This window comes from Bidens hawaiensis, unplaced genomic scaffold, assembly GCF_021521415.1.
Source record: "Bidens hawaiensis isolate Kalapana, Puna unplaced genomic scaffold, B.hawaiensis_p1.1 tig00024001_1, whole genome shotgun sequence".
Lineage (NCBI taxonomy): Eukaryota > Viridiplantae > Streptophyta > Magnoliopsida > Asterales > Asteraceae > Bidens > Bidens hawaiensis.
Genome location: NW_027493777.1, coordinates 26996 through 270947, shown reverse-complemented (window position 1 = coordinate 270947; position 243952 = coordinate 26996). Strand labels below are relative to the sequence as shown.

At 38.2% G+C, this 243952-nt stretch overlaps 7 protein-coding genes and 5 pseudogenes across 10 annotated transcripts; 7 read left to right on the top strand and 5 right to left on the bottom strand.

Moving 5' to 3' along the window:
- Positions 1-8440: 8440 nt before the first annotated feature.
- LOC143568506 (uncharacterized) lies at positions 8441-20415 on the top strand. The gene is made up of 11 exons (XM_077054656.1): positions 8441-8725; positions 10043-10149; positions 17409-17512; positions 18006-18205; positions 18283-18564; positions 18775-18833; positions 18969-19005; positions 19083-19154; positions 19251-19401; positions 19550-19684; positions 19806-20415. Exons 5-11 carry the CDS (start codon positions 18407-18409, stop codon positions 20217-20219), a joined length of 1026 nt encoding a protein of 341 aa, XP_076910771.1. The 5' UTR covers positions 8441-8725; positions 10043-10149; positions 17409-17512; positions 18006-18205; positions 18283-18406; the 3' UTR covers positions 20220-20415.
- Positions 20416-22159: 1744 nt separating this feature from the next.
- Positions 22160-141507, top strand: LOC143568509 (uncharacterized). 3 transcript variants are annotated; one of them, XM_077054658.1, is made up of 12 exons: positions 22160-22328; positions 23859-24058; positions 24135-24195; positions 24294-24339; positions 24429-24483; positions 24557-24644; positions 24736-24851; positions 25166-25291; positions 26177-26270; positions 26488-26642; positions 27239-27302; positions 141492-141507. In XM_077054658.1, exons 1-11 carry the CDS (start codon positions 22169-22171, stop codon positions 27296-27298), a joined length of 1161 nt encoding a protein of 386 aa, XP_076910773.1. In that variant the 5' UTR covers positions 22160-22168; the 3' UTR covers positions 27299-27302; positions 141492-141507. The 3 variants fall into 3 exon arrangements, with proteins under 3 accessions (XP_076910773.1, XP_076910774.1, XP_076910772.1); XM_077054659.1 differs by lacking the exon at positions 141492-141507 and having other exon boundaries at positions 23868-24058; positions 27239-27663; XM_077054657.1 differs by lacking the exon at positions 141492-141507 and having other exon boundaries at positions 27239-27663.
- On the top strand, positions 29415-31295 carry LOC143568508 (protein SHORT-ROOT pseudogene; annotated as a pseudogene).
- LOC143568517 (uncharacterized) lies at positions 50118-50855 on the top strand. The gene has a single exon (XM_077054665.1). It carries the CDS (start codon positions 50118-50120, stop codon positions 50853-50855), a length of 738 nt encoding a protein of 245 aa, XP_076910780.1.
- LOC143568516 (oxygen-dependent coproporphyrinogen-III oxidase, chloroplastic-like) lies at positions 64207-68335 on the bottom strand. The gene is made up of 8 exons (XM_077054664.1): positions 68324-68335; positions 66657-67061; positions 66157-66243; positions 65539-65649; positions 65246-65333; positions 64941-65065; positions 64766-64864; positions 64207-64476 (listed from the first exon to the last, which is right to left on the bottom strand). Exons 1-8 carry the CDS (start codon positions 68333-68335, stop codon positions 64408-64410), a joined length of 996 nt encoding a protein of 331 aa, XP_076910779.1. The 3' UTR covers positions 64207-64407.
- Positions 70039-73070, bottom strand: LOC143568505 (uncharacterized). Its single transcript, XM_077054655.1, has 8 exons — positions 73017-73070; positions 72715-72809; positions 71787-71857; positions 71599-71687; positions 71047-71155; positions 70506-70519; positions 70315-70416; positions 70039-70203 (listed from the first exon to the last, which is right to left on the bottom strand). The coding sequence occupies exons 1-8, from the start codon at positions 73068-73070 to the stop codon at positions 70045-70047; spliced, it is 693 nt and encodes a 230-aa protein (XP_076910770.1). The 3' UTR covers positions 70039-70044.
- Positions 75008-82941, top strand: LOC143568515 (PH, RCC1 and FYVE domains-containing protein 1-like). Its single transcript, XM_077054663.1, has 6 exons — positions 75008-75037; positions 75169-76243; positions 80554-81347; positions 81883-82029; positions 82108-82430; positions 82533-82941. The coding sequence occupies exons 1-6, from the start codon at positions 75008-75010 to the stop codon at positions 82663-82665; spliced, it is 2502 nt and encodes an 833-aa protein (XP_076910778.1). The 3' UTR covers positions 82666-82941.
- Positions 90101-91033, bottom strand: LOC143568514 (F-box/kelch-repeat protein At3g06240-like; annotated as a pseudogene).
- On the top strand, positions 111719-112246 carry LOC143568513 (cytochrome P450-like). The gene has a single exon (XM_077054661.1). It carries the CDS (start codon positions 111719-111721, stop codon positions 112244-112246), a length of 528 nt encoding a protein of 175 aa, XP_076910776.1.
- On the bottom strand, positions 113167-115195 carry LOC143568512 (cytochrome P450 CYP94D108-like; annotated as a pseudogene).
- Positions 141508-166812: 25305 nt separating the features above from the next.
- On the bottom strand, positions 166813-170875 carry LOC143568507 (eukaryotic peptide chain release factor subunit 1-3 pseudogene; annotated as a pseudogene). Its single transcript, XR_013141584.1, has 3 exons — positions 170846-170875; positions 168379-169824; positions 166813-167184 (listed from the first exon to the last, which is right to left on the bottom strand). The product of XR_013141584.1 is annotated as a eukaryotic peptide chain release factor subunit 1-3 pseudogene (transcript).
- Positions 170876-207869: 36994 nt separating this feature from the next.
- LOC143568504 (calcium-dependent protein kinase 17-like) lies at positions 207870-213454 on the top strand (annotated as a pseudogene).
- Positions 213455-243952: the final 30498 nt, after the last annotated feature.

Sequence of the window (243952 nt, the reverse complement as noted above, 5' to 3'; positions counted from 1 at the left end):
CTCCCGCCCTTGTGCGGGATTGTTCCCGGCTTCGCTCATTCCTTCAGGTGACACTGAGTGATTGAGAGCTAAGTGCCTTGTGCGTGTAGCCTTGCTGCGCGGGTGGCCTTCCCTGATGGCTTGTATCCGAGGCTGCGGGGACAGGCGGAGTCCTTCACCATCGGGAGGCATTTCCTGCAGGACCAGCTTGCGTACTGCGCGTAAGGACGTCACGTCTCTGAGCATGGTTGGTCCTGCGGATCCAGTTGGTTTCTGCGCAGACGTCCCTCTTCAAGGTGAGTCTTGCGGGTCCAACTGGGCTCTGCTGGGACCTACCTCTTCAAGTCCCCCCAGTCCAATGTTCTTCTCATGAGTGTTTAATAAATTGAGGTGAACTTTTGGACTTAAGCAGAGGGTTTTGAAAAGGGTTTTTTAAGGTTTTCCATGGGGATTCCTCCCGCGGAAGTCCTTGTCACTTGCAGAAATGCCCGAGTTTCCTGCTTGGTCTTTGGGTATGATGCGGGTAGGCTGTAACCTCCTCGCAAGTCAGGAGCGTTGAGTCCCACTTGTGTGGATTCTCCATGAGGTTTTGGTAGTTTTGAACATAGTGATCAATTATGTTAAGACCACCAATTCCATCCTGGAGCTTCAAACAACGCAGTTCTCGAGGTTCCCGCTATGCGGGGATGTTATTTCCGTTTCCGCAAGCATTGCCCAGAAGATCCTTCTTGGTTTCAATTCCCAGCGGAGCGCTAGGTATGTGAAGGGTTTTGCCTTAACACTGTACCTGCGCTCGTCTTACGGTTACTTTACTTCCAAGGTATTCCTGGCGTCAATTCCCTGCGGGTGCTAGGTATGTGAAGGGTTTTGCCTTAACACTGTACCCGCACCCGTCTTATAGTTACTTGGTTGCCGAGGTACTTGGCTTCAATTCCCTGCGGGTGCTAGGTATGTGAAGGGTTTTGCCTTAACACTGTACCCGCATCCGTCTTTTTGTTACTTGTTCGCCAAGGTTTTCTTGGCTTCAATTCCCTGCGGGTGCTAGGTATGTGAAGGGTTTTGCCTTAACACTGTACCCGCATCCGTCTTACGGTTACTTGTTCGCCAAGGTTTTCTTGGCTTCAATTCCCTGCGGGTGCTAGGTATGTGAAGGGTTTTGCCTTAACACTGTACCCGCAGCCGTCTTACGGTTACTTGTTTGCCAAGGTAAGGGGTATTTTCCCGCCTACTTTTTGATCTTTTTGAATTTTGAATTTATTAATTCGAAGAGTTGGTGGAAAGATAAGAACAGTCCAAAACTCTGAAACGTCGTGCGACGGTTTCTTCTGACTGTGTCAGATCGTGCAGGAAGTTATGGTGACGTGACAGTACATGGTCATTCCAGACGCTTTTTTAGGCGCGTGGGCGCGATTTTTCGGGCGCGTGGCCGCGAAATTAATGGTACGCGTCCTGTCAACAGCTGTTGCCAGCTTGCTCGGTGCCACATGTCACGGTTTCATTGCACCTTCAATTTCTCTCTCCTTCGCATTAAATTCACCGCATTAATTGCGATCACTATATAAAGGGGAAGAGGGTCCTTTGTAATTCACATCTTCACTTCTTCTCTTTCATCTCTAAGGCGATTTCTGGTGAATACTCTCTTATTCAGTTTAGCATTCCTCCGAAATCGTTTCTTCTTCCTCTGCAATATGTCTTCACATGATGCTGAAGCTGTAGTCGATGATAAGAGTACTGCTGGCGAGTGCCAGTGTGCTCTGCCCGGCGATCAGTACAGGTATGTTGTTAGGAAGTTCATGCTCGATCCTCTCGAGCCTGAGTTTCCTGAACCCCATCAGACCGTGTACGATGCCCCTAGTGGCAAGATCGGGGTATATGCTGCATTCTTTGTTTATGGGAACCTTAGGTTCCCATTGACAAAGTTTGTGTACCGTATCCTGGAGAGGCATGGTGTGCATTTGACCGAGTTGCACCCCATGGCGATCGCCAAGATTCGCCACTTCGAGTGGGTGTGCCGGATTTTGGGCATTGAGCCCTATGTGGACCGCCTGATGACCTTCTATACTTGGAGGTGCATCCAGGGGTGGTACACCCTGACAACCCGGATCAAGGGTTTGAAGATTTGCGCGACCGAGCGCAGTCTCCGATCGTGGAAGCGGGAGTTCTTCTACATTTCTGCCCGCGCCGTCCCCATTGCCATGAAGTTTAAAAATGGCCAAGCGATTCTGAGCCACCACGCCACCAACTACCAGGAGGCGGAATGGTTCGCGAAGATATCCCGGGTCCAATCTCCGGTTTACCGGTTTGCGGAGTCCGGGATGGTGATGCTGGGGATGAGCGGGTATGGAAGGAGGCGTCTCAGGTTCCCATCCTTCTCGAATACGGTTTGAACTTTACTCCTTATGGTATGTCTTGTTTTTCTTGCTGATACGAGTTTGTCTTCTAACTGTTTCTTTTCTTTCAGAGGGGAACGATTTGGAGTCGCTCCTGTACCCGCGGGAAGCTGATGGTCCCGCGCGGATGGGTACTCGCGCTCTAGACGAGAACGAGCTACCCATCCTGGAACAAACGGCGGATCGGTTTGTGGAGGTCTATCCGCTGGGCCACGAGATCCTGAGCCACCGTCGGCCAGGTAAGGCGTTATTCTATCTTCCACCCCTCAATGTTGTACCCGCTGCTGGAATTCCTGACATCCTGTCTTCTTCTGAGGAATCCGCAGATGGTCCTCCGTTGGTGCGGAAGAAGAGGGCTGCCGGCGGGAAAGGGAAGGAGAAGGTGGCCTCCACAGCTGATCCGGTGCTTCTATCTGACACCGAGTCAGATAGTGAAGAGGTGGCGGGGAACCCCGGTGGTGAGAAGACCACTGCTCCGGAGGCTACGACTGTTACCTCCGGAGAACCAATGATGACGACGGTGACCGGCATCAAGAGACCGGCTCCATCGGGTTCGTCCCCGCCGTCCGTACGTTCAAGCTCAAGAAAACCCGTAAGTACAAACATCCTTATCTTTGTAGATTTATCACTATAAATTTATTGAAACACTTATCTTCTTGTGCAGGCGTGGATGTTGACGCATTCCAGGGTGGAGCGCAGAGGAGTATCCCTCCGCCGATGACGGTAGGCTCGGTCAGCCTACCTGAGGCGACGACCCAGGCACCTGCGCCTGCTTCCGCTGGATCAGTTACTCACTCCCTTGAGCCGACTGTTACAGCTGAGATGACGTCACCGCCGGGGGTAAGTGCGATTTTCACAGCATCTTTCACCGAGCCGGCGGTTACGATTGCTACGGATTCTGCGACGGCGACCGCGGCGGCGACCACGGCGGCCGCTACTATGCCTCCGCCACCGGCAACGACAGCCGGCCCATCAGGTACGCGGAGGGCTTCTCGCCAATCTTTGTCACCTTCCCATCTGCCCGACCTTTTGGATGGATTTCCCTTAGGTTCAGGCGATGGGTTCGGTGGCTATCGGCCTGTAATCGACCCTACAGGTGCGTAGGGTTCTTTTGGCCTTCATATTTGTCTTCATCTTTTCCTAACTGCTTTGTTTCTTTTGCAGTGTCAGATTCCAATGAAGTGTATGTTCCGCGATGGAACATCCGCCGAGGAACAACCCTTCGTACCCCTGTGGAGTGCGTGGAATGGGCTCGCCACGCTGCTTGCGTTGGGGGAAGCCATGGCGCGTTGGGGGAAGCCATGGCGCGTTGGGGGAAGCCATGGCTAGCTACCAGGAGGGTAGGCTAACCAATGAGCTTCGGGTTCTCCAGGCCCGGATGCAGCCGCGCGTCGAGCTGCTTTGTCGTGAAAACGACAAGTTGAAAGCAGCTCGCGCCAAGGAAGTATCTCAAGCGAGGGCTCTTCGGGAGGAGAACCAAAAGTTGGCCGCAGCTGCTGCGGAGAAGGAGAAGGCCTTCAAGGCCCTCGAGGTTGAGGTTCAAGCGCGACTCGAGGCCCGCTCCAAGGCTGCCCAAGCTGTTAACGAACAGCTTCGGCTGGCTAAGGAGACTGCGAGGAACGCAACCGAGAGGGCCACCAAGGCTGAAGCCGTTGCTGAGCCTTTACGCGTGGAGAACGAGGAGCTCAAGGCCAAATTAGAGGCTCTCCAACGTGCTCATGATGCCTTGGCGATGGAAGATGCCAAGAAGCTCCAGGAGATCTTGGACCAGAGGGGCGTGCTTGACCATACCGAGCGGAAGCTTAAGGGTGTCGAAGAGGCTGCCGCAAAGGAAGTGCTACTTGCCAACCTTAACAAAAGCGAAGCCGAACGCGCCTGCACCCAAGCTCAAGCCGCCCTTCAAGAAGCTCTGGTTGCCAAGGAATGGCTTCTTCGAGAAGCGTTGTCTCAGGTATGTTTAGCTTTACGTCTTCACGCTTTCCTTTGTACATAGAAAGGGTGTTTGACACTTGTATTTTCTTTGTAGGTTGTGCATCGGGTCTTCTCAGAGACTACTTACGATGATGCCATGAGCGCAGCCCTCAACGCTTCTCATGAGGATGGGGAAAAGGCCGGCTTCCTGCTTGGTCTAGGGTTCGTTGAGAAAGGCGTCCCGCCTTCCAACTTCCCTTTGTTCGATGTGGACACCGAAGCTGCATATGACCAAGCGGTGAACCAATATGCCGCCTTCCCGCATCCGGTGGTGGAGAAGGTGAAGGAAGTCGCTGCTGCTGATGATGGACTTGCTATCCTCAAGGCTTTCCTTGAACCGCCACGCTCTACTGATGGGGCGGGTCCAAGTGGAAGTTGTCCTGAAGCTTGATTCTGAAGATCCCTTCCCGCTGCTAGGATAGACTAGATTTTGTTTTGTAGGCGGGTAGTTACCCAGCCATTCTTTGTAATATATCTTTGTGAAATACAAATCTTTTTGCGTATAAGATTGTTATTTCCTTCTCTGGGTTCCTTGCTTTATAAACTTATGACTTGCATACTTAGTTTAAATTAGCAATTTTCCAAGTGTTTAGAATAAGTTAACCTGTTGAACGTGGTTGATAATGGGTTAAAGTTTTGCTTCCTCTTTCGTGATTGTGCGGGTAGAACCGTCACTTGCACTTAATAGGATGGCTAAACTTTAACCTTCATCTGACCTGCGTGTAGGTTTTCCTCATCTTTTGAGGATAAGTTAACCTTTGAACGTGGTTGATAATAGGTGTGAAGTTTTGCTTCCTCTTTCGTGATTGTGCGGGTGGAACCGTCACTTGCACTTAGTAGGATGGCAAAACTTTACCCTTATCTGACCTGCGTGTAGGTTTTCCTCATCCTTTTAAGAATTTTGTTTTGAACCGTTCGACGCGCGGTTGTCGATAGGTTAGTGTTCAGTTTCCTTTCATGATTCATGCAGATAGCCCGGCACTTTCATTTAATGGGATAATTGAACTCTTCCCCTTCAACTGACCTGCGTGAAGGTTTGTCACGTTATTGGGTTTGTGCGGGTAGGACCGCCTTCCCACGCAACGACTTCTCGTAATGTGAATGCCGTCACCAGTGTTGCATAGTTTAACCGTTCGACGCGCGGTTATTGATAGGTTATTATTCAGTTTCCTCATTATGATTCGTGCGGATAGACCGGCACTTTCATTTTTGGGTGCTGAACTTCTCCTTCAACTGACCTGCGTGAAGGTTTTGTCCTGTTATTGGGTTTGTGCGGGTAGGACCGCCTGCCCACGCAACGACTTTTCTTTAGAAGCCGGCATATTAGTGTTCAGAAAAGTAAAATCATCAGCTTCGATGTTCTAAAGAGAATCATTTCCATTAGAAGTGGCTCTTGGCCTTTTCTTTACAAATTGGAATTGATTTACATGCAAATTGTGTAAATGAGCTCCCTTCCATGTTGGGATGGGAGTGCCATCGAGCCGATACGCACCTGGTTCGGGATCTCGTTCTTTACGCAGCATGTAGTCTCGACATTGAAGCTGGAATTTTTATTCGTGTTTTCCCCAGCTGAGGTTCTACACGCACCCGCCTGCTCAGCCTTTATTGCGCCACGAGGTGCGCGAGCGTCCCATCTCTGACAAATGCTTCGACCATGTCTTTTACGTCTATGCATTCTTCAGTGTTGTGGCCTTTTGTCTTGTGAAAGTCACAGTATTTGCTCCGATCAGCATCATGACGATGTCGGATTATTGGAGGCTTTGGCCACGGGAGCTCTTCAGTAGCGAATATCTCAGTGACGCTTTTGGTGAGTGGCGTCCATCTGGAGTTCCGGTGCGGATGTACATTATCCCTTTCGCCCAATCGATGTTGCAAGCCGGATGAGGTGTCAAAGTTTACCCTTGACTGCCAAATGCCTAGCTTCCGCTTTTTATTTAGTCGGGCGGTGAGGACGTTGTCTTCTCTCGTCTTCTGAGTGTAGAGGTTTGTGCTCTGTGGGAGATCTCTACCCAGTTGCTTCTCCGTTTCCGCATAGCGTTTTGCTGCTGTCATGATGGCATCCCATGTGGACGGCATGCCGTCTTTACCCGTTAGGGTGCGGATGAGCTCTGAGTCATGCGCGCCCTGGATGAAGGCAGCGCGAACAAGATCTTCGCTGATATTGCCCAAACTTAGCTTCTTTGAGTTGAAGCGAGTGATGAAGTTTGGCAGAGATTCATCTTCTTCTCGTATGCATTTGAGGATTGTCCATTGCTCCTCGGTATACTTCCGTTGCTGACTGAAGTGTTGGCTAAACTTCTGCTGGAAGTCTGCCCAGTCGTAGATGTGGTTGACCGGTAGACGATCAAACCAAGCTCTAGCAGCCCCAACAAGCGTCATTTGGAACATGTAACACCACGTGGGTTCCGTCCAATTGCTGACGGTTGCCCCCGCTATGAACCTGTTCAAATGATCGTCTGGATCAGATATACCGTCATATGTGCCTATGTTAGGCATTTGTTTGGCACTCTTTGGGGCGATTGCTTCCGCAATGTCCCTTGCAAATTTGGACGTTCCCGCATTTGCAACGTTTGGTCTGAACGTTTTGGAGAAGTCTCGTGGACTTCCACCTGTGCTTTTTGGTTTGAAGGCTTGTCCAAAATGCCTTATCGGTTGGGATTCCATTTCCTTACGCTTCCCTTTTGCCCTATGGCGAGGGTTTGCGTCGGAGTCGGATTCCTCCGAGTCATCCTCCCAGTATTCGAATTCGTCGGCCTGTTGTACGGAACGCAAGCGTTCGTCCAACTCAGCCTGGAATTCCTTTTGTCGTGCCTCCGCCCATGCCTTAACTTCATCGAGAGTTTGGCGGGGGAGTCTTCGTTTCTCAAACTGGGTATCGGTGGATCCCAGTAGGCGATCATTTACTGCACTTGCCCCAGCTTGAGTAACTGGGGTAGTGTTCGTAAAATTTACTTCACTTGCCCCGGCTTGGATAACCGGGGTAGTGTTTGTAAAAACTGTGCTGCCGGTATTTCCCCCAGTAGCTGGGGTTGTGGTTACCGGAATTTCTCTAACCATCTTTATAGAAGTTTGAAAAACTGGATGGCGCCAATGAAGAAACACTAACCGGACCCCGGGCAGATTACTGGTAACCTGGGGGTTAGATAGATGTTTCCCACGAGGGGTTAGACCCTGAGAAGATGGTTCTTCTGATAACCTGCAAAACAGACACCGTGAGCTTGTCACTGAGAAGGGGGGGGGGTTCCTCCTTGTGACCACCATCCGGCGTGAGAATCAGACTAGATTGCTCTTTAAATATAAATGTATATTAAGAGATTACTAGAGCAGATATCAGGTATAATATGATGATATAAGATGATAATATGATAAGATGAGATGGTCATACCATTTGTGGTATTTATAGCCGAAAGTAGGTTTCCAAGGAGGTATGGCCGGCTGCAACAGTGTTCCTGTTCCACCAACAGTAGCCTACGCACGTGCCCTGCTGGTAGTTGGTGGGTAGGCAGCGGCTGATAATGACCAGGCCTGCTGTATACCATTCCTTTTCCACCAACTGCCGGCTACGCACGTGGTATGACAGGAGTTGGTGAGTAGGCAGCGGCTAATAGTGACACAGTACAGGAGCATGCTGCTCACCATACTGTGTCAATAAGCTGTCGTATCTTTAGTCAGATCTTTTTCCCATACCTCGTCAGGTACAGTACAGAAGATCTTCCCGTATCGTACGGACTGGCTTATTTGGGCGGGAGTATTCCCCCTCCCGCCCTTGTGCGGGATTGTTCCCGGCTTCGCTCATTCCTTCAGGTGACACTGAGTGATTGAGAGCTAAGTGCCTTGTGCGTGTAGCCTTGCTGCGCGGGTGGCCTTCCCTGATGGCTTGTATCCGAGGCTGCGGGGACAGGCGGAGTCCTTCACCATCGGGAGGCATTTCCTGCGGGACCAGCTTGCGTACTGCGCGTAAGGACGTCACGTCTCTGAGCATGGTTGGTCCTGCGGATCCAGTTGGTTTCTGCGCAGACGTCCCTCTTCAAGGTGAGTCTTGCGGGTCCAACTGGGCTCTGTTGAAAATTAAATATCTTTTGACGCATAAATTTGACTAAAATTACACTTCCCTTGAAACCTTCTAGGTGCCTATATATACACACATATACATACATGCATAATAATCCCTTGATAGAACACATAATTTGTATATAAAAGGAGATTAATATTTACAAGAAAAGTGATCACTTCTGGGACACGTTTTGAAAGTTAAACGAGCTAGTGTTTTGGATAATAATCTATGTCGGCTAGAGACTGAGGTTTATACTTTATACAACAACCAGTTAAAAAGCTTCTTCTCCGGCTAACACTTCCACGGCTGCCGGAAAACTTCATATATTCCGGTGAGTTTTTTTTTTCTTTCTCCTTCTTCTGTTCTTTATTGCTGCATCTGTTTCGGGTGGATGGGAAAGGTGTTACGAGTTTGATTTTAAATACGGGTTATAAAGTTAATAATTATGATTTATAAATGTGTGTTAAATTAAATAAAAACACTTTACGTGTGGAAACGTACAAATAAATAGAATAACCATAGTAACACTAGAGTAATTATTGTTACATATTAATTACTTTAATTCAAAAATGACTAATAACAATTACTTTAGTTATATATACGTTTAATGAGTTAATTTCTTTTATAAAAGATCTTATTTGTAAAAAGTAAACAAGTAAAGTAACAATGAGGGTGGTAGCGGTGTTCCCACTGTACTCGATAGCACTACCCGCAGCCTACCCCACCAAAGAATTATGAAAACAAAATTATAATTACTCAAATTTTGAAACCGCGCGGGTCGAATTGTATTTTTCAAGTTAGGCATGACGTTTTGGAACTATCATGTAGACATTTTTTTATTAACACTAATTAATTTTCTTTTGATTTTAATTGCAAATTTTTTAGTTATTGTGACTTCTTATTTTTGTTACTTCCATGTTAAAATAATTGTTCACACGGAATGATAAGTTTATTAATGGGCCAAAACATAAAGTAAGGCTTTTGTCAAAGTTGGGAGGCATTATCACGACTTTCGTACCTTCAAAAATCACCACTTTTAGCCTTTTATTACTTTACGCTTTTATGGCCTGCATCTTATTAATTTTTTAAGTTAATGTGTAGGTTAATAATTAGCATTCTACTATCAATTAAATGGCTTAATTGTTGGTGTAAATTTCATATACATGTGTTATGTTATTGTAATCGTTTGAATATTATATATACGTTAAAGGTTATCATTGGTTGCTCGACATGTTTTTTTTTATTTATGTTATAATATCTTTGTTTCTTCAAAAAAGATATTAAATGATTGAATTGGTTTTAAAAGAAAATTCGAGAAAATCATGCATATGTTTATTGGAATAATATAAGTTTGCATTTTTTTCAGATGATATAGATAAAACAATAAATATTTTCTAGTATTGACTAGAAAGTAGCATTTTCCTTACTAAATATAAAAACATTTTGGATTGTTTGATTATTAAAATATTATTTGATTGTTGGTGATAGAAAAAGTAAACTTAACGATCATATTATCTTATATAGAGAAAGTGAACATAACGATCATGTTATCTTTATAATAATATTTATGTGCTTATAAAAATTATTAGTATTAAAAAAATACTTATGTATATATTTTAATGTATATATGAATGTTACAAAAACGCAGGACAAAAATGGGATTAAGATGGAACACAAAATGGCTTGTCATAATATTGCTTTTGAGTTTAAGCTTATCTCATATTCAAGGACAACCTACTACCACTACTCAACCAGGTAAATGATTGTATTTTATAAATTTTATTAAACTATTATCACGTTTTTACAAAACCAAATTTAGCTGGAAAACTATGAGAAGCGTATATATATTTATAAATGAAAGATAATCATATGTAGTACATCCGCACCGGAACTCCAGATGGACGCCACTCACCAAAAGCGTCACTGAGATATTCGCTACTGAAGAGCTCCCGTGGCCAAAGCCTCCAATAATCCGACATCGTCATGATGCTGATCGGAGCAAATACTGTGACTTTCACAAGACAAAAGGCCACAACACTGAAGAATGCATAGACGTAAAAGACATGGTCGAAGCATTTGTCAGAGATGGGACGCTCGCGCACCTCGTGGCGCAATAAAGGCTGAGCAGGCGGGTGCGTGTAGAACCTCAGCTGGGGAAAACACGAATAAAAGTTCCAGCTTCAATGTCGAGACTACATGCTGCGTAAAGAACGAGATCCCGAACCAGGTGCGTATCGGCTCGATGGCACTCCCATCCCAACATGGAAGGGAGCTCATTTACACAATTTGCATGTAAATCAATTCCAATTTGTAAAGAAAAGGCCAAGAGCCACTTCTAATGGAAATGATTCTCTTTAGAACATCGAAGCTGATGATTTTACTTTTCTGAACACTAATATGCCGGCTTTCACCGCATAATTACGTGAAGTCGTTGCGTGGGAAGGCGGTCCTACCCGCACAAACCCAATAACAAGACAAAACCTTCACGCAGGTCAGTTGAAGGAGAAGTTCAGCACCCAAAAATGAAAGTGCCGGTCTATCCGCACGAATCATAATGAGGAAACTGAATAATAACCTATCAATAACCGCGCGTCGAACGGTTAAACTATGCAACACTGGTGACGGCATTCACATTACGAGAAGTCGTTGCGTGGGAAGGCGGTCCTACCCGCACAAACCCAATAACGTGACAGACCTTCACGCAGGTCAGTTGAAGGGGAAGAGTTCAATTATCCCATTAAATGAAAGTGCCGGTCTATTCGCATGAATCATGAAAGGAAACTGAACACTAACCTATCGACAACCGCGCGTCGAACGGTTCAAAACAAAATTCTTAAAAGGATGAGGAAAACCTACACGCAGGTCAGATAAGGGTAAAGTTTTGCCATCCTACTAAGTGCAAGTGACGGTTCTACCCGCACAATCACGAAAGAGGAAGCAAAACTTTAACCCATTATCAACCACGTTCAAAGGTTAACTTATCCTCAAAAGATGAGGAAAACCTACACGCAGGTCAGATAAGGGTAAAGTTTTGCCATCCTACTAAGTGCAAGTGACGGTTCCACCCGCACAATCACGAAAGAGGAAGCAAAACTTCACACCTATTATCAACCACGTTCAAAGGTTAACTTATCCTCAAAAGATGAGGAAAACCTACACGCAGGTCAGATGAAGGTTAAAGTTTAGCCATCCTATTAAGTGCAAGTGACGGTTCTACCCGCACAATCACGAAAGAGGAAGCAAAACTTTAACCCATTATCAACCACGTTCAACAGGTTAACTTATTCTAAACACTTGGAAAATTGCTAATTTAAACTAAGTATGCAAGTCATAAGTTTATAAAGCAAGGAACCCAGAGAAGGAAATAACAATCTTATACGCAAAAAGATTTGTATTTCACAAAGATATATTACAAAGAATGGCTGGGTAACTACCCGCCTACAAAACAAAATCTAGTCTATCCTAGCAGCGGGAAGGGATCTTCAGAATCAAGCTTCAGGACCACTTCCACTTGGACCCGCCCCATCAGAAGAGTGTGGCGGTTCAAGGAAAGCCTTGAGGATAGCAAGTCCATCATCAGCAGCAGCGATTTCCTTCACCTTCTCCACCACCGGATGCGGGAAGGCGGCATATTGGTTCACCGCTTGGTCATATGCAGCTTCGGTGTCCACATCGAACAAAGGGAAGTTGGAAGGCGGGACGCCTTTCTCAACGAACCCTAGACCAAGCAGGAAGCCGGCCTTTTCCCCATCCTCATGAGAAGCGTTGAGGGCTGCGCTCATGGCATCATCGTAAGTAGTCTCTGAGAAGACCCGATGCACAACCTACAAAGAAAATACAAGTGTCAAACACCCTTTCTATGTACAAAGGAAAGCGTGAAGACGTAAAGCTAAACATACCTGAGACAACGCTTCTCGAAGAAGCCATTCCTTGGCAACCAGAGCTTCTTGAAGGGCGGCTTGAGCTTGGGTGCAGGCGCGTTCGGCTTCGCTTTTGTTAAGGTTGGCAAGTAGCACTTCCTTTGCGGCAGCCTCTTCGACACCCTTAAACTTCCGCTCGGTATGGTCAAGCACGCCCCTCTGGTCCAAGATCTCCTGGAGCTTCTTGGCATCTTCCATCGCCAAGGCATCATGAGCACGTTGGAGAGCCTCTAATTTGGCCTTGAGCTCCTCGTTCTCCACGCGTAAAGGCTCAGCAACGGCTTCAGCCTTGGTGGCCCTCTCGGTTGCGTTCCTCGCAGTCTCCTTAGCCAGCCGAAGCTGTTCGTTAACAGCTTGGGCAGCCTTGGAGCGGGCCTCGAGTCGCGCTTGAACCTCAACCTCGAGGGCCTTGAAGGCCTTCTCCTTCTCCGCAGCAGCTGCGGCCAACTTTTGGTTCTCCTCCCGAAGAGCCCGCGCTTGAGATACTTCCTTGGCGCGAGCTGCTTTCAACTTGTCGTTTTCACGACAAAGCAGCTCGACGCGCGGCTGCATCCGGGCCTGGAGAACCCGAAGCTCATTGGTTAGCCTACCCTCCTGGTAGCTAGCCATGGCTTCCCCCAACGCACCATGGGGAGCAGCGTGGCGAGCCCATTCCACGCACTCCACAGGGGTACGAAGGGTTGTTCCTCGGCGGATGTTCCATCGCGGAACATACACTTCATTGGAATCCGACACTGCAAATGAAACAAAGCAGTTAGGAAAAGATGAAGAAAAATATGAAGGCTAAAAGAACCCTACGCACCTGTAGGGTCGATTACAGGCCGATAGCCACCGAACCCATCGCCTGAACCTAAGGGAAATCCATCCAAAAGGTCGGGCAGATGGGAAGGTGACAAAGATTGGCGAGAAGCCCTCCGCGTACCTGATGGGCCGGCTGTCGTTGCCGGTGGCGGAGGCATAGTAGCGGCCGCCGCGGTCGCCGCCGCAGAATCCGTAGCAATCGTAACCGCCGGCTCGGTGAAAGATGCTGTGAAAATCGCACTTACCACCGGCGGTGACGTCATCTCAGCTGGAACAGTCGGCTCAAGGGAGTGAGCAACTGATCCAGCGGAAGCAGGCGCAGGCGCCTGGGTCGTCGCCTCAGGTAGGCTGACCGAGCCTAGCGTCATCGGCGGAGGGGTACTCCTCTGCGCTCCACCCTGGAATGCGTCAACATCCACGCCTGCACAAGAAGATAAGTGTTTCAATAAATTTATAAAGTGATAAATCTACAAAGATAAGGAGGTTTGTACTTACGGGTTTTCTTGAGCTTGAACGTACGGACGGGCGGGGACGAACCCGATGGAGCCGGTCTCTTGATGCCGGTCACCGTCGTCGTCATTGGTTCTCCGGAGGTAACAGTCGTAGCCTCTGGAGCAGTGGTCTTCTCACCACCGGGGTTCCCCGCCACCTCTTCACTATCTGACTAGGTGTCAGATAGAAGCACCGGATCAGCTGTGGAGGCCACCTTCCCTTTCCCGCCGGCAGCCCTCTTCTTCCGCACCAACGGAGGACCATCTGCGGATTCCTCAGAAGAAGACAGGATGTCAGGAATTCCAGCAGCGGGTACAGCATTGAGGGGTGGAGGATAGAATAACGCCTTACCTGGCCGCCGGTGGCTCAGGATCTCGTGGCCCAGCGGATAGACCTCCACAAACCGATCCGCCGTTTGTTCCAGGATGGGTAGCTCGTTCTCGTCTAGAGCACGAGTACCCATCCGCGCGGGACCATTAGCTTCCCGCGGGTACAGGAGCGACTCCAAATCGTTCCCCTCTGAAAGAAAAGAAACAGTTAGAAGACAAACTCGTATTAGCAAGAAAAACAAGACATACCATAAGGAGTAGAGTTCAAACCGTATTCGAGAAGGATGGGAACCTGAGACGCCTCCTTCCATACCCGGCTCATCCCCAGCATCACCATCCCGGACTCCGCAAACCGGTAAACCGGAGATTGGACCCGGGATATCTTCGCGAACCATTCCGCCTCCTGGTAGTAGGTGGCGTGGTGGCTCAGAATTGCTTGGCCATTTTTAAACTTCATGGCAATGGGGACGGCGCGGGCAGAAATGTATAAGAACTCCCGCTTCCACGATCGGAGAGTGCGCTCGGTCGCGCAAATCTTCAAACCCTTGATCCGGGTTGTCAGGGTGTACCACCCCTAGACGCACCTCCAAGTATAGAAGGTCATCAGGCGGTCCACATAGGGCTCAATACCCAGAATCCGGCACACCCACTCGAAGTGCCGAATCTTGGCAATCGCCATCGGATGCACCTCGGTCAGGTGCACACCGTGCCTCTCCAGGACACGGTACACAAACTTTGTCAATGGGAACCTAAGGTTCCCATAAACAAAGAATGCAGCATATACCCCGATCTTGCCACTGGGGGCATCGTACACGGTCTGATGGGGTTCAGGAAACTCAGGCTCGAGAGGATCGAGCATGAACTTCCTAACAACATACATGTACTGATCGCCGGGCAGAGCACACTGGCACTCGCCAGCAGTACTCTTATCATCGACTACAGCTTCAGCATCATGTGAAGACATATTGCAGAGGAAGAAGAAACGATTTCGGAGGAATGCTCAACTGAATAAGAGAGTATTCACCAGAAATCGCCTTAAAGATGAAAGAGAAGAAGTGAAGATGTGAATTACAAAGGACCCTCTTCCCCTTTATATAGTGATCGCAATTAATGCGGTGAATTTAATGCGAAGGAGAGAGAAATTGAAGGTGCAATGAAACCGTGACATGTGGCACCGAGCAAGCTGGCAACAGCTGTTGACAGGACGCGTACCATTAATTTCGCGGCCACGCGCCCGAAAAATCGCGCCCACGCGCCTGAAAAAGCGTCTGGAATGACCATGTACTGTCACGTCACCATAACTTCCTGCACGATCTGACACAGTCAGAAGAAACCGTCGCACGACATTTCAGAGTTTTGGACTGTTCTTATCTTTCCACCAACTCTTCGAATTTAAAAATTCAAAATTCAAAAAGATCAAAAAGTAGGCGGGAAAATACCCCTTACCTTGGCAAACAAGTAACCGTAAGACGGATGCGGGTACAGTGTTAAGGCAAAACCCTTCACATACCTAGCACCCGCAGGGAATTGAAGCCAAGAAAACCTTGGCGAACAAGTAACCGTAAGACGGATGCAGGTACAGTGTTAAGGCAAAACCCTTCACATACCTAGCACCCGCAGGGAATTGAAGCCAAGAAAACCTTGGCGAACAAGTAACAAAAAGACGGATGCGGGTACAGTGTTAAGGCAAAACCCTTCACATACCTAGCACCCGCAGGGAATTGAAACCAAGTACCTCGGCAACCAAGTAACTATAAGACGGGTGCGGGTACAGTGTTAAGGCAAAACCCTTCACATACCTAGCACCCGCAGGGAATTGACGCCAGGAATACCTTGGAAGTAAAGTAACCGTAAGACGAGCGCAGGTACAGTGTTAAGGCAAAACCCTTCACATACCTAGCGCTCCGCTGGGAATTGAAACCAAGAAGGATCTTCTGGGCAATGCTTGCGGAAACGGAAATAACATCCCCGCATAGCGGGAACCTCGAGAACTACGTTGTTTGAAGCTCCAGGATGGAATTGGTGGTCTTAACATAATTGATCACTATGTTCAAAACTACCAAAACCTCATGGAGAATCCACACAAGTGGGACTCAACGCTCCTGACTTGCGAGGAGGTTACAGCCTACCCGCATCATACCCAAAGACCAAGCAGGAAACTCGGGCATTTCTGCAAGTGACAAGGACTTCCGCGGGAGGAATCCCCATGGAAAACCTTAAAAAACCCTTTTCAAAACCCTCTGCTTAAGTCCAAAAGTTCACCTCAATTTATTAAACACTCATGAGAAGAACATTGGACTGGGGGGACTTGAAGAGGTAGGTCCCAGCAGAGCCCAGTTGGACCCGCAAGACTCACCTTGAAGAGGGACGTCTGCGCAGAAACCAACTGGATCCGCAGGACCAACCATGCTCAGAGACGTGACGTCCTTACGCGCAGTACGCAAGCTGGTCCCGCAGGAAATGCCTCCCGATGGTGAAGGACTCCGCCTGTCCCCGCAGCCTCGGATACAAGCCATCAGGGAAGGCCACCCGCGCAGCAAGGCTACACGCACAAGGCACTTAGCTCTCAATCACTCAGTGTCACCTGAAGGAATGAGCGAAGCCGGGAACAATCCCGCACAAGGGCGGGAGGGGGAATACTCCCGCCCAAATAAGCCAGTCCGTACGATACGGGAAGATCTTCTGTACTGTACCTGACGAGGTATGGGAAAAAGATCTGACTAAAGATACGACAGCTTATTGACAACAGTATGGTGAGCAGCATGCTCCTGTACTGTGTCACTATTAGCCGCTGCCTACTCACCAACTCCTGTCATACCACGTGCGTAGCCGGCAGTTGGTGGAAAAGGAATGGTATACAGCAGGCCTGGTCATTATCAGCCGCTGCCTACCCACCAACTACCAGCAGGGCACGTGCGTAGGCTACTGTTGGTGGAACAAGAACACTGTTGCAGCCGGCCATACCTCCTTGGAAACCTACTTTCGGCTATAAATACCACAAATGGTATGACCATCTCATCTGATCATATTATCATCTTATATCATCATATTATACCTGATATCTGCTCTAGTAATCTCTTAATATACATTTATATTTAAAGAGCAATCTAGTCTGATTCTCACGCCGGAGGGTGGTCACAAGGAGGAACCCCCCCCTTCTCAGTGACAAGCTCACGGTGTCTGTTTTGCAGGTTATCAGAAGAACCATCTTCTCAGGGTCTAACCCCTCGTGGGAAACATCTATCTAACCCCCAGGTTACCAGTAATCTGCCCGGGGTCTGGTTAGTGTTTCTTCAGTAGTGAAAGAGTTAAAGAGACACCGACTAAAACATAATATTATTGTATCAAATTTAAAATAATACCTATAAGTGTTTATATGGTTCTCACAGTTTCAGTTTAAAACTGATTTTGTATAGACCGTCCATTATATACGTTATTATCCTATTTATGTAAAATCTGTTTTTTTATGCAGCCGAAGCAAACCAAATATTAGATGACACAGTTAGGCGCGATCCTCTGGAAAACTTGAGAAAATACAAGGGAGGATATGACATTACCAACGTCCATTATTGGAGTGTATGTTTATTTTGACCTTGATTATATTCTAGAAGTTTACTATCTTTTTTCATAATCGGACCAGTTATCGAATTCGACATCTTACGTTGGACCAGTATCAAAAACTAGATTACATCATAAATAATGTATAACTTTAATATACATATTTAGTTAACTTAAAAAGTTATAAAATATTTTATTTTCATATGTAAATGCGCAAAAATTTATAGACCATGCAGTCTGGAAGAAGCAAAATATGAGGTAAAGGGTACTAAAGAGTCACTAAATTATACTTTGTAAAGACAAATAAAAAATAAAAGATTTGAAAAACCGTTGAACCATCTATCAGTATTCGGGTTCACCTGTTGGTATCATATTAATGGACCGAACCATTTGTGTAGACGGTTCCTGATCCGGTTCAAAAACTAGATTGTGCTATAAATAATTTATAAAATAAATGATGAATCTAATGATAGGTTAATAACATTGTTTTTTTGGAATTGTATTGTTGCAGTCAACTGCGTACACAGGAATAGCAGGATATGTGCTAGGGGCCTTATGGCTCTTATGCGGCGTCGTTTTTGGAATATATCTTGTAGCAACCACTTGTTGCAAAAGAAGCAGGAAACTGAAGAAACACAAGAGACCAACATCCCACAAACAATATTACCTTTGGCATTTTATTCTTGCAGCTCTCTTCACACTTTTAGCCATGTAAGCCTTCAACTCTATTCCCACATGCATTATGGAGTTGCGCATGCAATAACCGAAACCATTTTCATTATTTACAGAACTGGAACTGGATTAGTACTTGGAGGGAATGCAAAATTCCATTCGAGGGCGGATTAGATAATCGATATAATAATTGATACGGCTGATGATGCATCAAAGACGATATATAATACAACCGAAGCTATGAAAGTGACACGAATGAATTTACAAGGTACAAATGTTGATGTAAGCACCACACGGTTCCTTGAATCCACTTCGAGGCGGCTTGACTCTACTGCAGATGATATTGAACGACAAGCGAGAACGAACCGACATAGGATTGATGTAATCCTTCGTGTTCTGTAAGTTTCTTTCGACATGAAACGCCCACGTCCAATATTTATATATTATTATAAGTCTGTAAGCTATTGTATCAAATAATAACTTATTTTCATGGATAAATGATTTAGGAAGTTTTATTTATCGAATTATCGTTAATATCGGTTAAGATAAAAACATAACCTAAATGCTTTGTTTAACGCTGCTAAACAACGTTCGGCTTTTGATTGCAGGTACATCATAAGTACAATTATTTTCTCGTTGAATTTGGTTGCTGTTATCGCGCTAGCAGGTGCGTTTTTCATCTACTTAAGTCTAGTTTGACTTACAGAATAAAGTTTATAGTCAGTCTATAAATTACACATTCTTTATGTATATAATTTTCTTGTTCTCATACTAAGTTAACACAATTCTGTATGGTATGCAGTTGTTGGAGTCATGAAAAAAAGGCGAATTCTTCACATGTAAGTCCACCAAGATGACTCATTTTTATCATTTATCAATATTATGCCTAGTTTCTAATTGTAACGGTACGTTCCAGATTAATCGTGTTGTGTTGGTTAATCACTGTTCTATGTTGGGTATTCTTTGGGGCATATTTCTTCTTATCGCGGTATGTGTTTTATTTATAACCCCCTTTCGATCACTTGGCACAAACTATATATATGTGAATAATGAATGACTTATATTAAGGTTATAAATTATTCAGATTCGCGGGCGATACATGCACAGCAATTGAGGGATTCCAAAAAGATCCTTACAATAACAGCTTGAGCTCAATCCTTCCTTGTGATCAATTGCTTTCAGCCGAATCAGCCCTTACCGACGTCAGTGCAGGAGTTTACGACCTAGTAAATGAGGTATGCATACCGTTTTATCGTTTATTACAACTGGTTCACACTTTTTGGAGCATATTATATAAATGGTTAATATGTTAATTAGGATTAAGCAAACAAAATTGACATGTTTATAAAGTCATTAACGAAACAACTGTTGGAAATGCTGAAGGTGAATGCAAACATATCGCGAATACAACAAGACTCGTCTTTTGGAGTATGCAATCCGTTCTCGGGGCCACCAGAGTACAATTACCAGCCAAACAATTGCTCAGAGAACGATATTCGTATAGGCGACATCCCTGAGGTATGTCTTATACTGCCATGTTTACAACATTCGTTTTAACCGTGAGAACCCGTTGCCAGAAACTCATGGGTCCAACTAATATATCGAAAGGATTAACATTTTAAACTTTTCTTTCTTGAAGCTTTTGAGGCTGATAACCTGTGTTGATCCCGTGGACGGAGTTTGCAACGGAGGGATTCCCATATCAGGAAACGATTTCAGAACCGCAGTCGCATACACAAGTTCAATTCAAATACTTCTAAATTCCTACCCCGGAATGGAAAGCCTCCTGCATTGTCAAACAGTGAAGGATGCATTTGCTGAAATTCTTGAACACCACTGCAAGCCAGTAAAAAGAGACGTAAAAATCGTGTGGGCAGGACTAGTGTTTCTATCTATTGTAATGGTGTTCTTGGTTCTTACATGGGTCGTTGAAGCGTACCATGCACGCAACCATCGGTTTTCGGATGGATCAGTTAAGCCTCATCATGCAGATGATGTTATTGAACTTGGAAGAGCAGAAGATGTAGGAAAAGATGAAGTAGATAACAAGTAAAGAGATGATTTATGCATCCTTGAAAGCTATGATATTGGTAGCTAATCAAGAGATGATGAGAGTAAACATATAGAAAATTAAAGAAAGAAGGTTTGTTCAAGAGTTTATTTATTTGTTCTTTAGTTTGAAACAAATCAGAGGGGCCAAATGTGGACAAACCCCACATAAGTCTTGTATACAGTGATCCAACTAATGAAATTAAGAATATATATTATTTATTTTTTAACATTAATTCTTTTTTGTATTATAAATATGGGTGTTCTGTTCATGTACGTTCTACACAAAACCAATTTGAAGTAGAGAACTTGGAGTACCATATGTGCAACAGACTAAGAGAAAGAGAATGAAGTAAACGGTTATATAACCATCTTATGTATCACATAAAGCAATAAATAAAAGTGTTTATATCATCGTAGTCATTTACTCAAAGTTGGTTCTATATTAGACGTTTCTTGTTACCCTTCAAAGATTATATTCGTAAGTTTACAAATATAATCTCTAATAATTTCTTGGTGTCCATTTAAATTAACAGTGTTCACACAAATCATTCTTATTATTAGTTACAACTTACAACATACATGGCTACATTTTCCTTTAATATTTCTAAGTTAAAAAGGCATCACCTAATTTGTGCCAAGATCAATTATATTTTGTATCCAAATCAAATAATATCTAAATACCGGAAACAGGGTTATACTAAACACTCAAAAATCTTTTAAAAGGTTATATTATTTCTAAGGCAATATAATGATGAATACTTATTTGTAAAAGCAAGTGGGTGCAAAAGGTTTAGGTGTTAAAAACTTTTTCTAGAAATAATTACATGAATTGTTTTCACTTTATTAGGATGAGTAGTCATCTTGAAGCATCCTTCTTCACTGTATTCAATTTGAATTTGAAGTTCAATACTTTAGTCTTAAAAGTTTTGTTTTTGTTGTTATTATTATTAATATTTTTTGTGTCTCTAATCCTTGGGTTTAACTTTATAAGACAAACGCATTTATGCTGATGATGTTCTGATCTTGTCTAGTTTCACATTAACCCCCATCAAGGCCCAAGCCAAGCCAAGCCAACCTCGCCTAAACTTAAACTTGACTCGGACTGGACTTGTTTTTCTATTTACTAGTTATTTTACTCATTATTTTGTATGGTTATAATTATTTGTATAATCATAATTTAATATGTAACATAGCATATAGTCATCTTTAGTTACAACTATTATAATTTCATGTATTACAATAATTATTATATAAGTATATAAAACATATTAATTAACAATATGTAAATAGCCTTGTTTATGCGTCTCACAAACCTAATCAAGCTTTATAAGACAATGTGTATATGTAGTGAATGGAGCTTTTATGGGGGCGTTTTGCGCTATGTAACGCTACGTCACCATATGGACGTTTTACAATCAAGTGGTGTAGTGGATTGGGCCAATTCAAATCATTACCTTATTGTTATTTTATTATTATTCTTATATTGAAAAAAACAAATAAATAAATAAATCAAACAATTAGCTTCCCCTTCTTCTCCTTCTTCCAATGCTTTACGAGAAGTGTCCATCCCATCAAAACACCCCAAGGCGCCCCCAGAAGAGGTGTTCCCGACGGTTTGAGGGGGTTTCGTGTGAGGAAAGCGCCCCATTACACAGGTCTAAATAAAACACAATTTAAACTCGTTTATTAAATAAGCTCAGTTTAGACTAAGCTCGAGTTCGTTTACACCTCTATGGTCATCTAAACAAAAGGCTGTTAAGATTTATTTTTCCAAACGTAAAATGGAAGAACCGAAATGCAACTTTTAAAAACGAAAGAAACAAAGATGAAATTCAACCAAAGCTTAAGGACGATTCATGTAATATTAATCTTTCTATACTTGAACTAGAACAACCACCACCGCACGACGGCGTCACGGAGGAACCACCGCCCCCACCACCACCACTGCTAATGTCGAAGGTTGAACTGAAAGACTGCATAGAGCCGCTATTAAACTTGACTCTTGCTTTATCGATTAATACAGGTTTATCTAATGATTTCTGCTCTAATCTCCTCCTCAAGGACGACGAACATAATGATCGTACGGTCTCCTCTTCAACTTCTTCTACAGGTATCCATCTGAAACATCTTCATTCAATTGAATCTCATTTCGGCTATTCATAATTCCCATAAATTGCTTTAATTTAAGAACTGTGCTAACATAGTTTCTAGGGCTTACACTAGGAATTTGGATAGTAAAGTTAGTTAGAATAGTTAGTTAGATTTAGTTTATATAACTAAAACTACTTGTGTTAGTTTCTTCTTATATATATGTAGCTCGTAGTCTTATGGCTGTAAACGAACCAAACGCTCAGTGAACCGTTTGGTGGGAAGGTCGTTTACCTTCGTTTGAATAATTTAATGAATGAAGATGAACAAGAAATTTTGTTCGGTTAATTAACTGCACCAACATGAACAAATGGTGTGCATCTTCAAGTGTGTTCACGAAAGTTTAGTATGTTTGTTTACGTACTTTCATTATGTTTATTATGCTTATTATCTCAAACTTTTGCATTTGTTCTTGGGATCAATAATGTTTTTTTTTATTTTTTTGGAAAATTGGATTGTAATAATCCCAACTTAATGCAGTTGGCCGATAATAATCCCAACTTTGAAAATAGCTGTCACTGGTCCCAACTTTCACACTATTTGTTGTCATTGAACCTCCGTTAAAAAAAACTTAACGACGTTAAGGTTTTTCCTAATTTCAAATTGATTTTTTAGGGCTTTTGATCGGAATGAGAATGTGAATCGATTGATGTAAAACTTAACTTGAAATGACGCTTCAAACAGCTTGATTTTTTTTAATTAAAAATTTAAACACCGGAATTGAAGCATCCTTTAGTCGTTTGGACCACCGTTTGGAGGTAAGTTTTGCATTAATCGACTCTATCCTCATTCCGATCAAAAGCCCTAAAATATCAATTTGAAATTTCGAAAAAACTTAACGCCGTTAAGTTTTTTTTAACGGTGATTCAATGAAAACAAATAGGGTGAAAGTTGGGACCAGTGACAACTACTTTCAAAGTTAGGATTATTATCGGCCAAATACATTAAGTTGGGATTATTAAAATCCAAAAACTAGCAAAACTTGCATTCCACCAAAAACTATACAACATAGCCCAGCAAGGGGTTGAGCCACAGCTCTAAACAACCAGAAAAAGAAAAAAACAAAAAAGAAACAGACTACCTAGCTATTACAAGACCATAATCCAGATTAAACCACTACTTTTAACGAATGTTGTTTTTTTTTTAATTTTTAAAAATGTTATATGTTTGCTTGTATTTGTGAACCGTTCGTGAACAACTTCAATTTCTTAAAGAATAAAAACAAACAAGAATTTTTGTTTGCTTATCTATTCTTGAACCATTCGTGAACAAGTTCAATGCTAAACAAACAAACATGACGTTCGGTTCGGTTTACAGCCCTGGTTATTACTTCGATTTCATGAAAACGTTAATTGTTAAACTGTAAATATGATCAAATATGAGCAGTTTGGAGTGTGCTTAAAGTGTTAATGCTCAAGTTCAAATTAGGATAAATCCTAGGTTAAATTTCTGTATTAAAATCTGAACTCTGAGAAAAGGTACATGTTATAAGAATCTGCAGATCGTTTTGAAGGTGTTCCTTCTTATCCTTTATACAAACACTTAGCATCAGCTTTGCTCAAGTCAATATCATCTGGAGCCATTCATAAAATGCACACCGATTCGCCTTTGGTCCATGAAGATTCTTCCTTGAAACAGAAAGAATGTGAGTGGAACAATATTATTCTGGAAAAAGGATCTGATCTGATAAAAGTATGTTTTAAACTTTTAATGTGTAATATTGTAATGTTGTTCTATATATTGGTTTAAAATTGTATATCATAACCAGATGCTGGAGACTGTGGACTTTGAACTTCATGTTCAGGAGCCCTTTTTCTCTCAGATCAAAGGTCCTAGCATAAAATTTTGTTCTGATTATTAGAGATTACTATCGTATATAAGACGTCTGGCACAAAACTTAATTATTTTACTATTTTCATAATTACAGATGGACATAAAACTATTGAGGGAAGGTGTGCTGGTGGTGCAAACCGGTATGACAGTACAAAACTGAATTACTAGCTTACTTGAGTCAATATTTTATTTTAGTAGACTAATTTGCAGTTGCATATTCAACTGTCAGTTTTGAAGCAGGATCTTTGATTCTATTCAACAAATGTTTGTTGCTTCAAGTTGAGGTGTGTCACCACTCATCTGCAGTTTTTCTACACATTATCCACTATCATTTTTTTATTAGTTAAAATATTACAGGATGTTCATCGGTATGCTTCGTTTTCTGACATGTTAGCAGCCGAGGGTCTTGATAAAGTTTTACCAGGTGTCGAAACCATCAAAGAAGGTAATGCTCTTTTATTGATATTAATATTAGACAAAGTTGAAAAGAATTACAATGATTCTAGAATAGATAATATTTTTTTAAAAATTTTCAGGGGTACAAATTTATAGGAAGTTTTACACTGAAGAGAGGGAAAAGTCAAATGGTGTTCTTGCTATACGTATAAAACAAACATCACAGCTTTATGATCATTTGGCAGCAATTCTTGCGGTTAGTTGCTTCAAAAGTTACAATTTTGATCCAAGACTCATTTTTTTCCATCATGTTTGACCAAAGTTTATGTTTCTTGTTTCAGTCATAAATCATATTTAGGGGGTGTTTGGGATTGCTTATTTTCATCAACTTGTGACTTGTTAACTTTTTGAAAAGTAATATGGTGTTTGGGATTGCTTATACTGTGAGAGGAAAAGTTCCAAAAGTTACACTTTTGTAATTAACTTATTGAAAAGTTATAAGGAGGTAAAATAAGGAATCCCAAACACCCCCTTACTCCTGATGTTATGTAATTTTACCACTTTTTGTAGGCACTGTGTTATGATGGCATTCAAAGGCTTCTCGGTATTTCACACACTGTAGGAACGGTTCCTGATGCACTTCCACTGCCCAGATCGACATTACTTTCTGCTTTTTCATTGCCACATAATCCAGAAGTATGAAGTTATGATTAGATTAGATGTTGTTGAAAGTTTTCTTATAAGTTTTGCATGTTGAGTGCGTATAAACTATTTTTGAAATATTAAGATACGATTATTAAAAAGTATATGTAATTTGGCCTGTAACCGAACAAACAGTTCAGCGAACTGTTCGTGTACCGTTCAGTGGGAAGTTCGTTTATTAAATAAGCAACTTAACATTATAAGTTTTTTGTTCATTTAGTTAAACGAGCGAACGTGAATACATGTCTCTTTCGTTCATTTATGTTCATGAGCGTTCATTTATATTTGTTCATTTATGTCCATTTATCTTTGCTAGATATTAGTAATTTACATAGTTATTTGAATTTTCTAAGCTCATTACAATTTAGTCTAGTTTTAATAAGTTTGTAGGCAAACCATATTTTGTTCATGTTTACTTTCGATTAGTGTTTGCTTAGTTATGTTCATTCTTCTATATTTAGTTATGTTCACCTGTCAATGTCTGTGAACTATTCGTTTATACTAACAAACATAAACGAACACGAATGCACCTCATTTTCTTAACGTACAAACACGAACAAGAAAATTCGTTTGTTTAACTTTGTGTGTAATTGTTTGTTTGGTTAAACTTAAATAAACGAACATAAACATTTTCCATTTGTTTTCGTTCGGTTCATTTAGAGGCCTAAATGTGATCCTGTGATCGTCTTTAGTTGATTTAATTTTAATCACATAGTGGCGGATCTAAAAAAATTTTCACAGGGGAACAAGGCACTAGACGTGGTAGAACAACTGGCCAAAATGGGTCAAATAAATATCATCCTTTCATTATTTTGTTAACATAGCAACTAAACAATCATAAATAATGCTTAGTGACAACTTTATGTCCCTTGGTTTGAGGTTAAAAGTTCGGTTTTGAGTGATGGAGCTCGGGCTTTGGCTAAGCATGTCAACAGGAGCAACGGGAAATTTTGGGGTTCTTTTTCTGGAAACGGTTAGTATTTCTGTCTGTCTTTTTTTTTTTTTTTTTTTTGTGTTCAGTTATGAATACTGAAACAGCTTTATTAGGATAGTGATCCAAATCTTTGAATCAAACAGGAAGTTATTTCATTAAATATACACTAATGATTTTCAACCTCTAAATCAGTTCATTTAATTTTTTAGAATATATTTTTGATCAATGATATTGTTCTCATTTTCATGGTGTCCAGACTCACATAAGAATATGCTAGCCTTAAAGGTGATTAATCACTTGATAGCCCATTGTTGCTGGCTTAATGTGCATATTGTTCCGCCACATGGGCCCGTTTTTGAGATCCGGGCTCAGGATGGTTATGGTGCAAGATGGTCCTTAAACACAACCAAGGTATTATGCATGCACACGTACTTTATTGACTTTTAGTATATCTATATAGACTAGTTGGGTTCAGCGGTTCAGCCCTATTTTGAACCCGAAACGAACCTGATTTTGAAACAGGCCTGAACCCGAACCGAAACTGGTCAATCTCAAACCGAACCGGTTAAAACCAGGTTTCGACTCGCTCAAACCCGATGCTTTTCCTCTTATAAACCATTTTCAACCCAAACCTGTTTGAGCCAAAATCCAATGTTGACCAGGTATGACCAAACCTGAATCGGTTTGGGTCTAGAACTCGATTTGTGCACCTCTATTGGGCATGCTTAGGAGTTAGGACTTCCAGACTGGACATGGCTTAGGTCCAGGATTATTTTGGACTTGGGCCCATTTGTGCACCTCTCTTTGTGTATATTAGGTGTCTAAATTGTCGGCTCGGCCGGTTTGGTAATGGGTTAAAACTGGTAGTTGTTTACAGAACTAAAGAAGTACATATTATAAGCATGAGAAACTTAAAAAGCATGCCAGCTAATTTGGTGGACAATATGTCTGCAGGCTTACCATTTCCTTTCCAAAATTTTCATTTGTATATGTGATATATTTTACAGTTTATTGGATTTCTCGAACCGTATATGGAAGATGGTCATGCAAGGGGATGGAAACATTAAAACATCGTTCCAAAACTGGCGGTTAATGATGGTGATGGTGGTGGTAAATCAAGGGCGGCCATATTTTGTTTAGCCGTCGTGAGGTTGTTGACTGAACAGGTTTACATAGTCACTCTATGGTCAAAGACAGACCAATAAAACAAGAAAAGTGTATCATTTGACGAGTCAAAATGTCTTGTTTGAGGACGAGTTAGCTAGCTAATATATGTTGTGATGTTTTTGGAATGACAAGTTCAGAAGATTCTGTAAGGGCCGTATAAGTAGGGTGCAACAACCATGTAGGACAAGTATGTATTCTGTAGAGACCACCAATGCAGCCATGAAGACTTGTATATTGATTTTTGGGATTAAACAACTTTGAACTTTTCAGCTTTGTTTCTACCCTTAGATTTTTTCAGATACTTCGGTTATTTAATGGTTTTTATTATGGTTTTTTATTCTATTGGTGTGTGTTTTATACTACAACACGGTTATGTGATCCTAGACGTAAGATTTGGAAAGTAAAATGAACAATTGTGAAATTTGAGGGTAGTTGAGAACTACATAGGGAGGGTTTGTTTTTCCGGATAAAAAGTTCACGTTGTGACGTTTTTGTAATCAAGTGAACTATTGTGTGCAAGTTAATTGCCCAAAAAAACAGAGAAAAATGATGTGGTGGTACTATTCTATATAAGTGAAAAATAGTATAGTGTATGCATTGATAATTACTCAAAGAAAGGGGGTCAATCTACATAAGATGTCGATTCTTATATTCTAATTAGCTAATTGAACTCAATCAAATTCTAATGTGTAGGAATTTCCGATCCACTTTTTACCTCATAAATTTCCGTAGTACCATGTGTTTTTATCGATCTAACTTCAAACGGTTAAAGTTACACCTGTTTATCCCTTATTTTATTTACAGAAGAAGTCTCTTGAAATCCATGAGAAATCTAATTCTAACCCATAATCCCGTTGTTCTAAAAGGGTCCTGCTAGGGACACCCCAAACAACCCTCCTATACGCCCCATATAGGGCTATAAGGGGGCGTATAGAAAACCCCTTCTAAAATTATCATATTATCAGAATAAGGGGAAGATAACGTACAAATGAATTAACGTATTAAACGTGATAATCAAGTAAATTAATTATATATACAAGTAGAGTAATTATGTAATTACATCATAGAGTAATTACATAATTACTCTATGATATTATTACATAATTACTTTAGTTGTATACATAATTACTCTATTTGATTCTCACGTTTATCATGTTAATTTCATTTGTATTTGATTTAAACCCATGTGAATAAAAAGTTGTTTTTACAATAATATAAAGCACTTGAATAATGATCAATACTTATATTTAAAACTTAACGTGACGTGCTATAACTTGTAAATCAATATATAGTACGTACGTACTTAGTTATAGGGTTATCATATGAAAATTTAAAAGGATAGTCATATATATATATATATATATATATATATATATATGAATACGAAGTCTAGCTAATAATAAACTTACAAATTTTATAACATCTATGTAGTTATTAATGTGATAAGATGTTTCTTTACAAGTTGTGTTAGTTTAAGTCTTATGGCGGACAAAATGGTTTAGATTTAGAACCAAAAATGTATAAAAAGTTGCCGTGTATAAGAAAAACAGCTTATTTTTTATATCAATGGAGTCATGACGATAGTTATTCAAACATTTGCAATTGTTATTCAAATAAAGTATGACTAAAACATAGAATATTCCTACTTTAAATATCAAGTTTAAATAATCATTTAATATTATTTAATTAATTTAAAACTTATTGTTTATTATTATTTATTATAATGGGATGTGACATGCATAATAAAGCTTGCATTTTGTTAAAGTGGTGTTGTCACATAACATTTTAAAAAAGAATCGGCCCCATTCAACCAAGCAAAGAGGCAACTACAAAATACAAATAAAAGAAAAGGATATATTATATATCAACAACTTGAAATCATAATATCATATTTAATTATTTATGTGAATATAACTAAATTATTATAAGTTAGTTTAATAAAATGTATCCCAAAAATATAGAAACTAATGATTAGGACATAGGAGTTTAGCACATCACAAATATATAAATTATTAAAGAGAAACAATCAATCAATACAAATCCAACAACTTTAAAAAATATTTAAAACCTACATGTTTTGTCGTTTTTTATGTTAGCACTTAGGAGACGGCCAAATAGAATACATGAAAAAGCGTTTGAAAGCTTATCACAACAATATTATACAACTCATCATTCACACACAAATCATCAATGGAGAGAACCCACCTCTCTCCTTACACCAACCACCACCAAACCACCACCAAACACCACCCATACTCCGACTCTGGTGCCACCGAAACGTGCCCGGACGACGATAAATGGGCTTCAAGGCTTCTTAGAGAGTGTGCACAAGCCGTCTCGGATAAAGACTCAGGCAAGATCAACCACCTTTTGTGGATGTTAAATGAGTTGTCTTCACCCTATGGTGATTGTGATCAGAAACTTGCTTATTATTTCTTGCAAGCACTCTTTTGTAAAGCTACTGACTCTGGTCAACGATGCTACAAAACTTTGGTCAACGTGGCTGATAAAAGCCATTGTTTTGACTCTGCTAGAAAGTTAATACTTAAGTTCCAAGAGGTTTCACCTTGGACAACTTTTGGTCATGTGGCATCTAATGGTGCCATTTTGGAAGCCTTTGATGGTGAGACTAAACTTCATATTATTGATATTAGCAACACCCTTTGCACCCAATGGCCAACTTTGCTAGAGGCTTTAGCCACACGAAGCGATGAGACACCGAGTTTGAAGCTAACCGTAATTGTCACCGCGGCCATGGTGCGATCGGTTATGACAGAGATCACTTCAAGAATGGAGAAATTCGCTAGGTTGATGGGAGTTCCGTTTGCGTTTAATGTGATTAACGGTTCGGATAGACCGTTAGGGAAACTTACTAAAGAAGAGTTAGGTGTTGAAGATGATGAAGCAATTGCGGTTAATTGTATTGGAGCTTTAAGAAGAGTTGAAGTTGAAGAAAGGGTAGATGTTATTCGGCTTTTTAGCTCGTTAAACCCTCGAGTGGTGACCGTAGTTGAAGAAGAAGCGGATTTCACAACCTCAAGAAATGATTTTGTCAAATGTTTTGAGGAGTCTTTAAGGTTTTACACTTTGTACTTTGAGATGTTGGAAGAAAGCTTTAGTCCCACAAGTAACGAAAGATTAACGTTGGAACGAGAGTGTTCGAGGAGTATCGTTAGGGTTTTGTCGTGTGATGACAACCATAATATCGGTTTAGGAGATTGTGAAAGAAGGGAGAAAGGAAATCAATGGTGTGAGAGGCTCAATGAGCATTTTTCACCTCTAGGATTTAGTGATGATGTGGTGGATGATGTAAAGGCCTTGCTAAAGCGCTACCGAACCGGGTGGTCTATGGCACTCGATCAAACCAACCCGAATTCGAATAAGGGTTCAGGAATCTTGTTAGCTTGGAAAGATGAACCGGTTGTTTGGGCTTCAGCTTGGAAACCCTAATCAAGAATGGACTCAACTTGCATGCATTATTCTCAAATGTGTAGATGATGTTGGTACTCAATTAGCTTCAAATCTTGTTGCTCAAAATTGTAGTATTTAAGTTGGTGGCAACATGACACAAACTAAAAGGGTATCAACATGATCCACTCATATCTATATATATTAAGCAAACACTAGTTTTTGGGTTCATTAAAACTATGGTGGATTTTATTAGGGTTTGAAGATTGAAGATAGATAGAAGCTAGAAGTTAGAAGATATAGTCTTTTTATATATATAGGAAATAGTAAAGATCAAGGTGATGATCATGAAGATGACTAGATGAGTATATTTGCAGGCACTTTAAGTGTGGGTGGTTTCTATAATGTTTTTTTAGCTTTTCTTGATGTCCTAAAGTGTTTTTCATTTGTGCTTGTATTTTATGTTTATTTGTGTGTTTTTAGATTCAAGTCCTTTTCCATATATGCATTCATTCATTGTTGTTCTAAAAAGTTGGCGTGTTTTACTTTTTTCTTCTTGTTTTAAGGTAAGCAAAGATTGAAAGGTTCACACTATAAGTTGATGATTTATAAATTTTATTATTATATATATTAATGTTTTTTTATTTAATACGGCATAAATCGAAATTAAAATTGTTGATTAACAAATATGCATCATATACATAGTTCTAATTAAGATACATTAGTTGCTCGAGATTTTAAATGTATAGTTATAAGAGCAAAACTAGCTCGAGTTTCACGACTAACTCATGTAATTAAGATTCCGATAAAATTACATATATACAAATTACACATATACGTGGTTTTCTACATAAATGTAATGCTTGAATTTAAAGAAAAAGAGAAACTAGTTGATATATAGAAATGAAATATGTTTTTGACCGTCCATAATAAATTATGATATGCGAACTAAACGCGAGTATATGCCATGTATTGTCGGTTGATGTGGTCGGGTGTCTTAGACGTTCACTCGGTCTAGGTACGCCGTTGTTGGGAACAAGATATTCGGCGAAAGGTGAAAATTACAACCATCAATGTGGCGTGCGTGCACCAACAACCAATACCATCACAATGAAACAACATACAAGAACAATTGACACAATTGCGCGCCAAGGATGATATAATTAAGTGAATAGCAAAACAAAGGAAGGCCGAGTCAAGATGATGAAGAAACCGATATGGATAAAGATATAATGACTTATTAGTTATAATTATTGTGTGTTTGTATGACAATTATTTAAACTATTTAGTTAAACGTTTTGTAATTTGATGATTTATAGTTTTATTTGTTAAAATATTTAGAAAAATTACAGCTTTACAATTAGATTTTAATTGGTATAAAATCTGGAAAAATTATAAATTTTTTTTTTTGAAAATTCATAATACTTATACTGACCACAAGTTGTCGCTAAAGGTATTTTAAAAAAAAACCCTATACTGACCACATGTTGTCAGAAATAGTTATTTAGTTTTTTATTTTACATTTTCTTTAAATGAGAAAAAAATACTTGACAGAATATTTTGAGACCACTTGTGGTCGGGAAAGGTATAGGTATACCGACCAATTTTATACCGACCACAAATTTAACTTGTTGCGACCGTTTTGTAGTGACCAACCTATATCGACCACATGTGGTCAGTAAAACCTGTACCGACCACATGTGGTCGGTAAAGACGGTCTTAACAGAGCAATTTTCTTGTAGTAGTATGATGTATGCTCGCATGTCCCAAAAATGTCTGTTCGCTTAACTAAAATAAATGTTACACAAATTTGATTTGAGCATGTCCACTTTTTACATATGTGCATCACGGATTTGATACTCACGTAACTCAAGATTTATGTATAATTTGAATAGTAAAATGATATATATATGAATAAAAGCATATACATGACAATAAAGTCACCTATTTTGAAGCTTTTGTCAGATATTATTGTGAGGGTATATCACACTCAAGAATATGATAGTTTAGGTCTACAAGTGGAATCCTTGGATTTTAAAAAGGGTAGAACTTGTGAAGAAACACTAAGTGACCCCGGGCAGATTATGGACAATCTGGGGGTTAAATAGATGTTTTCCACGAGGGGTTAGATCCGGCGAAGATGGTTCTTCCGATAACCTGCAAAACAGACACCGTGAGCTCGTCACTGAGAAGGGGGGGGGGTACCTCCTTGTGACTACCCTCCGGCGTGAGAATCAGACTAGATTGCTCTTGAATATAAGTGTATATTAAGAGAATGACTAGAGCAGATATCAGGTAATATATCAAGATATGAGATATGAGATAAGATCATACCATTCCAAGGTGTTGGAGTATTTATAGCCGAATGTAGGTTTCCAAGCAGGTACAGCCGGCTGAATAGTGTTCATGTTCTGCCAACTGTGGGCTACGCACATGCCATGCTGGTGGTTGGTGGGTAGGCAGCGGCTGATAGTGACCAGGGCGGCTGTGTACTATTCCTGTTCCACCAGCTGCATGCTATGCACGTCCTCCGACAGGTTGGTGAGTAGGCAGCGGCTAATAGTGACATACAGTACAAGAGCGTGCTGCTTGTCATACTGTTGTCAGTGAGCTGTCGTATCTTTGGTCAGATCTTTTGTCCATACCTCGTCAGGTACAGTACAAAAGATCCTCCAGTATCGTACGGACTGGCTTATTTGTGCGGGAGTGTTCCCGGATTTGTGCGGGAGTGTTCCCGGCTTGCTCACTCCTTCTTCAGGTGACATTACTGAATTATTTAAGAGTTAAGTGCCTTGTGCGTGTAGCCTTGCTGCGCGGGTAGCCTTCCCTGATGGCTAGTATCCGTTGCTGCGGGAACAGGCGGAGTACGTCGACCATTGGGAGGCTTTTCCTGCGGGGACAGCTTGCGTACTGCGCGTAAGGACGTCACGTCTCTGAGCATGGTGGGTCCTGCGGATCCAGTTGGTTTCTGCGCAGACGTCTCTTCAAGGTGAGTTGCGAGTTTAGCCTTTGCGCAGACGTCCCTGTTGAAGGTGAGTCTTGCGGGTTCAACTGCGCAGACGTCCCTCTTTGAGGTGAGTCTTGCGGGTCCAACTGGGCTCTGCTGGGACCTACCTCTTCAAGTCCCCCCAGTCCAATGTTCTTCTCATGAATTGTTAATAAGTGAGGTGAACTTTTGGACTTAAGCAAAGGGTTTTGAAAAGGGTTTAGTTTTAAGGTTTTCCATGGGGATTCTTCCCGCGGAAGTCCTAATGTCACGTGCAGAAATTCCCGACTTTTCTGCTTGATCTTTGGGTATGATGCGGGTAGGTCTGTAACCTCCTCGCTAGTCAGGAGCGTTGAGTTCCACTTGTATAGATTCTCCATGAGGTTTTGGTAGTTTTGAACATAGTGATCAATTATGTTAAAACAACCAATTCCATCTTGGAGCTTCAAACAATCTAGTTCTCGACGTTCCCGCTATGCGGGGATGTTATTCCCGTTTCCGCAAGCATGGCCCAGAAAATCCTTCTTGGTTTCAATTCCCTGCGGAGTGCTAGGTATGTGAAGGGTTTCGCCTTGACACTGTACCCGCACTCGTCTTATAGTTACTTTACTTCCAAGGTATTCCTGGCTTCAATTCCCTGCGGGTGCTAAGTATGTGAAGGGTTTTGCCTTGACACTGTACCCGCACCCGTCTTATAGTTACTTGGTCGCCGAGATATTCATGGCTTCAATTCCCTGCAGGTGCTAAGTATGTGAAGGGTTTTGCCTTAACACTGTACTCGCACCTGTCTTATAGTTACTTGGTTGCCAAGGTAAGGGGTATAGTCCCGCTTACTTTTGAATCTTTTTGAATATTTTTGAAATTCGAAGAGTTGGTGAAAGGATAAGAACAGTCCCAACTGTTGAAAGGACGGTTGAGTAGTCCGACGGTTTCTTCTAACAGTTTCAGGACGTGCAGGAAGTTATGGCGACGTGACAGTATATGGTCATTCCAGACGCTTTTTCAGGCGCGTGGGCGCGAGTTTTCGGGCGCGTGGCCGCGAAATTTATGGCACACGTCCTTTCAACAGCTGTTTCCCGCTTGCTTTTTGCCACGTGTCATAGTTTCATTGCACCTGCGATTTCTCTCTCTTCCGCATTAAATTCATCGCATTTATTGCGATGAGTATATAAAGGGGGAGAGAGTGCATCTTAATCCACACTTTCACTTCTTTCTTCTTCAAGCGATTTCCGGCGAATACTCTAACCTTTCTGTCGAGCATTCTCCTGAAATCGTTGCCTTTCATCCTTCCAGAATGTCTTCTTCCCATGATGTTGAGGCTACTGCCGAGGAGTCTGACGTGTTCGTCGAAAATCCGTCATCCACTTCTGATAAGGACGATAAGAGTACTGCTGGCGAGTGCCAGTGTGCTTTTCCCGTCGGCCAGTATCAGTATATCGTCAGGAAGTTCATGCTCGAGCCTTTCGAGCCTGAGTTTCCTGAGCCACACCAGATGGTGTATGATGCCCCCAAGGGCAAAATAGGGGTGTATGCTGCATTCTTCATCTATGGGAATCTCAGGTTCCCATTGACGAAGTTTGTATACCATGTTTTGGAGAGGCACGGTGTGCATTTGACGGAGCTACACCCGATGGCGATTGCCAAGATCCGCCACTTTGAGTGGGTGTGCCTCATTCTGAGTGTGGAGCCCCACGTTGATCGGTTGATGACCTTCTACTCCTGGAGGTGCATCAAGGGGTGGTACACCTTGGTTAATCGGATCAAGGGTCTGAAGATCTACGCAACCGAGCGCCGTCTTCGGTCTTGGAAGCGGGAGTTCTTTTATTTCTCCGCTCGCGTCGTCCCGATAGCGATGACGTTTAAGAACGGGAGAGCTCTCCCGAACCTTCACGCCTCCAACTATAAGGAGGCGGAATGGTTCGCCAAGATTTCCCAGATCCAGTCTCCGGTTTACCGCTTTGCGGAGTCCGGGATGGTGATGCTCGGGATAAGCCGGGTGTGGAAGAATGCTGGGGCGGAGGCGCCGCAGATTCCCATCGTCCTTGAATATGGTTTGAACTCTATCCCTTACGGTATGCTTCACATCTTTTTGTTGATTTAAGGTTTTTCCGCTAAACTGTTTTTTCTTTTGTTTTCAGAGGGAAACAATTTGCAATCGCTTCTGTATCCGCGGGAAGCTGATGGTCCCGCTCGGATGGGTACTCGTGCTCTTGATGAGAACGAGTTGCCCATCTTGGAGCAAACGAGGGATCGGTTTGTGGAGGTCTACCCGCCGGGCCACCCGATTCTGAGCGCCACGCGGCCAGGTAAGGAGTTATTTAACCCTCGCCCTCTCAATGCTGAAACCTCTGCTGGAATTCCTCTAATTCTGTCATCTTCTGATGAGGAATCCGCAGACGGTCCTTTCTTGACGCGGAAGAAGAAGGCTGGTGGCGGAAAGGGCAAGGCGAAGGTTGCCTCCACCGCCGATCAGGGGAACCGGTCAAACTCGGAGACCGAGAGCGAGGAGGCGGCGGGGAACCCAGGTGGTGTTGAGACCACTGCTCCGGAGGCTGAGACGACTGTCACCTCCGAGCAGGCCAGGGCGACGACGGTGACCGGTATGAAGAGGCCGGCTCCATCGGGTTCGTCCCCGCCCGTTCGCACCTTCAAGCTCAAAAGGACCCGTAAGTACAAACTTCCTTTACTTTTAACTTCATATCTTTCCGCCATTATACTTATATATCTTATTTGTGCAGGCGTGGATGCTACCGCATTCCAGGTTGGAGCGGGGAGGAGTACCTCCGGACCCATGACGGTTGGCTTGGTCAACCTACCTGAGGCGATGACCCAGGCGACTGCGCCTGCTTCAGTTGGTTCAGTTGCTCACCCGGTTGAGCCAACTGTTCCAACTGTGACGACGTCTCCGCCGGCTGTCAGTGCCATATTCACTGATTCCTTCACTGAGCCGGCGGTGAGTGTTTCTGTGGATTCTTCCACAGCCGCGGCCACGGTTGTGAGTTCACCTCTGGTGAGTTCACCTCCGTTGGTTTCTACCACGGTGGCCTCCGCTATGCCTCCTCCGGCGCCGGCGACTACGGCCGGTCCTTCAGGTATGTCCGGGGTTGGGGCGTCAAGCCAATCTCTGCCTCCTTCCCATCTGCCTGACCTCTTGGATGGATATCCGTTAGGTTCGGGTGATGAGTTTGGCGGCTACAGGCCTGTCGTCGACCCTACAGGTGCGTAGGGTTATTTTGGCCTTTTATTATTTCTATATATATATACATTTTTATCATCTTTTCCTAACTGCTTTTTGCTTTTGCAGTGTCGGATTCCAATGAAGTGTATGTTCTACGATGGAACATCCGCCGAGGAACAACCCTTCGAACGCCTGTAGAATGCGTCGAGTGGGCGCGCCACGCCGCCCCAAGGGGGGCGCTGGGGGAAGCAATGTCAAGCTACCAGGAGGGTAGGTTGACAAATGAGCTCCGGATTCTCCTAGCCCGGATGCAGCCGCGCGTCGAGCTGCTTTGACGTGAAAACGACAAGTTAAAGGCAGCTCGGATCCAAGAAGTAGCTCAGGCGCGGGCTGTCCGAGAGGAGAACAGGAGGCTCTCTGCTGTTGCTGCGGAGAAGGAGAAGGCCTTCAAGGCCCTTGAGGTTGAAGTTCAGGCCCGTCTCGAGGCCCGTTCCAAGGCTGCCCAAGCTGTTAACGAACAGCTTCGGCTGGCTAAGGAGACTGCACGGAACGCAACTGAGAGGGCCACCAAGGCTGAAGCTGTTGTTGAGCCTCTACGCCTCGAGAATGAGGAACTTAAAGCCAAACTAGAGAGGCTCCAACAGGCTCATGATGCCTTGGCCATGGAAGACGCCAAGAAGCTCCAGGAGATCTTGAACCAGAAGGGCGTGCTTGACCATACTGAGCGTAAGCTTAAGGGCGTCGAAGAGGCTGCGGCTAAAGAAGTGTTGCTTGCCAACCTTAATAAAAGTGAAGCCGAACGCGCCCGTAACCAAGCTCAAGCTGCCCTCCAGGAGGCTCTGGTTACCAAGGAATGGCTTCTACGAGAAGCGTTGTCGCAGGTAAGCTTAGCTTCATAATGTCTTCACGCTTTTCTTTATACTTAGAAAAGGTTTTGATACTTGTATTTTGTTTTGTAGGTTGTGCATCGGGTCTTCACGGACACATCATACGACGATGCCATGAGCGCAGCCCTCAACGCTTCTCATGAGGATGGGGAAAAGGCAGGCTTCCTGCTTGGTCTAGGGTTCGTTGAGAAGGGCATCCCTGCCTTCCAACTTCCCTTTATATGATGTGGATACTGAAGCTGCTTATGACCAAGCAGTGAACCAGTATGCTGCCTTCCCGCATCCAGTGGTGGAGAAGGTGAACGAAGTTTCTGCTGCTGATGATGGGTTAACCATTCTCAAGACCTTCCTTGAACCGCCACAGCCAAGTGATGGTGCGGGTACAAGTGGGTTTGGAGGGAGAGGTCCTGAAGCTTGAACCTTTAGATCCCTTCCCACTGTTAGGATAGGTTTACATTATATAGATTTATATTCTTGTAGGCGGGTAGATACCCGGCCATTCTTGTAATACTTGAATTATTATGAAATATAAATCTTTGTGCGGGTAGGACCGCTACTTTCACTGGATGACTTGCTTTATAAACGTTATATGACTTGCTCATGCATACTTTAGTTTAAATTAGCAACCTTCCAAGTGTTCTGAATAGGTTAACCTTTGAACGTGGTAGATAATAGGTTGAAGTTTTGCTTCCTCCTTCGTGATTGTGCGGGTAACTTAGTAAGATGGCTAAACTTTACCTATATCTGACCTGCGTGGAGGTTTTCCTCATCTTTTCCTTAGAAATTTTCTAAGTGTTTAGAATAAGTTAACCGTTGAACGTGGTAGATAATAGGTTGAAGTTTTGCTTCCTCCTTCGTGATTGTGCGGGTAAGACCGTCACTTGCACTTAGGATGGCTAAACTTCACCTATATCTGACATGCGTGGAGGTTTTCCTCATCTTTTTGTTAGAATTTTTCTAAGTGTTTTGAATAGGTTAACCGTTCGACGCGCGGTTGTCAATAGGTTAGTTCGGTTTCCTCTATCATGATTTGTGCGGTTAGGACCTGCACTTTCATTTAGTGGGATCACCAAACTTTACCTATAACTGACCTGCGTGAAGGTTTTCCGTTTATTGTGTTTACGCGGGTTTTGCCGCCGTCCACACGCAACGATTTCTTTACACTTATGCGGTGAAAACCGGCATCAGTGTTTTGAATAAATTAACCGTTCTACGCGCGGTTGTCAATAGGTTAGTTCGGTTTCCTCTGTCATGATTTGTGCGGGTAAGGCCGGCACTTTCATTTAGTGGGGTGACCAAACTTTACCTATGACTGACCTGCGTGAAGGTTTGCCGTTTTTTGTGTTTATGCGGGTTTTGCCGCCTTCCACACGCAATGACTTCCCCACTTATGTATGCGGTAAAGACCGGCATATCAGTGTGGAAAGTTCATAAGTATAAATGTAAGACCATCAGCATCAATGTGATAAGGAGAATCATTTCCATTAGAAGTGGCTCTGGGCCTTTTCTTTACGAGTTTAGAATTGATCTACATGCAAACTGTGTAATTGAGCTCCCTTCCATGTTATTGGGATGGGAGTGCCATCGAGCCGATATGCACCTGGTTCGGGATCTCGTTGTTTATGCAGTATGTAGTCTCCAACATTGAAGCTGCAGTTTTATTCTTGTGTTCCCCAACCGGGGTTCTTCATGCATTAGTCTGCTTAGCATTCATTACGCCACGAGGTGTGCGAGCGTCCCATCTCTGACAAATGCTTCGACGATGTCCTTCAAGTCTATGCATTCTTCGGTGTTGTGGCCTTTTGTCCTGTGGAAGTCACAGTATTTGCTCTGATCAGCGATGTGACGCTCTCGGATTATTGGAGCCTTTGGCCATGGGAGCCTCTCGGTGTCGAATATCTCGGTGACGCTTTTGGTAAGTGGCGTCCATCTGGAGTTACGGTACGACGACCGCATGTTATCCTTTCCGCGTAACCGAGGTTGCGAACCGGATGAGGTGTCAAAGTTTACCCTTGACTGCCAAATGCCTAGCTTCCTCTTTTTGTTTAGTCGGGCGGTAAGGACATTGTTTTCTCTTGTTTTCTGGGTGTAGAGGTTTGTGCTCTGAGGGAGATCTCTACCCAGTTACTTTTCCGTTTCCGCGAAGCGTTTAGCCGCTGTCATGATGGCATCCCATGTGGATGGCATGCCATCTTTACCCGTTAAGGTGCGGATGAGCTCTGGGTCTTTAGCGCCGTGGATGAAAGCAGCACGAACAAGATCTTCGCTAATGTTGCCCAGACTTAGCTTTTTTGAATTGAAGCGTGTGATGAAGTCTAGTAAAGACTCATCTTCCTCTCGGATGCAGTTGAGGATTGTCCATTGCTCTTCAGTGTACTTTCTTTGTTGACTGAAGTGTTGGCTGAACTTCTGTTGGAAGTCTGCCCAATCGTAGATGTGGTGGACCGGTAGACGGTCGAACCACGCTCTAGCCGCTCCCACGAGCGTCATCTGGAACATATAACACCACGTGGGTTCCGTCCAGTTGCTGACGGTTGCCCCCGCTATGAATCTGTTCAAATGATCGTCTGGGTCAGATATACCATCATAAGTGCCGATGTTGGACATCTGTTTGGCACTTTTCGGGGCGATTGCTTCCGCAATGTCCCTTGCGAACTTGGACGTTCCCGCATTTGCAGCAGTTGGTCTAAAAGTTTTGGAGAAGTCATGTGGGTTTCCCCCCACGTTCTTCGGTTTGAAGGTTTTCTCGAAATTCCTTCTTGGCTGGAAATCCGTTTCCTTACGCTTCCCTTTCGCCCTATGGCGAGGGTTTGCGTCGGTGTCAGATTCCTCCTGGTCATCATCCGAGTACTCGCAGTTACTGCTCATGTTGAGCTGTCGAGTGCTTCCAAATTCGTCAGCCTGTTGGATGGAACGTAAGCGTTCGTCCAACTCAGCCTGGAATTCCTTCTGACGTGCTTCCGCCCACGCTTTAACTTGTTCTAGTGTTTGGCGGGGGAGTCTCGTCTGTTGTTTCTCCAACTGGGCATCGGTGAATCCCAGGGAGAAATTTACTGCACTTGCCTCGGCTTGGGTAACCGGGGTAGTGTTCGTAAAATTTACTGCACTTGTCCCGGCTTGGGTAACCGGGGTAGTGTTCGTAAATATTGTGTGCTCGCCGGTGTTCCCCCCAGTAGCTGGGGTTGTGGTTACGGGGCTTCTTTCCAGAAGTTTGAAAAAACTGAAAAAGAAGTAGTTCTAGCTTTTATGCACGGATGGCGCCAATGAAGAAACACTAAGTGACCCCGGGCAGATTATGGACAATCTGGGGGTTAAATAGATGTTTCCCACGAGGGGTTAGATCCGGCGAAGATGGTTCTTCTGATAACCTGCAAAACAGACACCGTGAGCTCGTCACTGAGAAGGGGGGTACCTCCTTGTGACTACCATCCGGCGTGAGAATCAGACTAGATTGCTCTTGAATATAAGTGTATATTAAGAGAATGACTAGAGCAGATATCAGGTAATATATCAAGATATGAGATATGAGATAAGATCATACCATTCCAAGGTGTTGGAGTATTTATAGCCGAAGGTAGGTTTCCAAGCAGGTACAACCGGCTGAATAGTGTTCCTGTTCTGCCAACTGTGGGCTACGCACATGTCATGCTGGTGGTTGGTGGGTAGGCAACGGCTGATAGTGACCAGGCCGGCTGTGTACTATTCCTGTTCCACCAGCTGAAGGCTATGCACGTCCTCCGACAGGTTGGTGAGTAGGCAGCGGCTAATAGTGACATACAGTACAAGAGCGTGCTGCTCGTCATACTGTTGTCAGTGAGCTGTCGTATCTTTGGTCAGATCTTTTGTCCATACCTCGTCAGGTACAGTACAAAAGATCCTCCAGTATCGTACGGAATGGCTTATTTGTGCGGGAGTGTTCCCGGCTTTGTGCGGGAGTGTTCCCGGCTTGCTCACTCATTCTTCAGGTGACATTACTGAATTATTTAAGAGTTAAGTGCCTTGTGCGTGTAGCCTTGCTGCGCGGGTAGCCTTCCCTGATGGCTAGTATCCGTTGCTGCGGGAACAGGCGGAGTACGTCGACCATTGGGAGGCTTTTCCTGCGGGGACAGCTTGCGTACTGCGCGTAAGGACGTCACGTCTCTGAGCATGGTGGGTCCTGCGGATCCAGTTGGTTTCTGCGCAGACGTCTCTTCAAGGTGAGTTGCGAGTTTAGCCTTTGCTCAGACGTCCCTGTTGAAGGTGAGTCTTGCGGGTTCAACTGCGCAGACGTCCCTCTTTGAGGTGAGTCTTGCGGGTCCAACTGGGCTCTGCTGTGACCTACCTCTTCAACTTGTTATATATATATATATGTTATTTGTTGTTAAACAAACTAAAGCCAGAAAAGCGTACTAATAAAAACCTAGATGCATGAAAATTAAAACTAGCGGGCCTTTAATCTACCGGTAACAATATGTTGGATAAGACTTCGTATTTTCATATGATAATGGTTGTAATTAGTTATTTCATTGACGAAACAAAATTGTATATATAATTTAGAAGAGAATTAAAGAATGTGTTAGTTATCGTTTAAAAAAGTTCAATTTTTACAAAAAGTATTGTCACCTATGTATCTTGATATCTAATGTAATTTTTAAACTCACTCGAATTGACCTTTGTCATAGGTAAAGACCATGAAGGCAAAACGGTAAGACATTGTACCTTATTAATAAGCTATTTATAAAAGTAATATAAGGGATAATTAAATCATATATTATAATTATGATAAAGATAATTACTATTAGACGTAACTAATATAGTTTGTATAATACTCCACTCACTCAAATAAGGAGAAATCATCAGACCTTTGGTAAGGAGCGATAACATTGAATATGTAAACATACAATATTGGCAAAAATAAGAAAAAACGTAAACTTTAAACAATAAGAAAAATTTGTGGAAGAAAAACGACACCAACTAAATGTGGGTGGTTTCTATAATGTTTTTTGAGCTTTTCTTGATGTCATAAAGTGTTTTGCATTTGTGCTTTGTATTTTATATTTATTGGTACATATTGATATTGGTATGTTTTTAGATTGAAGTCGTTTTCCACAATATGAATCGAGCTTTGAATCGAGCTTTATAATAGGTTAGGTTGATTTACTTATTTATTCTTGTTTAAAGGAAGCAAGGATTTAGAGGTTCACATTATAGACATGGAATATCATTCGGTGTGCACTTAATAAAAGATATACGAATAAGTTAGATTTGAGTAATTACTTTTCGTACTTGCATATCCCAAAAATATCTTTTCATCCGTTTATATATAAAATCAATGATAACGAATCATATTCAAATAACTACTTTTCATCCATATAGACAAATCACATATCAATTGTAGATTTGAGTGTTTTGTTTTGCAAAAAAATGTCATGTGTCATATAAACACACTAACAATAAATGGGAAGATACCTTCACATATAAACACACTTTAGTGGGAATGATTATAAGATGAGTGACCTATATATGGGAAGTCTCCACTCGAAAAACAAAAATCAAATATGTAACTTGTTTCAATAAAATAAGCAATATTGGTTGGTACAGTGGACAGAAATTACAAGTCATTCTAAAACTTAGAATATAAGTTGTGTAAAATTTTTGGAGCTTTTTCACCCTGTTGGCTATTATACGCGACATGCTCTGGAATGGTGGTAATGTGATGAGAAATAGGTCTAGGAAGGTGAATAGTCTTCTTGCTCCCTGAATTAGCATCATTTCCTAGATAAATGGTGTTAAACACGAGAAATAAACTCCATGCATGCCCTTAGAAATACTAGACGAGAGCGAAAATGTCTTGCCTGTACATTACGACCTCATTAGGCAGGGGCGGCTATGAAGGGGGCGGGGAGGTTGACCGTACTCAACACGATCACCTCGGTCGGCCCAAATATTTTTTTAATTATATATATTTTTTTGAAAAAATATGTATTCTAAATATTTAAAGTCGGTTACTCAACTTATTTAAGTCTATTTTATATATATAAAATATTGTACAACCTAATTCATAACCAGACAAGTTTATTTGAAAATTTAATAATTTAAACCGAATAAAAAACCCTAACTTAAGGCCCAAATTATCTTTCTCATTCGGGCAAAAAAATGTTAACGATTCTCGGAGATAGCCCTGTCATTTGGCGAAAACACTAAGATAGAAGGATCATATATATGTTTATATGAATTGTGACCTAGGTGGCTGTATCTTTCTGTAGCATCTTTCCAATTACGTATGTATTGATGATCATATAATTAGAGCAATAATATTATTAGACAATGAAAGTATCAAGTTTAAATATTTGGAACATAAAGTTTGCCTTTCAAGTGTAGCATTTTCTACTTAAGGGAGATACACATGTTGCAAGAAAATGGAAGAAGATCTATGGAGCTAGAAAAGAATAGGATGGTGGGGTGGGGGTAGGATATGATACCAACCAGAACCCATGGTTGCTTGCTGGCCGGCCTGTTTGTCTTGTGACTTGAACAGCATATATTTGCCTTTTTTCTCAAGCAGACGTACATGGATGCAGATGTAGGCAGGTATCTTTCACTCCCAACATTATCTAGTGGAGAACATTACTTTTTCTAAAGTAAAATCAATCCACTATCCATTTTATTATTTAAATATTTCATTTATCCTTTTAATCCTTATCCCTTAATTTCTTACATGATATATATCAATTCACTACCCTAATGTAATCCTTTGATATGTGTTATAATATCCGTTGGTAATTCATTAATGGAGCTAGGTTTATTAATTGGAAACGAAGCAAAGATAATTAATAACTTCAACCATGGATCACTGAAAGATATCACCGGCCGACATATATCATCAATGATGTGTTACTGAGAGACTTTAACCGGCGATCTTCTTTATCACTTATCTATGGTTTTGTATAAGGAAAGTGTACTTGAGAATAATATTTGAAATAAATTTTCTAGTGATGAAAATAATTTTATGTCTTCTTCACCAAATGTTTATATTAATTTCATTCAGAAAACCCCTAGGATGGTACACAATACACATCAAGTACAAATGGATTGTTACATGAAACATACATAACGATCACCGATATTATTTAACGATCTGTCCCAGTGTATTGGAAACTAATTTGTTAGTATGATTCAAAAGTAGGCATATAAACAAACCGAACACTCGTATGCGAACCGTTTAGCGGAAAGTTTGTTTATATAATAAATAAACGAATACGAACAAAAGTTTTTGTGCATGGTTAAACAAACGAACATGAACAAATGTCTCGTCCATAAATATTTATACAAATTCGTTCTTTGTTGAATTTATCTATCTTCTTTATGACAACTCATATACTCTCTAACTCTAATCCTAAATTACACATTGTTTGACAACCACAGAGTTGAACGCACATCCCTTGGAAAGGCTAAACCTTATACAACTAGACAAAATGCTCTTTGGTATTTATTTATGTTTGCTACTCTACACTTGTTTAAGTTTATTGGCTTATAATTAGGTTATAATATATCCATTTAGATTTTAGATTGTTTAGGCCAATAACAACTTAGTCTAGTTTTAATAACTTATTTTTAGCCTGACACAATGTTGTCCTCCATCACTTAAAAATTTTAATTAATTTGTTCTCAACTTTATTCATTCATCTATGTTCAAATTTGTTCATTTGTTTATGTCCCATTAATATTGTTGATGATGAACAAGAACAAGTTCATTTTCTTAAACAAACACAAACAAGGAGACTATGTCATTTAATATTCGTGTTCGATTGTTTGTTCGATTAAAGTTAAGCTAATGAATACAAAAATTACCCGTTTATGTTTGTTAGTTTTATTTACAAGCGTATTCGAAAGGAAACAAAAGAAAGGACTAAGAAAAAAAAGATCAACCTAAAGTATTCGCTTAATTTATTTAAACAATTAAAATGTGTGAGTGGATGGACATCTCACTAAAAGAAAGTTCTTCGAGGTTCAATTTTTACCAACTTTATGTTAGAGAATATTGTAGAAGAATATATTATTAGAGTTTTAGTATAATAGTGTTATTATAATTAAGAGATTTTATTTGATTATGTTTCTTTGTATTTATCTAATTGTACATCTATATATAGTTGATCAATAATACATTACATCTTACGGGGTTTTCATTATTCTACATGGTTCAAAGCCTTAAGGTTCTGGCCTAAATCTTTCTCTTCTACTCGTTCTCGTCCTACCCCGGGGACGTTTGTACACATATATATATATATAATTGGCTTCGGCCGCCGGTGTAAATTACGATTAACCGCCGCCATAGACTAAGGGTCTACGGTCTATCTTTGGTCTCCGCTTTTTATCTAACACTGACACACCTACCGACAAAAGTAAAAACCACTGCTTCCTCATGCGCCGCCAACTATCCGGTTCTATGTTTCGGTTCCGAGCGTAACACATGTGTTACTACGTTTTAAATCTGGAGAAGCACTTTTGATTTTGAATTATTGGTTTTTTATTATCTTTTTTTCCTTTTGATATATTTGTTTTACCTTCTCGACACTTATTTTTTTTTCCTTTTTATTTAGTTTTTGTTTTGTTTTTTCTTTTTTTATTTTTCTTTCTTCTCCTGAAACATAAAAAAAAACTTATAGTTTTTATTATTTATTTATTTAGTTATTATTCTTTTTTCTATCCTTCGGGAGTTGTTTTCTTATTTTACTTTTCATTTTTTTTCCTTTTAGCTTAGTTTTTTTTCGTAAAAAAAATATATTTTTATATATTATTAGATTTTATTTATTCGGTTTTATTCTTCGAAATATATAATTTTTTTTTCTTTGCCGTCAAGTCGTTGCTTCGGCCATGCTTAGCCGCCTGACCACGGTCATGCCACCAGTGATCTTCTTAGATCCTATAACCGATCGAATTCCTGCTCTACGTGACAGCCGATCATGTATCTACAGAAGCTTCACGCTCCAGTCTGAGCGTCCGATTTCCTACCGCTCTGACTGCGGGGGAATGTTAGAGAATATTGTAGAAGAATATATTATTAGAGTTTTAGTATAATAGTGTTACCATAATTAAGAGATTGTATTTGATTATGTTTCTTTGTATTTATCTAATTGTACACCTATATATAATTTATCAATAATACATTACACCTTACGGAGTTTTCATTATTCTACACTTTAATCCTTAATGGTTTGCTTTCAATTATAACACTTAAAAATTTTGTTCATGCAACCCAATCAAACAAATTAAGCCTAACAAAAAGACCCTTGTTGTTTTCTATATATCCGTTGGTGAAGTAGTTGTCATTGAGCATTCAGTTAAATATTCAACATTAATGATTCATCGATAGTGATTGTAGATGGTTCGTCGATAAAGTCTTTACCCACGTTTAATTTCTCACGAACCTTCACCGAAAAATTAATGTTGTATATATGAGTTGTTCAAAAGATAGTGAAATAATATCTTTCAGAAAGTTAAGTAACGAAAAAGACATTTTAATGACAGAAATAATATATCACTAATTGCTCTCTAAATTATAAAGCAATAATTTAGGACAAATTATTTCTCATATGACGTCGGTTAAACAATTATTGTAAGACTAGTTATACTATATATAATGAGAAACCTAATGATATAATGTTTTCAGTTGAGGTTCAATAAGTGGTTGTTATGTGATATTCACTTAATTCTTTTATTTTTTTTAATATTCATGATATTATTTTATTATTTATTGATTTGAGACTACAATTTATCACAAAATGAAAACTGCTCTGGTTGTTTGATTATGATGTTATAATACATAGGTCTTGAGTTCGAACTTATCTTGGCTGATTTTAAGGTTTTTTTTTAACTTTTTTTTATTTTAAATATTACTTTTTTTAAAGTTTTATGTATTTATATATTCCATACTAATTCTTTTTAGAAAAATTGGAAATAAATAATCCCAACTTTTACCTTTTGGCCGATAATAATCTCAATTCTTAAAATCACTACCAATGGTCCCAACTTTTACCTATTTTTGTGTCAATGGTCCCCCGTTAAATATACTTAACGGTGTTAGATTTTAAATGACGTGGAATCTGATTTGTCAATTGCGTGGCATTTCTTACTTTTTTTATATACTTTAACCATGTTACGTGGCAATATCCCCCTTTTAAACATTTACCCTGATGGAAATTCTCACAACCCAAAAAAAAACCCTAAGTTTGATTATAATCTGCTTTCTCAGTTCTTAGTGTTCTTCATCTCGAAATTGAAGGTACGTTACTCTATAAACTTTGATTTTGAACCTTTTAATCATACTAGTTTGAAAGTAACCCAGATTACACTTGTAATATTCAGAGTGATGGATGATTTTGTAGTTGTAAAAGTGTGGCATGGTGGGAAGCTTAAACCCAAACCAAAACTGCACTATGAGGAAGGTGCAACTGACATGTTTAAAGTAGAATTGGACAAAATGTCTTACTTTGAGTTAATGGATTTCGTAATGGATTTTAAGTCATACAAAAATAAGGATTTTGAGATGTTTTACTTGGTTCCTGGGATGAAGTTTGAAGAGGGACTAATTCAGTTGAAGAATGATAAAGATGTGAATAGGATGATAGTGAAATTGGGGGAAGATAAAGATGTCAGGCATATTCTTCATCTTTATGTGCAGGGTAACTGTTATGTTGCTGAAGCCCATTTGAACCCAGATGTAGCCCAACCCAGTAGCATAGAAGCCCAACATAGTAGCCCAAGCAAAACGCCTTTGAACCTCAACCAATCACCAGAAAATAAAACCAGATACACAAAGGCATCTGCTTGTAGACTTCCAATATCACCCACCAAAGAACTTCCCATAATAGGATTTACAAAGAGTAGTGCTAGGAGACTTCTCACAACACCACAAGACAAAGTAGTAATTTCAAAGGGTGTTTCTTATGGATCTGAGTCATCTGAGGATGGATCAGATAGTGATGATGAAGACTGGATAGCATCTGGGTCAGACAATGATGATGAGGAGTGGAGAGCATGTGTTGTTTCCTTAAAGGTTAATAAGGAAAAAAAAATGTCAAAGAAAGATTTGGTTGCACATTTATTAAAAGGAACTTATGTTAATTCACCTAGTGACAAATTAATTGAAGAGCAAACAAGTGATGCTAGTAGCTATGAGGACTCTGAGGGGGATGTTAATTCACCTGGAGAGAGTGAAGAAGATGACATAAGAGGCAATAAAAATAGGAAAAGTGTTCCGGTGGTAAGTGAGAATACAGATTGGAGTAAGTGGATTTGGGTTGTTGGTACAAGGTTCCCCACAAGGGATGCTTTCAAAAAAGCTATAAGAAATTATGCAGTTTATAATGGTAGGAATGTTGCGATTTCTGTAAGTAACAATAATAGACATGGAAGATTAGGTGTTACTTGTGTTGAAGGGTGTCCATTCAAGGTATATCTTTCATTTCATGTTAAAAAGGCTTTCTACATGGTTAAAAGTGCAAACAATGAACACACTTGTCATAGAAATATGATAAAGAACAGACAGCTTACCGTTGACTTTATCGCTGACCAGTACTTGCCAATATTTAAAGCGAATCCACACTGGAAAGCAAAAGAAATCCAAGAAGCAGTTAAAGAAAAATTCAAGGTTATCATAAGTAACTGGATGGCTTATAAGGCAAAAAGTTCTGCCCACATGAAACTTCATGGGTCAATGAAGGAACATTATAGTAAGTTGGGTTCATACGTAGAATCACTAAAAGAAGTAAATCCTACTTCAACTTTTGAACTTGTAACTGTCCCAGCACAGTTCTATAAAATGGATTCCGATGATGAAGTTTTCTTTAGAATATTTGTGTGTTTTGATCCAATTAAGAAGGGTTTTTTAGCGGATTGTAGAAGACTTTTATGTCTTGACGGTTGTTTTCTAAAAACATTTTTTGGAGGCATGTTGTTGGCTGCAATAGGTAGGGACGCCAATGATCAAATGTACCCAGTAGCATGGGCAGTTGTAGAAGGTGAAAACAATGACAGTTGGACATGGTTTATGAATGAACTGAAGAAGTGTTTAGGAGTAGACGATGATGGAAGGGTTGGACACTTGTATCTGACCAACAGAAGGTATGTTAGACTAATTTATTCTCATTTTAGTTAACTATTATTAACTTCTTCTTTTTTTGTAATTGTGTTTAGGGATTAGTTAATGTTGTTGCTGAGATTTGGAATAATGCTGAGCACGGAAATTGTGCTAGGCATATCTATGCAAATTGGCATAAAAAATGTTCAAGGGTGATGATCTAAAGGAATTATTCTGGAGAGCTGCTAGATCTTATTCGGTGTCTGATTACAATAAGGCAATTGTTCAGATGAGGGAATTGAATGCTGATGCAGCTGAAGCATTCATCATCCAGAACCCAAAATGTTTTTGTCGATGCTTTCTTAACATTGAAACCAAGGCTGATGTCATAGTCAACAACATGGCAGAGACTTTTAATGGGTATATCCTTCATTATAGATCGAAGCATATAATCAACATGTTGGAGGATATCATGGTGTCTGTTATGACCAGGTTAGTTAACAAGCAAAATGAAATGGCTTGTAAAAATGTGTTTGTGTGCCCTAGGATTCAACTAAAGCTTAATAAAGACAAGGACAGGGCTTTCAAATGTAGTGTATTTCCTTCAAGTCCGACTTTGTTTCAAGTGAAGAACTTTAATGATGTGTCTGTTGATTTGAACAATAGAACATGCACATGTAGAAAATGGGAGCTAACTGGTATTCCATGCTACCATGTATGTGCAGTAGCAGGTTCTTTGAAAATGAATGTTGAGGAGCTTGTTCATAGTTGTCTCACCAAAGAAATGTATCTCAAGTCCTATCAGTTTACAATTCCTCCATTGCCTTCAGAAAAACATTGGCCAGTTGTTGAGCTTCCTCTAAACCCTCCACCAATAAAAATTGGTCCTGGAAGACCTAAGAAAAACAGAAAGAAGGATCCAGGGTCGTCTCTTGGGTAAGCTAAACGAGGCAATGGCTTTATGCCTCCACTTTTAGAGGGCCTCCATTTTTAAATCAGAGTTATGTATTATGAGATTTTGCAATTAGAGTTCTTCTAGAATTAGTAACTCGTTGATAGGCCACAAGCTAATGAGAATTGCTTCATATCCATTATTAGTGCATATCATTCATATTCTATAGTTCTTATATACTCTCTAGCGCTATACTCTTGAAGAAAAGAAAAGAAAAAGGCCTCAACATTTTAGTTAGTTTTAGGCCTCCGAGGCCGTTGAGCCGGCCCTGGAAGGATCCTCATGAACTCCCTAAGAAACCTGGAAAACTAAGTAGGCATGGTCTTTTAATCGCTTGCCAAAACTGTTTTGAAAAAGGACATAATAAGGCATCATGTACTGCAAGTCCAGCTGAAACAAGCAATCAAGTAAAAAAGGAAAAGGGGAAGGCCAAGAAAGACACCGGCTGCACAAGAATCACAAAGTGTACCACAATCTACTCAACCCTCCAAACAGTCTACTCAAGGACAAAAGTCAAGGGGAAGACCAAAGAAGTATGCTAAAACCACCCAAGAAAGTCAACTTGCATCTTGAAAGTGTTCTTATGTATTTTTAAGCTGAATGGTTGTCTTTTGTTTAACTTTGAATGTTTGTCTTTTGCTTGAGCTGGAATATGACGGTTTGCTGTTTTGTTAGTACTCGAATGTTTTAGGTTTTACAAGTTGAATGTAATCAGACTTGGATGGTAATGTATGTTGTCTTTGTTTATGTTTGGATGTTACTTTGTTTATTTGTCTTTTGTATGTCTATGCAACCTTGGTATTGGATGGCATATGTTGAAAGTTGCAAGGGTAAAACAATAAATAAGTTCTAGTTAAATTAGTAATTTATGTTACGAAAATAATATAAGTTTTTATATAGGGGCAAAACTGTAATTTAAGCAGTCAGTTAAGTTGGTGATTTATGTGGCCAGTGTATGCACAATAAATTTTGTGCATGTCAAACTGAGTTTGCAAAAATTGGTTGGATAGCAAATGTTGAAAGTTACAAAAGTTTGTTTCTTTCACTTGGGATTGTCTATGCAGGGGTAAAAATAGGTTGGCAAAACAATAAATAAGTTCTAGTTAAATTAGTAATTTATGTTAGGGAAATGATATAAGTTTTTATGCAGGGGCAAAATTGTAATTTAAGCAGTCGGTTAAGTTGGTGATTTATGTGGCAGATGTGTGTGTATGTGCAGGTCAAGCTGTGTTTGTATGTTGTAGGTGTGTGTATGTGCATGTCAAACTATATTCGCAAAAAAAGGAAAAAAAAACATTTTGACTTTATAAGTCAAATAATGCACCTGCTCAAAAAGTAGGCTAAAAACCCATTTTGCTAAATCAATATGTAAAAACTATCTGTGCATTCCATTACATATAATTGAACATGAGTGGACAATACATTTCATTACATATAATTATGCATTGAACCATTAAAACCATAAAAAAACATTACATTGTGCATTACAACAGTTATATTAACTTAAAATACCAAAACATTCCACCTAATAAAGCTACAACTGCATAAATATATACTTTGTTTGACATAAAATTCGAAAACGCTAGCTTATTTTTCAAACTTTTGTTCTTTTCGCGTAACATCATATTCCCCAACCCCATGTTTGCAATCTTCATCTTTAGTGCCTTGTTTTTCATTTGAAAAATGTTACAATTGCATCCATTAGACGTCATAGCATCAACTTGTTCTTTCCATATAAAAGAATTGCAATCAGACCTCTAACAAATGTAATCAGAAATTCTAAAACTCCTTTAGACAACAAAATTGCAGACCATAGAGGGCAGCCGTAAAACTCATGCCCTTGTCTAGCACTTCGAATTCCAGCTACTCTCCTAACTGCAACCAGGTCGTGGTTACAATACATGTTTCCATCGATCCCAAGTCTACAGATTTTGGGTTTACGGCCCCAATTTTTGTGTTCATTTAGGGTTTAAAAGGGGGATATTGCCACGTAACATGGTTAAAGTATATAAAAAAAGTAAGAAATGTCACGTAATTGACAAATCAGATTCCACGTTATTTAAAATCTAACGCCGTTAAGTATATTTAACGGGGGATCATTGACACAAAAATAGGTAAAAGTTGAGACCATTGGTAGTGATTTTAAGAATTGGGATTATTATCGGCCAAAAGGTAAAAGTTGGGATTATTTATTTTCAATTTTCCTTCTTTTTAAGATCTATGTATTTAAATATTTCATACTAAATCAAGCAATGTTCAATTTCTATTGTTAGGTTTAAAAGTAACCGATGCAACGCGCCGAGGGCAACCTCTAGCTATATATTATAGCAAACGTAACCGCTACAGTTGGACTATGAGAGTTGTCAAACTTTAATTTAATTTTGTTGTTTGCCGTTAGTTAATTATTTGTTTTCTTATGGCTTTAGTTTAATTCGTTTTTGTTTGTATTTGTTTAATTATTCTTTTCTTTGGTTTTATTAACTTTTTTTTACAAACCGAACACGTGCCAAGATATTTTTGGTATACTAGGATTAAATTTTTTGAGTTTTCTTTTTCTTTTTTTTTTAAATATAAATAAGGTATGTTATTTTTTTATTGTGGCATATATACTTTATTTTTTGGGTGGTTTTTCTCTTTCGATTGCTATACTGAGTGTCGGGTAACGTATCGACACTGTAATTTATTGAGTAGATATTGTTCGAATCCCCCCAACCCCACCGCAACGCACTGTGGTAACTTACTAGTTTTATAATATTATCTAAACTTATGTTAAAATTTTCCATTCCTTGTATATTTACTTAAGTTTTATTGCATGTCTTGAGGGTGCACTAAATATATATGTGAGGAATGTATATCTACAGAAAAGTTAAAATAAAAAGATAAAATTTTGTGAGAAGTGTAGGAAAAGATCTAGACCTTTAGATTAATTATAACACAAAGGGCATTTTAGTCTATAAATTTTTGTTTAGGAATTAATTAGGTAAATAATAGCCATTTGTTTTTGGATCTTATTACGGATGAACTAAGAGAGAGAATCGTGAGAGAGGAAGTGAACGAGAGCAGAGAAAAAGGGACCGGCTTTCTGGTGCCAACATCGGTGACGAATCTAAGCCCGAAAGATCAGCAACCATTTATCATCACCCATTTATGAACATGTTAACTTTTCTGGCGACCAATTAGGGTCCTGCCATTTGCACAGCGACCATTCATGTTTTCACTTTCCCGGTTATATACAATCCATTAACAATAATTATCTTCCACTGCCCTAAATCTGTTTTTAAAATATAATTGTTTTCTGTAATATTTTGTGTCATTCTAATCTATTCTCAATTTCCTCCATTAAAATACAATATGTTGATATGATAATATTTTATTTTCCGGATCGTAGCTTGTTTCTTGCACCTTCTAATAGTCGGATGTTTAATTGATAACCGGTTCCGGTAAGAACCGTTTAGACAAGAACCGTTTAACTCGGTTCTGAACCGAAACAGAACCGTTAAAATACGGTCCGGTTCCGGTTCCGGTTCTTATATTTAGCATTTAATGGTTCCGGTTCGGTTCCATTTCGGTCCAGTTCGGTTTGGTTCTGATTCGTTGCACAGCCCTAGGTTCGTAAGTAGGGATAAGATTTTTTTCCCGAATATAGGTACCGTACCCATACATGTATCCGAACCTGTCTGCTCGGTACGGGTATATGTACGGGTATTACGGGCACTCGGTAACCGTTTGAAATATGTAAAGGTTTTTATTAGGATTTTCAAAACTCATAACTCTAACCGTGTTCTTATTGGGATATCTTCAAGGCTTCAAATGGGCTTTTCAAAACCATTGATAATCAAAGTATTAAGTACTAACAATTCTAATCAATCCATAGTTCTCTTCTCTTCTTCCGATCAATAACTAGTAACAACCACCAATTATGGTTGATTTGTTTCATTTTTGGTTTTGGTATTATATTTTGGTTGTGGTATCAAGGTTTTTGGTTTTGATATTATAGATAATTGATTGTCGGTGTAGCACCGGTATCGATACCAAGTTTAATGGAGATTTAAAAAAAAAAGAAAAAAAGTGGTACCAAAACGAGTATCGTACCTAAAGTACCCGTACTCGTACCCATACCATAAAATTCGGTATGGTTACAGGTATCCAGATTTACTGATTTTCGGTGCGGGTACTTTTGAGTACGAGTATGTATACAGATACGGTATCAATCTCATCCCTACTTGGAAGTCAACATACCAATACCGAGTGCTTTCAAACACATTGCAATTAGCATGAAAACACATCTTAATTATCTCTCTCTAAATATGATACTTGATCATATCGTATAACTTCTGATCATAGGTATATAGTTATCACCGACGTAGGACGTTAGGCTATGGAGTATGATCAAAAGGTGGGAGAGAATGGTCCTATGTGACGTGCGAATGGTGAAATGGTGGGAATGGAACATCGTGCCCTCCATTCTGTTCCATGTAGAAGTACAAAGGAGTCGAGCCGCTCGTGAGATACTCGAGACTGGCTTGTGAAAAATTTTAATCGAGCCGGGCTTAAACGAGATCGAGCCTAAAAGTAAACTTATTTAATAAACGAGCTCGAGCTTCACTTATTTTGGTCGAGCCGGCTCGTGAGCCTAAACAAGGCTATAACTAATATAATTTTTATAGCACATATAATAATAATTATTTTATATATGTGTTGAAAAACTAACTAAATCATATATATTAAGTTAAATATAAAATTAAAATAGAAAAAAATATATAAAAATAATTATAAATATATAAAAATTAATAAATAAGAAACGAGCTGAGCTCTAGCTTGAAAAACTACTCACGAGCCGAGGTCGAAATTTTGAAATAGATAAATAAGCTGAGCTCAAGCTCAAGCTCTTTGTAAGTTAAACGAGCCGAGTCGGGCTCGGCTCATTTGCTCCCCTAACTTTTCATGTGTTACATATTTGAGAATGGCACCTAATCAATCCTATGCATAAACAAAACACAGTTTTCAGGTAATACATTTTGACAACTCCCAAACAAACATCTTTCGAAATTACCCAAGTTTTGATTACCAAATTTACCTTGTCTCAGCAAGGCCAAAAAGAGTATTTAGTATCCTTGTCACTACGAATGATACGTTTATGTAATTTATATGATAACTCACCTAGCATATTATCCAATCAGGATTCATGACAACGAGGAAGTTTGACATGCTTAATCTGTTGTGAACATCTTTTCCATAAGTCCCCATTTAGCTCAAGGCAGCAGCACCCACGCAAGTCAGGCGATTCAAGGTGACAACAACCATCCAAAATGGCCTCCAACCCGGTGTTTTTCAACCAGCTCCCGATGAGTTCAAGGCAAGTTAAGCCAGGTAGGTGTTTGCCAATTGCTAAGGCCATCTCATTATGAATAGTCACGCAAAAATTAGCATTAACATAATTACCGTTCGGTGAATATGGATTTTGGTTCAGTTTAAGTGTTTTTAGCAAGGGGTTAAAGCGACCGATAACTTCAATATCCTCTTTTTCTAAAATTGCTTTGAAAATGCTGAGTTCCTCCAATAGTGGTAATTTCTTCAAAATTTTACCAGACTCCATACAATGCACCAAAATAACACCCGATTTCAAGACGTCTAAGCTGGCTTGATCTATTAATTAATATAAGAAAAACAAACAAATCCAACATGCATATCAGAAATAAGACTAGTATGTTAATCATCATCATTGATTCAAGAAATACAAATAATACCTATCGGCAACATACTGAAGAAGCTTGAAATCGAAACAACATGTGACGGTTAAATCAAGCAATTGGCCTTGGCTTCTATCGACAGCATGCTTAAACATGTCGCGGAATACCCTTTCACTTTGATCTAAATAAGTGTATATAAACGACCCTCCACATGGAAGGGCCCATGCAGATTTCACGCCAAGGAGTGCATACCTTTTGGGCATTCTCCAGTATGTCAACGGTGCCAACTCTTTGGAGTATGTCCAATGTTATATTTGACGGGAGCTCCAACCAGTTCCTTGCAAATTTTGGTGGCATTGTCGCCACTTTAACAATCACAACCCACATCAAAACACACGAATACAGAGCAAAAGATACGAAAAATTGAAAAAAGATGCCCTAGAACTATTTTACAATAATATTACAGTGCAAACTTTATATATTCCCCTCAACGTAAAATAATGTTACTTTCGGAGGAATATAATATTTTACAATTTTAGAAAATAAGTTACTAATTTTAATAAAACTTTATATTGTATTTCATTATATCACTAGGTTATTGACCCGTGTACGACACGGGTGGAAATAAATAAAACGTTTAACAACAACACTCAAAGAGACAATAACATGATATATAGTTGTTATTATAACGTATTATAAACAAAAAGTTGCTTTAACATAAGTACAACCAAAATAACATTGGTTCTACAATTACTATATACATAATACAAAATTGAAAATGATAATTTAACAACAAAATAACTTTCGCTTCACAATTGTACATGTAGATGTCCAAAATAGGTGTATCATTATTCAAATTGCATGTTGGTAGTACCAATGTAAGTAGTAATGTTAGTATGATCACGATGATGAAGATTCCCTAATTTAAAATTTTATAAAAAATATGTTATTTATAAACGAACATTAGAAAGAATAAACATAGTAGTTGGTGTGAACTATAAACCAAGAAGAATAGAGAATACAAATATAAAACAACACCTAACATTAGGAAAACACAAATTCATTGTTATCCATATGAAATTCAAGCACGACAAATAAAACCAAATTGATAATGTCAAGTAAAGAACAATAAACACAAAAAGATCTAATTCCAAACCAAAAAAATAAAGTAAACATGCATGCAAAACGTTGCATTTATTACGAAAATTCCAAATCCGTCCATTTTATATCTTTTGCATTCCAATGATATCCCCCTCACCAACATTAGCATCAACAATTGGTTCTTCGTCAACCTTCGTCTTGTTTGCAGACATACAAGTGTCATCATGAACATCATAAGTTTCATCCAACTTGTGCTTAAGTTTTGCATCAACGATAGGTAAAGAAATAACCTTTTCGTCAAGCGATGAAAGACGATCAGGAATAACATCTTCAGAAATTGAATCAGAGTGAACTGGTTGGACGAAGGCGTACACATATCCTACGAAGAAGTTTAAAAAAATGTTTTTAGTCTACATATTTAGATTTCATGCAATATTATATTTAGACAAACTGATACATATTCCATTATTATTTTTAATGTCTTACATTTTTGGTTGACTTCAGGCCAGAGGTTGATCCAATTGTTAAAGACTGATTGGCGTTAGGCTGCACATTTAAGTTAAAATTAATTAAATAATAATCAAATAAATAAATAAATGGATTATGTAGATTTTCATTATTTTAAAAATTGAAACGGGTCATTATACCTGACCATGACCAAGCTGCTTATCAAGCTCATTAAGAACGTCCTCGTCATCCGTTAACTTGCTGACACCCTATACATCATATGAGTTTCTTATATTGTAGTCACTAACCTCTACAATGAAAACAAACTTTTTCTCTAATATAATATTGAGTTTTTCAGAAAATGTGTGCATCGGATCAAGCTTCAACAAAACAGTAGGAAATGATTGTAAGTAAACATAATCAGAAATCATTTAAGAAATTAAAAAACAGTAACAAAAGAAAGGTAAGACATTATATGTAAAATTAAGTTGGTGTATACTAAAAGAATTAACAATCATGTTGAAATAACAAAAAGAATTTTGGTTTTACATTTAAATATCTAAAATATGATAAAAGATGATGTTTATAAAAAAGAAACACAAAAGCAATGTATTAAACTCATCACTGTACATGACAGAAACAAAAGACACAAACGAAATTTTATCGGAGGGTGGTGCAAATGTGTAGATTGACAAAACATGGATGGTATAACCAAATATAAGTTTTATTATCATATTATAATCTCATACCTCAACATCAGTGATCACAAAATGATCTGCAGCCTTATTGAACAACTGTCTTGCATCACGATCAAACAACGTAAGCGAAACGACACCGGTGGTATCTTGGACACGAATTGGAATACGGAATCTAAAACATAATGAAGATTATTTAAAAATTTAAAAAAATCTATTAAAACAACGTATAACACTAATATTATTTAATAAAAAATATTATTAAAATATATTTTAAACCTATAAAATAGTACCTTGGTCCAGCGTTTACGCCTAGAGAATTACAGCTTACACTCTACATTCATAAACCTTCACTCTATCAACAAAACCCTCAGAAACCTTACGACTACAACGTTTGCAACCATTGTAGTACCATTCCTTGTTACATGCTATTGCCTTAATGGTACCAACTATGATGACGCTTTTAGCCTACAAACAAAAACATAATGGAGTTTTTAGTAAAAATAATACTTAAGATATACCTCCACAACGGTACAAAGGTCACTGATTGAATAGAATTGAAAGTTCTTCAAAAACTCATCCTTCACAGTTAACAGCATAGAGGAACCAATCGGTTTAGGTATTTCGACATGGACTTGAGTGGAAATTTCAAGCAACCTATTATTTATTAAAAGTAAGTCATAAGGTGTTTAAAAGAAATAATAATGTTTTTAAGGAATAAAATTACATTATAATTATATAGGCATAAGAAATAACCTTTTCTTGTAATCAAGCACTTCATACAAGTAATCATTGATCAGCAACCTTGAAACAGCATTACCATAAGAGTTGTTGACATATACATTTTCTGCCATAATCATATTTAGATATGTCACACTCAAAATTATTAACTATAAAGAATTTGAAGGGTAAAATATAAAAGTTAGAATTATTAATACCTCCATAGTACATGATTCTTGCGAATTGGAGGACGATAATGACATACTCCTCATTCGGGTTGTCAGCAACGTATTTGGTAAGTTGCTTCAGATAGTCATCTCATAAAGTGAGATAAATCTTATTGCCACTGGCAAAGAAAATCATAAGTTAACACAACTGAATTATTTGATTATACATGATAATTTATATTATTAATAATACCTCAAGTCAGCAAACTCCATGGTTATTCGATTATGATGTTGTGACTCTCGGAAGAATGAGTTCTTGTTGGTAAAAAACCTGCTGACATGCCCGATTACGTCTGGGAAAAAATTCAAAAATAATGAAACATATATTAAACGGTCTGTAAGAATTGAATGTATAGAATTTAAAAGTGTATTGGTAATAAATAATCGAGGTAACCTATTGTTCCATTTTGAGGTATGTTCTTGGATTTGATATCATCAAAGGTAGCAAAAGACAATCCATAAAAGTGACCTTTAAACTCATCGGTAATACAAAGACGAGTTTCTGATGTGAAACATAGCTTATGTGGGTTGTCAACATAACGGTATGTTGAGAGATTTGCACCAAGTGAAGGTTTTCGAACAATCAATGATTGATTCTCAGATAGCCAAACATCATGTTTAGGTATGCAAGATTTCCTTACATATGCTTGCATCCTCTCACCCTGTTACATTATTAATACGACAAACATTATGATTATTATATATAAATAATGAGGAAGAAAAAAAATGGAATAAAAACAATTATATTTGTATATAATAATACCATCTCATCTTGTAAAATCATTTCTATGGACCAATCCTCTCCGGGTTTATTGTTGTCCTTCAAACGCCATAGAATGAGTATACGAACCTTCAGTATACAGTTGTTGTTGGAAACATCCAAATCCTTGAACATGGTAATGTTTGATGCTTCCATTTTGCTGTGTCAGAAACAATAAAATTAAAGCAACGATTAAAGATTCAATAATGAATATTCGCTTTATACTTTGAAGAAAATTAATAAACCTTGAGAATGACAGAAATATGAATTCTGAGTAAGGAAGTAAGAAATGTGAGAATTTCTTTATTCGGGTTATAGTATATATAGATAAACAGATTTTCTTAGAAAGTTTGAATTGTTAGATTAAAAGGAAAGGTGTAAATATAGTAAATTTAGGGAATAGGGAATACAATTAGGGATTTCAAGTATGTAATTGATAATTGATACTTACTTAATTTGGTAGTAATAACCTAATATTAAATACAGTCAATTTAGAGAATGTAATTCGGTATTTATTTATAACAAAATAATAATAATAACTCATAAATCATATCAATATCAATTACATTATATTTTAATTCATGTTTACAAAATTAGACAAATTAATATGAGTTTAAATTCAAATTGAAATCCTTAAAAAGTTGCTAGGTTATAGTAAAGATATGAATCAATAAAAATCAAATACTGTAATTGAAATTTGAAATGAATTACACATTCAAAATTTAACAAATACCATAATTGAAATTTGGAATCAATTACACATTAAACATAGAAAACATATCAATATCATCAATAACTCATATCAATTAAATTATATTACAATTCATGTTTACAAAATTAGACACATTAAGTTGACTTTGAATTCAAATTGGAATCAATTACATATTAAAAATTTAACAAATACCATAATTGAAATTTGAAATCATTTACACATTACACATTAAACATATTACACATTAAACATAGGAAACATATCAATTTAAATTAACAATTAACAATTTAACATAATAACCTAAGAATGTAAAATACTAACCTAGGTTAATAATCTAAAATATATATATTAAAAAAATTTAACATATAATGTAATTGAAATTTGCAATCAATTAAACATTAACCATTAACCAATAGGAAACATATCAATATCAATTAAACATTAAACATACTAACCTAAGAATGTAAAATAATAACCTATGTTAATATCTAAATGTAATAGTGCCTTTTAATATCAATTATCCAAAAAAACTAAAAACTAAAACTTATGCCTTTTAATAATAATTTTAATATCCAAACTTACGGATAGACCATCTTTTGTACAGTGGGATCTTCCATCATCTTCTCCAAAGCTTCAACAGACATAAACGGTTCTTTTGTGCCTTTACAATATTAAATAAAACTAAATTAGCCTCTACTTTAAAACATCACAATAATGACACATAAATACTAACATAAGAATGTAAAATACTAAGCATCGATGTGAATATATGATTAACAATCGTCATGGATCTACTGAAATCGTTTCCCGGATTTAATCAAATCAATCGTTGTTATAAAATAATGGACCATTCTTTTATCGTCGATGGCCCAATTCATAATCCGAACTCCGGTGTCGATTGTATATGAAGAATCTAATGAAATCATTATCAGATTGATATCATATAATGGCCGATTGAAGGGATAATTTGTTGATTAGGTTAATAGGTTAAGTATGTAGAAAAGGGGCGTGTATTGTAGTTGAAAGAATAAAAAGTTGCAAACCGGGTTTTAGTCAAATGGTTACAGTAAGTATTTTAATTTGAATTATTAGTATTTTAATTATTAGTAATTGATTTTATTTTTGATTTACTTAATTGGTAAGAAAAATAGGGAAGTGCAAGATATATTTGGAAAGAAAGAAAATCATCCAATAGAAAAGGGGCATGTGGAGGCAAACTAATTTGTTTTAATAGTATAGTAGGATATTAAGGTGCCTTATATTATTCTATTTCAATTAAAGCTATAAAAACATGTAAAGTCCAAAACCGGAACCACCGGCGAAGCTTGGATTAAGACACCGGGGGAGCCGGATTCAAAATGTATACAAAATTTCACAAACGAAGGGGCCGAGCTCAAATTTTCGGCCAACAACGGCTAAATTTACACTACATATAAAAAATTTTAGCTGAAAAGGGCTAAATTTTACACTACGTATACAAAATTTCGGCCGAAAACAGCTAAATTTTACACTACGTATAAAATATTTTGGCCGAAAACGGCTAACTTTACACTACGTATAAAAATTTCGGATGGTAAATTTACACTACTGCTTAAAAAAACAGTGGAACTGGGCCACCCCGGGTGACCCTAGGCTGCCTTCGCCATTGAGCGGACCAATAATCTATTTTTATTACTATTTAATATGTCAATTTAACTCCTGGAGTCCTGGCTATTGCATAACTAATTAGCATGAATTTTATGGTTTGTGTTTATTTAATGAATGGAGAAAACTATAAGTTTTTACTACTAATCACACAAACCAAACAAACATAGTATATTTCTTTCATCCAATAAGAACTAGAGAGTACGTTCTAAACTTCATCTTCATCTTTCCAAGTTCTAATACACTAATCTACCCGGGTAACCTCGAGCGTGTGTCCTTCATAGTAGTACATACTGCTTCGGCTATTGTACATGGGAGCCAGATGCATTGTCTAAGTAGAGGTACGAAACTTGTTTTAAGGGATGGTGTTGAACATAAATCGCCATTCACGACCGTCAACATCAGTTTGTTCGTTCTTGTAGCAAAGGATCATACAAGAATGCACGACTCAAGCACTCGTCGAAGGCTACACAAATGGCACACAAAAGATCGTTTACCATAGGCGATTCAAACACTTGACAAAGACCACGGTTTGAACCAATTGATATGCATATGTTGTATTTCATGTATTTTCATTTGGATATGTATACGATACATATCTTTATTAGTTTTGTTAATTTCTTTTTAAATAAAACTGAGACTCAATTTCTACATTCTTTAAGAATCGCTAAAAAAATTTGGATCGGATGTACCATACAAAAAAACAACTAATTTTATCTCTCTCATAGAACAATAGCTACTTGTCTTGCCTATTCTCCAATTAAAGCATACTGTTCAATTTCAATTTTTTTCCCAACAGTTCTGGTTCTAAGTTAACAGAAGTCTAAAATGGTCAAAAGAAAGTCAAAGATCGTGTTTGACCGGTTTGAAACCAGGTTTTTACCAATCCGGGCCAGGTTTGACCAGTTCCAGCCCTACTGTTCGGATCAGATCCTAACCGGTTTTTCTCAATCTGGTTCCAACATAGGTTCAGTTCGGAAACCGGGTTTTTTTTTCTTTAAATCTTTTGCTCATGTTAGCCCATTTGACCAAACAACTAACAGTTTCTCACGGCCCAGAAAAGCCACCAGACAACTAACAGTTTATTTGACACCAAATAAGAACACACACTTATAACACTAGCATAGCCTCTGTTTTGTGTAACATATTTAAAACTTCACAAGAAAAGTCAAGTGTTAACGAGTCAATCAAGCAAAGTAACAACTAAACTTCACATTTTTTCCCCAAGACTTACCCATTTTAACATTTTACCCAATCCACCACCCACTTTATCATCTATAAGCCCACACTCTAGGTAAATGTATTGTTTCATGGGTAACTAAAGCGCGCGCATAAAAAACTGATTCAAAAGAATTGCGAAAACTAAATGAAACCGTGTATACAAAAAAGAAATTACAGCATTGCCACCCTTCGTCATCATCTCTGTTTACAATCTACTAACCCGACTACCATCCCTATCTCTAAAATTACAATAACTCAATGCGAAAATGGAGACGGAAACGATAACATGGCCAAGTAAAAGCTATGCAAAAACATCATCAGATTCATATCCACTCTTTCGGGTTAATACAAGCATCCAAAAGTTTCCATTCTTCGCTCCCCTCTTCCGGTTTCTGAGCATCCACAAATTATAAGTTTTTTTTTTAATTTTATTTTAGCAATAGTAATATACGGATGTGACAATTTCAACCCGTTTACTTACAAATGGGTTGATTTTGGCTGGGGTCTTATCTTAAACGGGTCAAAACAGATTGAAGATCAATTGGAACATCATTTTAATGTATACAGCCTCCACCATTGTTTCTATTTCGAATTTTTAACATTATTATTGTAATGATATGTGTTTGTAAGTTGTAACTATGACTTGACACATTAATTACTTATTCTAATCTTAACACTTACATGGTCATATTCCCATCTGGCCGTTAGTGGCAATGAGACAAGAATGCTTTCAATCCGACCTCCAGTTTTAAGACCAAAGGTTGTTCCTCGATCATACACCTTTTATATTCACAAAGTTAAAATCGCATAACAAGATAATAAAAAAAACAAATATAATAATATCACAATTGCATACCAAGTTAAATTCTACATATCGGCCCCTTCTCAGTTGTTGCCATGCTTTATTTTGTTCCGTGAATGGCGTATCTTTTCTCCTTTCAATAATTGGTATATACGCATCAACTACCGAGTTCGCACATTCTGCAATTCGTCGTGTGTGAAAGTGAGATCATTTTAAAGAAGAGATTACTCCTCAAGTAATGTAATTTTTGTAAGCATATTTAGACAGACTGGTCATAAAAAAGTAACGAATTTGGACAAAACGAGTTTTGGGTCAATCCAACCTGACCCGTTATTAAAAGTACCAATTTGACTCATTACCAGTTGCAAAGGAGAGAAGCATTTCTTGATCATAGTCATTTAAATCATCGAAAAATATGCCTCCAAGTCCTCGTCTCTCATTCCGATGCTGCATAAGGATAGTTCATATTAAAATTGAACATTTAAGGGTTACAATGATATAAAACAATGATAAAGACTAAAGAGTTTAGAAATAGGATTGTGCATGGGAAATAAATGAGGAAAAAAACTAAATTCTTCTTTTGATAAATTAGGATTTTAGCTTTTAACTAAATACAAGCGATTAAAATAAGAATAAATCATAGAAGGTATACCTTAATGTAGAAATAGTCATCACACCATTTCTTGAACCTTGGATAGAAGCTTGGGTCAAATTTGTCACAGGCATTTTTTTGTACCTTAAAAAGAAAAAAAGTCAACATCAACTACTAGTAAATAGTATTCATATTAAAAGTGTCATAATATGAACGCCTAGATTGACTTAGCGATAAAGGAGTAGAAAACTTTTAAGCAAATAATTGTGGAAGGTGCAGCTGTTTGGTCGATAAACAAGCCTAAAAAATAGGTTTCTACAATTTTTTATATTAAAAAATAAAATAAAAATAAAAACCCTAAATACCGGCCTATAGCCGCATCGCTCGCAGCGCACTATAGCGCCCGCTATCACCACTATTGACAACTATGATACACATCAGCAAAAAATATGATTATCCAATATCCATATAATTAACATTGATCTTGATATTATTTATAATTATTATTACTACTACTTTTATTATTATTATTATCATCATTATTACTATTATTCACATAGAATCTTGGAGAACTACAGTTTATAAATAATATGGGCCCATTCAATGTAGTCAGTTTGATGTGTAAACTTACACACTTAAATACCCTTCTTTATCTAGAAAGATTACTTTTGATTATGCTTTAACGTTACCTTTTCGAGCATCGTTTTCAAAATAACGGTAATTGAAATGCAATGTTGGTGCAAAAGGGTTCTTTGGGTGTAAAACCTGCCAAAAGTAGAAAGTGATAAGCGTGGTTAGTTACCAATCAAATATAAACGAAACAAAGAAAAGAAATCAAATGAATTAGAGATGCATGATTATAGTCTACTCAAGGGTAGTAAAAAGATATGAATAAAGCAAACATTTTGTGAATCATTACCATATAAAAATTAAAAATAGATGTAAAATATCAAAGTAGCAACTAAATCAAAAGCAAATTCAAGATTTCAATCATGCTTTTAAAAATAGATGTAAAATATCAAAGTAGCAACTAAATCAAAACCAGCCTAAAACATGTCTAAAACCCCTAAAAATAACAAAACAAGTTATTTAATATAACAATACACGGTTCGACAAATCAACCTACATTTTCATTAAGATAATTTGTGATCATAACAGAGGCATAATCTTCAACTTACAGAGCTAACTCCCGCAGCGAAAAACGGAACAGGCTCCGGTTTAAAATTCCCATTTTCAGCAGCATTAACAGGATTAGCAGCCCGAAAAGCCTCGGGCGGCATGACACCGTACACAACGGACACATTAACCCCAGCCTTCTCCCACACCGCACCATCCTGCAACACCCTACTAATCCCACCGCCACCGCCGGGGCGGGACCACACATCCTCCTTAAACTTGGCACCTCCGTCGGCGGCCTCAATGGCGGCGCAGACGCTATCCTGCGCATCCCTAATCATCTTCTCGAACCTGGACCTGATGGAATCGTGATCGGAGTCCGGACGGTGGGTTTCAGCTGTCTCTTTTTCGATCATGTGGTTTGAATGGTTTTGGTGGGTTGAAGGAGAAGGTGGTTGAAGTGGGGGCTAGGGGTTTGGGTGGGAAAGAGGTGATTGGAGTGACGAGAGCATGGTGATGGTTAATGTGGGTTTGTTTGGAAATGAACGTGGTGGCTTTTATGGTTTGAAGATAGGGAAGGTTATCCATGTTTAGATCACAAATTCATATTTCATACTAACGCTTTTTTCATTTCTTTTTTTCCAATTGACTTTAGTCACCCTAAATTTCTTTAACCAATTCTTAATGCCAACTATTTTTCTTTCTTCTTTTATGTTTAGGATTCAAGTCTCACCTAGAGGTGTATAAAAAAACCGGTTTTAGACAAACCGAACCGGTTTGGGTTTAAAACTGGTAATGGTTTTCAAACCGACCCAAACCGTCAGTTTCAGGACCGGTTCCCCTTCAAATATATCAAACCGGTTTAAAACCGAACCGGTTTGAGAAAAACCGGTTTAAAACCGGTGAAACCGGTTTATAAACTGGACCGAACCGGTGTGACCAGGTCGGCCTATATTGCTTCGAAACCGGTTTGAGTCAAACCGGTTTTGACCAGCCATTGACCAAACCGGTTCGGTTTGAGTTTAAAACCGGTTTTGTACACCTCTAGTCTCACCTATATAACTTGGGTGACCCATATTAAAACTTAAAATTGGTTTGGGTTGAAATCGGTTCAGTTTAGTCAATAAAAGTCAAACATGTTTATGATCAGTTTTGGTTCGGATTGAACCGATTTATTGACCAAGTTACGATCGGTTTTGGTTCGGGTTGAACCGGTTTCTTGAGCAAGTTACGATCGGTTTCGGTTCGGGTTTTGACCGGTTTTTGCATGGTTTTAGTTCGATTAATCGGTTTGGAACAGGTTTTGGGGGAGAAAATTACAAGCCGATTCCAAACATACGGTTTCATTCGGTTCCAACTGGTTTCTACATAATCGGTTTTAAACCGATTCGGTTTCAATTTGGTTTTTGAGTTTATTCAGTTAACTGGTTTATTGCCCATCTCTAATCTATATACTCATGCTCTAGCTGTTAAAATAATAATAATAATAATTATAATAATAAAAGAAATAACTATTATTTTTTCAACTAAAGTTTCATTTATAGAATGTTTTATTTGTCACCAAACTTTCATTTATATTAAAAACCAACTTGAAAAATCTTTTTTCCATAATTTTGCTATCACATTTAGTTTTGATGTTTATACTTTGACGGTAAAAAGTTATAAAAACCAGCTTCAAAATTTGTCAATTATACTTTGGTCATCAAACTTCCAACTTTTGTCCGTTTACCTGCCACTTCATTGTAAATAGTTTGGATGTTTCTATGAAATACAAAATAAACTTTTGTCACAAACCATCAAACTTTTTATCTTTTATACGTTGTCCACCAAACTTTCAACTTTTGTCATAAATATATATTTGTTTTCATACGGTATCATAATGAACTGAACCGATATGGATTGAGTTCTTGTCGAGTACCTGCTGCAACGTGTAGGTGAAGGGGTATGCACCCGCCTTAACATCGAGCGGGGCGGGTCAACCCACAAGATATAGACAAGAGGCTTGAAATCAGGATGTCATGAAGACACAAAGCCAAAACCTATGCGCGTGGCGCATATCACATATGCTCACGCATATCACATGCTCACGCATATCACATCTACGCGTGGCGCATATCGCATATGCTCACGCATATCACATCTGCGCGTGGCGCATATCACATATGCTCACGCATATCACATGCTCACTCATATCACATCTGCGCATGAAACATCTGCGCGTGAGAATAAAGAGAAGACCTTGCGCATCCCCGGGATAGGCGCATAAAGGACAACACAACAAATGAGACAATAGTCTAATCCAAATCAGGATAAGGACAACCATGATTGTACTCATCAGACAACCTTCCAGAAGGTATCTTTTAAGGAATAAAGAATGTGTTGATGTTGACAGCGGCCAATGAAGGGTGGACAACTCAGCAAAACTCATGTGCCACCACGTGATGGCACATGGGTCAGGTAAAATACCTTGGTCAGAGAATAATCAATGAAAAAGCACCAGGTGTCCTAAGTACACGTGGCGCGAAGCAATAGGAGGAGGCCAAAAAGGCCCTAATTGGGTCTGAGCCCAATCATTGGAAACCCTAATACTATAAATACCACACCACCTCCACAGTTGGAGCCAAGCAAGAAAATATATTCCAAGTCCTTACTCATTTTCACATTCTTATTATCTTCTCCTACAATATCTTATTCTCACACCGGAGGGTTACCCCAAAGAGGACCCCTCTGTCCCTTTCTGAGAGGTAAGCTCACGGTGCTGCTCGTTTTGTAGGTGGAAGAACTCGTATCTCGGAAAGCCATCGGTGATATAGCACACTCGTACCCGAGGAACGTTGATCGTATACAAGTAAGTCGATCCACGCTTCTTTCTAATGATTGGGCTCAGACCCAATTAGGGCCTTTTTGGCCTCCTCCTATTGCTTCGCGCCACGTGTACTTAGGACACCTGGTGCTTTTTCATTGATTATTCTCTGACCAAGGTATTTTACCTGACCCATGTGCCATCACGTGGTGGCACATGGGTTTTGCTGAGTTGTCCACCCTTCATTGGCAGCTGTCAACATCAGCACATTCTTTATTCCTTAAAAGATACCTTCTGGAAGGTTGTCTGATGAGTACAATCATGGTTGTCCTTATCCTGATTTGGATTAGACTATTGTCTCATTTGTTGTGTTGTCCTTTATGCGCCTATCCCGGGGATGCGCAAGGTCTTCTCTTTATTCTCACGCGCAGATGTTTCATGCGCAGATGTGATATGCGTGAGCATATGCGATATGCGCCACGCGCAGATGTGATATGCGTGAGCATATGTGATATGCGCCACGCGCATAGGTTTTGGCTTTGTGTCTTCATGACATCCTGATTTCAAGCCTCTTGTCTATATCTTGTGGGTTGACCCGCCCCGCTCGATGTTAAGGCGGGTGCATACCCCTTCAATTTTTATATTTTTCATGCTTCAGTTGAGTCTGAGCTAGTTGTTTGACTATCTGGCTTTTCAAGCTCAAGTGTTGCATTGAACCCAAAATCATTCCCAGGTGAAAACGATGATTGTAGCTCTTCTATAGACTGGATAGTGATGACCCTGTTGTCCTTTACAGGAATATTGTTCTGCAAAATAAGTAGTGAAGGAGGGACACATTTAGTTCTTTTTTTCGTTAACTGGTTTTGACTTTTGTTGACCCAACCTCTAGGACAAATAAAGCACTAATAGTAACTTGCCTGTTTCACATAATCAGCCATTGTGCAGCTAACAATTTCCTGAATCACGAATTTGGTAACACGATCTTCGCCAATAATCGACAACAGGAAGCTTTTAGGGACCTGCAAAACTTTCTCAATTGATCTTCACCAAATGACAATTTTTTTGACTCATCAAATTAAGAAAGTATAAAGATCATGTGATGTGTCACCTTTGATGTTTTCCCTGAAAGTCACCATCAAACATGCAACAAGGAACAAAACAATAAAAATTAAAAAAGAACATCATCATCATCATCGTACTCAGTATATCCCACCAATAGCAATGCTATGGTAGGGTCTGAGGAGGGTAAGATGTAGACAGCCTTACCTCTATCCCATAGGGATAGAGAGGCTGCTTCCGGTGAGACCCCCGGCTCGATAGTAGTTTTGCATCAAGCCTTGGACATAAGGCACATAGCACTCAATCATCGGGACACCGGCTGATCGGTGCATGTGCCCTTGTCTTTCGGCTATCAACGCCACCACATGATGCCTGATTAACCTTCCGCCACTTTTAACGTTATTTTCACGAGATTAGTAAAATAACGTCAAAATTAGTGCAATTTTACTTTTGCCCACCCGAGGGTTCACACATATATACATTATATGCGCGCACCGCAAGCAGGGCGTAAATTAAAAAAGAACAAAACAAGAAAAATATGATCAATAAGCTTAAGATAATTGTCTTATTTAAGTCAAACTACACATTACCTCCTTTTTGTCTGCGAAAGCCTGGAACTGGTGGTGCTGTACGGGCCAAATTTGTCAACACTTTATCAAATACTATTTGTGTTTCCTTCCCTGGTACTTCCACTTTTACCTGCCAGCATAATATCATAGTAAATGTCACAATAAACTGAAACAAAATTCAAATACACACAATAATCCCTTATTCCACCATATCTTAGTACTACTTTTCAACTACAAAATTGCTTTCTACTTTAACAACAACTACTAATTCATCGGCTAATATATTTCCGAAAAGTCAAAAACTAAGTGATAGGGGCTTTGTGAAATCTTCTAAAATGTTAATAGGTAAAAGAATTGATGGTGGTTGAATATATTTCCCGAAATAACCTAATCCTATGTTTGTTAAAATGATATAAAAAGTGGTGTTTATCTAATATCTATAATTGTGACATAAAAACGGATATTATTTTAAATTGTTCTTATAGGTTTGACCTTAAAACTAAATAGTGTATAGTTTTTCTTATAAGTGAGGTAAAAAAAAGTTGGAACAATGAGTGATGCTTCTGAGCTCACTTGCATCTTTTCATCATCTTGCGACTCCACAAGTACATTTGCACTTTTTACTGTTACCAAATTTTCATCTGATATCGAAGCTGCTACACCTGCAATGCATTATATAACGAATATGAAATATATAATTTGGATTAAATGGGTAGATTAAAAGTATATGATGTATTGAAAGTTTGGTCAAAGGTCAGGACCTGGCTCAACAGCTAGCAGTGGTCTAACAAAGGAGTTGAGGCTGTTATGAGAGCTGTTGGACTTCAATATCCTGTATAAATCAGTATAAAAGATGACACACACAAATCATGGAATCAACATTCTAGAATAATAAATGGGTTAAATATGATAATAACACAATATTAAGACATCAATAATCTAAGTGTTTCTAAATCAAGCTATTCTGGAGGTTATATGCACCTAAGAGACACTTTAGGAAACTTTCGACTGGCTTTTTCCCCCTTTTTAGCTAAATTCATAATCTAACACGATTGAGATAAAAACATGACTAAAAATAACTTATTCAATATCAAATTGTTCAAACTGACACATAACATACCCAACAAGGCCTTGTTCATGCTTGAACGTTAAGCTTTTATCAGACAAGCGAATGGTTCACGAACACCTAACCGACCGGAATTCCTTGTTCATGTTCTAAGGGAATGAACTTGTTTGTGAACTTCATGAACACAAACAATGTTTTATTCGATTTGGCTAACCAATGATGGTCAGTGTCAACGGTTTCCGGTCCGGCTACCAAGTTTGTGTTGGTTTTCTTTTTAACATTCATGTTCATATGTTAATTTACGTATAGACTAATGACATACTCACACATATATTTGTTTTATAGTTGATAATTTTGCTTAAAATATAATAAAAATTTAATGAACAAACATAAACAAACAAACAAGCATTAACAGACATAAACGGGTGTACGCAACGTAAATGAACATCTTATCAAACGTTCACAAACTCAATTGAACAAAAACGGCCTCTGCTCAAGTTCGTTCATTTAGTTATAACTAACGGAACTCCTTGTTCATGTTCATTCATTTATTAACATAAACGAATAACTTGTAATCAGTTAAATAAGAATGATCATGAGTTTAACAAATAATATCAATTTACCTTCCATCTAGGCTTTGATTTGTAGAGAAAAGATTAATAGTTGCTAAATTACGCCCAATTGGAACACCTACATGGTTGCTATTAACAGTAGCATGCTGTAGAACACACAGTCAACACTCAAAAGTCAAAACACATTAAAAGTGAAGAAATATAACAGCTCAAACAGTCAAAATGCGTCCTAATTTCAGCTAATCGTTCAGTATGCACAATCAAATGTGGTTATTATATTCATTAATAGTTAATATTGCAACTCGTAATAGTAGCAAAGGTAAATAATAAGTTAATAACAGAAAGAAAGTTACATTGCAGGCTGTGAATCGGAGGTAGGTTGGAGGAGCATTCATCGTTATCTTCATGGTCGCATTATCGTCAACCTTCTTTCTGTAACCAATCCTTTTATTTTTAACCGCTCCGGTTTTGACAAAATTTCAATCTCATCCTTTGACTTCTAGTTTTTGGCTTATTCTGCATAATACTTAATCCATCCTATATAAAATATTTTATTTTTATATAGCTTAAAATACTTGTATATATTATGACTAGTTTGAGTCCCGTGTATTACACGGGTAATTGTTGAAAATTTTAAACTTTGACCATTAAGTGATAATACATATCTATGATACTAATAAAAAAAATATTCATACACATAAAATATCATGTCATTTGAGAATATCTGCTCATGTTTATAAAAAAAACATGATTATCTCAAAATCCATATACCTGAACTTTGATGATATAATTATCCTTAGAATCTTTACGATTTGAAATTGATTGATCATGATAAATTTGTTGTTATTAACATTCTGTGTATGACAAATGTTTTAATTAACTTTATATTTTACAATTAAAAATTAATTAATCAAGCGAAATAAAAACCGAAAATTTAAATATATGATATGTTTGTTTCATATTAATGTAATTGCTAGGAAAATGAAAAATACATACTAACATTAAAAACATGTTCAAATAATAATGATTATTCTGAGTTATAAGAATATTATAAGATTTAAAGTTGCATAAAGTGAATGTAGTGATTCTTATATATAATCGTTGAAAGTAGGGCTGTCACTTTTACCCGTAACATGAAACCCAACCCAAGAAAACCCGTACCTGAACCCAAACTAACCCGACCCGAGAAACTCGAACCCAAGAAAATACTAATTAACCAGAACCTGAACCGAAGTAATTCGGGTTGGTTCTTGGGTCCGAATTCTAGGTTTCGGGTCGACCTGAAAACTTTTAGCTTTAAAATCATATGTATTTTAAAATCATATGTATTTTTAGGTATATATGTATTTCGGGTCGACCTGAAAAATGCTGGATCGGGTGGGTTTGGTTTGATGCATGTCGAAATGGGTCACGGGTAATTGACCTGAACACATACTGTCTAAAATTTTTACTTTTTAGTTATTTTTTTTATATAAATAGTTTGTGTATCAAAATAAGATTAAAAACTTATATCATGACATATCACTATAATGTGGTTTTCTTTATAAATTATATAGGAGGTTTGAGGCATTAAAAATACTGTTTTCGGTGACTTTATACCTGTTCCACCCTTTTGACCCATTTCCTTCAAGGCATTTCTTTTTATTTTACCTAGGCTTGTAAATGAACCGAACGGAGCATCTTTGTGCTCGTTCGTTCAACTTTAACCGAACAAACAATCGAATATGAACAAATAAACGAATGGGTTTCGTGTTCGATTGTTAAGAAAATGAACATGTTAATGCTCGTTTCTGTTTGTTCGTTAACAGTATAAATGAGCGATTCGCAAAAGTAAATAAATGAACATAACGAAACACAGATGAGCCCGAGCTAAAACCAATTAAAAGTAGATGTGTACAACAATTTGTAAGGCCTAAATAGTTATTAAAACTAAACCAAACTGTAAAGGACCCAAAAAAAATTAAATGAATATATTAACAAACGAACATAAGGGAACGTAAATGAACGAATATAAACAAATTTAAGTGAATAAACACAAACAACGTTCACTGAACATAAATGAACGAACAAGACATGTGTTCATGATCGTTCGTTTATCAAATAAAGAAAATAAACGGATTTGTCGGGCGGTTCATGAACAGTTCACTGACGCTTGGTTCGTTTACAAGCTTATTTTTACCTGTGTGACTTGTTAGAGGGATCATTAATCTAAGTTGACCTGTTGATAAGTATATGGGTACTGGGTCAAAATTGGAACTTTTGGTGTGCCAAAACGATTCGGTCGGCTTAGTTGGCAAATTGTCCAAATTTAGTGTGAACTTAAAATTTTTCCTTTTAAATGTGAATGGATTCAAGTTGCGACCTTAGGTGTGAGGTAGGGATGTACACACACACACAAACTTTGACATACTATGGCTAAACGCCAAATCATATTGCATTTTCAGGACACCATTGATCATCTCAGCCTTTACACTCCATATGGTAGCCCACCAAAATATGGTATAGAAAAATCATCACCAGACGAGACTTTATACAAGCTTCCCCGGTGACGGAGTCCTAGGTGGTGGACCCCACAAAACAAACAGCTGTTTTGATGTAAAAATTGATTCTTTGTTACCTAAAGCCCTAGAATCTGCAGTAGTCCTTGATGTCCAAAACATTGCTTGCGGTGGAAGACACGCAGCATTAGTTACAAAACAAGGAGAAATATTCTCATGGGGTGAAGAACACAGTGGAAGGATAGGACATGGTTTCGAGTCGGATGTTTTACATCCAAAGTTAATCGATTCACTTTCCAATACAAACATCGAGCTTATCGCGTGTGGCGAGTATCACACATGCGCGGTTACCTTATCAGGTGAACTCTACACATGGGGAGAAGGGCATTTTGGTATTTTAGGACACGGGAATGAAGTCAGTCACTGGGTTCCAAAGCGAGTAAACGGTCCATTAGAAGGGATCCATGTTTCTTCAATCGCATGCGGGCCATGGCATACAGCTGTCGTGACATCAGCCGGTCAACTTTTCACTTTCGGTGATGGAACTTTTGGTGTTTTAGGTCACGGTGATCGGGAAAGTGTGTCGGTACTGAAAGAAGTCGAGTCGTTAAAAGGACTTCGAACTGTTCGGGCAGCTTGTGGCGTGTGGCATACTGCTGCGGTTGTAGAAGTTATGGTTGGTAATTCGAGTTCTAGTAATTGTAGTTCGGGAAAATTATTTACATGGGGAGATGGTGACAAGGGTCGATTAGGGCACGGTGATAAAGAAACTAAATTAGTACCTACTTGCGTTGCTGCGCTTGTGGACCCAAATTTTTGCCAGGTGGAATGTGGGCACAGTATGACTATAGCACTTACAACTATGGGTCACGTGTATACGATGGGAAGTCCACTTTATGGTCAACTTGGAAACCCGAAAGCTGACGGTAAAGTCCCAATTCGTGTTGAAGGTAAGCTTTCAAACACCTTTGTAGAGGAAATCGCATGTGGGGCCCATCATATTGCGGTTTTAACTTCAAAAACAGAAGTTTATACTTGGGGAAAAGGAGCTAACGGACGGTTAGGTCATGGAGATGTAGATTGTTAGTTGTATTTAGTTATAATTAGGGTTTTAGCCCATATAGTTGGCTAAAGCCCATGGGCCTTTTATGGGTTGATAGCTATGGTTTATTTGTGTATAAATAGATGTAGTTGTTTATGTATTTCTCACACCTTCAAGTAATAAACATTACTTTCACTACAACCATCTTCTTTACATGGTATTAGAGCTACGGCTCTCGATCCAAACCCTAGCCGCGATCTGACCCGAACCCGAGTCTGACCAGCCGTCACCAGCAGCCTTCAGATCTGAAACAAGCCCCTGCCTTGTTGTTCTGTCCTGTCACGAAATTTTTTTTTTCGACCGTGAAAGTACTGTTCACCGACGAGCCTGTTCACGTCGGAATCACTGTTCATCGGAAAACTGTGTCACGACGGAATCACTGTTCACACCGGAGTACTGTTCATCTCCGGAAATCACTGTTCACGCCGGAAAATTACTGTTCACGTCGGAAATCACTGTTCACGCAGGAAATTACTGTTCACGCCGGAAGTCACTGTTCGCTGCCGGAGTTACTGTTCGTTTGCCGGAATTTCTGTTCACTGCCGGAAAGTTACTGTTTGCTGCCGGAATTACTGTTCGCTGCCGGGATTAACTGTTCACGACGATTAACTGTTTACGCCGGAATCTGTTCCCGCCCTCCACCCGCACTTGTTACTGTTCACTGTCAATTTTCAGTTTTGTGTATCACTATGGGCGAAAATACATACATGTATACATTTACTAAAGAGGAGCATGATCTTATTCAACGGTTTCTTACCTCCCAGTTGCCTCATCCTCAAACCAGCTCGGCACATTCAGGTAAACCTTCTAGCCTTGACTTATCATGGGTGATTGATTCTGGAGCCACACATCACATGACTGGGAATCGGGTTATTTTTTCTAGTCTTCAAAATGTTTCCCATGCACCGGTACGTCTTGCCGATGGATCTTCATGTCCCGTTCTCGGCATAGGATCCATCAGTAACTCGGAAAACCTAAAACTGTCTTCTATCCTATTTGTTCCTAAATTTCCTACCAGTCTTTGTTCAGTGAGTCAGATTACCAAACAAAACAACTGTTCTGTGACCTTTTACCCAACTCACTGCGTTTTTCATGAACTAGGAACAAACCGGGTAATTGGTACTGGTTTTGAATCAGGAGGTCTCTATCGTATATCCCCGTTTTCGCATCCTGTAGCAAACTTATGTGATTCCGCTGTCAGGGAGGCTCACTGTCGGTTAGGTCATCCCTCTACAGCGGTTCTGAGGCAAATGCGACCAGATTTACCACTTTCGTCTTTTAATTTTCATTGTGAGTTGTGTCAACTTGGTAAACATACCAGGCGTCCCTATCCCCCTAGGGTGCCCAATCGAGTCAGTTCTTGTTTTGAACTGTTGCATTCTGATGTATGGGGTCCTTGCCTTATCAAATCTACGTTGGGTTTTGAATATTTTATTACCTTTATTGATGACTATTCTCGCACTACTTGGGTTTATTTGTTGAAATCTCGTAGTGAGGTATTTTCCATATTTCGAGAATTTAATGCTTATGTTCAAAACCAATTTAACACCACCATTAAAACTTTTCGATCTGATAATGCTAAAGAATATTTTTCCACCGACTTTTCTTCATACTTAAAAACCAACGGCATTATTCATGAATCATCGTGTGCTTATACATCTCAACAAAATGGTGTGTCCGAACGCAAAAATCGTCACATATTGGATGTTGCTCGCACAATCATGATCCAGTCACGTGTTCCTCATCGTTTTTGGGGAGATGCCGTTCTCACTGCCACATATCTGATTAACCGCATGCCCTCAACCGTTCTTCATGGTAAAACACCGTTTTCTGTACTATTTCCCAACGATGATCCATTTCCTCTCGTACCTAAAGTATTTGGTTGCGTCGCCTATGTTCATGACCATAGTCCAAAAAACCATCAAACTTGATCCCCGAGCCATTCGTTGTGTCTTTCTTGGTTACTCACGGGTTCAAAAAGGGTATCGATGCTATAGCCCATCACTTCACCGATACTTTACCAGTGCCGATGTCACTTTTCACGAGTCTCCTTACTTTCTCGAGTGTTCCACTCCTGTTTCTGACCCGTTTCCCGACCTCGATATACCCACATCTCCCTTCATCCCCACCATTCCTGTGTCAATTCCTTCTACCGATCCAATCTCTACTGATTCTGACCCACCGACAGAATCTCCGCCAATGCTTTTCACATATGCTAGGCGGGGTAGGGGTCAAACATCAGCGACTCTTGATTCACACCCTGGCCACGACCCCGAAATACCCTCCGATACTCCGTCTACATCTGAGCAATCCACACCTCTCACTAATACATCCTTACCCGATCCAACAACCTCTGATACACCCGTTTATGATCCTCCTGGTGCCCCACTTCCCGATATACCTATTTCCTTTCGCAAGGAACCCCGGAAATGTACTCGTTACCCAATTCAGGACTATGTTGCCTATACCCACCTATCTCCTGAATCTCATGCGTACACCACTACCCTTGATTCCTACCCGATTCCCAAGAATGTGACGAGCGCTCTCGCTCACCCAGGATGGAGACAGGCTATGGAAGATGAAATTGGAGCTCTAAAGTCCAATCATACATGGGATCTTGAAACACTTCCTAAAGGGAAGCGTATTGTTGGTTGTCGTTGGGTGTTTACGGTTAAACTACACCCGGATGGCTCCTTACACCGCTTAAAGGCTCGGTTGGTTGCAAAAGGGTATTCTCAGGCATATGGCATTGATTACGATGAAACCTTCCCTCCGGTTGCTAAAATGTCATCTGTCCGTATTTGTATCGCTCTTGCTGCCATTAATCATTGGCCGCTCCATCAGCTTGATGTCAAGAACGCCTTTCTTAATGGTGTTCTTGAGAAGGAGGTATATATGGAGCAGCCCCCAGGGTTCGTTGTTGAGGAGGAGGCCTCGAAAGTTTGTAGACTACGTCGTTCTCTATATGGTCTTAAACAGTCTCCCAGGGCATGGTTTGGTCGATTCTCTAGTGTTATGGGACAGTTTGGGATGACTCGGAGTGCCTATGATCACTCTGTCTTCTTTAGACACCAGAAAGGAAAGAGGATTATCGTAGTTGTTTATATGGATGACATTATAATCACAGGTGATGACGAGGTCGGGATTATCGAACTCAAGCAGTTTCTTCAGTCTCAGTTTCAGGTCAGCGACTTAGGTCGATTGAGGTATTTCCTTGGCATAGAAGTATCCCGCTCTCCACAAGGAATACTTCTCTCCCAACGAAAGTATGTTCTTGATATGTTAACTGAATGTGGCTTACTGGGTTGTAAACCTGTTGATACCCCAATGCTTCCTACAAAGAAACTCCTCCCAAAGGAAAGAGATCCAATGAAAGATCCTGAGCGATACAGACGGTTGGTTGGTAAACTTAATTATTTAACCGTCACACGACCGGATATCTTCTTTACTGTCAGTGTTCTGAGCCAATTTATGGTTACACCATACACCGGTCACTGGGATGCTGCCATTCGTGTCTTAAGATATCTTAAGACCTCACCTGGCTTAGGTATATTATACTCCGATCAGGGTCATTGTCGTGTAGGTACCTTCACGGAAGGAGATGGTCGGATATCAGGGTTCTCAGATGCAGATTGGGCAGGTTGTCCGATTTCTCGACGATCTACCACCGGATATTGTGTGTTTGTTGGAGGAAATCTTGTATCATGGAAGAGTAAGAAGCAACACACGGTTTCCCGGTCGAGTGCCGAATCGGAGTATAGAGCCATGGCAGATGTAACATCAGAGATGACATGGGTTCGTCGTCTTCTCAGAGAGCTCGGGGTTGTTTCTAATGACTTGATGAGGTTATACTGTGATAGTCAGTCAGCCATTCACATAGCCAAGAATCAAGTATTTCATGAGAGGACAAAACATATTGAGGTCGACTGCCACCTTATCAGAGATCGAGTAGTAGGCACACAAACTGATCCTCCTTCCATTCAACCAGTTCATGTGAAGACAAATTTTCAGCTAGCAGACATTCTAACTAAACTGCTCCGGAAAGCTCAGATAGATTTTATTTGTAACAAGTTGGGCATGATTGACATCTATGCTCCAACTTGAGGAGGAGTGTTAGTTGTATTTAGTTATAATTGGGGTTTTAGCCCATATAGTTGGCTAAAGCCCATGGGCCTTTTATGGGTTGATAGCTAGGGTTTATTTGTGTATAAATAGATGTAGTTGTTTATGTATTTTTCACACCTTCAAGTAATAAACATTACTTTCACTACAACCATCTTCTTTACATAGATGATAGAAGTTATCCGACTTTAGTTGAAGCGTTAAAAGATAAACAAGTTAAAGGTATTGCTTGTGGTACTAACTTTACTTCAGCTATATATCTTCATAAATGGGTGTCGGGTGTGGCTCAGTCTATGTGTTCCGGGTGCCGTTTACCGTTTAATTTCAAGCGAAAACGCCATAATTGTTACAATTGTGGGCTTGTTTTCTGTCATTCATGTAGTAGCAAGAAGTCACTGAGGGCATCTATGGCACCGAATCCAAACAAACCGTATCGTGTTTGTGATAATTGTGGAAACAAGTTAAAAAAAGCTATTGTAACTGATGCACAATCACAGACTTCTTCTGTGAGTAGAAGAGGAAGCTTAAATCAAAGTTTAGAGCAAAATGAAAAAAATGATAATGTGGAATTACGCTCTCGCCCTCGTATTGCTAGATTAGCTTCAATGGAATCGTTAAGACCGATGGAAAATTATTCTTCTAGAAGAAACAAGAAGCTGGAATTTAACAGCGGCCGTGTGTCACCGACTCCTTCCGGAAGTTCTCAATGGGGTGGTCTTAGTATATCCAAATCTTTTAATCCGGTTTTCGGTTCTTCCAAAAAGTTTTTCTCGGCTTCGGTCCCGGGCTCACGAATTGTTTCTCGGGCCACGTCACCTGTATCTAGACGGCCCAGCCCGCCCCCTCGGTCCACCACTCCGACACCAACTTTGGCGGGACTTTCGTCACCTAAGATCATGGTGGATGATGCTAAAAGGACTAATGATAGCCTCAGTCAAGAAGTTAGCACACTAAGAGCACAGGTATATTTGTTAATATGCTAAGAGAAAATTTCACAAATGGTCCCTGTGCTTTGACCATATTGCAAGTTTGATCCTCAGATTTTGAAATTTGCAAACTTAGTCCAAACATTCGTGAGAGGGTATACCAGTTAGTTTTTAGCGGAAAAGTTTTGTCATGTGCTATTCATGTGAAGGTAATTTGTCTTTTAAAATTTAGAACTCTAAAATACTCTTTCAAACTCTAGAACTCCTAACGTAGACTTCATCACCTTCGACATTAGGAGTTATGAAGTTTAAAAGAGTATTTTGTTAGGTTTTAAATTTTAAAAGACAAAATTACCCTCACACGACATCACTTTTTCATTCAAAACTAATTGGGATTAGTGCTGGGGATTAAACGTCCAACCCTCTGACAAATATCTGGACTAAGTTTGCAATTTTTAGAATCTGGGGTCCAAACTTGTACATGGTCAAACGACAGGGACCATTTGTGCAATTTTCTCTATGTTTTATATGTTCAAAGTTTACTGTTGTATTCATTATTGTCTTATTTCAGGTTGAAAATCTTACCCGTAAAGTAAAACTTCAAGAAATTGAGTTGGAACAAACGTCAAAACAACTGAAGGAGGCAGTGGCAGTTGCAGGTGAAGAAAGCTCAAAATGCAAGGCAGCAAAAGAAGTGATCAAATCACTTACAGCACAGGTAAGATGCGTTTTGTTAAACCCTTTTAAGTTTTATTCTTTAAAATATGACTTTTTGACTTTTCATATGTTAAAAAAGCTGAAAGATATGGCAGAAAGGCTTCCAGTGGGGACAACACGTGACATCAAATCACCTTCCTTCACTTCTTTCGGCTCAGGTGTTTTTTCCATTGATGTCTTATTAAACGCCTCTGTTGACCAGCTTAATGGTCAAACAACACCATATAAAGAAGCTGATTCAAATGGTTCAAACACCCCGTCAGTACTAAACGGGTCTATAAGAAATGGTAACAGAAGCAAAGATGGTGAAGATGAATGGGTTGAGCAAGATGAACCTGGTGTTTATATCACACTCACATCTTTGCCTGGAGATATTATAGATCTTAAACGGGTCCGCTTCAGGTATGTTAGTAAAATATTACTTTGTTATAGCTTTCCATTTCCTGAAGTGTAAATGGCTTAATTAGGGTTATAATTTTACTAACGGGTTAAAATTGAACACAGTCGAAAGAGGTTCAGTGAGAAACAAGCAGAGCAGTGGTGGTCCGAGAATCGGGCCCGAGTTTATCAACGTTACAATGTACGTTCGGTTGATAAATCAAGCGTAGGCGTTTCAAGTGATGACTTGGCCCACTGACGCGTACACACATTGTATGTAAATGATTTTTTCCCAGTTATACTCTACTGTTGTGTTTCTGCAAAGCAAAGATTGTACTGATTTGGATTTTCTGGTGTGCCACATATTCTCATCATCGCGAGGTTTCCTATAGCAAAAGATTCGGTTATGATTTTGCCTTCCGTTTAGTGTCCGTTGTTTCATAGTTTTAAGGTTGTTGCGTTGATGAATATGTAAATTGATACTAGGTTTTCTAGAAAGCTGCTGCCCCTGTACATTCATAGTTGTCATATATCTTAAAATCTTACTGATTTTGCTATCATCTAATATCACTGCTTTTTCATCCTATAAAAATGTATTTTCGTTTTCGATTTTGTATCATATGTTCGTCTGATATATGCATGTTGCTCAATATTGAAAATGCTTGATTCCAAAACATTCATAGGGAACACCCCAAGATGTTATTATCCCCTTTATAGACATCACCTAATACCTGAACACGGCTAGCAAACAGATAGCCAGGCGACAATAATCTTCGGGTTTTAGACATGCTTTAATAAACGGGTTAAACAGTTTGGCAGATTGACTTATAGACTACGCTGTTTTACTCTAGACGTGCACAAAAAAACCGGTTCCGGAACCGAACCGATGGACCCGACCCGGAACCGGTTCCAATTCGTACCCGATTGACCTAATACCCGGTTTGGGTATTTTTATACCCGAAATCTATACCCGGTTCCACATTTTATATTTCCAATTGGTTCCTACCCGGTTCCAAATTGTACCCGGTTCCGGTTCCTACCCAAAATAACCGGTTCCGGCGGTTTTTTTTTTAAAGTCAGCTGCAGTCAAACTAGCTGGTTCCAACGGTAATATAGCCGTTGGAACCGGTTTTTGAGAGTGTTATAGCCGTTGGAACCGGTTCCAACGGTAATATAGCCGTTGGAACCGGTTTTTGAGAGTGTTATAGCCGTTGGAACCGGTTCCAACGGTAATATAGCCGTTGGAACCGGTTTTTGATGCCCGAAACCTCTATATAAATTGTTTTCCATCCCTTGTTTCACCACCAAACTCAAACAAACTAAAATACTTCTCGTTTAGCAAACCCGACTATTTGATTAAACGAATTAAACAAATAAACGAGAACACGAGCTGTTCAATTGGACAATGCCACTGCATCCACTCGAACATGATCCATTTGATTAAATGGATTACATTTGACTACCCTAAAGGCCAAAAATGTCATGTTCCAAGTGTGTGTTTGTAATGGGACTTCAGATCCACAGAAGATAATATTTATAAATTCAATCAATCCTATTAAAGGTGTGGAAAACCAGCTTTGAGCTCAAACCGGATAGGATCAAGTCAAAGCTTGTCAAAACCGGTTAATTCGCTCTAAACAGGTCTATGAAAGTCATGATAGAAAGAAATTGAAAAAAAAGTTAAATAAACAAATCAACCAAACCGTCAAATTTACTACCTAGCAAAAAACTAAACCGGCTAACGTTTTTTCCTGATCGAATAACGAGTAGCAAACAAACTACTTTGATACATTCGAATATTTTGTGCACCTCCTTCCAAACCAATGAAGCTGACTTCACACAAACTGTCACTCTTTAACTTGTAAACATACAACCGTTTGCCCTTTCGATTTGCTACTAATATGTCCCCATGTTGTTCCAAAACCCTAAAACCTTTATGCCAACAAAATCAAAAAGAAACCATTTGTTATTTAACTGACAGTGCATCACCCACCCTCTTGTTAGAAAATAAAATAATAAAATGGATCATCAAATACATAATTTCCATCTAAAGAAGATTTGACAGCCATGTTTTTAGCAATTCTTGGACCGTTGCAACACAATCAAAAAGGATTTCCAGCAGTAATTAGTGATTGCTTTTCCTTTTATAGTTGATAGCTTTCATGTATTTATTATCTTGTTTTTCTTTGTAAAAGTAAGACCAAAAAGCAATACAAACAAATTCAAAAGCAGGTTTGATCAAAAAGGATCAATTCTACTCATCATCTACCTCCGCCATTTTTTTAGCCTACCAAATCCAATAAACCACCATGACAGGAGAAAACAACAATAATAGTGATGAACTAGCATTGCAAATCACTAATCTCCTCAAAAACAGCCTTAGCAATCAAAACCAGACTCAAAAACAAAATATGTCCGACACTTTGAAAATCAGCCTCAAACTAAATAGTCAAAATTACGCCCTATGGGCTCGAATGATTCGAGCGGCCATTGGGGGTAAATCGAAATCTCTTTTGAATCACCTATCAGGGAATCCGGAACCAACCGATGAAAACTATGAACAATGGGAACAAGATGATTTAGTCGTGTTCTCATGGTTAATACAAAATATCGAACCCGCACTTGCAAGCAACCTAACAGAATTTCCCACAGCCAAAGCATTGTGGGATGCGTTGGTGGTCAAACGTTTTTGGATTGTTATGCAAGGTGTTTGGGGAGAAATAGAAAGACGAGACCCGAACCCCATGACATAGCAACATACAACAAAATCCGGTCAGAACAAAAGCTTTTTCAGTTCCTTAATGCTCTTGACCGACAATACGATGCCGTGAAAAGAGAAATCCTCCGATGGGGACCCTCTGCCGAGGGCGCCTACGCTGCTGTCCGAAAAGAGATGGCTCATCAGGGTATATTAGAAACCATCACAAACGAGTTTTCTACCAGCAACTCAGTGGAGAAACGAGTGGTGGATTTGGCGGTATGGCTTTCGCCGAAGATGGAGCTGGCTGTGTTTCCGATGTCGACACAGGTTTTGTAATCCTAAGTTTTTTAACCCCTGCTTGTTAAGTATACCCCCCCACCCACAGAATATGGTAATTTTGATAAACACCCAAACGAATTCCTTAATGATAAATACCATTTTATAAGAATGTCAAATAAAATGCTCAAGGAATCTGTTAATGATGATACCTGCCAAAACTCAACTTTAGAAAAACCAATATCACAAGACTCTTTTTTAAATAAATTAAACCAGGATAAAGCTATGGGAGGGTATCCAACTGAAGCGGAAACTTCAAAATATGTGGGACATGTCAACATGGTTAACACAAGTGATAAATTCGATAAATCATGGATATTCGATTGTGGTGCTACCGATATCATGACTTTCGAATTATCCGACATATTTTCAAACTCTAAACCCAAAATTAATCACATAAAAACCGCTAATGGGGGGATAGTTCCCGTTAAGGGGGGGGGGGGGGGGAGGAACTATTGAAATATCTCCTACACTAAAGCTTTCAAATTGTCTTTATGTCCCGTCTTTGTCACATAAATTGTTATCTATGTCATGTGACAAAAGAACTAAATTGCACCATATTAATGCACCCCACCTTTTGTATCTTACAGGACATTAGGACGGGAGTGATCATTGGGCGTGGCACTGAACGACAATGATTTTACTATGTGGAAGAAGTGACTCAACACAGTACTGTGATGTTGGCTCATGGGACTACAAATCGAGAAGCTTGGTTATGGCATCGGTGATTGGGACACCCATCTATTGGCTATTTACACCTTTTATTTCCGAAATTATTTCCTCTTAGTGAAACATTAAATTGCGAAACTTGTGTTTTGGCGAAAAGCCATAGACATACTTTTAAACCAAATAACACAAAAGTTAAATTACCTTTTTTCCTTATCCATTCAGACGTATGGGGACCTGCAGAAGTTATTGGAGGACAAAACTTTCGTTTTTTCGTTCTCTTTGTTGATGATTGCACTCGTAGGACATGGATTTATTTTTTAAAACATAAATTTGAAGTTTTTAATAAATTTACTATGTTTTTTGCCATGATACAAACACAGTTCAAAACTAATATTCAAGTTCTCCGATCCGATAATGGAGGAGAGTTTATAAATGATTCAATGAAAGATTTTTGTCAAAGCAAAGGGATAATTCACCAAACGTCTTGTTCCCACACTCCCGAACAAAACGGCACTGTCGAACGGAAAAACCACATTCTCTTAGAAATAACTCGAGCCATTCTAATAGAATCGCAGGTTCCTAAGTCTTTTTGGCCCGAAGCCGTTGCTACTGCCACTTACCTTATCAATCGACTACCAACCAAAGCTCTCGATCTAAAAACGCCTCTCCAAACCCTTTCCGAATTTACCAAACTACCACCAGCCCTTACATTACAACCACAAATATTTGGATGCTCCGCCTTTGTCCACATACCCAAAATCAATCGAACAAAACTCGGCCCATGTGCTGAAAAGTGCGTGTTTGTTGGTTATGGCGTTAATAAAAAAGGATACAGGTGCTATAGCCCAAAAAGGGCGCCACATGTACACTACCATGAACTGCGACTTTCTTGAAACCGAATTTTATTATACCTCCTAACTCAATGGTCAGGGGAGAGAGAGAGTATGACACCCTGAGTTGGCTAAAATGGGTTCCAAAATGGGCTTCATCGTCAGAGGAGGTTTATCACAGTACCCAAAACGAGTCATTGACTTCCAAACAATCTGGTGGTCCAACAGTCAGTGTCCCAAACCAAGATTCTCCCAACCTGACTCCTGAGGTAAGTAATTCTGAAACACATGAAGATACGCAAAAACAAGAATCTCATGAAAATATTGATATAACTAATAATCATGAGACAAAAATAGAACAAACAATGCAGGAGGAACAAGCTGAGCTAATACAAGAAGAAGCAGTAAAAGAAACAACCGAGAGATATGTTTTACCACCAAGAGTCAACAGAGGGGTCCCACCTAACGATACTCTCCAGAGAAACAAGTCAAGACATCTATGTATCCGATGGCAAATATAGCAAAGAGAAACTTATCTGAAGAAGCTAATGCATTTACTTCTTCTCTATACGCTGAACAAATTCCAACCTCCATGGAAGAAGCCCTAGATTCGAAGAACTGGAAGGATGCAATGGATGTAGAGATGAAAGCATTAATGAAAAATAACACATGGGAAAAGTGTGATCTTCCTTCAGGAAAAAAACCAGTAGGATGTCGTTGGGTATTTACAATTAAATATAAACCAGATGGAACTATTGAAAGATATAAAGCACGCCTAGTGGCTAAGGGCTATACCCAAACGTACGGGGTTGACTACTCTGAGACGTTCTCTCCGGTAGCCAAGATTAATACGATCCGCGTACTAACCTCGATCGCTGCAAATGAAGGATGGCCTCTTCACCAATTTGATGTTAAAAATGCCTTTCTACATGGAGAGTTAAAAGAAGAAGTGTATATGGAAGTCCCACCAGGATTTGCAGAAAACTTCAAGACAAAGGAAGTATGCCGGTTGAAAAAATCTATATACGGGCTTAAACAATCTCCTCGAGCTTGGTTTGGGAGATTTACTCTAGTGATGAGAAAATATGGATTTCAGCAAAGTAACTCCGATCATACATTGTTCCTTAAAAGAAGAGGTAAACTTATAACTTGTTTAATTATATATGTCGATGATATGATTGTTACAGGAAACGACGAGAAAGAAATGAAGAATTTAAAGGAAAATTTGTTCACGGAATTCGAAATGAAGGACTTGGGAAGACTTAAGTACTTTCTTGGAATTGAGGTACTAAGGTCTAAGCAAGGAATCATTATATGTCAAAAGAAATACGTTCTTGATCTTCTAGCCAAGACAGGGATGATCGATTGCAAGCCCGCCGACACTCCGATAATGGTAAATCATAAACTCCATATGGAAGAAGAAGAAGCCGAATTGACAAACAAAGAAAGATACCAACGGTTGGTGGGTAAACTTATATACCTCTCACACACTCGTCCAGATATTGCATATGCGGTTGGGGTAGTCAGCAAGTTCATGCACCAGCCTCAAGTAACTCACATGGAAGCAGTATTGAGGATTGTCAGATATCTTAAAGGAACAGCAGGCCATGGGGTTCTCTTTCAACCAAATAAACATTTAAAAGTCCAGTTGAACACTGATGCAGACTGGGCAGGAGATGAAGACGACCGAAGATCAACATCAGGATACTTTACTCTCGTTGGGGGTAATCTGGTTACGTGGAAAAGCAAAAGGTGGTAGCATTATCGAGTGCCGAAGCTGAGTTCCGAGGGATTGCACGAGGCATCGCAGAGGTACTATGGATACGTAAACTTCTCACCGAGATCGGTTTTCCCCAGAAAGAAGCGAGTAGGATCATGTGTGATAACAAAGCTGCAATACAAATTTCAGAAAATCCAGTTCAACACGATCGCACAAAGTATGTGGAGGTCGACAGGAACATCATCAAAGAAAAACTTGAAGCAGAAATTATAGTGCTACCTTTCGTTCGATTAGAAGACCAATTAGCAGATATCTTAACCAAAGCCGTCAACGGAAGAATCTTCAACACATGTCTAGACAAGTTGAAAATTGGAGATCCCACTACTCAACTTGAGGGAGAGTGTTAGAAAATAAAATAATAAAATGGATCATCAAATACATAATTTCCATTTAAAGAAGATTTGACAGCCATATTTTTAGCAATTCTTGGACCGTTGCAACACAATCATAAAGGATTTCTAGTAGTAATTAGTGATTGCTTTTCCTTTTATAGTTGATAGCTTTCATGTATTTTATTCTCTTGTTTTTCTTTGTAAAAGTAAGACCAAAAAGCAATACAAACAAATTCAAAATCCTTGATATCTCCTTTAAACACCTCTCTCCTTCAACACCCACACCTAGATGCTGCCATTGTTAAAGCTACTATACACGTATCAAACTTCACCAAACAAATCAACTAATCGCTCCTTAGCCCAACCATAGTACAATTCTCGAGGAGCATTGATTAACCTGAATTCCTCCTTCTCCAGGTCAAAGGTTATTACTTGTCTTACAAACTCGTAGGTTGTGTGGTATTTTGATCATTAATCAACCAATGCAAACGTCCATTAGCAAACACGCCTACCCCACCTATGGGAAAAGATGGGACTTGTGGGATCTTTCGTCACGAGTATGTGCCCAACACATGCACCATGCATTGTCCATAGATCCTCCTTCATGGACCATCTTGAAAGTGTTGGTAGAATCATCAAAACCAAGCCGGCTCACACAGGAAAGCATATTGAGCATTTTCATCTGCCCAATTAGGTTGTTTTCTTATGAGTGGCTAGTAAATTTCGTACTTTCTATTATTTTTATTTTGACTTTAAACATGGAAATGGGTTAACATGTTCAATTCAATGGGTTAAACAGCTAAACCATAACATAAATAGAACTTTACGTTTAACTAATCAAACTAAACAAGGCAGCTCAAATACATGTTTATTTAAACGTGTTAGCTAGAAATGAAACCCAAAAATACCTTGTTCTTGTTAACGAACGAAAATAAAATGGTAATTACATATTCAGCATCAATCCCGTCTCAAACCAAGAAAACGGAAATGAGCCAACGATTCAAACATACTAATCTGTATCCAAAAATGTTGCATCAAACATCAAGCTAACAATTTCCTTGTTTTTTTATTGTATAACGGGTTGTAAACAAGCTACTTTGATACATTCGGATATCTTTTTCACGTTCTTGTTCCAAACCAACCAAGCTGACTTCATACAAGCTGTCACCTTTTAAGTTGTAAACATACAATCCTCCGTTCCTTTTATCCACCACTAATATGTCCCCATTTTCGTTCCAGCAACCCAAGACCTTTAGGTCACAATAACTAGATATATGATCGGTTTCTTCTCGAACCGACAGTGCATCACCCATCCTCTCTTCTTCAACACCCACACCTCGACGCAGACCCAATAGCTAGGGGTTTTTAGGAAGGTGTAAACAAATCCAAGTTGACCATGTAAGTCAACCAAATGCACATTAATCCAACGTCCACAAGGTATTTCTTTAGGAGGTTTAATTCGTCCGAATTCCTCGGTTTTTATCTCAAATGTTATTATAGGCTAGTCATAATCATGCCACGGTAACCAATGCAAACATCCATTAACAAACACGCCTTCACTATCAATGAGAGTTGACGGGAGTTGGGGTATCTTTCGCCACGAGTCTGTGCCCAACACATGCACCATGGTGCATTGAAATTTCTCGGTTGGCATAATAACACACACCATCTTGAAAGTGTTGGTAGAATCATCAAACCCAAGGCCGCTTAACCGCTCAAGAAACATCCTAATATAGGGATATGCCAGTTTTCGACGGAGTTGTGGAGTAATGATGGGTGGCAGCTCATAACATTCTCTCATTAGAGGATGAATCACAATAAGAGTGTTGTCTAGTGATGACAAATAGAGCAGACCGTTGCATGAACCTAGAATCCTGTTCTCAGGTTGTCTGTAATGTTTGATTTAAAACATAAACTCCATCGCAGGTGGCTTCTTTCTCATCTCTAGAGTACAACTACTTTCTTCTTCTTCTTCTTCTTCTTCTTCTTCTTCTTCTTTATATTCTATAAAACTGAGTATGCATGGTGAGTTAGGAGGATGATCAGGTGGAAATTGACGGAATGTGAGGAGTATTGGATCGTTGATAACTGCTCGTTTGGCATGCATGGTTTCAAGGTAAGGATCGTTGATGTAGTTACACCATAGCTTGCTTACACATCGGAAACGAGCCAAAGATTTCACAGGGAGTCTTGACAAGATATCGTAGATGCTCTCTGAAGGTAGTCTGCAGCCATGAGTGTTGATATGATATGAAGGCCGATTGAAGATATGTTTAGCGTTTAATATTCATAAAATATATAGGTAAGTAGATTTATTTAAATCTGAATTCGAAATTTAAAATTGTTGATTTCGGTTGTAAAATAAAATCTTAAACTTGAAAGTTTGTTATGTTTCAACGATGATCTCTATTATTCACAGTATTTTACAATTTAGTTGATATTTATAATCAACTGACATGCTTACAAATCAGTGGATATTATACATTTAATAGGAGTTTGAATTAAATATAAATGATTTTTATCATAAAAACTATGAATGATTATGTTTACACTAGAGTAATAATTATTACCTTAAAACTTTTGAACTAGAATATTACACTATATTATTTTTTATAACACAATTACTTTAGTTCAAAACTTAAATACTTTATTTATTTGTATGTTTAATATGTTAATTTTATCTGTATTGAATCATACCTCTTAAATACTAACTATAGCTCTAGATATATCAGTTAATAAAATATTTTTCCCTAGTAACTAGTTTTTTATTACCTGATGCAATGCGCTATTGCAGCTAGCAAAACACCAACGTTGAAATCTAGGTGTCGGTAAAACTCGAGCGTTACTACGGTGGGTCTACGTAAATTTGGACGGTATCTGTTACGGTATGCACACCATTGGTAAAATCCGAGCGTTAAAACCTAATAAAAAATCAATTCATCAAATTAACATATAGTTGTTTAATTAATTAAACACGCTATACACACAAACTCAAACACCGCCACAATCTCACCCGACAACAACCGCCACAATCTCACCCGACAACAACCGCCACCGTCTCCGGCCAATAACCACGCGTTAATTTGTCGACATCTTTTATTAAATGGGTTAAAGAACTAAACCATAACGTAGTTGTTTAATTAATTAAACACGCTATACACACAAACTCAAACACAACATACTTGTTAAACATGTTAGATATGAACACCCAACACACCTTGTTATTCGTATCCACATAAAACGATAATTACTAAATGTCAATCCCATCAATATTCTCAAACCCAAAAAACTAAAACAAGTCAATCCACTCATATTAATATACTAACCTGGTCGTGTCAAACATTCAAGCTAACGTTATTTCCTTGGGGTTTTCTTCAATTGTATATCGGGTTGTAAACAAGCTACTTTGGTACATTCGAGTATCTTTTACACGTCCTTGTTGCAAACCCTTTAAGCTGACTTCACCCAAACTTTTACTTTTTAAGTTGTAAACATACAATCCTCTATTCTTTTTATTTATCACTAATATGTCCCCCTTTGCGTTCCAAAAACCTAAGACCTTTAGGTGACCATATTCATGCCGTTTTTGCTCGAAGCGACAGTGCATCACCCATCCTCTCTCCTTCAACACCCACACCCGCATCTCCATGCTAGAGCTGTACACAAATCCAAGTTGACCATGTAAGTTAACCAAATGCGCATCAATCCACTCTATAGTAAGTATTGTTTCTTTAGGAGGTTTAATCCATCCGAATTGCTCGGTTTTCATCTCAAATGTTATTACTTGCCAACTACTATCATCCTTCGGCAACCAATGCAGACATCCATTAATGAACACACCTTCACCGTTAATGATGGATGAAGGGACTTGGGGTATCCGTCGCCACGAGTTTGTGCCCAACACATGCATCATGGTGTATAGATTATAGAACGTCTTCTGACTCGCTTGGCACGACACACACCATCTTAAAAGTGTTGGTGGAGTCATCAAACCCAAGCCCACATGATGACTCGATGGACTTCCTAATGTGCCACCAATGCCATGATGACGAATTCGGGTGTTGTGTTATAATCAGGGGCGAAGCTATGTGGGGACCGGGAGTGGCCCCGACCACTGCCGTTTTCTCCGTTAGTAGGGTAAATTTCGCGATTTTTATCCAAAATTTTTATAGGTATTAAGCGCGGTCACCCCCGATGTATATTTCCACAATTCTACCGGTCACTACTGATTTTTTTAAAATATAATACCCCATTGTTTGTTTTTTTCCTAAAACCTCGCAATATTTATAAACAAAAGTTACAAAATAGTAGTCGAATAGTAAAAGATTTGTTTTTATAAATATTTTAGGTCTTTGCAGTTCTTCTTCTAGGTATTCACCCTTAAGGATGAGATCAGCACCATACCGGTGCCGGTGCCGGTACTGATACCAAAATATTCGGTTCGATACCAGTATTAAAGGTAAAATTTGAGATATACCGGCACCAAAATTCAAAACTTTGGTATCTATTCGGTACCGACGGTACCAAATCTGTACCGATTTCGGTAACGGTACCGGTATCAATACCGAATTCTCTTATCCCTACTCACCCTTCCTCTCGCATCATCATGAATATTTTAGTCCTTTGTTGGTTAAAAAATATTTTGTTTTTTTTATTGCAAGAACAACTGTTTGAATAAATGAAGAAAAATTAGATATATAGATGTCATATTGTTTGATCCGACCCGACCCGAATCACCAACACGAAACGAATCGTCGAGCCGAAATTTTTTGAGTCCGGGACTTCGGTCACCCCCGTGACTAAGCCCAAGCTTCGCCACTGGTTATAATGATATGTGGTAGCTCATAACATTCTTTCTTTAGAGGGTGGATCACAATCAAAGTGGTGTCTTGCGACGAATAGAGCAGACCATTGCAGGAACCTAGAATAATTTCATCACGATATTTGTAATCTTCTATTCCGCACATAAAGTCCAGCGCGGTGGCTTCTTTATCATCTCTAGAGTACTAGTACTGTCTTCTTCTTCTTTATATTCCAAAAAACTGACCAGTGTGCACGGTGTGCAATTAGGAAGGATGATCAGGTACAAACTGGTGGAACGTGAGAACTACACTTGCTTCTGGATAGATGTGTGGGACAGAGGGCGAGTATTGGATCGTCGATAACTGCTCATTTGGCATGCATGGTTTCAAGGTAAGGATCGTTGATGTAGTTGCACCATAGCTTGCTTACACATCGGAAGCGAGCCAAAGATTTCACGGGTAGTCTTGACAAGATATCGTAGATACTCTCAGAAGGTAATTCTGCAGCCATGAGTAATGATTTGAATGCCGGTTGAAGACGTACGCGATTTAGAGTTTATATAAGGGTTTGCTTGATCATATACCGTAACATGCAAGTATTGGAGTTATTTATAATTATCAATCCATTGATTTAAATTAACTAAAATACAAAATTAAAGTTGATTCAGGTACGGTTACGTCATTTTCGGAACCGTCTTACAAAAGTTGTTCATCTTTCTTTAAAACAAAAATAATCTTAAAACTCTTATTTAATCTTTCTTAAATATATATAAACTAGTTTGATCCTCCTGTGTTACGGGAGTTTATTTAAGTTTTTGAGTTGTTTTGCTATTTTATAAAGATTTATTTTATTTTTTAACGTAGTTTTTTTTAATTATATTAGTTTGTTATTATATTTTTAAGCGTTTGTGTTTTTTCAATTGAGATGTGTAGGTTTTTGAGATTTTTATCGAACAAACATAAACGAACACGAGCATATGAACAAACATGTACACAAATATTTGTGTAATGAAAAAGGAAACGTTGATGTAGTTGACGATGGTGGGTAGTATCGGAAGTTAACCGGCGATGGAGATGATCGACCAACAACGGAGGACATGTAAAGAAAATAAATTAAATTAGGGTTTGATGATGAAAGCGTTTACCAATAAATGAGATGTTAGAACCCAATTGAGGGCTATTAGGCTTTTGGTAAGACTCATAACCGTGAAAATTATTCTTTGATGATTAAGGGGTTATTTAATGAGATGTTATAACCCGTTTAACGGTTATCCGGGTTTGGTGAGACCCATGACCCGTGAAAGTTATTGTTTGATTATGAAAGAGTTTCACAAATATATGAGATGTTATAACCTATTTAAAGACTATTCGGGTTTGGTGAGACCCATACCTGCGAATTCGGATCAAATGCATTAGAAACCTCTATTTTGAAATCAAGCAATCTAGAGAATGAGGGAACAACCTGAGAACGACACATAAGATTCTTATGGTAGGCAATTATAAAGATAGTTAGATGAAACCTATAAAGAAAGCTCTCTGGTTTTTTCTTACCTTCTCAAATCATTAGATTGCTTTATTTGTAAATGAGGGTCTCATATGTATTTAACCCAAATTCACGGGTATGGGTCTCACCAAACCCAGATAACCCTTAAACGGACTATAACAACTTATTATATTAAAATTTATCACATCAACTATAATATGAAAATCATATAAAATAGATTATACTAAAAATTAATATATGATTTAAAAAAAATATATTATTTATAATTGATAAACAATTTTCTAGTAGAAAAAACAAGTGGTCATAGGTATCATTAAACCCGTATATCTTTTATGTCGGGTTATAACATGTCATAATAAACTCATAATACATGGGATAAAAGCTAATAAACAATATATATGTTTACGTTTAATCAAATGAAAATCTATATTTTTTTTGGATAACTACAATGTTATTATTTAATATATTCATGGAGATACGTAATAAATAGAGTAAACTGTTGATAGGTTGATATCATAAGTTATAACTTTTTTTACTTTTTAATGTCATATTGGTCAACATGTTTTACTAAACGGTCAAAGCATGCCAACCAGAACATGCTCTTATAAACGAGATAAATACGTCAACTCAAAGACTACTCTTATTAAACTTCTTAGATATAACAAAGCAAAATTAGTTATTGTCATTTTATGATTAACCATTTCAAGGATTAGTATTAATGTACCAAAAACCAATCTTAAAAACCGGACCGGACCATATAAATTAGTTATATTAAATTTTTTAGATATTTTATATTATATACATATATGTATTAGTACATTTTGTTAAATATAAACGGTAGTGTAACTGTATATATATAATGTTCATATTAATTACTAATCAAGTACTAATTGAAACTTGAAAGATGGGTTGAGGCCTAAATTCAAACGCAGTAACAAGTTGCAATGAATCTGCTTTTAGAACTTTTTTTCTCATTAAACTACTAAACTCCAAATAATATACATTTCATGTTTTCAGACCGCTCGTGTTCGTGTTTAAACATCGCTATGGACGAATTGTATTTAAATAAGTTTTGCAAATTATTCACAACCCACCATGTCCAAACCGTGAAACCAAACCGTAACTAACGGTTTGGTTCTGTTCGGTTTAAAAGTTCAACGGTTTGGTTCGGTTTGGTTTAAAAGATCAACGGTACGGTTTAAAAGTTCAAGGGTTTGGTTCGGTTTAAAAGTTCAACGGTTCGGTTTAAAATTTCAACCAATAATAACGGTTCGGTTCACGGTTTGACCCAAAAACCGCGAAAACCGGTCCGTGAACACCCCCATTCATTCATTTGTGCTCAGATATGTTTGTTTGTTTGTTTAAGTTCGTGGACTGTTTGTTTGTATTGTTAATGAACGAACATAAACAAACTGGAACACAACATTCCAATAGTTAAAACAAAATGATTACCTGAAAACTTGAATTACCAACACCACAACCACCAATGAGTAACAATTACAGCCTGCATAAGAAATCAACAAACAAATGAAAATAGGACAACAAACAGTTGATAACACCACAAAACTTGAGCAATACAGTGAACCTAATTACCAAGATTAAATAAAAGAAAATACAAATTGAGCTGAATTTGTTGCAAATTGATGTGCATGTGAGGGTTGATCTTCAAACCCTTAATATTAAAATCCATATGTCTGTGTTATAGATTTAGATGCAGATGCTTCTATAATGCTTTAGTTTTATAGGTTTATAATTTATAATATATCTTTTTATCAAAACTATACCATAACAGATTTGTATTAACCTGAGAAAACTAAAATAATGATAGAAATTCAACCAAAACCAACCTATACAAAACATTCATAATATCAATAAAAATACGAATTTCACCGAATTGAATATCCAACTGAGATATATAAGCTATAAAGGAAGACGTACAATAACAACCAAACTGTAAGACCGTACGAGGATTAGCAAATGATCAACCGGAGAGTGACGAACCGTAGACAAACAAACACAGTAACAATGAGACCCGATGATGAAAAAGAGCAGAAGCTTTCAAATCCCTCTTTACCAAATAATCATGTATTGTCTAACCTATTAATCAAACCCGAAACAACAAACGGTACTAACATAATATTGTCTGATAGGTTTTACATGATCAATTAATTTGTAGTTACAAGTATATAACTCAATTAATTATCTAGGTTCTAGAAAAGTTAGGAGCGTCGGGTCACAACTATTTTTAAAATCAATTGATAGGATAAACGGAACATAATTAAGTCACCCAAAAACAGCACGAAATCAATTGCTAGATGATGATGATGATGATGATGATTTCGTCGGAGTTGTTCTGGTTCTGGTCGTCGGAGTTGTTCTTCGAAGATGATATGAGAGTTATCATAAACTGTATTGCAATTAAAAACAACATGTTTAGTTGATTTTAGACAGGTTAAGTGAAGAAACACTAAGTGACCCGAGGCAGATTACGGATAATCTGGGGGTTAAGTAATGTTTCCCACGAGTATGAGGTCCAGCAGAGAAGGTTGTTCTTCAGGTGACCTGCAAAACAGACCGTAAGCTCGTCACTGAGAAGGGGGGGGGGGGTTCCTCCTTGTGACCACCCTCCGGCGTGAGAATCAGACTAGATTGCTCTGAATATAAGTGTATATTAAGAGATTGCTAGATAAGATAATAAGATATCAGATGATGTCCTTACCATTCCAAGGTGTTGGAGTATTTATAGCCGAATGTAGGTTTCCTAGAAGGTACAGCCGGCTGAATAGTATTCCTGTTCTACCAACAGTGGACTACGCACAGGCCATGCTGGTTGGTGGATAGACTACGGCCGACAGTAAGGTCGGCTGTACACTGTTCCTTTACTGCCGGCTATGCACTGTTCCACCAACTGTAGGCTGCACACGTCCCATAGTAAGGGTTGGTGAGTAGGCAGCGGCTAATAATGACAAACAGTACTAGAGGGTGCTCCTCCTCGTACTGTTGTCGGTGAGCTGTCACCCTGTGATTGGTTCATGGGCTGTTATGGTCAGATCGTCTGTTCTGCCCATACCTTAGCAGGTATAGTACAAAAGATCTTCCAGAAGCATACAGACTGGCTCATTTAGGCGGGAGTATTCCCTCCTTGCTCATTCCTTCATGTGACTACTGAAGTAGCTAGTGCCTTGTGCGTGTAGCCTTGCTGTTAGTGCGGGTAGCCTTCCCTGATGGCTTGTATCCGCAACTGCGGGAACAGGCGGGGTACTTCACCATTGGGAGGCTTTCCCTGCGGGTACAGCTGGCGTACTGCGCGTAAGGTTTTCTCTGAGCGTGGTGGGTCCTGCGGGAGCAGTTGGTCGTTGCGCAGACGTCCCTGTTCAAGGTGAGTCTTGCGGGTCCAACTGGGCTCTGCTGGGACCTACCTCTTCAAGTCCCCCTAGTCCAATGTTCTTCTCATGAATTATTAATAAGTGAGGTGAACTTTTGGACTAGCAAGGGGTTTTGAAAAGGGGTTTTTAGTTTTTAGGTTTTCCGTGGGGATTCTTCCCGCGGTTTTCCTGATGTCACGCAGAAATTCCCGACTTTTCTGCTTGATCTTTGGGTATTAAGCGGGTAGGTTTGTAACCTCCTCGCAAGTCAGGAGCGTTGAGTTCCACTTGTGTGGATTCTCCATGGGGTTTTGGTAGTTTTCAACATATTGATCAGTTATGCTAAAACCACCAATTCCATCTTGGAGTTTCAAACAATATAGTTCTCGACGTTCCCGTCATGTGGGGATGTTATTCCCATTTCCGCAAGCATGGCCCAGAAGATCCTTCTTGGTTTGAATTCCCTGCAGAGTGCTAAGTATGTGAAGGGTTTTGCCTTGACACTGTACCCGCACTCGTCTTACGGTTACTTTACTTCCAAGGTATTCCTGGCGTCAATTCCCTGCGGGTGCTAAGTATGTGAAGGGTTTTGCCTTGACACTGTACCCGCACCCGTCTTATGGTTACTTGGTTGCCAAGGTAAGGGGTATTTTCCCGCTTACTTTTGAATCTTTTTGAATTTTTTTTGAAATTCGAAGAGTTGGTGAAAGGATAAGAACAGTCCGAACCTCTGAAACGTCGTGCGACGGTTTCTTCTGACTGTGTCAGGACGTGCAGGAAGTTATGGTGACGTGACAGTACCTGGTCATTTCAGACGCTTTTTCAGGCGCGTGGGCGCGATTTTTCGGGCGCGTGGCCGCGAAATTAATGGTACGCGTCCTTTCAACAGCTGTTGCCAGCTTGCTTTTTGCCACGTGTCATAGTTTCATTGCACCTTCGATTTCTCTCTCATCCGCATTAAATTCATCGCATTAATTGCGATTAGTATATAAAGGGGGAGAGGGTTCTTTGTAATCCACACTTTCACTCTTCTCTTCATCTTCAGAACGATTTCCGGTGAATACTCAACTTTTCAGTCGAGCATTTTCTCGAAATCGTTTTCTTTCATCTGCAAGATGTCTTCTCGTGATCTCGAATCTACAGCCCAGGAGGCTGGGGTGTTTGCCGATGACAAGAGTACTGCTGGCGAGTGCCAGTGTGCTCTGCCTGTCGATCTGTATCAGTACATCGTCAGGAAGTTCATGCTCGAGTCCCTCGAGCCTGAGTTTCCTGAACCCCATCAGACGGTGTATGATGCCCCCAGAGGCAAGATCGGGGTATATGCTGCATTCTTTGTTTATGGGAATCTTAGGTTCCCATTGACAAAGTTTGTGTACCGTGTCCTGGAGAGGCACGGTGTGCACCTGACCGAGGTGCACCCGATGGCGATCGCGAAGATTCGCCACTTCGAGTGGGTGTGCCGGATTCTGGGCATTGAGCCCTATGTCGACCGCCTGATGACCTTCTACTCTTGGAGGTGCATCCAGGGGTGGTATACGCTGATAACCCGGATTAAGGGTTTGAAGATTTGCGCAACCGAGCGCAGTCTTCGCTCGTGGAAGCGAGAGTTCTTCTACATCTCCGCTCGCGCCATCCCCCTTGCCATGAAATTCAAGAATGGGCAAGCACTTCCCAGCCTTCACGCCTCCAACTACCAGGAGGCGGAATGGTTCTCGAAGATATCCCGAGTCCAATCTCCGGTTTACCGGTTTGCGGAGTCCGGGATGGTAATGCTCGGGATGAGCCGGGTATGGAAGGATGCGGATGCGCGAAAGATCCCAATCGTCCTTGAATACGGTTCGAACTCTGTTCCTTACGGTATGTTCTGTTCCTTTTTGTTGATTTAGAATCTCTTCTAACTGTTTTTCTTTTATTTCAGAGGGGAACGACTTGCAGTCGCTCCTGTATCCGCGGGAGGCTGACAGTCCCGCTCGGATGGGTACTCGCGCTCTAGACGAGAACGAGTTGCCCATCCTAGAACAAACGGCGGATCGGTTCGTGGAGGTCTACCCGCTAGGCCACGAGATCCTGAGCGCCAGGCGGCCAGGTAAGGCGCTATTCAACCCTCGACCCCTCAATGTTGAAACCTCTGCTGGAATTCCTCTAATCTTATGTTCTGATGAGGAATCCGCAGATGGTCCTCCGTTGGTGCGGAAGAAGAAGGCTGCCGGCGGGAAGGGGAAGGAGAAGGTGGCCTCCACTGCCGATCCGGTACCTCGGTTTGACTCGGAGGCCGAGAGCGAGGAGGTGGCGGGGAACCCCGGTGGTGATAAGACCACCGCTCCGGAGGCTGCGACTGTCACCTCCGGAGAGCCCCGGACGACGACGGTGATCGGCGCAAAGAGGCCGGCTCCATCGGGTTCGTCCCCGCCTGTCCGCACTTTTAGGCTCAAGAAAACCAGTAAGTACAAACTTCCTTTTATCTTTAACTTCATAGTTTTCCATCATTAATACTTATCTTCTTTGTGCAGGCGTGGATGTTGACGCATTCCAGGGTGGAGCGCAGATGAGTACCCCTCCGCCCATGACGGTAGGCTTGGTCAGCCTACCTGAGGCGACGACCCAGGCGGCTGCGCCTGCGCCTGCTTCCGCTGGTTCAGTTGCTCACTCCGTTGAGCCGACTGTTCCAGCTGTGATGACGTCACCGCCGGCTGTCAGTGCCATTTTTACCGCATCTTTCACTGAGCCGGCGGTTACTTTTGCTGCGGATTCCGCAGCGGCGATCGCGGCGGCTGTTACCATGCCTCCTCCGTCATCGGCAACGACGGCCGATCCTTCAGGTATGCATGGGGCTTATCGCCAACCTCCGCCTCCTTCCCATATGCCTGACCTGTTGGATGGATTTCCCTTGGGCTCAGGTGATGGGTTTGGCGGCTATCGGCCTGTTATTGACCCTACAGGTGCGTAGGGTTCTTTTGGCCTATTTTATATATATATATGTATATATATATATATTTTTACATCATCTTTTCCTAACTGCTCTTTGTTTTTTGCAGTGTCGGATTCCAATGAATTGTATGTTCCACGATGGAACATTCGCCGAGGAACAACCCTTCGCACACCTGTGGAGTGCGTGGAGTGGGCTCGTCACGCTGCTCCCAGTGGTGCGTTGCGGGAAGCCATGGCTAGCTACCAGGAGGGTAGGCTAACCAATGAGCTTCGGGTTCTCCTGGCCCGGATGCAGCCGCGCGTCGAGCTGCTTTGTCGTGAAAACGACAAGTTAAAAGCAGCTCGCATTCAAGAAGTGGCTCAGGCGCGGGCTGTCCGGGAGGAGAATAGGAGGCTCTCCGCCGCGGCTGCGGAGAAGGAGAAGGCGTTCAAGGCCCTTGAAGTTGAGGTTCAGGCCCGTCTCGAGGCCCGTTCCAAGGCTGCCCAAGCTGTTAATGAACAGCTTCGGCTGGCTAAGGAAACTGCTAGGAACGCAACTGAAAGGGCCACCAAGGCTGAAGCTGTTGCTGAGCCTCTACGCCTCGAGAATGAGGAACTTAAAGCTAAATTAGAGGCGCTCCAACAGGCTCATGATGCCTTGGCGATGGAGGACGCGAAGAAGCTCCAAGAGATCCTGGACCAGAGGGGCGTGCTTGACCACACTGAGCGGAAGCTAAAGGGCGTCGAAGAGGCTGCTGCAAAGGAAGTGTTGCTTGCCAACCTCAATAAAAGTGAAGCCGAACGCGCCTGTACCCAAGCTCAAGCCGCCCTCCAAGAAGCTCTGGTTGCCAAGGAATGGCTTCTTCGAGAAGCGTTGTCTCAGGTAAGCATTTCATGTCTTTACGCTTTTCTTTGTAAATAGAAAAGGTTTTTGATACTTGTATTATTTTTGTAGGTTGTGCATCGGGTCTTCACGGAGACGTCTTATGACGATGCTATGAGCACAGCCCTCAACGCTTCTCATGAGGATGGGGAAAAGGCCGGCTTCCTGCTTGGTCTAGGGTTTGTTGAGAAAGGCATCCCGCCTTCCAACTTCCCTTTGTATGATGTGGATACTGAAGCTGTTTATGACCAAGCAGTGAACCAGTATGCCGCCTTCCCGCATCCGGTGGTGGAGAAGGTGAATGAAGTCGCTGCTGCTGATGATGGGCTTGCTATCCTTAAAGCTTTCCTTGAACCACCACGCTCTACTGATGGAGCGGGTCCAAGTGGAAGTGGTCCTGAAGCTTGATTCTGAAGATCCCTTTCCACCATTAGCGTAGATTTTTGCTTTTGTATAGCTTCTTTTGTATGCGGGTATGCACCCAACAATCTTTGTAATATTTGAATTTGATGGAATAAACATTGTGTTAGTTCTTTGCCTTGTTTATTTTACGCATGTTTTGATCTAACTTAGCAATTTCTTTTGTACTTAGATAAGTTAACTTTTTAACGTGGCAAATTATAAGTTTGTTTCGCTTCCTCTTTCATGATTGTGCGGGTATGACCGTCACATACACTTAGTAGGATGGCATAACTTTACTTATATCTGGCCTGCGTGGAAGTTTTCCTCATCTTTTCCTTTGAAATTTTCTAAGTGTTCAGAATAAGTTAACCTTTGAACGTGGTAGATGATAGGTTGAAGTTTTGCCTCCTTGTTCGTGCTTGTGCGGGTAAGACCGTCACTTGCACTTACAAGGATGGCTAAACTTTACTTACATCTGACATGCGTGTAGGTTTTCCTTAAAACTTGAAATTTTTACCGTTGTGTTTATGCGGGTTTTGCCGCCTTCCACACGTAACGACTTACTTCTTCCCCTATTTATGCGGTGAATACCGGCACATCAGTGTGGGAAGTTCATAAGTATAAAGGTAAGGCTATCAACACATTGTGAAAGGAGAATCATTTCCATTAGAAGTGGCTCTAGGCCTTTTCTTTACAAGTTTGGAATTGATCTACATATAACATTTGCGTAATTGAGCTCCATTCCATGTTCTTGGGATGGGAGTGCCATCGAGCCTTTCGAGCCGGTACGCGCCCTTTCCCAGAACTTCTTTGATAATGTATGGCCCTTCCCAGACCGGGGCCAGCTTTCCTGGGCGTTCTTGGTTCGAAGCCTCGTTGTTACGCAGTATGTAGTCTCCTTCATTGAAGTTGCAGAGTTTTACCCGCGTGTTGTAGTACTTTTGCATTTGTCGCTTGTAGTTCTCTTCACGCACTGCGGCTAAGTCTCTGCGTTCCTCGGTTAGCATAAGATCTAACCGTCTTTCCGCATCATTGTCTTCTGGCTGAATCAAGACCCTTGGTGAGGGTAAACCAATTTCGACCGGGACCATGGCTTCAGTGCCATAAGTGAGACTGAACGGGGTTTCTCCCGTACTGGCCTTCTTCAGCGTTCTGTTTGCCCAAAGGACGTGCGGAAGCTCGTCCACCCAGCCGGATCTGTGTTCCAAGAGTCTTTTCTTTATGCCTTCGACGATGCTCTTATTTGCTCTTTCCACCTCACCATTACCTTGCGGGTGTGCCACTGAGGTAAAGGTGTGGGTGATTTGAAGTTCTTTCAGCCACTGTTGTAGCTTCTTGTCAGCAAAGTTAGTGCCGTTATCGCTCACCAAATTCTGTGGAAGTCCAAAACGACAAATAATAAATTCCCAAATAAATTTTTTGATATGTTTCGCGGTTGTTTGGGCTAAGGGTTTTGCTTCTATCCACTTAGTGAAGTAGTCGATGGCTACCACTAGGAACTGAACATTTCCTGCTGCTGTAGGAAATGGGCCTGTCACATCGATGGCCCACTTCTGAAATGGCCATGAAGAGGTGACTGGAACAAGTTCATTCTTCGGGCGGTGCGTGTTGGGTGCGTAGAGCTGGCAAGACCTGCATTTTCTGATGTATGCCAGCGCATCCGTATGCATCCCCGGCCAAAAGTATCCCGCGTTGTTTAGCTTAGCTACAACAGCGCGGGGACCTGCGTGTACTCCACAGATGCCTTCGTGTACTTCCCTTAGGAGGTAGTCAGCATCTTGGTTGTCCACGCATCTTAAAAGTGGGCCAAGAAAGTTACGTCTGTAAAGGATGTCATCGATGAGTTGATAATTCAGTGCTTTACAGTGTAGTTTTCTTGCCTGTGTTTTTGACTCTGGTAGTGTACCCGCCGCAAGGTATTTTATTATTGGTGTCATCCATGTTTCTGTGCCGGTTTGGATGACACAAATTTGCTTGTGCGGGACCGAAGGTGTCTCGAGGAGTTCAATGCGGATGTCCTTTCCTAAGTGGGTGAAGGCTAATGATGCAAGCTTGCTTAACGCATCCGCAGATTTGTTTTCACTTCGCTTGACGTGTATGACTTTGCAGTCGTTGAAATCGCGCATAAGGGATTTTGCTTGTGCGAGGTACAGGGCCATTGTGTTGTTCACGGCCGTGTACGTCCCGTTGATTTGGTTGGCTACTAACATGGAATCCACGTGGGCTTCCAAGTGTTTCACTCCCATCTTACGCGCAATTCTCAGCCCAGCCAAGAATGCCTCATACTCGGCTTCGTTATTCGTACTTGGGAAATCCAGTCGAATAGCGTAAGTGTATTCTTGGCCTGCTGGGTTGGTTAGTTTCAGCCCTGCGCCTGAACCCTCGTTACTGGCTACTCCATCAGTGTAGAGTCGCCAGACATCATTGATGTCTTGTGCTGGAGAGGGTTGAGCCTCTTCCTGGCACTCTTTTTCCCGCGATGCAGGCACTTCCGCAATAAAGTCGGCCAGAACCTGGCCTTTTATGGCTGGTCTTGGCTTATACTTTATCGCGTACTCCCCCAACTCGATTGCCCATTTGGCTAGGCGTCCCGATAACTCGGGTTTGCCTAGAACGTTTGCAAGTTTGAAGTTGGAGAGAATGGTGATTGGGTGACCCTGGAAATATCGTCTTAACCTGCGTGAAGCGTGTATAAGTGCTAAGACTAATTTTTCGAGGGTATAGTACCGGGTTTCTACGTCTGTTAGAATACGACTGACATAATAGATTGGCATCTGGATGCCTTTTCGCTCTACTAGCAGGACTGCCCCGGTTGCTCTATCTGTTGCGGAAAGGTATAGGATTAACTCCTCTCCCGCTTTTGGTGCTGTGAGCGTTGGGAGTTCGATCAAGCGTGACCGAATCTCCTGAAAAGCTGCTTCCGCTTCTGGAGTCCAGCGGAAGTGCGTTTTCTTTAAACAGTTTCTCAATGTTGACACGAAAGGAAACGACTTATCCGCGTGGTTTGCCAAAAAGCGATTAAGTGCCACTAGTCGTCCATTCAGTGTCTGGGCCTGTTTGATGGTAGTAGGTGATTCCATTTTGATAATGGCTTCGACCTTTTCAGGGTTCGCTCTGAAGCCATCTTTAGTGACGATGACCCCCAAGAACTTCCCTTCTTCCATTCCAAAGGCACACTTGCTCGGGTTGAGCTTCATGTTTATCTTCCTGAGCGTGTTGAAAGTTTCTTCGATGTCTTTCAACATCGCTTCTGCGTCAGGGCTTTTGATGACCAAGTCATCCATGTAGACTTCCAAGTTCCTCCCAATTTGGGCATGAAACTGGTTGTCCATCAGGCGTTGGTATGTGGACCCGGCATTCTTAAGTTCGAATGGCATCATTTGGTAACAAAATGTGCCATCGGGCGTCCGAAAAGCGGTTTTGTCCTGATCATCAACGGCCATGTGGATTTGATGGTACCCCTTATACGCGTCCAGGAAGCATTTAAGGCGAAACGGTGCCAACGAATCCACCTTAAGATCAATTTCGGGTAACGGATAACAATCTTTGAGGCATGCTTTGTTCAAGTCCTTGAAATCTATGCACATGCGCCATTGTTTATTATTCTTCGGTACCATAACGGGATTTGCAACCCAAGTTTGATATCTACTAACGCGTACGATGCCTGCGTCAAGGAGTTCCTTGACTTGGGTTCTACACGCGTTAGTTTGTTCTGGCCCCATTACTCTGCGCTTTTGTACGATTGGCGTAACAGCCGGATCGCATTTGAGCTTATACTCTGCCTTACTTCGGGGTACACCAGTCATGTCAGCTGGTGTCTACGCGAAGATGTCAGCGTTTTTTTGTAATAAGCGCTTGAGTAAGGTGCGTGTGGGATCAACAACTGTTGGGCCAATGGAAACGGCCTGGTCAGGGTATTTGCCGTTGAAGGCCCATTTTTCTGGTTCGGTGATGGTTGGTTTAGCCATCTTTGGTTTGGGTTTAGATGAGACAGATGCGATGCATACCTGGGGAATGCCGGTGATCATCGCTACACCCTCAGTTGTTGGCCATCCCATAATGCCGTGGACTGAGGATACCACGGCGTTGAATCTTGCCATCCCGTCTCTTCCGAAGAGAATGTCGTATGTGTGGTGTGGCTTCCTCATTACGACAAAATCCACGTCTTCTGTGCGTGAATGATTCCCGTCCGTAAGAGTGACGGGGAAAGATAGGATACCCAGGGGGGTGTTTGTGCTGCCATCGAACCCTTCCATCGAGGCGCAGATCGTTTCCAGGCGTTCCTTGTCTTCGTCATCTAGCTTGTCGAAGAACTGCCTGTACATCACCGTTGACGAGGCGCCGTTGTCAGCAAGAGTGCGAGAAGTGATGTAGTGCCCCAGCTGGCTTTTGATGACGATAGGGCCTTCTTTGCTGGGTCCTCCTGGCACTCGCGGGAAGCGCACCTCGGCTTCCTTCCACGCACATGGTTCTGTCGTTCGCCTTTTTCTTTCTCTGATCTTACCATGAACCATGTTGATGCTGATGTCAACGGGCTTTTGTCCGTTGCCTCGGTACCGGTTATCGTTCCTTCCTCCATTCTTGATTGATGCCACCAGGTGTGCCAGTCTTCCATCCTTGACGAATGCTTCAACAATATCCTTCAAGGATGTACACTCTTCCGTACTATGACCTTTTGTCCCGTGGAAGTCACAGGATTTGCTCTGATCCGCATTAGGTCACTGCCGGATCATTGGAGCTTTTGGCCATGGTAGCTTTTCAGTGGCGAATATCTCCGTGACGCTTTTGGTGAGTGGCGTCCACCGGTGTTTTTGGCTTGAAGGGTGTGTGCTATTTCTTCCGCCAACAAGAGGGTGAGAGCTGGATGAGGTGTCAAAGTTTACCCTTGACTGCCAAATACCTAGCTTCCTCTTTTTGTTCTGCCGGGCGATCCGAACATTGTTTTCTCTAGTCCTTTGCGAGAGGTGTGTACTCTGGGGAAGATCCCTTCCCAGTTGCTTCTCCGTCTCGGCAAAGCGCTTGGCCGCCGTCATGATGGCATCCCATGTGGATGGCATGCCGTCCTTACCCGTCAATGTGCGGATAAGCTCTGGGTATTCGGCGCCCTGGATGAAAGCGGCGCGAACAAGATCTTCACTTATGTTGCCCAGACTTAGCTTTTTGGAGTTGAAGCGAGTGATGAAGTCTAGTAAAGATTCATCCTCCTCTCTGACGCAGTTGAGGATCGTCCACTGCTCTTCAGTATATTTCCTTTGTTGGCTGAAGTGTTGGCTGAACTTGTTTTGAAAGTCCGCCCAATCATATATGTGGTGGACCGGTAAACAATCGAACCATGCCCTGGCCACTCCAACCAGAGTCATCTGGAACATATAACACCACGTGGGTTCAGTCCAGTTACTGACGGTTGCCCCCGCAATGAATCTGTTCAAGTGGTCGTCTGGGTCGGATAGACCATCATAAGTGCCAATGTTGGACATTTGTTTGGCACTTCTCGGGGCGATTGCTTCCGCAATGTCCCTTGCGAACTTTGACTTTCCTGCATTTGTAGCAGTTGGTCTAAAGGTTTTGGAGAAGTCACGCGGGTTTCTCTCCGCGTTCGTTGGTTTAAAGGCTTCCCCAAAATTCCTTTTCGGTTGGAAGTCCGTTTCCTTACGCTTCCCTTTTGCCTTATGGCGAGGGTTTGCGTCGGTATCGGATTCTTCCCGCTCATCGTCTGAGTACTCGCACTCACTGTTCATATTGAGATGTTGGCGAGTACTGCCGAATTCGTCAGCCTGTTGAACTGAACGCAAGCGTTCATCCAACTCAGCTTGGAACTCTCTCTGACGTGCTTCGGCCCACGCCTTAACTTGATCTAGTGTTTGGCGAGGGACCCTCGTTCGTTTTTCCAACTGGGTATCAGTGAACCCTAGTGGAATATTGTTTACTGCACTTGCCCCGGCTTGGGTAACCGGGGTAGTGTTCGTAAAATTTGTATAACCGCCGGTGTTCCCAGTTGCTGGGGTTGTGGTCACCGGGGTTTCTTGGTCACTTACTGGCCTTGGGACCGGAGTAACGTTAACCATTTCTTCAGAAATTTTGAAAAAACTAAGAATTAGTTCTAGCTTTTATGCACGGATGGCGCCAATGAAGAAACACTAAGTGACCCGAGGCAGATTACGGATAATCTGGGGGTTAAGTAATGTTTCTCACGAGTATGAGGTCCAGCAGAGAAGGTTGTTCTTCAGGTGACCTGCAAAACAGACCGTAAGCTCGTCACTGAGAAGGGGGGGGGGGGTTCCTCCTTGTGACCACCCTCCGGCGTGAGAATCAGACTAGATTGCTCTGAATATAAATGTATATTAAGAGATTGCTAGATAAGATAATAAGATATCAGATGATGTCCTTACCATTCCAAGGTGTTGGAGTATTTATAGCCGAAGGTAGGTTTCCTAGAAGGTACAGCCGGCTGAATAGTATTCCTGTTCTACCAACAGTGGACTACGCACAGGCCATGCTGGTTGGTGGATAGACTACGGCCGACAGTAAGTTCGGCTGTACACTGTTCCTTTACTGCCGGATATGCACTGTTCCACCAACTGTAGGCTGCGCACGTCCCATAGTAAGGGTTGGTGAGTAGGCAGCGGCTAATAATGACAAACAGTACTAGAGGGTGCTCCTCCTCGTACTGTTGTCGGTGAGCTGTCACCCTGTGATTGGTTCATGGGCTGTTCTGGTCAGATCGTCTGTTCTGCCCATACCTTAGCAGGTATAGTACAAAAGATCTTCCAGAAGCATACGGACTGGCTCATTTAGGCGGGAGTATTCCCGCCTTGCTCATTCCTTCATGTGACTACTGAAGTAGCTAGTGCCTTGTGCGTGTAGCCTTGCTGTTAGTGCGGGTAGCCTTCCCTGATGGCTTGTATCCGCAACTGCGGGAACAGGCGGGGTACTTCACCATTGGGAGGCTTTCCCTGCGGGTACAGCTGGCGTACTGCGCGTAAGGTTTTCTCTGAGCATGGTGGGTCCTGCGGGAGCAGTTGGTCGTTGCGCAGACGTCCCTGTTCAAGGTGAGTCTTGCGGGTCCAACTGGGCTCTGCTGGGACCTACCTCTTCATTAAGGAATTTGAATAATTTATGCTTCAAAAGCGAATTACCCGTTCTCATACAGAAGCTCTTGAGCCAATGGTGATTAGGGTGCACAGTGAAGAAAAGTAATCAGCTTTGAAATTTGAATTGAAAAACAAGTTTGTAAAGTGGAAGCTTACAAGGGAAGTTGCTTTTGTAAAAGGGGGAGACGTGGCTTAATGTGAAGGTGACACAATATTAAATAGAATATGGTGCTGACACATGGCAGAATAAGTTCATTTATTATATAGTTAGATTAGATTAGATGTTTAGGGAAAATTTATAATTTTTGCCATTGAATTTGATAAAATAGCCTTTACCTTTTCTAATTAACAAAGTGCTTCTGACTAAAAAATTGTTTCTCTAGACATGAATCTCTGGTTCATGTTGAACCTTTTATGCCAACGTAATCCAATATGTGCCAAGCTGTAAGCCGCGTGTGAGTTACTCGAATTGACTTACAAAAATCTCTAATCAGAATGAACTTAAACAAGCTCAAGCTTGAAATAAGTTTGCTTAATATACGAGCTTGAAATAAGTTTGCTTAACATACGAGTCTAAGCCGAGCTTCCCTTAGGCTATGTGTAGGGGAGGAGCTACAAATGGGGGCGAATTGTGACACGTGGCCCAGTCAGCAAAGAGGACGAATTTGTTTTTGGGGTGTAATGGTATAGGGGCTACAAGTTGGGCCCACAATATCTTTTTTTATTACTTTCTTTTTATAATTAAACTAATCAGATAAAAACCAATTTATTTAAATAATTAAATAAAAATGTATTAAAATTAAAAAATAAATACAAAAAATACATAAAACTAAAAAAACACACCAATAATAAAAATAAATTATAATAAAAAAACACACCACAACCAAATACATATAAAAATACAAATAAAGTAAACAATACAAAAAATAATCAAAGTTTAAAACTGTACAGATATAAACGTAAACAAACCAAAGATTTTAAAGTATTTAAAGTTTTATCAAGTTTAGTACACTTTCAAAGTTCAAGGTTTAAAAGTAAACAAAGTTTAAAAGTAGTTTATACATATTTTAAAAAGTCTAGGGTATAAAATGTAAATAATAATAATAATAATAATAATAATAAAAATAATCAAACTCTCCCAACCCAGCCCCGTCCTCTTACCCCAACGAGTTTTTCTGGCGGACACAATCCAATGACGGCCATAATTTCCGGCGACAATAACACCCCCATCCCCTTCACCCAGCATGTTTAAAACCATATTCTATAATATATATATATATATATAATAATATATACATAAATATATGTATATATAACACACACACACCCATACATACCGGCCCCACCACCCCCTTCTTCCAGGCGACGAGAAGACCTCGCCCGCGCCTCTTATCGCCCAAAAATCGCCCGGGGGCGGTGTTCTAGCCCCTTCGCGCCCAAAAATCACCCAAACTCACGCCCACTACATATGACCTTATAGAACTAGAGCTTGCTGGTGAGTGTGGATGATTTTCTATTTAAATATATAACCTCTATTTAATGTAATAATATTATGTTTATATATAAATTATAATGAAAAGAACTAAATAATATATATTTTCTGCACATACAGGTAAAGATTCAACTTCAACTACACTCACATGGTTCTTCTGGTTATTAGACGGACACCCGCATTGCAAACACATGATTCACAAAGAATTCTCTAAACTAATGGCATCATCCCACCATGTTCATCCACTAAATCTCACATTCGATGACTTGAAGAATCTGAATTACCTGCATGCTGCTCTATCAGAGTCCATGCGACTCTTCCCACCTGTGCCCATTAACTCTAGATTGACGGTGGATGACGATATACTACCCGACGGTACATACGTTGGAAAAGGGTGGTTTGCTGATTACTCAGCTTATGCAATGGGAAGAATGGAGAAGCTATGGGGCTCCGATTGTAGAGAATTCAAACCAGAAAGATGGTTGGATGGCGATGGGGTGTACCAGCCGTTGGATCAGTACACGTATCCGGTTTTTCATGGTGGGTTTAGGATGTGTTTGGTGAAAGAAATGGCTTACTTACAGATGAAGTTGGTGGTTGTGGCTGTCATGCATGAGTTTGAGATTGAGGTGATTGGCGGCGGTGGGACGCCAGAGAAAATGGTGGATCCACCTTATGGTTTCTCTCTTCTTTTAAGTATGAAAAATGGGTTGAATGTACGAGTGAAGAAAAGACAAACAAAGTGAACCGGTAGTCCCACAAGATCTAAGCATGGAGGTTTGATTTGATTTCATCACATTTTGCCGCCGCCAGAGAAAATGGTGGATCCACCTTATGGTTTCTCTCTTCTTTTAAGTATGAAAAATGGGTTGAATGTACGAGTGAAGAAAAGACAAACAAAGTGAACCGGTAGTCCCACAAGATCTAAGCATGGAGGTTTGATTTGATTTCATCACATTTCAAAATTGTAATTAAAATCCTGTAGTCTGGGGTGTGTATATTACATGTCGTTAGTGGTTGTTAATATGAATAAACTGCGGTGAGCGACAGTTAGTGACAACGGCTGACGATGGCGGTAGAAAAGGAAATCCCAATCACTGGAAATTAACTCTAAATGGGAAACTGACCGGCAATTGTGTCTTTTTTCAATGATGATAATGATGGAGACGATTGTTTGCACCGAAGAATAGCCCTTGTCTTTGATACCAAGGTAAACCTTGAAGTGTGTGAATGAAAGTGTAAATGATGTTTTGTATATTGATAATTGTAGTTAACGTTTGTACCATAGACATGCTTAACCCATATTTACATAATACAACCTTTAAAAGTTGTCTAATTACATTGTCTCGTTAATTAACATACTTCACCAAGTTGGCTTGGTTTAAAACCAAGCCGAGTTAAGCTAAATATTTAACTAGAATTGTAAATTCAAACCGAGTCAACTTGACACGGTTTGTAAACATGATAAGTTCTAGTTAAACCCGACTCATAAACAACTCTAATGCAGTCCAATTGTAACGGTCAGGTTTATGCACACAATCCATAGACAGTTGATAACCTTATCACATTGTGTTTCAATATTGCCACCATATTATGTTTGGTACTAAATAAACTCATCTAATTCATTTATTGATATAATTATTCAAAAGTTTGAGTTAGATCAATATCACTTTTTATTTTGTTTGTGTTTATACAAGGATAAACCCACCAAAAACACTCCACACAAAGAAAGCATCAGACCTTTTGTATCCTTACTTTGTTGTCTCTTCTTTAGTCGTACATGCAACCCATTTTCCATACTCAAAAAAACAGACCTACTATATGGTGGATCCACCATTTTATCCGGCGTCCCACCGCCGCCAACCACCTCAATCTCAAACTTGTGCAAAACCGCCACGACCACCGCCATCATCTGTAAGTAAGCCACCTCTTTCCCTAAACACAATCTACTTCCACTACTAAAAACCGGGCACTTAGGCTGAACAGGTAACGGTGGCTCATCCACTCCATTATCATCCAACCATCTTTCGGGTTTATATTCACTACAATCGGAACCCCAAATTTTCTCCATTCGTCCCATCGCATAAGTTGAGTAACCAACAGACCACCCTCGTTTAGTGAACGTACCATCGGGTAGCATATCATCATTAACTGCTAATCTAGAGTTTATTGGCACGGGCGGAAAGAGTCGCATGGATTCCGATAGAGCAGCACGCAGGTAATACAATCCTTTTAACTTGTCGGAGGTGAGATTTAGTGGATTAGTGAGGCCGTATGATTTCGTTAATGTGGAGAGTTCTTTGTGGATCATGTGTTTGCAATGTGGGTGTCCGTCTAACAACCAGAAGAACCATGTAAGTGCAGTTGAAGTTGTATACCTGTAAGTGCAGAAATATCATCATAGTGTATTATTATTTTTATTATTGTTATTGTTATTGTTATTAAAACAACTAAGAAAAAAAGAAAATCAAGTTTATTTTGTTAATTTGATTAAGGCTCGACGGAAATCTGGTTCTTCAAAATAACTTATAAAACCCGAATCTCTGATAACAATAGATATTTTTGTGATTTTTCCTTGCATTAAAGTGTAATATAATTAAGAGGCTCGTCTAGTTTCACAAGCTAGTTTAATAAAACGCTATAAACGAAGTTCAGGCTCGGGCTCGTTTACCTGCGTATAAATAGTTGACGACCATATCTCGCAAGAACTCCCTCCTTCCTTCATCGTCAAACCCCATATCCTTACTCATAACCATCAATTCCGACAGTAAATCCTCACTATCTTTGTACCTATTTTGTGTTTCTTTCCGTTTAATTACATCCATAACAAACTTATTCACAATTTCCATTGATTCTTTGTATGTCCTCTCACTCCCAACATTAAGAAACCTCTTAACTTTCCACACCGCCGGCACCGGCGCCATCAACCTGCCGGATGCATGTTCCATGGCCTCATAAAACGCATGAACAAACAACAAGTATCTTGTTGTCTCCCTTGAATCTGACGTCAGCACGCTATCTCCAAACACCACTTTACATATGTTATCAAAGCAGAATCTCCTAAGGACTTGCTGTAAATCGATGGATTCATGATTAATATTATCTACGGATGTTGAAAGCCTGGGGATTAAGGAGTGAGCGAGTTGTTGTCGGATGGTGTTGGAGGCGAAGGCTATTAGGGCTCTTGAGGTTAATAGCTGACTCGTGATCGTCTTTTCGGAGTGCCATAACCTGCCACCGGAGTTTAGGATGCCGTGGCCGAGGAATTCTTGCATGGCGGAGGTGTAATGGGTGGTTTGATGTAATTATGGAGGTTGGAGCGTAGGATGTGTGAGAGGTTGGTGGGATCGGCCGTGACGATGCGGTAGGGGCGGCCGAGGAAGCCTTGGACTTTGAGGGTGAGGGTTGGGGTGGTGGAGAGTGTGTTGGTGAGCCAGTCGTGGAAGCGGTGGCGCTTGTGGAGGATTGCGTTTATGTTTCTGATGAATGGGTAGGATTGGAGGGTTGGGGTTCTACGGGCTGAGCGACGGCAGTAGAGGAAGGTGGATAGGGTGAGTGTTGATATGGAGAGGATGAGAAGAAGGAGAGAATGATAGTTTATGCTATACGTCATTTTTATCTCCAGTTGGAGAATAGGTAAGTGATGGTGATGATTATTAATATGGAAGAAAAGTTATAACAAATTCTCCTGTTATATGTATATATATATATACAGGAAAGAGTTCAAATAAGAATAAGGAGTTTCCTAGGAATGATAAGAACCAACAAATTTTTGACATTAAGCACTACAAATGATGGTGAATGAACAATTCCAGGAAACTATGTCGGTTATACTTATTAAAGAGTAATTCTAGGAAACTATGTCGGTTATTGGTAATTTTAAATCTCAACAATTGATTAACATGATCTAATGACTATGATTTATTCCTAGTCTTCCTAGGAAACTATTTGTTTTTAAGATAACCCTCCCATACATATATATATATATATATATATATATATATATATATATATATATATATATGACACTAATGTGATTTAATGGTGTTGTTTAGGATTTATGATTTGTTAGCATACGAGTGCATACGCCATGTATATAAAGTATCCATTCGTATACATACATATGTCATGTGTTCGTATAACATACATTTGATGGATCGAGGTGATGGCTAGGAATGTGCATGACCCATTCGTGCCGTACTTGCTTGTTTAAAGTTTGTCTCTCTTACAATTATAAACACCCTCTCATTGAATCATTCTCGGGTACATCGTAGGACAAATGCTTTCTTCTACCTTTCTCCTTGACATCAACCATGGATGGTTAGAAACGCTCAACTTTGAAAGCTGTACTAGTTTCAAGTTTAAGGAAAAATGGAATAATTTAGGAAACATGTATTATATTTGACCTTTACATCTTGTATTAAAATATTTTAAGTTTTAAAATATCTATAGTTATTTGTTACATACATCAAATTTACCGGCTACATACTTTTAGGCATCACTCGAAACTCGTCATGTGCTTCTTTCCGTTAACCTCGATTATGAACACATGTGCACCCATAATATTGCATAAAACCTATTTTAGTTACATTAAAAGCGAATAACTTCAAAGTCAAATTAAAATCACTACACACATATATTAGTAGTGCACTCCACATGGCATATCCTTTGTAGGAAGTACGGGACCTTTTGTTAGTACGTAGGGGTTGTAAACAACTTGATAAAGCTTGAACTGAGTAAGGGTTAATTAGATTACCTTGATCAGTTTGAACTGTAATTAAAAAAAAAACATGTTTAATAGATTAGCATGAGCATAAGATTTACTATTCGAGTTCAAGCCAAACTTGCGGGTGTACATAATGAGTCTATTATATATATATATACAAAAGAGAAGTTTGGTGCCGCTAACCAACTGGCGGCACCAAACTTATCCATACCATTCTGATTTTCTTTTTTAGTATTGGTAGCATAAAGAACTTTATTAACGAGAATCGATCTAACGTCAATTTTTGTTTACGTTACGGAACATAATGAATTCATGTAAACTCACTGCATCAACGTACGAGACGGGCAATGCTAGGGTTTTGATGCCATTTGGTTTTTTTGTTTTAGTTCTGGTACCGTAACAAGCACAATGAAACCGACCGGTACCAATTTTCTTTTTTATAGTTTGTTTTAGTTTCGGCACCGTAGTGAACGAGAAAGAAACCAACCAAATTCGCGTAAAGTCACTGCCTTTTGTTTTAATTCCAGTACCACCGTAACGAAAACCGACCAACTGCTATTTTTGTTTTCGTTCTGGTACCGTAAGAAATCAACTAAATTCATGTAGACTTATCATCTCAACGATTGAGACCGACAACGCTTTAGTTTTACCACCACCTAACTTTTACCAACCTGCCATGCGCAACGCCCCGAGTAAATTCCTAGTTAGTAATATAACTTTTATATCTAAAATACATTTACATAATTAGTATCATAAAAAATTATGATATACATATTAAATTTATATATTATTTTAAAAATGAATAATATAGTTATAAGACGGCGTATGATTAATATCATGAGTATCAACAACTGATTATAGACAAATAAATGTTGGTGTTTGACCATGCCTCACGAGCACGGGCTATGGCTACCAAGACAACATATAATCATACTTTAATGTGATTTTGTAAGTTCTTGATCCCGGTGCCCTACTTTGACGTTGGATTTACTCATAAACACAGTTCTAAATATCAGAGTTAATTAAAACTTTTTGCGGAATATAAAAATTCAAAATATTACATAATCATTCATATCCTTTCATAATAAACAAACTTTTGTCTTTAGACATAATATAAAAAGTCATATTAATACATCACAACATTCTTCTAAAGATGTCATCCCTTCAATCCAATGTCATGTGTCTTCAATAATGCCAGCTGACTGAGCTTATTCACTTGCGTGCATACTAAAAGTCAGCTACGTTGACTGAGTTCTAGCTAATTAGGCAACATACAAGACGTTCATATACTACATACTTAACCTTCTTTACTTTCGTTCGTACTTACATAAGTATATATTTTCATTCTTACTTTTATACTTTCATATTTTATCTTACTTTACATACATTCTTATACATTTTAAAGAGGATTACGCCCTACTTCCTCGAGTATTATTAAAGACTGGTTCCCTTTCTGCATCGGATATTATTAGGATCTGGTACCCTTCTTTCTCGAGTATTATTAGGGCCTGGTTCTCTTCTGCATCAGATATTATTAGGGTCTGGTTCCCTTCTTCATCGAGTATTATTATGGCTCGGTTCCCTTCTTCCATACAACCATACCATACCTTTCTTTATATTTATATTTATAAACTTTCATACATACTCTCAATCTTTCCTATAACATACATATATCATTCATACATCATATATAAAACAATCACATGTCATACACCTACCACTTAAGGTAAATGTATTAACTAATCACATCGAGTATGCACACAACCCCGAAAACATAATTAGGAAAAGAGGCTAGAAACTCACATGTATCTTGTTCCTTGTTGAGTTTACAATAATACCTTATCTTAGCTGTGCACGGCTAACTATGTAACAATTATAGTATATCAATAACTACTTCTAACTATATCATACTTCTAGGTTGTTGTAACCCCTAGCTACAGGGGTCAGGGTGCAGCGCCCCTGGCAGTGGGTTATAGGGGCAACAACCCCTAGCAGGTCCAAGGGGCAGAGCCCCCGGCTAGGGTCGAGCTGCCAGGTCAGCTTGGAAAATTTTATTTTCATTAACATTCCTTAACAAAAATTTCATGAAATTCTTAAATGATTATTTTATTCGCTATCTCATTCGCTATGACGAATGGTTCCTGGTTAAGCGTCATTCGCTATCTCATTCGTTATGACGAATGGTTTCTGGTTAAGCATCATTCGCTATCTCCTTCGCTGGTTCCATTCGTTATCTCATCAGGACGAATGAATGAATAACGAATGAGTAGACCATTCGTGACTTCTATGAAACGAATGGGAGGTTCATTCGTTACAAGAACACACGAGTGTATCTTATAACGAATGGTTTGTGACATTTGTCTGTTTTCGTATTTGTATTTGTATTTTTTAAACCGACCCGCTTTGTCGTTTCAATTAATTGGTTTTTGTAACTTATCAATTTATATCAATTTCAATGATTTAGAGTTCGTATCCGTTCATTATCTATTCATATCGTTCAGTTAACGAATCTCAAAGGCTTAAGAGTATAAAATAATCAAAGTTTAAAACTATACGGGTATAAAACGAAAACAATTTAAAGATATTAAAGTATACCAAGTTTTAATCTAGTTATATATATTTACAAAGTTCATGGTTCAAAGGGTAAATAAAGTTTAAAAACAAAATATAAAGGTTTTGATAGTTCAGGGGCCAGAAGTGTAAATTATTTATATAATATAATAAAAAATAACCCAACTCTTCCCTCCCATCCCCTACCCACGTTTTTCCGGTACACTAGCCGGATTCTGGCGAGTTTTTCCGGCGAGAATGGCAAACAACGTTTTTAACCCCCGTTTGATCCGTTAATCTAACCTAAACTACTTCTCCACTAACATTATTATATGATTTATTTCATCATTAACAACCCCATTAACCTGTAATTAATCTCAACCGATCGGATTATAATAAAAATCTCATCAACTCGAATTTCACACCAAACGATCCAATTGAAAGTATACATAGGATGCTAATCCTCTTCTAAACCTACTAAAAACATAACATTTCACAAACAAACTGTTTTAATCTTGAATTTGTTCTTACTATTTTGGTTCCGGCCAAATCGTCGTTCATCATCTTTCCGGCATCATTCAAGGTAATTAGTATATGGTCATGATTCGTTTCAACTCGACTAATAAAACCCTTAACATTAATTTAACAATCAGGAAACAGATTAAGAGAACAAAATCTAGGGTTTGTTAGGAAGAAGATAAAGTTTAAAGGTTGTTTAAATTTATTTGTTTCCACCTTTTAGTCATAAATGAAGTCTTGTCCAGTGGTTGTGTATGCTTGTTATGGTCTTGAAGACCCGGGTTCGAACCCAGGTCACTGTAACATTTTTTCTACATTTTTTAAAACATATTTATAAATCATAATAAACATATATACTTTTATAAATCATCATAAATCAAATAAAATCTGTTTCAAGTAAAAATAACAATTGTTTTAGATTGTTTTTAACCCTTTCAACCAAAAACTAAACTTTTACAAACCCGAACCGCTCATTAAAACTCGTAAAAATAATTATATAAATAAATATATATAATAACGTGTAACTTAATAAATTCTAAACCGACAAACGGTTGTACTAAAATATAACATACCAGTAACGACAAATCCCATAAACATTATTTAATATTAATCTTGTAAGTAATACTATAATAATAAATCGTTGAAATCCGTTAGTCTTAAATACTAAAATACGTTAAAAATGTGTAAAAGTATATATACAAACAATAATATATGAACTTTAAAACTGATATGCTATTTCCATTAATTAGTTAGTAATTCTCGTGTTCTAATTATTTTAGCTCGTGAGATTCGAACTTTTGGTTTCATATAACGCGATTCTCGTTTCATTTCCAAGTTGTCATTCCAATTTAAAAGGTGAGTTTCTCATACCCCTTTTTTTTACCTTTTTATTACTTTTGGGGGTAACATATGTATTCTACAAAACCCAACTATTTATGATTTTTCTTACAAACTACAATTCATTACATAGGTTTGTGTGTTACTTGTTATTTGCTCAAAATTACTGCTCATGGATTACTTCAATATAGTATGATCATGCGCCCCCTTTGCGCTCAAGACCTTGTTGTTATGAGTGGAAAAGAGCATCATTATCCGAGTACGTTGGTGCAAAATCCCAATTGGAAAGGACCTTATTTGTTTTTCACGAGTTTTCATGGAATTATATGATTTGTTTGTATTATATAATAACTGTGTGAACTCACCAACTATTAAGTTAGTTGACATTATTTTATACATATGTTACAAGTATGCTTATTAGAGGATGAAACAAAAGAAGACACTAAACATATATACTTTTATAAATCATCATAAATCAAATAAAATCTGTTTCAAGTAAAAATAACAATTGTTTTAGATTGTTTTTAACCCTTTCAACCAAAAACTAAACTTTTACAAACCCGAACCGCTCATTAAAACTCGTAAAAATAATTATATAAATAAATATATATAATAACGTGTAACTTAATAAATTCTAAACCGACAAACGGTTGTACTAAAATATAACATACCAGTAACGACAAATCCCATAAACATTATTTAATATTAATCTTGTAAGTAATACTATAATAATAAATCGTTGAAATCCGTTAGTCTTAAATACTAAAATACGTTAAAAATGTGTAAAAGTATATATACAAACAATAATATATGAACTTTAAAACTGATATGCTATTTCCATTAATTAGTTAGTAATTCTCGTGTTCTAATTATTTTAGCTCGTGAGATTCGAACTTTTGGTTTCATATAACGCGATTCTCGTTTCATTTCCAAGTTGTCATTCCAATTTAAAAGGTGAGTTTCTCATACCCCTTTTTTTTACCTTTTTATTACTTTTGGGGGTAACATATGTATTCTACAAAACCCAACTATTTATGATTTTTCTTACAAACTACAATTCATTACATAGGTTTGTGTGTTACTTGTTATTTGCTCAAAATTACTGCTCATGGATTACTTCAATATAGTATGATCATGCGCCCCCTTTGCGCTCAAGACCTTGTTGTTATGAGTGGAAAAGAGCATCATTATCCGAGTACGTTGGTGCAAAATCCCAATTGGAAAGGACCTTATTTGTTTTTCACGAGTTTTCATGGAATTATATGATTTGTTTGTATTATATAATAACTGTGTGAACTCACCAACTATTAAGTTAGTTGACATTATTTTATACATATGTTACAAGTATGCTTATTAGAGGATGAAACAAAAGAAGACACTAAACATATATACTTTTATAAATCATCATAAATCAAATAAAATCTGTTTCAAGTAAAAATAACAATTGTTTTAGATTGTTTTTAACCCTTTCAACCAAAAACTAAACTTTTACAAACCCGAACCGCTCATTAAAACTCGTAAAAATAATTATATAAATAAATATATATAATAACGTGTAACTTAATAAATTCTAAACCGACAAACGGTTGTACTAAAATATAACATACCAGTAACGACAAATCCCATAAACATTATTTAATATTAATCTTGTAAGTAATACTATAATAATAAATCGTTGAAATCCGTTAGTCTTAAATACTAAAATACGTTAAAAATGTGTAAAAGTATATATACAAACAATAATATATGAACTTTAAAACTGATATGCTATTTCCATTAATTAGTTAGTAATTCTCGTGTTCTAATTATTTTAGCTCGTGAGATTCGAACTTTTGGTTTCATATAACGCGATTCTCGTTTCATTTCCAAGTTGTCATTCCAATTTAAAAGGTGAGTTTCTCATACCCCTTTTTTTTACCTTTTTATTACTTTTGGGGGTAACATATGTATTCTACAAAACCCAACTATTTATGATTTTTCTTACAAACTACAATTCATTACATAGGTTTGTGTGTTACTTGTTATTTGCTCAAAATTACTGCTCATGGATTACTTCAATATAGTATGATCATGCGCCCCCTTTGCGCTCAAGACCTTGTTGTTATGAGTGGAAAAGAGCATCATTATCCGAGTACGTTGGTGCAAAATCCCAATTGGAAAGGACCTTATTTGTTTTTCACGAGTTTTCATGGAATTATATGATTTGTATGTATTATATAATAACTGTGTGAACTCACCAACTATTAAGTTAGTTGACATTATTTTATACATATGTTACAAGTATGCTTATTAGAGGATGAAACAAAAGAAGACACTAGACATATGGTTTTTAATAAAGTGTTTTACATGTTTCATTTCCTTGTAATTTGTTATTTGCAAAAGAACTTGTTATTTGAATCATCAATGAAATAATGATAATATTGTCACTTAATAGTGGCACATGTGTTTTGAACAATATGTACGTCGCACCCCGACGTATTCCGCTTTAGCCGGGGTGTTACAGATTGGTATCAGAGCCGTGAATATTAGATAGGACATTAGACGTAGTGTTCTAGTTAGTTATAGTTTAATTGCTTAATTGTTTAGATTGCATGATTATAAATTATGTGGGTCTTATGTGATTGTTCAAAGCACTTACTTGTTATTGTTATACTGATGATTTAATTACTTCAATTACACAAGCACGCACAAGTCCAAGGCTTATGCCTAAAAGCAAAGATTTTTTAAACATTTTCAATAATCGATTTTTATTGTGGTATTCCAATATTTCTTCTTCTTAAAGATGGTTCTTTATGGCGGGTATGTAGTAAACTGTAAGGGGGGGGGGGGGCGTGCTTGTTTTTCGAAACTCTTGACACCAAGGTTACTGAAACCTAAGGATAAGCAATTCTCATAAATCCCAATCAGACGCGAGACCCGGTTTCTTACCTGGAGAGTTAGGAAAGGGCATGAACTCTATTAAGGTAAAGCTTACCACTTTCAACGCCATATGAATCACAACTTTAAGTTTTCAAACGTTACTATGTTCTCTTTGTGAAAAGAATATGGTTGCACTCCTAAGGATGTCACACAAGTCATGGTGGTTCATGCGACGTGTGACTCCGACCCTCAATTTTTTACAATGTGTTTTAAGTGGAAGGAAGTCGTGGTGATACACGAATACCCAACTTTTGGTTCAATTTGATTTTGAGTTTCTTTGATGTTTGGAAAATAAGAGTCCATGGTGGTTTATGAAAACTCTAAAGTTCCACACGAGATTTATTACCATTTTTATGATTTTTATTTATGTATTTATTTATTTATTTCTTTTAAAATGAACTTTAACAAGGATATTTTTTATACCACACCCTATTTCGAGTCTCACGAATTTCGTTACCATTGTTCGCAGAATGTCTCTTCGTTTCAACAAGCGTCGTTCTTCTGAAACCTGTAGCCGCAAGTTAACTGCTAAAATTACCAAACAACTAGCCGCAGTCATTCCCGATATGATGACCCAAATTCACCAGAACCTTTCTTCTAGTATCACATCTGCTTCAAGCGAGCCAAAAGCATATCACTGTTCATTTAAGACTTTCACAAGTACCAAACCCTCAGATTTCGACGGGACTAAAGTTGCCACTGCTCTATTTCAGTGGTACGAACAGACTGGAGAGAAAATTCCTCCACATTGAGTGTCCCGATGAAAATCGAACCCGTTTTGCTACAAGTTTCCTTGAAAAAGGGGCGCTTACCTGGTGGGTGAAAGAAAAGTCAATTCGTGGTGTCGAAGCTGTCATGGCTATGACGTGAGATGAATTGAAAGAACTGATGACCAAGCAATTCTGCCCTCCAAATGAGCTCATGAATTTGGAAGCTAAGTTTTGGAACCTCAAACAAGAGAGTGGTGAGCACACAACTTACACTTCTCGTTTCAATGAACTCAGTGTGCTAGTACCTCACCTTGTTACCCCAACTTCGCATGCCATCGATAAGTACATTCGGGACTACCGAGACAAATTCAAGATAGTGTCTTGAGTAGTGCTCTCAAGGAACTTGGTGACGCGATTAACCTTGCTGCAACTTTAACTGATAATCATGTTAAAGCCGGGACTTTGACATTGAAGGGAGCGAAGAAACCTGCTGATAAACCCTCTACCAAGCCCAAAGAATCGAAACCCGAGTCATCCAAGCATGCCTTCTCCTCACACCACCATAACAAGAAGTGCAAGAACTATGCGCTAACCCAACAAACTGCACCCACGTGGTTCTGCTGTAGTTATCTACAATCGTCAAGAAATAACATGCCCCTGAGAAGGATGGGGTACGGTACTTTCCCCAAATATGACAATGCACCAATTCGAAACAAGCATTTTTTTATGAAACTACTAGAAAAGGGAAGTCTAGTATGTTTTGTCTTTGTGCAAGAATCACATAACATGTTTAAACTAATAGTTTTAAGGAAATCAATAGTTTATCTTCAAAGGCATGTCCCAACCTTTTATGCCATATATTTCCTTTGCTTATCATAGCTTTTCTATCACCATCAACCAACCCCATTCGGTATAGACCATTCTTGAATTTAACCACATCAATCAAGCTCTTCGTATGAAGCTTTTGCATAACACAAAAATCAAGAAAAAACGTGACAGAACATTGGAGATTATTAGCCAATTGGCTCATAGATAGGAGATTGCAGTTAAACTCGGGAATGTAAAGAACCCCCTTTAAATTTGTCCCCCCTTCTAGAAAAATTCACCTCTTCCCTTTACCGAAATGGCACTTCCATCAAGAAATATGACTGGTTTCTCATCGGAACAATTAATTTGGTTTGTAAGGATTGTTTCGTCACAAGTTATATATTCTGTGGCACCTGAGTCCACAACCCATTCATTATCATAACCCTTTTTACCTGCAATGTTTGCTATTCGAACAGTCTCGTCTTTGGGGTCATACTCAGCAAAATGTTCTAAGAATAGTTGGTATTGTTCTTTCGTCAAACCTGGTACATGACTCGTTTAAGTTCCATCATGGACTGCCCTTGGCTTCCCTTCGTCTCGCTTTCCTTCTTCATTGAAATCTGGCGAGTTTTCGTTCTTCGTGTTTCCGTCTGGTTTGTCACCTGCCATGGTGATGGTGGTCGATCGATTAGGTTTGTGTTTTATGTTTAAACCGCTCTGATGCCATCAAAAACATTAATGTTTAAAGGAATTCATATTTCTCAGTTGATAATGTCAATGTACATCACAATATAAAACATAGAGAATAATTAAAATACAAGGAAAGAAATAAAATATGGATTAAAAATCAGGAACATGATTGGCAAGATTTGACCAATATTATATCCCAAATAGATATAATAATTTAAATTCCAATAAATGTATCAAATGATGAATTCATTAATATATGAATTATGCTTATATTAATAATAATAAAAAGTTTTGGTTGGTTGATTAAAAAAAATATTTTATGAATTTACTATATATAATGGAGGAGTTAATGACCTCTTAAATGTTAAGAGGTACAACTTGTATTACATAAACTACAACACTTGATGCATGTCTAAAGGTAGTTAAGGGGGTAGAGTGGTATTTTGACAAAATCATATGCACCTATCAAAACAAACTTATAGTAGTAGTCCTTTAACTTTAGTCAATTATTTGTAAATATAAGTAATAGTTACAACTTAGCCCCTCATCTTTACCTTTATATTTGACAAGTTTATTTGTTTTTTTGTTTACTTCAATATCTTTATATATACTATGATTTCAAAACAACCGAACTTACCGTTGCGACGTGCTTACTTTTATCAACATTTTGACGTAAAAATTGTTCGATATCGAGTTATTGATTATAATGTACAAGTCATTAATGCACCATTTTACAAGTCACTTGATAATAATGAGCAATTTTGTAGTTTGAATCTGATAAATGATCAATCGAAAAAACTGTTCCCTCCGACTTTGCTGAATTTACCACCTTTATAGGGCTCAATTGGTGTGGAATTTCAGACACATGTCATTGAAATCTTCGCCAATGAGATCAAAGCACCGGTATGGAACATCACCGGTTAAGAGAGGTTTCATGTCGTCACCCTCACTTACTCCCGTCGGTGCACCTTATTTGTTGCACAAAGCTCTAACATTTCTTCTTCCTTCTCGGATTTAATTTATATGGTATTTTACAATATTTATTTTATGTTTTCATGTTTCATCTCTATTATTCTATTTAGTGTTTGATTGTTTAAAATGTATTTAATGTTATCATAGATTCAAACAAATGTTATTGGTTTTGCCAACTATGGTATTTTATGCATAAAGTCTACCATTTAGTTATGTTAGTGATGTAGATCATAATTTATTTATATACTTTTCATTAAATGTACCTTTTGTACTGAAACTAACCAAAAAAAAAAAAAACAGAAACGAAACAAAAAAAACCCTGAAAAATCGAATCCAAACTGAAGAAGTGAAGCCAAAAACTAAATAAAATGAAATTGAACTAAACGAAACCAAAAATAGAAACTTAAAAAAAATCTAAAAATAACAAATTGAACCGAAACGAAACCAAAAGCTCCGAAATCAAACTGAAACCAAAACGAAATGAAAAACCAAAACTCAAAGTGAAACGAAACCACATAAATTGAAGTTGAATTCTTAACGTATCTAAAAAACTAAAGCGAGAGCCAATAAACTGAATAAACTGAAACCGAATTGAAACGACCTGAATCCAGAAACCGAATAAAATGAAATCGAGCTGAAATGGAACTACAAAACTGAACAAAGAACAAAAACTGGAATGAAACCAAAAAAACAAAATCTGTGCACTAGTCGGTTTGGGTAGGTTTTGGGCACTCACGAACTAAACGGGTCATGATCACTTAAACGAGTCGAGCTCGGTTCACCACCATTGTTTTCATTTGCCTGAGTGGTCCATTAGACTTTGGTTTTATATGTTTTAAGTATTTGTATATTTTTGCATTTTAGTAAAGTTTTCTTTGTTACTAAAGATTAACTCAAAGGGGGCGACCTACCTACATGATACTAATATTATCCACAAGGAATTGAAATCATTTCTGATGGATGGGAATGAAGTAAGAGTTTCCTTGATATCAATGCTCTTTTTATTTAAGAAAGTTATTGTGGATTCTTAGGCCATGTGTAGTGGAGGGGCTACAATTGGGGGCGAATTGTGGCACGTGGCGCCCAGTCAGCATGGAGTGGAAATTTGTTTTTGGGGTGTAATGGTGTAGGGGCTACAAGTTGGGCCCACAGTGTCTTTTTTTATTATTTTCTTTTTATAATTAAACTAATTAAATAAAAACCAATTTATTAAAATAATTAAATAAAAATGCATTAAAATTAAAAAGAAATACAAAAAAATACATAACTAACAAAAATACATAACTAAAAATATAAAAAAAACATATAGCTCGGTTGGCGTATATGTATAGGTTCGGGTCGGGAAATTGAAACGGATAGCTCGGTTGGTTTAGGTTCATCGGGTCCATTGTAAGTTCACGTTCGGTTGGTTTTGCGAACCATGGTGTTGACCGAAAGGAGAGAATGGATGGTTCGGTTGGTTCGGGTTGTTTCTAGGATTCATTTTGCATATACATATATATACACACACACAACATATATACATATATATATATATCACACACACAACATATATACATATACATATACACACACACACACAACACATATACATATACATATACATATACATATATATACAATAGTAATATAATAATAATATATAATATAATAATAATAATAAACATCTTCTTCTTCTTCCAGGCGACAAGTTCATCCCGCCCCGCCCCTTCTCGCCCACTTATTGCCGGGGGGGGGGGGGGGGGTGTTCGCGCCCCTTCGCACCCAAAATTCGCCTAAATCGGCGCCCACTACACAGCCTTATTGTGTTCTTTTTTATGTGTATTGGTATACTAATCCTTCTATGATCTCTTTATATGCCAATTTGTTTTTAATTAAGTTAATTTGATGTCACAGGTTGTAAAAGTTATTGATTTTGGAGTCGCTACGGTGCAAACTGAATCTAGAGTACTGACTGCAGAAACACTGCATACAAGTGGATGGCGCTCGAGGTAATGACTATACTTTTATTATAGGTGGTAGTCATGATTCTTGACTTATTGTTAAAATATTGGATTAGTTAGGGAAAAACTAATTTGTACATGGTCAGAAACCTAAGGTGTTTTTACAAATGTTTTAAATGGACAGAATGTGTGAATGTAAGTTGTAGGGGAGATATAAACTAAGGCTCAAATAAAGATGCATTTCAAGACAACATAGGTAAATATGTGGTGTAAGATCATTCCAGTAGAAGGCAATTGAGAGTGTATTGATGGTTCTGAGCAAATATTGTTGAATCAGTGGCTAAATACATTAATAGACTGAGATGGTTCCGACAGCACCAATACGGAACGAACACACACAACGCGTGGGTAATACCCACTAATAGAATACCATATCACAAGAGGATTGATAAACTACAAAAAAAAATCGTGTTGCAAATTTTCAACGCCGCAACATTGTGCGAGTTTCTGTCACACCCCGACTAGGTAGTTGCGGAAGCGTAATACGGGAATGTAACAGATAACACTGGTATCAACCACATTGTTCATAAAGAAATTCAACAAACTAATTTACATCATATTACACTGGTAGGTATTAAGTTTATAAACTAGATGAAAATCACATAACCAGTTCTCGGTTTCTTATTCATTAGTACGTATTTGTATCTATTCACAGCTATTCACTTTTGCTTCTAACACCAAGCACGTAAGCAATTCATTCAAATTTTGGCTTACCTGAAAAGCATGTTAAAACGGGTCAACTATGTCTAGTTGGTGAGTTTCAAGTTTCACGAGTACGAACAAAGTCAGTATACGAGTTCGTAAAGTTTATAGTACGTATGTATATATGTATGTGTATGATGTATTATACTAAGCCACAAGTGAAACCGAAACGAGCTAAAACACATGGCCACCCCTGCACATGCACTCTCGTTGGCATTTAACAACCACTTTGCCCCATGTATGTACTATGTCTAACACCACATAACAGTATGTAATAAGTTTAAATGACAATGTGCAACTGGGTTAACATGTTCCGGCATACCCCTCCGGCCCTGTCAGTTGGGTTTGTCAAACTGATAATACTATCCACACGTCACCGGCACGAAGTTAATCACTTGTGTTTGTGGGGACTTTCAAGTGTTAGTACTTAGATAATTCACATCATCACAAGTTTTCAAGTATAAACGTATATGTAAACATGCTTTCCACCCCAAAAGTTAGTAAAACATTTTAAAAAGTGGGGTCATGAAACTCACCTTATCGTAGTTCAAGCTGGTAATATGTATCAGTAAGTAATGTTCCTCGATTATAGCTTGACTCCTATAACCGGTATCGTACTGTTAATACTAGTACAGTGTTTAAGCTAAATCGGGCTGTATAACTAGTCTGGGTATAGCTGTTAGGCCCAGAACATGAGCATAGCCTTAGATTGTGACGTTGTATACTATGAAATGTTCAAAATCAGACTTGGCTCAGTATCACGGTTTTCCGAGCCTAGCCAAGTTGATCGTTTATGCGTTTCGGGATTAGGTAAGTTCACACCAACTTAAGTAAACATATTGATTGAATAAATGATTTGATTTATGAAATAATTTTGTAGTTTCGGTATCTGGATTGATCGCAGGGTTCGTTTCCGTTTTCACACGGGTTTAATTATACAAAACGCGTACAATCCACCCGAATTGTCCGGAATTCTCGTAAAAAGTTCGTTTTTATCAAATTCATCCAAAAATACGATATTCGACCATTTTTGACATTTTGACATACCGGTCAGTCCGTTAAACATAAAACTGCCGGTTTCGTTAAAACAATTATAGTTTAAATCTTTGATTAATCATAACTAATTATTTACTTATATATAAATTATGAAATTTTTGTAAAAATAAATTAAAATATGTAGAATTTTATAAAAAGTATTTTCAGAAATTTTATGATTAATTATCTATTTATAAAAATTCATTTAATATTTCCTTCTCAAAATTTTTAAAATTGCCATGTCCACTTCTAAAGACAATACTTAGTGACATGTATTTATTTCACATGTGAAGAATTTGTCCTTAAGCTGTAATGTTATTTAGGGGACACTATTTTATGTTCCATCAAACACCGTAACAAAGTCTTTTCTGTCCAGGAGTTGGATGATATTTGCCTATCAAACAATTGGATGTTACCGACATATCACGTTTCACATTCAGACGGTAAGATATCATATAAGCAATCTTTTCCTTGCACTATGCTATTCCATAAAAAAATTTTATTCATAGGTTCAGATGTATACTGTTTTTGAGATCGTATGATTAACTCTGGTACTTCTGTTTAGTTGTAATTCTTTTAGCTTTATTGTAGTGTGATTATGTCAATATATATTTTGTCAATTGTTTTGTGCATACACATTCTAAGCTGACCACTTCCTGTGTGTAGGTGGGGTTGTGGCTGATGTAACCGTGAAAGGAACTAATTTTGAATGCTCGGGTGTGAGTGACATTCAACCAAGTATTCTTGAAGCAAGAAATTCGGCTGCAACACACGCGATCACGAGATTACAGCAAATGGCCAGTGAGATGAGTACCGCTTTACTTTAGTTTAAAACTATGTGAATGGAGAGCGCGTATAATTTGTTCAAGTGTTCTAGACTGCTACTTTTGGATTTGAGTTGCTGATCTTTCAAAAGTTATTGTATTGCACTAAACTCATCATTTATCTTTTGCATATTTTACTCAAATTGTGATACAATAGTTTAAATATTTGGAAACTAAAAACTTATCTTTTTTACATTATTTATGCATTTTACCTATAAATAAAAACCCCAAACATACACCTTCTTCGGTGACAAAATGGCAATGGTGGCCTATTGGGTTGTGAACTTATCATAGCTAAATGGGTCCGGACGCTTATGCACAATTCGGGTTTTGTCTCAACTGGGTTCGGTTGCACTTGGTAATTAGGATATAAGATCTGTTGGCTCAGACGGATCAAACAATCGAATCAAACGAACTTATCAAATAAACAAACACGCGATATTGGGGTGACAACCCTCGACTCTTTTCATATATCAAACGAACATACTATAGGAACCGTTCGGTATAAAATAAATAAAAACACTTTTAAAACGATTACAATACAAAGAATGAACAAAAACACCTATCTACAAAGCATTAAATTACAGTACAATTACAATGAAATAAATCAAAGTACAAAGAATCGGGTAGAAGTAGAAGTTGGTGACCGAGGACAGTGTTGAACACGGGGCCCTTAAAACAAATTCCGAGTCTCTCCTCGTTTTGTTTCCCAGGGTACAACGGCCGGAGCAGTATGTACTGCCGGAGTTGACTATGCACCCGAATTGGATTGGTTCTTACTTTCTTGGTTGTGTTGGTAAAGATGAAGAAATGTTGGAGAATTTACAAGCTCTTCAAGTTGCAAAATGGTGTGTCAAACCCCAAGCCTTGCCTTGGTATTTATAGTGGAGCTAGGATCAAAGACTCAAAACTCAAATTAAATTGCATTAAACGTCTTTAATGCTTTTTATTTTGATTTTAAATTCAATCCGTAACTCCCGTTGACCAATAAATTGCATTAAACATCTTTAATGTTTTTTATTCTTATTTTGATTTTCCAACCACTCATATTTGAGCTTCGATATCTCATTCATATTAGCTCGGTTTGGACATGGTTTGACTCGTTGTGATGCTCTCACATAAAAGATAACAAACCCGTAAATAATTATTTATAATACGCAAATATAAATATAATTATTAATGTCCAAAATTAGCAAACTCATTTTTTGCTAACATTTTTCCAACAATCCCTCACATGAATTGAAATCGATCCGCTCATGCAAGTTTCAAACGATGCAATTCAGCGGTTGAATGTTGCAGGAAAGGTAGGTGTTACCCTTTGAACCCTCCTTTGTAAAGTATACTTAGCCTCCTGGCGGTGTGTAGACACGGTGTCTTTGAACATACCCCCGTTAGTGTAGACGACAATACACTTCACACAACATTGTCCCTGGTTTAGTCAACCCCTCACTGTCGTGTCCTATTATGGTCCTGGAACACTAACCTGGTTCCGCGAGAGCTCTAGAATTTTTACCCCAAAATTCATTCGAAGCGACCCTACTTCTCTCTCACGTAGGTGATTCCCGCTCGAATCTTTAAAAGCCATAGGTTATTCTTGATTTCTACAAGTCATTAACCTTTGTTATGCTTATCCTCATTTCATGTCACTGATTGGAATGGACTAGGACGCACGCATGCGTAACGCCCTTTAAGTTTGGTTTGGGGTACTCCCCCACAGTGACTACCCATGGTTTCATGATTAAGTTTTCCTATTGATCTTAGATCTTGGGATCTCCAGTCAACTAGGTTAGGTTTCCCTCATGTCCCCTTTTTCCATGGGCTTCAGTCCCATTCCTCTTGATGACTTATAAACTAACTCTTTGCTTAAGCCTTTGGTTAACGGGTCCGCAATGTTATCTTTTGACTTCACATAGTCAATTGTGATAACACCCGTTGAGAGTAGTTGTCGTACGGTATTATGTCTTCGTCGAATATGCCTTGATTTGCCATTGTACATTATGCTATGGGCTCTACCAATTGCTGATTGATTGTCACAATGTATGCAAATAGCCGACAAAGGCTGTGGCCATATTGGAATATATTCCATAAATTGACGAAGCCATTCCGCCTCTTCGCCACACTTATCTAAGGCGATAAACTCCGATTCCATCGTGGATCTAGCAATAACTGTTTGCTTAGACGACTTCCAAGAAATAGCCGCACCACCAAGTGTGAACACGTACCCACTTGTTGATTTGGAATCTTTTATATCCGAAATCCAATTCGCATCACTGTATCCTTCGATTACAGCCGGATCACGGTTATAATGGAGTCCATAGTCTCTCGTGTATCTCAAGTATCTTAGCAAACGCGTGATACTTTTCCAATGTTCATTGCTTGGATTACTAGTGTATCTACTTAGCCGACTTACGGCATAAGCTAGATCGGGTCTAGTACATGTCATAAGATACATTAGACTACCAATTATTCTTGAGTACTCACGTTGAGCAACCTCCTCGCCTCTATTTTTAAATAGATGGTGGGCCGTATCAATTGGTGTTGACACGACACGCGTGTCATCATTATTGAATTTCTCAAGAATCTTGTCCACGTAGTGAGATTGACTCAAAACAAGACCTTTTTGGGTTCTAGTGATTTGTACCCCAAGAATCACGTCCGCGAGACCCAAGTCTTTCATGTCAAACCTCGCTTTCAACATGTCTTTTGTTGATCTGATCATGTTATCATTACTCCCAATGATAAGCATATCGTCTACATAAAGACATAATATCACATATCCTCCCGGCGTCTCTTTTACATAGACACATTTGTCACACTCCTTTATTTTGAAACCATTATCAAGCATGACATGATCAAAATTTAAGTGCCATTGTTTTGGAGCTTGCTTCAAACCATATAAGGACTTGACAAGTTTACATACCTTGCCCTCTTTTCCTGGGGCAGAGAAACCCTCGGGTTGCTCCATGTAAATCTCTTCATCTAAATCACCATTTAGAAATGCGGTTTTTACATCCATTTGGTGAACTTCCAAATTTCGTAAAGCCGCGATAGCAAGAACCAATCTTATGGAAGTTATTCGCGTGACAGGCGAGTAAGTATCAAAGTAATCTAGACCCTCCTTTTGTCTATACCCTTTGATTACTAATCTTGCCTTGTACTTATCAATACTTCCATAAGCTTTCATCTTCCTTTTGAATATCCAACGATATCCAAGTGGTTTACAACCCGGCGGAAGATCTACTAACTCCCAAGTATGATTTTGCAATATAGAGTCTATCTCGTTCTTAATTGCTTCTTTCCATTGAGGTGCTTCCGAGGATGTTACCGCCTCGCGGTAGGTATTGGGCTCACCCTCCACCATATAGATCATGAAATCCGAACCGAAAGATTTTTCAATCCTTGGTCGTTTACTTCGTCTAAGCTCACCCTTGTTTTCCTCGGGTTGTTGATGTCTATCATCATGGACCGTATCATCAAACGCTCTTGATGAACTTGCTTCATCAACCGATTTTAATGAAGTTCGGTGTGTTTGGCTTAAACAAGGAAACACACTTTCAAAGAAATCAGCGGTCCTTCATTCCACGATAGTACCTTCATGTACATTGGGATTCTTGGACTCATGTACAATAAACCGATGCACATTACTATGGTGTGCATATCCAATGAATATGCAATCCACAGTTTTGGGTCCTATTGTCAATGCCTTTGGTGATGGAACTGTCACCTTGGCTAGGCACCCCCACACTTTCAAGTATTTATATGATGGTTTCTTATCCATCCATAACTCATACAGAGTCTCGATTATTTTCTTGCGGGGTATCATATTCAAGACAAAGTTGGCCGAGAGAATAGCCTCCCCCCACAGGTCATAACTCACTCCCGAGCTAATCAACATGGCGTTCATAATCTCTTTCAAAGTGCGGTTCTTACATTCAGCAACGCCATTTGATTGTGGAGAATATGGCGGGGTTCGCTCATTTATTATGCCACTTTGTGCACATAATTCTGCGAAAGGTGAAACATATTCACTGCCCCTATCACTACGCACAACTTTTATTCTCCTTCTAAGTTGATTCTCAACTTCATTTTTATACAAGGTGAACTTGTCTATTGCTTCATCCTTACTTTTAAGTAAGTATACATGACAATATCGAGTAGAATCATCAATAAACGTGATGAAGTACATGTTCCCACCTCTTGTGGGAGTGGCTTTTAAATCACACACATCGGTGTGAATTAAATCAAGGGGTTCAGTTATTCGTTCAACCGATTTGAAAGGCTTTTTCGTTATTTTGGATTCAACACATGTTTCGCATTTGGATTTTGAATCGATTTTAAACTTTGGAATGCTGTTTAAATTGATTAAGCGACGAATTGAATTAAAATTTACATGTCTTGGTCTATCATGCCAAACACAAGAATTTGAAGACTAAAGCATGTAAATAGAAGTAGTAGTTTTATTCATTGAATTCTTAACAACGGTTACATTCAATTTAAACATAGCATTGTCAGTATAACCCTTGCCAACATACATTCTTTTCTTAGACAAAATAACTTTGTCCGATTCAATCACCAAACGAAATCCAAACTTGTTGAGCATACATCCCGAGACAAGATTCTTACGAATCTCGGGAACATAGAGGGTGTTGGACAGTGTGAGCTCCTTCCCGGAAGTCCACTTCAAGACCACATCGCCTTCCCCCATGATATCCGCAGTCGCATTATTTCCCATATAAAACTTTTGGTCACCCATCGCCTCTTTAAAATTCTTAAAGAATTGTTTGTCGCCGCAAACATGGCGGATTGCGCCGGTGTCAACATACCATCCTTTGGGAGCGCCCCCCCACAATGTTGACTTTCTCGATGAAAGCTGCTTCCTCGGTTATCATCGCCACGAGAGGAGTGCCCTCCTCGTCTACCATATGCGCGCGCGAGCACTTTAATTCCTTGCATTGGTTGGCACGGTGCCCCACGCCATTGCAATTGTAACATGTCCCTTGGAAAGGTGGAGGCTTCTTTTTCACACCCCCTTTCTTTACGCCAAGGTCAATTTTTGCTTTCCCTTTACCGCCATTACCTTTACCCTGTTTACCCCCTTTGGAGGATTGTCCATGCTCAACTAAGTTTGCCTTGGCGGAAGCATCCACCATGGTAACTTTTTGAGCCACCTTATTGTCCTCATCAATACGAAGACGAACAATAAGATCCTCCATGGACATCTCCTTTCGTTTGTGTTTAAGATAATTCTTAAACTCAATCCAACTTGGGGGTAATTTCTCAATCACCGCTGCCACTTGAAATGTCTCACTAAGTGTCATTCCCTCGGCATGGATATCGTGAAGTATAACTTGCAACTCTTGGACTTGGTTAATCACAGTCTTGGAGTCAACCATTTTGAAATCCAAACCATTTTGAAATCCAAGAAGAGAGCGACAACAAATTTCTTTGTTCCCGCATCCTCCGTTTTGTACTTCTTCTCTAAAGACTCCCATAATTCTTTGGCAGTCTTTATTGAAGCGTACACGTTATACAACGAATCCAAAAGGCCGTTTAACACGTAGTTACGACATAAGAATTCCGAATGCTTCCACGCATCTACCGCGCTCAATGCTTGAACGTCGGTCTCCCATTCGGCGTTCGTAGCCGGGGGAGCGGATTCTTTCAAGAACCGTGCTAGGTTCAAGGTGGTCAAATAGAAAAACATCTTTTGTTGCCACCGTTTAAAGTGCAGACCCGAGAACTTCTCGGTTTTTTCAGCGTGATTAGCCATGGTGGACGCTCCCACCACGGTGTCCACAGGGGTACCGGTAACGGTTTCGCTTGACGGTGTTGCCATTTTTCCTGAGAAAAATAAACTTCGCCCCGTTAATAATTCAGAAAAATATATAGTGGACACTCCCACTTTAATTAAAAGTTACTCAAAACTTTTATTACAATTCTTGAATTACTCAAACGAAGGTGTTCTAAGTCCAACTTTGAAGGGACCAACGATGAGTTTTCTTGAAAAGAATAAAGTTAACTGTAACCGGATTTCGGGTTTACCAAAGTACTCCTTTGAATAAAACCGAAAAAAAATTGTTTTATTTAAAAAAAAGCCGAATGGTGTTTTTAAGAATTTGTTTTAAGATTGTAGGAACCGTTCGGTATAAAATAAATAAAAACAATTTTAATACGAGTACAATACAAAGAATGAACAAAAACACCTATCTACAAAGCATTAAATTACAGTACAATTACAATGAAATAAATCAAAGTACAAAGAATCGGGTAGAAGTAGAAGTTGGTGACCGAGGATCGTGTTGAACACAGGGCCATTAAAAAAAATTCCGAGTCTCTCCTCGTTTTGTTTCCCAGGGTACAACGGCCGGAGCAGTATGTACTGCCGGAGTTGACTATGCACCCGAATTGGATTGGTTCTTACTTTCTTGGTTGTGTTGGTAAAGATGAAGAAATGTTGGAGAATTTACAAGCTCTTCAAGTTGCAAAATGGTGTGTCAAACCCCAAGCCTTGCCTTGGTATTTATAGTGGAGCTAGGATCAAAGACTCAAAACTCAAATTAAATTGCATTAAATGTCTTTAATGCTTTTTATTTTGATTTTGAATTCAATCCGTAACTCCCGTTGACCAATAAATTGCATTAAACGTCTTTAATGCTTTTTATTCTTATTTTGATTTTCGAACCACTCATCTTTGAGCTTCGATATCTCATTCATATTAGCTCGGTTTTGGACATGGTTTGACTCGTTGTGATGCTCTCACATAAAAGATAACAAACCCGTAAATAATTATTTATAATACGCAAATATAAATATAATTATTAATGTCCAAAATTAGCAAACTAATTTTTTGCTAACATTTTTCCAACACATACCAAACGAACTTCACGAACTTATCAAACGTACATGGAGATGAGACTCCTTGACTCTCTCTTAACTCACACCAATAAAACTAATAAACTAAACCCTATTTATAGACTCACTAAACTTGCTCTCCAAGACATACCTTTCCTAAACCTAATACAATTCAAATAACTAAATTGTAACTTAACAAAATAAACCTTTAACTTTACTAATAATTCAAGATTAATCTTTCATTCACCCCCTTCCGGCTGGGAACCTAAATTTGGTATCAGAGCCTTAGGCTCTTATGCTATGGTTCGAGATCTGCGTTTTGGTGTTTCTGGCACGTTTCTGATGCGTTTCTGGCCGATCAGCGCCGCAGGCGAAGTTATGGGGATCAGGCGAAGTTGTCGCTTAAATTTTAGGGTTTAGACGAAGATATAAGGTTAAGCGAAGTTATTCACAACTCCGCCTACCTCACAAGTTCGCTTATCTCAGGCGAAGTTATCTGTCAGGCGAAGTTATGGACAGGCGAAGTTAAGGAGGAGCGAAGTTGACTTTTAGGCGAAGTTGACTTTAGGCGAAGTTAAAAAAAAAGTGTTTGAAGTTTTCGTCTGTATGGCCAGGTGTACACGATTATTGTGAGACCGAAGACGTTGTTCCGTCAACGAGTGAAACTTGTTATCTCTTGGTCTTACGTGTGAACAAATACGTGTCAACTCTGGATATGGAGTTTAGTTTGTGAATGGGATATTGATTGAAACTGGATATTGACACATATTTGGGTGTTTGTGGGCAAATGAAATAGTTGTTGTTCGAGGTTGACCAACTGAAGAAAGTCAAATTGAACTGAAGGTTTTTATCATTACTGGATTGTGGTCAGAGCATATTATTTATGTTATTTTCAAGGCGTTCGAGAATTGGATCCTGAAACATGATGCTTATTTATTAAAGTGAAAATTCTGGAACAAGTTGGATTTAATCGGGAATTAAAGTGTTTATGTTCTTGATCGTTATCCCTGGTGATTGAAGATGCTTCGGATTAATTAATGGTCATGTGTGTTAGATTCTGTCAAGGTGGTTTTGTGATGAAATTGATCACTTGATGTTGAGTAGTTGAAGATTAAACCTTATCGTATGCCGACGTGTTGGTGAAGTTGTGGAGGGAGCCCAACTTCACGTGTTGGTGAAGTCAGAAGGACTCACGTGATTGGTTGAGATAATCAATTAGGCACGGGGATGCATGCATTTCAAAGACCTCAATCTATTTAGTCGGAGAAGCTTACACTGAAGGGGAGATCGGATATGGAAGACGCTGGGTGATTGGTAGATTTGTGAAGCTACAAGATAGTTTCAGACACGGCTGGTTGAAGAGCAAACAGAAGATCATCAGTTAAGAGGGAGTCTGTTAGTGCATGGTTTGTAACAGATGATCTTTTGTGTTTGTTAGAATTGAGAGCAACGGTCAAAGGGGAGTCTGTTGGTGCATTTTGTGACCATCGCTATGCAATTCTGATCAGCGGAAACGAAGTACGAAGTTAGAACAACTTCGGCATAGGCGAAGTTGTAACAACTTCTGCCGTAGGCGAAGTTGTAACAACTTCTGCCGTAGGCGAAGTTAGAACAACTTCGCCTACTGGCCCAAGCCCAAGCCCGCGAAGTTGTTTCGATATATATATACGTGTCTTGTTTAGGTTTGGGTATCCAGAAAAGTTAGAGTTTTGAGTGTTAAGTTCAATTGTTTAGAGAGAAACAGAGAGGGAGAGTCGTGTGGGACGACCCGAGGTAGAGCTCACCTCGGGTCGGCCGTGTTTCTGTTTATGTTCGGTATGTAACGTGTTTGGTTATTATATAAAAGATCTGCAGATGTGTTTATCCCGTTCGTGTGTTTGTTCGTGTGTTTGTGTGTGTGTAATCGTGTTCTTCGTCTTCTACACCATTAACGAGTCTAGGAGGATTCCGCACTCCTAGACCTCGTGCGGATCTCGTATCGATCGGCGACGCCCCGCACGCGGGAACCTACAAATTTGTACCACCAAGGTCTTGAATCCCGCATAACACTCTCAACTCTTCAACTTTAATCATTGGTTCATCTTTACCCTTTCTTTTCAGTTGTTTGTAAGCAACCTGTTTCACGAGTTCTTCACATTCATCGTTCAAACCATCCACGTTGATCTCCCATACCACTTCATTCTCCACGTTCTATGTTTATCTTTATTAGAGAAACCAATTGGAAATGATTAGGGAATGAATAATGGGAGGGAGTAACGAATAAAAGCTTTGATGGAAATGATATGAACTTTTAAAATAACGCCTTCTATATATTAATATGAACTTAAAAAAAACACTTAACCGGGCTATCGGGTTAACCAGTTTATTAAAGATATGGTGCTCGGTTAAGTTCTCTGTTAAATACGTCATGTTCATGTTAACCCTTTTTACAAACGAGTTATATTAACCAACTTACTAACTATTTAAACATGAATTACATGATAGTAAGCAGAATTTGACAAATTTGACAATTAAAGATATCTTGATTATATTGAAAAGAAGGTTTAGTACTTCTTGTATAGTTCTGAACTTTTAATGAATTCAACAAAGCCTTAAAGCATGATTTATTTTTGATGTAATATATAATAGTAATACGCTTTAACATTGACGATACATGTGTTATTTATGGGGGAAGTCACAACAACAAACATTTGACCCGTCAACTTTACAAAATAAACGTTGACTTTTAAATTTCTTACAAAAGTTGTACTCTTTAGGTGTAAAAGCTTGCCACCTGGACAAAATAGTGTGTATTTCGCTGGCCACGTATAGAATTAGACAACTCAGGAATGCAACACGAGGATTCGTTAGGCGAAGAAGCCGGCGAACATAATTCTTCCGGCGAAACCCCGACCAATGCGTCGCAAACTTGTCGTTGACTGTAAAGTTGTTTAGTGATTCCGATACGTCAGAGTTTAAAAACTAGTTTTATTTTCTTTTTTTAAATTCAACAAAATGTTAAAAATTACTATTAATTTTTTATAAAGCAACTAATACTATCACCAATTCAATGACCAAACCAACAGGGACATCTAGCAACATATAACATATTGTGTATAAACATATCCTAGTAGCCTTGCTATATAGCGTGTTGTACCCTGTTGCTTTTACAGTTGTACAACAATTAACATACGGAAACCAGCCTTTATTAAACAAAGTTTGGCATGCAAATGTTGCTTTCAAAAGCACAGTTAATTTTTTCTTTTATGTTTTCTTCTAATTTATTTATTTATTTTTTGATAGATGGTTTTTTATGTGTCTTAGTACAATATTCAGTGTGAGTGTACAAATAGACTATTGTTTGAACATGTAACAGAAAAAACCTGAGTTTATTATGAAGTGTGAAGTGTGAACTCCGGGGGTATCGGAGAAGACATCTTCTGTTCTGCTTCTACATCCTAGACTGAAGTCGATTTGTTCGAGACTCTTGTTTATCGAAAAAATGATCTGCGAAAGTATGTTCGAAAACTATAGTGTATGCTAGATTGTGTTTTTACTGTTTTAACTTTTATTCCAAGAAATTTGTGTGGAAACTTATTCTAATGATTTTTTGATAATACATTTTGAGAATAGATTTTGATCATATGGTGTACATTAATTATTACATGACTCTTTTAACATCTTTGTTTTTTTTCTATTTTATTTATTACCTAGGGGTGTCAACAGAGGTTGCTCCAACTGAGGATACTGTTGAGGCATTAATGGAATATTTGGTTGGTCCATTGCTACCTTTGACAATACGTTTGATGTTTCAATTAGAAAAGTATTGCTCAACCTTTTTTAATTAGGTGGCTTATTGTCAAAAACCATTTCAAACCGGTTTCTTTGATAGATGAGATTCAGAAACGACCTATATCGTATGACGATGATACTCACATTATGCTCTCAAACGTGAATCCTCGAAAAGTTGTTCATGTGAATGAAACTCATGGTTCTGTTAAACCAAAGTTCATTCCAACTGAACCGTTATGCAAAAATGTGAACTCGAATGTAGTTCAAGCTGCATATCTAAGACGTAAGTCTAAGAAACCTGTAACTTATTCGCAAGTGGCTGAACAACAGTTGAATTCAACTAATTTTAACTTTTCTCAAGAAAACCAAAAGGTGCCCAAGACTGAGGCCTGGGCTGTCCTTTTGAACTAATCATTTTTATTTGTGTGTAGGGTACATCCAAGACCATTTCTGGTGAAAACTGGATCATGGATAGTGGATGTTCTCACCATATTACTAGAAATCTCGACCTCTTAACAAATGTAAGAAATATTCGAGGGGGTTATGTGGCGTTTTCTGGGAATTCTGGGGGTATGATTACACAGGAAGGTGATGTTTCGAATGGGCATATTATTTTTGAGAAGGTTAATTATTGTGATAAAGTAGACTGTCGGGGTATGGTACTAAGAACCCTAATTTATTGTGTTTTGGGCTTATTTTATTATATGGGCTAATACATTTGTTTTTGGGCTGAGGGGGTTTTGTGGAGGTAACCCTAACTGGGCTAGGCCCATTAGGGTACCATGATGGTGGCCATGAGGCTCCCTATATAAGGAGGTCTCCACCTCCTTATCAAGGGTTGGCAAATAGCTCAATAAGAGTCACCACCATATTTTTGTGTCTGTGAACAAGAGATCCTCCGGATTTCTTAGCGGTCACCTCCACACCCCCAAAAGTCACAGCAGATCACAGCAGCGGTCGGAGCAGAAGCAAGCAAGTCGTGGTTCGTTCATCTCAAAATCCGTGGAAACATCGTCATCGGATGGCGCCAATGTCGAATCATGAAATGAATCTTACCTGATCCATGACGATGTTTCCACGGATTTTGAGATGAACGAACCACGACTTGCTTGCTTCTGCTCCGACCGCTGCTGTGATCTGCTGTGACTTTTGGGGGTGTGGAGGTGACCGCTAAGAAATCCGGAGGATCTCTTGTTCACAGACACAAAAATATGGTGGTGACTCTTATTGAGCTATTTGCCAACCCTTGATAAGGAGGTGGAGACCTCCTTATATAGGGAGCCTCATGGCCACCATCATGGTACCCTAATGGGCCTAGCCCAGTTAGGGTTACCTCCACAAAACCCCCTCAGCCCAAAAACAAATGTATTAGCCCATATAATAAAATAAGCCCAAAACACAATAAATTAGGGTTCTTAGTACCATACCCCGACAAGCCCCCCAAGTCCAGTGTTGCTCCTAGGCGTGCAAGCGTTTAGGTGGAGCACTGGACTTTATAAGGTGTGCTAGATCGTGAGGCGGTTTCTTCCCTTTTCTTCGGCCTTGTCTTTGTTGTCTTGAGTTTTGAGAGGTTTTCTTCATGATGGTGACATGTTGTAATAAAAGCCTGCGCGCGAGGCGACTTACGACCTATAATAATAATGAAGCTTGCGCGTGAGGCGACTTACGAGCTATAATAATAATGAAGCTAGCGCGAGAAGCGACTTATGAGCTAAAATAATAATGAAGCTGGAGCGAGACGCGACTTACGAGCTATAATAATAATAATGCCTGCGCGCGAGAGGCGACTTACGAGCTAAGAATAATAAAGCCTGCGCGCGAGAGGCGTCTTACGAGCTGAGAATGATATAGCCTGCGCGTGGGGCGCCTTACGAGCTATGAGAATAGTAAAGCCTGCGCGCGAGAGGCGTCTTATGAGCTTTGAGAATAATAATTAAGCTGGCGCGCGAGGCGACTTACGAGCTGAGAATAATAAAGCCTGTGCGCGAGGGGTGTCTTACGAGCTGTAGCATAATAAAGCTTGCGCGTGAGGCGTCTTACGAGCTAAGAATAATAAAAGCCTGCGCGCGAGAGGCGTCTTATGAGCTTTGAGAATAATAACTGAGCTGGCGCGTGAGGCGTCTTATGAGCTGTGAAAGTAATAAAGCTTGCACGCGAGAGACGTCTTATGAGCTATAAGAATAATAATTGAGCTGGCGCGTGAGGCGACTTACGAGCTGTGAAAAAAGTAAAGCCTGCGCGCGAGAGGCGTCTTATGAGCTATAAGAATAATAATTGAGCTGGCGCGAGAGGCGACTTACGAGCTGTGAAAGTAATAAAGCTTGCGCGCGAGAGGCGTCTTATGAGCTGTGCGAATTATAAAAGCCTGCGCGTGAGGCGACTTACGGGCTGTAAGAATAACAACAGCTTGCGCGCGAGGCGTCTTATGAGCTGTGTGAATAATAAAAGCCTGCGCGTGAGGCGACTTACGGGCTGTAAGACTAACAACAGCTTGCGCGCGAGGCGTCTTATGAGCTGTGTGAATAATAAAAGCCTGCGCGTGAGGCGACTTACGGGCTGTAAGAGTAACAACAGCTTGCGCGCGAGGCGTCTTATGAGCTGTGTGAATAATAAAAGCCTGCGCGTGAGGCGACTTACGGGCTGTAAGAATAACAACAGCTTGCGCGCGAGGCGTCTTATGAGCTGTGTGAATAAAAGCCTGCGCGTGAGGCGACTTACGGGCTGTAAGAATAACAACAGCTTGCGCGCGAGGCGTCTTATGAGCTGTGCGAATAATAAAAGCCTGCGCGTGAGGCGACTTACGGGCTGTAAGAATAACAACAGCTTGCGCGCGAGGCGTCTTATGAGCTGTGTGAATAATAAAAGCCTGCGCGTGAGGCGACTTACGAGCTGTAAGAATAACAACAGCTTGCGCGCGAGGCGTCTTATGAGCTGTGTGAATAAAAGCCTGCGCGTGAGGCGACTTACGGGCTGTAAGAATAACATCAGCTTGCGCGCGAGGCGTCTTATGAGCTGTGTGAATAATAAAAGCCTGCGCGTGAGGCGACTTACGGGCTGTAAGAATAACAACAGCTTGCGCGCGAGGCGTCTTATGAGCTGTGTGAATAATAAAAGTCTGGGCGTGAGGCGACTTACGGGCTGTAAGAATAACAACAGCTTGCGCGCGAGGCGTCTTATGAGCTGTGTGAATAAAAGCCTGCGCGTGAGGCGACTTACGGGCTGTAAGAATAACAACAGCTTGCGCGCGAGGCGTCTTATGAGCTGTGTGAATAAAAGCCTGCGCGTGAGGCGACTTACGGGCTGTAAGAATAACAACAGCTTGCGCGCGAGGCGTCTTATGAGCTGTGTGAATAATAAAAGCCTGCGCGTGAGGCGACTTACGAGCTGCAAGAATAACAACAGCCTGCGCGCGAGGCGTCTTATGAGCTGTGTGAATAATAAAAGCCTGCGCGTGAGGCGACTTACGGGCTGTAAGAATAACAGCTTGCGCGCGAGGCGTCTTATGAGCTGTGTGAATAATAAAAGCCTGCGCGTGAGGCGACTTACGGGCTGTAAGAGTAACAACAGCTTGCGCGCGAGGCGTCTTATGAGCTGTGTGAATAATAAAAGCCTTCGCGTGAGGCGACTCACGAGCTGTAAAATAATAAAGCTGGCGCGTGAGGCGACTTACGAGCTTGTAGAATAATGAGAGCCTGCGCGCATTGCGACTTACGAGCTGTAATAATAAAGAAGCTGGCGCGCGAGGCGGCTTACGAGCTGTAATATGATGATAATGACTGGCCGACAAGGGCCTCTTCTGCGCAGGATGACTATCCCGGCTTGTCTTCAAAATAATAATGGAGGCACAAACGGCCAGATAATAATAATGATGTCACAGGTGCTTGCGCGGCTCGTGGCCGAACCTTTTAGTATGGCGCGTAGCCATATGGGTTTATGAGTATTCCACCCTTGGCGCGAGGCCTGTGGGTTTATGAGTATTCCACCCTTGGCGCGAGGCCTGTGGGTTTATGAGTATTCCACCCTTGGCGCGAGGCCTGTGGGTCTATGAGTATTCCCAACTTTTAAGTTTGAGCTAAGGCTCATATTTTTGGGCTAAGGCCCTAACGTTTTAGAGTTAAGACTCGTCAACGCGTTTGAGCTTGAAGCTCGCGCATGTATGTTTTACTTCGTTTTATTTTTAGTTTGATGTCAATATAATGTTGTCATATTGCTCAAATTAATGAAAGGAAGTGTGAAACATGTATGTAAAAACATGTATGCGGTGGCGCGAATGCAAACCTCTGTGGCGAAGAGTAATCGCCGGGAGCGCGCATGCGGAATCCGAAGTTGATCCGCGGTGGCGCGCATGATCTAGAGATTTTGAATGCGTGAGCATCTGTGATGTGTGAGCATGCGTGATGCGTGAGCATGCTTGATGTTTGAGCATGCTTGATGCTCGAGCATGCTTGATGTTTGAGCATGCTTGATGCGTGAGCATGCTTGATGCTTGAGCATCGATGCGTGAGCATACTTAGATGTTTGAGCATGCTTGATGTTTGAGCATGCTTGATGCTTGAGCATCGATGCGTGAGGATGCTTGATGCTTGAGCATGCTTGATGCGTGAGCATCGATGCGTGAGCATGCAAATGTTTGAGCATGCTTGATGCTTGAGCATGATTGATGCTTGAGCATCGATGCGTGAGCATACTTGATGCTTGAGCATCGATGCGTGAGCATACTTAGATGTTTGAGCATGCTTGATGCTTGAGCATCGATGCGTGAGGATGCTTGATGCTTGAGCATGCTTGATGCGTGAGCATCGATGCGTGAGCATGCAAATGTTTGAGCATGCTTGATGCTTGAGCATGCTTGAGCATGTGCTATGCGCCATGAGCATAGGTTTTGGCTGTGTTCATGACATCTTGATTTTAAGCCTCGGTCTGTATCTTGTGGGTTGACCTTTCGCGCGCTCGGTGCCTGCGCGCATGTTTGAGCATGCTTGATGTTTGAGCATGCTTGACGCGTGAGCGAACCCAGATCTGATTCAGCACAGATATGAGGGTTTTCCCCAAAATATCGGGTATTTCTTCCTGTGTATTTCCAGATCATTGTTCAGATCCGATAGTATTTCTTCCTGTGTATTTCTTCCAACAGATCTGATAGTATTTCCAGATCTGGAAATATTTTTTAGATCTACGGAAGAACATATCTGAGAGAAGAGATCGTAGATCTGAGATATCGATGAACAGATCTGGAATATTGATGAACAGATCTGAGATATTGATGAACAGATCTGAAATATTGATGAACAGATCTGGAATATTGATCCGTATATCTGAGATCTTGATGAACAGATCTGTAGATCTTGATGAACAGATCCGTAGATCTGATGAACAGATCCGTAGATCTGAGATGCTGATGGACAGATCGGAGGGCCGAAACGAGAAGCGAAGTGTGGTTCATTGCCGTCCCACGGATGGCGCCAATGTCGAATCATGAAATGAATCTTACCTGATCCATGACGATGTTTCCACGGATTTTGAGATGAACGAACCACGACTTGCTTGCTTCTGCTCCGACCGCTGCTGTGATCTGCTGTGACTTTTGGGGGTGTGGAGGTGACCGCTAAGAAATCCGGAGGATCTCTTGTTCACAGACACAAAAATATGGTGGTGACTTTTATTGAGCTATTTGCCAACCCTTGATAAGGAGGTGGAGACCTCCTTATATAGGGAGCCTCATGGCCACCATCATGGTACCCTAATGGGCCTAGCCCAGTTAGGGTTACCTCCACAAAACCCCCTCAGCCAAAAACAAATGTATTAGCCCATATAATAAAATAAGCCCAAAACACAATAAATTAGGGTTCTTAGTACCATACCCCGACATAGACCATAATTTATTGAGTGTGCCGCAAATCTGTGACAAGCAATACACTACAGTATTTACAGATAAAGAGTGTCTGATTTTAAAATCGGGGTATGCTATTCCTGAGGACATGGTTGTCATGCGATCTACTCGATCAAATGATATTTATGTCTTAAGTATGAGTTCTAAAGTATCAACATCGATCGAAAAATGTTTTGTCTCAAAAGCAATCGAGAAAGATTATATTCTATGGCATCGTAGAATGGGTCACATTCATGTTCGTAAGATGAACTATCTAATGACAAATGACCTAGTTGACGGGGTGTCTTTGAAGAACTTTAAGTTATCCGATCATTGTGTTGCTTGCAAAAAGGGCAAACAGAAGAAAAAGTTACATCCCTCTAAGTTATTAAATTCCATTGATACTCCTCTTGAGCGACTTCGTATGGATCTGTTCGGTCCAGTGAATCGTGCGAGTATTTCTGGAGATTGGTATTGCCTGGTAGTTACTGATGATTATTCACGATACTCATGGGTCTTGTTTATGAGTTCAAAAGATCAAACACCGGTTCTTGTTCAAAATTTAATCACTAAGATCGAATCACTATACAAACATAAAGTGAGGAGAATTCGAAGTGAAAATGGTACTGAATTTAAAAATACTGTATTGGATTTCTTTTGTTTACAAAAGGGAATTCATCGTGAATACAGTGCCCCATACGTACCACAACAAAACGGTGTTGCTAAACGAAAGAATAGAACGTTGATTGAAGCTGCTAGAACGATGCTTGCTGATTCAAAGCTTCCTATCCATTTTTGGAATGAGGCGGTGAATACAGCTTGTTATACACTCAATCGAGTTCTAACTGTTAAGAGACTCAACAAAACAAGTTATGAGCTGTTGAATAATCGAAAACCTAACTTAAAATTTTTACTGTTACTTGGTTCACTCGTCAAAAAGAATATGTTTAAATGGTTAAAGGATTGGATTAAGATTGGATTTCAGTTAAGAAAATCGAGAAGGATGGATTTTATGTATGGGATATCTTTATAAAATAATAACCAAGTTTTACTACTTTTCTAATTAGGTGGCTTATTCTTTATTATTTGCAATTTTTATTTATCAAAAATCTTTATTAATAGTAAAATATGTATTAAAAAAATATGTTAAAAACAATCTCTTTATATAATCTATAAAATCTTTTTAAATATTTATTCAAGTATTTTTATGGATGGTAAAGCGATTGTTTTTAAACATACTAACTCGTTGTAAAATTCTAAAATCTTTTCACGGATTCCTTAGAACATGTCATATAAATGTTTTATAAATCATTTTCGGCTTAACGGATGCTACAATGCTTGTTTTGATGTTAACGATTGCGTTTAAACTCATAGCGTGTCAATAAACGAAACATTTTTCGTTTAAATGGTTTTAAACGTACTGGTGCCTAAATATCAATATGTTAGCCAATATTTTGCCACTATAATATATATATAACTCGTATATGACCCCTTAGTATATATACGGGTCATAATCTGTATCAGTCGGTTAATCGTTTAAGCACTACGAATTAACCGATTTATCGTTTACTCGCTACGTAGTGAATATAGTATACCTCGTTTTATCACGAATGTCACAGTTTCCTACTAGTATATGTAAATGAATTGAAATTAGATTCAAATAAGGCGGTTTTTATTCTATGGTTATTATTTTGTTTTAAAATTATTTGGTTCAAATAAGGCGGTTATAGTAATTGAATCAAATAACAAAAAGGCGGTCATGTTTTAGTAAATAAGGCGGTACAAATCAAATATAAAGATAGCTTTTAAGGCGGTCAGTCTATCGCCATATTTGGTTAAAAAGCGTGATATTAGCCCTTTATTTTTGTAGTAGTGCAATTTGATAACAAATTGGATCAATAAACAATAATATGAACACAACTGATATTAGAAACAATTTTTATTATTAACCAAATGTGTTTGTTATGAATTACAATTGACCAGTGAGGGGTATTTATACCCTCAGGTGACTGTTATTTCCGGCAAGGGACGCAACATTTCAAAATAACAGATACGTCGTATCGGTTCTATGTATCATATTTACATTTTACACAAACTATCACCTAATTACAATTATGACACTAAACTATACTAACGGTATTTTCTAACATAGTTAACTAAACATTAATAAACTTAACGGGATCGATATTTAACTAACAGAGAAGACAATTGAGGAAAATTGAATTATTATTGACATTTACATCTTGTGTTAAAATCTATGTTTTAAAATATATATCATTTAAACGTAAAATTCTATAATTGTTATTTAAAATATATATTTAACATAATCGTCTAAGATTATACTCTCAATTCAAATACTTCAGCCCAAACACATATGCATGCATCGGTGTTCCAATTTTCAAATGCAAACTCTATCAGTTTGAGATATTGACTAGTTTACTGATGATAATCATGCAAGCACAAGAGCTTCGGCCTTAGATTTGATGAAAGACGGAACAGTGACATTGAAAAGACATGTTAATATGTATATGTCCAAAACACCATGGCAAGTTAAAAAATCAAATCAACTTATTTGTCTAGAAAAATGACATTGTTGAGGGTGGAGTCTCAAAATTGATCTCTTGTAAGATTAATCTTGAATTATTAGTAAAATTAAAGGTTTATTTTGTTAAGTTACAATTTAGTTATTTGAATTGTATTAGGTTTAGAAAATGTATGTCTTGGAGAGCAAGTTTAGTGAGTCTATAAATATGGTTTAGTTTATTAGTTTTATTGGTGTAAGTTAAGAGAGAGTCAAGGAGTTTCATCTCCATGTACGTTTGATAAGTTCGTGAAGTTCGTTTGGTATGTTCGTTTGATATATGAAAAGAGTCGAGGGTTGTCACCCAAATATCGCGTGTTTGTTTATTTGATAAGTTCGTTTGATTCGATTGTTTGATCCGTCTGGGCCAACAATTGGTATCAGAGCTTAGGCTCATTACATACAAGGTTGTTTGATCGGTTTAGAAGTTTTTTTCCGAAGCCGTGTCGTGTCCGAGAAGTTGAGATCGTTGGCTTGATATTGGTTTGTATTAGTGGTTTTTTTTCTTTTTGTCTTATTCACCATAATTTGTTGCTGGAAATCTTAATTTGATTGAAAGAAGCACAAACCGACATCACAATTAATTTGTTATACGTTTGATGTTTCAATTAATTTGATTGAAAGAAGCACAAACCGACATCACAATTAATTTGTTAAAGTGCCTAGCAAATAATTAATTTGTGGTGGAGGTGTCACATACAACAAACAAATTGTTTCTTGTTCGTGAAGGAGAAGTAAGAAGTTCCCTTTGAATAGTGAAAGGTGTGAGCTAAGACTCACAGGAGTTACGAACAGAAGGTGTCAAATATAATTAAAAAAAACTATCGAAGCAACCAGGGAGAAAATAAAGATAAGAAAGACACTATGGTGAGTGGGGGACTTCCAATATTGACGAAATCAAACTACAAAGTATGGTCGACCAAGATGGAGGGGTTTCTGAAAGAGTATGGTTTTTGGAAAGTTATTGAACCTACAGTCGGTGTAGCTGTAGATGAAAGGAAGATGTACACAGCTTTTGGGGTTCATACGTCAAACCCTACCAGAAGACATCTTAGTACAAGTTGGCATGCTCATGAATGCTAAAGAAGCATGGCGTGTTTAGAAGATTCGATTTTTTGGAATTGATTATGTACGAAAAGAAGAAGATGAAAAAGCAGCTCAAGAAGCCGCTGAGAAAGAAAGATTGGATGAAATCGTTGAGAAGGAAAGGTTGGATGCTATTGTTCAAGAAGAACAAGCACGTAATAATGAAGCTCAGGAAGCTACAGACAATGAAGAAGCTTTGCAAGCTGTTTTGAGAAGTGAAGGAAAAGAAAGGTTGAATGAAGAAAAAGAAAGAATTTCTTCAGAAGAAGAAGAGAAGATGGATAATCTTAAGAAAGGAAGCAAGAAATCTGCTACCGATGATGATGAGAGGAAGGATATTGTATTGAATGAAAGGAATGATGCAGCTAACAGGTCTGCAGATTTAGAAGTGTGTGTGAAAGTCAACAATCGAGCATTTGTTGATGAAAAGTTAGAACCAAATGAAAGGTTGAGAAGAATTGCCAGAATGGAAGGTCCAGTAAGGTCTGATAAAGAATGAATGAATAGCTCATCTGCAAGTTTTGATGAGCAAATAAAGAAAAGAAAAGTGAGAAAGAAGAACGTGGAGAATGAAGTGGTATGGGAGATCAACGTGGATGGTTTGAACGATGAGTGTGAAGAACTCGTGAAACAGGTTTCTTACAAACAACTGAAAAGAAAGGGTAAAGATGAACCAATGATTAAAGTTGAAGAGTTAAGAGTGTTATGCGAGATTCAAGACCTTGGTGGTACAAATTCAAGATTAAGGGGGTGAATGAAAGATTAATCTTGAATTATTAGTAAAGTTAAAGGTTTATTTTGTTAAGTTACAATTTAGTTATTTGAATTGTATTAGGTTTAGGAAAGGTATGTCTTGGAGAGCAAGTTTAGTGAGTCTATAAATAGGGTTTAGTTTATTAGTTTTATTGGTGTGAGTTAAGAGAGAGTCAAGGAGTCTCATCTCCATGTATGTTTGATAAGTTCGTGAAGTTCGTTTGGTATGTTCGTTTAATATATGAAAAGAGTCGAGAGTTGTCACCCCAATATCGCGTGTTTGTTTATTTGATAAGTTCGTTTGATTCGATTGTTTGATCCGTCTGGGCCAACAGATCTTATATCCTAATTACCAAGTGCAACCGAACCCAGTTGAGACAAAACCCGAATTGTGCATAAGCGTCCGGACCCATTTAGCTATGATAAGTTCACAACCCAATAGGCCACCATTGCCATTTTGTCACCGAAGGTGTATGTTTGGGGTTTTTATTTATAGGTAAAATGCATAAATAATGTAAAAAAGATAAGTTTTTTAGTTTCCAAATATTTAAACTATTGTATCACAATTTGAGTAAAATATGCAAAAGATAAATGATGAGTTTAGTGCAATACAATAACAACTTTTGAAAGATCAGCAACTCAAATCCAAAAGTAGCAGTCTAGAACACTTGAACAAATTATACGCGCTCTCCATTCACATAGTTTTAAACTAAAGTAAAGCGGTACTCATCTCACTGGCCATTTGCTGTAATCTCGTGATCGCGTGTGTTGCAGCCGAATTTCTTGCTTCAAGAATACTTGGTTGAATGTCACTCACACCCGAGCATTCAAAATTAGTTCCTTTCACGGTTACATCAGCCACAACCCCACCTACACACAGGAAGTGGTCAGCTTAGAATGTGTATGCACAAAACAATTGACAAAAAATATATTGACATAATCACACTAGAATAAAGCTAAAAGAATTACAACTAAACAGAAGTACCAGAGTTAATCATACGATCTCAAAAACAGTATACATCTGAACCTATGAATAAAAAAGTTTTATGGAATAGCATAGTGCAAGGAAAAGATTGCTTATATGATATCTTACCGTCTGAATGTGAAACGTGATATGTCGGTAACATCCAATTGTTTGATAGGCAAATATCATCCAACTCCTGGACAGAAAAGACTTTGTTACGGTGTTTGATGGAACATAAAATAGTGTCCCCTAAATAACATAACAGCTTAAGGACAAATTCTTCACATGTGAAATAAATACATGTCACTAAGTATTGTCTTTATAAGTGGACATGGCAGTTTAAAAAAAAATAGCTTAAAAGGAATCAAGTCAAACTGATCTAAAGTTTCCCATGGTTTATTTATAATGAAAAATCTCCAAAATAATTTATATACATGAAAGAAAGGTTTTAAGACGTATAAACGATTCCCTAAACCATGCATAAATTAATAAAGTCCACGGCTTACGTGCTAATTCAACGAATGTTAGTTTTTAAGACATATTCCCCACTAATTTTTCAGAAAATATTAATAATTATGAGATAAAATTGTTCTAGGCCGACCTGACCCATTCAATCCTGCTTCAACCCGTCCCAAAAGTTACACATTACCCAACCCGCCCATTTAGAAGACATAACAGTTTAAGAGACTCATGAAAGAATATGCATGTGAAACACTTGCCTTATATGCTTGTCTCAAAGTGAGTTGGGCCTTAGAAATGCTCTTTCCTGACAGTAAAACATGCGGGTTTGTATGTTCTTGAAGTTGCGTGTCACCTTGCTTACAAATCTCATTGCAACAATCAATAACCGCTTCTAGCATTAGGCCCAGACTAACAAGATTGTATATGGCTGGAAATCATTATACCATTCTCATTCAATAATATATATAGAAGTACACCTATAACTACAGGAGATAAACAAGGAGTTTACATATGACTTCTACAACAACCTTGACTAAGATTTAAATTTGAATTTAAATATAATTGACACAATTAACACATGTTAATTATTGACTATTCCTTGTGTCGTGATACGCCCCCGCAAGATGGAGGATCCATCGGAGACTCCAATCTTGGACCGTAGGCGGAGGAACGGAGCTCTTGACAGCGGTTTTGTTAGCACATCCGCGAGTTGATCCGTAGAGTTGATGTGATGAACCTTGAGGGAACCTGCAGCTACCTGCTCTCTTACAAAATGGTAGTCCAAAGCTACATGTTTCATGCGAGAATGATACACGGGATTAGCACATAGGTATGTGGCACCCGTGTTATCACAGTAAAGGCGAGGAGGATCCTTAATCATTAGACCAAGCTCTCTGAGAAGATTTTTGACCCATGACACTTCCGCCGCTGCATTTGCAAGTGCTTTATACTCTGCTTCAGTGGAGGAGCGTGAAACTGACTTTTGACTGGCTGATCTCCATGATATTATATTGGACCCAAGGTACACGATATAAGCTGTGGTGGACCGACCAGCTGTGTAGATTCCTCCCCAGTCGGAGTCTGAAAAAGCGGTTAGTTGGAGGGGTGACTTCCTGCTTAAAAAAACCGTGATAGAGTGTGCCCTTTAAATAACGCAGGAGACGTTTGAGAGCCTGCCAATGTGTTTGTGATGGGGAGTGCATAAATTGTGATAACCGATTGACTGCAAAGGAGATGTCGGGTCGTGTAAAGGCAAGGTATTGTAACGAGCCAACAAGCTTACGATATGGAGTCGGGTCTACCCGTGGGGTGCCATCATCAAGCGCAAGTGTTTGGGAGGAGTTCAACGGTGTAGTAACCACTTTAGCACCATCCATGCGATGAAGTGTAAGAAGGTCAAGAATATGTCGATGTTGTGAGAGAAATAAACCAGTGTTGGTTGGAATTATCTCAACACCAAGAAAGTGACCAGGGAAGCCCAAATCTTTGATGGAAAATCGGTTAGCAAGGCTAGTGACAAAGTGATCGATGAAAAGAGAGTTGTTACCCGTAAGAATTATGTCATCAACGTACACCATGAAGTAACAAATGACCCCCTCACGATTATAAATGAAGAGAGAAGCATCGGCAAGTGATTTTTGAAAACCCGACTCAAGTAAAAAAACTGTTAGAGCCATGTACCAAGCTCGCGGAGCTTGCTTGAGACCATAGAGTGATTTTTTTAGTTTACAAATGTGGTTCGGGTACTGTGGATTAACGTAACCTGGTGGTTGAACCATGTAAACTTCTTCTTGCAATGTGCCATGCAAGAAGGCATTGTTGACATCGAGTTGCCGAAGAGACCAACCCCGGGATAGAGCAATGGTGAGAACAGTTCTGATGGTTACGGGTTTTGTTACGGGACTAAACGTATCAAAATAATCTTTCCCATATTGTTGAAGAAATCCCTTAGCCACTAGTCGGGCTTTGTATTTAGAAACGGAACCATCCGGGTGTCGTTTAATACGAAATACCCATTTACAACCAATCGGGTAATGAGATTTTGATGGAACGAGTTCCCATGTGTGGTTATGAAGCAGGGCATTGTATTCGTCATCCATGGCTTTTCGCCAAAGAGGATCTTTGGAAGCTTGATTATGAGTGGTGGGTTCAAGAGCGCACGGAATGGGATGGAGGGTTGTGTAATTGACAAAAGTAGAGTTGTAGTATTTGGGGTTAGGTTTTCTGTTTCTAGGTGGGAGAGTGGTTGAGTTAGGGGTGTGGGAGGGTGGTGGCGGCAGGTTTGGTGTAGTGGAGTTAGGAGTAGGAGCGGGTGTAGTCGACGAGTTATGTGTATTTGAGTTAGGAGTTTGAGGAGAAAACGGGGAAGGTGGGTTTGAGGTTAGACGAATCAAAGTCGGTAGTTAAAGGTTGGGAAGGTGAGGTAATCGGAACTGTGGATGAGTGGAGTGAGGATGTAGGAGAAGGTGGAGTGGATACTGTTAGGGAGGATGAGGTTGAGATTGGTAAATAATTTTGCATGGGAGCAGGTGGGGTAGTAATGTTGCTAGTTTGCATGGGAATGGAAGGGTTAGTGGATGGTACAACATGCATGGTAGGAGTTAATGTTGTAGATAAAATTCATTTACTGTTGGAAGGGTGTTCGGTATATTAGAGAGGTTTTTTGATGGAAATATATCCTCAATAAACACAACATGTCGAGAGTGGTATAGGCGATGCTTGTTGGGATCAAAGCATTTATAAGCAGATTTGGCCGAGGAATATCCTAGAAAGATGCATGGTTGAGAACGAGGTTGAAGTTTGGATGACGAGTAAGGTCGAAGCCATGGATAGCAAAGACATCCAAACGGTTTAAGTTTCATGTAATTAGGTGTTGTGCCATATAAAGACATAAATGGGCTTTTGGATGCAAGAATAGGAGTCGGTAGACGGTTAATGAGATATGTAGCGGTTTGAAAAGCATGAGACCAATAAGTAAGAGGAAGGCCCGCGTAGTGTATTAATGCAAGGCCGGTCTCAACAATGTGCCGATGACGGCGCTCGGCGATTCCATTTTGTTCGGGTGTATGGGGTGGTGTAGGTAATGCGATATGCCCATGGATTGAAGAAATGGGGAAAGACCTTGGTACTCTCCTCCGTTGTCCGTAAAAATAGAAATAATAGGAGTTTGAAAATATTTTTCAACAAGCAGTTTAAATTGAGGAAAAATTTTTGAAACATCAGATTTATATTTCATAGGAAATAACCAAACATATTTGGAGTAATAATCAACAAACACCACATAATATAAATATCCATCAACCGATTTTTGAACCGGCCCCCATACATCTGAATAGAGAAGTTGTAATGGTTTGGAAACGTTAAATGTGTTTTGACCAAATGGCAACTTGTGACTTTTATTAATAGCACATGATTGACAATGCAAATTGAAATTAGACAAGGAATTAAAACGAAGACCGAGGTCTTTACAAAGACACTTAAAGGTACGTAAACAAGGGTGTCCAAGTTTGTGATGCCATTGGATAGGAGAGGCCGAGACAGTGGAGTTGACTTGAGGACGAGGAGCTAAACGATTGATGTAGTACACATCATTTATGTTCCCCCCCCCACATGAGAGGCGCCCCTGTTTTGAGATCCTTCACAAAAAAATAGAAAGGAAAAAATTCAACAGATACGTGGTTAGTACGACATAGTTTAGCAACAGAAATAAGATTTTTTTGAAGTTTAGGTACACAAAGTATATGGGGTAAAGCTAATGTTCGAGAGGAAGTGTGAATATTAGCCGAACCCGTGTGAGATATAGAAAGATTTGTACCATCACCTAGGAGAATTTCATCAGGTCCCCCATATTCTGAGACCGAGTGAAGTGATGACGGGCATGAAGTGAGGTGGTGTGATGCACCACTGTCAAACATCCACGGTTGAGACGCCGGTATCGAATGAGCACCCGAGGAGACAGCATTTGCAACCGGGCTTGCAGGGGATGTATTAAAGGTAATGTTATTATCTTTCAAGAATTTTGCAAGTTTCCGACACTCACGTGTGTCATGTCCTGGAATGGAACAGAACTGGCAAAATAGATGTGACTTGTTACGATTTGAGAAACCGGTTGACTGATTAAAGGATCGGTTTCCCCTTGATGCAGGGCCTCCTTGGAACCGAGGAGTTCTTTGTGAGTCTGAAGTTGGGCGAGACTGTGAGCGACCCGAATGGCGCTGGGAGAAGTTGGCAGTAGCGATCAACGTTGCAGTGGCGGTCTCGGTTTCCTTGAGACCCCTTTCAAAATCAACGAGCTTGTCAAAAAGCTCCGGGTAAGTGATTGGTTGTTCCCGAACTTTGAGGGCTGCAGTAATTGAGTTATATTCCTCGCCAAGTTGGCTGAGGATATGCACAAGGAGATCTTCTTCATGAACCGGACTCTGAACAAGCGCAAGCTCATCGGCTATGGAGCGCATTTCATTCAGGAAGTCGGTAATCAGGCGGTTTCCCTTCGTGTTTTTAGCAAGTTTCGATTTCAAGGAGATGATCCTTGATCGAGAGGTGCTAGCATAGCTGGATGTGAGGCGATCCCATGCCTCTTTTGCAGTGGATGCCGAGGCAATTATCGGCTGAATCGCATCGGAACAGGAGCCAAGAATAGCACTGAACACGATTTGATCTTGGCTATACCAGACTGCATAGTCTGGGTTGTCTTTGTTGGATACGGTTTTTGGTGGTGGACCATTATTTCCGGTGATGAAATCATCAAGTTCGAGTCCGGTGAGAGTAGACTGAACTAGTTTACGCCACGCCGTGAAATTTGTTGGTGAAAGCTTGGTCGGGATGTGGGTTGGTTTGCCATAAGGATTATTGATAGGGATGATGAAGAATTGAAGATGGCAGGAAAAAAAAATTGGATCGTGATTTCACTCGTTAGAGTTTTGAGAGGCTCTGATTACCATAACAAGATTGTGTATGGCTGGAAATCATTATACCATTCTCATTCAATAATATATATAGAAGTACACCCATAACTACAGAAGATAAACAAGGAGTTTATATATGACTTCTACAACAACCTTGACTAAGATTTAAATTTGAATTTAAATATAATTGACACAATTAACACATGTTAATTATTGACTATTCCTTGTGTCGTGATACAGACAATCTCTAATACCTTTTACAAACATATATTAAAAAAAAAGTCACATAAAGTCTAGCTCGCCTTCTATAACTTAACAAAATAACATAACAAAAACACCAACAAAAAGGCATACATACCACCATGCTTGATTGTCTGAATCTTTTTGTCACATAAAGTCAACTCGCCTTCTATAATTTTTTGTTGATTATACTGCAAAGATACAAAATGCATCAATATCTGAGCAGGCAAAAAGGCTATCTAACAAGACAAATACTAACTCAAGAAATAATGTTAATTAGTATTGAATCTCCCTCGTATTATTTAAGTAAAACCAAGTTAACTTTCAACCGACTTATCTTCAGGATTCTATAAATTTAATTTCAGTAACATAAGTCTTCAAGAAGCTAACTTTTTAGTATAAAATCATACCAGTTTCTGTTTTTTATTTATAAGAGCACAAAGGGCGGCCTCTGATAATTCAGATATCTTTAAATCCGCTGTAGAACAGAAGTCTTCAAGAGCATGATTCACAGTTTGTGTTCTATCCACATTAGGTGGCACCGTGCTTTGACTAACAGTTGACTTTTTCTTCAAATCCATCATTTTTTCCTGCCAGTAGCCAAAATCTTGTTGTTACATAAGTAAATATTATAAAACTGCTACTAGTTTCATTGTTAAAGACATAACGTGATATCAAAAAGTCAAACTAAAAACATAATCTAGTCAAGCCACCTTGTTGCTGATAGAATAAGCTGTGGTTGACTTTTTTTCATTGAGTGGAGTATCCATGGTCTTATTATTCGCTCCACTTGATGAATTGTTTGATTCGACATTGCAAGATCTGTTTATATCCACCTTTGTATTATCACTAGAAGCATCCATAATATTGTTGTCTGTAGATTTTTTGGTTTCTTTGACTTTTTGGTCAAGGGGGCTTCCGTTCAGCCGAGACGAGACGAAATCATTGGATGAACTGTTGGATTCAAATATGTTTTTGGTAAACTTGGATTTGGGAGGTTGTTCTTTACTTGAATTACTAACGTGTACGCTTTCAGAGTCCGACTCTGACTTAATTTTCAAGTCAACACATACTTTCTTATTTTCACTACTTGCTTTCTTACATGTTTTCTGTGATCCTTGAAAGATATTAGCCACATCTGGTAAGCTATTTGATTCTCTGCAAGCATTCATATTCCTCAAAATCAAAGATGCATTAAAGTTGATACACAAGCAACTGATGGAGTTGGTTTTCAACATTAAATTTTTTTATCGTAATCTTGTTTTCTAGACAATTATTAGAGTAAATTACAATTTTCGTCCATGTGGTTTGGTCAAAATCTCGGTTTCATTCCAAAATCTTCATTTTCATGAGTTCAGTCCCCGTGATTTCCATTTTTTGCCATTTTAGTCTATGCAACTAACACAGTTTGTTTCTTCTGTAAAGTGGAAGGGTATTTTAGTCTTTTCATAACTAAGTTCTATATCTAACTATCTATATAATTGTCTACCATAAAATCCTACGTGTCAATCTCAGGTTGTTCCCCCCATTCTCTAAAGCCACCAGATTGCTTAATTTTAAATGGAGGCTTCTCATGCATTTAACCCGAATTCGTGGGTATGGGTCTCACCAAACCCGGATAGTATTTAAATGGGTTATAACATCTCATATATTTATGAAACTGCTTCATAATCAAACAATAATTTTTGCGGGTCATGGGTCTCACCAAACCCAAATAACTCCTAAACGGGTTATAACATCTCATTTATTTGTGAAATAACCTCTTAACCATCAAAGAATAATTTTCATGGGTTATGGGTCTTACCAAACCCTAATAACCCTCAAATGGGTTATAAGATCTCATTTATTGGTAAACACTTTCATCATTAAACCCTAATTTAATCTATCTCTTTTACATGTTCTCTGTTGATGTTCATCTTCATCGCCGGTTAACTTTCGATACTACCCACCATTGTCAACAACATTAAAGCCCCCTTTTTCATTAGACAAATTTTTGTGTTCATATTTGTTTATTTAAAAAAATCAACATGCTCGTGTCCGTTTATGTTTGTTCGTTATAAATCTAAAAAACTACACATCTCAATTGAGAAAACTTAAATGCTAAAAAATATAATAACAAACTAATATATATATATGTATTAAATTAAAACAAAACTACGTTACATAAAATATATCATCATAATATCAAAACGATTAAAACAAAAACTTAAATAAACCCCCGTTTGTTACGGGGGATTAAACTAGTGTGTAATATACTAATGATGGTCTATGTGTCAATGAAAAAAAAAAGGATTGAAACCGAGAATTTGGCCAACCATGGGAACGGAATCTGTAAGTTGCTCCAACTATTAATAGTATTTAATGATTTAGTTTGCGTCTTTGCGATAAACACTGCTTAGGAATTAAAGAGCAACTTTTATTTGTTTCCTATGATTAATTTCTCTACACAAGATCACGTTATGTTCATGTTAATATGTAGACCTTTTATTTTCTTTTACTATTTACTTTCATTTAGTTGACCTTTTGTTTTTCAGCATTTGCTAATCATTGTTATATTCCATGCTATTAAGGATTATTTTTCAGTTGCTAAGGAAATAGAATTCATATGTATCTGATCATGGTATGAAATCATTACCTTGAGAACTTTGATATAATATCAGCATATGGATGCAAGTAATAATATTCAACAACAGGAGTAACTACCCAACTGCCTAAACTCTTTTTTACCACAGGCCCCTGTAAGCTACACAATCAACAATAAAAACACAGTAATACAAAATGCATATATCTACAGATCAGATTATTTAATCAAATAATATACATGCATTAACCTGCAAATAGCATCTTGAATAGGAACAAAATGACCTTGAACGATTGATTGGGCGCTTTGCACTACGTAAAAGAGAGTAGCAGTATTGCTTTGACTCAAAGAATAAACTATATGGCTTTCCAAAACCTTAAGCTCACAGTTTACATCTCCTGTTTCAGTGTAAATTTATGTTCAGTTATCTATAAAAATAAGTTAAATTGTCAAAAAGAACATAAATTTATAGCAATCCCGTCTGACTAGTCAGAATTTTACCGGCTTTATTGGTGGAATGTATAAAAAATTAATCATTTTTGAGATGTATAGTGGTTTAGTTACAATATTGAAATTCGAATAACTAAAACTAGAACGAAACTTAAAGTAAGTTGTCAATCTAGAGGTGGCAATCTCGACCTGTTCATTTGTGAACGGGTCGATTCAGGTTATGCTTTTATCTGTAACGATTCAGGTTATGCTTTTATCTAAAACCCGTTCATTTGGCTGGTATGCGTATTAGTGCATAAAACATCATCCACTATTAAAAAGATTGTATTGTTATTAAAAAATTATAGCGTGTCTTTACTAATCATATCATGTTCACTAACTTTAGATATATGTGCGTGTATTAAACGGGTTGGCTTGTCAGACCCAAACACAGCACATGTGTATGCAGGTTGACGTGAACACAACCCGTTTGACTTGAAAATATGTATATTATCAGTGTATCTTTCATATCAGTAGTCTAAAATTCCAAAATTGCATACTACTTTTATTTATTTTGAAGAAATTTTGTTTAAACTATGGCATGCTATTTTCTGAATTTTAAAATTTGGCATACAAAAAAACCCTAATAATTTAACTTATTATCTAAAACACAATTTAAATGACTAAATAAATAAATAAACTGGTTCAAGTTAAACGAGTGTATCCACAAACACGATCCGTCTAACTAAACGTGTTCGCATGTTTGACCCAAACTCACCCAAACCCGTGAATTTCATGTTAGGTTCGTGTCATGTCATAGATCTACACCATATATGTGAATTTTCAGAGCAAGTATTTCTGGTCAACTCATTTTGACCCGTACCAAATAATACTATAATAATTGTACCTGTTGTTTCTCTTACAGCCGAAATGCAAGATTCCGAAACCCATCTTCATCATGATTTATCATTGTTATCTTATGATTTTCACATTCAGTATAAATAGCCTTTTCAATAACCGACCATACTCCATTATTAAACTTTAGGAAACATTTTTCTTTCTTTGAGTCTATTAACAAAACTGCCACTTTGGTTATTGACCATTCTTTCATAATATTTGAGATATCACCCGAAGCATTTAGCAGAGTCTCGGACATGTTGCATGCATCCATAATTGCTCTTTCTGTTATTGAAAGCTGATTTTCCGGGTCATCTAAAACAGGCCGGTCTGATTGACGCATGTATTTCATATAATGTAATATACTAGGTTTGAACATTATAGCCAGGTTACAAAAGTGGTCAAACTTTAAGAATTGACCTTTTCTGTGGTGATTTAGGTGAAAATAGTTGTAAAGTACTGCAGCAGCATGAACCTGAGAGCAAATCATCAAATTTGTTTCAAAACAAATACAACCTTAAATACGATTACATTACTATGATAATAATCTTAACGGTTAATGAAGCTATAGCTAGTTGAAGGTTCTGTCCATAAAGTAACGTCGTTACAGATCACATCCTTTATTTGAAAAGTCGTAACACATACATATTTTTAACTAACGGCGTTAACTTTCTATGTTAAATCTTTACCCTTCTAAGAATCTTTTTTTAAAAGTTAAATTTGAAATTAAATATTAAAAAAAGTAAACCTCTCTCTTTAATATGATCAGTATGATGAGTTTTAAACAAACGGGTAAAAAGTCCAAAACACCCTCATGGCCTCATGTGCATTGAATATGACTCGATTTCACAAAGAAAATTGGCATTTGTTAGGACCTAATGTATTACAACTTTTCAAATAAATAAAGGATTTGTTTTGTGACAACCTTAGTTTAAGACTTCAAGGACACAACTCGCAACGCTTCGGGCGACTTTCGACCTGATCAACTCATCTGACCCATTCCTTTAGCTAATATCTTTAGTTTTATCAGTTTAAGACATAATATAACCCGCATTGATCTGTTTAAGATACAAGCAGATCGACTTCATAGAACAGAACATTTAACAATTCATTAATTAATGGACACACAAACAGGTACATAGAACAGTGGGGGCCATTTGGAGAATGGAATTAGACCCATCGTAGTGGGGGCTTTATCCAAAAGGGGCTTGGGGGGGGGGGGGGGCTGGGGGGCTTTGTCCAAAAGTTCTAGCGGAGTTCATTGCTTCGGCACCGTTGACCCCCCGGTTGAAGCCTGACAATGGAATTAGACCCATCGCAGTGGGGGCCATTTGGAGAAGATTGGTGTCGAAAGTCGCTATGAGTAAAATAGGGAAAAAGGTTGCTGCTTATCTAGGGGATTTCCAATTCGGGGTTGGGATCCCTAATGGGGCAGAAGCGGTATTGCATAGTGCTAACAGATTTTTGAGCGCGTTTCATTCTGACGGGTCCCTGGCTATGCTCACTGTTGATTTTTCTAACGCCTTCAACGAGGTGGTCGGACGACCCTTCTCAGGGAAGTTAGCTGCATATGTCCATCCATCTTCCCATGGGTCCAGTTTTTATATGCCCGCCCCGCCCGTTTATATGTGGGGGATACTCATATCGGGGCTTTTACTGGGGTGCAGCAAGGGGACTCCCTTGGCCCTCTTCTTTTTGCGTTGGTCCTTCATCCGCTCATCCTTAGGGTGCAGGGGACCTGTCCCTTTCCCTTCCATGCTTTGTATTTAGACGATGGCACTATTATTGGTAAGGCTAAGGAGGTCGCTAGAGCGTTGGGCATTATTCGCTCAGAGGGGGCGTCTCTAGGGCTTAGGCTTAATATTCGAAAAACAGAGGTTTTTTGGCCGTCATGTGATGATTCGAAGAAAGTGTCGGGTTTATTCCCTTGAGAGATTAGCAGGCCTGCGATGGGAGTTAAACTCTTGGGGGGAGCGGTTAGTCGGGATGCATGGTTTATTCGGTCTTTGGCAACTAAAAGAGCTTTGAGGGCGGTTGAACTTATGAAACGCCTGCCGGACCTGAGGGACCCCCAAAGTGAGCTCCTTTTGTTACGCTCGTGCATGGGGGTTGCTAAGTTAGTGTTTGGGCTCCGGACCTGTCAACCTGAACATGTCAAAGAGGCTGTGTCCATCTTTGATGCGGGCCTGCGGGGGGCAATTGAAGATATTGTTGTGTGTGGAGGACCGCATTTTGGGGACCTCCAGTGGAGGTTGGCTTCCTTCCCTATGCGTTGCGGAGGCTTAGGAATTTTCTTGGCTGAGGATGTCTCCGCATATGCATTTGTGGCTTCCAGGTCTCAGTCGTGGAAATTGCAAGACCACGTCCTGCGAAACGCTGGTGTTACGGGGGTAGATCCTGACTACTCTTTTGCACTTGGTAATATTGGAACAACTCTCCCGAACCTTGATATAGGCGGTTTTACTGATAAGGAGACCGCCCCAAGAAACCTCAACAAACCTTGGCGAGTGCTCTTTATGGTAAACACGTACATGATTTGGAGGAGCGATTCGATATGACCCCGAGACAAAAGGCAGTTTTAGCTTGTCTCAAGGGGGCTCATGCCCAGGATTTTTTGACTGTTGTGCCCATTGAAGGTCTTGGGCAACGGATGTCGGCAGTTGAATACAGAGCCATCTTTAAATACTGGCTTATGATTCCCCTTTTCCCTCCAGATGAATTATGCCCCATTTGTAAAAAAGCTTGTTTGGATAGATTCGGTGAGCATGTCCTCCACTGTAAGGAATTGCCGGGATTCAAGTATCGTCATGACTGGGTTAGAGATGTGTTATGGGATGTGCTTAGACGTGCCGGGATCTCAGCCAAGAAAGAGGCACCTGTTAACTTTTTGGCTGATCCGCGTGAGGGAAGATCTACCCTGCGTCCTGCGGATGTTCTTGTGTTTGGCTGGGCAGGGGGTAAGCATGCGTGTGTTGACCTCACTGGGGTGTCCTCGTTGGTGGGTCTGAGAGACAGTGGCTTCGTACCGGGACAGACGGTTTTGAGAGCGGAGTCTAGGAAGGTTCCTAAGCATGAGACATTGTGTTTGGAGAATCAGCACGTGTTCATTCCATTTGCCTTCGACACTTTTGGATCCCTAGCTCCCGAGGCGGTTCGCTTCTTGGAGCGGGCGCAGAAGGTGGTCCACAGTGACTCGCAGAGCCCGAGGAACCAAGGATTTATATTTAGTAGAATAGGCTTTGCGATTCAAAAGGGGATAGCGGCGCAGCTTGTTGCTCGCTTACCCATTATCCAGATGTAGTTCGGTTTGTGTTATATATAAAAGGATCAATATTTTCATTAATAAAACTAGTTTTTATACTCTGAGTATCACCGAAACAACTTTACAGTCAACGATGCATTGGTCGGGGTTTTGCCGGAAGAATTGTGTTTGCCGGCTTCTTCGCCTAACGAATCATCGTGTTGCGTTCCTGAGTTGTCTAATTCTATACGTGGCCAGCGAAATACACACTATTTTGTCCAGGTGGCAAGCTTTTACACCTAAAGAGTACAATTTTTGTAAGAAATTTAAAAGTCAATGTTTATTTTGTAAAGTTGACGGGTCAAATGTTTGTTTTTGTGATTTCCCCCTTAAATAACACGTGTATCGTCAATGTTAAAGCATATTACTATTATATATTACATCAAAAATAAATCTATGCTTTAAGGCTTTGTTAAATTCATTAAAAGTTCATAACTATACAAGAAGTAGTAAACCTTCTTTTCAATATAATCAAATAAGCAATTGATATCTTTAATTGTCAAAGTTGTCAAATTCTGCTTACTATCATGAAATTCATGTTTAAACAGGTAGTAAGTTTGTTAATATAACCCTTTTACACGAACACGACGTATTTAACAAAGAACTTAACCGAGCACCATGTCTTTAATAAACTGGTTAACCCGATAGCCCGGTTAAGTGTATTTCTTTTTAAGTTCATATTAATATATGGAAGGTGTTATGTTAAAAGTTCATATCATTTCCAATTTTCCATCAAGCTTTTATTCATTACTCCCTCCCATTTTATCATTCCCTAATCATTTCCAACTGGTTTCTCTAATAAAGATAAAATTAAAGAGAGACCAATTACAAAAAATAATGGTTCATTTAACTTAAAAGTAACTACTTATTTAAATTGCGGTCACTGGCCATTACTCATATTATAGCAAATAAACCTTAAATAGGTTGACCTGAAACACAAACACGTCACGATTTTAAGTGCCAGTTGACGTCTTTGACACAAATAAACATATGAGTTGTGTTTGACACGAACACAACACGGGGTCGACCCTTACTCTCCTTATCCGACTCCAACACAAAGCTTCCTTATTTCACTTTTGTATTGCATAAATTTACTCTAAACTATGAACACATGAAAATATGCTGAAGCGATTTACCCAAATTGTTGATCGTCTTGCACCTCGTACGCGCTTTTTTAAACCATGTCAGGGACCAGTCTTGTGGTGCATCTATAGTATCAACTTATCAACAACACACTATGCCCCATACATTACACTCAAAATAAAAGAAACAAGTACAAAATAACCATCAACCAGAAAGATATTAGCTAACATGACCACAACACTTCATAACAAGTAACAAAAGATAGCATTAAAATCCACGTACTTAGAAAGTACATAAGTCGATTCGTGTTTAGGTTCTCTACACGATATGATCGTGTAGCAAATTTATTATCAACAAAACATAATAAACATAATATCATATGTCTCATGTCTGCATAACATTATTATTAGCCAAAGGCATGTATAAGTCAAACCTTCTTCATGACCACATCAAGAAACCTTTCAGACAGTCATGAAAAGGTGGTCTGAAGATGCATCCTTAGGCTTTATTTATGATAACCGTTTGAAATGGAGCTAAAACGAGTCCAGCATGGCTTTGCAGTTCCACAGACAAACAGGACCGACACCTCTTCGGTTTAGATAACTTTTCCCCAAAAGCTGTCACACAAATCATTATGTTAATTTGTTATAAATTTGAACAGAGTGATCTACATTATGGTTAAACTGGTGTTTAATCCATTTTACAGAAAACACCACATGGGGTAAACTGATAAAATGAAACCAAAATATATTACAGAATGGTGCAACACAAAGATGAAAAGAGGGGTGTAAATAGGCCTGTAAATGAACATGATGTTTTTGCTTATTTAAATAAACGAACGATCATGAACAAAACTTTTTGCTCATTTAATTAAACGAACGAACATTAACAAATGCCTCGTTCGGTCATTTATGTTCATGAACGTTCGCTTATGCTCGTTCATTTAAATTCTTTTATGTTGTTTTGTTTGTGTCTGTTGAAGTTCGTTCGTTTATGTATTATTCGTTAATAATTCATTTGAAGTTTTTAAGGCTCATTATAAATTTATAATTTAGTCTAGTTTCTTATCTTTTTTGGCTCAACACATGGATGTTCACATTTAGTTTTAATTGGATTTAGCTCAGTTGTGTTCGCTCATTTACGTTCAGTTATGTTCGTCCGTTCTACGTTAAGTTATGTTTATTCGTTTATGTTCATGAACTGGTCGCTTATACTGTTAATGAACGAACATACAGAACACCACTCATTTTCTTTACGAACGAACACGAATAGTAACACCCTGTTCGCTTAATTATTCGTGCCCAATCATTGTACAGTTGAAGTTCAACAAACGAACATAAACATGCTCTGTTTGTGTTCGTTTGGTTCGTTTACAAGCCTAGGTGTACACAAGCCAAGGCGCTCGTGAGCTAGTCGAGATCTGCTCGTTAAAAGCTCGATTCAAGCCGAGCTTAAACGAGCTCAAGCCTAAAGATAAGCATGTTTAATAAACGAGCTTCAATTATCAAGCTCGAGCTGGCTCGAAGTCTAAACGAGCCTAATATTTATGTAACTTTTATTCAATATTTAAAATATATACATTATATAATGATTATAATTATACATAATATTATGAGAAAAACAACTAAATAATACATATTATATTATATATAAAAAATATTTCAAATGTATAAAAAATAATTATTTAAATAATAAACGAGCCGAGCTCGAGGTTGAGAAACTACTAACAAGCCAAGCTCATGCTCTCGTAACTTAGACAAGCTCGGTCTCGGCATGTTTACACCTACATGAAAGGATGTTCAAATACGCACCTCAACACGAAGTCCACAAAGTGAGAATAATGCAAGACCACCAGCAGCACCTTCGAGAGCTCGGGCCTGGTGCAGGAATCTTCCTTGCACCAGCATATGGAGGATGATTGATTGCTATTCAGAATCATCATAAATATCATCATCAGACAGATCATCAAAAGACCTGATATCTAGCTGGTAACGAAGTATTCCACCAATTCCACCAAACCCTCTGCAAAACTGAGACCCCTCTTGTGACTTATTAGTAACAAACTCAAGCGTGCAACCAAACTTTCGGTATTCATTAGCAAACCATTCAAGCAATGACATTTTTTCTTGAACTTCCAGCTCAGCATTTGTACTTGAATCCCTAAAGTTTTTCTGATCACTGTCTTGTTCCTTGTTTAAATGTTTAATAATCACTTCACCCGCTGTCACATTCTTTAAAGTATACCTATTGATATCAAGATTCTCCCAAACTATAAGTATATCAACTGCACCCATTTCAAGACCCTTTAACGTGTCATCGACACCAAACACATATTTCCCGGTATCTTGACTGATTTCCTCAAAATACTTACCGATCAAGCGCTTTTCTTGTATAAACTTAACGTTCGCAAGAATTTCAGCTGATAACTCGATCGCTTGATTAAACCCGTTTTCCCCACCATAAGAAACATCAACCACGTTCAAGATTTTCGCTTGCAGGCGCGGGTCAAACATGTCAGATTGACTAAGCTCGGTTTTGAAGTCCGCAGACCCTGCAAGAATGAGTCCTGAAACATTAGGTTGACTAGTTGATGGATTGATGTAGAATTGTGTTGCCAACTCGGCAGTCTTCCTAACATAGTTGTGTCTTTTCTCCATACGTAACCGAGCGAACCTTAACGCAGACTGACCACCTCTTCCGTGCTTCTTTGGAAGGTCAACACTGAATTTATGAAGCACTTCTCGAGTGTTCCCGCTTAACGTTCCAAACAGAGTCCCGTTACCATCCATAATAATAAAACCGAACTTGTCATCAGACTCTAATAACTCATTCAAAGCTTCTGTGTGGAACTTGTTATCACAAAGATATAATGATGCGTTAATGGGCCGAAAAGGCTCAAAGTCAATGGTGACCTTTTTTTCTTTTCCTTCATCGGTTACAATGGTTCCAGTGTAAAGAACGAGCCCGTTTGGAGGAACCTTGTTGTAAAGCTTGAGTCTTTGTTGGGCCGATGTGATTGCACCCAAAACGGATTGACGGTTCACTCTGCTTTTGATGTTTGAAGCGGTCCCAAACTCGTCTCCAAGCATTTTTGTAACCCTGGATATTTGATCGCGTGGTGGCATAATAAGAGAAATCATGCTGGTACCGTTACCATGCGCAGCTTCTAGTGCTTTGATAAGTTTCTTGATTTTCCATATTTCGATGTTCTTGTCGGTATCGTGAGCATCCGCCATTGCAACGAGTAACAAAACTACCTGAATTCGTTAGAGTTTCACTTTCAATAACATTATAGTTAAGATGGTAAAACATGGTGAAAAAAAAACATGTTCATAAGATTCATGAATATGAAACCCGTACATCAAAATGGGAGCATTGATTGAAACATAATCATGAAAAACTGAAGCTTTAATGGAAATTGAATGAAGCTTCAAACATTAAAGCAAAAGTTTTTGTACAAGTTTTCTTAGACAGATGTGATATCAAATAATGGTAAGTTTATTCTGGTTCAAATAAGGGTATTTTGGTCAATTCACAACAACTTAACAAAAATATTTTAATGATGTTAGTCATTTGGACTGAAACTGCATAAAACACAAACTACATGCATGATAATGGTTAAAAACTTAAGGCATAGGTTATTCCTACCCAACATAGGTTATTTAAACATCAAGTGCCTCTATACTAGTCGTATAGGGTCGTATAGACCTTATGAGACTGAAAAAGCTATCATAAAGTAAGTTTTTCAATTATGCGGGGGCTATACAACGAGCCGTATACACTTGTTAACATACCATGAGGGTGATGTTTGAATATAACGACCCAAAATTAAAACCACAATGACGCAAAAGGTTAAAAATTTCTCATTTTCCACGGATGGTCAAATCACAAAGACGAAAAAAAGAGTAATTTACTCTAAAAAATATCAAAAAACGGAAAACCCTCATAACAAATCATCGATAAATTGATTTGTGATACAGATATTTCTGTAACTGGATTCACAAAAACCAGATTTCTCATATTCTGTAAACAGAGTTTGATATTTGAAGATAAAAAATAATCAGATTTGGTGAAGAATCTGTTTATCAATCAGCAATAATTATTAAAAGCAAATAACGAAAACGTAACCATACGCGATCATCTTAATTTCTTCATAATTATGAATCGGTACATCAAATTATCAAAATTAAACGTAGAACATATGAAATATACAAATTGCATAGGATCGAAAAGAACAAATGATGAACATATAAATGTAAATAAAAACAGAGTAATCACCTGAAAGAGAATTTGCACGGAGGTTTTTGGTTTTTTTTGAGAAAGATTGAATATATTTATGGATGCTTGTTTTGTGGATCAATTATTATATTACACGCAGTAGTCCCCGATCATCACGGCTCTTAATGGAATGGAATGGAATGGATGTTCCAGAAAGAAATAATCAAAATCCAACAATCAACAATCAACACTTTGTGGATTCGGGTTGGTTACATATTAAACCGTTGTCACATCACAACCGAAATAAAATTAAATTAAATATTTGTTTTTTGAAATTGTAATATTATATTATGAAACGATTTGTTACAAATTCAGTTGGTGTCAGTTGAGTTTGTCACGATTTTGATACTAAAATTCAAGAATTAAATATGTAAAAGTCTAGAACGTTATCGGCAATCTTATAGCTTACGATAAAAGTGACACTAAATCGGTCGGTATTGGTTTGGTTTGGTTTGGTTTGGTTTGGTTCGTTACGATACCAAATTAAACCCAAAAAATAAAATTAACGTATTTAAATACGACATTTATTCGGTCGGTAAAACCGGACGTTGGTAAAACCTGGACATTGTGGTGGCGAGTTGACACGATTACGGTGGGTATCGGCTAGGTTCATAACGATGTCGGAACTAAACCCTAAAAAGTAGATTCGTTAAATTAACAAATATTAAAAAAATAAAGAATTAAAAAACATTATATTTAAAACATAATAAAAAAAAGGTAAATTAGATTAAATTACTAATCCTACCTTTTTTAGTTGGCCGACAATAGTCCCTGCTCAAAAATTCTTGCTAGTAGTCTTACCTTTTGACTTGTTTTTTCTCCTTGGATCTTCGTTAAATGTTAAGTTTTTTCCGAATATCAATTTGATGTTTTAAAGCTTTTAATCGAAAGTATAATATATGTCGATTGATGTAAAACTTACCTCGAAACTGTTCTCGAAATGACAAAACGGCACTTCAATTTGGGTATTTAAATTTTCAGTTAACAATAGTTTTTTAACACTATTTGCCTAAAAATCAATAGATAAACATATACAAAACCTGATATATTTCTTGGCATCCTCTTGCTTTTATCGGTATACACACACACACTAGATCCCCCGTATTACGAGGGTTGTTTTTATTTTTCATTTATAATATTTATATATGTTTATATTTTAATTTTATTTATTGTAAGTTAAAAATATACTTAAAGTTTGATGATGAAACGGTTTTCACAAATAAATGAGATGTTATAACTCGTTTAAAAGTTACTAGGTTTGGTGAAACCCATGATCCGTTTAATTTTTTTACTTAAAAATTGTTTCTTAATTATAAATAATATATTTTTTTTAAATATTGGATATTCATTTTTAGTATATCCCTATTTTATAAGATTTTCAAATCAAATATTTAGTGTGATTAAAATTTTAATATAATGAGATGTTATAACTCATTTAAGGGTTATCTGAGTTTGGTGAGACCCATACCCGTGAATTTAGATCAAATGCATAAGAAACCTTCATTTGCAAATAAAGCAATCTGATGGCTTGAGAGAACGTATAAAGCAATCAGAGAGCTTTTAAATGTTTTGTTTACATATATTTAAGACATAAATGTATTTTAAATATCTGTAGAATATTATCACCTAACTTGATCATTTCCTGTGTAATCTTTTAACTTTTGTTACTCTTCTATGCGAAAATGAAATCTTACTATACTATTAAAGTAACACAAGATATTCACATGACTTTCAACTAGCATGTTCACATAGGTTTTCAAGTTATCGGGTTTCCATCTATAGAATTACCACATGATTCACTAATTAATGTTTTCTAGAATCATAACCTCATGTTTTATTGTTTTCTAGAATCATAACCAACTATTTCATTTCAAATAATTTAAAAACCGATTTTGAATACAATTAATTATTTAGAACTGATTTTATGTTCCACTATTATTTTATCAATTCAATGATTTGTATATTTATATAGTTTCTAATTCACCCCATTTATTGTTTTGATATCTACAAGATTGAAATATTTTTTATCTGTGTGTAACATCACTATCCTAGTATTAAAGAGAGCATTTAAGTAATTCTTTTGTCGTGGTGATGTGGGTTGTCTTTATCATCTTATCAACGTGTTAGATTATGATAATAATTGTTTTTAAGAATCTTGTGGTAGAAAAATCTACTTTGAACCTACAAAAGACACCTACACCTGATATGATAATATTGTTTAGAGAAGTGGTTTTTAATAAGTAGTAGTTGGTAGTAATTAAGTTATTTATGGTGATCACGATTTATTTATGGATTGAATGGGAAATAAGAATATAGATTGATACACGCGATGAGGTTTTGAGTACACGTTTGTCCAAGGTTGTTCTTGTTTCATGCATCAATGAACATGGAGGTTCTAGGGGTAGGGCCCCCCTTGGTAGGGAAGTCAAAGGGTTGCGCACCCCTTAGTCGCGGGGGCACCGCTCAATCTAGACGAGGGTCTAAGGGCAACGTCCCATGGTAGAAAATTTCCTGTTACATTGTAGATCTTTCATTGGAAACGTGTGCCGTTGCATGGATAGCTAAAACTTGGATTGAACACGATCTTCAAAAGTGACTAATAACTAGTACCAAGTTGCAACTGATTGGTAGTAAAATAGTTACTAATGTTTGGCAACAACTAAATTGATGTTAATGGACAAACAGTCGGTAGCAATGTAGTTACCTTCCTACTTTCCACTTAAAACAAATGATAACTGTAACGTAGTTATAAGCACCATCGGTTATATCCATCCGCCATACCCTTTCATGAAGGGTTGCAACAATTCAACATAATCAGTGTGATACTGTAACTCCTATAAAGGGGAAAACACTTGGTCTTTTTAAGACATCTAATTGATACAAATTGTCACAATAGAAGAACGTATCTTGTTCTTTAAAATACACTTTCTTTCTTAATTATATGATTATTGACTATTTTTACCTATGGAATACTTTAATATGAAAGTGATATACACTAGTTAGAAATCCAACCAAGTTATAAGCAATCCAAAACCGACAACTATGACAATTTGTTTAGTTATAATCAACCCTCATCGAATCAGCTTGTTTTGAAGAAACTAAACATCAAACATGTATTTTATCACAAACCATAGCCTTATCAAACATAACTATTTGTTTATCAAACATGCAGCTTTAATCATTGTGAATCGTATTCCAACGACCAACATCTTTATTAGCCTCATCTTGTTCATACCTTTTTTTCTATGAATCATTTCCACATGTTCCAACCTTTCCATATGTTCTTAATTTCAATAGGGTATGTAGTTCTCATATAACTCACCAAAGAAATCAATTTTTGCGTCAGTTGTAAAAGATTTGTATGGAAATCGTAGTGATAGACTAATCAAGATGAGTCATGTATCATATAAGAGAAAAGGGGTTACAAAAGATTTGCATGTTGTGGAAGTGGAAATGAAAATATGGTTGTTTGATATCATTTGGTAACAAATAAGTTTCGGTTGGTATTGTTGGGCTGGGTTTGGGTATCAACTTTTAAAAAAAATTTAATAGCATGTAACATGTTTAGTATCATGAGACATACAACGATTTAGAACATTAATAAAAATTGCACTTGTAAGAAAACAATAAATCGAAACTAAAACAACCATATGTATTTTTGCTACTTAGAACTACAACCTTTAAGAGAAATGATTGCTAAACCATTGGTGTAGTAGACTAAAAAAATGCCTCGTTTAAAAATATTACACTAAGCACCAAGCTCAAGTGAAGATGCAAGCCAACCCCTTGTCAAGATGAACGTCTAGGGATGGAAAGAAAAAAAGAACTATATGGAAATTGGAAAATATAGCATTATGTTTTAGTTGCAAATACAACTTCAAGATTGTTTTAAGAATATAAACCAACAAAAGAGTTTGTAAGATTTGTATCTCTCAACTAGCCAAACAAGTATAGAACACTTGCGTATATATACTAGCTAGTTTGGGCCATGGGTGAGGAACCAAGAGAATGAGGTAGCGAGTGTAATTTCCTACAAACAATTAGAAGCAAGTGTAATTTTTAACAACCAATTAGAGGCAAGATTACATCCACCTCTCCCATTGCATGTTCCCAATCTTTAGAGCATCCATAACGGGGTGTAGAACCCAAGGTCTAGATCTATGTGATGTACTAAAGACTTGGTGGTTATAAACTTTCTTGTTGTGAAACAAAGTCCATGGACCAAAGTTTGTTCCTGCAAACTAGTGTCAAGCTAGTGAGGTGGACAATTTTTTCTCTTTCCATCTCACATACACATATAGATATATTATACAGACAGAGAGTGAGTTAAGTTATCGTACAATAATCCTTAACATACAAAAACTTACACGAATTACGCTCAAGCCAAAAACAAAACACGCGGTGGCATATTCGTAAATAAACCCAAATTCGAATTCCGCGTTCTAATCAATTAATATATCGATCGAAACACAAATTTACGTACTGATCGATGTCTAAAGGTCAATCAAAAACATTTATAAATACATTACTAGCAAGGGCAATTAAGGTGTCGAATCCACTGGAAATCAGTGGAAAGTACAAGTTTGGCTCATAACTTATTAATTATTAAACTAAACGGACAGACGATGTCAAGCAGTTTGGAAATTAATTTGTTTGTAAAACAATTTAAGAAAATAGTGACTACACTTCAGGTTCGGGATATGCAATAAGTTGATTGACAATAACTTATACAAATCGGGAAATCACATAGACATGATTCGTGTATTAGAATAGAAAAATGATTACTAGACATAGTCCTTTGGTTATGATGATTCACAAAACTTAATCCTAATAATTGACACAACTGAATACGGTCTACTCAATTACCAGTTCATTAATATAAAACTTAGCAGTTATCAATGATTAATGATAAATGGTTCAATGACGATAAGAGCTTAATCCTAAGTGTTGATGAACACAAACCAAAAAACTGATGATAAACTAAAGTCCCAAAAACATAACTATTTAATCAATTCCAATAAATATATAGATTCAATCAACCAAAAGATTAATCAAAACTAAATCCCAATACATATAATGTTCATAAAAATAATCAGTTCATATGCAAACCTACACATGAAGTGGTCACAAGTGGTTTAGCCTTACCTCTGCATCACGATTGACTCGAATATGGATTGGAATGATGAAACCATCGATGATTTGGTGATTGAGAGGTGTTAAAATTGTGAAGAATTGCTCCCAAATCGTCCTTGGTGGATAGGGTATGAATAATCATCGATTTAGGGTTTATCCAAGCTTAAATATGGACGAAAACAAGACCAAAACACAATTCCCGTCAGACATGACCGTAGCCTACGGCCAGGTCACCGTAGCTTACGGCTGGGACGTAGGCTACGGCCTCCAGTCATTGCCTTATGGCTACTATTATTCATTCCATTTTCATACTTTTCTCATCGAGAAACCCAAAATTCATATATTATGGGTTCCATAACTCATAGCCCCGGATATGCCCGTTTTACTTTAGATGTGAACGAATCACTTCCGAACACCCACGATTGTTTCCTTTTTACCCATAACTCAATTTCTTGACATCTTAAGTGCTCCAAATTTGTTCCTTTAAGCTTCAAGCACCTATAAGCATAAAACCACTCAAAGTACTCGTGTTCGATACCATATACACAAGTAAAATACACGAGATTACACACTATAAACACACGCTTTCAACCACACATCACATCCCCACACTTATTATTTGCTTGCCCTCAAACAAACTCTCTTGCACACATACTCCTCGATTGATGGTTCATCAATTATCATTAGTAATACTAGTGAGGTATAAGGTCATACCCATTTCCCAAGAACTGACACTATCAAGATTGATAACCCATCAAATAATTTAGTGATGAATTTTAAAACTATGGAACCGCTCAAACGAGTGTACTTTGTCGGTTTAATATCTGGACCAGCAAAAAGTGTTCTAGTATCTCTTTGCCCTCTATGCCGAGCGTGAACACAATGTAATAAGCTTGCAAGAAAGTCACATCTCCATCCATTACCAACCGGTTGCATAAATAATAGAACTAAGATTTTGCTATGGCTTAGGTTCAGGTGTGGAATAGGAATTATTTAGTGACTTATGGTGGATGAAACCCAATTTATTCAAACGACTAAACAAATAAACAAACTTACTGACTTTTATTTGCAGCCAATACTGACTCAAACATTGACTCCTTTTGAGTTTTTCTTTGATTTTTCACTTTTTTTAACAAATACTATCATCAATATATACAAAAAGTACATTATGTCTATGCTCGACAAACAACTATATACAACTCTAACATACCCGTTTTCATCCACATGGTTAATATAATAAAAGGCCAAGAGGATAATGTGGGTTTAAACAAATGAAAGGCAAAAGACACAAACTTGGCTCCTAGGGGATAATGTAGGGTATGGAGTATTATTTTATTTTTTCATGTAAAGGCCATTATATATGGGTTTCTACAGTCCTATTTCTCCATGCAAGTGGTGGTATTAAGATCTCGACATGCATATGACAAACAAGTTCTAGATATCGTGAACATACTGGTTTCACTGTTTAATGGCACTTATATGACATGTGTATATATCTATATATTATATGTGTATTATATATAAGGCAAATCTCACACACGCACACGAGGAATTAGGCTGCCGATATGAAACATGTGTACTCGTCCCCTTGGGTCGTTATCCCTATCTAAACGGTCCATTTTAATTTCCTTTTTTGAAAAACATTTGATACGAAGACTTTCGAGAAGCTTAAAAACTGACCATGACCAAAGACCTCTACTTGGCATTAATAATAGTAACTAAAAAGTTACAATTCGGCTTTTGCGCACATTCAAGGTACTCTAAGGCAAAAAATTTAATTTGTCCCCCATCCCCATACTTGAGGTGAACATTGTCCTCAATGTTTAAAAATATAACACTTAAAAGAACAGTACTAAGAACGGGGTTAAATTGACTCGTTATAAATTTTAAAACCTGGCCTAATGTGATGGTCATAACAACTTATAAAATTACACTTCTAACAAACAAACTAGTAAAACAAAGAAAATTATGAAAACGAAATCACCTGATATAGGTAACTCGTGTGCACTCGTGTTGGCCTAGACGAACCTGTCTCCTCAACTCACTCAACATTATCTGCAAACTCTCATAAGTGTAAAAGCATGCTTCTCACAACTATTAGAATAGATCCTTTAAACCGTTTGCAAAACTGTTAATTTTAATTACCAAGCCGTGTTAAATAAATTTCATAATTAATTTGTTAAACGAGTAACAATGTTAAAGACCTAACTAACTTTCATAAGAATCACGATTTCATTTAGCATATTCAACGAGCCCTTTAACCCCCCCCCCCCCGGTAGCCCGGGTGGACAAGTAAGGTCTCATGAGGGTTTCTAGTATACTACACCCACAAAATTTGAAGTACAACAAAATACACACATGCTTGAATTAACCGTAGCAAAAAGGAACATGAAAGCACGTCGGACAACTTGAACTTCGTAACTTATAAATCTTTCTCCGAAACACTATAATACTCCGACTTTTTCGTGTGGCGTCCCCACACTTGAATTTTGCTACAGTGGTAAGCTTGAAATAAAACAGTTAAACAATTACAATAATAAAATAAAATACAAACTAAAAGTAAAATCTGGGTTGTCTCTCGGTCAGCGCTAAGTTTTTGTTAAGGTCTTTAGCTGGACCATTACCTGATTTTTGCAGTTATGGTGGTCTAATGGAGTGCTTACCTTCCTCCATCCATTTCGTGTACTTCTCCAACATAATGATAGATCTAATTCTTCCCATCTTGGCCCAAAACATACCAACCTCCTTTGTTCATTCTCGCATCAAGGTGGTTTCTTTACTTTATCTTTCTTTAGTGGTTTCTTCTTATTTATTACATCAATCTCTTTACTATTCACTGGTTCCATCACCTTATAGATATTATTATCCGAACTTACCAGCTCCTCACTCTGAATTTCTACCGCATTCCCCTATTCCTTCTCTTTCTCACGCTTAGACCTGTCAAAAACAACACATTCCTCTTCGGTATTATCCTTGCTTACACGAGGAATACACCTGATTTGACGAAGAATAGTTATTTTCAATAGTATAATCAAATAAATTTGAAAATATATATAAAACTAACTTACGGTTACCGAAGGTCATGCACACTGTTTCGTTTCGTCAATTGATTTTAGCATTTGATGTCACCAAAAACGGTCTCCCAAGATCACACGGGGTTCTTCTTCCTTCTCATCCGGTGCATAATCGAGTACCAGGAAATCTTCTATGTAATAAAATCTCCAACTTTCACTGCAACTCCAACCAACTTTCCCCGGGGCCGTCTTCGTGTAAAATTAGCTAACACCAACGTAGTGTCAACTTCTTGTAAAGGACCGAAATCATATTTATCTGACACGCTGCCCAGTAACACACTTACACTCGCACCATAATCAACTAATGCCTTTGTGGTCTTAAAATCGCCAATCTGAATGGAGATAAGTGGAGCCCTAGTTTCAAATTATTCAACCGTGCCATTCACCACATTCTGTTCAATGGTGATAGCACTAACGTGTGCACTTTTACTGTTTGCCGAACTTCTACCCTGGTGGTTTGGATTCTTTAAAGTATCACTCAGTGGCTTCTTAGTGGCTTCTTTAGATCCTTTTTTCAAAAGTGACAACTCATCAGCAAGCTGGCTAGTCTGTTTGTCTCTTGCAGCATTTGCCTTTTCTTGAATCTCCATCCTCCGACTAAGGTCTTTCAACAGTGTTAAAATCTCTGAATCCTGAGCCATATTTTGGCCTTGAGTCATTCCCCGACCTTGCTGATAACTCTCTTGATAGCCTTTATTGTACCCCCCGGAGTCTCTTTGATTATTCCCACTCTGACCATTACCTAAGTTGTTCCCATACTGCCTCTGATTCAACTGATATCTTGTCTTCTGAGAACTGCCCTGAAATTCAGATTCTGTTGAGTGTTAGGGTTTCCATAACCGAAGTTCGGGTAATTTCTAAGGCCCGGGTGATAAGTATTTGAATATATATTGTTTTTGTTGTACTTATTTTCACCCTAAATATAATTGACCTCTTCTTCCTCGTTTTCCTCATCTTGTACTACCCTATAACTCGAAACTTGATGTCCCAACTCACCACAACCTTCGCCTACCGGATATGTTTTTCCCAAGATACCTTTTCCTTGCGTACCTGCATCCAATAACCTGTCCATTTTGTTTTCCAATCTATCCATTCTATCATCTGACCCTTGACTCTCTACCATTTTTACCACTACTCTTTTGACCATTCTATTCGACTGAGCCTGTCTCTTCGAATTAATCGCATGTCTTTCAAGATATCTCCAATCCACATTTTCATCATTCGCAAGAAAAGATCCATTAGTAGTAGCTTTAAGGTCAAGAACATCATCATTAGAAAGACTGTCGTGGGATGCCTTTATTAACTCCCATAAAACTATTCCATGATGAGGGCAAGTCCTTGTAACACCCCGGCTAAAGCGGAATACGCCCGAGTGTGACATACAGATTGCTCAAAACACATGTGACACTTTTAAGTGACAATATTATCATTAATTAATTTAAACATCAAGTACACAAGTTTGTAACAAGAAATACAAGGATGATACAAAGAAATACACATTTAAGCAATTCGTCCATTTAAGTTGAATATCCTAAGTACTAATGTCTTTGTCACGACATCATCCTCTAAATAAGGTACCTGTAGCATATATATAAAATAGTGTCAACTAAATGAATAGTTGGTGAGTTCACACAAGTTTTGATATAAGTACATAAAAATCTACAATTCCATGAACAAGTGTAAATGAATAAATAAAGTCCTTTCCAGTTGGGGTTGTGCACCAACGTAATAGGATAATAGCGCAAGTATGTGTCTTTTCCGTTGGTAACAACCAACGTACTCGGATTGGGGGTCTCTATTCCACTCATAAGTCATGAGTGCATAGGGGGCGTATGATCATACTTATTGAGGAAACCATGCACTTAATCTTGAGCAAGTAAGCAAATATATACACAAGTCCATGTAACGAATTGTAGTTTGTAAATAATGAATAAACGAAATTGTAATGTTGATAGGATATATATGCTACCCCCAAAATAGTTAAAAATGGTAAAAAAGGGGATATGAGAAACTCACCTTGATGCTGAAGACAAACTTGAAATAAAACCGAAAGTGCGTAAATGAAATCGAAGCAATTGAACGTCACGAACTAGAATTAAAAGCACAAAATTAATATTACTAACGACTTATAAAAAGTAGATAATCGGGTTGGCGGGATTTTTATATATTTTTCATCATTTTATGAAGTTTGATATTATAATATTATTTTAACAAAATTTTAACGGATTATTAAATCTAATATTTTTAAATTACGAGGTTAATGCTAAATTTAAATATTATAACATTTATGGAGTTTTGATGTTAACGGTATATTTTATTTTGAACAACGAATACGTTAATGAATATTAAAGTTTAACCAATGAAAATATATATGCATGTATTCATATATATAGGGTAAGGTTAACGTAAAAAACAATAGTTTTGTGAGAAGCATAAGACTAGATCTTGGCCTTTGGATCTAGGATCTAGTGGTTGAGATTAGTAGTTTCTAAATACTGTATAGTTTCCTATTTATATGGTATAGTGTTATATTTTAGTGGTGTGCTTGATTTTAAAGCCTTCTCACACTTCTTACAAAACATTGTTTTTTATTTGAACCCTTCTCTCTCTCTCTCTCTCTCTCTCTCTCTCTATATATATATATATATATATATATATATATATATAAGTTAAACTAGTTTTAAGCGAACTTGACTGGTTTGAGATTTATAATGTTTATGAATTATGGATCTTAACGTAAATTTTAGTTTGAAAATAATTACGTTAGCGTGTTATAAAGTTTAATGAAATAATTATTATTTATATAGTATTAATCGGGTTTCTAACGAAAAATTAATGGAAACGAAGTCAGTATTAGTTGGGAAAAAGGTAAATATAATTTATAACTAATTTTATTAAATTTAAAATGATATTATTTAATTTATAATGATTTTTAAATAATTTATTTGATTCAAATAAGGAAAAGAAAAAAAGGTTTTAAAAACAAACAAAAAAACGTTCTGACTTTGGTTGGAATAAACATGTTCTAACCACTGGACCAATATGATATTTGATTAACATATGAAAATAGATAATTATATACAAATTATTAAAGTTCATCATCTTCCTCATCAAACCCTAGATTCAATTCTCTTAATCTGTTTCATGTTTGCCCAAACTAAGTTAGGGGTTTTGTTAGACGCTTGAAAACAATACGAATACATATTTTACTTACTTGATTTGTAGCAGGAATGAGGGTAAACGGAGTTTGGCTGGAATGAAACTTTGATGAACGATTTGAGGATATTAGAGAGTTTGTTTGTGAAATCTTATGTTTGCAGCAGGTTTTGATGTAGGTTAGAGTCATATTTATGGTTTCCATTGTATAGTTCGGCGTTTAATTCAAGTTATTAATATTTTTGTTATAGATGAAGGTTTAAGCGATTAATGGGTGTTAATTGGATTGTTAATGGCGAAATAACTCGAGTAATAATGTTTTTTATTAGCGGAGAAATCATTTGGTATGGTTTAACGTATCGATTGGTGATTAAAACGTCGTTTGGTTGTTCTTGTGGGAAAAAACGTCGCCGGATTCCGGCCGCCGGAAGGGCTACCGGAAAAACGAAGAGGGAGAAAGGGGTGGGGGTCTAGCCCCTCATCTTTCATATTGCTTTTAAACAGAATTTAAAATATATTTATAAATTGAATCTTAGAATTTGAATGTTATATAAACTTGATATAATTTTATATCCTTGGATTAATTTTAAATTATACCTGGTTAGTTTGCATATCGTTTAACGTTGTAAAAATTTAAATCTCGGAGTTTCGTTACTTGAACAAAAAGAATAGGAATGAACGAATAATAACTTAACCCATCGGAAATATTATATAAATGGGGAACGAAATAACAAGAATACATCAAAACAACAAGCGGGTCGGTTTAACCAAAATAAATACATAAGACAAAACTTGAAATGTTTTTATATTTGTACATATATTCATAAATAAAAACCGAAAATTTAAAATGGGTCGGACTTTTGGTTTGAAAAGTAACGAATGTTACAGTCCTCAACAAGAATTTAAATCTCTGAAAAGTTTCATAGAAAGTTTCACCCGTACGATGCTGAAAATTCCAAATGGCATTTCGACCCTCTGTAGTTCTCGGTGGCGTGTAATATTCATCCAAAAATTGTTGTGCCAAATCTCGCGATGTGTAAATACTAGCCGAAGGTAATGATATGAACCACTATTTTGTTGCATCCTTCAAACTAAAACTAAACTGAAACACAACCATCTTCACTTCATCCGCAGTAAAACCCTGACTTGAGATAGTAGCACAGATCACATTAAAACACTCAAAGTGTAGATATGGTTCTTCAGTAGCTTTTCCGTGAAACGTGGGTCATCCGGTTAAATTTCTCTGTCTCACTGAAAATGTTCTTCCATCTCTAACCAGAATGATTATTGGTAGAGGGTTTGTGGCCAGTTGTGGGATTAAGTGACTTTGAAATCCCCTAACAGGTGGTGGGATATATGCTCTTGGAACTCCATCATCAAACTCGTAAAAGGGAATATGTGGTTTGCGGTTATTCTGATGTCTCGGTGCTTGGTATTACTGATTTTCTGGATGGTTTTGCCGAGGTTTATTCTTATCTGGTTGTTGATTGATACCGACCCACACCCCGCTTAAAATCAACGAAGAAATAATAAAACAAAAACTAAAAATTAGGCTAAACTAGCACTTTGCATCTTAATTCCCCGGCAACGGCGCCATTTTGATCGATGTCGAAAGGTCAATTAAAAACATTTATAAATACCTTTACTAGCAATGGCAAGTAAGGTGCCGAATCCACAGGGAATCAGTATAAAGTCAAAAGTTTGACTCATAACGTATTAATTATTAAACGAAACGTACAAATGATGTCAAGCGGTTTGGAAATTAATTTTTTTATAAAACAATTTATGAAAACAGTGACTACACTTCAAGTTCGGGATATGCAATAAACCGACTAACAATAGTTTATAGAAATCAAGAAATCACATAGAAATGATTCATGCATTAGAATAGAAAAATGATTACTAGACACAGTCGTTTAGTTACGATGATTCACAAAACTTAATCTGAATAAATGACACAACTGAACACAGTCAAATTAATTACATTTCATTAATTTAAAACTTAGTAGCTATAGATGAATAATGGTAAACGGTTCAATGACGATAGGAACTTATCCTAAATGTTGATGAACACAAACATAATAAACTAAAGTCCCAAAAACACAACTGTTTAATCAATTCCAATAAACATATAGATTCAATCAACCAAAATATTAATCAAAACTAAATCCCAATACATTCAATGTTCTTAAAAATAATCAGTTCATATGCAAACCCTACACCTGAAGTGGTCACAAGTGGTTTAGCCTTGCCTCTGCATCACGATTGACTTGAATATGGATTGGAAAGATGAAACCATTGATGATTTGGTGATTGAGAGGTGTTAAAATAATGAAAAATTTCTCCCAAGTCGTCCTTGAAGGATAGGGTATGAATAATCATCGATTTAGGGTTTATCCTGGCTTAAATATGGAAGAAAACAAGACTAAAACACAGTTCCCGTCAGACCTGGTCGTAGCCTACGGCCAGGTCACCGTAGCTTACGGTTGGGCCGTAGACTTCGACCTCCGGTCACTGCCTTACGGCTACTATTATTCATTCCATTTTCATACTATTCTCATCGAGAAACCCAAAATTCATATATTATGGGTTTCCTAGCTCATTTTCTAGCCCCATATATGCCCGTTTTACTTTAGATGCGCACGAATCAATTCCGAACACCCCGGATTGCTTCCTTTTTTCCCATAACTCAATTCCTTGACATCCTAAGTGCTACAAATTAGTTCCTATAAGCTCCAAGCGCCTGTAAGCATAAAACCACTCAAAGTACTCATTTTCGATACATATAAACAAGTAAAATACACGAGACTACACACTATAAACACATCCTTTCAACCACACATCACATTCCCTGATCGTAGTTGGGCACTGATGCTTTCAAAAAAGGATATCGTTCAAACTTCATATTGAAAAAGAGAGACCGTCTATGTGCTTTAATTCCAATAATGCATGTGAAATTGCAAAAACAAGTTTCAATCGCTATGATCAAGTGCTCAAATTAAGTTACTGATCTAATTGAGAATTACACTTAGCATACATAGTGACGGAACACAAATTGGAATGCATTTTGGTATTAATTGTAGATAGAATTCGAATTATTATTGTAATTTGGAAGACAAATCGAAGACCGTAATTAATTTTGCAGGCCGTGAAGAAACATGGACCTAATAGACGCTCACAAGTTACGTTCAAAATTCAATTACACTTAATCAACAAATGTAAATTAACACTCAAATCCAATTACGCTCAAATCGAATTTACGCTCAAATGATATTGGTTAATCAATTCGTGAACTTCTGTACGTTATCTACTCGGAAGTTTGCGTCGGTGCCGAAACCGTCTCCGGACGTCAGAGGGCGTTCTCGTTGCAAGAAAACAGAGTATCCATAAAATTCATGGTTGTTACTCTTTGAATTATGGAAAAGAATCTTATTTCTTACAAAATATGCTCATTCAAATGGCTTAATTCCTTCTTGCTTGATTACATATATGTACGGGTGCGCCGTATTCAAGTTCTTTTAGCATCAATTATGTTTGCAAAATGATATGTACAATATCAAATGATTGATTACTAATTCATTACGCTCAAGTTTTTAGCGTTAATTCATTACCGTCTGTGGACGCCAGAGCCACTTTCTCATTACTGGATTCTGGTGAGATGATCAAATCATCTCTGACCATTGATTCAGTTATATGTTTTGAGTTTGTAATGAATAAACCATTTGAGCGTTAAATCATTGCGTTCAAATTTTGTATTGTTCGATGCAAATTGAAGTTTAGAAGAGATTTTGTTTTAAAAATTGATCAATTGGAAGTTTCTTGATGGTTGATAAAGAAATTTCCATGTTATTAAATTGGTGATCAATCTGAATTAAAAACAATTCAGAAATTGACTGAAACATCGATCAATTGGCAGTTCGTTACAGGTTGATTTCCTCAATTAAACCATCTACAAATTTCCAGATTACCAAGTCCGTCAATTGGATCGAAAACCAAATTGAAATAAATTTTAAATTTTTCCACCTCGTGTTTTTTGAAATCGACGTTGTATTTTTGGTTGCGTACTTTATCGTATGATAAGGATTATATTATATTATATTATATCTACCTATACTAATAAAAGAAAATAATTATGGACATATGTCAATTTAAGGTTAATTCACACTATCAAATTCCCTCCAAAATTCTTCTCTTCTATTGAAAGAAAAGAAAAAAAATCTTGGTTTTAAATATAGTATTAATGCCATAAATTATGTTTTAAACATACTTAATTTAAAAATAATATTAATATAATAATTATGTATCAAAAATATATTTTCTTTAAGATTGAAATGATAAATAAAAGAGTTTATATTTAAATAGTATATTAACATTCAATTTTTTGAAACATCTTTATATTAAAAAAAGCTATAATAATTTTGTATATTTTTTTATAAATATTTAGTCTTAAAAATTTTTGACAAATTTTCATTTTTTATATTTATTATAAAACTATTGTGATAGTTGAACAACAGTGTGTTTATAAGGACAACATGAAAATTGTTTAAAAAGGAAAATGTGTCTTTTTTGTCTATGGCCGGATATGGAACGTATAACATTTTTGTGAAAGACTTTAGCTATATCTTTCACATCGAAAGGCCTCATTGCTTCCAGTGGTATTGCTTCATTATTATATACCGACGGTAGAACAACTCATTCTCGATTTAAAATTTTTGATGATATAAAACGACTATATTTTTAATACATTTTTTTACATAATATAAAGAGACTCAATTATTATTTTTTATTTATATTAAATTATTCATTGTAATTTATATATTAATTTATCCCGTGTAATACACGGGTTTCTAAAGCTAGTTATATTATATGAGAAAAGATCAAATAAGAAGTCTAGGAAGGAGGATACTTTTGTCTAATACCTTAATATTGAAAACCTATTTAATTTAATTTCAAAAATCCACTTAATTAAAACCCACTTAAATTTTCACTTATCTCCTACAACCACCACCACCCACCGCCACCACCTTGGCGGAAAAGTCTTCGAAAATTTCGTCGGAAAATAAAACACTATGAAAAACACAATGAAAAAGACACAATGAAAAAGACACAATGGAACAAACACTATGACAATAAAAACACAATGACAAAAACACAATGGAAAACAAAATTAAATTACACAATGTAAAAAAACACAATATAAAAAACACTATGAAAAAATAAAACACACTTGTATAACACAATTTTGTAAAACACAATTTTGGTAAAACAAACTTTGTAAAAAACCCATGAATTTTTTTTATTTTTATATAGCAATATGGTACTCATATAAAAGATAAAAAAACACTTGTTATTATGGTGAAATTGTTTTGAAAAAAAAAATATCGTATAAAAATGTTATGGACGTTTTAAAATGATGGGAGTATTTGACATGCGCCTTGCATGTGAAGAGAGAAAGTCAACAAATGTGTTATCCCTATTATGCTGTCACACCCCCATTCTAGGCCTAGGGGTATGATCCATAGTTAGTACCATATTTCTAAATAAATCAGAGTAACGGGTTATAGCGAAAGTCTTTATAAAAACATAAGGATCGATAATATAAAATATTTACATTACAAAAGACGAAACAAAAGTCTCGTTTAGTATTTACTTGTTTATAGTTTACAAAACCACCATGTTTTAATATTTGCACAAAATTATCCGAGCCATCGGATTCTAGAGCTTCTTCGTCCTTCAAGCTCTAATCTTGATTACCTGCAAAAATGTTATTAAAATACGTCAGCAACGAATGCTGGTGAATATGCTGACGCTAAAATATTTTCTTCACTTAATTACCCCTCGATACCACGTAAGTCTCGGCCCATCTTGGCTTAAGAATAATCAAGTTAAAACAATCATCATAAACTCAAGTCTCTGCACTAGGTCACCTCAGCGAAACACCGCAGCGTTTATGACATAACTTAGGTACCATAAATATATACATGGCCATTCCCCACTCGGACGTAACTTAGGTCCGGCCCATTGTGGCTGGAGGTCGTGACCAAGCGTGGTGCGATGTGCCCACCGCGTTCCACATATGTAAGGATCCAGACAAACGTATACCATAGCCTGAGGGCTTGCCTATACTCTTATTTATAATGTTTTTAGAGACACGTAGCCTCATGTAAAGTTTTACACATAACACGTTTGTTTGTTTGAAAACAAGTTTGTAAAAGTGGGGCGTATTCACCTTTCAATGGGATCGGCTTCCAACACCGTCCGTTAGTCTTTTCTTCGCTATCTCGCACCTATAGTACGAGTATAACATTCATTAGTCGGATACACGATCCGGCTTAAGACCTTTAGTCTCATTCATCTCGATGAACCTTTAGTTCATTATTTTACTTTAAAACCTTTAGTCGAAAAGTAATATTGATAAATTTTAGTTTATAAAACCCGACGTTTCTTCTTCATTAAGAAACGTATTTCTTTCTTTATTATTTAAGTAAACTCATTACACTTAAATAATATATTTTATAACAAAGAATATTTATACATATATATACTCATATTTATATATTTTATTTATTTTCTCTTTTTATATTCATCGAGTATAATTCCGACTTAGGCATTAAGCCTTTATAATATTTTATTATTATTTTGGTCGGGCATTATGCCTACCTTGCTTGGCTTGGCAACACCCTCGACACTTGGGCAGCACTTCGATGCCGCTCAATCAACACTCTTTCCTTGCAAAACTCCTTCCCTCCACTTGGCATGCTTTTCGAGACACCGATGGCACGTACTTCAAGAAAAATTACCGGGTCGTCGGGCAGCACTTCTTTCTTGTTCGGGATGTCGGGGAGTGGCATGGAAATCGAGGTAACGGGCACGAAAAACGAGGTTTCGGTGCACGTTTTCGAGATGGATCGTTGGCACGAACTTCGAGGTAGTGAGAGAAAGCTAGAGAGAGAGTAAGTGTGTGTAATTGAGGTGTGAGAATGAAATCCCGTAGCTGCCCTATTTATAGCCACAACCGGATCCCATCGCGGTACGCGATGGGCTCCCTGGCTCCCCCATCGCGTATCGCGATATAGGGTTGGTGAGTCAGCGGGTAGACCTGCCACGTGTCGACACGTGGCAGGCGCCGCCACACATGGCGGACGTGTTGCCACGTGGTGACACATGGCAGCAGGCGTTGCCACCGTGTGCCACGTGGCACATGTGTCAGTGTGTGTCAGACACCCAAACGCGGTACGCGATGGGTATCTTCTTGACCCTGTCGCGTAGCGCGATGGGTTAATAAAACAGATTTTATATTTTAGTCCCTAGAGTTTGGAAATTGGCAGAATTGGTCCTTTTATTTTGAAAACTTGACATTTTTTGCCCGATATTTATGTGATGTTACATACTCCCCACCTTGAAATAAATCTCGACCTCGAGATTGCTTACGAGAACAAGTAGGGATATTTCTTTCTCATCTCGAACTCAAGTTCCCAAGTATACTCAGTTCCTCTTTGTGAGTCCCATCTTACTTTCACGATTTTCAAGGTTCGTCTTTTAAGTTATTTAGTTTTCGAATCTTCAATTTGAATGGGACGTTCTACGAATTTTAAATTCTCATGATTTCTACGTCTTTTAAGGGCATCGAAAAAGATTCATCGGCTAGACATTTTCGTAGGTTTGAAACATGGAATACATCGTGTATCCCTGCATTTCCTCGGGTAGTCACAAACGGTATGCGACGGTACCAATTTGTTCGAGTACCTCAAAGGGTCCAACGAATCGAGGACTTAGTTTGCCTTTCTTGCCGAAATGGACTACGCCCTTCCATGGCGAGATTTTTAAAAAAACTTTGTCACCGACATTAAATTCTAACGGCTTACGACGGATATCAGCTTAACTCTTTTGGCGATCACGTGCCGTCTTAAGTCGTTCGCGGATTTGAAGAACTTTGTCGGTGGTTTCTTGAACTATTTCAGGTCCAGACAATTGATTATCTCCGGTTTCAGACCAGCACACTGGCGTTCTACATTTTCGACCATATAACGCCTCGAATGGTGCGGCTTGAATGCTCGAGTGATAACTATTGTTATATGAGAATTCCATTAGGGGTAAGTGGTCGTCCCAACTTCCTCCTAAGTCTATCACACAAGCTCGGAGCATATCTTCCAACGTTTGAATTGTCCTTTCGCTTTGCCCATCGGTTTGTGGATGATAGGCGGTGCTAAGGTTTAACTTTGCACCGAGAGCTTGTTGGAAGCTTTTCCAAAAGTGAGACGTAAAACGACTGTCTCGATCAGAGAATATAGATAGCGGTACTCCATGCAAAGCAACGATGTTGTTCACATAGATACGCGCTAATCTATCCATTGAGTATGACTCGTTGATAGGAATAAAGTGTGCAGATTTGGTTAATTTATCGACGACCACCCAAATAGCATTATGTTTTCGAGTCGTCTTCGGGAGTTTGGTTATGAAGTCCATGGTTATTAACTCCCATTTCCATACGGGAAGTTCGGGTTGCTGTAGCAATCCCGAAGGATTTTGGTGCGCAGCCTTGACTTTCAAACATGTTAGACATTTTGCAACGTGTGAAGCAATGTCCTTCTTCATCCCATTCCACCAGTAGTTCGACTTAAGGTTTTGATACATTTTGTCACTACCGGGGTGCATCATATACTTGGTTTTATGTGCTTCATTCATGATTTTCTCACGCAAGTCTCCAATGATTGGTACCCAAATCCGGTTTCCCATTCTAAGGATACCATCGTCACCTTTGACAAGCAAGTCAATGGTGCCGTTACGTTTTTCATCGGAGATCTTGTTTTCATGGATAGCTTGAGCTTGAGCAGATTTGATTTGGTCGATTAAATCAATTTGAATTTCTAGCCTTAACTCTTGAACTCTTATTGGCCTTTCGTGCTCTTTACGACTTAAGGCATCAGCCACAACGTTGGCTTTACCTTCGTGATAAATGATTTCACAGTCGTAATCATTAAGAGTTTCCATCTAGCATCGTTGGCGCATATTAAGCTCTTTTTGCTCAAAGATGTGTTTCAAGCTTTTATGATCAGTGTACACGATAAATCTTACCCCATAGAGATAGTGTCTCCAAATCTTAAGTGCAAAGATTATGGCGCCTAACTCTAGATCGTGAGTTGTATAGTTCTTCTCGTGCACTTTGAGTTGACGAGAGGCGTAGGCGATTACTTTCTTTCGTTGCATTAACACACATCCCAAACCGGAATGAGATGCATCACTAAAGACAACAAAATCTTCAGTACCTTCTGGCAAAGCCAGTATAGGAGCTTGGGTAAGCTTTTGTTTAAGTATATCGAATGCCTCTTGTTGCTTTATTCCCCATTCATACTTAATGTTTTTACGAGTCAAAGAAGTTAAGGGAACAACGATTCGAGAGAAGTTTTCAATAAACCTTCGATAATAGCCGGCCAATCCCAAGAAACTTCGAATCTCGGTTGGCGACTTTGGGATCTCCCACTTAGAGATGGCTTCAATCTTAGCGAGGTCCACTTGAATTCCATTAACATTAATAACATGACCAAGAAATTACACCTCGTGCAACCAGAACTCGCATTTCGAGAACTTGGCGTACAACTTCTCGGTTCGAAGAATTTCAAGTAAAGTTCGTAAATGGACTTCGTGATTGGCCTTGGACTTAGAATAAATGAGTATGTCGTCGATGAAAACGATCACAAATTTATCTAAGTAAGGCTTACAGATTTGGTTCATCATGTCTATAAACGCAACTGGCGCATTAGTAAGTCCGAATGGCATAACGGTGAACTCATAATGGCCATACCTTGTTCGAAAGGCTGTTTTCGGAATATCTTCGGATTGAACTTTAAGTTGGTGGTAGCCGGAACGAAGATCGATTTTTGAAAAGAAGCTAGCACCTTGAAGTTGATCGAAAAGGTCATCAATTCGGGGAAGTGGATATCGATTCTTGATTGTAACTTTGTTGAGAGCTCGGTAGTCGATGCACATACGAATGGACCCATCTTTCTTCTTGACGAATAGTATCGGCGCTCCTCACGGTGATGAACTTGTTCGTATAAATCCTTTCTCCAAAAGTTCATCCAATTGTTTATTCAATTCCTTCATCTCGGTTGGCGCGAGGCGATACAGAGCCTTGGCGATAGGAGCAGTACCAGGAATGAGATCGTTCCTAAACTCTACTTCACGATCGGGAGGAATGCCGGGGAGTTTGTCGGGAAATACATCGGCATATTCGGAAACAATGGAACGTCTTTAAGTTCTTTGGGCTTTGATTCTTCGGTGACGTAGGCCATGAATGCTAAGCATCCTTGATTTAAACATTTGTTAGCCCTTATCATGGAGATTAGGGTAACTCAGCCCGCGTCTTTATCCCCTTCAATTCGTATAGTTTGTTTATCAGGGGCTTGAAGTTCGACGGTCTTGTTATTGCAAAAGATACAAGCATGGTTGTCGGATAACCAGTCCATACCCAATAGAACATCAAAACCAGCAAGAGTCATGGGTAACAATTGAGTAGGCAAAACATAACCGGCTAATAAGATTTTTCCATTTTCAAAAGCTTCGGTAATTTTAACAGTTTCACCATTAGCGGTTTCGACGCTTAGAGTTTTATTGCGTTTGATTAAAGGTTCGTTTAATAGACTACAAAACTTATAATCTATAAAACTTAAGTTGGCACCTGAATCAAACAAGACTCTAGCATATGCGTTGTTAACAAGGAACGTACCCTTGATAGTTTCCGGCATGTCGGCCGCTTTCTTTGTGTCTAGGACGAAGACCCTTGCATTGCCCTTCTTGGGCTCATTCTTTTGACCGCTACCTTCCGCACCACCAGTCGCGGGCTTATTCTTGGGACACTCAAAGCTAAGATGCCCCATCTCCTTACAATTATAGCAGGTCATTTTCTTTTTCCAACAATCGGCCGTAGCGTGGCCGGGTCGGTTACATGATTCACAGACTCGTGAAGCAAAATTGCATCTACCTCTATGATTTTTCTTGCAAATTTTGCATTGAGGGATGCCAAGGTTGGAGCTAGACCTTCGTTGATCTTTACCCTTGAAACGGGTATCTCCACCCTTTCTTGAGTCATGTGTCAGTACAACTTTCTTGTCTTCCTCTTTTTTGCGGATCATTCCGCCCATCAAGTATCCTGCTAACTCCATTGCGGAGTCAGTGGTTTGAGGCAAGTGCGACCTCACCATGTCACGAATTTCCCGAGGTAGTCCCCATATATAACTTGTAACCTTGCTGGACTCCGGGGTAACCAGCTGGGGAACTAAACGACAATACTTGTGAAATTTCGTGTTATACTCACGAAGGTTCGTTCCAACAACCTTGTGAGCCAAGAACTTGGTTTGGATCTGGTCTGGCTCATGCATCGGACAGAACTTGGACAACAACAACTCCTTGAACTCGTTCCACGACAAACTATACATCACTTCCCTTCCACTACTCATGATTAGCGTGTTCCACCACTCGAGTGCTTCGCCTTTGAACATCAATGCGGAGTATTGAATCTTTTCTTCCTCCGTACACTTGCTCGTGATAACAATCGTCTCCATTTTTTCAAGCCACCTTACGGTGTTGATGGCTCCCTTGTCACCATGAAATTCCTTCGGTCCATAATACTTAAAGTCTTTGAACAAACATCCTCCTATCTTGAGTTTCTTAAGTTCTTTACGAACCCCTTCATCAGCATTCAATTCATGTTCGATTTCTTCCGCTCGAGAAGGTCGAGTACGGGGTTTAGAAACAGATTTTCGAGAAGGATTAGATTGAGTTTGTTTTGTTTGTCTAGTTTGTGATCTATTTTCAGATTCTTCTTGAACAGCTTTTCTGATCATTTGTTGGATTTGGTTCATATACTTGTCGGGAATCGGTTCCTCTCGTTCTTTTTCAGGACCTTTCCCTTTCACTTCGCGTCTTTCGGCTTCCTTTCGGGAAACCTCTCGATTATCACTTTGTCGAGACATATTTTATTCTTTTTCTTTTATCTGAAATTTAACACATTTCTTTTCTTATTATTCAAGTTTTATTTATTTCACATTCATATACATATCGTAAATGATATGTATATTATTTTACAACTTACTTATATATCGTTTCAACGATATATAAGGTCCTATCCTTATTGCATATGTTACATACTTCACACATATCATACAAACTATTTTATACACATAACTTCATCTCTTAAACACATCATCTTCACCATCCACTTAGTCCTTCATAAACTTCTTCACAACTTTGGTGAGCTTGTTACATTTGCGAAGAAGTTTGTCTCCCATTTTCTTCTTCTTCTTTCCTTCAGCATCTATCTTTTTCCTCAATTCATCTGTTTCTTGCAAGGCTCGATCCAAATGCTCCTCCCGGGACTGTGGTATGTCCGTAGGATACCCGTATCTTGGAGGTGGGTCGCGGTAACCCATCATCACAATGTCGTAGTGGTTTTTCGGGTTTGGATACGGAGACGTCGTCACATCGAAGGGATAGTTGAAAAATGCATCGGCAGCTTCATTCTGTTCATGAATTTCATTGTCCTGTACTTCAATAGATGGCATCTCACCTTGGTATGGTGGGAAACTTGACGATGCCTGTCCCTTGAGTTCATGGAGAAACTTTATATATGGATCTACGGAGCCATAACTTGGAGTTGAGTGTTGTTCCTCTTCCGGTGTAGTCACTTCATTTGGATTGTCAGGATACTCCTCTTCAGGATCAGTTTCCTCTTCCGGTTCTTCTTCCGATTCTTCTTCTGGTTCCTCTTCTATTTCCTCTTGGGTCATTGCTGGCTGGATCTTCTCATGTGGCATTATTACCCTCATTTTGGGCTTGCGAGAGAGTCCTTCATTGTTGTGTTGTGAGCTAGCGGAATCCATGGTTGAATTGCCGGTATGCCACCTTCGCTGATCGGAGTGGCATTGCATCCAGTCGGATGAAGAAGATTTTGGTTCCTCCTTTATTGGTAAGTTTGAGAGGAAAGCATACGAAGGATGCGGATTTGGTGGTACATATCCGGTCGGGAATTGTTGTGGTATCTCCGAAGGTTGATAAGTTGGGATCTCCGATGGTTGGTACATAGGTAGACTTGACGGATGATAGCTTGAATGCCTTGGTGGTTGATATACTTCGTGTGGAGTGTTGTCAAGGTGGTAGATTGGACTTGGATTGGGATTTTGATTGTGTTCCTCGGTGGAGTTGAAAAATGACTCGAAGTAGTCTTTACTCATGATGCCTTTTGGAAATTTGTAATACTTCCTTGCTCTTCTTGCTTCCTTGTCATAATATTCCATTAACTTCTCATAAGACATCTTTGATAGGTGGTTTAGATTGAGGAGAGGGAAAGAAAGGGTTACCAACCAATCTTATCCATATTCAAATAAACAAGTAAATATTTCCTATGCTTGAATCGAAGCTTGGCTATTGTTTTATGATCCCAATTCGCTAAGATCGATGGCTCTGGTACCAACCTGTCACACCCCCATTCTAGGCCTAGGGGTGTGATCCATAGTTGGTACCATATTTGTAAATAAATCAGAGTAACGGGTTATAGCGAAAGTCTTTATAAAAACATAAGGATCGATAATATAAAATATTTACATTACAAAAGACGAAACAAAAGTCTCGTTTCGTATTTACTTGTTTATAGTTTACAAAACCACCATGTTTTAATATTTGCACAAAATTATCCGAGCCATCGGATTCTAGAGCTTCTTCGTCCTTTAAGCTCTAATCTTGATTACCTGCAAAAATGTTATTAAAATACGTCAGCAACGAATACTGGTGAATATGCTGACGCTAAAATATTTTCTTTACTTAATTACCCCTCGAGACCACGTAAGTCTCGGCCCATCTTGGCTTAGGAATAATCAAGTTAAAACAATCATCATAAACTCGAGTCTCTGCACTAGGTCACCTCAGCGAAATACCGTAGTGTTTATGACATAACTTAGGTATCATAAATATACACATGGCCATTCCCCACTCGGACGTAACTTAGGTCCGGCCCATTGTGGCTGGAGGTCGTGACCAAGCGTTGTGCGATGTGCCCACCGCGTTCCACATATGTAAGAATCCAGACAAACGTATACCATAGCCTGAGGGCTGGCTTATACTCTTATTTATAATGTTTTTAGAGACACGTAGCCTCATGTAAAGTTTTACACATAACACGTTTGTTTGTTTGAAAACAAGTTTGTAAAAGTGGGGCGTATTCACCTTTCAATGGGATCGGCTTCCAACACCGTCCGTTAGTCTTTTCTTCGCTATCTCGCACCTATAGTACGAGTATAACATTCATTAGTCGGATACACGATCCGGCTTAAGACCTTTAATCTCATTCATCTCGATGAACCTTTAGTTCATTATTTTACTTTAAAACCTTTAGTTGAAAAGTAATATTGATAAACTTTTAGTTTATAAAACCCGACGTTTCTTCTTCATTAAGAAACGTATTTCTTTCTTTATTATTTAAGTATACTCATTACACTTAAATAATATATTTTATAACAAAGAATATTTATACATATATATACTCATATATATATATTTTATTTCTTTTCTTTCTTTTCTTTGTTATTTATTTTCTCTTTTTATATTCATCGAGTATAATTCCGACTTAGGCATTAAGCCTTTATAATATTTTATTATTATTTTGGTCGGGCATTATGCCTACCTTGCTTGGCTTGGCAACACCCTCGACACTTGGGCAGCACTTCGACGCCGCTCAATCAACACTCTTTCCTTGCAAAACTCCTTCCCTCCACTTGGCACGCTTTTCGAGACACCGATGGCACGTACTTCAAGGAAATTACCGGGTCGTCGGGCAGTACTTCTTTCTTGTTCGGGATGTCGGGGAGTGGCATGGAAATCGAGGTAACGGGCACGAAAAACGAGGTTTCGGGGCACGTTTATCGAGACGGATCGTTGGCACGAACTTCGAGGTAATGAGAGAAAGCTAGAGAGAGAGTAAGTGTGTGTAATTGAGGTGTGAGAATGAAATCCCGTAGCTGCCCTATTTATAGCCACAACCGGATCCCATCGCGGTACGCGATGGGCTCCCTGGCTCCCCCATCGCGTATCGCGATATAGGGTTGGTGAGTCAGCCGGTAGACCTGCCACGTGTCGACACGTGGCAGGCGCCGCCACACGTGGCGACACGTGGCGGAGGAAGTCGAGGTATGTTGTTATGGAATAAATCTTTTTATTATAACTTAACCCTATATTATATTATATTATACTATATTATTTTAATGAGGTATGTTGTTATGGAATAAATGGATGTTTTTGAGAAAAGTTTAGGATCTGACATTGAGCTGATGTGACGATTTGTAAAAGTTTGTTGTTGTAGATGCTCTAATGATCTCTTCAAAAGCTGTACAAAAATTTCTCCACTCTCTTATACTAGGTGTTGTGGGCAACACGGAGGGAGGAAGGGTACTTCAAGTCAGGTGTTGAGCTTATGTCCTTAATTTTCTTGTTATAGTTGACCTTTCAATGATTTATTTCATAACTGAAGAAGTTTATGAAGCTGTGAAATATATTAATCATTTGGAGGCAAGACATCAGATGTTTTTGACTTTTGCACGTCAACTTCAAGTGCGTGATATGAAAGGACTATCAAAGAAGCTGACACATCAAATCTATTATTCATGTTTTGGTTTTTACGAGTACTTCAAAGTATACGCGAAAACTATAAAGCTTGCGAGAACTTCATGCATGAAATAACTGTATGATGTCACTACTAGAAAATTGCTTGACTTCCTACATCATTTTCCGTTAGAAATGCGTAAGAAATCATCATTTCCAACACATTTCCAACAAAAATGACTTTGTGGAAAAAAGCCTCGTGGAAAAAGTTTTTTTTACGCATTTCCAACAAATTTTCCAACACATTACCTACAAAAATATGTCGTTGGAATTTTTCCAACGCAGTTCCAACACAAGTAGTTAAAACTTGTGTGTTCACTTTCTTACCTATTTCCAACGCACCTAAATAAATTTTGTTGTTATTTTGCTACGCATTTCTAACGCATCTAAGTATCTAAATTATAGATTTTCTGTTTATTTTCAATGCATATAATATTAATTTTTATTATTTTTACAAATTTCAATAAAAGAGATTGCGACCAATTTTATGACTGAACTTTGTACGAGCAACTCTTAGTGACAACAATTGCGACCGTAACCTTGCGGCCAATTCTACAGCTAAACTAGTACGATTGAATCACGCTTAATAATTGATTTTGTGACCTTGTTCTTCGCGAACAATTTACAATCAAGTTTTGTGACCAACAATGTTACCATGGGTTATTAACATACAAAATTTGCAGAATTGTTATTTATTATTTTTTGTTCTATCTGAAATTCATTAGCATAATTATATAGCTCTACAAGCTTCACAATGCACCGATTCGTAAAAGTAAAACCGAACATTCAAAACTAAATATGACAAAGATATAGAAATCTAGATAAGAAATAGTAAACATATGTACCATAACAAGTATCCTAATTGTGCATGTTTACAAAAGGATTACATGCTCGGCTAGTTATACATTTCTGTTCGTTATTGTTCTTCAACAAGGATTGAAATTGCAATTTCGTCTCAATGCTATCCTCTTTTATTAGAGGTTTGTAATTCTCCTTAGTTTGCTTCCTCATTGTAAGTTTCTCCATCACTACTTGGTTGAACTGCATACTTAAAACCAGACAACACATTAAAATAAAACATAACTTATATATATATAATATTATTTACCTCCACGAAGCAAGAACCTTACATCGGAAGAGAGTGCCTAGAGATTTGAATAAGTTACACGTAAAATAACCAAGTCATCCCCAGGAAGCTAGTTGTAAGCCGGAGGCCATTGCTTCTTATCTGCATCAAAACCATACCCTGGTCAACTTCGAGAAATCCATACAATCAAGGTATAATACAATGGTCACATATATGATCAAAGTGGTACTACAAAATGGATCTTTAAAAAAACTAACAATTTGGCTTCAAATCATTTCATCAAACAGTTGGTAGACACACATTGTTGACATACACTTACCGATTACCAAGTACTGTAGTGGAACCTTCATCATGATGACCGTAGGAGATTACAAAAAAGAATAGCGACGATCTGAATGGGCAATAACGTCGGAAGCTACGCTGAATGAGTTGTTATATATATTTGCCTTGCTTCTCCATGACCACGAACAATCGGAACACTTTCGGTATTACTCAGAAAGATTAAAGATTAAAATTAAAATTTTGTAAGATCACGAATAGGCTTATAAATAGGGATAGTAGAGATATTTTGGGGCAAGATTTGAATTAAATTTGAGGCGGTGAAATTTTGGAGGGGAACGAATTAGTGGGGGACGTGTGAAGTGCGGACGTGGGTAAATATTCATTTGGAGGGAAATTAAAATAAAATATTTTAAATAAATTGAAGTATGTTTATTAGATAAATCTTTTTTTAGTATGTACGGATATTTGTAAATAGGGGTGGAAACTAGCCAAGTCGTTCGCAAGTTACTCGAGATCGCCTCGTTAAAAAGCTCAATCGTGTCGAGCTTAATCGAGCCCAAACACGAGCTCTAGCCAAAAAGTAAACTCGTTTAATAAACGAGCCAGAGCTTCACTTATCGAGCTCGAACCGGCTCGCGAGTCTAAATGAGCCGGTCAATTATATAATTTGTTAATATATATGTAATAACAATTAATTAATATATATACCCATATTATTTCATACATAAAATTATAATTGAAATATTGTATATGTAATTAATAAATACTCCTCCCCGTCCCTCTACAAGTGTCATGGTTTGAAAAACATAATATTTAAGGAAGTTTGAAAGATTGTATTTTTTTTTCTTAACAAATTACTATAATGCCTTTGACATGTATAAAAGACAAAATTTTAAAAAGTTTGAATGCTTGCATTTTTAAGGGTAAAATTGAAAATTAATTAATAAAGTTTGAAAGTGGACATTTATAATGAGACAAACTAAAAAGAAAATGTGAACACATTCAAAGAGACGGAGTAAGTAGTAAACAACCCAAGTCTAAGCTGAGTTCGAGCTAGAGCTTTGTAAATAGAGCTCGAAACAAGCCTAATCGAGCTCAGCTCGTTTGCATCCTATTTGTAAACAACTATCATGAGATATAAGATTATTTTTTTAATATTAAAAATCTATTAAAAAAATTATTCCCATTTTAACATATTAAAAAAAACAATACTACGGTCTCTCAAGATTAGGGGCGAGCATGAATCGGTCTTACTCGTCAAACTCGAACAGATCAAACTGCTTAGAATACAACAGAGTGGGTTCCCGGGTCTCTATGAATACCAAAAAATCAGGTCCGGATTGCCAAGAATGGTTTTTTTTGGTAAAGGGTATTTGCCCGACAAGAATGGCTTAGAACAACACAAATTAGTTCCAATACTAACAAACAGTTTTAGAACCTGAGAGACTCGGCTAGAACCCAAACCAACCATTAACAATAGAATTGGTTCCCCGGTATGATCTTTCCCACTAACCAGGTCCGGATCGGTTTTGGCATGTAAGGCCCGTTTGATCACCCCTTCTCGAGATTAATACGTTAAAAACATTCCATACATATCAAAAGTCACCATTTATATTTGGAAGACGTAACGATACACACTTTAAGGATTTTAAAAGTACATTGATAAAGGGGTTAGCTTGGGAGCCTTAAAGAGGCCATGGTGGACACAGTGACTCTTTATTGGTTGTCATGAGTGTTAGGGGGTGTTTGGTAGAGGGATTTGATCGGGGAGAAATGAAATTAGAAATATTTCTTTTGTTTGTTTTCCACTTTTCATTTCTATTTCTCTTTCTATTTCTCTAAAACTAGAGAATTCCATTTCTCTTTAAAACAAAGAGAAATCCATTTCTCAGCAGCTTCCTCATAGCATGTCACCACCTCGTCTCCGGCCACCACCTCGTCTCCGACCACCACCCCGTCTCCGGCCACCACCCCGTCTCTGGCCACCACCTCGTCTCCGGCTGCCACCTCGTCTCCAAGTCTGCAACCACCACCTCGTCTCCAAGTCTGCAACCGCCACCCCGTCTCCGCCGTTCGCAGTGGTGAACACAGAGATGGTAACCGGTTGTAGGTTGCAGGTGGTACGGGTGAACGGAGATTAGGGTTTCAAGTGGTGGTTCGTGGTAGGTTAGGGTTTTCAGATGGTCGGGTGATTGTGGTCGCAGGTGGGTGACAGTGGTGGTGGAAATCGGCGGTGGTCCCAGGTGGCTTCTGATTATCATCATCATCATCATCGCCACCACAACCACCACCACAAAATCTCCAAAGAGGCAGTGATGACAGATCTGAGCCTCCTTTTTCTATATCTTATGTTCCAAAAATTTGAATCTTTTTAATTTCTTGTGTACTGTGGTTGAAGAAGGGGATTTGGTGGCGGCAGCCGGTGGTGGTGGGCTGTGGTTGAAGAAAGGGCTGTGGTGGTGGGGCTGGTGGTGGTGGGGCTGTGGTGGTGGTGCTGGTGGTGGTGGGGCTGTGGTGGTGGGGCTGCGGTGGTGAGTGGTGTCAGGTTGGGTGGAGGTGGGGTTGGGTATGGAAGAGTTCTCTGTTTATTTTCTCGTGTACCAAACAAGAGAAATGATTCTCATTCTCCATACAAATTCTCTTTCTCTACAATTCCATTTCCATTTCTATTTTATCTCCTTTTCCATTCTCTATACCAAACACCCCCTTAATGTGTCACGATTGACTTTTACTTCTCAAGTTTGACTATCATTGACCATAACTGGTCGAGAATTACAGTGGCTAAACTTAGTTAACCTAATGAACCATATTGGATTATACATGTCTTAGTGAGTCATGTTTGCCTTCGTAGCTTAACCACGTTTATGTATGACAGTGGTTGGCCGTTACTGGCCAATATTAATACTAATTGTCACTAGTTAATCATAAAAGGTGGCCAATGACCAATGTTGACCCCTTACGCCTCTAATTAGAAGTAATTTATCCTAATTACTCGTAATTACTAATTAATCATAACTAATAACTAAATGTGTTTTGGCCATAAAATTACTACATCATAACATAATTGCCCCTAATTTCACAAAGGTATTTTTAATTTCTCAAAATTGACATTCTTTATACGCAATTTTATCTCGTAGATTATTGTTGACTAGTCTTGACTTTACTTTTTTAATTCAACTTAATTAGTTATCGGTGGCCTGATTTGGTTAATTGTTGACTATTAAAAATACCAATGTCAACCCACAATGAAGCTAAATGACCATAATTGACCGAGATTGACTCACATGTATCATCTTTTACTAATATTGACCCCAAATATCTCCGGTTGACTCTACTTTGTATAAGTTGACCATTATTGACCAAACTTTTCTTTCTTTATTTCGCATAAGAGAATCTCCTCTGTTTATATCCAACCTCTCTTATATAATCGCATAGTTACATCTTGGAGATGGTAACAAGTGTTAGCGTTGGGAACGTAATGGGGTGGCAGGATTCTCGATTAAGGAATTGAGGAAGTCAATTAAGGAGCATGTTTTATCGATGGCCACTCATTTGACAATTTGGTTCAATCATATTCCAAGAAGGACAATGTTTTAAATACCGATTCTTACTCCTACCTGATTTGGTTAAAAAAGTTACAACCGGTTGAACCGAGAGTACCGACAACCAAGAGGTTCAACCGGATTGAATAGTTTATCCTGTAATTCTATATAAATACAACTTTAACTCAAAAATAACCCAAAAGTATATTAATAAATAATACATTAGCCAAGCCAGAGTTTGAAAAAAAAAACTCATGAGTCGAGTTCGAGCTTTAGAAAAGAGCTTGAAATGAGCCGAGTTCGAGCTCGGCTCATTTACTCCCCTATTTTATATTACCTGTCACTTGTTTTTGAACGGCTAATCTTTGTTTTCTGAGAGACTTGAACTCATGACCTCCCAACCTTTTTGGTGTTTAAAGGTTTTGATTTTGCCGATGAACCACCAACCTCATTGGTTACTTATAACTTTGTTATTAAAAATAAATAGACGTGTACTCTTACTATTACTATTATTTGCTTGGTCGTTTCTTTTTCCTACGTATTATTCACGAAAAATATTGCAAAAAAAATAGTCTAAATATTTTTTTACTAGAAATTGCATTAAAAATCAAAACATGTTTCAGAAATTTAAACACGAATGCATTTTAGATTTAAAAAATTATTCTATTATCATTAATAACTTTAATTAGATACAAAACAGTAAATTTATACTATTAATATTATTACTAATAATAAAAATAACATATATATATATAAATCAATAATTATATTAAAATAAAAATAAACATCAATAATTATTGTGTTGGAATACTTCCTACGCATTTCTAACGAAATCTATTATTTATTTATTTATTTTGTTTTCTTTATTACGCATTTCTCACGAGCATGTTGCATTATAGTGTCAACTATTTTTTTTTGTTGGAATTGTGTTGGAATATTTGCTACGCAATTCTAACACAATTATCTTTTGTCACTATCTTGTCACAATTTTGTTGTAAATTTAGGGTTTTCTTTTTTCGTAGGAATTTCGTTGGAAATGTGTAAGAAATAGAGTTTGTAAGAAATGCGTTGGAAGTTTTTGTAGGAATAAATACTCTTTTCTGTGTTAACTACATAAGTGCGAGAAGTAGATGGCGCAAGATCTAAGGTATGGTTGAACTGTGTTATGTGCGTGAACTTGTTCTATTTTGATTCACTAAGCATAAATACTTGATTGTGAGTTAGTGATGGGTATGTGCAAACACTTCGTAATCGGTAACACTCATTTATTTCAATGTGTTCATAATTCGTTTAATTTTGCATAGAATTATGTTTATCAGCATACTTAGTTTCTCTTATGACATTTGTTTCTGCCACTCAATAGATTACTATTGTGCATATTCTTAGCAGATCCTTGGTTTATCAAAACTTGCATGCTAGAAAGTTACTAATACATTTTCTAACGAGATGGAATTCCACATTCAATATTTCTGTTTCTACCAAGTTTAAAGACATTTTTCAAGGACGAATTAATATAACACACCAAAACGTAAACACACAAAAATTAATATTGAATAAATCTCAATATTATATAGAGGAAATATAACTCAACTTCTATTACATAACTTGTGTTTGCCTATAATGTCTAACCATAACTCGGTTTATATAAACTAACCTAACTTACTACCCAAGACATTATCAAATATAATAAAACCCTAATTGCAACCCCATAAACTCGTTACATATTAATGAATCCCACGGTCCTAATAGGTTCAACCCGGTCACCTACATGTGACAGACCTATTAAGTTGGAAATTATATCTAACAATCACCTCCTAATTTCCTACTCAAAATAGGTTGCATTTGATTTAAACCTGTCTCCTTTTACATGCGTGACTTAACCTATGATCTTGACCATTTCGGCTTTCACAACCCTCTTGGTCCTCATCACCTTGGTCTTCATCATTTCGGTCTTGACGTCCAGGAACTCCTAGTGATCCATAGATGGTTCTTTTGGCTCTCCTGAACTCGATTACTTCTGTGACCCCGACCATTCACTCGGTCGCATAAACTTGCATAACCACTGCTTTGGCTACAATCTCGATCATCTAATCAGCAAACATCCGTCTTCTTGTTTTTCTTATTGAGCACCCGGTTCGATTCAACAAATCAAATCCTTAGGTCAAAACATAACTCGTTCAACCCGAATAAGAACAAACTCTGAATTGAACCGGCTTGTCTAATCCTGCCCGCTGGAACAATACGAACAAATACGAACAAATCAGTCTTGAACAACTTTCCAAAACCGAACTTGATTTCTCAAAGAAAAAAAAAGCTTAATTGTTTGTAATAAAGTATTATTTGTGTTTTTTTCCCTTCTTCGTAACCTGTGCAAACTCCAATTCAACAATAAACTTTGTTGACGGTAATTTGCATCAACATAAAAATCATATTCCAACAAAAACTTTATCGGAAGCATTTCAACAAACCATCTTGTTTGCTTCTGACTTGCTTGCATCTAATATTAATTGTGTTTTCCTTTCATTCGGTTTCGTGACAGCAGCAAAACAAACAAAACTTACATCACAAGTCACTTTGTTTGATTCTTCAAAGCCCACCTAATGATATAGCATCTTTTCTTGTTACCAATTCAATTGCTGGGGAAAACAAACTACAGAACTCCTTTCGATTAAAAAAGGTATCACCCTTTACTCCAAGACAAGGAACAAAAGAAAAACAACCATGACCACCTTAGTCACGAATTTTCTGATCCGACTTGATCGATTAATCACCAGAAATTCATTTAGGTTGTTCCACAACTATGGATAAAAAACTTTCTATTCTGATCGCTACTTTGATTAATGTATATTGGCCTTCTTCCGGATCACGGGTTCCAGAAATTGATCCCTCCTTATCAACCACGACGTTGGTCGGAGTCTTGAGTCTTCAGTCTCTTCCTTATCGATCACAAATTTGGTCAATAAACACCAAGAGCCGCTTTGATACCAGTTCAAGTCCCGGATCGATAATCAAACACGAACTAAAAGGATTACTCTCATTTATAATAATCGAAAAATATAACTCAAAAACTGATTACAACTTTCAAACCCTAACTCAGTTTCATCATGTTAATGTCTGACTATAACTCGTGTAATATAAACTAACATAACTTGCTAGTCAAGACATTACCAAATATAATAAAATCGTAATTGCAACCCCATAAACCCATTAAATATTAAGGAATCCCATGAGCCTAATAGATCCAACCTGGTTAGCTACACGTGACGGGTCTGTAAAATTATAAATTACGTCTGACAATTTTTCCAAGACCATATGAACGTAAATGCCTTTTAATTTCTATAATTAAGGATGTAATACATGCTTTACTAACTTCTTATTCTTTTCTAGATATGTAGAATACGAACCACATTTTTAGGTGTTCATATATATCATATCTGGTGGCTCGATTTCACACCACATTTAAGCACCCTAACTATTAAGCATTTGCCATACAATATGCTCACTCTAACAGTCTAACGTGGCTCGATTTCACATCACAATATCCGTGAATATAAAGTTCAAAGAAGGTTGAAATATTATGCTAAACGTTTTAACGTTGACTTTGAATTAGAATGAACATAGATACTTTGTTATGTTTTTTAAGGATAACTCACACACATTTATACTACTTTTACTTCTATTTCACAGTCCATGATGAGATTCGGACCCTCGACTTTCATGACAAAAAGCACGTTATCATATACTAAAATAAGATTGACTAAATGCACTTTGTCAGTTGCTTTGTTTTTTTTGTTTGAATAATTGGTTGGAAGAAAGCCAGCTAAAAGATCAATTTCCTAGTCTTTTTCCATTAGATAGTTTAAAAATTGTCTTGTGGTGGATCATTGTATCAGAGTCAAATGATATCATGTCTATGAACTGGTGCTGGAGAAGTCAACGGGTATTTGGGGAGGTGGTCAACGATTTGATGTAACTTCTTAATAAACTATTCTATTTCAAATATGACGGGGGAGAAGACACATGGACATGGAGTGGAGACGACTCGAGAGTTTTTTAGTTGCTTCAACGAAAAAGCAACTATACATGTCTGGATACTTTCCTCGTGAAAACATCTTGGATCGGAATAAAGGGTTCCTATTAGTATGAGGAGTTCTTCTTAATCATCTCTCAACTTGTGATAATTTGATAAAGAGAAATGTGTTATTTGGACTGAACATTTGTAATTGTTGTTTGATGGCTGGAGAGACGATATATCATCTATTTTTTAACTGCTATATTGCGATGGTGATTTGAAGGAGCATTAGCAGATGGTGTGACCTAGCCCCTTTTGAAATTAATTCGATAAAAAGTATTTTGAACTCTCTATATCAGGTGCTGTAGAATGAACACAAGAGGCAAATGGTGAAGTCAATAATGATGGTGGTGATATGGAGCTTATGGAGAGCTCAGAACAAACTTATATTCGAGAAAGAGCTAATAAAGATTGAAACCATCCTCGGCGAGATAAATGTGTTAGGTTTTTTGTGGATATAAATAGAGCAAAGTGTTTGGATATAGATTGGTCTCGTTGTGTTCTGGTTGTCCCCCGGTCCTTGCTAGCTTCTCGGTAGGAGGGGCTTGGGGTCGTTTTGTTTTGTTTTAAAGAAGTTTAGAAAAAAGTTGTTTCATTATTATTACGCGAATAAATATTTAATATAGAAAATAGAAATATAAGTAAAGTGATTTGTAACGTGTGGATATACATATCTCTCACCTCAGTACTTTCTATTAATTCTTGGCCGCTGAAAGTGACTTACATTACGCACTTAACTTTATAATCCTCGGATTATTTATTAGTAAGATATCGTTCAACTTGTCAACATAAGAAAGTCCGTAGACCATTTCCAATCCTATTATCCCTCCCCATCATTCCCACCTAAACTTGTCTTGTTTCCACACACGTACACTTCCATCCTTTTTGCAATCTATCTTCACTTTTTCTCTCACACTCTCTCTTTCTCCCTCTTTCTCTCACTCTCTCTCTAAACCTTTCTTTTCTTCCATAACCAAAAACCCTATTTTCTCTATTGTAATTACTATCATCACCGAACGCCGATCATCCAATGGGGAGCTGTTGTTCCCGGAAAGAACCACCAACCGAATACGGTCCCACGAATGCTGGCGATGCTAACGGAGAAAGACCCGAAAATGATCCTTCAAGAGCCACGCCTCAAACGGCATCCCCCTCTCCCACAGCAAACGCGGGAAAGCTAAATCCTATTGGTCCGGTTTTGGGACGCCCAATGGAGGATGTCCGCACGGCTTACACAATCGGAAAAGAGCTGGGAAGGGGCCAGTTTGGTGTCACATATTCGTGTACGAGCAAACAAACGGGCGAACAATTCGCATGCAAGACAATTGCTAAACGAAAACTTGCGAATAAGGAAGATATGGACGATGTAAGGAGAGAAGTACAGATCATGCATCATTTGAGCGGACAAAAGAATATTGTGGACCTTAAGGGTGCATTTGAGGACAAACATTCTGTGCATTTGGTCATGGAGTTGTGCGCGGGTGGAGAGTTATTTGATCGGATCATCAATAAAGGTTATTATACGGAAAGGGGTGCTGCATCATTGCTTAGAACAATCGTTCAAATCGTGCATACTTGTCATTCAATGGGAGTTATTCATAGAGATCTGAAGCCTGAAAACTTTCTTCTGTTAAACAAAGATGAAAACGCTCCGTTAAAGGCTACAGATTTTGGTCTCTCAGTGTTCTACAAGCAAGGTTATGCATATATCTCTATTATAATCTAATACAATCAAATAACATATTGACCAATCTGTTTTAGAAAATATTCTTGACTATAAAAATTTCCAATCAATGTTTTACAAGTGTCCTTTGACACATCAGATTCCAATCTGACGCATTAGATCATGCGCCAGGAGCCGACAAGTCATAGAATCTGTCGTACGGCCAAGTAGGGGAATTTCACTGGTGACAATTTCTTAATTAACTGAAAAATAGCCGCATGATAACCATGTTAACCAAGACAATCAAATAGCCATTGACTTTTTAAAATTACTAATGAAGCAGAGTACAATATGTGTAATTTGGTGTGGCAGATTTAAATCTGCTATATCACCATGGTGCAGTAGATGACCTTGACGTAGTGGGAAACACACGATTGCCGAATTAATTGGAAGTTAAAAAAAGATAGTCATACGGGTATTTTGCAAATTAAAAAGGTCAATGTTATTTGTTAGTTATCTTGCTCATTGCTAATTGGTAATTATACCTTTTTTAAAACATAAGGTCAAAATGACCATTTTAGTGATTTGTGCTAAATGTTTTCCATTTTCATTGAATTGAGTTGGATTCACCGCAAAAGGAATCTGTGTAATATCATGTATTATCTTAAACCATTGTAACTTGTCGATGCAGGCGAGGTATTTGGGGACATTGTTGGGAGTGCATATTACATTGCACCTGAAGTCTTTAAAAGAAAATACGGGCCAGAAATTGATATATGGAGCATTGGTGTGATGCTGTGTATACTTCTTTGCGGAGTTCCTCCTTTTTGGGCAGGTAATTAAGGTCGATATTCCTTAATTATATTGAAAATGAATCACTGCTTTGAAGGTTATCTTTCTTTCATAAATCCAAATCTACATAATTAACTCTAAAAACGTTGATTAAAATACTTTTGTGTTCCTATAGAATCGGAGCATGGGATATTTAATGCAATCTTACGTGGACACGTCGATTTTACAAGTGACCCTTGGCCTAGTATATCTCCCCAGGCTAAAGATCTAGTTAGGAAGATGTTGAATTCAGATCCCAAGCAACGGATGACGGCACAAGAAGTGCTTTGTAAGTAAAGATTGTATATCTATGCATGTTAGCATAACATTGGGCATGTATATCTATCTATACATAAGATGGATAAATATTATCTATACAGCTAGATGGAAGTAGTAGATCAACATGAATCTATCGTTATTTGATGATATGAATCAAATATTGAGGATTTTTACCGCATAATGCATGTAAATCGCATGTGGTACAAGTGCTAAAAGTTGTTTTTTTTCCCTCCAGCTCACCCATGGATTAAGGAAGATGGTGAAGCACCTGATACGCCACTTGACAATGCTGTTATGGGCAGGCTAAAACAATTTAGAGCCATGAACAAGTTCAAGAAAGTTGCTCTTCGGGTACTAATTTAAATCACAATCCTTTAAAGGTTGAAAAGGGCAATATACAATCATTTTTCAGCTTTAATATTACAAGTTACTCGATCAACGATTAATACACATCCACTTATATTTCCTTAAATTGTGAGGAAGTAAGAACTAGTGTGAAGAATGTGCTCAATGAATTGCTTCTAAACTTTCACCTTGAAAAGGTATTTGCCACATACTACATTAATTTAAAATGCCAAATTAACTAAATGTTCACACTTACAAATTTAAACAAATTTGTATAAATTTATACAGCTTTTTATATAGTCATAACTGTGGAGTTTTGGTTTTTTTATAATTATCTTCACAAAATTATAAGGTTAAACTGTTTTTACATTATGTGTGGTGTAATTATTTTCGTATGTTTACATAAGCAGCAAACAAATTGCATATTTATGAATCTAAGCTTGCAATCTTTTCCGGATGAGTAGGTTATTGCAGGATGCCTATCGGAGGAAGAAATCATGGGCTTAAAGGAAATGTTCAAAGGAATGGATACAGATAATAGTGGAACGATTACGCTTGAGGAGCTAAAGCATGGGCTTTCCACACAAGGGCCGAAACTATCTGAAAGTGAAGTTACAACTAATGGAAGCTGTAAGATATCCCAATAAAGCTAAAAGATTGATTGAGTATTTGATTTTTTATATATTGGACATATAAAATCTCCTTTGATGAATTGGGATATTGAACTGAATTAAAACAGGCAGATGCAGATGGAAATGGAACCATAGACTATGACGAGTTCATAACAGCAACAATGCATTTGAACAGAATGGATAGAGAAGAGCATCTCTACACTGCATTCCAGTATTTTGATAAAGATAACAGTGGGTAAGTTAATTAACCTAATAACTGTTAACAAATTAGCAGAAATTATATCGATTAACACCGAAGAACATGAACTCAGCACAGATTTTGAATTCAAACAATTAAAAAATGAAATCCCAAATTGAATTAGGGCTACCACAACTTTAATGATTACAAAAGTAATGAAGGAAAAGAATGAAATCGACATAGAAATGAAATCAAACTGTATGTTGTTAGACGCTCAAGTCCCGGATCGATAATCAAACACGATATAAACAAATAACTCTTGTTTATTAATCAGAAAATATAACTCTAAAAACTGATTACAATATCTATCAAACCCTAGCTTGATTTAACTCTTGATGAACCCTAACTTGGTTACATATAGATGAACCACAACTCGGTTACATCTCGTGAGTGTCTCTAGATGAACCCTAACTCGGTTACACCTCACATCACACCACCACACTCTCTAATGTCTAACCATAACTCGGTTTATATAGAACTAACCTAACTTGTTAGCCAAGACATTACCAAATATAATAAACCCTAATTCTTGGGTTGGGCCTTACACTTGGGCCAAACAACAATTGACCCAACAATCACCCCGCAATTGTTGTACCCGAGTCACCCGACTCACCCCCTAATTTCCTACTCGAAATTGGTGATTCTTCAACTCCGAGCATGGCTCTTCTGTCCTGGTTGATTTGACCCACGATCTTGACCTTCTCGTCTTTCACAACCATCTTGGTCTTTTTCATCTCGGTTTTGACTTCTCGGAATTCCTCTTGATCCATAATTGTGTTCTTTCGGCTCTCCCGAACTCGACTACCTCTGTGACCATGTCCCCGACCATTCACTCCGTCATAGGAACTCGCATAACCACTCCTTTGGCTGCAATCCCGGTCATCTAATCGAGCGAACAATAATCTTCCTTGATCTTCTTTTGTTCCCGAACCAAAACACGAGCATATCGTTCAAATCCTTGGTAAAAACATAACTCATTCAACCCAATAAAATATAAACTTTGAATCAAACCCGGCTGTCTGACCTAAATAACAGTAGTTAATCCAAACTTGATGAACCAACTGATAAAATCCAAATAAACCTTTTTTCCTTGAATTCCTCGAAACAGCCTCAAACTAAAAAGAATCAATCAATGTTGGTGAGTCAAACCCCCTATTGGGTTTCTTGAGTTTCGAGTCGGCAACCAAAGCAAACAATCCAAATAAAAAACCACCCTCATGATAATATTAAATAAATATTGTTCTCTTGACTTTGAATTGCACCGAAACAAAAACAACAATACCCCCACGTGCCCACGTGGTTACACTCAAAATTCCGGACTAGCTACACAACTCGATAACCCTTTTGTTCTTTCTATCACTTCCGTCGGACAGGAAAGAACCACCGACACAGGTTTGACTAACCCACTTTAGAAAAACACAACCCAGCTCGAAAACCCAACTTGGTTCCGATATGCACCGATTGACAGCTCCTCCTCGAGCCACCGTCTTCCGCGAACACCGTACCATTGATCCGCCTCACCGCCGATCAAAGTTAACTTGATTACCGATTTATTGAACTTGGCACTGATACCAATTCAAGTCCCTGATCGATAATCAAACACGATATAAACAAATAACTCTTGTTTATTAATCAGAAAATATAACTATAAAAACTGATTACAATATCTATCAAACCCTAGCTCGATTTGACTCTTGATGAACCCTAACTCGGTTACATCTAGATGAACCACAACTCGGTTACATCTCGTGTGTGTCTCTAGATGAACCCTAACTCGGTTACACCTCACATCACACCACCACACTCTCTGAATGTCTAACCATAACTCGGTTTATGTAGAACTAAACCTAACTTGTTAGGCAAGACATTACCAAATATAATAAACCCTAATTCTTGGGTTGGGTCTTATACTTGGGCCAAACAACAATTGACCCAATAGACGCTAACAAACTAACTTTCAATAAGTACAAACAAACCCGTAAGTTTCTCCCGTAGTGAAACTTTAACCAAGAGTAGTAAAGTCACTCGTCGTACACTACTTAACAAATGGTATTCTTCACGTAGTACTTTACTTTTCCGGAGAAGTAATTCCCTCGTAATAACCTACTACGAGAAAACCACACTTAGTCAAACAAGATGTTTGACTATGAATTAAACTAAGCATCACTTCCAATAGTCACTTTCCTCTCCTCATTAAACAATTGAGAATGGTCTATAAATCTTTATGATCTACCATGATGACAGGTACATAACTATAGAAGAAATGGAACAAGCTATACGCGAATACGGTATGAATGATGGAAGGGATATAAAAGAGATAGTATCTGAGATTGATACTGATAACGTAAGTAATTTAAGGAAAAACAACATTCAAATTCAAAAACTATTTATATTGACACCGGGCAAGTGACAAACTGTTAATTTTTCAGGATGGCCGGATCAATTATGATGATTTTGTGGCAATGATGAGAAAAGGGAACAAACAAAACAGTATAAATCCAAAGAGAAGAAGAGACTCGTTTGTTCCTAACATATGATCAGTTCGGATAATTGATTACAGGCTAGCAAGTACATATAGCACTTCAGCATAAGATCACCCAATATTTGTTGCAAAGTTCAAGTCACTTATACTAAAATGAAGATATTAGATGAATTTGGATTGGATCTATGGAGAATTGACAACTTATTTGGAAACGGGTTTGTGTCAACAGATTCGACAGATAAATTTTTCATGTGAATACTTGTAATACTACACGAAAAAGAAGGGATTTACATGTGTGTTCATAAACATACGCAATGAATCTTTGTCATGTTTATAGACTAATGGAAAACTTTCTTATGTGTCACTTGAAACTTTCTAAATATTATAAAGCTAGTATTTATGCACGTTGCAGCGGAGCCATTAAAAGCAGACCTGAAGGATTTTAACCATGCACATCTGGAGAAGGGTGCGTTGCAGCTAAACGAATACACATTTTACACGTTAAACTGCAAAAAAGTTTAACGTCTTTTTAAGTTTATATTAAAAAACCAAATCTTCTATGTAAACTCCTATGTTATATCAATGACGTTGATAATATCTAAAAACTTTTGTAAATAAGTCCCAAACGCGTTGGTGATATTTGAGCCCATTCCTTATAAACAATGAATCTCTAACGGCGATCGATGCGGGATTGCCTATAGAGTGTTACACAAGAGTACTTTTTTTTATTACTTTTATAGGATCATCTGAATTTGATTTTGACTTCAAATACATATGCACGCATGATGTACATCTGTACAATGGAAATTCATTAGATGAACAGTAATGTGATCATGATAAAATAAGCACTAGCTTTTCTCTTTACAAAATAAAATTCACTTTTCGCATGTCACGTGTATACAGAAGCGCAGAATCTGATGGTTTGATAATAATGAAAGAACAAGCGGAAGCTATTTGAATCAGATTTCTTTCTTTGGTAGTAATTTTATCTGAATCTTATATACACTCAATGAAATAACATATCCCTTAAATTGAGAGAAAGAAAATGGCCACAAACGGCTTGAACACAAGAAACGGGCTAACATAACAACCTAGACCCATTCAATTTATTTGAAATTTAAACAAACAAACTAAGATAACTTTGTAAATTATTCCCACGTGATTTCCAGATGACTAATACTTGAATCATATTTCAATACCCTCCCTTGATTCAAGCTCCTTAACACCTAGCTAGTGACGATAGTGCACAAATTTTTCTCTGGAAAGTGCCTTAGTTAACGTGTCTGTGATCATTTGTATTGCAATATTCCTGCTTCACATATTTCCCACTCACCATTTCTCGAATGAAATGATGTTTTAGTTCAATATGCTTGGATCTGCTATGCATTACTAGATTTTTACTTAGGTTGATCATTGACTTGTTATCACTTAACAATATATTAGTTTCTCTTGTATGATGCCAAGATCTTCCAACACTTTTCTTAACCACAAGGCTTGACACGTTGTAGCAATTGCAACCACATATTCTGCCAGTACTTGAAAGTGCCACTGTAGATTGTTTTTTTGAGCTCCTTGTCACCGCTCCACTTCCAAGAGAGAAAACATTTGCTGATATCATCGGCACAACTAGCCCAGTCACTGTCAGTGAATCCAACCAACTCTATACTTGCTCCTTTAGCATACCACAATCCAAAGGCTGTAGTTCCTGCAACATACTTTAAGATTCTTCTAGCTGCACGATAATGTAATTTTAAGGGCACTGCATGAACCTTGAGATCATTCCAATCACATAGGAGAGATTAGGACGTGTATGAGTTAAATAAGTTAACCCACCCACAAGACTTCTATAGACAACTTCATTGCATTTATCAGCCTGATTATCTATCTGAAGCTTTTCTGATGCGTTCATAGGAGTGACTTCAGATGTGCAGTTGATTAAACCAAACTTGTTTAATAAACGTTTGGCATACTTCTCTTTACTTAGGAACATACCATTAGTAGGCTATTTTACCTCAAGTCCAAGAACAATGTTCTTGGATCAATCTAGACCACCTAGCTAGGGGAAATCACTAGTTGGTTAACCGAGATCTTGGATTTGATATGGTGAAGTAAGGCCGTGAGTAAGATAGGGAGAGGGAGTAGAGAGAAAGTTATATGGATAATGTATTTGTCGAAAGGTTATGTGATGTATGGGCATGCCTCACTATATATAGTGAGGCCATGCCATACATTCTTTACATTCATAAAGGCCCAATGGGCTCAATACATAAGACCTCGGCCCAAACATACAACAAAGGAAATTATTACAAGCACGTTCAAGCAACAGGAATAATACATAAGACTACATAAACAAAATGGGCTCTACAATCTCCCTCTAGTCTTCTCGTACTATTCCTCAACATCAGTCTTCAATCAGTCTCATATTCAAGAAATTCGTCGTGATCAAATGGTTGATTCTCAACAAGAAAGCGTACAAACTTGTTGAACCTCTCAATAATGCAATCAGTGTTGTCATGACGATAGTCTTCAACGATGCATAATAGAGTTTGAGTAAGTCCTCCTTGCAGCCAGTTCATGCTCATCGAAGAAGCGGAGGCGATGCACTGTTTCACAATGAATATCACCTCCCCGCTACTATTGTCGAATTCCCACGAGATAAAGTCATGGAAGATGACGGGATTGAAAGGCATACAATGGAAGATTGGTTCACCATGGTCTTCAGGCATCTGGTACCTCCAACCTTTCTTCTTCTTTCTAGTGTTTGGATCGACTTCTTTTTGAAGAGTGTATGGCCTACCAGGATTTAACATGAAGTTTGGGTAGTAATCCTACCACTCGTGGCTAAGAAACCGCTTGAACCATCCTTCAACAGTATTCTCATCCTCGCATTGACCCACAGTCATACAAAAATAGTTCATGTCAAATTGGGACAATTTGTGCATGTCCCCATAGGTCAGGTATGTGAGGTCGCCGTTTGCACGTCGAACAACCCAACTTTTGTTGTCCGTGTGCCATCGGGAATAGAGGATAGGAGAGTCATCATGGTACGGCTTCCTTCTTCACCTAAGTCTAGCCATCTTGCTCACGCCATACAACTTAATTTTCTTCTTTCCTTTTCTTTGAGCAGGCAGAGCGACAACTGGCTCATGTGTCTCATTTTCCGGAGTTTCCGGATTGGGAGAGTAGTTTATTCCGTCATCTTCATCCACAGATTCTTGAACTAAAGGATTGTAACATGCACATTCATCAACATTAAAGATAGATATGAGTACTCAACTTCAAGAGTTGCATCGGACTCCATGACTTTCTTGACTTGATTAGCGGATTAAGAATACAATCCAGGCGCATCAGTTTGGGAAGCAGTCTGATCCTTTGCTCCCGCGCCTTGTCCACCAGTACCAACACCACCATGACCACCATTGTCATCAAAATTATCATGAGGACTGTGTTCGTCCTCATCACCATCGTCACTGTCATCATCCTCCTCATCATCATCATATTCATCATCATTCGAGTCATCCGACTCGTCTTCATCACCACCACCAGGAGCTTCTCCTGCTCCAGTAGTATGAGCAGTTGCAGAAACAACCTGTTGGATAATTTTTCCAACTATGGTTGCGCCACTGCTAGAGATAGCAGCTCCTGTACGATTACCACCATCACCATTATCACCATCCTTTTCACTAACAGAGTGAGCATCTGACAAGAGCTCGGCAAGAGCGTCACATTTCCTTTGGCTCTTGACATTCTCAACATCAGAATCTTGAACCCAAACCTTGAATGTAGATAGAATTCTCATCTTTAAGTTTCTACATCATCGTCAGTCATTTGTAGAACCTCAGTAGCCGCCAAGTGTCGATTGACTAAGGCCTCGTTGATGGAGTCTTGACGATTGTTTTGACGCCTTTTTCTTCTAATTTGAGCTTGAAGACGATCAATCTCGGCCCTGAGTTCTGGATTTTCAGTTACAGTTGATGATGGTTGTGGCTCAATTTCCAGTAACCCAACTTTGGATTCCAAACGCTCATACTCAAGCAGTGTGGAGTCAATTCCAGTCCTCAGTTCTTTCTTCAATTCCTCAGCGAGATTAGAGGAAGAGGGCATATTTTTTTCCAACGTGGACACACAAGTCTCCAGTCTCACACGATCATCATGTATTTCAGCTCTTTAAAGAGCTTCTTGTGAAATTAGTTGTTGTTGATTGTCGATTCTCGATCCACTGCCTTTGACTCTCAATCAGAGCCCTAACTACTTCCCTGCTTTCTTCCAACTTGGCCACACAAGCATCCAACTCATCCCATTCTTTCACAACCCTTTCATTCACACTTTGTTGATCTTTGACAAACTTGACCATAAGATGTTCCCGCTTAACCCTCAACTCATGCGAGACCTCCAGTGCCTTAATCCTATCGAGGATAGGATCTCAGAAGACTGGAGGTTGCCTTGACATTCCTTGGGCAATCGGTTTGGGTGTATGTACGGTTGATTTTGTGGATTGAACACTACGTGAATATCGCCTTTTAGCCACACATGTGGTCTGGGCGATTTGCCACACTTCGGCTTAAATGTGTGGCTAAAAGGTCTTTGACCATGTTTGAAAACCTTCCAGAATGTTTTGATCACACATGTTATTCTTCATGTGACCATTCTATACCTACTCAGGTAATTTTCGCCACACTTTGAAAAAAACTGTGACAAAATCTAGCCACATTATAAAAACGTGTGGCGAAATGTGACCTACAGTCATAGTTTGTTTGATCTTTGATACATGTGACCAAAAACACATGCATTAGCCACAAACTGTGACATTTAACTAGCCACATGTTTTAATAGTGTGGCCAAATGTGACGAACAGCTATTGTATTGATAAGAGATGTGTCTAAAAGGTAAAATATATAGCCACTTATATTACGTTGTGTGACCTAATGTCACATTTGTTAGCCACATTTTTAATAATGTGGCGAAATATGACGAACAATCATTGTATATATTAGTAATGTGGCTAAAACGCTTAAAATATATGGCCACTTATACGAGGTTGTGTGACCAAAGAGTAGTGTAGTTTTATTTTTCCTAAGTGTTTTATTGTCACGAATACACTTATTATGTGTGGCTATAAGTGATAAATGGTCACACTTAAATATTTTTAAGTGTGTCCAAATGTAATTAATGGCCACATATAAGATGTTGTGTGACCAAAGAGTATCTTAGTTTTATTTTTTCTAAGTTTTTTATCGTCACAGATACACTTATTATGTGTGGCTATAAGTGATAAATGGTCACACTTAAATATTTTTAAGTGTGTCCAAATGTAATTAATGGTCACTTATAAGAGGTTGTGTGACCAAAGAGTATCTTAGTTTTATTTTTTCTAAGTTTTTTATTGTCACAGGTACACTTATTATGTGTGGCTATAAGTGATAAATGGTCACATAAAATATTTTTAAGTGTGTCCAAATGTAATTAATGGCCACATGTTGATTTGACGAGTGGCTAACGTCATCATTGTCTTTCCAGTTTCTTGTGCCGCCAATTTCAAATTGTCAGGGAGATGTACCGTCGGGGTCAGACGGTGTTTAAATACCAGTCACAATCCACAATCACAATCACAATACACAATCACCTTCTTCCGATTAATTTTCGATAATGGATTCAACATGGATCGAACGTAAACCGGGTACTCATGCCCCCATCTACTACGAAACCCCACATTTTTCACATTCTTTTCCACTTTTCTTCCGGCGCCGTCCGGAAGAATCAAAGGGTGAGGTTTGTGGACTATGTCCACCCTCAAACCTTCACGTACCAACAACTTAACTGAATGGTTAGGTGGCTTGGGTACACCACTGCTGACTATTTCAGCATTGATATGGTAGTCCCGGGAATTGAGGTAGCGCACATTGAGTTGAACTCCGTGGAGGACTTCAAGGCTGTGTCCCTTTATGGGGCATTCCATACTCAGGTGAACTTTCGCCTCCAAAGGCTTAAGGACTCCACCTACACCTCAGATGGCATGTACGAGAGGATCATGCCCTCTCATACTCCAGAAGAGAATCCGGATGTAGATTCAGATACGGAATCTAACGGTAGGACTCCAGAAGCTAAGAATCCGATGGATGTAGATTCAGATATGGAATTAGATGCTAGGAATTAGTTTTTTGTAATTAGTTTTTCTATATTAATTTAATGTTATTATTATATTTTGGTATTAACTGTAAATGTTATTATTATATTTTGGTTGCGTATTTGAAGCGTAGTTGATGTTGTTTTTTTATAATTAACTATAAAATAGATGTTAGTGTGAGTGAATAACAAAATAGACCTAAAATTTAATTTTTGGTAGTTGAGACAGTAATGTATTGTAGTTCAGTTGATTTGTAGCCTATCTAGTAAGTATACCAGTTTTTTTATTTTAATTAACTTGAATGTACGCTATTATTACATAAATATATTTCCAAGATTTTTGACAGGTATTTAAAGCGTACAAAAGAGTGTGATATACTAGTTTTTTTTTATTTTAATTAACTTGAATGTAGGCTATCATTACATAAATATATTTCCAAGATTTTTGACAGATAGTAGGTATAAATGTAATTAATTTCCAAAATAAATTAGCTTCTGTGCTTTTCCAAAGCGTGTGGAAACCATTTTGACATGTAGTAATTAGTATGCAGTTATAATGTGTTATACACTCAACAACCAACTATATAACAACAGAGACTTTAATGACTGCAATAAAACTGGTGACTGAAATTTATTACACTTTTATATATGTTATGTGAATTCCAAACTTGGCCAAGCAGAAAAAATCTAAGGTTTCCACAGATCTTAAACTTCCTAAAGATCTTAGATTTTGATAAAATCCTTTCCAAAACTCAATGCCATCACCAAATCTTAAATTAGGTTATTGGTGATGGCATTGAGTTTGGAAGCGGTTTTTCAAAACTGAATTTTATTTGTTCAAAGGCTTCTTCAAAGTCTGGAGGGTACAATTTTGGTATGCAGGTTAGTGAAAAGAAGGGCATAATGGTCTTTTTTTATAAAATAAGTTGATAATGTTTTGCAGGAAAGCAGTTGTTGAAAAGTATGTTGAAACATAACCAAATAGAGGTTGTGTAAGAAACAAAACCATCAGACGAGAAATGATGACTTTCACCGAACCATGAACACCCTAGACAACATGATGCATTTTTGGGCTTTCTTTGTATTAATGTAACTTTGATATAGCACGAGTCAGTTATGAGTGTAATGACTTTATTGATCTTACTAGGGTACACTACAAGTAAATTATGACTTTTATCGATGTAACATGATGTATGTTTGAACTTGACACCAATTGACCAAAATAGCCAGAAGATGAAATGAATTCAACAAACCGGCCTGTACGTATAAGTAGTAATAGTATTAAAAACAACCAATATTTCTTTAGTTTGAATTAATAAGTACAAAGTAAAGAATGATGACATCATGTATCACAACTAAATTTAAACATTATTCACATCTACTAGCCGAACGAACACAACTGCTAGGTCGACAACCCCGACATCGGTGTCAATCTCCATTACGAATAGTTGTAGGCTTTTTCCCAGGCCTCCAGTAATCATCCGGGGACTCATTACGAAGTAGTTGATTTGGTTGTACAGGTGGCAATGTATTACCCTCATGAAGGAAAGTTACCGTACTAAATTTCTCATTGACCTCGTCATACGAATGCCTATAATTCTTGGGTGGAGTCATGAGGACAACATGCTTTTTTCTATCCAGCTGATCTTGAACATAAAACACCTGGCGTGCTTGCGAGGCCAATATGAATGGATCATCCTTGTGGCCAAATATGTTTAGGTCGACTGACGTGTAACCAAGAATATCATGTTTGACATGTTTACGGTGAACCCATTGGCACATGAAGACCGGAATTCTTTTAGTATGATAATCTAGGACCCATATCTCTTGCAAAACCCCAAAATAAAAGTTTTGTCCATAGGTCACCACATCTTTTTTGATGTGTATGTCATCCGCCTCGACACCAACCCCGCTATTCTGGTAAACTCTACCATCATGAGATTTTGTACGAAATTCAAAACCGTTGATGTCGTATGAGTCGTATTTGTAAACGTTGTGGTGTGCTCCGTGTGCAATCCACTTTATGGTTTCCGATACAGAACCTGGGGATCCCGCTAGCTCTCTTTCAACCTGAATTTCATTACAAGGATTAGATTCTTCACCTACATTGCAGAAACTATAAAAGAATTTTAAAAATTATAGAAGACTTAATAAATTGATCTACCTTGTCGTGTAACCAGTCATCAAACTTTAAACTATGCTCCTTCTCCAGCAATGCTTGTCGTTTACCATGCATTTGGTTTTTCAAAGAGGCCTTGTGTTGTCTGCAAGTAGGAGTATATATAATATATTGTGAATTAATATATATATATATATATTTATATATAATTTAGAGTATATATGTTAGTAATACTTACTCGATATACGGCGCTATTTCAGGCGTATTCTGCAGCACATAGAAATGTGCTCTCTTGAAAAGATCAAGAGAAACTTCAACTGCTTTAACGCCTGTGACAGGAATTGTCTCCCCATTATCATCATGCTTATCATGTGGAATACCAACAACACTCTTGATGTTTTTTTGGTTTTTGCTCAGAAACTCGATTGTTTCTTCCACAATGTTCTCCTCAGCAATGCACCCTTCTGGATAAGTTTTATTTCGCACATGCCCTTTGATAACCTTCATACACCTTTCAAAGGGATACATCCAACGAAAGCATGGTGGCCCACATAATTTTATCTCTCTTACAAGGTGCACGGTTAAGTGAACCATGACATCAAAAAATGATGGAGGAAAGTACTTCTACAGCAGGCATAGTGTAACTATTTGTTCTTCCTGCATCTTATCAAGCTCTTATACAATGATTTCTTTGCTACAAATTGACTTGAAAAAAAAACAAAGCCTGATTATAGCATTTCTCATTGGTTCTGGCATGATAGACCGTATTGCAAGGGACATAAACTGTTGCATAAGCATGTGATAATCATGTGATTTAAGGCCTTATAGCTTCCTTTCTTTAAGATTCACCAAACTAGAGAAGTTAGAACAATACCCTAGTGGAGCCTTCAGTTAACATGTCTTTTTCTTGCGCTGATAATGTGAAGCATGCTGTAGGCAGTTCTGTATTATTACCCTTTGCTTTCGGTTGCAACTCCTTTTTAATCCCTAAAAACTCCAAATCCTTTTTAGCTGCCAATCCGTCTTTTGTCCTACTGGGAATGTTCAGCAACGTCCCGGCAATACTTTCTGCCACATTCTTTTCAACATGCATCAAATCAATACAATGTTGGACAGGTAAATACTTCCAATAGCTGATCCGTTGGTACCATATGTTGAACTTCTTCCAATATGGCTGCGGCGTTGTGTTATACCTTTTCCTCTTACTCCCACTTAGTGATTCAGATCCCTTTCCCCATTCATTGTTAATGTTTTTGACCTCGTCGTATATCTCTTCCCCTGTCATAGGCTCTTTAGCGGTTCTCATCTCCACTTTTCCGTTGAACAACTTTGTTTGTTTTATGAAAGGGTGGTCATGTGATAAATACCTTCTATGGGCAACATAACTCTGCTTCTTTGTGTGATAAAGTCGAACACACTGAGTGTCGCCCCGACACACCACACAATCTTTGAATCCACTGTAAGGGCAACCACATAGTGTACCAAGAGCAGGGTAATCATTAATCGTACATAACACAACTGAACGTAGTGTAAACATTTCTTGTTTATATGCATCATATGTTGGCTCCCCGACCTCAAATAAAGATGCTAGATCGTCAATTAAAGGCTGTAAAAGCACATCAATATTGTTTTCTGGCACTCCGAATATTAATAAGGAAAGCATGATGAATTTTCTTTTCATACACATCCAAGGTGGAAGGTTGTAAATGACTGCTAAAACAGGCCAGACACTATGGTTTCTGTTGCCTCTATGTACGTCGACCCCATCAGTGCAAATGACGAAGATTTCTTGGATCGCTTCCGATGGTATCGGAGTACCTGTCATCTATGGCTTTCCATGCTGGTGAATCTGATGGGTGGCGTAAAACACCGGGTTTATTGGTACTCGTGGCATGCCATGTTAAATTCTCTGCTGTGGTCTATGATTGAAAGAGGCGCTTGAATCGTGGAATAATGGGAAAGTACCACAGTACCTTAGCGGGCGTGTTTATGTAAGTTTTGTTAGTCTTCTCATCCACCTTCCACCTTGACTTGTTACAAACTGGACATGCTTTCAAATCCTTGTAATCCTTATAGTAAATAATGCAGTCATTGATACACACATGTATCTTTTCGTATCCTGAGCCCATTGCATTCATCATCCTTTTGCCCTCATACATATTATTTACCATTTCGTTATCTGCAGGTAGCATCTTTTTCAACAATTTCAGAAGTTCATCAACGAACTTATGAGATACCCTGTGCTTGCTCTTCAAGTTGAGTAGTTGTACTAATGTAGACAACTTGGTGAAGTCAAGACATCCTTTATATAGGGGCTTCTCAGCGTCAACAAGTAGTTGTAGAAACTGTTGATATTTCTTGTCGCCTTTGAAATTGTCTTTTGTAGCATTTACCATTTCTACAGTTTCACAGGCATCTGTTGGAATGTTGGTGTCAACAAACCCAGTATTATTATCATAATTAGTTGGAATGCAGGTGCAGGCAAACCCAGTATTATCAACATAATTAGTTGGAATGTTGGTTTCGGCTTCTCCATGTTTTATCCAAGTAGTATAATTCTTATCAATTCCAAACCTGTACAAGTGATGTTCTACATCGTCTACACTAAGAGATACATGGTTCACACACCGAACACATGGACATGAAACAGAAATTGGTGGTGATGTCTCCTTGCAATTACGAACTACAAAATGTAGAAATGCCTTAACACCATCTCTATATGCTTTACTGCACCTGTCGCCTACTGACATCCGAAATTTATCCATCTTCCAAGAATTTTTTTATTAACTGTGTCATCAACGATATATATATATATATACTAATTAACGCCAATAAATGTAACTACTAAAAGAAAAAATATTTGGTACTGACCTGAGATTAATGAAGCTGTTTGGTAGGATTGAGATTGATGAGAGTTCAATAAATACACTAGCAGATCATTTATTAGGATTTGGTGAGATTGTGAGATTTTATTTGGTCAATACTAATTGTTTTGGGAGTCTTCCAGAAGATAACTCGATTAATTGGCGGGTAAAAATGAAAATTGTTAACTTCTAAATTTCGTTATATAAATATTAGAAGAGGTTCTATTACGTTCTCAGGGTGTAGCTCAAACGGTTGAGGCGCTTGTGATTAAACATAGATTGCAAATATCGCGGGTTAGAAACTCAGGAGGGAACATATTTTTATTAATTTTTTATAATAACCTCCTTTTAATGAAATAAATACACTGTGATTTTGGAAACACTCAAACTAAACTACTCATTAAAAGGCCTTTAAATGCGTTCAGAAACATAAAAATACATCCTGGTCTAAAATCATAACAAAGTTTCTTAGCTTTTAATTACAAAACTAATTAAAAGCCCTAAAAACATCAAGAAGCAAATAAAATACAATATATTCACTTTTTTTTTCTGATTCAATCCTTGAAGCTACACTCCTTGCAAGTTGATCCTCTAATGACTTATTTGCCCTTATCAAGATAGGAATTATGTTTGTACATCTTGTGCACACATCAGATCTTGTGGATGAAACACAATCAGATCATATAAAGAAATCACATTTTTTGCCCTAAGTTAAAAAAATATAGACTTTATGGTCAACAATTGTAGATGAATTCCAACTTTATTTGCAATTTCACTAACCTGAGATGCACAATTGTAGAACCTCCGACCTGGATTTTTGGTGGTCCTTGATGTTCTTAGAATGGCTTCTTGACCACAAAAACAATAAACCTGAGATCGATTGCTTCTGTTACTGGATGTGGTGGTCCGCGATGAGATTTCTTCCATGGTGAAAAAGGAGTTTTTATTGAAAACAAAACTAGATATATGAGTATATATATATATATATATATATATATATAGGAGGGTTTAGAAAGGAGTTGTTGTACACATGCGTGTTACTAGCGTTTTAGGATATTTATATATGTATTTGTACAGTAGCGTGTTGCAAGCGTAATAGACTCTTTTGAACAAATATATAACATATTTTAACCTAATTGATTACACACATTTTTAACAAAGAAAGACGAGAACCATTAATCCATATTTACCATTCATCAAAGGATGCATCACAAAAAGTACCATTAATTACAATACATAAAACATGTTAAGAAAGCATTTAAGATAATCCATATTTACCATTTATCAAAAGATGCCATACAAAAAGTACCATTAATTACGATACATCACAAAAAAACCAAGACCAACAAAGCTAACATCACCATCACTCCGCCTTGTCCACAGTCTCTGCCCCATCTCCTTAAAACTCATGTTGGTTGACACCGTAGTTTTGGTGTCAACCAGGGTCTCACACACTGAGTCGTAGCATTCAGACTGTTGTTTCTGATAATCCACAACCATTTCTCGAAACTCATTGTCGTCTTCAAACAACATGATTTTACATGAGTCGAAGGTCTTTGTTTTTTTGAATGCGAGTGTAGCCCTAATCGCTTCGATTGTCTTCAACAAAGTGTCGTCTTTCTCTTTCTCAAGATCCATCGTTGTTTTCACTATGGTCTTCACGGTTTTGTCAGAAGAATACATTTTTATTATCTTTCTGAAACTGTTAGTGTGATTGAATAACCAGTAATTTAATGCAGTTAAGTTTGATTTGTAGTAAGATATAGTAAGATCTAGTAAGATATAGCTTAACTTTAATGTAGGCTATCATTACCATAATATTTTTCCCGACATTTTTTTTCAGGTGAGTATAATTGTGATCAATTAATTCTGACAGGTGATATAAATGCAAGTAATCTCTAGATTAAACAAAAACACATGAGACAAGTTGGTGCGTTTCCCAAGCGTGGGACACCCTTTTGTTTTTTTATTACAGAGTTACTATTCGTCCGGTTGCGTTTCCCAAGCGTGGGACACACTTTTGTTTTTTTATTACAGAGTTACTATTCGTCCGGTTGCGTTTCCCAAGCGTGGGACACCCTTTTGTTTTGTCTGTGAGCCTTTTGGTAATATATACCTACACCACATTTGTGAAACTCATATACCTACATAATTTTAAATTATTTTTTTAGTTAATAATGGATTGCTCGTCGTCATCATCATCATCATCATCATCATCATCATCATCATCATCATCATCATCATCATCATCATCATCATCATCCAGATCTTACAAGGCTGCCCTCAGAAGGCATATTGAGGCTCAAATCGAGATAGATAAAGCTTGTCGAGAAACTCTTACTGAAGAATTTGTAAAGACTAGCAACAGCTTGGATGTTAGGGATGTCATTGCAAAAGTTCTTACTCGAATGCCCGCTAGTACTATCCGAGATCTTGCTGTTTTGTTTATGGTTGATGTACGACAGAGAGAGCTTGACCAGTTAAAACTTTTGGGCAAAGCAATTCTTGAACTGAATTGCTCAATGGAATTGAAGTTTCTTATGTCACTCAGAGATTAGTATGTGATGGTGTTTCATGAGTGTTTATGATGTAGTGATGGTGTGTTTTTATGTGTGTCACCCAGAGATTAGTAGTAATAAAATTTGTATGTTTGTGATGGTGTGTTTATATGTGTGTTTTGGTAATAATAAAATTTTTATGTTTGTGTTAAAGCATTGATTCAACATGTAACTATTATCTTAAAGTGCATTAAAAACTGATAACAGAAGACTAGAGATCTCCATAAGTCCATATCATAACAAGTATCTTAAAGTATATAGCAGTCAGTTTTGAAATCATTCAAATTTTTTGTTGCCTTTTCTTAAGTTTAGCAATCAACTCTTCTCCGGTTAAACGAGTGTCGTCATTTTCATGGAATAGCAGTGCTTTCTTGATAAGAGTATTTCTGTGTTGGTTTATATCCGAGAGGAGGATTTTGCACAAATACTTTGACCTCAACCATTTTAGCTGTCTTTGTTGTTTAGGGCCTTCCTTTTTGAGATTACACCCCCATGGTTTCTTCCCATCATATTTCTCCATGTGTCTCATAGCAAAAATACCACAATCTATTCCATTACTTATTGTTCTCCATGTCATCTTCAATCTATTGATTGTTGCTACTTGGATTTGTTGAGTAATGGGGTGTTTGATTGTTTTAACATACATGCAAAAGACGTTTCTCTACACAAAATAGAAAGCAATTTAAGTATTTTGACAATTTTTGTAACATGTATGTATGTTTTTTGGGTTAAAGGTATATATGTTTACCAGTATATTAGGAGTCTTTCCGTATCTTTCTTCAAAATTCTCTCTAATTGCTTTTGATTTGTTATCTAAGCTTTTAAACTTTGCATCAGCTGGTATTTGTTGATTTGCACTGTTGTCAAGTAATTCTATCACTCCTGTTCGAAGATTGAAGGTAACCATAAAGAAATGATTGCGTTGTAGAATTGGCACGAGCACTATAGCAACCTCCTTGAGTGATAGAATTCCACTCCTTGCCATTTGTGTTTCGATGTTGTCTGAAAACACATCCAGTCTTTCTTTGTCTGTGTAACCCCTTGACTCAGCATAATGGTCACTTGTCTGTATAATAATTAAAATGTAGATGATTAAAGTGTTTATTGTGTGTTTTCTAATAGTACAAACAAAATAGATTAATTTGTACCAGCATAGTGCTTGAAGCAAAGAATCTGAACGGTGATGCTGCAGATTTTTTATTTTCTTCATAGTTCATTACTTCAATAAATGCATCCATTGCATTGGTGGTTATATAAATGCCAGGACAGTAGCTTTCAAAGATCACCTTAAACGATTCTGTGTGAGGGGACTTGTAGACCTCCTCGCAAATGTCTTCAAGACAAAAAATATATACTCTGAAATTATTTCTTCATCTACTGTGACACTAGCGGATACGTCAACCTCTCTCAGAAGATATGGTCACTTGTTGACAATCCGGTGTCAACTGTTAAACATAAAACAACTCACTTTAAATTTGACTGAAAATAATTGTAACTATAATTAAATACCTTCAACCCCTTTTGGTTTTTATTTATAATTAAATATCCTCTTTTGCCCACGCAACCACTGTATTAACAACTTCATCAATATCTGCGCATGAGACATTGTTTTCTTGACCTGCATCATTTTTACGACAGCCAAAGATGTAACATGTTCAACTGTGATTATAATTAAGCTGGTATATAATTAAGCTGGTACATATATGATATACCTTTTTGAGCAGCCACTGGACCACCAACACCAACATCTGAATCAATTGCATCACACAGATGTAATAAGTTTAAAATAACAGCATAAGTGTTTTAAGAGCGTTTTAATTATACTAATAATTATTTCAGCCCAAATACCTTTTAGAGCAGCCACTGTACCACCGACACTAACATCTGAATCTTGTGTCTTAGGGACCACATTATTAGTGAATCTGTTTACCCATTCACAACATCTATCAAAGATATTCTCATTTGATGGATGTCTATCCTTTCCTTGACGGACCAACTCGTTGATCTCGGAGCAAATTTTATCAAATTTCTTCAACTTGTTATCCATTGCCTTATTCCAAGACTGTAAAAAGAAAATATAGTTATTGTTAATTCAAAAACATTTTCAATTTATCCCAGCAGTTGTAATGGAGTTAAATAATAGTCAACAAGCACAATAGGAATTTGCAAAACTTAAAGGTGAATAATCGCTTACATAATCATCCAAATCTGGTTCAGCTGTTTGATCGGCATTATCTGTTTTAGATGCACTTTGACCATCTGTTTTTTAATTACATATAATGTTGTATTACATAAAATGCATGTAGAGATAAGAGATATGAGAGTTTTTTAGAAGAAAATAACAAGTTTAATACCATGTTCTTGTTTCTCCTCAGCTGTAGTGTTTCCTTCAACTCCAGGCTTACCGACAGCACTAACCGTTACAGCAGCAGTAGCAGCAGCAGTCTCATCAAGTCTCTTCCTGGCAGCACTAACTGTCACAACAGCAGTATCAGCAACAGCAGCATCAGCAGTCTCATCAAGTCCCTTCCCGGCAGCACTAACGGTCACATCAGCAGGAGCAGCAGCAGCCGCATCAATCCCTTTCCCGTCAACACTAAACGTCACAGCAGCAGCAACAGCAACCTCAGTAGCATCTTCTTTTAAGGGAGGACCATTATTCTCCAAGTATTTTTCCATCTTACTAAGAGTAGTTGTTGTTATGTAGTTAACTGCAAGCGTTGTGACGGGAGTCCCAAATGGACCATATTTTTTCTGGTATTCATGGGTGTAAAGTATCACAAGGAAGGTGATCGGACCATTGTATTGACTGTTGATACCTCTCCATTCTTCCTTTGTCATTTTCAAGTTTTCAATAACATAGCTGCACCAGTCCATATTTGGAATATCCGAGGTTTTATCAATTGCGGCGATGAATCGTTGATTGACTGTTGTTGATTTTGTCACAAATCCTATACAGGTGTTGAACAACACAAGGAAATTAATCTTAAACAGTTCACCAACTCCTTGATCCATGGCCAGTTTGTCTTTCACATGCTTTATACTTATTCTTGAATTTGTCGGGAATTGATTTTTGAACAAATCTGTAGTAACATCTTCCCCCAATCTTGATCTACTCTTGTCTAAAACAGGAATCTTACCCATTGGTATCCCCAACACTTCATGTACTTTTTGTGGTGTTATCTTAATAACACCGCTCCCAATGTTCAATTCATTTAAACAGTTATTATAGTTCATGAGCAACCAATATCCCAAAGTTGTTGGAGTTTGGGTTACTTGAAGTCTTAACATTGACCCGAAACCCATTTCTTCTACACAAGTTTTTTGGGCAGTGGTCATTGCCTTCACTGCATCAACAATATTAATAGGTGCACACATATTCTTTAATTTTTTGTCTACAAATTCAACAAAAGGTTTTCCCCTCTCGGCTGGCTTCTTTTCTTTAATGGCTCTCTTTTTCGGATGCTGAAAGTCCGGGCCAGAGGTGTTGTGTTCCACCTGTTTCCGCTTTGACAACAACCTGTCGATTTTTGTGTCAAGGTCTGAATCAGAGTCTGCTTCCACAACATGTTTTGTTTTCCCCACCGGAGCAACTTTTTTAGTCTTCCCTTTTATCAGTCTTGTTTTTTCGACAACTGAATCACATACATACAATAAAACACGGGGGTAGGGGATAACAACACGAATCACAAGGAAACAAAAATCTCTTATCAAACATCAAATTGATAAATTCTCATACTAAAGCCATAACACGCTAATCATACGCATATAACATGCTTTAATATTATACATAGATTTAAAAAAACAAAGATATGTATTACAACAACAACACGCTTATCAAACGCGTTAATACATAAGAAGATTCAAACAAATGCTTACATTTTAAGATTAAGTAAACCTAAAACGCTAAAAAAATCATAAAGTAACACTTGTTCCATCTTCATTCTGAGACCTATCGTGATTTTGCTTCGTCCTTGGTTCCGTTCCATAAGTAGATGAGTTAGGGTTCTTCATTTTGGTTCCGTTCCAGAATAATTAAACCACTTGTGCTTGTGCTTGTGCTTCACAGTAGAAACGAATCGCGACGGTTTTTAGGAATATTGACTTATGAGGTTGAATTTTGGGAATAATTATCTACGTTCCAGAAGTAGATGAGTTAGGGTAATTATTTGACCATTTTAAAAGAAGGCGCGTGCTTTTAAATTTTTATCGTACGGTTAGTATTGTATAGTAGCAAATATATATATATATATATATATATATATATATATATATATATAATACTAGTGGGTGGTGGTGGGTTCAGGTGGTCATGATGGTGGTGGACGGTGGCAGAGGTGCGGTGGTTCGTGGTGGCGGATGTGTGGTGGTGGGTGGTGGTGGTGGGCAGTGGGTGGTGGTGGTGGTGGGTGGGTAGGTGGTGGTGGTGGGTAGTGGGTGGTGGTGGTGGATGGGTATAAATAAATGTATATATATTTATATATAATATTAGTGGGTGGTGGTGGTGTGGTGGGTGGTGGTGGAGTGTGGTTAGTGGTTGGTGCTGGGGGTCGTTGTGGCGAATGTGGGCGGTGGATGGTGGTAGTAGGTGGTGTGTAGTATGATTGCGGATATGTAATACATGAGACGATGACGGTGCTATCCCGTATGATGACCATGACGATTGGCCCAATTATGACGAGACGATGCTAATATAACAACCTGGGTTAGTGGTGGTTATCATATTGATGCTGCTAACCTATATGGTACGGTTTTCTTACGCCAACCCATACGATGGCGACTGTAGCTCGTACGACGAGCATGACGTCTATGATGATGATCACACATATATATGATGAGGACCAATAATATGTACCTATATGACAATACGCCACATAGGCGCGCGCGCACACACACACATATATATATGTTGATGATGATGGTGACACCGATGTTTAATGACATGTAATCCATATGATCGACGACGACCATGATAACGTATACGATGGTCATACTATGGTAGCATGCACGACTGATGATGTCGTTTGATGACGACAACAATTCATAAGATGGTGCCGACAGTGATCGCTAATATTGGGCGTTTTGTTTACGATAACACATACGATGCTGACTACATCCCGTATATGGTAATCGGATGATGACGATGATGCTGATGATGATGATGATGATGTGTGACGATGATGACGACACTGATAGCGAGATATATGTTACCCGTATGATCAACGCCGACTACGATAGCCTATACAATGACCACGTTGATTACCCGCACGTCTGATGATGATGCCGTTTCATGGTGACGGTGATTGATGATTATGATGATGATAACCACTATTATACATGATAAAGATGATAACTTTATGATGTTGATCATCATCATAACACATATGGTGATGATGATAACCAAGAAGATGATAATGATACAAAACTACATATGATAATGATAACACTAGAATGTTATAAGCTTCTCTATTACGAAGTTGTAAATCTTATCCAGAAAATCTTACTAATGGTTAAGATAATACTTCAATAATGGATAAAATTTTAATTTTATTTAAAAAATACGATTTATTAAACGAACTCAACTTTTAACGAAATTTAATACTGGAATGTTAGTAAAAAAAACTAAAAGTAAATGTTTTTATACTATTTTTAAAAAGTTATAAAACAAAAACCAAAATATATATATAATTAAATGTGCAGAAATAAATAAAACCAAAATTCAAACCCCTTTTAACTTCAAAACCATAAATCTACTTCTACTTCGCTTTACTGTAATTCGTATTTACTGTAATTCGTATTTACTGTAATTCGTAGACATCGTTATCCTGGTAAGAACATAAAAATGCCACATCTCAATAATGGAGTTAAGTTACTGGTAGATATCGACAGCGATTCCATGAGTAGGATGGTATGTTAATGTTATCTGGTTAATTTTTTTTTTGAAACATTTTACAATTTTGCAACATATACATTCTAAGAACATTTTTTGTGTTAATTATAGCTCATTCCTAAAGCTGTTCAACCAACATTTGCTGACATGAAATTGAATACCAGCTGTTGTTTGATTTATGATCAAAGTGGTAGAACGTTTTCTTTTGTTATAATCAAAGTACTTAATGACTTTTATTTTGGAACTGGTTGGACTGAATTAATCAGAGAATGTTGTATAGAAGCTGGAACATATGTTGTTTTTGAGCTTAAATCAAGATCTATGTTGAATATGTTTACTTTCAAAAGAAACGTAAATGATCAATCTGGTACTATGATATGTATTCCAGTCAGAAACCAACACGTCCATTACTTGGTAAGTTTTAATTTCTGTTTTTAATGATTGTATCCAAATTCAAACGTCTTTTAATTAACATGTTTAATAGGATTTCCCTGAGTGGTACGTGATTCAAGAATTTGGTGACAGTTACATGAATTCGCTTTTCGAGCTTATTTCTCCAGATAGATATATGTTTAAAGTTTCATGTCTTTGGGATGGAATGGGTTGTAGGCTAGAGGATGGATGGATTGAGGTTTTTAAACAAACCAAATTGAAAGGTGGTTCGTTTGTTGTGTTTGAAATCATATCAAATAAGACATTTCATATAAATGTCTTTCATGAAGATGGCGTAGTATTTATCCTTCCTGGTCCAAATCAGCTGTTTCTCAACTATCAATTAAGAAATCAAGGTAGTTCCTCCCAAAACCCAATTCATCTTGATGAGCAAAATGATGACTCTAAAATCGTCTTCCACATGAACGTCACCAAGAAATTGGTAAATTGAATTTTTAAATTTCTTTTTTATTTACAAGTATATTTGAAATTTTCTTTTCACAGCGTCTTCCGGGTCACATTGCTACCAATATTGATGCCTATGATGGAATGCTAATCACTTTGGTCAATCCCGAAGGTCGTAAAAAAATGAGACTTCATGGTGAAGTATCGGAACTAAAATTCAGATATTGATTACCAAAATGGAAAAAATTCAAGGTGGAAAATGAATTATAGATTGGTGATAAGTGCAGATTTGAATATGACTTCAATGAAGGTACTTTGTTAGTTTCAAAAGTTGATTAGTTATTTGGTGATGTTTGGAACATTTGGGAAATATTTGGTGGTGTGTTTCGTGAATTTTGGAACATTTGTGATTTGGTCACTCTGGGTAATATTTGTATGGTTGTATTGATACACTTTTTAGTTTATTGTGTTGAATGTTGGTTGGTTAGCTTTTAAATGCTTTACTTTTATAGTTTCTTGTATCATCTATTTTGTTATTCACTCTTATTTTGTTTCATGGAATGTATTGTAATGGTGCCTTTTGTATGAAAACTTTTAATGAATGGTAATTATGGAGTATCTTAAAACAAATCGAAAAAACAAAAAACACTTGGTTAAATCTAAAAATAAAACAAAAAACACTTTGTTGAAAAACACTATTACGCTTGTAACACGCTAATGTACATAAACATATATAAATATCCTAATACGCAATACACGCTTATCCAACCATCTTCTGTCAAATGCCTATTTTCAGCCACAGGTTCTCTGCCGTAAAAACTATGCCAATAATCTATTGGTTCTCAATTAAAGGGAGGCAAAACTCAAAAAGCTCCAAAATATTGACTCCAAATATTCAAAAACTCCAAATTACATTTAACACTCCAAAAATCAAATTACACTCCAAATTATTAAAATTTTCCACTCCACAAATCAGACGACAGTGATTTATACTCCAAATTACACTCCAAATTATTAAAAAACAATCGAAGATGAAGCTTATAGATGAAAGAATCGAAGAAGAACATGTTTTATACTCCGATGAGGAAGCCAACGACGACGACGCTCAATCAGACGACACTGAAGGCTACTCCAGCGAGGAAGCCAACGACGACGACGGTCAGACTGGTAGGGACGATGATATAGGGACGATGGTTATCGAACCCATCAACAGTTTTGCTACTACGAAAAAACCTACAAGGGGGTTGACGAGGTTACCTAAGCTACGTACCGAATATGCAAACTCTGGTGGTGTCAGACTGGCAGTGAATTTTGATAATCTGGGTAGGTTCACCGGCTAAAACAGATCAAAGTTTGCAAGTTTTTTAGGGGATGTTGTAAGAGAAATAGTTGGCTTGAGAAGTTTAAGTTGGAGGGAGGTCACAAAGGAGCTTAGAGATAAACTGTGGAAACAAATAACGGTTATTCTTTATTTTTATTTGTGCATTTTATATTTTGAGATGTAATTTACCTTTACTGTATTATATTATGTAGAAATATTTTGAGATTGAGGCGTGTCACAGGCCTTCTGTGATGAATCGGCTCGGACACCTTCTTCGGAATTTCAGAAGAAAAATGTATGCCAAATACATTATGCCGAACATCGGTAAACCTCTGAAGCCGAAGGCGATACCCAAGGGACACAGGACTATGATCAGTAAAGAAGACTGGGATCACTTCGTTGAGTACACACAATCAGAGCAGTTTCAGGTATAAATCCTCTACTCTGCAAACGTAGATTGATCGACTATATATGGTTTATGTCTTTTGTTTAAATATAATGAAATGATTATAATGTGTGGTTGAAGAAAAAATCGGCTTCATCAAAGGGAGCTTGAGCAAAGAATGTTTTTGATCATCACATGGGACGAGGGGGTTATACCTACCTTCGAGAGAAACTGGTAATCACCGTCAGCTGTTTTCTCTCTAGTTCAATGATTTGTTGGTTATGTGTCTAACGCATCACCGTCAGCTGCTTTCTCTTAAATATTTTACAAGGTCAAAAAGAAGGAAATTGAACCGAATGAGATCCCTGGCCGTGCATTAATGTGGATGAAAGGAAGGGAGGAAAAAGATGGTGCATACAAGAATGCTGTTGTCGAAGGCGTGGCTGCCAAATTAGTATGTTTTAGTATTAAACTTTTTAAATCATGTTAAAGTCAATTCATTGCCTTATATTGGTGTCAAAAAAACTTGAGTCTGTATAACTTGTCTCAACACTTGATGTGGATACATAAGCGTGTTACTAGAGTATTAGAATATTAATATATGTTTTTGTACATAAGCGTGTTACAAGTGTATTAGAATATTTGTTTTCTTGCAGGTTCAGCATGAGGAGCAGATCGTCTCCGGAGCCCTGGCATTTGAACCGTGCACAGATGCCGTCACCTTAGTGCTTGGCAAAGAGAAAGGTGGGTTTTCAAAAGGTATTGGGTACGGATTGACAACAGGTAAATATTGGGGTGTGAGTCGGGTAAAAGGCTCGTTTAAGCAACGGATTTCCCAACTTGAGTATGAGGCGGTGCAGAGAGATGAAGTGGTGAACAGGTTGACGACTCTACTTGAATCCACGAATGCTATGCTAGCAAGACGTGAGAAGGGACAGTTAGCATTTGAGGCTAAGTTCAGACATCTTGAAGGATTGTTGCCGCAAATGTCGGCAAGTCAAGTAAGTGACGTATGCTACATATTAATTAATGCATTCGACATACATAATTGGCACTGTTTTTGTCACAATTCGTAGGTAAATCCTATTCCCAACCAGGTTGGTTCTAATCAAAGTACTAGTGTTGTGGCGCAAAATAAAATGCCAGCACCAGTAAGTATCTGACAGTTTCTTTGTTTATTACAACTTTCCATGTGATTTTTCATTTTCCATAACCTAAAAATTGATTTGTAGGCCAGTTCTGTGGGAAACATCTTAACCTCAGGTGAGGCTGTGCAACAAGAATCCGCTTCTCAGGTAAGCATTTTACAGTTTGATTGATTTGTTTTAATAATTAACTTTCCATGTGAGTGTGTTGATTTTGCATAAGTTAATTGTAGGCCAAGTCTGCGGATAACATAGTTGTCGAACGGTACCCTCTCCCCATATCGCGGAATCAGTAAGTATTTGACAATTTCAGTACTTTTTATAATTCGTTTCCAATGTGAGTGTGCTCATTTTCCATTACCAAATTGCAGGACAAGTATGTGGAAACAAGTGTTGACCAAACGGTAGTCGATCCCCATAGCACGGCATCAGTAAGTATTTGGCAATTTCAGTTTTATATTTTATAACCTAATAAGTCTAACAATTCCAATTTCTTTTATATTACCAATGAAGCCTGTAGAGAACAATGTTGACCAAGCATCAACACAACTACACCACACTCCAGATAGTAACGGCTCGAAAAAACCATCAGTAAGTATTTGGAAATTTCAGTTTTTCCTTTAATTGTTGATTGATTCATTGAATGGTTTTTAGGTAAAATGGAGAAGCCGTAAAAGAAAAGTTGATGTATCTACGGATGAAGCTTCCCCACCTGCTGACATAAAGGTATGTACTGTGCGAAACATTGTTAATTTCCCACCAACATGGGTATGTACTTATATATTGACTTCAACTAAGCCATCTTAATTTCACATGCTGGTTTATAGGTGTATGAGTGTCGTTTGTGTGTGCATGACAAGCGTAACAAGGTGGCAAATGGTAAAGTTCATTGGTCACCGGTTCCACAACAGTTGCATGGAAAAGCAATCCCGGAGGGTTGCTATAAAGTTAGTATTGATGGAGCCATAAAGGAACAAACATTTATTCCATGTGAGGCAGGTGAAATTACGACTGTTGGCGACGCAATTGGTACTTTTGTTGCTTGGCCAGAACACCTAATGTTATGTGACCAGGAGGCTTGTTCCCTTTTAACTTAACCGAACAAATATCTATGTTCTTTTTCATTTAGTTTAAAAAATGAACACTTGTGTTCGTTTATGTTCATTTGTTTATAATCCAAACTAACGTAATTGAACAAAGACAAACGAACATACACGAACTTCCCGCCGAAAGGTTCACGAACAGTTCAACGAACGTTCGGTTCGTTTCCAGGCATACTATTTTGTTCTATTCAATTACAAAATACGACATTAATTATACATATTTGTTTTTCATATTCTGTTGTTCCAGCTACCACCACTCCCATCCTCAAAAGAACCAGATAAAGCTGGCAAGAAGGCAAAGGCAAAGTACACAACGATAGACCGGGTGACCAAACAGAAGACAAGGAGCAGTGCCAAGAAAACCGACGCCTTAGCTAGTATATAGGTAGTCGTTATTTTTGTATTTTGTAAGATATTTTGCATATACATTTGCTTAAGTGAATATTATTGTTAAAAAAATTTGTTTCTAATTTTGTTTTGTCATGCTTGCTTATAGCTGTTTTATATTACTGCACAAAAAATAAAAATAATTATATATTCCCTAATTACACACAATTTGACCACATAGAACACATTAAATAGGTGTGGCCAAAAGTAAGACAATAGCCACACCTGAAATTACAAAAATTAGAGTCTATAAATGACCATTAGCCACAACATAAACATTTTTGTGTGACGAAAAGTATGATAATAGCCACACTTTATATTACAAAAGCATTATGTGTGAAAAACGGTAAGACAATGGCCACACCACAAACTACAAAAGAGTGTTTGAGTGGCAACTTCACATTTTCAGCCACATTGACAACAACCTCCAGTGTCTATATGATATTATTAGCCACACCGTACCTCACTATATGTGACGAAAAGTTTGACGATAGCCACACTTTAAATTACGAAAAGCATTATGTGTGACAAACGGTAAGACAATGGCCACACCACAAACTACAAAAGAGTTTTTGACTAGCAAGTTCACATTTTTAGTCACATTCACAATAGCCTCCAGTGTCTATAAGATATGATTTTAGCCACACAGTACCTCACTATGTGTGACGAAAAGTTTGACAATAGCCACACTTTAAAATAGGAAAAGCATTATGTGTGACAAACGGTAAGACAATGGCCACACTATAATCTACAAAGGAGTGTTTGAGTGGAAAGTAAACATATTTAGCCACTTTTAATGTAATATCTAGTGTCTATATCATATAATTAGCCACCCTATTATTAAATTTAAGTGGCCATTTCTTTGCTATATCCACATGGTATAGGTCACAATGCAAGCTTAACACAACCCTATTGGCCACATTAATATAAAATTCATGTGGCTGAAACATGAATTCATGTGGCTATATAGATGCAATGGTCACTTATAGTAAATTGTCATGTGGCCATTTTCTACCGTTTAGCCACACTTATTGGAGAGGCTTCTTGATGGCCAACAAGTAATGCATGTACCCTTTAGCCACACTTATTACCACATAAGGCCACTAAAAACTCTGTGTTGCCATATCATACCCACGGTGTCGCGACCTTTGGCCACATATGACCTGAACCAAATGTGTGTGGCTAAAGTCCTACGGCCACACTTTTTTCGTGTGACCGAAGGTCAATATTCACGTAGTGGAATGGTAGTTTGTGTGAGCATCACAATGGTTTGGGTTGGGAGAGTGGATGGTATGACTATGGTTAGGCTAGTGGTTTGGGTTTGTATAGTTAGGGTTATGGCTTGGGTTGTTGGTAAGGATAGGAAAGTGGAGTCCCAATGTGAGGGATCTTTTATCAGTGAGGTTAGGACAACGGTTGGGGATCCTAAGGTTTGGATAGATGCAGGGGAGGATATGATTTGGGCAAGTTGAGTAGTGGTTTCAGGTTTGGGGTTGAATAGTGAATGAAAAGGCAATGAGGTAGTTTCAGGTAGGTCGGGTAAGGTAGATCCTTGTAAGGGTTGGTCTCTATGTAAGGCTGATAATTCGGGAGGGGTTATTGGTTCATCTTGAAGGCTTAGTGGATGGATTTGGTCTTGCTTTTAGTTTTGGCCTTGGTTTTGGCTTTTGGTACCTTTAGCTATTTTTCTTTCAAGCAGCTAGAGTATGGGTTAATTCCTCAGTAGTACCTACATATGGATTTGGTTCGGGGGGTAACTAGAGTCTCTGTTGGAATGGAAGGCACTGAAGTAAAGATTACCTTATGTGATGTAGGAATCTTCACATGAGCTGACATCTCGGAGTCAGCTAGCTTCTTCAGTCTCTTGCGAGGTCTAGCGGACTTATCAACAGTAACAACAGAAGAACTACCCGCAGAAGGCTTGCTGGCAGCCTTTCTCTTGTTTACAGCTTCCAATCTCAGATCATGTAGCTTCTTTGTTCGATGCTCCCCTTCAATCTCTGGATCTGTTTATGCGGCCTCATCATCACCACATTTTCCAACATTTATTTCAACATAATCTCCTTGAACACCTTCAGTATCATCTCCATCACCATCTTCAACGTCATCTCCATCATCACCATCACGATCATCTCCGTCACTATCATCATCATCATCACCATCATCATCATCATCATCATCATCTTCACCCTTAACTTCTTCATTATCTGGCTCAGTCTCAACAAACTTGCCAACTTACTCCCGGGAGTCTCACCTTGATACACATAACTGATAGGAGGTTTCAACATTGCTTTGAATATGGTCTGACGAACCATCTTAGCGTTATGGCTTAGTAGATGGTAATTCGTTTCCTTTCTTGTCAAACATTTTTGGATACACAAGTTTAGGTACATCAGGCATCATCTCATCAAGAATCATCTGAACAAAATGAGGATACAATGCTCGTCTCTTCTTTGATAGATTATTTGACTGCATACATCTGAAAAATCATCTGGAGTAATTAAACTTGGTCTGCTTGGTGAGAGCCGCCATAACAACCCATTCCAACTTTAACTTATCGAAGCCACCCTTTTGATATGAGAAACAGTTTCCGTGATATGGAAGAGAAATTTCCAGTAAGGCGGCAAATGTCTCTTTTGAAAAATATTCCAAGTGGTATCATATCCAGTATCACTCACATATTGCTCCAAATATTCTTTGTTGACCTTATCAAACCAATGATCATCAACATCTTTGATGTTTAAATCACGCCTCACATGCTCCTCTTTGATGGTCAACTTTCTGCCAGCCACCTTGGTTGTAATAGAATCTCCATCCTTGGTTGTATTGGCTTTAGTCCAGAACTCGTTGATCCAGCAACTGTGTTTATCAGGATTGGAAGTTATTGCATGCATTAAGGGACATTCCCGAAGTCCCTTGACCATTGAAGTGAATACTTTATGCTTTATCTTTCTTGGCAACTCCACAGGACTGAAGATTTTGAAGGTAAAAATGAAATGAATGATATTTTGAAGGCACCCTCATATAGGGTTAAACTATCACACGTTAGGGTCAAAATATTTTGAGATTTAAACGATTTTACATTTCCAATCCCTAAACTTAGAAAATGTTTACATATTTAAACCCCTAAAATGTTTACCACAAAATTCGAACACTTTAAGTATATGCACGATATATTTTGTTGGTCCGACACTTGACAATTTTTGCACTAAGAGCCTTATCATAAGCCTTGTTTTAAGATGAAGATAAAAAATGAAAGTAAAAAAATAGAAAGTAAAGCAAGATAAAAAAAATAAAGATACAATTAAAAATAAAATAAAATTAGTAAAAATACATAATAGTTTGTAAGTAAAGATGAAATTAAATTTATACTAATTATAGTAACTTTAGCAATTAAGATCCTATAACTACATTTTTGGAGAGAAAGATCACAACATGAAATCATATTTTCCATTAATGTCCTAGATCGCACTTCTATTTGGATATTATTATGAAAAGAACTCAAAGTGAATTGTAGATACAATTTGCCCACTTTAAGCTTAACAAGTATTTTAATGTCAACGTGATATTTTAAGGTATGCATTAGGCACAATGCTTGTGTGGTCACCATTTAATCCGAAAAATTACAGACTCCATCATACCTCAGGCCTAGTTTGCTTTCACATGTTACCTCAACTTGACTTAAACCTTTCTAATTTGATCACAATACGCTTATTGACACTTTGGACACATTATTTTAGACACTTGACTCTATCTGGAAATAATAAAAATAAAGCAGAATTTCATGGCCTTAACAATAAGGTCTTGTATGACTACAAACAGAGAAAGTCCAAGGCTTGAACAAAAAGAAAGAAAATAAAACAAAGTAGAAGATTCATGGCCTTAACAATCATATCTTGTGTGACTACAAACATAGAACGTCAAGGCTTGAAACAAAATAAAGAAAGAAATTAATTAGAAGACAAAAATCCTAAGACATACCTCCTTTGAATTTTCTTTTACTTTTCTTTTCTGACCCCTTTTCCTTTTTATTTCTTTTCTTGACTCAATAGAATGAAATTGACGTAAGAATACATAAGACAACTGTGATCATGTAAGTCTTGGGTATAACATGCTATTTATGTTTCTGCCTTCATTGATATGACTTTATTTGGAGTCGGCAACCGCTTCATGAAAGTATAACCACTAGCGTAGGCGAGTATTTAAGTTTATATCACTATGACACTTACTCATTTACCAAGCCTATCTACACATCAAACAATGATCTTGTTGGCTTTTGATCTACTCTTTTCATGTGCTAGGATCATTAAGTACAATTTCTTATCATATTTCAAAGGTTAGACCAATTTCTCAAACTTTTTATAATATTTTAATTATCCGACTCCCTCTAAACAGGAGCTCTCTCTAAACGAGAGAATATCTTTTTGAAACTTTTTCTGATTTTCTTAAAGAAAGTATAAAATCTTTTTGGTAAGTCAAGTGACTCGTTTTTGTTTTTCTTAACAATTACAATTTTTTGGTGAGTTATACTTAACTCATTTTCTCCCTCTAAAATTGTGACATATTTGAAAAATATTAACAAAAATTTACACACAAAAAGATAGAAATAACTTTTAGTCAAAACATAGCATGCCGAGCGACTCTACGAGAAGTAGAAATCGAGCACAATCAAAGGCTTTGGTGAAAAGATCGGAAAAGTTGTCATCATAGTCAACCCTTTCAATAGTGACTAACTTACGATCCAAACTGTCAAGAATGAAATGCATTGGGATGTCGACGTGTTTAGTCTTTGAGTGCTAGACCGGGTTTTTCACAATACACATCGCTGCCTCGTTGTCACACTTGATGGGGGTAGCAAAGAAATTCAAACCGTAATCCAGCAGCTGATACTGGATCAAAATGACTTGAGAGCAGCAACTGGAAGCCGCAAAGTACTCAGCTTCAGCAGTGGAGGTGGATACAAATACCTGTTTTTTGCATTGCCATGAGAACAACTGGTCACCAGGAATTGACATCCTATTGATGTTGACTTTCTATCTAAACTGCAACCACCATAATCACTGTCGATATACACATGCAATACCAGAGGAGAATCTTTGGGGTACCAAAGACCTAAAAGAGGTTTTCCCTTGAGGTAGCGAAAGATGCGTTTGACAGTAGTTAGGTGTTACTTTTTTGGATTTGATTGACATCGGGCACACTGACACACATGGAACATGATGTTCTGCCTACTTGTAGTGAGATACATCAATGAACCAATAATGGACTTGTAAAGGTGTTGATCAACTAGTTTTCTTGATGGATCTGGAGCCAACACTGGTCTTGTAGCAATCGGAGTTACGAAGGAGTTGGCATCTTTAAACCCGAACTTCTAAACAATTTCATGAACGTATTTCTCTTAGTGAATTAAAATCCCACCCGTCTTTTGTTCAACTTGAAGACCCATGAAGAAAGTCATTTCCCCCAGAGAACTTATTTCAAATCGATTCTGCATGACCTCAACAAACTCTCTACACAAACTATCGCTCGTAGATTCGAAGAAGATATCATCAACATACACTCTGACAAGAATTTGCTCGCCCTTTACTTTTCTTGATAAAGAGAGTTTGATCAATTACTCATCTACTGTAGCCATTTTTCAAACGATGTTCAACCAATGTAGCATACCAAGCACGAGGTGCTTGATGCAGGCCATAGAGAGCTTTATCAAGGTGGTAAGCGTAATCCGGACGATCATCATCTTCAAAATGTGGTGGTTGTTTGACATAAATTTGTTCCTTTACTATTCCATACAAGAAAGCGGTCCTGACATCCATTTCGTAAACTTTGAAATTCATGAAGGAGGCATAGGCCAAGAAAAGACAGATAGCCTCAAGCCTAGCCATGGGAGCTTAAACTTCATCTTTTTAAT

What these genes read in the sequence shown, in the direction of transcription:
- LOC143568506 (XM_077054656.1), top strand. Translation starts at nt 18,407, where the DNA reads ATGAAAGTGACACGAATGAATTTACAAGGTACAAATGTTGATGTAAGC. An exon ending in AAAAGGCGAATTCTTCACAT is followed by an intron (nt 19,006 to 19,082) that starts GTAAGTCCACCA and finishes GGTACGTTCCAG; the next exon opens with ATTAATCGTGTTGTGTTGGT. An exon ending in GTATAGGCGACATCCCTGAG is followed by an intron (nt 19,685 to 19,805) that starts GTATGTCTTATA and finishes TCTTTCTTGAAG; the next exon opens with CTTTTGAGGCTGATAACCTG.
- LOC143568509 (XM_077054658.1), top strand. Translation starts at nt 22,169, where the DNA reads ATGTCGAAGGTTGAACTGAAAGACTGCATAGAGCCGCTATTAAACTTG. An exon ending in AAGGATCTGATCTGATAAAA is followed by an intron (nt 24,059 to 24,134) that starts GTATGTTTTAAA and finishes TATCATAACCAG; the next exon opens with ATGCTGGAGACTGTGGACTT. An exon ending in ATTTGGCAGCAATTCTTGCG is followed by an intron (nt 24,852 to 25,165) that starts GTTAGTTGCTTC and finishes CACTTTTTGTAG; the next exon opens with GCACTGTGTTATGATGGCAT.
- LOC143568517 (XM_077054665.1), top strand. Translation starts at nt 50,118, where the DNA reads ATGTTCAAGGGTGATGATCTAAAGGAATTATTCTGGAGAGCTGCTAGA.
- LOC143568516 (XM_077054664.1), bottom strand. An exon ending in TCGCTGCGGGAGTTAGCTCT is followed by an intron (nt 66,244 to 66,656) that starts GTAAGTTGAAGA and finishes TACTTTTGGCAG; the next exon opens with GTTTTACACCCAAAGAACCC. An exon ending in CTCGAAAAGGTAACGTTAAA is followed by an intron (nt 65,650 to 66,156) that starts GCATAATCAAAA and finishes ATTTACTAGTAG; the next exon opens with TTGATGTTGACTTTTTTTCT.
- LOC143568505 (XM_077054655.1), bottom strand. Translation starts at nt 73,070, where the DNA reads ATGAAGATAACGATGAATGCTCCTCCAACCTACCTCCGATTCACAGCC. An exon ending in AAGATGATGAAAAGATGCAA is followed by an intron (nt 71,156 to 71,598) that starts GTGAGCTCAGAA and finishes TTATGCTGGCAG; the next exon opens with GTAAAAGTGGAAGTACCAGG. An exon ending in TGGCTGATTATGTGAAACAG is followed by an intron (nt 70,204 to 70,314) that starts GCAAGTTACTAT and finishes CTTATTTTGCAG; the next exon opens with AACAATATTCCTGTAAAGGA.
- LOC143568515 (XM_077054663.1), top strand. Translation starts at nt 75,008, where the DNA reads ATGGATTCAAGTTGCGACCTTAGGTGTGAG. An exon ending in GTTGCGACCTTAGGTGTGAG is followed by an intron (nt 75,038 to 75,168) that starts GTAGGGATGTAC and finishes AATATGGTATAG; the next exon opens with AAAAATCATCACCAGACGAG. An exon ending in TTAGCACACTAAGAGCACAG is followed by an intron (nt 81,348 to 81,882) that starts GTATATTTGTTA and finishes GTCTTATTTCAG; the next exon opens with GTTGAAAATCTTACCCGTAA.
- LOC143568513 (XM_077054661.1), top strand. Translation starts at nt 111,719, where the DNA reads ATGGCATCATCCCACCATGTTCATCCACTAAATCTCACATTCGATGAC.